Source organism: Mesoplodon bidens (assembly GCF_964165515.1).
Source record: "Mesoplodon bidens genome assembly, chromosome: 18".
Lineage (NCBI taxonomy): Eukaryota > Metazoa > Chordata > Mammalia > Artiodactyla > Ziphiidae > Mesoplodon > Mesoplodon bidens.
The window spans coordinates 2,163,104-2,446,020 of NC_138175.1; the positions used below are offsets into that span (position 1 = coordinate 2,163,104).

A 282,917-nucleotide genomic window follows, 5' to 3' on the forward strand; every position below is an offset into this window, starting at 1 on the left:
GGATTCCCAGAAAGCGGCAGCTTCTCTGGGAGTGAAGTTGTTTTCAAGGAAGGGAAGGGATTTACCAACTGTTAAGTAGTCTGGCATTTTAAAAACATCCAGAAACTGAAAAAAAATCCATCCAGAGACCCAGGTCGACGTTAATTGTTGTTTCCTCTTAGCAAGGACAGTGGGGATAAAGTATCTGGAGGGTGCCCAGCTCCCGGTGACTCAGTCGGGGCTGGCAACAGCCACGGGCCGGGAGGGGACCTGCTGGTAGATCCCAGCGCACCGGTGCTTAGCGGGCCATGCTGCCACCAGCCGTGCGCATCCCGCCTCTGGGAGCTGCCCAGGCCCCACTGGCACCGGGAGGGGGAAACACCGTCGAGGGGACAGGACCCTCAGAGACCCTGTGGGGACTGGAGAGCCGGCCCACGAGGCTGTACGTCAGCTCTAGAGCACAGCAGTGCCTGGTGGGGAAGTTTAGCCAAATTTTTTTTTCCACCACATTTAAAAATGAGATTTTCCTCGTGCTGTAGTTTTCAGAATTGTTTTTCCATCAAGGCCTGAGCCGCCTGCCCTCCCCTGCCCACCACCTACTGCCCTCGGCCCCAGTTCTCTCTGAAGTCAATCCTCCACTAGGTTCACCCCCCTCCCACCCCCGCCCCCAAGAGCTGGGGAAGCAGGAGTTTTAATTTTTCACTGCACAAGGGCACTGAGAAAGTCTACGGTTGGTGCAGGAAACACACCCTTTACAAGAGTGCCCCTCCCCCAAGCAAGAACGTGTCTCCTGGGTTTCCAGGGTCCCTCCGCTTTGTCACTAGAAGAGGCTTCTGTGCTTTCTGTGGACGCCCACACTTAGGCATTTAAAAGTGATGCGCTGCTTCCTGCCCAGCGCTGGGACCGATTTCCTGTGAACTGAAGCTTCTGATTCTGAAGCGGCCAGAATGAGGGTTCTTCCGGAACGGAGGGCTGAGCCGCTGAGAACGTCCACCAGAATTCACGTGGCCGCAGTGAGCACGTCTGCGGTTTGTTGAAGGATGATCCCAGGCAAGGATGAGGGTCCTTCGGGTCGGCGCCAGTGACCACACGGAGGACACTCGGGCTCTGGAGCGACAGACACGGTGAGGACAAATGACTTCAGCAGAGGCAGATTCCACCCGCAACCCGGAGGAGGGGTCTCGTCCGGAGCCCGGTGTCCCCAGGGACCTTCCAACACTCCCAGACAGAGTGGGACGCCCACTGTGGAGCTGGTTCGAAGCAGGGCACTCTGTGGCCAGTCCTGCTTCATGGCTCCATCGGGGACACACACACACTTGCAGTGTGTGCTCTGGTTTTGCGTTCTAAGTTGTTGCTGAGTGACCGAATAAATCAGGCTGAGAGACACATGGTCCTTCCAGGCCGACCCAGGTTCCCTGAGCCAGTTCTGAGAAGCACTCTAGAGCGTGGGGAAGAAACAGCTCTCTCTCCTTCTCTGTCTTCTTTTTGTTGTTGGATGATAAGAAATCTCCAGACTAATTTCCACCTTTTATAAACATCATGACAATTAGTTGATTTCTTGCTCCATGAGTTTCTTTTTTTATCTTATTTAGGAAAAAAGGCTGGCAGTGAGGCGCGGGTGACGTGCCCTCACTCGGCATGACCTGCGGTGTCGGCCGCAGGCGGCGGGTGCCGTGTCACCCAAGCGCCACGTCCGAGAGCACAGCTTTCACCGCAGGGTCTGCCCCGGACCAGCCCGGCTGCGTCACTCTCTGGGTTCTGCGAGCCTCGCCCTGCAGGCTTCGCTCTGAAGGACGCTGGTTCAGGGGTGAAGCATCAGGCCTGTGCTCTGGGGATTAGTGAGTTGTGAGCGCTTTGTAAGCACTCTCCTCCTGCATCTGAAACCCACCCGCTGGCCGTGACCGCCTCCGGGGCTGTGGGACGCAGACCCTGAGCCTCTGCTCTCAGCACCTGCACTACGCCGTGGGGTGCGGTCCAGCACTCCCTCGCAGAAAAGGCATTTCTCCAGCGGGGCCGACTTCACGCTGTTGCTTAAATGTGGCTTCTACACAGTTAACGCCTTCCGGCCCTCACCCACCACGACCAACCTCCTGCGGCCCCTCTGTCCCCGCTCTGCACTTGTGACAGCTCGTAGCTGAGGGTCCTGCATCTGTGTGCGCCGGTTTGCCCCACACTGGACCCAAATCTATGGGGCGGCGGGGGCTGAGCTGTGTCTGTGAACGCTCATCCCGGGGATGTCTGCTGAGGTGGGGTGAGGGGGAACCCCGGGCCCCGAGAGGCCCCAGGGGAGGCCAGGCCGGGCTCACAGCCCCGAAACCCACAGCAGTAAAACAGCTTCTGGGGCCAGGAGGCAGGAGGGGACGTGGCAAATTAGGAGTGAATTCTGGAAGGATTCCTCTGACAGCTGACACGGAAGGTTTTCCCCCATGTCACAGAAAATGCTAACTGCCAAATAAACCAAGGATCCAGCTCCATCAAAAAATTAAAGTAGGGCTTCCCTGGTGGCGCAGTGGTTGAGAGTCCGCCTGCCGATGCAGGGGACACGAGTTCGTGCCCCGGTCTGGGAAGATCCCACATGCCGCGGAGCGGCTGGGCCCGTGAGCCATAGTCACTGAGCCTGCGCGTCTGGAGCCTGTGCTCCGCAACGGGAGAGGCCACAACAGTGAGAGGCCCGCGTACTGCAAAAAAAAAAAAAAAAAAAAAATTAAAGTAGAATTTCCATATGATCCAGCAATTCCACTTCTGGGTACACACCCAAAAGGACAGAAAGCAGGGGGTCGAAGAGAGGTTAGGGGGCTTCCCTGGTGGCGCAGTGGTTGAGAGCCCGCCTGCCGATGCAGGGGACGCGGGTTCGTGCCCCGGTCCGGGAAGATCCCACATGCCGCGGAGCGCCTGGGCCCGTGAGCCATGGCCGCTGAGCCTGCGCTCCGCAATGGGAGAGGCCACAACGGTGAGAGGCCCGCGTACCGCAAAAAAAAAAAAAGAGAGGTTTGTACACCCATGTTCACAGCAGCATTATTCATAATAGCCAAGAGGTGGAAGAACCCAAGGGTCCATGACTGGATGATGACAAACAAAATGTGGTCCATCCACAACGTGGAATATCATTCGGCTTTAAAAAGGAAGGAAATCCTGACACGTTACAATGTGGATAAACCTTGAGGACATTATGCTGAGTGAAATAAGCCAGTCCTAAAGGACAAACCCTGTAGGAGTCCACTTATATGAGGTCCCTGGAGTAGACAAATTCATAGAGACAAAAGGAGCAGGGTTGGTGCCAGGGGCTGGGGAGGGGGAGGGAGAGGGAGCGTTCACTGGGGACAGAGGGTCGTCTGGGGAAGATGGACAAGTTCTGTGGACAATGGTGCTGGGGACGGTCGCACAACAATGTGAAGGTACTTAGCACCTCAGAACTGTACGCTTAAAAATGGTGAGGACAGTAAATTTTATGGTATGTGTATTTTACTACAATAAAAATGAATAAATAAATAAACCAAGAGTCTAGACACAGCCCTCCCCCCGAAGCCTGGTTCACTGGCCTCTCCTGGGGACTGCGGGTTCCAGACCTGGAAACCCACAGCTCCCACGTGGGCCCCACCCTGCTGTTATGAACCTGCTCACGTGGGGATCTGGGCAGGGGTTTTTGCTGTGTGGTCAGAGGACCACCTACAGCAGAGTCGTCTGGGGCCAATTTACAATGCAGATTCCTGGGCACCATTCCAGGCTCTGAATCGATCTCTGGGTGAAGGGGGTGCAACTACTTGTACTTTAGGAGGCCCCGCACACGGTTCTTGCGGCCACGTAAATGTGAAAAGGCACAGAGGGCGGGTCTGTCCTTCACCCAGAGGCTGCAGATCGCCCTTCAAAACATTGATTCCCAAACCAAAACCCAGCGAAAAGCTCTGACTGAATTCCAGACAGAAAAGCCACCTGAAATTGATTTTCACGAGCACGTCTTGTAATGTTTCACGGCCCCAGATCTCCACACTGTAATAACCTTTTTTAAAAGGTGTTCGTCTAGAGGTGACCCCCAAACAGCCAGGAATCGTGAGAATTTACAGAAGCAAGGAGTTGGTCCAGAGGGACCAATAAAACCCTGCCCTCTCACTTGCAGGGGAGGCCGCCCAGGCAGCCGGTGCAAACCTGGAGCCCACATAAGGCCCCGAAAATCCCAGTCCCCGCTGCCAGGACCACATGCTGCTCCCGGGCTCCCACGGTGGCCCCAAGACCCAGCTCCTCCCTGGGGAGTTTGCTGCCATGCTGTGGAATGTGAGTTCTACCCCAATCAGAAGCGAGTCCACCCGGCATCCCACCAGCAGGAGGGAGGCAACTGCGGTGGGCAGACAGCTGAGAAGTGGTCAGCCCCCTGCAGCCAGCCTCAAGGGCCATGGCCAGCCCTGGGGACGCCGGCCAAGCAGGCAGCTCAGCAAAGACAGCGTCCCTCCCTCTCTTGCAGAGGGCACGCCACCCGGAAATCCCAGGCCCGGCCAGGAGCAGGCAGGCCCTGGGGGCCAACCCTGTGGCGGCGTGATGATGCCAGAGCTAGAACCAGGCCCAGGGGGAAGGGGCCTGTCTGGTAGGGTGGGGCAGCCGTCCCACAGCCCGGGCTCCACTCCAGAAGGCCATCCTCCCGGGCGTACTGTGCGCAGACGACAGGAGCACCTCTGACAGCCCTCAGCCAGGCCCCGGGAGACCACCGCTGTGGAAGCCGGCTGGTACCCTCCTCTTCTGTCCAGGAAATGAATGGTTTGGGACCCACAGATGTGCCAGGGTCTGGGGGGCAGCAGCTATCTATCCACTGTGGAAGTTTCCTGGGCCCTGTTGTCACAAGTGACCCCAAACCTGGTGGCTTAGGACTCACATCTATGCTCTCACGCAGTCTGGGGCCGGAAGTGCTGAAATCGAGGTGTTGCAGGGCTGGTTCCTCTGGAGGCTCCATGGGAGGGGCCTTCCTGCCCCCGTGCAACTCCCAGAGCCTCCGCATCCTCCACGGCACAGCCAGTGCTGTGGGGCCTCCAGCCTCCCTCTTCCAGAAGCTGATCACAGACGATCCAGGAGAGCCTCCCCATCCCGAGATGCTTCACCTCCTCTGCATTCTGCCGTGTGGGGTCACACCCCCAAAGATTCCGGGGCACAGGACGTGGACACCGCTGGGGCCATCCCTCATCCGACCACCCAGTACAGGGGGTGCCTCTCTGCGCTTGGGACGTCCCTGGGGACACTAAACACAGCGGCCGACTGAATCGCCGCCGGAGCCCCGACTACAGTTCACCGCGGCTTGCCCCTCCAGCCCCTGACCGGCCCTTCCATCCTGGCGGCCCGTGAAATCTACGCCATCGCTGCGCTCAAGGCTCCGCCCCCGAGACACAGCCTCTGGATGGCCCCTCTCCCACTCGCAGGGGCACCGCCTGGGCTGACAGCCACCCCTTGCCTGTCTGGGAGGATGGGGAGGGTCGGTAGGAAATCACCTCCGTAAGCCAACAGCATAAAAGGAGGCCCCCCCACTCTGCAGGGGGCCAAGAGCTGCCCAGCCCAGGGCAGAGGCCAGGGAAGGGGCTGGAGAGCCCCGCCCTCCTGACGATCACGGGGCCGCAGGAGGCGGACGGCACAGGCCTTCCCCAGCCTCTTCTCAGGCTCCAGCCACCCAGTGTGGATTTGTGGCCAGCTGGGAACCTTCCAGCATCTCAGGCCGCCTCCTGACAGCAGGGCCGAGAGTCCTGCTGCAAAGGCCCGTCAGGAGTCCCGCTCACAGCGCCCCGTGACCTCCAGTGCTCATTCCACGAGGGGCGCCAGCCCTGCCTCGGTCTCCCCAGCATCTTCCCCGCGGCAGCGGCCGGGCCCTGGAGGCCCCCCAGGCAGAGGAGGGGTCAGAGGCCTGGCCCGGTGCGCTGGCTCTGTAGGGCCCCCGGGGGACTCAGAGTGAGGAGTCAGGAGCAACTGTGGCCCCTCGGGCATCTGGGACATGAGGCCAGCGAGCCCCCTGCCCCAGCCTCTCCCAGGAGGACAGCGGGTCCCTGGCGCAGAGGGGCCGAGCACGAGGCCGCAGGGGTCAGATGGCAAAGCAGGTGCGGCCCGAGAAGCCAGGATCTCGGGGCGTTGCTTTGGGAAGGGCGGCTGGGATTTGCCTCCAAACAGCCCAGTGGGTGGGGAGCAGGGAGAGCGGGGTATGAGGGGGCTGTGAGGGGGGACGCGCGGCTGCGTGGTGGGTGCACTTGTTCTGTGTGTGCGAGTTTGAATCTTACCCAAATCGCTGCTTCCTTAACCGCAATCGGTTCGACTGCACATCAGGCTGCTCCCTGGCAACGTGACGGTCACCGCTGCCCCCGGGACTCAGGTCACTCAAGGTTTAAAGAATTCTGTACTTAATCTCTAAAAAGGCAGCAGTGGCATTTAACCAATGCCTGGCGTGAGAGGCTCTAGCCTGAAATTTAGGGACATAGCCAGACAATAATATAAAAAGTTCTGCAAAGTCTGCTATGTGGACTCCAGGTTTCATTACTTCAGCTTTGCCTTCTCATGAGAACAAGTGGGTTTTGCTGGGCCACACGGGCAAGCACAGAGGGCTCAGAAAACACACAGCTTAGGGTCTGGGATCAGAGGCAAAAATTAATCTAAAACACTTCCAGCGCAGCATGTGCTACATCTGTGGTCATATCTGTCCTCGAAAACAGGAAGAAAAATGATCAAGAAGGGACCTGAAACATAACAGAGAAATGGTCCGAGCAGGTGGAGGGATGAGAGAGATTCCACCTCCCTCTTCAGAGCCAGGCAGCTGGATGCATCACCTGTGGTCCTTTATGTTCTCTCCGCCTCCCCAGGAAATAAGAGAGCTAAGTTGACACCAAGTAAATATTGGGTCATATTATATTCTACTTGCGGCAACACTGTGTGTGACTGTTGAAGCTACTCACAGCCCAGTGGACAAACAGACACAGCTGCAGCTGGTAGCACACCACAGCTCCCCAGGCGCAGGACTCGTCCTGGACCACCCCCAGAGAGCACCCAGGCTATGCAGCCAGGGGTCCAGCCTCCCCCGCCCAGAAGGTACTCCAGCCCAGGTGCACCGCCTGAGCTCTGTGGTCCGACCGTGGATCATCCACCCCTCGCCTTCTCCCCAGTACCACTCCTGCTGACCCAAGGTGTTTGGAATCCTTTCTGGGAGCACAGAGCTTTCGTTCCACAATCACAAACCAAACGTAACATGAGAATCAACCCACAGAAAGCAACACCTTGGCTTAACTTCTTACTAAAGTGTAAATGACTGATAGGCGACGCCTCAAGGCCCAACACACAAAGTCTGGGCTTCTTTCTATTAAAGCCTTCGAGGCCTCCCCCACCCCTTCCCCCCAATCTCTGCCATCTCACTCCTCTTGGATGCCATCGCCTCTCCGTGTATCTCTCTCCCCAAATACACTGGGGTTCTGCTTCGAACACTTTGCTGTTTCTCCAACGCCCGGCACATAGCTGGCTCCTGGTAAATGTTTCTGGAGGCAGGGAGGGCGGGAGGCCCAGGGCCAGATGCTGTCGGAGGCCTTGGGAAGAGTCAGGCAGCTAAAACACACACAGAAACAGCTGCGTCCTTGCTCTGGCTAAGGACACAGACTGTGTCACTGACCCCAAACTGTGCGTAAGGAGGGCCGGGATCACATGCCAGTGCAGGTGTCACAGCTCAGGGACAGCTCCTGGGCCACTGGCGTGAGCACCGCATGGTGGACCCCGGCTGTGGGGAGAGGCCTCGTGCTCCTGGCCGGCTCTGGGCTCCTCCCCTCCTAGCTCCTGGCAGCTCGGCGGGCCAGGCGTATCTGCTGGGGTTCATTTGCATCCACTTTGGAACAAATGGATTTCTTCCATATTTATATCACAGAATAAACAGAGATTTTCCTGATCAAAGGCTGCCTGGGTCTGGAGACAATTACCAGGAGTGTTTTCCAAACTGAGTCACCCTGCGCGTTCGGGACACTAACCCTGTCTGTTCCCCGCACATGATCCAGCTCGGTATCCGTCAGGATATTCCTGAAAGGAACAAGACTTCACACCCTTGGGGGCACGCACTCCCCGCCTGGAGAGCTAATGGAGCGCCCAGCTGGCAGAGTCAGAGCGAGCATGCCCACCGCCACCATGCACGTGCCGCCCCCCACCACGTCCAGAAACAGCAGTCCACGAGGTAAACAGCAGGGTCGCCCCCCCTATAAACAGGGGTGGAGCCTGGCCTGGCAACACCCGCCGGGTCATGCGGCCTCAAGCGAAGAAGATTCGAAGCCACGCCAGAGACCGCAGCCCTGCTCTGGGTCACAGGGAGACGAGTGAGACTGTTTACAGAAATGCTCTGGGGACGCACTTCAATCAACAATGAGGGGGCGGGCACAGAGTCAGTGCATGGTGATCTTGGGGGACAAAAGGGAGGAGAGGAAGAGGGGCCTGGAAACCCAACCTCCATTCAGATGGGGGAACTGCCGTTAACAGGCGGGTAGAAGGATGGAATTCGCCGTTTGCAAGCTGTTTCCCGGCACATCCCAGGAGCGGGGAGCGGGGAGCGGGGAGCGGGGAGCGGGGAGCAGATGGCCTGGGGGAGGCTGGGCTACTGACACATCTGCCAGGACGGATGGCCGGCTGGGCCAGGGTGTCCCTCGGCCCTGATGGACACTGTCCCCACCCCTGGGCGGTGCCCCAGCCCCCAGCCCAGGTCTGACTCTCGATGCTGATTTCTTGTCACTTTCTAAGAAGGAGCCCTCAGGCTTTACCTTCCACATGCCCTCAGACGCGTTTGTATTTCTTCTTCCGGAAAATGTCTTTTCGGGTCCTTGGCCCGTTATGGGTTATTTTCATGTTATCTACAGAAGAGCTGGTCTGAATATATACATCAGATATCTGTGTGCCACACTTGATCTGAATATCTATGTCTGTATAAGCATCCCGTTGCTGCTGTAACAAATTCACCAAACTTATTAAGATGACGGGAGCTGATTCACTCACGGTTCTGGAAGGCAGACATCCAAAACGGGTCTCACTGGGCTGAAATCATGGTGTCGCAGGGTTGGTTCCTTCTGGAGGCTCCAGGGGAGACTCTGTCTCCTTCTTTTTCCAGCTTCTGGAGGTGCTGCATTCCTTGGCTCCTGGCCGTGGGCCAGCCTGACCTTCACTTCCATGGTCACGTCTCCTTTCTCTGACTCTGAACTTCCTCCCTCCCTCCTGTAAGGACCTTGTGATGACAATGGGTCCACCCTGCTCCAGGATGACGTCATCTCAGGAGCCTTAACTTCACCTCATCTGCAAAGCCCCTTTTGCCACATGAGGTGACCTACCCACAGGTCCCGGGCATGGGGACACAGATGTCTCTGGGGGCCTTTGCCCCGCCTACCCCCCTGCCTTCTCCACATGCTGGAAGTGCATCCTCCTGGTCTGAACTGGTCTTGCAACTTCTGCATTCATGTCTTTACTACATAACAGTTTAACTTTTTACATCACTGAATGTGTTCATCTTGTCCTTTATGGATTTGGAGTTTGGGGTAGCATGCCTCTCCTGCACCAGAATTATGAAAATACTGTATTTTTATTCTAATCCTTTTATATTTCGTTTTGATATTTTGCCATGTAATCCACATAGGCTTTATTTTGTACATGAGGTAGGGCTCCAACTTTATTTTTTTTCCAAAAGGTGGATTAATTGTACTAACAATACTTTTGAAAGATCCATTCCTCTGTCTGAAATGTTTCCAAATTCCTAAATTCTCATTTAAAGGGCCACATGCTAGATTCTATTCATTTTCTAAATCCACTTACCTGTCTCTGCACCGTGCTTCTGAGTTAGCGTCGCCTCAGGTTGTATTTTAATAACGAGGGGGGCAAGGCCCCCGACTTTCCCCAACATCTTCTAATCGCCTCTCTCATATCCCACCTACGCACTGTTAATCCCAGGAGTTGTCACTGGACTTTCCCACTCTAGCCTCTGTTTTCTAAACAGTTCTGCCTTCTTTTCCACACCTCTTTTCTTTTTCTCTCTTCTGTGTCTTCAGAGCCTTCTTCCAATTAGCTACTTTTCTCACTGGCTTTGCTAGAGTTTTTTCAGTGTAACTTACCCAGTGAGTTCTTTTATTTTAAAAGCTACATTTTTCATTTAAATAAGTTCTGCAGGTTCAATTCCAAATTCATTTCTCCTGTTCTGGTCTTTTGCTCTCCTTCCTTTATAGTTCCTAATTTTATTTATTTTTTTTTTTTTTGTGGTACGTGGGCCTCACTGTTGTGGCCTCTCCCATTGCGGAGCACAGGCTCCAGACGCTCAGGCTCAGTGGCCATAGCTCACGGGCCCAGCCGCTCCGCGGCATGTGGGATCTTCCCGGACCGGGGCAAGAACCCGTGTCCCCTGCATCGGCAGGCGGACTCTCAACCACTGCACCACCAGGGAAGCCCTATAGTTCATAATTTTAAATAAACATACTTATTTCATTTTGTTCTATTATTTCTAGTTGACAGAGTGCTAATCCTAGGTTGGTTAGTTATTCCTCACAAGAGTTCATTTCCTAGTGTGGTTTTTCACTACATGCCCATCTCTGAGGGTGTCTGGGGACCCTGCATTCACCAGCCCCCTGGTCCTGGCCTCCGTTTTACCCAAAGTCTCATCTGCTTGATTCTGTGTCACAGAGACAGTATAAATGCAGTCCCCAGACGCACAGGTAGTAAAGGTTTGAGCTTATTTTTCGGGGCAAACTTCCAGCTCTACTCAAATCCCTGGGAGCTTCTTCCTCACTGGGAAATCTACTTGTCTATTATAAAGTATTAAACAATGGTTAAGTTTTATATAGCTCCCTCCACACCAAACTAATAAAAGTTGAGAAAAATTTTATAGACATAATTCAAATAAGTCATATCAAAATCAACTTTCGAATTTGAGTTCCAATCTGTGAAGAAAACTGTAGGCCTATATTCTCTGATTCTCAACTGTGTTTAATGCTCCTACCTTTTAATTTACGTGACTGGTTCTCGCTAGCACTGAACCTGTGCAAAGGGTGTTGGCATCTCTCATTACATTTTTTAAAAAAGGGGCGGGGGCTTCCTCCTCACCTCCCCAGGAAAAGGGCAAAGGTTTTCAATCCACTTTTTATGGTGCTGCAGCTCTTTGGCGCTTCGAGCCTCATGGGAGGCTCCACTGTTCACGCCAGCTGCCCTACAATACATGTGGTTGCAGGTGCCCTGGTTGTGGGCGCCCTGATTATCAGGGATAAGCAGACCCACACCGAGGGAGCCAGGCCCCCAGCCAGGCGACGCCATCCTGGGCAGGGAGCTCCCGCCAACAGCAGGCCTCCGGGTGGCCTCGGGGTGGCCCCCTTCCAACTCCACCCCACCTGGGGTGAACTCTGACGGTGTCACTGACAGCAGTCAGACCGGCCTCAAATTCTTCTCACCAGATGCCATCGGAGCGGGCTGGAGCCCCACTCAGAGCGGCCGGCAGGCAGCGGGGGCTGAGAAATTCCTCAGCAGACAGGCACTCGGGATAAGGAAGCTTTGGGGGGCGAAGGAGGGGAGAGACGGGGATGCCACCCAGGAACCGGGAAGGTCCCTCCAGAGCCCCACCCTGAGGAAGGCCTGTGGCCCGTACCCCAGCCAGCCGCCTTCCACCTCCCATATGGGCAGGGGGGCCCTGGCCACCTGCACCTCCTCCAAGACACACCAGCCAAGCAGCCGTCAGGCCTGACCAAGGGAGCGGAGAGCCCCCCGGAGCAGGGGCGTGGCAGACCCCTGGGCCGGCCGAACGGAAGCCAGGGCAGCAGGCTTTGTAGGCATTACTTGGATTCCTGTCTGAATGTTAAATGGCCTCACTCCGGATCTGCGACCCCACCTCCAGGGCCGGATCCTAAGGCATAAATAAGACGTTTACATGAGGATGGATAAATAAAGATGCTCACCACCACGGGGCTTGTAGTAGAAAAAATCCGAATTACCTACACCCATCAATCAGGGATCTGTTAAATAAATGCCGACGCATCCAAGAAGATCCCCTTTCTCCTTCACTCCATACCCCAAGCCCACCCGGCACAGAGGAGCCAGTCCCTATCCAACAGGGTCTGCTGACAGGATGAACACACAGAGGGAGGTGGCCTTCCTGTGACGCCCTCACCCCCTAGATGCCCCAGGAGACCTCAGCTGGAACTGAGTGCGGGGCTTTGTCCCCAGAGCGCTAACCATGCCCCGTCACTCACGAAGCCCCCATCCGCCCCAGGTCACCTCCGTCCACGGGGTGGCTGCTGCGCGGGGCCCTGCCGACCTGCCGACGTGTCTTAATTCACTTAATCCTCCCTCACCGGGGCCGCCAGGCAGCCTTCCAGCCTCACTTACAGAGAAACTTGGGCCGACAGGCTGGATGGTCACTTGTCAAGGACACCAGCAAGTCTCTACTCCAGCCATTTCCATCTGTGCTGAAATGTGAATCCACTCTTGCAAGATAAAGGTTTGTCACCACTGAGAACATCCAAAGAAAGGAGATACGGATGCTTTAAACGATTCCAAAAATGCTTTGATAAGTGGCAGCTGAGCTAGGGTGGGAGAGCGTGTGGAATCAGGGGCCGACCTGCCGCCTGCATCGCGCAAGTCCTGACGAGTCTGTGCAACTGGGCGGACACAGCTCAGGAGGCCTGGAAATGATCCTGACACCAGTCAGAGACACCACCGAGCTCAGCACGCGGCAGACCTGCGGGCGGCAGGTCTAAGCTGAGCCGCCGGCCACAGCGCGGGGCTGCCATACCCACCACCCACGGTCCTGCTCTTCGGCCCGTATTTACAGCCAGGAAGGGAGTGGAGCTGGGCAGGGAGGTGTCTGGGTGGCCCGTGGCCACTGCAACAAACAGCCTCGAACTTGGGGGCTGAAAACCACACAAATCGATCCCCTGAAGTCAGGGGGTCGGAAGTCGGACCCAAGCCTCACGGAGCTCAGCCAAGGCGTCATGGGGCCGGTTCCCTCTGGAGGCTCTGGGGGGTCAGGGAGGGTGTGCATTCTTGCCCCTTTTCAGCTTCCAGAGGCTCAGGGCCCCTCCCTCCGTCCTCAGAGCAGCAGCCCCCAGCCCCTCTCTGACCCTCACTCCGCTCCCGTGAGGGTCAGACCTCCGCTCCTCTCAAACCTCCCGCCTCCCCCTGTAAGGGCCCTGTGGTTGACACAGACCCACCTGGATATTCCATCTCAAGGTCCTTAATTTAGTCACACCCGCAAAGACCTCATGGCGTATTCACGGATTCTGGGGGGGGGGTGGTCTGGTAATGGACATCCTTGGGGTCCATTACCCTGCCAACCACAGGAGCAGGACCTCCTGGGCCGGGCACCGAGGGAGAAGGCCAGTGCACGGGTGGCACTGCCTCGGGGCTCCGCACAGCGCTGCCCGGCAGGCGCTGGTCTAGCCCGCACAGGTGCAGGGCTGAGATTCAGGCAAACCCAGCGTCTACGGCCACAGGGCCAGGAAGCCAGAGTCTCTTCCCGACACGATGCCGCTGCCCCAACCGAACACCCTGGCTGGCCGCACCCCAGCGCGAGGCCGAGATGGGACTGGACCCCAACTTGCCCTCTGGCCGTGCTGTGACCATCGCCACCGCTAACCGCCAGCCTGGCTTCTGAAGCTCTTCAAATCCGTCCGGGAAGGGCGGACACACACACAGAGACACTCGATGTAACCGTCACATGTGTGAAGCACCTGAGCGTTCACTGCTTTCAGTCCTGATTTCACAGAGGAAAACCCTCTGGGAAAGGCCACGCTGTTCACTCAGGTCGCCAGGAATGGGGTGATGGAGGCCGAACGCCGGACGGGACCCCCACTCTGTGCGGAGCGCACGGGCCGGCAGAGCGCCGGTGAAGGAATGCTTGAGAGGTGGCGGCTGCTGTGGCCGGGGAGGCCCGGGGTCAGGGCCAGGCGAGGGCGGGGGGACCCCGGGGCCCCGAGAACCTCCCGGCTCTGCGCTGGGACAGGAAGCAGGCTGTGGTCCTGTGACATTACCTCAAGGGAGCATGAGCTAGCTGAAGTCATCAGCAAGGCCGGTCCGCGGAGGGTAATTTCCAAAACATGGCCGCGAGTGACAGAAGCATCAGAACTCCGGGCCACAGTGCAAAGCAGGTGGAGGGGCTGGACGTGTCCTCCCAGCTGACGGGGCCCCTTGGGGCCAAGGACAAGCACCACTGTCCTCAGCTCCCCTGAGACGGATGGGGGACAGGCGCACACTGCGTCCTGCCTGGCCCAGGCGTGCCATGTGTGGGCAGCTGGGGACACCCACCCCAGGAGGTCACAGAGGTGAATCTGACCTCAGCTGTGTCGGGGGAGCACACGTGCCCGTCAGCAGTGGACAGGGCAACGGCTGGCCCCTGTCCCACGCACCCCTCCTGGAGGGGGCGCCCACCGAGACGCCCAGCGGGGACGGCCCTGCGTCCTATTTCCGCCTTCCCACGCCCCGCCAGGCACAGCTGCCCCCAGCGCCCTCGCCCGGCCGAGCCTCGCCAGCCTCACACCGCAGCATCTGCAGAATACTCGCGCCGGAGGGGGGAAATGTGAAGCCACGCTTGCCCCAAAGCTAGAAGATCCAGGAAGGGTGGTTAGGGAAGGGCTGCCCCCCCAGAGAGGGGAGGTGGGGGGCACTAACCAGCCCCCGTCTGCGTCTGGACGGGTCGCAGGCTTAGCCAACACTCCAAGTCTTTGTTTTGTTTTGCTTTTCATTTTTTCAACAGTCTCTGGCAGAGAAAAGCGGTCACGTTTAAATTTATTCAGTGGGGGAGGATGACGTGTGTCAACTTTTCACTTTACAAAGACTCGACCCAGGATGGCCCAGACAGCTCCCCAGCAAGCCCTGCCGCGATGCCCGCTGTGAAAATGCAAATTTGCTCAACACGATCGATGTATCAGGGAACAGTGTGAAGATGAGACACATCGCCTGTTTTTCTCATGCACGATCTCGCCCTCGGGAAACACTGGGGAACTCGGACACCCCGCTGAACAGAGCCTGGAGGGAACACAGACGCGCACACACCCCAAGCCCGCGGCCCCTGTGCTGGGCACACCCACCTTCACCGCAGCCAGCGACCCCGCGCCTACGTCCCCTGCAAACTCCTGTCTCTGCCAAGTGCAGGGTCACCACAGTGGCTACGTATGCACCCAATGAACATGGGAAATGGTGCCCTTTTCACTGGGTTCTCATCTTTAGGTGTCAGTGATGGAGTTTTGAGGGCTATGCCCCCAGCCCCATCTTTCCCACAAGCCCTGTGGTTTTCACTGTGTGAATGTGCAGGACATGGTGATTTTTAGGAATTCATGCGTTGTAGTACAGCAGAATCATCCGTGTTACATGTGATGTGCGGTTTTTCCAGAGAACACCCTCGCCTACTGCACGGATTTGGATTGTGTATGACCGTGAGGCAAGGCCCAGACCGTGGCGAGCTGCAGCGCACGACCCCTCACCTGCACGCTTATAAGAGTCCTTTCAAGTCAGACAAGCGTTTTTCACTAAAAAGAAAGCTACAGAAATGTCTTCCTGCAGCATGACCTGGTTTTGAGTATAAGAATTCAGTTACCAAATTGGTAACTTTTTCAAATCAAGGACCAAAGAACTTAAGGATTCCCTCAGAATAACTCCAACGGCTGGTTAAGCAAACCCTTCAATGGAACAGGAATTGATTTATCACCTCAATTCTAAGCACCAGCCATCAAACCAAGCAAGACTCTAGAGTGAGAAACAGGCACTTGGACAAGTTGATACAATACAACGCAGGGCTCTCCATAGTAAGTACACGTCAAAGGCGGGCCCGCCTCCCCTGCCGAGACGCACATCACGGCTCAGAGAAGGAAGGACCCAGAGCAACTGTGGGTGGTGGGGACCTCCCGCCCGCCAGACGCCACCCACAGCTCATCTGAGGAGCTGGTGGAAGTCCCCAGACAGCCTGAGCTCGATCCCATCCGAAGGCGAGGGCTCCGAGGCTCAGAGAGGGCTGGTGACTTGTGCAAACGTGCACAGCGAGTGGCAGAGCTGGGTGCGGACGCAGCTCTCACTGCCAGGGAGGCCTCCTCGGAAGAAGTGCAGGCACCTTTGGATCGCTGGGGGAGTTTAGACTCTATTGCTGTATTACAAATTGTTTTCACTAACTGACTTTACTCCTTCTTAGCTATTTAGACGACAGGCGCAGCACAGTGGGAGTCTTAGGAGCAGTGGTGCGTGTTTCACTTGTTCGTCTTGGTGCAAGGCCTCCAGTAAAGGGAAGGGCTCCCTCCGTTCTTCACCCCGTTACCTTGTGGCCCTGAACGAAGCCTGAGCGCTGCCAGAGCGGCAGTGACGCGCGGACAGCAGACAGCCTGCTTACTTTTACTGCCGCCGCCATCTCCCTGTCCCGGCCGCTGCGTCCTCGCAGCCCAGGTGAGCAGAGCCAGGACCGAGCCATGGGAAGCGGGCAGCAAAGGCCCCTGAAAGGCCCTGGCGGGGGTCCTGGCTCCTCCCCGGGCAGCCCTGGGAATCCACGGCCCAGAGGGGCTTGCTCAACCTTGCGGAGGTGGTGAAGAAGTGTGGAGGGCCGACGTCACACTGGGGGCAGACGGACACCTGGACAGGCGGCGGCAGACGGACACCTGGACAGGCGGGGGCAGACGGACACCTGGACAGGCAGGGGCAGACGGACACCTGGACAGGTGACGGCAGACGGACACCTGGACAGGCGGGGGCAGACGGACACCTGGACAGGCAGGGGCAGACAGACACCTGGACAGGTGACGGCAGACGGACACCTGGACAGGCGGGGGCAGACGGACACCTGGACAGGTGGCGGCAGACGGACACCTGGACAGGCGGGGGCAGACGGACACCTGGACAGGTGGCGGCAGACGGACACCTGGACAGGCGGGGGCAGACGGACACCTGGACAGGCGGCGGCAGACGGACACCTGGACAGGCGGGGGCAGACGGACACCTGGACAGGCGGCGGCAGACGGACACCTGGACAGGCGGGGGCAGACGGACACCTGGACAGGCGGCGGCAGACGGACACCTGGACAGGCGGGGGCAGACGGACACCTGGACAGGTGGCGGCAGACGGACACCTGGACAGGCGGGGGCAGACGGACACCTGGACAGGTGGCGGCAGACGGACACCTGGACAGGCGGGGGCAGACGGACACCTGGACAGGTGGGGGCAGACGGACACCTGGACAGGTGGCGGCAGAAATCCCTGCTCCGCTGGGAAAGGTCCTCTCGCCTGGGCTGACGGTTTTCACACCACAGAGGGAGCACCCTTGCTTAGAAGCTCAGGTTCCACAGGTGCAGAGAACATTCCAGAGGAGCCGGGCCAGCTCGTGAAGTGGGGCAAGTGCAGCAGGAAAATGGGTGAGTTCCCAGAGCATTAATTTCATTGGAGGATTGGAGGTGAGAACAGGAGATTAAACTGCTCAATTATTTTAAACATTAAATATGGCTCTATGGTGGGATTAAATGTAAAACTTCAAAGAAGTGCCATCCTACAGAGCGCTCACCAGCCAGTGCCCCAAATCGCCATGAGCGTCGGTGCCCGGGCACGGGCAATAATGATCTGATCCCCACGTGCAGACTCCAGCGTGTGGAGGGTGCCTGCCTGCTCCTTCCCAGGACACACACATCTTAGCATGAAATTGCAATTCATACAGACGAGCTTCCTGCTTATATGTTCTGGAACGTGTTTCCAGGGGAGGCATTTGGGAAGAAACTCTGATCTTCAGGGTTGGAAAGACCCCTTTAAGACCCATTTATCCTCTGGTAACTCAGGGGTAAGCGTTGCTTTAAGTAACAAAGTTTTCCCTCTAAACACAGCTCTGGTTGTCACCAAATCTCATCTTCTTCATCTCTAGTATAGAATCCAAATCAAAAGGAGACCCATGGGGCTTCCCTGGTGGCGCAGTGGTTGAGAGTCCCGCCTGCCGATACAGGGGACACAGGTTCGTGCCCCGGTCCGGGAAGATCCCACATGCCATGGAGCGGCTGGGCCCGTGAGCCATGGCCGCTGAGCCTGCGCGTCCGGAGCCTGTGCTCTGCAACGGGAGGGGCCACAACAGTGAGAGGCCTGCGCACCGCAAAAAAAAAAAAAAAAAGGAGACCCACACCCACCATTAACCTGAATCCACCTGAATCCCACACACAACAGTTTGGGGAGACAGGGTGACCTGTAGGCCCCTCCTACTGCAGCCCAGCATGTACCATTTTTCATACTTCAGTCTTTCTAATCTAAATGCACAATTACTGCCATGTCTGAATACACCCTGTCCTATAGCTCACTTCTTATCTTTATTTGTAAGCCCTGATACAAGTACTGAGAAATCAAACTTGACGCTGCTGTGGCAAATGAAAAATCAGAATCAACTGACTACATAGGAAGTAACCATAAGAAACACTGAAAACAGGTGAAACAATTACATTCTAGCTGGATCCTGAGGTCCACATGGCTTCATCACTGAAGTCTACCAGAAATTTAAGGAAAAAAAATAACATCAAAATAACACAAACTGGGACTTCCCTGGTGGCGCAGTGGTTAAGAATCCGCCTGCCAATGCAGGGGACACTGGTTCGAGCCCTGTCCGGGAATCTCCCACATGCCGCGGAGCAACTAAGCCCGTGCGCCACAGCTGCTGACCTTGTGCTCTAGAGCCCATGCTCCACAACAACAGAAGCCACGGCAATGAGAAGCCCGCGTGCTACAACAAAGAGTAGCCCCCGCTCACCGCAACTAGAGAAAGCCCATGCACAGCAACGAAGACCCAGTGCAGCCAGAAATAAATAAATTAATTAATTAATTTTTAAAAATCACACAAACTCATTAAGAAAATAGAGAGGGAATGATCTCTTATCCACATTATGAGGCCTGTTACTCTCATACCAAAACCAGACAAAGACATTACAAGGAAACAACAGACCAAGAGCCCTCATGAGCACAGACACAAAATTCCTTAGCAAAATATGAGCAAATCATTTCCAGCAATATATGAAAATGATAGCACATAATTAACAAGTGAGCTTTGTCCCAGGAATGCAAGGTTGGTTTTACATTTGAAAATCTATCAGCAAAATTCCCCATTTCAAGTGGAAAAAGGAGACAATAAGATCCTCTCAAAAGACGCAGTGAAAGCTTTTCACAAAACTGAGCAACGAATTACAGTAAAAACTCCAAGCCAATCAGAGATAGAATAAAACCTCCTCAACCCGATAAAGGGCATCCATGTATAATCCAGAGCACACACAGGCCCTGATGGTGAGATACTGGACTTTCCCCACTAATGTGAGGCACAAGGTGAGGGTATCCACTTGCCTCACTTCTATTTGAATGCTGGAGGTCCAGGCCAGGGACAGACAGCCCGGGAGCACAGGTCGGAGAAGAAGTAGTAAAACTTCTACTCTCATAAACAACAAGGTCCTACTGCACCGCACAGGGAACTACGTTCAGTCTCCTGTGATAAACCAGAACGGGAAAGAATAGGAAGAGAATATACAAAAATGTACACATGTGTATAACTGAACTACTTTGCTGTACAGCAGAAATGAACACAACACTGTAAATCAACTATACTTCAATTGAAAAAACAAACTTCTATTCTTGGACAATGTGAATGTCTACCTACATAAGCCCAAGGAATTAAAAAGAAAAAATGCCTAGAACGAGAACTGAGCTGGGTCTCAGGATAAAGGTCAATACCGAACATCGGATGCATTTCTCTGTATGAGCACAAGCAACTGGAAATTGATGAAGAAACTTAAATGTCACTTACAACTGAATCTTAAAATGCTTAGAGAAACATTTAACAAAATGTGTGCTAGACCTGACGATGAAAACTACAAAGCATTACTGAGAGAATTTACAGGAGACCTAAGTAAAAGAAGAGGCGGACTATGCTATTCATGTTCATGGATCAGCAAAGTCAATACAGCAAGATGGCAACTCTTCCCAAACTGGTCCATAGATTCAACCCAATCCCAGGCAAGGACAAGCAGGTTGCTTCTGTAGAAACTGACAGACCAATTCTAAGGTTTACAGGGAAATACAAAGGATCTGTAATAGCCAAAACAGCTTTGAAAAAGAAGAATAAATTTAGAAGATGGTATTTAAGGCGCACTATGAAGCCACAATAATCAGGACAGGGTGGTATTAGTTCAAAGACAGATATCTAGGTCAAAGGAAGAGACTCAGAAATAGACCCACATGTAAATAGTCAATTCATGTTCAAAAAGGTACCAAAGTAATTTACAGCAGGCAAGGAGAGTCTTTTCAACAAACAGTGCTGACACAAGTGCATATTCATATGAAAAAAAAATTTGAATCTCAATCTTTACTTCAGACCATACGCAAGAATTATCTTGAGATGGACCATAGATGTAAACATAAAAGCTAAATTAATAAAACTTCTGGATGAAAACATAAGAAAAATTATTCATGACCCTGGGATAGACAAACAGTCCTTGGAGAGGACACAAAAAAAGCATGAACCATGGGGCTTCCCTGGTGGCGCAGTGGTTGAGAGTCCGCCTGCCGATGCAGGGGACACGGGTTCGTGCCCCGGTCCGGGAGGATCCCGCATGCCGCGGAGCGGCTGGGCCCGTGAGCCATGGCCGCTGGGCCTGCGCGTCCGGAGCCTGTGCTCTGCAACGGGAGAGGCCACAACAGTGAGAGGCCCGCGTACCGCAAAAAAAAAAAAAAAAAAAGCATGAACCATAACAAAAATTGATAAATTAAACATCATTAACTCCTGTTCTTCAAAAGATATTAAGAAAATGAGAAAGCAAGGCCAAGACTGGCAGAAAAATATTCACAAAACACGTATCTCATCAAGGATTTGTGTCCAGACTACATATAAAACTTCTCAAAACTCAGTAATAAGAAAAATATCCCAATAAAAAAATGAATCAAAGATTAATGTAGGGCTTCCCTGGTGGCACAGGGGTTGAGAGTCCGCCTGCCGATGCAGGGGACACAGGTTCATGCCCTGGTCTGAGAAGATCCCACATGCCGCGGAGCGGCTGGGCCTGTGAGCCATGGCCGTTGAGCCTGCGTGTCCGGAGCCTGTGCTCCGCAATGGGAGAGGCCACAACAGTGAGAGGCCCGCGTACCGCAAAAAAAAAAAAAAAAAAGATTAATGTAGACACTTCATCAAAGATTGCTGATAGGCTCATGAAAAAAATGCTCAAAATTATTAGTCACTAGGAAAATGAAAATTACAACCACTATGTGTACCACTACACACCTATTAGAATGGCTAAAAAAAAGTTTAAAACGGCTGACAGTACCAAGTGCTAGCGAGGATGGGGGGCAATGAGGCATCGGGTGACCGTGTGAGGGGCGCCCTCTCTGGGCTCATGCAGGCCTGGCCGTGGGGGACCCCGAGAGTGGGCACCTCACTCACTTCAGCCTCCTCCCAGCCCTGACACCTGAACGTGGGTACCTTGCTGGTCCAAGTGCACAGGGAGCAGCCACGCTGGAAGACACCTGGGCAGTTGCTTATGAAGCTAAGCCTACGCTACTCTAAGACTGAGCAATTCCACTCTTAGGTACTAGCCCAGAAGATGAAAATGACGAGTGCACGCAGAGGCTTGTACATGGAGGTTCACAGCAGCTTTATCATCACAGCCCCAAACGAGAACGAACCCAAATATCCATCAACACGGGAACACGCAGACATCCAAACAACCCAGCACTGCCGACAATGAAGGGGGGATACGCCTCCGCTAAACACTACACGACGGGTAGATCTCAGCAACGTCACGCTGTGAACGGAGCCCGACGTACAAAAGGTACACACTGGATGGTCCCACTTACATGAAGTTCTAGCTAATCTGTGAGAGGAAGCAGGTCAGGTGGGGGCGATAGGACTGGGCTGATGAAAGCGATTTATCTCGACTGTGATGTTGGTTACACACATGCGTAAATTTGTCCAAACTCATCAACATGTAAAATTCAAAAGATGGAAAGTATTCAACATGAAAAAATTAAAATTAAAAAATTAGAATTTAAAAGGACTCAGGAGAATCTTGGAGGGTTCCCAATGGCCAAGGATGGATTTGAGTATCAAAAACATAAAGACTGCAACAGATTAAAGCAAAGCAGCATACAAACAACCCTGGCGTCCTAATCACACTAAAACACACGCGTGGGTTTTGGAGGGTGCCAGTTCATCAGGATGAATGCTTGGTTTCCCCCTCCCTGCTTTACTTACCAACATGATCCTGTACGAAGCAGGAAAGTCCTTCTCTGTAAAGAACCATCGCTAAGACACGCAGAAGGAATGATACAGTCAATCCCCGACGCAGTCTCGGACACAGGCTCAGTGACCCGCCGCTGAAGCTCCAGGCGGAAGGCAAGTAGGGGCTCTGCCAGTGGACCAAGGGGCCCCCATGTCCCAGCCCACCGGGCAAATCCACACTGAGGTTTGCTTTAAGGACTCGGGTAGCAGGAGTGGGGTGGGCAGGAGAGGGAGGAATTGATGGAACAAAATTGCAAAATTGTGGATAATTAATTAGCAGGCGGGGTGGAGGATTCATTTATACTATTTGTTTTATTTCTGTGTGGGATTGAAAAAAGGGAGGGAAACAGCTGCAATGGGGAAGAGAGGCCACTGCATCTCTTTACACATTTTAATGAAACTCTAGCAGCCAGTGGAATAAGAAAGAAGAGGCGTCTTTTGACAAAATAAAGCCTGAATTATAAAGAGTAAACCTGACCAAAGCTGGGACCTAGCATGTTAATATTTACATAGTTACATCAGAACTATGCAATTTGGTGTTGCAATGGCTTTGCCAATTAGGGATTAGGAAGGCAGGGCTTGAAGGTTACCGAACAACAGACAAAATGATTTATTATTCTGGGGTCCCTGGGATAAAGTGTAGATTAAACATTTCTGGAATTTCACCCACTCACTCTCACACAGGCCCAGGGCCAGCCTGGAGCAGACAAGCCAGCACCATGGTCCACAGCCAGACGGCAAAGGCCGCGCGGCCAAAGCCGCATTCCTTTCAAGGACGATTTCATTCCTCTGCTAATAACGTCCTTCTGAGTGTTAAATGCATTTGCCCATCCAATAACCATAATCAATAGTTTTGAAATTTTCAGCCTGTGATGTGGCATTGGATGCATCGGCTTAGGTTCTATTTTCTGTCTGACTCTGGACAAACCTCTTAAATTCTCTTGAGTTCGTCTTTTCTTTTTTTTGAAATCTTCGTACTAGGGTTAACTCCTTGGAGAGCTTTGATGGGGATGGGGGTCCTGGTGAGGGTGACACTTAGCCCAGACCTGTGCAGGACACGCAGCAGGTGTCCAGTCAACAAAGCGAGGGCACAGAACATCCACACCTTATCATGGGGCTTTTCCAGGACCTCAAACGGCAAACTCCTGGGTCTGAGGTCCAGGAAAGGCCAGCCCAGGCTGAGGCCACGTGGGCGCCACGGGAGACCACGTGGGCACTTCGGCCTCTGTCACCCGGACAAGGGTCCCCGCCCCCAAAGCCCCCAAGACACGTGACAGAGGTCCACCAGCCGGCGCCTCTGCCCTGTGCCCTCTGCCGCCAGGAGCCGAGTGGAGAGGGCGCGTGGGAACCGGCTGTCCTCGCCCACGAGGCCCACCCGCAGCTGTGGTGACTCATGCTATCTGGCACACTGGACGCTGCCAGCCCCGCCAGCCCCGCTGAGCGCTCTGTGGATGCAGTGCGGCGCCTGCCCCGGTTGGGGGAGGGGGTTCTCGCCTCCACTTCGGGGCTCAGGCCTGGGACACCCAGCCTCCTGCCACTGATGAGTTTTCAGGTGACCCTAGTAACTGACATCCGGCCGCGTCCCCCGGCCGCCAGGGGTTCAGGGGAGCCCCTCGGCTTCCCTTCCCAGCCCTGTAGCTCTAGTGATGCCTCCCGAAAGGGCCGATGACATCACCCCGTGAAATGGAAACAAAGCTCAGAGGCACGAATGTGTTTATCATCTGCCATCTCTGTGACTCGCACGAGGCAGAGGAAGGGACCTGGAGCCCCTTGTCGAACCCTGGAGAGAGCGCCCGTCCAGAGGCACCGCCAAGGAAGGACGGCCCCCGGGCCTGCTCCACACCCTCGAGGACTGTTCCGTCCTCAGGAACGTCAGGCCACCCCAGCGCTCTCTGGAGGCGGGGAACGCCAGAGAAGGGGTGGGGAGCTGTGCCCACCTGCCCGGGGCTCGCCACCCACGTGGAGCCAGCTTTGCCGGTGGCTTCTCCCTCCAGAACCCCGTGTGGACGTGGGGCCCTCCTCGGCTCTGTCGGTGGGACATCCAGGCCTCCGGCGCTGTGAGCGGCCTCCCCAGAAGGGACTGCTTGCCAAGCTGCGAGCGACTTGGTCAGGACAGACACACCAGGCGGGCTCCCCTAGCCGGCCAGCCGGCCCCACAGGATGCCTAGAACAAGCTGCGGGCGCCCATACCCCTCACGCACGGTGAGCTGTCTCCCCTCGCCTGCGTCCACTCTGATGTTTCCCAATTAACAAAGACCAGGGTTTGGGGAGTGGGGCGAAGCCTACTTCCTCGAAGCGCTCCGCACGTGTGGGGAGATGCTGGGAGCAGTTCACCTGCCCCGACATCCAGGCCCGCTGGCCGGCCAGCAGCTGCCCTGGCGGGTGGAGGCCGCTGGGCAGAGGACAGGTCCCGCGCCTGCGCCTCCAGCTCCATGGCCCCCACCCCCCCACTCCCACCGTGGATGGCTTCCAGGCCCGGGCCCGGGCCCCTGGCAGTAGCAGGCGTCATGAATCTCTGCCCAGGGCGGGAGGGACTCTGCCAGAAACTTAGGTGTCTGGTTGCTTTGAGCAATTGGTTTGGAAGGGGAACAGGTGACCAAGGAAACAAAAGGTGATCGCCAGCAGCCGGAGGGCATTCTCGCTACACGCAGTAGCGATAACGCACCGCGGGCGCCCGTGTGCCCGGGTTCGGGGCCGAGGGAGCTCGCTCTGACGGAGGACTGGGCGGTGGGGGCAGGGCGTGGGGGCGTGGAGACAGGAGACAGGGCGGTAAGTCTTAACAGCTCCAGCCAAGAGCTGACATGAAAGCACGGCTGCACCGCGTCCCCCGAGCCCCAGGCTTCTACAGACCTGCTGCTCGTAAGCCTCTGCAGAGCCTTTCCTCCCTCCATCTCTTTCCTTTACACCCAGGACAACGTGGGGGCTGCGGGAACGTCATTACCATTCACAGTCACCAGTGTCAGGAACCCTGCAAAGACTCTGAAATGGAAAAAGTCCCATCTGCCTCTCCGCCCTCCCTGCTGGCGACGCTGCCAGCCCTGTGCCCGCAAGGGGGTGATGGCGGCGCAGGGACTCTGGTCCACAGAGAGGCAGGTGCAGCAGCGGACAGCTCAGCCCACGTGCAAATCCGCAGACGTTCCTCGCTGGTGCCTGCGTGCGTAGCTCTCTGAAACCTCTGAAACACGGGCGGCATCTCCCTGTTTCCCTCATCTGTTAACGAGTTACATAAAATCTCTGACATGCGTGCATTTTGTACTGTTTACAGTCCGAATTTTATCTTCTTTTTGAAATGATCCTTTTCCACTGGGGTCTCACTGCCAGGAAATGGCCGGGTGTGGCTCTGAGCCCAGATCAGCCCACTCGGAACAGAAGAAAACAGGACAATGAACCTATCTGGTGCGTCGGTAATGGGCCGAACATCTGTATTCCATTTAATCCTCATTCTTCAGACGAGGAAGCTTATGGTCAGCTTTACATAGAGATGAAGTGGAAAGTGAACCAAATGCAGACTGTGCTCCTCGAGCCATTACTGGCCCCAAAGCAGGCCCTCCACCCCGCGTGGCCCAACACTGGGTCCTCCCTGCTGTCCGTTCTTGGGGCGGCTGACGTGAGGCCCTAGCCCCAAGGCCTTCACCCCTCTGAGCCCGGCTGTGAACGGCCCTTGAGGAAAGTCCAAAGGCCTGAAGCACCGCCCAAGCCTCTGGAGAAGCCCCCCCCCCACCCCCGCATACCCCGGAAGAATCACACCACCTCTGAAAGCTCTAAGGCAACTTTTTAACATAGAGGTGCTGGTAACAGCCATCCACAGAGAAAAACATGTCTATAGGCGTGACTGCCTAGAAAAGAAAGACGGGAAGGAGGGCGGGAGGGAGGGAGGGAGGCGGCCCTCTCGCGGCCATTTGTCCATGGCCCGGGGACTTGGCTCCTGGTCTGCGGCAGAAACACACCGAGACTTTAGTCATTAGAACCCACCCTGCATTCTCGAAAAAGTCCCACACTTTAGTGCTATAAACATCACCTAGGGGCGTGGCTTAAACTGCAGATTCCCAGTTCTGCCCAGAGGGATTCAGGATCTGACCTTCTTCAGGGGGCCCAGAAATCTGCATTTTCGATGAGCAGGCCCTGTTGTTTCTGAATCAGCCTAACCGGGGGTCCATCTGCTGTCCCCAGGACGGATAAAGAACTCCGTGACCTTGGGTGGGAAAAAATTACATCTTCATTTAGCGAACTGGAGTGTTTCCTTCGAGTACAAACGTCGGTCTCAACGTGGGGTAGAATCTGCGGCACCTGGGCCTCTGCTGCCGGTGGGATCGTGCGTGCTCAGCACTGCATCCAAGTCCAGAAGCTGCTGGGCGGCCGTTCAGCTCTGTGAGGAGCTCACGCCTCACTCGCCGGATTTACTTTGTTGGGAATCTGTCCCACGACAGAGCTGGGCCCCTTTGTACATCCAGAAGAGAGTTGTTATTTTACATGTTTAGAAGTCTTTACTCCAAGGTGGGGTCCATGGCACCTGGGGGTTAGGGGCCCTGGTGTGAGCCAGGACCACCAGAAGCACAGCCGGGGAACGAAACTCCCGGGTGAGGGAATGGAAACCCCCCCGGGGGCTGCCGCTGGTACGGGCGCAGGGGGTGCCCCTCCCCCACAGGACCGTGGAAGCGCAGCGATGGTGGGGGGGTGGGAGCCGGCCCTGAACAGGTGCTGTGTCCTTCCTCCTCCCATCCGGACCACTGTCTCTCAATCGTGATGCTGGGACAGGCGACCAGGTAACAAGACGCCATCCACAAAGGCCGGTTGCTACTTAGAGAGAAGGAGATGCTCACCTTCGATCAGGCTGCAAAGGAGGGCAGAGGCCGCTGCACCCCAACACACAGCCTGTCAGAGCCTGTCGGTTGGACACCAGGGCCCAGAGAGGTCAAGGGGCCTACTGGAGGTCACACAGCAGGAAGTTTCAAAGCTGGGCCTCTCACCAGGTTTCAGGCCCCCGAGTGTGCCGCCTCCCCCTTCACTAAGCGGTCTCCCGTCCACAGCAGGACAAGCGCAGAGCCTGCGGGAAAGCCTCTGGGCTCATGGGGGCTTCCCTCCCTCTGACACCTGTCGGTGGTCCCGACGGACACAGCTTGTCGAGGCTGGGAGACCGCTCCGGTGGCCAAGGACCCACAGGCACCGCTGCGCTCTCGGGCCAGACCGGCTCTGCACTCTCTTGGACTCTGCTGCCCGAGCAGCCCGGCCTCAGCACAGCCCATGCCGCGGGCCAGGTCAAAACTCGGGGAGGACAATGGGCTGCACCCCGCAGAGGGCTTCCCGGCTGAGCCACCGCTGCACAGACACACCTCACTGCAGCCACCCTCCATGAGTGGAGCTGGGTGACCCGGGTGGACCCAGACTCGTCCGCACTGAGGAAGGAGGGTGATGAAGACCCCCAGGACCTGTGGCAGCCGGTCCAACCATGGGGAGTGGGCCTCCAGAACCTGCATCTGGAGCATGTGGCCTCCAGAACCAGTGTCAGGTTCAAATCCCCGCTCTGTTACTCACTGGCTCTGTGATCCGGGGCTCACTGCTTTACCTCTCTGCACTGACCTCTCTCTTCTGTGTCTGGCCCACAGGAGGTGCTCAGTAAGTACTTGCTGGTTGGACACTGAGTGTACACGTCGATGGGAACAGCCACAAATGTAACTATACTACACAACCTTCAAAATGCTCCCCCCCCCGGTCCGCATGACAACTTGGTAGGTTACTCAGCCATTACCCAGGCTCAGAGAGACAGGGCTCCCCTGGGGCTCAGCAGGGTCAAGGCCTTCCCGGGAAAGTCCCGCCTTCCCTGTGGTCTGATCAGCCTGAGTCCCCAGAGCCTCCCCGTGACTCAGACGCTGGCTGTTCAGAGGACTTAGTCACTTCCTCAAGTTTAAAAAGATTAAAGGGACAAAATAAGAATTCGTGGTGCTTTTTCTTCGATTCTCCCCTTCTTTAAAACGTTTAATTTCTCTCTTTTTTTTTTTTTGGCCATGCTGCATGGCATGCAGGATCTTAGTTCCCTGACCAGGGATCAAACTGGTGCCACCTGCAGTGGAAGCGTGGAGTCTTAACCACTGGACCGCCAGGAAAGTCCCTAAAATGTTTAATTTTTAAATAATGATAAATTCACAGGAAATTGAAAAGAAATGTGCAGGAGGTCCCATACCCCCTTCCCCATTCCCACCTTCCCCGCATTAACATCCTGCACAGGTGGAGGAGGGCATCATAGCTGCCAAACCAGGAGGTCCGTACAGGCCTCGTGTGTATTCAGATTCTGCCAGCTCTACAAGCACATGTGTGTGCGTGTATGCACGTGTGTGCGTGTGTGTGCATGTGTGTGAGCAGCTCTCTACTCACAGAGTTCGTTCCTTTTTATTGCCGACTAGTTTTCCACGGTGTTGAAGGACATCACAGTGGTTTCCAGTTTGGGGCTCTGAGAAATACAGCTGCAGTGACTGTTCTCGTGTGAAGATAGGTCTTCATTTCTCTGGGATAAGTGCCCCCAGAGTGTCACTGCTGGGTTGCTTGTTGAGCTTTAGAAGAAAGCGCAAAACTGTCTTTTCCAAGAGCTGCACCGTGCTGCGTGCCCCCAGCAACAGACGAGACGCAGCTTCTCTGCACCCTCCGGCACTCGGTGCTGTCCCTGTCTGGACTGCAGCCGTGCTGGCAGGTGTGTGGGGGTGTCTCACTGTGGTTTGAATTTGCATTTCCCCAACAGCTAATGATGTTGAATACCTTTTCGTGCCCTATCTGCCACCCGTATCTCTCTTTGATGAAGTGTCTGTTCATGTCTTTTGCCCATTTTCTAACTGGGTTGTTTTTTACTGTTGGCTTTTGCGAGCTCTCTACGTTCTAGACCCAAGTCCTCTGTCAACTCTGTGGTTTGCAGCTGTCTTCCCCGAGCCTGGATCTCGTCTGTCCATCTTCTCCACAGAGTCTGTCGCCAAGCTGAAGCTTTTCATTTTGATCAAGCCCAGTTTATGGGTGCCAGTACTTTTCTGACAAGCCTTGGAAGGGCTGTGCATTGCATGTCAGGTCTAAGAACTCTCTGCCTGGCCCAGGTCCTGAAATTTTCTCCTATGTTTCTTTTTTCTCAACTTTTGTCCTTTTCTGCTTTACATTCAAGTCCACGATCCACGTTGCATTTACTTTAGTATGAGGTGCACGGGAGCTGGATGTCCAGTTGCTCCAGCGCCAGCTGGTGAGAAGGCCGTGGTCCCTCTGGGGAGTGGCCTTTGCACTTTTGCTGCCGGTCGGCTGGGCACGTCTGAGTGGCTCTGTTTCTGGACCTTCTTTTCGGCCCCATCTTCTGTCCTCTGTCCCTCTGCTGACGCCATCCTGTCTTGATGGCGGCAGCTCTGTAGGTAAGTGTTAGCAACAGGTAGAGAGGTTCTTCCCACTTTAAAAATCTAGGTTCTTTGCCTTTCCACATAAATTTTAGAATAAACTTGTCCATGTCTCCCAAAATCCATGCTGAGTTTTTATTTTCTCCTTTTTAAAAATAAGCATTTGCAATGATCTACACTCATGCAGGCATGTTTGCAAATCCCTGGCCAACGGTGCCCCAGACGTTTTCCCAAAGTCTCAGTAGATGTGAACGCACCATCCCGGGCCACCCGTGTTTACCACTCAGTAGGTGGCTTCCTGGGTGGCCCTCCCTTGGGCCAGTGTCCCCTGCCCCCTTGAGCGGGCCCCTCCCCCAGCAGATCCACAAAACCAGAAGGAGCCTCTCCCCGCAGCGCGGAGGTCCTGGGAGGAGCATGTAGCAGGCTGGGAGGAAGCATTCCTTAGAAAAGTGGCTGGCCACCTGCGCTGCGGCAGTGTTCCGAGGGCTGTGCACAGCCAGCCTCACCCAGGGCTCCTGAGCCAGGAGGGCGGGGCCCGAGAATCTGCATTTTCCAGGTGATGCTGCTGCTGGCCTGGGGGCCCCACTTCGAGAACGCCCGTACTGCATTATAGACTGCTGGTGCATTTTTAAGGAAAGGATGTACCGTCCGTATTATTTAAAGGAAGGGTGAAGTGAGGAAAATGCTTTCTTGCAAAGTCAGTCTAATTTCAATCATATGTTGGTGATTCACAGAATCTTCCCTGAAGGAAAAAATCACACAGGGCAGAACACGTAACATGAAAGCAGCTGTCACATGTCACACATGTGGCAGGGCTCAAGTCACATGCACAGAGGGCTCTGTGGTATCAGCTCATTCACTCTCCTGTTGTCCACTCAGGGCTGGAAGGTTACCTGTTCCCCAAGCTGAGCCGGGCCGGAGCCGGGGACAGCCAGGCCCTTCTTACAGGAACAACCATGCACTACCTGTGTGGGATGATAACGCTCAGGGCATTTTATTATACTGTGGCCACCAGACACTGGACCAGAGAATAGACAGGAAGGGGTATCAGTTAGGATGGAGCAGGAACCCAGTGGCAGAGCGGGGCCCGATGCCATCGGGGACCCAACGCCTCTCTTTCCACTCCACCATCCTTAGCGTGTGGCTTTTGTCTTCAGGACACAAGATGGCTGCTGCACCTCTGAGCATCACATCTGCCTTCCAGACAGGAGGGGGAGGGGTAAACAGTGCTCGCAGGCTGAGCTGTCCCTTCTAAGCAGGAAACGCATTGCTTCCCTAAAAGCCTTATGAGGAACACTCGGCTCTCACCTCCTTGACCTGAGCTGCCACATGACCAGCCCTAACCACAAGGGAGCCTTGGAAGTATTTTTAACGGAGCCCACTGTCACCCCAGACAAGTCAGGGTTAAATCAAGAAGGGAGGAGAGAAGGGGTGATGGCGTGTGCCAGAAAGGCCTGACCGCACGGCTGCACGCGGGGCCGTCAGCGCTTTAGACGCCAGCCTCTGTCAGGAGGTGACCGCTTCACCCGCTGGGACTCACGTGATCAGCACATCATGCCTGTGTTCTTAAAGACCCTTATAACGTCTTTTCTGATCATGAAAATAACATATATTCACTGTAGATAAATTAGAAACTACAATGATGCATAAAAATAATCCAGCCCACCAGGAATAAAATACTGGGACCACTTGGGGCTTGCGCACGCCCATTTGCCACCTTCGCAAACTGCTATTTTAAGTGTGGCTTCGACTGAGTCATGCCTTAAACACAAGACAAGGCAGTGTGGTCGAAACAAGTTTGGGGTTTCAGGTAAGACAATCCCGTCTTCATCCGGGATCCACCATCTGCTGACCCCGTGACCTTGGAGAGCGTTTTGTTTTTTTACCTCTGGCGGCGTCTGTGTCTTCACCTGCAGAACAAGGACCGGGTATGGTGAAAAGTATAAACAGCGCGGGTCAAAGCCCTTGGAACAGGCGTGTGGAGTCAATGGCGGTGCCAGTGCAAGTCAAGGGGGGGCCCACTAATCCTCCAATTGGTAAACTGGGATTTAGCTTTTTTGTTCGGTAGATTTGATTTTTCCAAGTGTATGAGGCTCATGCAGACAGCTAAGACCCTTATCGGAACCAGTGCACAAATCCCTTCCCCAAAGCAGGAAGGGGTCTCTTATTGGTTGTACGTTTGTGCCCCCAAATCCAGATCCCTGCCACAGCGGACAACCTGAAGCCCAGAGCCCTCTTCCGGCCATGCCCTCTGTCCACCCTGACTGCCCAAGAGGGGTGAGCCCTGCCCAGCAGCCTCGAGGCCCAGGGCCCCAGGAGCTCAGTCCAAGCTTCCCGTTCAACGACCCAGATGCTCACCACTGTTCTTCCCACTTGCAGGTGGGGGCCAGGCTGGGCCCCGCTGTCAGGAAGGGGCACCTCTTTGGTGTCACCCAGACAATCAGGGGCAGTGGGGTCCGTGTCGCAAGGCACAAGTCCGGCACAGAGCCCGCTGTCCGCCCCCCAGCCCTGTGGCCGAGCAGGAACATCCCACATTCCTGGAGAGGCCAGAAGCTCTGCCCAGGGGACCACGACGGCTGCGCAGAGCAAACGCATCCCTCGTTCATCCTGTCACGGCCCTCCCCTCGCCTCGCCCTTCACCCAGCAGACACGGTGGGGCGGGGGTGCCCACAGGGCTGGGCCTGGATGCGTCCCAAGAGCGGCCCTTTGCTGACCGTTTACAATAGGCCGGAGGCCACGACAGCCCTGCTGTATGGAGAAAACCAAGGGCCCGAGGTCATAGTGCAGCGTCCCGCCAACACGCTGGGCTTCAAACCCAGCTTCCCAGATGCCTGGTCCCCTCTCCTTGCCTAGGGCATCGCCAATCCCGGGGAACCTGGCCACCCCACCACCAGGTGCCATGGGAACCGGCTCTAAGTAAAAAGAACGTCTCTCAAGGTCCCCAAAGGCAGCAGCACCGCCAGCCCCACTGCAGGAGGTGGTCTGATGTGCGGGCGGCAACAGGCGGTTTGCTTCCCGGTTCACTGCAGCTCCTTGGACCCCAGTGTCTCTCCTGGGGCCCCAGAGAGGCCAAGGCAGGCGAGCACGTGAGACACAGGCCTAGCTCTCCATCATGGCTGCACCAAGGTTGTCGAGAGGTTGGCACCTGCCCAGTGGGTCCCTCCCAGCTCACCTGGGTCCCTCATGAATAACGCATTCAGGGTGAGCTCGCCAGGAAAGCCCAACCTGCACAGCTACCTATCCTGCTTGAAGGCCTCGGAGGGTCCACCTCACTCGAGACCCACCGCTCTGATTCCCGTGTCTGACGGAGCAGCTGTCTCTCCTGGAGAAGGTATTTGCGATGAGAGGCTTTTAACAGCCACACGAGGATTCTTAGCTGGCAGCTGCCGCTCACAACAGGAGAACATCTTTTCCACGTTGGTTGGCACGGAGGCAAAGGGACGACGGCCTGAAGAGAGCCCAGGAGGCTGGGCGCCAGGCTGGGCGACCTCGAGCAGGTCAGGTCCTGCAGGTGGGATCGCTCGTTCCTGACACAGACCCTGTGAGCAACCTGCGTCAGAACCATCTGGGGACACCCAGGGACACTCCCGGAGCGTCCTTCCCAGAACCAGAGGGTGAGAACCCAGGGGCTGGGGGAGCCCCCAGTTCAGCCCAACCGTGAACCAGAGGGGGCTCTCCAAGTGTGGACCCTGGACCAGCAGCAGCAGTGCCTCCTGGGAACGTGTGAGAGATGCAGGTTCCCAGGCCAGCCCAGGCCTGCTGAATCAGACACCCCGCGCTGTTTTACCCCCGCCCTCCCCATGGGTTCTGGTAAGTGGCGTCGCACTGGGTCATTCCAGAAGGGGCTGGAGTTGGACGTCCTGTGAAAGCCACTTCCCACCCTAAAATGTTAATGTTCCATGCGGTTTCTTCCTTGGAGGGTTTGCATTTCATAGTTGAGTGGTGAGGACAAAACAGGGTTGTAAACAAGGGATCCAGGCCATGTGGTGTGCGCCTCGGGGACACTTTTTATAGCAGAGGGTTGTCTCAATTCACCCCACGTGGGTGGCCACTGCTCAGGACACCTGCTCACATCCACCAGATTTTAGCAGGTAAGACGTGAACTCGCTGATGGAGCCCCCGTCCTGGGGGCTGGAATGAAACGCAACACCCACATGGCCTGACGGGCCCAACGTCAGAGGCTTAGTCCCCCGCCTCGTATGAGGACCCCTGGTTATGCCCGGCCCACCTGGACGATCCACGAAACGCTCCATCTCCAATCCCCAACCCAATCGCACCTGCAAAGTCCTTCCGCCGTGTCAGGTCACATATCCGCCCTTCTGGGGATCAGGATGGGGGTGTCTTGGGGGCCACCTTCCAGCCCCTCAGAGTCACCTCATCTCAAAACAGAAAGTCATAACCCGCCCTCAGGGGCCGAAGAGGGCAGAGGCACGCAGGACACGTGCCCACCCACCCGTGGGCCTGGCGAGGTCCACCTGGCAGGGGCGGCAGGGACCACGCTGAGGTCACCCTGCCACATGGAGAGCGGCAGCCACCTGGGGTCCCCTCTCCTGGCTGGCAGCGACCCCCTCACCCCAGACTGCACAGGATAAACACCTCCCAGGCACTTAACCGGGGCGGGAGCAGCCTCAGGCCAGGCTTGCCCACCTGCCTGCACGCCGCAGAGCAGAGGAAACTGTGGGTGAGGAAGAGGTGGGGTGACACCCCAGGACAACCTCGTCAGCCCAGACACGGACAGACTGACCACACCCTCCCCGCTCTGGTCACATCCGCTATCTGCGTTGCCCTTTAAGGGGAAAAGCTGACCTTTCAAGAGAAACGAATTAGGCAAATAAAGGAGATGCATGCATAATTAAGGAGACACTGAAGGAAAGTGCTGGGACCTGGTGGTGAGCATCCAGACACCTGACCCCCCGAGATGGTACACGGGCTCCTCCTCCGGCCTCATTGTGGGCGTCTGCCGTACTCCCTGTCCCTCCGTTGGAGGACTAGCCCTCAGGAGCCCCATCTGCCAAGGACTGTCCGTTAATTACAAGCAGGGGAGGCGCCGGGGGCAGGACGGAGCAGGGACGGGCTCGTAACGCCTCTGCAACGCGCTGACCTCAGAGGTGCGGGGCATGTGATGGGGGCTGGAAGCCGGCCCAGCGCTGGCGCCCATCCACGCCGCTCCCTCCACGGGGACCCACCGGCCAAGAAGGAAATGCGCTGTGCTGGCCCAAACGTTGCCAGATGTGGTGAGACAAGAGATTCTGGTTATTAAATCCTCGATTACTCAGAGGGGGATGACCTGGAAGATGACTTCCTCATGGACTCCCGAAACCAGCCTGCTGGGCCTGGGCCCAGACCCCGCCTTCCTGAAACTTGGCCTGGTCCGCGCAGCTGGGCCTGAGGACGTGTCCTTCCGTCCACACACACACGGGTTGGTGTAAACACTTGCCTTCTGAGTGTGCCCAGCCCTGGCTTCCAGGATCCAGGCTTCTCCCTTCCAACCAAATCTGCACCAACCAGAAGCCACCACACAGCTCACTGTCACCCCTTCCCCAGCCCACGGCAGACATCATCAATCAATCACCAAAATTCCAAAGCCAGGGCTTTGGAATCCTTTACAGCACAGTGCTTCAGGCAGGTCCTCAATCCTCTCTCCACCTGAAATGACACATATTCACTTATCTTGCCTGAGACGGCTGTTTGCTTTCAAATACACACTTCATACACTATTTTGAAAATGTCCCCCAGGGTCTCCCGGAAATGGCTTTTACACTTGCAACGGTGGAAATTCCTCTTCACATCCAAGTGGTGAGGGAAGCCAGCAGGGTCCCACGCGTTTACGGTGAAAGGTGTCTGGGCTGCTGGCTTAGCAAATCTGGCCACAGGCAGCCAGGGGTCCACAGCCCTCCATGTTTACTGGTCATGACATGGAGAACAGGGCAGAACACAGGATCTCCACAAGAACCGTGAAGCAGTGCCCTGGACGAAGCCCGAGCCTCCGCCTGAGTCTCTGGACGTCTTCGGAGGCTCTGGAGGGAAAGTCTGGGGTCTCACCTAGAGACTCAGGGTGCCACGTGGATGCACCTTGAAGCTGTGATGCTGAGGGAGGAGGCCAGACACAAAGGCCAAATATTATCTGATTCCGTTCAGGGTAAACGTCCAGACCGGCAAATCCACAGAGACACTGAGAGGGTCAGGGGCTGCCGGGGGCTGAGGAGATGGGGTGCCTGCTGATGGGGACAGGGCTTCTGCTTGGGGTGATGTACGTGCTCTGAAATTGTCATGGTGAGCGCTGCACCACTCCGCGAACACCCTCGAAACCGCAGAACCACTGCACTCTTTAAATGAGTGAACTGAACGGTACGCGAGTTACAGCTCAAGAAATCTGTTGCGTTTTTTTTAAGATCGCATCTGGGGGGCACATGACCCCGCTCCGCAGAGCCAGGTTGCCGGGAGGCTCAGAGCTTCCGGCCAGGTGGCCTTGGCAAGCGTCTTAACTGCGCTGAGGTCCAGCTTCTGTGACCATAAAATGAGGTTAAAATAACTCACCCCGCTCGTCTATGGGGACTCACGTGAGGATGAAAACCCACGACAGCAACGGCCTGGCGCGCAGGAGACAGGGAAGCTGGTCCCTCGGGAGCAGGCCGGATCCCAGAGCCAGAGCTAAGGGGCCGCTCTGACCACTCCTCAGGGTTGTGCCCGGCCCTCGCCCACCCGGGAGGCAGGGCCCACAGCTCCCGCGGGGCGAGAGCCGCTCCCTGCAGAACGGGAAGCAGACGCCCACACCCACCCACAAGGCCCACCTGGCGCGTGTGGAGGGGGTCTGGGGAGGAGGAGCATCGCCCCAAATGTGGGTGCAGGGCGCCCAGCGAGGAGGGTCTCAAGCGGGTCCCCGGGGGCAGGCGGGGCTGGCTCCGGCAGCCTCGGGTAAGGGAGGACTCAGCAGGTTGGGGGAGCAACAGAGTGGGGCCCGCACCCCCGTGGAGGGGTTACTGCCCCCCGTCACCAGCTAAGGAGCGAGGGGTCTGGTGGACGGGACAGAGTCCAGCCAACCCCGCAGCCCTGCTGTCCGCCGGCAGCCGCGGTCACACCCGAGGCCGGTGCTCGCGGTGGAGGAATCGCAGGCTCTGGAGACGGAGCCTCATGACCTCGCCGGCAGCCCGGGCCCGGGTCTGGGGAGGCGGACGAGGGCCCCTCCTACCTACAGGGGCCGCTGCACTCCGGCGACTTGGGACACCGTTGCCAGGAAAATCAGAACCATGAAGTAAGCACTCGCCCTGGAGCCTGGCAGTCTTCCCCCCTTGAAAACTCACGCCATGGGACTCAACACCCAGGGGACGGATCCCAGCAGGCAGCAGTGGGGACGAACACACTCAGCCCCCGGCAGTGAACACGCCAGCCGCAAGTGCCCGGGGCTTGGGCTCACCCGCCCAGCACCTCATTTCTGTCTTTTCAGCTTAAACCGATCTCCCGGCCTGGAGGGACCCTCTTCTCGGAGTCCAAGCCAGGAAGACGATGGGGGTGCCCGCACGACGGCTGACACTTCCAAGTCTGGAAGCCTGACCGCCGCCAGGTTCAGACCCGACGGGAGCCCAGGGCATCAGAAGGCCCCGGGCTCTGACCCCGTCCTCGGCGGGGCGGGAAATCCTGCCCATGTTTTCGACAATCAAGAAGCCGCCCCCGCCCCGTCTCTGCCACCACTCAGGACGCGGGGAGACTGAGCTGCCACCACATGGCAAGGGCTTCCCGAGATTCTACGTCACGCCAGATTCCTGCACAAAGCGAAGTGACACTTCAGGAGAAGCAACCTCTGAGGCCGGTCTCCGGCCAACTTCATCCATCTCCCTTCCCGTTCTGCCACTTGAGCCCCGCCCAGAAACCCCGCTAAGGATCCAGGGCCTCCTCCTCTGACAGCGTTCAGTGGATACAGGGCCCTGTGGAAGCACACGCGGTACGCGGCAGAAGGGCCAAGAAATGCTTCCCGGCGGCTTGCGTTCCCATCTGTTTCCCCACTAGGTCACGTCAGTGCTGAGTTCATGTCATCCTTCTGGGCTCTCTGAACTACCTACCAGTAGACGGTAGACACAGATCTAACCCCGTTAACTGCTGGATTTTAAACACACACACCAAGTGTTCACATCGTAGGAGGCCTCCAGCTGGGCCTCACCTTCTGCCTAGCGGGGGTTGCCTAGGGTAGCACTCGGGGATAATGGAGAATGACAAGGCCGGGGGCGAACGGCTTCAGCGCGGAGCACGGGACGTACTGTCGGAAGCCTGGGATTAATATTTCTGCCGCCCGATAGGTATGTGTCCTTGGTCAAGATCCTCAACCTCAATTTCCTCATTTGAACACGGCAGTTGGAAAATCAAATGAGATAAGAAGAAATAAAAGCACAACACACAGGGCCTTGGGGAAGCTGTGTATTATTATCAGCGTTACTATGTTGTTATTAGTGTTACCATCCCAGCTCTGCAGGCAACAGGACTGCCAAGTCTCATCCTTCATCTTTCCGTTACCATGTAAGAGGTGCGCTTTTGTATTTTAATTTAAGAACAAATAAAAGAAACCAGAACCCATGGGGGGCTGCCATCCCCCATTGCTGTGAAGGCCCGCGAGTGAGGGCGGTGGGTGCATCTGCACGTGGTGTGGACGAGCCCTCCCGGGGTGGTTCACAAAGTCGATGCACAGAAACTGCGACTGTCACTTTTGCTGGTGGCCTGACCATATAACGGGAAACAGACACATCAAGGCACTGGGAGGCGACCTGCTTTGAAACTTGCTCAAGTGAAACCATTATGGAGAGACTGGTGGCCCCATGTCTGGTAAAATGGCTTGTCACCCATAGTGCAGGCTTGTGACAGGTTATATGCAACCGCGAGCCCCCCATTCCTCCCGTGGTGGGTCGGGGGACCCAGCCCTGTCTCCACACTTGCTCAGAACAGCCGTAACGAGATGCACATTGAGCAGAAAGTGTCGCTAATCGGGCCTGTCTGCGGCACATCCGAGCTTGGGTGGTGAGACAGAAGACTGTCACCGGGGACATATCACAGGAAAAAAAGAGAATAAACTGGGCAAAGAATAGAAGGCCCGATGGAAGGAGGGAGACCCTGACTGCGCCCTCAGAGCAGAGACCGAAGACAGATCTCTACGCGCCAAACTTATCTGCCTCTGGGCTCCGGCTTTCGGTCCAGCACTTGAATTGTCAACAGGAAAGCAGAATGCTTTGTTTTGCCCTAAAGATGTTTCCAGACTGCATCTGTTGCCACGACTTGGTTGTAAGTCTGAATGCATTAATAACAATTAGAAGACACACACAGCCCTATCACCAGCACATCCCACCTCCAAGCACTTCATTTCACAGCCCCGCTGCCAGCCGGCGGGGACCCAGGGGGCCTGCACTTACCCCAGAGGCGGCCGTGGCACGTCTGCCGCGTGTCCTGCGGGTGGCGTGTGACGAGAAGCCTGTTGACGTGTCCTCCCCTACTCCGCGGGCCCAGGTGCCTGCGGAAACCACAGGGTGGCCGGCGCTGCCTCTCCCCGGGCTGCTTCGCTCTCAGCTGGGAAGTCTCAAGTTCCGGGCGGTCTGGGATTCCCTCTCCCCTCGCACACACTTAACCCTGCTCGTGCCTGCCGAGGCGTGGTTGGAAGAAACCCAGTCTCGTGTGCTCCAGGACGAAGGAGCGGCGCCTGCTCCCCGGCTGGCTTCCCTCCTGCTTCTCCTTCGTAAACTGAACACATGTACAAGGAGCCGGAAGATGCTTCTCTGCAGAGCGGGCCCGCTTCTTAACCCTCTGGACCGCTTCCCCGGGCAGCGAGGGCGCACCTGCCGGCACGGATTTCTGGAAACGTCCAGCCCGCGGGTCTCTGGGGGGCTGCCTTTGGCCGGGCTCCGTTGGGGGCTTCCCTCAGAGCGTGGAGCGGCTCAGACCCACTTGAAGCCTCGGGAGGCTGGTGGGCGCGGGGGTCGGGGGGGCGGAGAAGCGTGGCCGGGCGGATACCAGCCTCCCCGCTGGTTCCCCTCGGATGCTCAGCGGTCACGCTCCTTCCGAGACCGGCGTCCTCGTCCAGCAGCTGTCCACAGCACCCACACGCACACACCAGTGACCCCAGGGTGGGAAGGGGGGCTGTATGGGCCCGGGGGGTGGGGCGGCGAGGGTCGCCTTTCCTCCGAGCTGCGCCCCTGAGGGGCCCATTTTGTACTCTCACCATGGCGCCCTCGACTCTCGTGAGCCCCCGGGGAGACAGAGCCCGAGAGCTTAACACGGCCATCGTTGATGTTGACCCGAAGCGGGTCCTGAAGCCGCACCACCGGCCAGGCTGGGACTCCACGGCCGAGGCAGGAACGGGAGCCGGAAGTGACCCCCTGAGGGCCGGCGGCCGGGGAGGGGGAGAAGTCCCCGCCCCTGAGGGCCCCACGCACGCTCACGCACGCTCACGCACGCACGGCACGCACGCACGGCACGCACGCTCACGCACGCCCCCACACGTGCCCACGCACACGCTCACGCACGCCCTCCACACTGCCCACGCACACGCTCACGCACGCCCCCCACACGTGCCCACGCACACGCTCACGCACGCCCCCACACGTGCCCACGCACACGCTCACGCACACGCAGGCGCTCAGGTCCTCCCTCCCGGTCTGACCGTGTGGACCTTGGGAGGCACTTGTTGTTATGCTCCCCGGTCACACGAGGGTCACGTGCCCCCCAAAGTGTCTCAGGAATCCTCCCTCTTGACTAAGACCCCTTCAGGAAGGACCCTCAGGAGCCATTAGATGGGGAGCCTGAAAAGATGCGTCCCCGATCCTGGTTCCAGAACTCAGCTGATGCCCCACGAGCTCCAGTCCACAGGGGACATCCCTGGGGTCTCCTTCAGTGGCTCCCCCTGAAGTGGCTCCTGCTCCCACGTGGAGGAGGGGTGAGACCCCCCTGAGCACCCACACCGTGGTGGAGAGGCAGCGGTGTGTAGGGGCCCTGTTGGGCTGCCCCCTGCAGGCCTGTGCTTGCCCAGCCTCAAGAGCAAAGAAGGAGCCCGGAGTCGGTGACAGAGACATCAGTGGTTTCAGGGGTGGCAGAGCTTACGTGTCTGAAGCAAGGTCCTGGAGCAGCACCCCACCGGGTGCGGTGGGCGGCGGGCAGGACGACGTGGCAGCCTCCAGCGGGGAAGGGGAGGTTACCAGTGACAGGGGAATTGCCCTCAGGTGGGCTCATTAGTTACCAGGGAAACCAGAGGAGGGGCGGTGCCCTTCTCCTCCCCTTGATGAAAACAATCACCAGCTGGCCTGGGGCAAGTATGTAGGAAGGTCCGTCAGGTGCGTCGGGTGTAGGTGAAGCAGGCGCTGGACATGCAGGTCCATACAGGTCGGACCCTGACTCTGGAGCCAGCTGCCTGGGTTCAAATCTGATTCCACCACTTACTGGCTGTGCTGCTTGAGGCAAGTTGCTTAACCTCTCTGAGCTTCAGTGTGCAAATCCGCAAAATTCAGATGATAATAGTACCTCTCTAGTGGGGATGGTGTTCAGGATTAAATGACTTTTAACACATGTAACATTCTCAGAGGTGCTATTACTAGAACTAAAGGAGAGATTCTACCATCCCCTGGTCCTGACACAGGGCTCCTGGGAAGCCCCGTAGTTCCAGCACATAAGAGCAGGCCCCAGGCAGTGAATCTGCCGACACGCATCTGCAGCCCTGAAAATGCTGTGACCCTCTAGGGCAGTCACTCCATGGGCACTCCTCCTGGAGATCCAGGAAACATGTTACAAGGATGCTGACTAACTGGAAACGAAAGGCCCTCAAATAGGGGGCTGGTAAATTAGGAAACATAATGACACAGGTTAGCATGCAGCTCACGGGGTGATGCTTGAGGGGCTGCTACCCTGTGGGCTTTATATCTGAATATATATTTTAAGATGTAATTTTAATAGGTTTAATAGATATTAATATATATCTTTAGAATTCTATCTAGAATAGACAAAATAAGATCTCCAGGATGGAGGGCCAATGCATTAAAATAAAATGATTAGAATTTTTAAATCATCTTAACTGATGTTTGAAACATTAAATGCTGAATCGGGGAGGTGGGGGATGGTGGAGAAAAGAAGAATGAATAAACTGAAATACCCCCAAACTTTAATCCTGGAGTTTTGTACGATGAGCAACTGCTTCTATAATCAGGAAACAGACATTTGCAGAACAAAAAGCCAACCCTGACCTCTCCCTCATGTTCAGTCACAGGCTCTTCCTTTGAAATGTCTCTCTTGTTGCTCCCACTTTTCTGTTTCTGCTCTTCTCTGCCTGACCAAGCCACCTCCCTCCTCCAAAGGGCCACCCGCTGTCCCCTGCCTGGTCTGCGGGCCTGCAGCATCCTGGCCCATTGTCACGCTCACCGCCTAGGGTCTGCTGGTGTTCTTGCCCGACTTAGAGATGGGAGCCGAGGCTCCCAGAAGCTAAGTGACCTGCCCAAGTCACCCAGCTAACAGGTGGCAGGGCTGGGACTGAGCCCAGTCCCTTGGCCTGTGAGGTGAGGAACTCCCCCGTGGGGACCAGGGCGAAGGTGCCGAATCCCAGGTGGGGCTTCCCTTTTGGGGCTTGTCTGGGAGTTGCCCTTGGGGGCGGTGGCTTCATGATCCATGTCACAGTCATCCAGGCGTCGCCATCATCACAGGGAGCATCTAGGGGCAAGTCTGCGCCACCCTGCAGAGGGGCAGAGGGACGCGGGCCCTAAACCAGCAAGGGACCGTCACAGGGGTCCAGCAGCGGTGCGTTTGGGCCAAGAATCCCAACACGGCGGCTATTTCAGGGTGAGTCTCCAGGGAAGGCCCCCCTGATGAAGGGGCGGGAGGGACCAAGGGCGGAGCCGGCCGAGTGAGGGACCTGGTCAGGTTGGCGAGGCACCTGGCCGGGCTCCTGTCCACCCGTCATTCAATCAAACGCTCACCTGGGGGCTGGGGCGAAGGCATCTGGGGGACGTGGGTAACCTCTGCCATCAGCCGACTTTAGGTGAAGGAGATCCCCCTCCGTGATGTGCGGGGGCCTCAGCCACTAGGCTGAAAGCCTTTTGGAGAAATTGGAGGTTTCCTCGAGGAAGAAGAAATCCTGCTTTTGGGCCACAGCGTTAGCTCCTGGCTGTTCCCAGGTGCCAGCCCCACAGCCGTCTGCACCCAGCCCTGTAAGAAATCTTTCTACATAAAAATGTCCTTCGACTTCTGTCCCGGGTAGAACCCTGCCCAGTACGAGACCGAACCGGTCACTGAGTGTCAACTGTCTGAAGGGACCTAATGAGTTAGTAAAACGTGGACTTCCCCGTAGTGCCTGCTTCCTACTGAGTTTCGTACAGTCAGGCAGCTGTGCTCCAGGCAGGTAGAGCCTCTGTGGTCATTTACAGAATCAGTGAACTACGCTGTTTGTGGCCACTTCTATTTAAAGAGCCCAGCTGGGCATCCTGCCCTCCGCATAGTGTTTCCTGGGGCCCTTTTTCCTGTGGCAAAATGCGATTAAACATAAACCATCTCAGGTTAGACCACTGTGTCCAGAAAAACCATTTCCTAAGATGTGGACTGCCTGATGTGTTGGAGTCTCCTTTTTAAACCAAGTGCTTGCTCTATGTTGTAAACAAGGCCTGAAAACACTTTTAAGCATCAACGTGGCTGACGTGAACCAGCGGTTTCAGCCGCGGCTTCATTCAGAACGCCCGGGTAGGTCTGAGCTTCCTGGCGCCCGATGTGTCCCAGACGCTGAGCTGGTGTCGGGCTGGGGCCGGCACAGGGGGCTTCGAGCTCCCACCGCGGCTCCCAATGCATGGCCGAGGCTGAGCGCCTCTGGTCTACCCACAAGAACTCTGATTTAGGCATTTCAGCGGAAGGCTTTTCCTTCGTGGGGCAGACACAGCCTCACCCCCCGCTAACAGCTTGCCCAGCTTTGGGGAGGAGCTGAGACCCAAACCTGGCCTCCCAAGTGGTGAAACTGCTAGTCTGGTTGTCACGTGAGGGTGTGCCCTGCTTGTGGCCCTGCGGGTTGGAGTGGACCCTCCGAGCAGGTCACTGATGCTGATGGGAGTACAGTTACCCCAGGATGACTAAGAAGGGACCTGGGCAGGAAAATGAGAAGGTTTTGTCTGTCTCAGGTGTAGCCCCATGTCTAGGTTCTGTGCAGGTCTGGGTGCTTGTTCCAGTCACACCCCCTACTGTGTAATTAGTCACCCCCAAACTCAGTGGCTTCTCTCACACCGTCGGTCAGTCAGGCCTCTGGGGAGGGCTTGGCTGGGCAGTTCACTTGGGCTGTGACATGCAGATGTGGTCCTGTGTCAGCCAGGGCTATGGCCTCATCTGAAGGCTGGACTAGGACGGGAGGGGCACTTCCAAGGTGGCTCCATCACACGGCGGGTACGTTGGTGCTCTTGGCCAGAGACCTGTGTTTCTGCAAGTGGCCCTCTCCGTGGGGCTGAGTGTCACGACACGAGGAGGGCCTCGAGGATGGACTCTGTTCTGAGTTCTGCCCCGGTCCAGGTTTCCCGCTGAGCCCAGGCTGCTCCCATCCATCAAATCACAGCCTCGAAGGACAGCTTCCTAAGGCCCACAGAACCCTGCCATGGACCGAGTGAGGAACTCTGTGCATCAATAAACTGAACACACGACCGTCTGGCAGGGGAAGTGAGCCGGCAATGGGGAAACTGATCCTGAGATAAACACCGATATAAATGTGTGAGTGCATTAGTGCGAGGGTGTCTGTGAGTGTGGACCTGCGTCTGTACAAGTCCTAGCTCTGTCCACTGAGAGGGCTGGCAGCTGGGACACCCCAGCAGCAAGGACCCAGGGCACCCCAGCACCCAGATCATGGTTTCTAAACACCAGCTTCCACTGACAGTGGCCGGGACTCCTTGGCGAGATGGCCGATTCCAACCTGGGCAAGAAAACACCAGATGCTCCTGGAACATCTTGAAACACCAGCCGGCCAGGAAGCCGGCCAGGGCCCCCGGGGGCCCCCAATGTGCTTGGAGCCAGCTTGACAGGGTGCCCTGACAGTAACAGACTACCGCCTGTTGAAAAAAATTGTAATTCATGACCTTATACTCAGATGAATAGACAAGTAAGTGGAAGTCTGAGGAAGCATGGGATGTTTGTGTAGTTTTAAAGTGCTTTCCTACAAAATAGTTACTTATAATAAAGAGGGAAGGAGTAACTCTGCAGGGGAGGCTGATGTCGTTCGCATGGCCAGTAAAGGGATGGATCGAACCACCCCCCTCCGCCTCTGCATGGAGCGCATCCATCCTCCCCAGGTGTGGGGCTGACCCGTCCACAGGCCCAGCTCCGCTCATCCCTCCACCGGCCTCTCCTGACCCGAACTGAGCCCTCCTGACTGTCCACCTCCTGCTCTGCTGCCCGAGGCCTCACACCGGACGAGGGCCCAGGCTGGAGGGACTGCAGGGCCTCCGGTCCGTGGGGTGGGGTAGGAGGGTGGTCAGCAAGGAGGGCCCCCAGGACCATGGGTCTGAGCAAGGCCCCGAGGGACAGGCGTGCCCCAGCGCCCAGAGCACCCACAGGGGGCCCCGGGCCTGGTCCATCCACGGCCCACTCCTCCACGGACGCGGAGGGCAGGCACCAGGGTGGGAGGGCGTCCCTCCACGGTGCCTCTGCCCTCTTGCCTGTGCTCCACTGCCACCCCGTTGTCCCCGCCGAGGAAAGCAAGGGCTGCCCCGTGGTGGGAAGCCAGCTGTGCCCAGAGGGGCTCCCGGCCTTGCGGGGGGAAATGGGGGCCTCCAGCGCTTTCTGGTCTCCCACCCCACCCCCTTTTGCTCACAATAACTCCCGCACCTGACATCCCGGGTCCCGCCTCCACCCACTAGATGCCAGTAGCACGCCCACCCCCAAGCTGCAACCCCCCAGTGTTTTCAGACATTGACCAGCATCTCCTGCGGGCCCAGGATCACCCTGCTGAGAAACTCGGTTTCCTCCTATAACCCACCCTTGTCCCCTCTGTTCGCTGGCAAGGCTCTGGCACCCGTGGCTTGTGGGTGAAATGACTCCACCAGCCCCGCGTGAGTTAGGGAGGCCGGGATGGGGGCTCTCGCAGGCATGCAAGCGGGCCGGGTCCTCTGGGGTCTGGTCCCAGCTGGAGAAAGCAGCACGGGAATAAAGCAAACTGTACTGGGTGCACGAGAGATCCATCTGCAGGGCTCGTGATAAACTCCAGCAAAGATCAAACACAGGCCTGCAGTCAGCTACACCCACGGCACTGAGATCATCCTTGAAAACAGCAAGGCTGGGGGGGAGCGGGGCCACGATAAGCCGGGTCCGGGCTCAGGGGTCCTGGAGCTGCCCCAGGCCTCGCAGCCCGGACAGCACGAGGTCCTCACTAGGCAGGCTGCCAGCGGGTGGGCGGAGAGAGCCTGGGGCTCCAAGGAGCGGCCTTGCCCCACACCCACCAGCCTGGCCGGGAGCCAGGGCCCCTGGGTGGTCACACCCGGAGATCCTCTCAGGGAGCAGGGCCAGCACTGTCCCCCAGGGGACAGTGCACAGGGAATGAGCTGAAGACCAGCCTCGCCGCCCACATCCCAGGCCAGACCCCTCGTCCCTCCCTCTGGGCTCTTCAGCCACCAGCTCCCTCGAATCGGGGAGCTGGTGGCTAGATGGAGAATAAATCCAGGTTTTGTGAGGCCAAGAGCTTACGCAACTTTGCGGAGTCCTTTTCAGGATAAGCAGTACAAAGTCATGGACGCCAGACCGGCAGAGTGGTGAACACCTGGTTCCTGCTCTGCCGGTGCTGCAGTGGTGGCGGCATCCCCGCGTCACCACTGGGTGCATCGGGCCCGGGGGCGGTCAGACTCCCCCTGGGCGCCGCCCCTATCTACACCCAGGACAGCTAGCGGTGCTCAGTTCTACTAGAAGAGACAGCAAACCCGTCAACACACCCCACTAAACCCAGACGCTCCATATCCCCTGCCTGCTGCCCCGGGACAGGCCCCAGACGAGCCGGAGCCACCGCAGCGCCCGTGCCAGGAGGGGAGGGGTGAGGGGGGTCACGCCGGTGGTCATAACCAAATGCAGCTACGACGTCACCGTGCAAACTTTACGGAAGGTCACGGCCATGGGAGTGCATGGCGAGGGCCCCTCCCCGGGCCTCAGGAGGCTGGAACTGGGGTGGGGGTGGAGAGCCCCAGTGGGCACCTCCCAGGGTCAGGCAGGGGCTCAGGTCCAGCCGGGCAGCAGGGGCATCTGCAGCCAGTCCTCCCGGCTCTGCCCACTTGGGCTTGCAGCCTGGTTCCAGGGTGGCACTAAGCAGCCGTGTCCTACGGGAACCTCAGACCGCCATCCAGCTGTGCAGCAGGGCCAGGCCACCCCCCATCCCCCAACTCCTGGCTTCCTCTGGGCATCACGGCCCCTCGGCCCTCTGCCTGTCCTCCCGAGAGGGCAGCTGACCTAGAAACCTAGCCTGGGCGTATGGGTCCTACGGCCTCATGGAACGAACCCAGTGGTAAAGCAACACGACAAGGACAGCCACAACCACTGCCTGGCAACTCCTGGCATCTGCCGGCAACGTTCGGATCTGGGTTTCTCTGGGCAAATCTCACTCCTTGTAGAGCCAGCAAGTGGCCGCTCACTCCCCCAGGGCCGCGGCACGTGGGTTTTCAGGGAGGGAGCAGCGAAGGCAGGTGGACGGCAGGCTCTGTGTGGTCTGGCAGCGTCCTAGAAAGCGGGCAGCGTGGGTGAGTGGTCTTTGATGCCGTTAGAGGGGGAACCAGAGCCTGACCCATTTCCGCATTTTCTGGCAGAGGAAATGGACAGAGAAGAGGCACGGCTCGCACGGGCCCTGATCAGTCTGTTATTCCATCCGACTGGTAGGGCGGCCGCCGACTCCTTCCCCTAAACCAGCTGCTGGCTGCTGCCCCCAACTCCGCTCTGGAGGGTCGCCAGCCTTCTCAAAAGACCCTGGGCGCCTGGCATGCGTCCCCTACTCAGGGTGTGTGGTGGGGGGTCACCGAGAAACCTCAAGGCTGACCGACCAGCCCTGCGCCCGAGCAGGGGCTGCTGGGGGCTCTGCTCTGACCCCTCCTCCCGGAGTCCACGGTCAAGGACAGGAACAGGCTTCCCGAGTTGGCCACCTCTGGACGCGGCCGGAGGAGCTCCCCCCAGCCCCTGTGTGTGTGGAGCCGGGCCCTTCATTACCCTCCGCCTGGCACAGTCCAGAGAGTGGAACCTGGGACAGGGTTACTGCCCGGCGACTTCAAATGGCTGGGCTGTGTGGGGTGGCGGGGGACAGACCCTTCTGAAAACGAGACTCACTGCGGGGATGAGAGGAGGCCCATCCAGGTGAGGAGGGGTCCGAGCTCTGAGCCCACCCAGGCCAGGCCAGAGCGGCAGCCTTCCCGACGTGTTCATTTGTGCTGCAACCAGAGGATGTGTGTGGGAGGGGATGGGAGCGGCCGAGGTTGGGTAGGGGAGACACTTTCAAGGAAGGTACGTGCTCCCCGAGCCACAGCCACACCAGACCACACGCTGACGCCAGACCACGTACAGCCCATCTCAGGAGACCAGGACAGCTGGCCAAAGGACTAACCCTCCGGGAGGCCCTGGGAAAGCAGGTTGGGGTACGGGGCGTGGGGAGGGGGGCCGGAATGTGGGGCGGTGAGAGGCAGGGGTCAGCTCAGGGGCCGGGTGCTCTCCGGGCCTGCTTCCTCCTCACCTGGCTGAGATGGGGGGTGATTTTAATGCAGAGTCAGGATTCCGTGGGATGCAGCACAGAGTGCGCTCTGCACATCTGAGGCTGTGAGGCTGAGTCCCGGTGGCTGACCTGACCCCATGGTCACCTCCAGGGCGGAGCCCCACGCAGACACTGAGAGTGTGGGTTTCTAGCTGTGCTCCGACACTTGCTTGCTGGTGACCCCTGTGCTCGCCTCCCCTGACCAAACAGTGAGGCTCTGCCAGCAGAGTGAGGGCGGGAGGAGCTGGAACAGGCTGGGGAGGGGACAGTGGGCTCGCCAGGCAGAATCACGCATCCCCTGGGAAGCGCAGGGTCCTCCCCCGCTGATCTGTGCAGGTAGGCGAACACTGGGATTTTCTGTGTGGGCTTTTGCTAGATGAGCAAGAGTTCAAGCAGGTTGAGGAGGGAAGAGAGGGCGTGAGGGGCGAGGCGGTCAGCGGGTTATGGCTCCCGACTGGGTGAAGGATTCCTGAGCTCAGGATGCCAGGGGAGGGGGCCAAAGCCCAGGAGACTCCAGGGCCAGGGCAACAGGGCGCCTTGTGACCCACCAATGGGGACAGGTCTCCCTCGGGAGGTTCGTGATTTTACCCCATAAACATCATATGCATCTTTAATTGGATTTATTTCTTGATATTTTATATATTTTATGGCTACTTTAATGAAGGCCTTTTAAAATTTCATTTTTATGTGACTGCTGATGGAATGTAGAAATGCAGTAACACTCTGTACAGTAAGTCCCCTACATACAAAGCTTCAAGTTGTGAACTTTCAAAGATGTAAACATGCCCCTGTATGCCAGCTATTGTACCGTACTACTGTACTTTTCAAGGTACTGTACTGTAAGATTAAAAATCTTTTATTTTTTGTGCTTGTTTATGTATTATTTGTGTGAAAAGTATTATAAACCTATTACAGTACAGTACTATGTAGCCGATTGTGTCAGTTGGGTACCTAGGCTAATTTGTTGTACTTATGAACGTGCTCTCAGAAGGGAACTTGTTCGTATGTACGGACTTACTGTAAATTGGTTTTGACCCCAAACCTTGCTAAGCTAACAGTTGCGATAACCTGTCTTTGGAAATTGTTTGGAATTTTCTAGAACACAACGGCATCACCTCAAATGACAGCTTTGTCCCTCCCTTTCCACTCCTGAAGCCTTGTTTCCTTCTCTCCCACGGCTTGGAAGGCCTTCAGTTCACTGCTGAACCAAGTTCCTGGGGTCAACGGTGAGCCTGCTGCCGGCCGGCCGGGCTTTGTGGAAAGCCTTGAGCAAGGTGAGGAAGCTCCCTCTTATTTCTAGAATGCCGCCTTTTTTTTTTTTTTTTTTTTAACATTTTGAAGAGGCTGATTTTTTTTCAAAGGCTGCCTCTGCTTCTGTGGAGCTAATCGTGTGACTTTCCCCCTTAATCTCTAAATGTGTTGTGTCACAAACCAGGCTGCACTCCTGAGCTAACCACACATGGGCACCAAGAAAACCTGAAGGATTTATTGTGTTCGTGCTTGTGAATTCACGTATTTAGCTTAGGGAGCTCAGCCCGGTTCCTAGAAATAAAATAAAACCTCAAGCCCGATGTGCTTCTCGGCACCCGCAAGTCAGGCAGCGAATGATCTCCTGTCTGTATTTTGCATTGCCAGATTTGATCTGCTAATATTTTGCACAGAATTTTTTTTCTCTGAGTAAGATTGGTCTGTAATTTTCTGTCCCTACTTAGCTTCTTAGGTTTTGATGCCAAAGATATATGAGCCTCATAAACTGAGCTGGGAAATGTTCCGTCTCTGTTTTCTGAAGGAGTTTGAGGAAGGGTGGGATAAGTCCTTCTTTGAGCATTGGGTACACCAGTCTTCATTTTGGCTATTTTCTTCTACCCTATTTTCCAGCTCACCAATGATCTCAGCTCTGCCTAATCTGCCACGACACCTACATCCTGAATTCGCAATTTTGATTATTCTATGAAAGTTGCACAATGACGCTTTTGTACTTTGAGAAAGTTTTCAGGTCACTGTTTAAGTTCTCAGTGTTTCTCTCTCTGAACATCGTAAGCAGATTGTTTGAAAGCCTGGGAGAAGTCCAACACCCATGGTCCGCTGTTTACGTTGGTTTCGTCTGTACTGCTTTCTCTCTCCTTTGCCTGCTTATTCCTGATTGTGTGCTGGGTAGTGAGTGTGCACAACTGCTTGTGGACTGAATTCCATGCTATCTTCCTTTCACAAGGATCGTGTTTGCTTCACCTGGCAGTGGGGACACAGCAGTGCAAGACCTCGGCAGCCCAGCGTCTGTACCCCAAGAGGAGCCCCCGTCCTGTGCCCCCTTCTTTCTTGCCTCCTTTGTGTGTCTTATGTAGAAAGAAGAAGAAAAAAAAAGCTTTTAGGGTGAAGAGTGACAAGGAAAGCATACAAATCACGGCACACCTTCCCACAGCACCTGCACACCCAGATTAAGACATGCGGAGATGCCAGCCCCCCACCCGCCCGCCCGCCTCACCACTGCCTCTCCCTCCCTGGATGATTCTAACGCCAGGGAGGAAGGAGGCTCGTCCTGCCCCCTCTGGGCATAAACGGGGTCACAGTCCTGCTTCTGGCCCCACCCATCGGTGTGACGGCGGGACTCCATCCACTCCCATGGCTGTTGGCGTCCCCTGGGAAGGGCGGGCCACAGGAGGCACCCGCGCTGCTGTGAAGGGGGCGGCGCCTGGAGGGGCTGCTGGACCACCCGCTCCGGGGCGCTCTACCCAGTAGGAAGTCTGCGCACTTCCGCCCAGCCCCGCCCACGCCTCGTGGGAGGCCCCACCCGCACACCCCTCAAGGTCATTAGTCTTTAGAATCTTGGTGATTCTGGAGCCATCTCATGGTGGTTTTTTGTTTTGTTTTGTTTTGTGTTTTTGCGGTACGCGGGCCTCTCACTGTTGTGGCCTCTCCCGTTGCGGAGCACAGGCTCCGGACGCACAGGCTCAGCGGCCATGGCTCACGGGCCCAGCCGCTCCGCGGCATGTGGGATCTTCCCGGACCGGGGCACGAACCCGTGTCCCCTGCATCGGCAGGCGGACTCTCAACCACTGCGCCACCAGGGAAGCCCTCATGGTGGTTTTGACTTGACCAGTGGAGCACTTTTTCAGACGTTCGTTGGCCATTTGGAGGTCCTCTTGCTGTGGTCTGTTCATGTGCGCATGTCTTTTGCCTTTCTTCGGGCGAGTAGCATGGGGGCAAAACTCACTAATCATTAAATAATTCGGCAGCAATGAATGAATGGCCATTATAAACCCCGCTTCTGAAAATGATCAGATGGTTTCCCTCCTCCACCCAACCCCTCTTTCCCTGTCTCCCTAGGGGCACCCACTTTTTGTCCATTTCAACATGGACTTGTCTGTCTTTATTCCCTTCCTGGTAATAAGAAACCTTATTATCTTACAAGTCCAGATATATGTCCTTTATTGGCTAGAAGGGTGGCAAATACCTACCCCACTCTGTGGCTGCTGGGGTCAAGGTTATGCTGCTCATACAACAAGATGGAACACGAGCCTCTTTTTTTGTTCTGTGCAAGAGTTTATAAAGACTGCTGTTCCTCCGTAAACATTTCCAAGCACTTAACAGTGAAGTCATCTGAGCCTGGAATTTTCCTTGTGACAAGTTTTTAAGTTATAGATAACATTTCATAAGGATAGGCGCTATTAAGAGCGCCATTGGGCTTCCCTGGTGGCGCAGTGGTTGGGAGTCCGCCTGCTGATGCAGGGGACATGGGTTCGTGCCCTGGTCCGGGAAGATCCCACATGCCGCGGTGCGGCTGGGCCCGTGAGCCATGGCCGCTGGGCTTGCACGTCCGGAGCCTGTGCTCCGCAACGGGAGAGGCCATAGCAGTGAGAGGCCCGCGTACCGCAAAAAAAAAAAAAAAAGAGCGCCGTCAGGAAGGGTCCGTACAGGGGTTCCCAGGGCTCATCCCCTCCCAGGAATGCCCCTTTGAACAACCATCCACACGTGAAAATGCTTCCCAAGAGCTAAAGGCTCCAGGTGAGGGATTATAGCACATGGGTGGAGCACAGAAATCAGACAAGACACAATGAGGAGGGTAGAAAAGACAGTTTCACATTACCCATCCCCGCCTCCCCTCCCCCAGGCATAGGCTGTCTAGCAGAGAGACACCCTCCCCACTGGGGAGGGCGAGTGACATGAGAGCCCAACTTCACCCCGGACTCTAGCACCCACAGGAGGCTGCAGGTGCCCGGCTTGCCCCAGGGAACCCAGGCACCAGGCCTGCCCACCGGCTGACCAGGTACCAGCAGGAAGCTGCCCAAGGACTCCAGCAGCAAGCCCATCTAAGGACACCATCCCATGACCCACCCGGGTTCCTGGAAGGGCCGACTGATGAAGGACTTTCCCTGCCAAACCCAGTCTGTATAGTTGGAACAGGTGCCTACTTCTTCTAATGTTCAGACACCAACACAAGGCCACAAGATCACGAATAATCAAGGAAACAAGATACACAAAAGGGAACTAATACATCCAAAAAAAAAAAACTTTATAAAAAAGAAAGGGAACTAATGAAACTACAACGAATGACACCAAAAAATGGAGATCTATGAAATGTCTGACAGAGAATTCAGAAAAATCCTCTTAAAGAAATTTAGTGAGCTACAAGAAAACACAAATAGACAACTAAACGGAATTAGTAAAACAATGCATGAACAAAATGAGAAGTTCAACAAAGAAACAGAAGACAAACACACACTACCCCTCCACCCCCAGAAACCCTGAAGTTTAAGAATACAGTGACTGAAATGAAGAATCTGATGGAGCGGTCCAACAGCACAAAGAATCTGTGAACCAGAAGGCAGCCCACTTGAAACCATCCAACCAGAGGCGCAGAAAGAAAAAAAGAATGAAAAAGAGTGAAGAAAACAGGTGTGAACTATCGGACACCGTTAGAAGAAATAATGGGTACAATACTGGAATCCCAGAAGGAGAGAAATAATGGCCGGAACTTCCCAAAGCTGGAGGGGAGATTTAGACCTCCAAGTTCCTAAAGCTCATAGATCGCCCTAAAATTTCAGCCCAAAACTATCTTCTCCAGGACACAGTACAATAGAACTGTGTAAAATGAAAGCCAAGGGGAGAGTTTTAAAAGCAGCAAGAGAAAAAAAAATTCCTCACATACAAGGGAAGCCCCATGAGGCTATTAGTGGGTTTCTCGGCAGAAGCTGTGCAGGCCAGTGGGATGATGTATTAGAAATGCTGCCAACAAAGAACACCCAGCACAGCCGTCCTTCCGAAATGAAGGGGAGATAAAGTCTTTTCTGAAGAAATAAAAGCTGAGGGAGCTCCTCACCACTGGACCTGCCTTACAAGAAATGCTTTAAAGAGTTCTTCATGCTGAAATGAAAGGATGCTAATCAGTAATATAAAAGCACATGAAAATGTAAAACACAACAGCAAAGGTAAGTATATAGTCAAACTTAGAACACTCTAACACTGTAATATGGTGGTGTGTTAATCACTTAACTCTAGAATAAAAGTTAAAGGACCAAAGTATTAAAAATGACCTATAGCTACAATTAATTTGTCAATGGATACACAAGGTAAAAAGGTGTAAACTGTGACATCAAAAAGATAAAATGGGAGGGTTAAAAGGTAGAGTTTTTGTATATGGTCAAAGTCAGTGTCAGCTTTAAAAGGACTGTTGTTAAACCTACAGGGGATACACAAAAGATGAAGAAAACGGAATCAAAGCACACAGTATAGAAATCATCAATTCACAAGGAAGACAGCAAGAAAGGAACAAGGGAACTACAAAACAGTAAGAAAACAATAAGATGGCATTAGTAATTCTTCATTTATCAATAATAACTCTAGGGGGCTTCCCTGGTGGCGCTGTGGTTGAGAGTCCGCCTGTCAATGCAGGGGACATGGGTTCGTGCCCCGGTCTGGGAGGATCCCACATGCCGCGGAGCGGCTGGGCCTGTGAGCCATGGCCGCTGAGCCTGCGCGTCCAGAGCCTGTGCTCCGCAATGGGAGAGGCCACAACAGTGAGAGGCCTGCGTACCACAAAAAAAAAAAATAATAATAATAATAATAATAACTCTAAATGCAAATGGATTAATTCTCCAATCAAAAGTCACAGAGTGGCTGAACAATAAAAAAACAAGACTCAAATGTATGTTGTCTAAAAAGAGACTCACTTCAGCTTTGAGGACACACACAGGCTCAAAGTGAAGGGATGGAAACGATATTACACATAAACAGGGAACAAAAGACAGCAGGGGTAACTATACTTACATTTTTTAAAAGTTCTGACTTTGAGTCAAAACTGTAACAAGAGACAAATAAGGTCATTAAATAACAATAAAAGGGTCAATTCATCCATTTATCAAAAGGATATAACAATTGTAAATGTATACAGTGCTCATGGTGCTGATATTTTTAAAAGATAAAATTGACAAACGTTTAGCTAGACCAACTAAGAAAAAGAAGATTCAAATAAATAAAATCAGAAATATAAGAGGAGACATCCAACTGACACCACAGAAATACAAGGGATTGTAAAAGACTACTATGAACAATTACACACCAACAAACTGGATAACCTAGAAGAAATGGATAAATTCCTAGAAACATACAACCTACCAAGGCTGAATCATGAAGAAATAGAAAACCTGAACAGACCAATACAAGTAAAGAGATTGAGTCAGTAATCAAAACCTCCCAACACAGAGAAGTCCAGGACCAGATGGCTTCACTGGTGAATTCTACCAAACATGTAAAGAAAAATTAATGTCAATCCTTCTCAAACGCTTCCAAAAAACTGAAGAAGGGATATTCCCAAACTCGCTTGCAAGGCCAGCATTACCCTCATACCAAAGCCAAAGATACCACAAGGAGAGAAAACTACAGACCAATATCCCTGATGAATATGGATGCAAAATTCTCAACAAAATTCTTGCAAACCAAATTCACCAGCACATGAAAAGGGCCATACACTATGACAGTGATCCCTGGGATGCAAGGATGGTTCAACATACACAAACCTATAAATGTAATATACCATATTAAAAGAATACAGATAAAAATCATACCATCTCAATAGATGCAGAAAAAGCATTTGAAAACTAGAATATCCTTTCACAATAAAAACTCTCAACAAATAGTTATAAAAGGAACATAATAAAAGCCATATATGACAAACCCACAGCTAACGTCATACTCAATGGTGTAAAGTTGAAAGTGTTTCCTCTAAGATCAGGAATAGGACAAGACAAGGGTGCCCACTCTCACCATTTCTCCTCGATCTAGTATTGGAGGTTCCAGTCAGAACAATTAGGCTGGGGGAAAAAAAAAAAAGACATCCAAGTCAGAAAGGAATAAGTTAGTCTCTGCCTACAGATAATATGATCTTATATATAGAAAATCCTAAGAGCGCCACCAAAAAACTGTTAAAGCTAATAAATTCAGTACAGTTACAGGATACAAAATTAACATACGAAAATCAGTTGTTTCTGTTTCTGTACACTAACAATGAACTATATGAAAGAGAAACAAAACAATCTCAATTACAATAGCATCAAAAACAATAACTTATTTAGGAATAAATTTAACTAAGTAAGTGAAAGATCTGTACATTGAAAAATTATAAGACATTGATGAAAGAAACTCAAGACACAAACAATTGGAAAAATATCCTGTGTACATGGATTGGAAAAAGCAATAAGGTTAAAATGTCTATACTACACAAAGCCATCTACAGCTTCAATGCAATCCCTATAAAAATTCCAATGGCATTTTACACAGAAATAGAAAAAACAATCCTGAAATTCTTATGGAACCACAAAAGACCCGAATAGCCAAAGCATACTTGAGAAAGAAGAACAAAACTGGAGGTATCACGCATCCTGATTTCAAACTATATCACAAAGCTATAGTAATCAAAACAGTATGGTACTGCCATAAAAACAGACACAGACCAATGAAAGAAAATCAAGATCCCAGAAATCAACCCACACATATATGGTCAACTTGTATTTAACAAGGGAACCAAGAATATTCAATGGGGAAAGAACAGTGTCCTCAATACATGGTGTTGGGAAAACTGGATAATAACATGCAAAAGAATGATATTGGACCCCTATCTTACACAACTCACAAAAATTAACTCAAAAGGGATTTAAGACTTAAATGTGAGATCTGAAACCATAAAACTCCTAAAGGAAAACAGAGAAAAAGCTCCTTGACATTGGTCTTGGCAACAATTTTTTGGATATGACATCTAAAGCACAAGCGACAAAAGCAAAAATAAACAAGTGAGGCTACATCTAACTAAAACGCTTCTGCACAGCAAAATAATCAACAAAGTAAAAATGCAACCTACGGAAGGGAGAAAATATCTGCAGACCATCCATCTGATAAGGGGCTAATATACAAAATATATAAGGAATTCACATAATAGCAAAAAACAAATAAATCAATGGGAAAATGGGCAAAGGACTGGAATAGATACTTTTCCGAAGAAGACACACATATGGCCAACAGGCACATAAAAAGAGACTCAACATCGCTAATCAGAACCATAATGAGCTATCCCTTCACACCTATCAGAACAGCTATTATGAAAAAGACAGAAAATAAGTGCTGGCGAGGATGTGGAGAAAAGGGAATCTTTGTGTACTGTTGGTGGGAATGTAAACTGGCACAGCCGTGATGGGAAACAGTACGGAGGGTCCTCAAAAAAATTAAAAAAAGAGCTACCATATGATCCGGCAATTCCACTTCTGGGAATATATCTGAAGGAAATATAAATTTTTCTCTAAGCACAGCTTTCGATGTATTCCGTGAGTTTTGATATGTCGACCTGTCGTATTTAATTGTCAATTAGAAATACTTTTCCACTCTGATCTCTTATTTGAACTTCTTCCTGGTCTGGTGTGTGGGTGACTTGAATAAAGTTCAAAAGAGCAGTGGGGAAGGACAGAAAGTGTGCCCCATGACCGCCACATGCCGTGTTCTACACGTCGATTAGGTCAAGGGCACTAATCACGCCGTTTGGACATCCCACACCTTATTGACTTTTTTTTCTGTGCTGTGTTTCTTAAACGTCTGTTATAAATATTGACTTTGATGCCTTACAATTGTACAGCATCTTGATCCTTTCTCTCCAGGGCAAGGAACAGGGGCTTTACAACGATTTAGCTCCTTTCTTGCCTGCCCCAACCTTCAGAGCAATGTTTTCCAACATTTTATTGTGAGGCAGTTTACACGGAGTACTAGATACACCTCCTCGTTGTTGTATTTGCCCCCCCCCCCCCCCACCACCAACCTTCTGCTCTCAGAATCTCCTCCTGGGTCCATATTCCTGCTCTTGAAGAAAATGTCTTACAACTTCCTTTATAGGATGGAATCGTCTGCAGGTGACACCCTCATTTTTGTTCCCATTTTTTTAAATGTTGCCCAATTCTTTATTTTTAATAATCCTGAGATATAATTTATATCCCCAAAACTTCACCCCTTCTAGTGTGCAATTCACTGACTTCTAGTGAATCTACAGAGTTGGGCCAACAGCACCACTAATTCCAGAACATCTTCATCCTCTCCAGAAGAATCCGCATTTGCAGTATCAGTCACTCCCTACCTCCCCTCCCCCAGCCCAGGCCACTGCTCATCTGCTGTCTCTATGGATTTGCCCATTCTGGACGCTTCATATAAATAGAACCACACAGTATGCGGGCTATTGGGTCTGGCTTCTCTCACTCAGCACGTGTTCAAGGTTCATCCGCCTTGTAACCTGTGTCAGTGCTTCCTTCCTTTTACGGCTGAGTTACAAGGCTGCTGTGTCGGTGGACCGCATTTTGTAGGCTGTTCCCAGTCTCCGGCTATCGTGAAAAGTGCTGTTATGAATGTTTGTGTGCACATTTACGTGTGGACATACGGTTTCAATTCTCCTGGGTGTACACCTCAGAGCAGAGCTCTGGGCCAGATGCCAACTGTCACCGGCGTTCTTGAACAGCTGTTCTACTAAACAAATCCGCGTAGAGCATTTTTCCCTCAACGCCTCTGCTTCTGATGTTCCCTCCCCCCATGAGGGTGGTCCGTCCTTCCTCTCTGGCTGCTTCTGGATTATGCTTGTCTTCGACGTTCTGCATGTGTCCAGGCATGGCTTCCTCTGTATTTCTACGTGAGATCTGTTCTGCTTCCCCAATCCTTTACGTGTCATCTTCCTTCTGTTCTCTCCTTCTGGGATTCCAGACACACGTTAATTAGACGGTCAATATGGCATGCTCCTTTGGACACGACTTTCTCTAAAGACCCCCCAGAGCTGGGACTTTCTGGGGCTAGAAGAGGCCATGCCATTCAACAGCGCAGCTTACTTGTGGGAGCACCCCAATTCTGAAGGCTCACGCTGCCTCGAGGGACACCGTGCCTGGAGACACTCCATCGTGCAGCCCCCTGCACCCCAGGCCCCATCACGGGACTGCCCGGACAGCCACACCCCCTTCCTCTGGAAGGGCCCACAGCGCTACATCAGGGCCGCCACAGGCCCAGGGGCCATCTCCTAAGAGGAAACAATGTGACAGCCGCCGTGGTCATAAATACATTTTATTCCATTAGAAATGCACAATCACAGTGCTGACAGCATCCCCCTAGAAAAGTAGGTAAGCAACGTTTCCATCAAAATCGTTAGTCTTCTTTTGCAAATACCTATTCTCCTTACACTGAACAGAGCACACAGCAAAAGGCTTCTGCTACTCCACTTTTTTTTCAATTTTGTTTTTTGTTATAAACACCATAGCAAATTAAAAAAGCTGTCTGAACAGAGAAAAATATCATAGTTCTTGATTTCCCGCGTGTACTTAACACAGCGGTGCTGTGCTTCCCGCTCCTCCCCCGGACATGGCGGGGTGATCAAAAGAAACAGGGTCTTCGGGCGGGGGCGGCAGGGGCTACCATCGTCTTTATTGACCGGGGCGCTCTCCCCGACGATGAGGCACTCGGATGCACTTGAGCAGAACGTGTGCGGGCCCCCTCCCGTGCGAAGCCGAGGGACGGGTGCGTGTGAACGGTGCGGGTGACCGGACCCAGCGCTGAGCGGCGGCTCTGGCTCGGGCCCTGCCTGGTCGGCGGCCGTCCCCTCACTGGATCTGGATGGCCCCATGCTCCAGCTGCATCTCGGACTGCAGGGTGGGCTGCAGGGCGTCGGCCGCCTGCAAGAGGGGAGAGGGGGCTTTCTATCAAAGGGCCCAGTGCGCACGTCCGGGCCACTCCCTGGTCACAGACACCAGCGGTTTTCAGGCACAGAGTAAACACACACCCGAGCTGGAAGGTGGGGCTGGGGGCCTGAGTGTCATCCCTGCTCTGGGAGAGGATGCTCCCGGCAGCTGTGACAGATCCAGGGCCACGGTCCGTCTCTGCGGGGCCCTGTCTTGGCCCCTGCTCCCCACCCACCTACCCACCGCCTCCCACACATGCCCCTCAGCTCCCGCCACCAGCGCTGCGTTCCCATTCCCACCCCCGCTTCCCACTGGGCGTGCACTCCAAGTGGTCAGCATATTCACAGTTTTAAGGTAGTTTAAAGGAAAAAAATAGTCTTGGAATAAGTCACTGACCATCCATCTCAGCCACCAAGAATGGGCTCCCAGATGGAGATCACTTGGGGGGTTTTTCAGACTCCCCTAAGCCGCTGGTCAAAGGCAACATCAGACTCTCAGAAGTGGGCTCCGTGGCTCCCCTGAGGACCTGTAGCTGGAGGGGCCCTGGGTGGGGGGCAGTGCGCAGAGGAGGAGGTGGAGAAGGCCACACAGGGGAGGCAGAGTCCCGGGCGGGGCCAGCGCTCCGCCTACGACTGCAGCTCAAGGGGGAGGTAACACGGCATTTTCGTAGCTGGGGGGGGGCGGTTCCCCACCCATCTGAGGACTCAGCACAGGCCTCCTCCGTGCCGTCCAGAGGCCACGAGAGGGGCTGGGCTGGAGGGACGACACAGACATGGACCTTCTGGAAAAGGGAAGTGGACTGGCGCATGCTGGCAGCTGCAGAGGGGGGCGCTCCAGCCCTGCCACAGGCTGCGGGGGCCCCTCCCCTTGAAGGTCTGGAAGAGGCGGCTCTGAGCCCAGGCACCCGGGATGGTGGGGCAAAGGCGGGTGGGGAGGCTGGGCTGGGCACTCGGGAGGCCCACACTCTGGTGGGGAGCCCTGCCCTTCCCCCTCGTCCTCAAAACGCAGCAGGAGACTGGGGCCCCAGGCAGGAGCGGAACACAGCGCAGCGGCGCCAGCACAGACGGGGCGCCCTCTCCCCTGCCCATAGCTGCTCCGGGGAACAGGCCCACCCCTCACGCAGCCTCTGGGGCTCGGAGGGCTCGCGGTCTTCGGGAGCCAGGCCCATCCTTCCCCAAGCACCAGATGAGGAGTATGACCCTGTTCTGAGCAGCAAACTCTGGAAGGAAACCCACAGGAGGGTGGGAGGCCTCCTGCTAAGAGACCATTGGGAGACCCCTCCCCATGCATGAGGCAGGCGGGGGCCCAGGGAGGAGGCTGCGCCCCAGGGACCGAGCCCTTCTGCAGGGAAGACACCCCGGAAAGTGCATATGTTCCTCTCCGATCTACTGCTCTGTGTCCTACGTGGTCCCCAAGACCTGCCGGGTGTGACTGGAGACCAAGACACTGGCGGGAAGTCAGGCGCCAGGAGCTCCGTGGACACGGCTCCCCTCGACAGTGACATCCGCACAAAGACCACAGACCTGGCCCAGGAAGACCCGCCACACGACACGCACCCCAGATTCAAGGCACACACTCTGAGTACCCCCGTGCGTGTGAAGCAGCAATGACATGGGCGTCAGACCCGCCCAGCTCAGACAGAGCCCAGGGGTCCTTCTTTAGGACAGATATCCCTCGCACCACATCAATAAGTTCATCCACCCCCCCACCCCAAGTTCTGCGGGCTCTCTGTCGGCCTCATGCCCTCTTGGTCAATCTCCAGAGTGGCACATGCCTCTCTGATCACCGCTGCACAAAAGCACAAGTGTCCAGGCCGTGGCTGCTGCCCACATGGCAGAGTGGACAGGTCTGGGGAGAGCAGGGGGCTGTGCCTTCTCCAGGACACACGTTCCAAAACTCTGGGCCAGGTGGGGACTTGTTGTGAACCAGGGTTAAGTCCCCGCAGGACCGCTTATCACCCAGCCACCTGGTCACCAGGGCCACCTTGGGCCACCTGCCTGGCCCTGCTGAGCCGCGTTCCTCAGCAGCTACCAGCGGGGACAGGACACGACACCTAGGACGGTGACCAGCGGAAGCCGGGAGGGGAGGGGGACCGCGTGGAAACTCGGGGCGTTAATTCTAAGCGTCAAGGCTGAAGGCAGGATACGCGCAGCTCGTCAGTGCCGGGCGTGGGGGGGCGGGTCCCGGGAGGAGGCAGGGAGGGGCCAATAGGCTGGGGTCACAGCGATGAGAGCCGCCCCCCACCCCCGCCCAGAAGTGCTCAGCAGCGAGTCAGTGAGTCAAGCCCACAGCCTGAGGTTTGAGAGCGCCCGTGTCACCCTGGCACCCGCAGCCTGAGCTGCTCCAAGGGCACCCTCTGCGGACCGCGCCCTGACAGACCTTGATCACACCACCCCCAAACAGGCTCAGGCATGAACACGGGGGCCCACGCCTGGCTCCCCATACCCAGGGGAGGCCACAGTGGTCGCCCAACCAAGCACACTCACTGGGGCCAGAGGTGCGAACGCTTTTTACATCTCGAGCAGCAGCCCCCCTGCCGACCTGACGGCTCAGAAACTGTCCAGATGGAGCCCGAGCGCTGCTTTTCCGGGGCTCCCAGAGCGCAACCGTGAGCAGTGCAGGAAGAGGACTGCAGCCCAGCGCAGCCCAGCTCGGCCCCCCAGAGGCTGCCATGGGGGAAAAGGGCAGAGGCCACAGGCAAGGGTTGCAGGCCCTGCCCCAGCCCAAGGAACAAAGAGGTCTCAAGTACACTTAATTTGGCCTCTAAATGTATGGGTAAACATTTGCATGAGACAAGAGTATCTCAAGAAATTGTTTAAGGCTGGAATCTGGGACAAGAAGTAACCTCTCACCTTTACACTTCCAGGCACTTACAAGACACGGAGTCCCAAGCGAGCGCCTACGTCCACACCATGCACCTCTCATGGATCACTTACCTTCCTCGCGGGAGAAGGCCCAAGGCGGAAATGCCCAAGCGTGTTCACTACCTGCAGGAGGCCCGGGCCCTGTCCACTTCCCAAAGGGAGGACCCACCTGGGCTGCAGCGGTGTGGTCGGTCACCGGCGCCAGCTGCACGTACTGGACCTGGATGTCGCTGCCCTGGAGCGGCGAGCCGTCCACCCCCGTGGCAGCAGGGTCCGAAGAAGCCACGGCTATCAGCTGGGCCCCCTGCAGCACCTGCAGACACAGAGCAGAACCGCATCAGCATAGACGGCACCGGGAGAGGCTGCCCCGTGCTACCTGGACCGCGGGGCGGGGCACCTGCTGCCAAGGGTGTGGCGTGCGGGTGCGCCGTGTGGACGTGCACGGCAGGACCAGGTTGCTCCACTGCAACTGCAAGTCACCTCCCTCAAACATCCAAGTGCTGGACACACAGACGGGCTTTTAGGCCTTACAGGAAAAAATACCCAAAGAGCGAACTGAACGCAGGGATGTGGCCAAGGGCGGGTCTGAGATGGAACAGGAGCTAAAGCACCTGGAGACCTTCCCAGAGTCACCGCTTTCTCAGATTCATGGAAAGGGGAGCCTGAGGGCAGCCAGGAGGACAGGCAGACGGCGGCAGGGCCTTGACCCTGGGGCAAGCAAGACACATTCACTCCAGCGAGAAGCGGCCCCCAGTCAGGGGGCCACTGATAGAGTTGAGAAACAAGCAGAAATGCACATGTGAGTCACCAGGCCCCAGGCTCCAGAGGGAGTCGAGAAGGGCTCTGTGTGTGGAGAGGAGACACAAGCTGGAGGGTGAGGCCCAGATCCCGGGGGAGGATCCGACTTGCCTCCAAGGAGACAAATCACGGATCACGGACCCCCGTCCTGCGCATCAGGAACCCCACTTGGACTGTGTCTGGAGGGAGGGACAGATGAGGCCCCCATGACGGGCTCTGGGTGACGCCATCACACACGAGCACCCACACCAGGCCCACCGCGCCCTGCAATAAGCAGGCAGGCAGACTGGTGCCTCAACGCCCCACAGGGAGGACGGCGAGCGGGCGGAGGCCTCCGAGGCTCTGCATTCAAGGGAGTGAGCTGCCATGAGCTGTGGGGCTTTTGACTTGGGGCTGCACTCCCACACCCTCAAATTACACAACCACTGGACCACCTCCTGGGGACGCTCATCAGCTGCCCAGGGCGGGGCAGCCGTAGTCACGCTTCCTGACCAGCCCACGGCCTCCCACACGGGGTCAGAGCTGAGGATGCGGAAAATAGTCTGCACTTTCAAATGCGATTCTAGTTTTTGATGAGCTAAAGTTCTATTTCTTTAATAAGAAATTTCCACTGATTCATCAGTGGAAAAAAACCGGAAAATTCGATTTTCAGAATAAAAGACAGAAGAAAGTCCTCCTAACTGGTTTTCCTTTTGTGTCTTCGGAAGCCATCTGCAAACACAGTTTCACATCTCGTAGCGGCCAGCTCTGCTGGGCAGAGTGACGGCCCAGAGACGGGTATGTCCCAATCCCGGGCCCCAGGCCATGTGCCCTGACAGCAAGGGCACTTTACAGATAGGACTGAGCCGGTGATCAAGGTGGGAATGGCGTCCTGAAGCAGCTGGTGGCCCCGTGTCACACAGGCGGCTCAGAAGGCAGAGAATCTTCCCACATAACAAAGCGCGGACACCACGCTGATCTGGAAGATGGCGCAGGGGCCACCAGCCAAGGAAAGCAGCACCTCTGTCTCCCGGGATTCTCCAGAGGGAACCAGCCCTGTGACCCCTAAACTTCGGCCAGCAAGGCCCATGCTGGACTCATGACCTCCAGACTGTGAGAGGACAAACTTGTGCATACTCCACCAGGCGTGGTCACGGGTCCCTGCAGCCACAGCCCACTAGATGGCCACGCTCCTCTCCTTGGCTTCCTCCTTCCGGGCGGGAACCGGCTTCTGGTCCCCCACGAGCTGACCTGACAACAACGAGTCCCTGTGAAACGCCGCCCGGTCCTGGGCCACAACTGTCTGTCCTAAGGAGTGCACGAGAGGTTTCAAGAAACCGGAGAAAGCTGACGTCCCCTCTCGTATTCATTTTCTCTTCCCCAGAACTGACCCACCACCAGGTCACTCATGGTCAGAAAGACAGACACGGGCCTGCCCAGCTCTGCAGCTCTGCCACCCGGTCGCCAGGCAGCAGCCATCCCCTGGACCCCGTGGGGACGAGCAGCCTCGGGCAGCAGCCGCTGTGGCCCCAGCAGGGCAGAGGGCAGCGGAGCTCAGGGGCCACCCACACTCAAAGCCCAGCGTCCCCTCCCCAGGAGGCCAGGAGCGCCTCCGCTGGGGTTCAGTCACCCTCGTGGCGTTTTACGAAAGCACAGCACGTCCCAGGAGGGCCTCCCGCCTACACACTCCCAGCAGGGACAGAAAGTCAAAGGATCCAAGCTGGGAAGCCAGCAGGACCTGAAGACAGGGGGACAGGAAGCTGAGTTTAGTCATTTTCCCAAAAAGAGCAGAAAGTCAAAAGCCCGCCCAAAATCACACAGCCACGACACGTTTCCTTACTCTGAGCAAACCGAACAGACAGGCCTGTTCCTACTCTCACAAACTACGTGTCAGGACGAGGGCCCCCGGGGGTGACCTCCATGGGGGCAGCTCTGCCAGCCAGGCCGGCAGTCCCCCACCCCCAGGCGCGCCCACTCCCCACTGGCCTGCGCCCCAGCTGCCTGCTTGGCCGTCCAGCCTGCTGGACCACCGCCCCCTCTCCACCGCTGGCCTCCCCTCCCCTGAGGAAGGGGCCGGCAGCGGGGACCAGGGACTCCCGCGCCCCTAAGGACGGGGCCGGCAGCGGGGACCAGGGACTCCCACGCCCCTGAGGGCGGGGCCGGCAGCGGGGACCAGGGACTCCTGTGCCCCCGGGCCCCTCTGAGCCCTGGCTGCCTCGGCCACCGTGCACCTGACTCCAGACTCAGCTCATCCCATGCAACGGGAACGTAGGCTCCATGATGACACGGGTGGGAGGGGTCTCTTCTGTTCACTGCCGGATCCCCAGCGTCCAGCAGTGTACCTGACGCTCAGTAACTATTTCGGAAATAAGTGAAGATCACACTGATGTTGACGAGGAAAGAGAACGAGGAACAGGAGGGGAGTGGAGCACAGCTGGTCCCGAAGCCCAACGTTCAGAAGCGCGTCCGCACACCCTTTGCCCTGGCTCTCTTGTGGTCCACTCTGCCCCGAGCCTGGCGGTTCTGGGGGAACCTAAGAGACTCAAACGAAAAGCTTTCAGAAGAAAACAGGAGGAAGGAGGGGTTAAGCGGTAAGGAGAGACCTTGTCCGCTGGAGGATACGGGCTGGTTAGGATGCCTTTCTCGCCAAGAGTGACAGCTCTGGAGCTGTGAGCGGGGAAGAGGCAGGAAGAAGCACACGAGCCAGGCTCACTGCCCGCCTGCTCCGTCCACCCACCCGGGGCCTCGGGACCAGACGCAAGGCCAAGCCCCTGGCACCCTGTGAAGAGACGCATGCACATCCCCGAGCCGGGCCCTGGAAAGGCAAGGTCAGGCTAGGGCATCTGGATCCCCAGGCTGGTCCTGCATCAAAGCCGGACACCAAGAACCTAAGGAGCGGGTACGCACACGTGCTCTGCAAACCTCAAAGCACCAGCCGAAGGCCGGCACAGCACGGAGGGCTCAGCGCAGTCATCCGCTCATGGTGGGTGGGGCGGGGAGGGGGGGCGGAGCACAGACACGTTACACTGCGAGATTACCCCGAGCAGCTGGCGGAGGCAGACGGAACTCACCACCGAGTCTGAACGTACGAAACGGACGTCGGCTTTTTCTCTGAGTCTGAATCTAGCCATATAAACCATCTCGAGTTAACTAAAATGCCTCTAATGACCAAACCCCAGCGAGAGGCTGGCGTTCACCGGATACGCCCCAGCACCCGCTGCCCACGCGCGCGGAGACCCCCATGCTGCTCCCTCAGTTAAGCACCCACTGCGTGCGAGACACTGTGGGCAGGACGCGACCCCAAAGAGCCTACGTTCTGGAACAACCCCCGGGCTGTGAAGGGAAGTGACTGCTTCTCAGGACGAGCAGATAACTGGCTGGCGTCCAGATACTCAGCTCGGGGGACCTGGGCCCGGAAGAAGAGGGACAGGAAGCGCCAGGACGGCAAGGGAGAGAGCTGGGGGAGGTGCCACAGAGGACAGCGTCACTGAGGGCTGAGGCCGGGGGACACAAGCTGCGAGGCTGTAACCAGTGCTCCCCTGTCCCAACCTCACCCCCGCCTGCAGGTCCCGGACTCGACTACAAATGTTAACTATTACAACGTTGTCACAGTTTTGTCACTGTTGTACACGGTGAATTTAAAGTCAAATCTAAGACTATCTTTTAATGAAACTTATGAAATCATGGAACTGATTTCCGAGTTCTGCCTGCCCTCTGGTTTTGGTGATGAGCCACCACTCCCTGCAAATGGAAGGTGCATTGTGGTACCCTACGAGTGAGCATTACCAGCCTGGCGGGTAAATAAAATGTAGGAAAATATTCTCAACTGGGAATCCTTTCAAAATGCCATGCCCTTTAAACGTCTCCACACTGGTTTGGTCTTGATAAGCGATTCAGGAATGAGCTGAACACTTAGCGCTGAGCGAGCATGAGCACGGACAGGAGGGACAGACCTTCCGGGCCTTTCGTTATCACCCCCACCCTCCAGGCTCTGCCCTCCCCCGCTCGCCCCAGAAGAGTGCAGGGAGGGGGGTCTGTTCTTCAGGTGGGGCGGCAAGGACAGCCAAGGGACACAAGCATCTCCATGGAAAATGGGGCTCCGACTCCAGTGGGCAGGAAGGGGCTCGCTTCTCACGTGGCACCCAGCGAGGGCACCGCCAGGCTGGGAGAGGCTGCCGGTGACACAGCCTCCAGGGCTGCTCCACCCACCAAAGCCGCCTTGCTCATCCGCGGTTCATCCGTGGTTTCAGTTACCCGCCGTCAACCGCGTCCGAAAATAATGGGAAATTCCAGAAATAAACAAGTCCTATGGTTTGGCTCTCGTGCTGTTCTGAGTACTGTGATGAAATCCTGTCCCGACCTTTGTCCTGCGTGTCCCACCCGTTAGCCACTTAGTGGCATCTAGGTTATCGGCTCCACTGTCTCGGGATCACAGGGCTTGTGCTCAAGACACCCTTCTTTTACTTCGCAATGGCCCCAAAGCACAAGAACAGTGATTCTGGCCATCTGGATGTTCTCTTACTGTGCCTAATTTGTAGAATAAACTTCATTACAGATGTGTACGTACAGGAAAACCCTAGTACGGGTCTGGCGTTACCTGTGGTTTCAGGCATCCTCTGGGGGTCCTGGAACAGATACCCCGCAGACAAGGAGGCACGACTGCGGCGCCTTCCTGCAGCCTTGGGAAGGCACCACCAGGGCCTCGCCTGGCTTCCCTCCACAGTGGCACACGGGCCCCAGGGGCCTCCGCACTTGGGTGGGAGGGTCACACGGGCCCCCGCTGTGGGCCCCTGCACCAGGCACCTGTCCCGAGTGACCGGCGGGTACCCGGATGGGACAAACAGCTTGCTCGGTGAAGCCGTCCGGGACACGGACCCAGAGCAAAGCGCTGTTGGGCTTTGGTGGACGGGGAGAGAGGCCCCCACGAGGAGGACCGGCTGCCCGAGCCGCCTCCAACTCCAGCTTAAGAATACGTCTTCTCAAAAGCAGACGAAGCTTGGATGAGAGAGCGGCCGTGAGAAGGAGTCAGAAGGCCGGCTCTGCAGCGCCCCGCCCCGCCCCCACCGATGCTCAGGGCAGGAGCGACCCCACCACCACCTGGAGCTGGGACATCACAGTGCAGCCAGCAGCACACCCGGCAGGGACAACCCCACCAAGGACAACCCGAAGGGCCTCCCCCGAAGGAGGGGCAGGAGCAGACGCCCCGGAGGCAGGGCGCTTCTCCTGAGGGTAAAAGGAGCCAGCGAAGCCGGGACAAATAAAAAGCACTCCGCGGGCCAACCACACGGGCGCCCTCGGCGGGGCCACCGCGCAGCTCCTGAAGCACACAGTCAGGCTGACCTGGATCTTAGCTGGTGACAAGGACTCCCGCTGCGCAGAGCAGCAGGATCCCTGCGGCACCCCAGGCCGCTGGACACCCGCCGGGGGTCCTCGCTCTGGAAGGGGGACGGGGGCAGCCCCAGAACGAGCACAGGGTCAGCCCGCGGCAGAGGTCCTGCCGGACAGCGAGGGCCTAGCTCGCCTGGCTCCCACTCCGCCCGACAACGAGCCGGCACCTTCCTGCTCATTTCTGTTTGAGCCTTTCCCAGCAGGCAGTGGGGGCAGAAACGTCTAACTAGAAAGCAGCGAGCTCCCAGGACAGTAGCCAGAAGCAGCGCCTCCGGGCTTCCCAGGGCAGCTGCCCACGGGCGAGGGGGCCGCGCTCCCTCGGAGAGACACGCGTGCGCAGACGCGGGTGCAGCTCGCGCCACCTGGCCGGCCTCGGTCACAGGCTTCCCTGGCGTGTTTCTGAAGCAGAGCCCATTATTTTCAGACCAAAGAAAAATGGCACAGTGTCCGACTCTGAAGCAGCCGACTAAGGGAATCCTGGATCTACAAGCGCTGTTTTTCTGGAGTGCACACATCTGGTTTTCCTCTATATCTGTCAGTTCTGAAATGCTGTTTGATACCCAACTGAGATAATGCAAAACTGGTGCAAAGCCTAAAATAAATGCAAGGAGCCCAAGGACTTTCCAGTAATACTTAGAAACAAAAACTCTCAATCCAACCAAGAATCCACCCAGACACTCACACACACACACAAGTAATACTTAGAAACAAAACTCTCAATCCAACCAAGAATCCACCCACTCACACACACTCACACACACACACACGCACACTCACACACACACACACACAAAACACCAAGCAAAAAACCCTCATGCACTCACAAGACAGGCACTGAACACAGCTTAATTAAGTGGGTGGCCAGGAGGAGGACGAGACCCTCACACCTAAGGCCTCCGGGAGAAGCCAAGGTCACTGACCTGTGTCTGCATTTCCGCTTGAACCCAGCTGGTTACGGTAATGCACTCAACCAGTGGACTTTTCCAAACCTGGATGTTAATTGAAAGAGCAGCTTCCCCCATGACAGAAAGATGAGGAGGTGAGAGGAAGATGCCCCAAACCGCCAACCGGCCAGGAGACCCCGCGGCACAAAATCTATTTTGTACATTTGTACAGCAAATGCCAGAAACAAACAACCATTCTTAAGCGTCTAAACCCAAGGACAGGAACGCTAATCTCCTTCCTTGGATCCCACTTGGAGTTCCTGCCCACGAGGGGCACGGCCAGACACAAGCACAACTGGCAAGGAACCCCAGAACACAACAGAACCGGACCGAACAGCGCTCCCCTGGGTGCTCTTGGAGCCCTCAGCGCAAGGCCTGGCCTGGAGACTCCTCACAGGCCTCAGGGCTCCAGCCAATGGATGCAACGTTTTAGAAAAGCATGCTACAGCCAGGCCAGCAAGCTGGCGCTTCCAGAGCTGGCAGGCCAGCAGTCAGGAGCCAGATTTACAGCTCGGGGCAGTGGCTCCCGTCAACACAAGCAGCTTCTGCCCTCTGCTCTGTTCCTCCTTCCAGCATCGGGCGTGAGCCTCAATCACGATCCGGAAGAAAGGAAAACAAAGCCTAAAAAAATGATAAAGCAAAAGCGGAAGTCTGGAGATCTGTGGTATTCAGCCCATCATTCCAGAGAGGGCGGCGCTCCTGGGAACAGATCTTAACCATGTGTCTTAAGACCTTCCAGTCGAGTGAGGTGGGGGTGAGGGGGAGTGGAATAACTCAGCCAGAGTCAAATCCAGGGCCTCCACTTGCCCGTGGGCTCCAGGCCTCTGGCTTCTAGAAGGGTCAGGTGGGGGTGGGTAGGGAACGGGTAAGACAGCGCTGGAAGAACAAAAAAGGTGTTAATTACGCATGTAAGTGACCTGACCTGTCCTGTCCCGGGGAAGGAAGAGGGTGCCCAGCCATCACCCTCACGGTGGCAAGGAGCTGAAACGCCACAACACGGACACTGACGCTGCAGCTGCCATTGCGACCAGGAAGCAGAGCGCAGGCCGGGGTCGGGCTCAGGCCGGCCTCCCTCCCTGCTCCCCACCCCCCGACTGTGTGCTGGACTCCCACTGTTTCTTTATTTAATTTGGAAAACTCACCCCACAGAACCACAAAAATTATCGTCGTGTTCACTGTGATGGGACGAAAGAACGAACTTCCAAAAAGACGTGACGCAATTTTCCTACTGAGTTCCAGTCAGCAGGGAGCATTTACCAAAGGACCCACCATGCAAACGGCCGCTGGGACCCAACTCCACCCCCGGGGCCGTGTCCTCCCCAGGAGCCTGCTCGCCTGAGGCCGCGTCTCAGAACAATCCATGCTGACGTGAGGCACATGAGATTACTGTGTGGTCAAGAAGGTATATGGGGACCAAGCAGCCCAAATCCCCTTTCTGCATCCACAGCAGAGCTGCCACAGGTCCAGACTCCTTCCTGGGAACAGATAGGGTGCTCTGGACTGAGTGTCGAAGCCCTGATTCCCTGTGTGATGGGGTGCGGGTGAGGAGGTGGGGCCTTCAGGAGGTATTAGGGCTGGACGAGGCCACGAGCGTGAGGCCCCTACTAGGGGTCAGTGCCCTTCTAGGAGGGGGAGAGACACAGGACCCCGCCCACAGGCACACCAAGGAAACCACGTGGGGACATAACCAGCAAGAGGGTCCTCGCCAAAACCCGACCGCACGGCACCGTGGTGTCGGGCTTCCGGCCTCCAGGACTGTGGGGCACACATCTGCCATTTCTGCCCCGTCCATGGTACCCGATTACAGCCGCCCAACCCAGACGGGGGAGACAGGAGACAAACATCCCGGCCCCTCCCGGCGCCCTGCAGAGGGGAGCTTGGGGCTGCACTCTGAGGCAGGTGTGCTATCCGCAAACACGCCCGGGCTCACAAAGAGAAGTTCGGTTCATGTGTGACAAGTGCTTGTCTACACCGCACGCCGTGCTCAAGGGTCAACTGACGGACACCAGGAGTCAGAAATGGTGCAAACGTTTAACTTCGGGTGTAAAGAATGCCTTCCAACTTCCTCTAAGTGAAAAGGCACCTGAAAGCAACCCTCCACGCTCAGCCAATAGGAGCCTGCCTCGGGGGAGGGGTGGGCCCCCGAGGGAAGGGCACATCCACACTTCACACACTTCACTTTATAGTGCGATCTGCAGCATAGCCAGTAGCCAGCGCGGGGCTGTGTTGACGACGCTGTCCCGCATGCACTGGAAATGACACACCACCACGTGTGACCGCTAACGAGAGGGGGCTGGATGGCGGGGAATCTCACAAATCAAATCCCACAGCTGCGGGCTCCAGATGCACCCCCGGAGAGGGAGCATCCAGGCACTGGGGCTCCTTCCCCCACGCTCCCTCCCAGGGTAAACCCATGGAAGCCAGGGGACGAGGGGGCCTGGGGAGGATGGAGCCAGGAGAGCCCAGCTCCCACAAGAGACCGGCCGACAACCAGGGATATGTGTCTGCACCTGCCCCGCCGCACATGGTGGGGGGGAAAGAGGGCATTGAGGGCTGCCGGCGTCAGGGTCACGTGACCGCCAGGGCCAGTGGGTTTGCATGGGAGCAGCAGGACAGGCCGGGGTCCTGGGGCCTCAGCCCAAGAGCTGCAGTGCTGGGCACTGGGCACAGATGGCCTCTTGTTTGTTATCACGAGTGACCAGGGAGGAAGCTGAGACTCAGAGGCTAACTTATGTGCCCAGGACTGCGAGCCAGAAAGAACACAACCAAACAGAAGAGGCTCTGAAGGCGGTTGTTCCGACTCCCTCCAGGCTGCCCCAGTACAGCACGAGGCCAGATCCAGTCACATGGGACAGGGATGCGTTAGAAAGAGTCAAAGGAGGGTTACACAGCAAATCAGACAAGAAGAAACCTCAAAGGCCTCATCTGACTTTAGAAATCATTTCCCTTTAAAATATAAGGAAGCGCACGCGCTCTCAGCCTCCCTCCACCAGCCTCTGTGATGAAGAGGCTTTGAGCCCTTTGCTCCATCTCCTTGGCCGACTTGTCTCCACGCCAGACACCTGCCCATCTGGCATCCGCCGCCTGGGGGTATCTATCTTCCGGCTCTGGGGGCTCTGGGGAGCTCAACTCAGGTGCCGGTGGAGCACCGCCCTAAATGGAAGATAATGCTCTCAAAAAGACCCACCTGGCGGTTACATCACAAAGACCTACTTTTAAGGAGCCCCGCTTTCCCTCCTGTTCGCCGTGCCCGGTTTACCCAAGTGGCCCCCCGTCCCCTCAGAGCCTGGTCTAGACGGCTGACGGCCGCGGCCGCGCGTGGGGCCTGAGAAGCACCTGTCTCCCCCTCCGCACCCGCCCCTCGCTAGGTAAAGCATCTGCCAGCAGGCGGGGCGGCTGTCACTGGGCTGCTGGCCCACGCTGCCCCCTTTCTAAAGGGCTCCGCTCCAAAGTTGGCTGTCCACACCAACGTGCATCCTTCGCCGCAGGAAGGCCACCGTCAGAGTCTGGGCCGACCTTCCCCGGTCAGCACGGGGGTCGTGTCTGTAGAGCAAGGAGACACCGTGGGAACGTTACGTGGCCACGGGGCTGAAAGCAACAGCTCAGCGGGCAGCTCTGAAGCCGGGTATGGGGCCACCCAAGGAGCTGTCTGCTCGTTTTACTTTGGCGTCAGCAAGAAACATCGCCTGGATTCTTGAAATCAGTGACTGTATTTGCCTACACACAAAAATAATTCTAGATTAGTTTTCTACCTTGAACGCCTGTCATGCTCAGCGTGCCTATCGGTTCAAGGGTCCTGCAGTCCCTCCCTCCCCCTTCCTCTCTCACACACCTGACGGGGCGCCAGGTGCCACCTTCTCTCTCCAGTCCAAGCCCAGTGGCACATCACACGAATTTCATCTCATTAGGGGGCCGTAAGTCCTCAGAAGAGACGTAAAGAAAGACGGTGGCGGGGTTTGCCAGTACATCTGCAAATGTTCCCCCCTTAGTCCCTGTGTGAGAGGGAGCTCAGAATGAGGGGAAGCCGTCCCGATTCCTCGGGATCTCCTTGACCAGAAATCGACCTCTGCTCTGGAGCTGCGTGGAGCCCGAACCTGAGCGTCCGCGCCGGTTCTGCCTCGAGTGGTGTCAAATTTCTGAACACAATGCCCACGGGGCCCAGGCTTGGGGCCCGTCCGCGTCCTCCAACTCTGCCAGGCATTCCAGCCCCGCCAGAGCAGCAGCCTTAGGCCGCACCCGGGCGCCCTGATCAGACTGGGCCTGTGATTTCTAGATGAAAGATTCCTCACGAACACACAATGAAGCCAACGGTCACCCTGAAGTGCACTCTCACAGGGGGTAAGTGGGAGATGACATTGTGCTTGAAAGGTTTGTCTTCTGCAGTAACTCTGCTGAGTGGCTCAAGGGCTCACTCGTGTCCCAGCCCCGTGAGAGCTCTCACGCCGCAGGCCCGTCTGGTGGCCCTGGCCCCCCGGCTCAGCTTCCTGCAACTTCCACCACGTCCTCCTGAGACCTCCAAGCCCTGGAGACCTGTGGCGCCGGGAGAGCCCAGCACCAACTCCGGCACCCCACCCGCCCAGATCCACTGTCTAGACTCAGACGCCTCACACGGTACAGCGACTCCCCTCTGGGCTGCAACCACCAGAGTCCACACATGACCCCACCTACAGCACGCAGAGCGAGCCTCCAGTCTCTACAACATGGACGGCCAGAGCTCCTGGGCCTTGCTCGGGGAAAAGCCGGGGCCTGGGCGGAACAGGAGGGAAACGTCCCCACGGGTACTTTCCATCCCCTATTTCTCTTACTGTAAGGAAGTGAACCATCTGGAAAAATGGCCAGCACTTCACGGCGCAGCCCCATTATAGGGCTGGCCTTCCACCCACCCTCCTCCACGGCTAGAAATCCAGAAAGTAAATTCCTGGTGCAGGAGTGGTAACTCCTTTCCTTCCAACAGACAGCAGCTGCCCTGACGGCGTCTGGAGTACAGCTGCTGGGGTAAAGAATCCTTAGCTGCTTTGCACCGTCGCCCAAACGCCAGGGACACTGGTCCAGCACCAGGCATGGGCTCCACTGCCCGCTGCACGCACGCCCCTCACGGAAAACACAGACAGTGACAGAAAAGCTTCAGGAGAGCCCAGAGAAATCACCAAACCTTCCTTATGCAGAAAAAGTTCTACAACGTAGGCCTCACTAAAAAGAAATTGGGAATTAGTCAGAAGTCACAATTTTTCAGCCTACTGAGCTGTAAGGTTTAGGCAAGTACTCCTCTGGACATTTCCAAGTTATTACTCATGACTAAAATCATCAGTGAACACATGTCACATCTTAAAACGGCTTAAACATAAAAGTGCATCAAAATGCTTTCAACGCACATGCATATCTTACAGTTAACTAATGCTAATTTGAAATAACGACCATTGTATTCATTCATCAACAAGGAATCACTGAGTACTGACAACTGATACTACACTGGGTACTGTGAAGAAGAGAAACGAACAAAATTTGGATCTAACGGCATTAAAGCTGTTTAACTTAACATTTTAAACGTATATTTGAAAATGATGAAACTGATCAAAAATGATTCTCGAATTTTAAGGCCTGTCACTCCTCCCTTGCCTGTCTGGAGTCAAAGCCTTTGAGGTGGGGCTTGACCAAAGGGGCTCAGGGCCGTGGGCGATGCGTCCAAGCAATCGGAAGGGCCTTTGGGGTTTTCCTGTACAGCTACTCAGCCTCAAGAGACATGAGCCTCCAAAGACATCGTGACTCTAATGACCTGCAATGCTGGAACCATGCACGTCAGTAAGCACATGGTGCAACTTCTTCTAAAAACACCATTACAATACGCTTTCCAGCCCAAACCTCTGTCAACCTCCTCTTGGCTTTGTCCGACCAGAAACCGTCTTGTTTGTCACAGCTCCAGGGACAAATGACAGGCGTGGATTTGCCACGCCAGCGCCACTAACTGGTCATCCTCAGCCAAGCCTAGAACTGCCTTCCCCGCTGCCCACGGGCCCAGGAGGTGGCGAACGGCGAGTCCTGGGAGTCAGATGCCCCTCCAGCAGCCCCAAGCCTCCGCTGGGGACCAGGATTCCCGAGGAACAGAGCCGGCAGCAGGAGATGTCGCCGGGTCCCGACGGGGCCAGCTGCCCCGGGCAGGGCGACAGCCTGCAGCGCCACGCTTGGCTTCCACGGCCGGGCAGCAGGAGATGCGCCGTCGTTTCTGTGGCCCTTCTAGGGTATTTTTGGGAACTACTCAACACCAAATTCCCTCCACATCCGGCCTTTTCTCATCTAAACGATGTTTCCCACCATTTCTGGTAGAGAAGGCTTCTCCATGAGGGGCTAATTCCCTGAGCTACCTGGGTTCTCCGAAATGTGTGTCTGTGCTTTGGAAGGAACGTGACGTGACAGTGGGAGGGCTTCCCTGGTGGCGCAGGGGTTGAGAACCCGCCTGCCAGTGCAGGGGACACGGGTTCGAGCCCCGGCCCGGGGAGATCCCACGTGCCGCGGAGCAACGAAGCCCGTGCGCCCCAACGACGGAGCCTGCGCTCTAGAGCCCGCGAGCCACAACGACGGAGCCCACGCACTTAGAGCCCGTGCTCCGCAACAAGAGGAGCCACCGCACTGAGAAGCCCGCGCGCCGCAACGAAGAGGGGCCCCTGCTCGCCGCGACTAGGGAAAGCCCGTGCGCAGCAACGAAGACCCAACGCAGCCAAAAATGAAAACATAAGTAAATAAATAAATAAAAATTAAAAACAAAAAGAAGAAGCAAAGTGACAGTGTGTACCATCTGCAAGGCTGAGACTGCTCTGCTGGCGTGGCAGACCCCACTAAAAGTGGACGAGAGCCCCTGGGAATGGCAGACACTGTTCCACTGCTACAGACAAAGGCACCCTACACACACACCACACACCACACACACACAGCCCTTCTTCTCATCCACCCCAAAAAAGGCCTACACATACAATGTGGGATACTCCCCGCCTCTTCTAATCTTTTGCCCAGCTGGGTTTATAATGCCTCATTTTATGGAAAAAGTTCCGAGAGCTACTGAAATTTACTTTTAAGCGAAGTATAAGGATGGACACAAATGCCAAAGAACTCGAGAGAGGTTTAAGAGTCTCGAGAACACCAGGGCTGTTTAGTTACATACTGGTGAAGTTATCTCACAGATGCAGGATGAGAGTAACCTGGACACATCACCGTGTTGCCTTTTTCTAACACATGTGTGTGACCCATGCATGTGTGTGTTTCTGTGTGTGTGTGGGGGGGCATATTCATTATTGCAGAGACGGGCTTTGCCAGAACACACAAAACTCCCAGGTTTCCAAGTGTCCTGACGTCGTTCAGCCTACAGACAGACAGACAACTTTTTTCATACGCATCTTAGATGACGTTAACCACAACTGTAAAAAAATAAAAATCTACCAAAATAAGCATCTAGTTGAAATAGTACTAAACCATTTTGTGATTCACAATGTAAGCAACATGCCTAAAGCTCCAGTCTTTAAAGATTCCCCATATGGCTGACAATCTCCCAACTGTGGAAAAGACATTGACCCAGATTCAGATGTTCCAACAGCTATGCTATTGCCTGGCACTGGAGCTGGGACCCCGTGAGCGCTCACATCTCACTCGATCTGCATCGCCCGGATCCACGTGCCCTCTGGGCGCAGCCCTGTGAGTCTGCACAGCCCTGCTCCACACCCGAGTGCCTACTGAATGCACAACGCGACAGGCGAGGAACAGCGCGTGCATCGGCCCCTCACCTTTCTCACACTCCTAGTTTAAGTTACCTCCTCCCCCCAGTAAAACTCCTCAGGGCCAGGCAGAGGGAGCCCTGTCACTTTAGTCTCCACAGAACGAGGCAGAGAAGACAGATCACAGCTCATAAGCATCGAAACTCGGTTGATCCCTCGATGGTGGTGATGGTGGTGTAGGGGGAGGTGACGCTGGTGGAGGTGACAGTGGCTATGCAGTCCTGGCGGTGGTGGTGACAACAGCAGTGATGACTGTGCTCTAGAGGCCTGGAGCCAAGGCGGGGGCTTGAGGACTCGCATGAGGGTTGGGGCTGCATCCATCCTGGATGTGACCTCCCTGCACAACCCTGGAAGAGGCACCGGCTACTGTCCCCACATGTAAAGGGGAATAACATCCCCTAGTTCACATCATCAACAGCAGCACAAGAAGGGCTGGGACATCGGAGGGAGCACACGCCCAGCTCCAGAAAGGGACCCCGGCCCCGTGGACAGCGGGCTGGCTCCTCCCGTGGCTGTGGCACCCGGGGAGGCCGGAGCATGACACTGGAGGTGCAGGGGGTCCCAGCCTCCTCCTCCTGGGTTGTGTCCTGACCTTGAGTGACAACTCGGTATTAACTAAAACAAAGGTGCCAGCGCCCTCCCAGAAACGGGCCTGCCCTCGGGTGCTGGCGAGCCCAGGAAACAGAGGCGCCGCAGAAACAGTGGCCAGGGGACCCCGCGGTCAGCCAGCAGCAGCTGCCGCTTGTCCCAAAACAGCCCGTTCGGGGGCGCTGCTTCTTAGTCACACGAATAAATGTTGCGGTCTTTGCTTTGTTTTCTTAAACTCCCCCAAAACCAAGATGAACAGAATGCAAAAGTTAGAAATCGTATAAATCTAGATTTAAAAAATCTCAATTCTTTAAATGCAGAAAAGGACATTTTAAGACTGTTCTAACAGTTCAACAAAAATTTAACAATACACAATAATCATAAAAAATGCACCCAACTTTTACCATCAGCCAAGCTGCCCCAACGAAGCACACAAGTTCCAAGTTTCTCAATGCAGATTTTATGCCACTCGGGTGGGTGGGCTGAGGTCTCGATGCCAGCACTGACAAACTAACCCCCAGCCCACCAGCCTGAGCGGGGAGGCTCATTTCCGGGGCTCGTGGTGCAGGATTCACCCAGTAACCATCTCCATGGAAATCCACGGGGCCTCTCTGGGCACTCAGGCAGGCCCCTGCCTCCCCGTGAAGGACACAGGCCCTGCCCTTCAGGAGCTCACGGTCAAGCCACGCCGGGCCCAGAATGGATGCCAAGAGATGTCACATCCCTCTTTGCCAGCACCATCCTCTGGATTCAGACCAGGGAGTGGACATCCACACCACCCTCAGGAGCGTGGTCACTATGGGGCCTGCACGTCTGCACCCCAGCTCTCAAAAGCTGGTGACATTCGCCCCATGGACCCTGCCACTGTGCTGTGAGGCCCTGGGCCACTGGGGGAGCCCTCATGGAGAACCGAGGGGCTGGGGGGACAGCCCAGCTCCAGGTCCGGAAGGGATCCCCTGGACAGGGCAGCCCCGAGCCTCCAGATGACCCGGTGACATGACATGGAACAGAACCACCTCCCTCCCGCTGGGCCCAATGAACCCCGAATGGTGAAGGGTAATAATTTTCATCTTTTTAAAATGTATTTGTTTTTGGCTGTGTTGGGTCTTCATTGCTGTGCACAGGCTTTCTCTAATTGTGGCGAGCAGGGGTTACTCTTCGTTGAGGTGTGCAGGTTTCTCATTGTGGTGACTTATCTTGTTGTGGAGCACGGGCTCTAGGCGCGTGGGCTTCAGTAGCTGTGGCACGCAGGCTCAGTAGTTGTGGCTCGAGGGCTCTAGAGCGCAGGCTCAGTAGTTGTGGTGCACGGGCTTAGTTGCTCCATGGCATGTGGGATCTTCCTGGACCAGGGCTTGAACCCGTGTCCCCTGCATTGGCAGGTGGGTTCTTAACCACTGCGCCACCAGGGAAGCCCCAAGGATAATAACTGATTGTCTTCTCTGGCCCCAAATTTGGCGGTGGGGACAGGGGTCGTACAGCAAGAGATGGCTGCAACCAGATGACGATTAGACCAGCAGCACAGGGACGCGTCCCAGTGCTCACAGTCTCACAATAAAGCTCGTGGTTCCCGGCATGCATTCGTCTACACAGCTGAAGGGTGACTGGTTTGGGACTGGCTCTAACCAGGGCAGATTCAGAGCCAGGTGCCTCTGTGCCACAAGGCCAGCGCCAACACGGGTCCCCAATCCTACGGTGTCACTGCCAGCCGCTGTCCCCCCAAGCACGACCAAGCCGAGATGAGCCATTCACCCCGCTTTCCTTGAACTCATGCACGCTGAGCAGCTCAGAACGCTCAAAGCAGAACAGCCAGGAGATGGAGCAGAGGCAGCGCCTCGTCTGTGTCACTGCATGTGTCCCCTCGGAATCTTCCTGAATTACCCAGATGAACCCAACGCGGGGACCACACTCGTGGACGTGACAGACACGCTCGGCCCCATACCCGCTCCCTCCTCAGCAGTGGTCTTCACTTGAGGGGCCGGACGTGAAGCTCTAAGTGAAACAACACACTTTGACGCCTCAGCAACCCGACCCCCAAGAAAACAGTGACCTTTAGAGAAATGAGAGGGAAAGAATAAAGCACACGCACACGTCCCAGGAGACATGTGGCTTTGACACGAAGCACCTGTGACCCCACAGAGCCCCGCCACAGAGCAGGGCCTATCCGGACCCACACCCCCCTCCCGCCGGGAGGATGCCCTCCGCTTCCCCACCACGATCTGCCTCCTGGAAGCCAGTGTGACACTGAGAGCATTTCTAGAACAAACGTCCTCTTTCGGCCACTTCTTTCCTCCACTTCTCAGAGTTCACCTCCCGTGTAACGTCTGTACTTCCAGATTTAGTTCTTCAACTGCACTGCCACCTCCTAAACTGAGTAAGATCATTTTGCTTTTCCTCCAACTGATTAGAGAAATCAGAAAGATTATTTTGAGTTGGCTAAATCTTCAACCACATCAAATTCATCAGAACCAAAGCCTGTACCTCTTGCTGTCTGAACTGAATATCCAGATATTCCCTATAAAGACATAGCCACATTTTTATCCAAAATTCACCATGCAAATTCAGAGAGCCCACTGTTTGAGTCACAGGTGATTTCTGGGAAGCCAGGAGGCGCTGTGGTTCCATGGGAAGCAGTCCCCAGTCTGAGAGCATCACCCTCAGCCTTCCCTGCCCTTCCTAAGGGTCAGATCCCTGAAGCCCCAGCACCTGCTGCTGCCAGCACCCGGGGACCCCGCTGACTGGGCTCAAATTCAGACAGTTATCGACAGTACACAGTCCTGCGGTGTGGAGAGAAGGCACCCGGAAATTGTCACGCATTACTGCAAAGTCACCCGGCCCCGGCCGTGAGCAGCTGAAGCAGGACAGAACCCACCGTGGTGCTTTAAGGGCCTGGAAGCGAACAGAAACCCTCTGTGGACAAGACAGCCCAGTGGTGGGGAAAGGTGGGCGTCCGGGATGGGCAGGGAGGCCCTGCCACGTGCCTATGCACGACGTCAGATGGGAACGCCCCCTGCACGTGGTGGGGCTGTCCCACAGCCCACCCTGCTGCCCCACGCACGGACAGGGGGAGTCGGGATGGAAACGGTGAGGCCGCCTCTCGAGGCCCGAAGGCAGGCTCACACCCGCAGTGCACCCCTGAGCTCTAAGGAGGGCGGACAGACCTGGAGCCAGAGCTGGGTTTACCTGGCCCACCGGTGAGCTGGGACGAGTGAAAGCCGGCCGGGGAGCAGTGGCCCCAGCTCGGGGTGTCCCCTCTCTCCCCCAGAGGGGAACCCCTCCTCACCCGGAAAAGCTCCTCCGGCAACCGCAGGGTGGGGAGAGCAGCTCACCAAGCACCCACTGGGGTCCAAGGCCCAGTGCTTGTTGGCTGGACTCACAGAGGCCACACTTTGGAGGCTCAAATTCAAACCTTAATGGTTGAAAGGGGCCCCATGAGCCGATTCCCCAGCGACGAGCCCAACTGAAGTGAGTACTCCGTCCACGAGCTCTGGGGCCTGCCTGCCAGCCAACAGCGCAGGCGGCTTGGCTAATGGCACCGTTCCCACAGCCAGGCCCCCGCTGCCCACATGCTCACGACGGCGGGCGGACGTGTCCGCTGCTTTCGAAGAGCAGCATCTTTTTGCTTGAACACAGACCCTCACTTTCCCCCCAAAACAGCCTGCATTTCGAGGGGCAGGACATCAGGCCAGCACAGCCCCGGAGGCAACCAGACTCCAGGCGTGAAAGGCAAACTGCTGTGTGACTGAAGGCGAGGATTTATGGCCACTGCGAGGAAAGGTCTCAGCGGAAGGGCAGATGCTGTGCCAAAGGGACACAAGGCACAATCTACTGCTCCCTGAACATGTTTTTAATCACATCATTCTTAATTAATGCACCAAACCAGGTCAAATTCTAATCCTGTACAATTCACTTAAAAACTTTTAAATATCTTGCTAAGGTTAAAAATGTCCACATAACCTCACAAACATCTCTAACATATAAAGCGGCAAAGCCAAGAAAGCACGTGTTGCCAGGGTGAACCCGACATGAACTCGCGTGCGGCCTTGTTGACCGACGGAACCCTCTGGGGACTGTTCTGTCTACACTCGGCCAACTCGACGTCTGGGTCAGGGAGAGGAACAAGCCTCACTGAGATGCTGAGGCATCTCAGCATCCGACCATGACTGTCACTCCACTGGACAGGGACTGGGTGAGAAGTGTGACTGGGACATTTTTCCAGTAACTGGAACCCATGCTCTCAGCCCAACTGGAGCTTCACCTCTAACCCCTACTCTCTCCTCTCCGCCACCCTCAGCCCTCCACTCTGGGTTTGAGTGTCTAGCCTCACAGGGCCTACCTGGGGGTTGGGGGGCCCCTCAACCCTTAATCTGCTCCAACAGATGCAAGGGCAGATCGCGGTACATGAGGCCCAACGTGGGCCCCGTATGGAGAAGGCCACGCTCCCGCTGGCAGAGGGTGGCTCAACGCCCCTGCACTGCTTCCCGCTGTAATCGACACTCCAGGACAGGCCTCCTCTCCCTACACGTTCCCCGAAAGCACAACTGAAAGGCAAGCAAACCCAGCTGCCCAGAAGCGACACCCTTCCCCGGGCTGCCGGGTCACCTTGGGCCACCTCACCAGCAGCAGCAGAGGCAACCAGAAGCACAACTCTGGGAAATCAGAGGTTTTGTTTCAATGCTCAGGTGACAAAGAGTCCCCAGCTTTCCTGACCTGGAGTAAAAGCCCTAAGAAGGATGCTAAAGCAGAGGTATAACTAAGGTTAAAACTCAGTGCAGCTTTTTAAATTCTGCAATTCTTTGGCTTTTTGGCTCTTTGCCAAGGCAGCTATTTATAATTTATATATTAATACTGCTTTAGGACTTTGATTAAAACCTCATGAGTATGTTCAAGATGACACTTTCAACGAAGAAACTCCAACTTGAACATCGCACTCGTCCCAAGGCGCTCCGAGGGCTCAACGGGAAACCCTCGGGCCGTGATGTCCTTTGGTTTCAAGTCCCGCAACGCACACCCTGCATGACCGTTTGAGGCAGACACGAGGCCCTCGCCGAGGACGTGGGAAGAGCACAGTGTGCCAGAAGGGAGCGTGCACTCGGCTCTGAGAATAATGTCTATGGTTATCTTGATAGTGACTGAGCTCCATGTTCATGATTCCTAAGTTACGTTTTATAAAAAAGGAAGACCCTCCAGACTCTCTTTCATAATTATTCAGGTTATAAACATCTCTTTAACAGAAACTCTTCATGAGGACGTGAAAACGTCAATCCTCGAATTCACCAGCAATTTCACTCCATCTTAGAAAGCAAATCACCCCTAGAACGCCTCAGCCGGGCGCTTCACTCTGTAGACAGTTCACATCAGGTGAGCTCAGTGAGGCTTTCAGGGTCTTTTTCTCAGGACCAGAAAAGAAGGCAGTGGTTGGAGTCTGACAGCAATGAACGGGAACGAAACCTGCCTTATTCTAACAGACAGCTGCTGCACAACAGCCCAGGGCCCCGCCGTCCACATGCCACATCCCCGTGTGTCTCCGTGTGTCCCGGGGGCCAACGCTCCCGCTCCTGCCACGCTGGGATCCACCGCAGGTGAGCACTTACCTGCCCATCTTGTCCCACGTGGTGTATCTGTAGATTGCCCTGCAAAATGGATGAATAAGGGTGTGATCAAAGGCAACAGCTTCAAGATGCAGGAACGTCCCCAGGCCATTAGTGAAAACCAGCAAAACCATCAACATCAATTCCAACAGCAGTCCCTTGTAGCCATAAAAATCCCAAAATATCAATACTTAAAGCTGAGTTTACAGGTGCTATTTTTTCTTACAAAAACAAACAAAACAAACCAGTTAAAAAAACATTGTACCCATCCCCCAACCCTGACCCCCAAATGGAAATGTCTTTTTTCTAACTCTTCACTTTGAAACAATCTCAGACTCACAAGAAGAACCAAAAGTAGTACAGAGAGGTCCTGCGTCCCAGCACCCAGCTTCCCCTTTGGGACAGCTGACACATCATGGAGCATTATGGCAACGAGGAAGTCAATGGGACGTAATGCAATTAACCAGACTACAGGCCTACTGAGATCTCACCAGCTGGAAATTCATTTTCATTTGTTTCAAAAAAATAAGAGTTGTTTTAAGTCTGGTAGGCGCTGCTAAATGTCTTTTTACAGATATCCTCATTTGGACAAAATAACTACCTAATTTTTAAGTGAACAAAGAGTAAGGTTTCATTGTGATAAGAAGACTAATTGCATATTGTAACCTATTACAAAGTAATCATTACACTATCAGCAATTTTTTCTAATTCAGTGCATTCAATTCCTAATGGAAGCAAAAAAAAAAAAAAAAAAAAACAACCAGATTATATAGAAGAGGGATTCAGTTAAGAAAACTTAAAAAAAAAAAAAGGGCAAAACTGATACTAAAAATTGAAATTCAAGAAGTATTCTAGGGCCTCCCTGGTGGCGCAGTGGTTGAGAGTCCGCCTGCCGATGCAGGGGATACGGGTTCGTGCCCCGGTCTGGGAGGATCCCATATGCCGCGGAGCATCTGGGCCCGTGAGCCATGGCCGCTGGGCCTGCGCATCCGGAGCCTGTGCTCCGCAACGGGAGAGGCCACAACAGTGAGAGGCCCGCATACCGCAAAAAGAAAAAAAAAAAAAAAAAAGAAGTATTCTAATGAATTCTTAGCAGAAACAATATAAAAGCGCATGTACATTGATTTCTCCTTTTCCAACCCTAACCATTTTCCTTCCTTTCAAGGGCCCCCAGCAAGGTAGGCAGCAAGGTAGGCAGCAAGGTGGGCGTGCTGGTTGACGGGCGGCCCTCTGTGGGCGTGGCCTCCCCCTCACCTGTGCCTGGAGAAGGGAAGCTCCCCTGCCCCCCAAGGGGGTGCCTGCGCTTAGCTTGCTGCCCACTCCCCCCCTGCCCCCTGCTGGCAACATGTTGCTCTGTGTGAGCTCACAGACACCCACCCCCCGCCCGCTGGTCCTGCAGGAGGCAGGGGGAAGCCCACTCCTTACCTGCGGTCAGGCCTCCCGGGACCTGCCCCTCCCCCCACCGTGCGCTGCTCCCTTTCACCGCCTCCCCCCGCCCCCGCTAGCCTCCCCACCCCCCGGGCACCCACCCAGCCGTGCGCCCCACCTTCCCATGGACACACCTGTCCCGTCATCTGAGGACTCACAGGGATTTGTCCAGCTCGGAGCCGTCCCCTCAGAACCCGCCCGCCTCTTCCCTCTCTGACTGTGGCGCTGGGGGCTGGGACTGAGAGGCCGGGGGCACTGATGTCACCCACTTAAGGAAAGCAGCCCGGTGCAGCCGGAACACGAGGAGCCAGCAGGCACCGCTAAACGAGTCCCAGGCTTCCCCAGGACTCTCCTGAGACCCTGGGGCCGACAGCCCCTGGCACCGGCAGATGCTGGAGGCCAGAAGCAAGCCCGGCCCTCAGCTCCACCCACATGGCACACGCTGTGGAGGGGGGGTATCCAGGGCGAGCACTGCTCCCAGGTGGGGACAAGGTGCAAGAAGCCATGCCCCAATCTGCGGGCTGCAGCCCTGCGCCCCGGCCCGACCCGCCGACCTGCCTTCGGAGGGTCAAGCTGACTTTCACACACCAAGCCCCCTGGGCAGGTACGCGTGCAGCCAGGAAGGCCTCCTGCCTCTGTCCTTACCGTGGAGTAACAGTAAAAGGACACCAGTGGGAAGAGGCCGGGATGGCGGGACCGCAGGCGGCTGAGGCTGAGTCAGAAAACGCTGCGCCGAAGGCTCACAGGACCTTCACGGGCCCTCTCACCATAGTCCCACCTCCCTCAAGTCCCGTGCTGGCCCCACGTGCCAAGAGAAGCCAAGGACACGTGAGGCCACAGTCTCAGGGGCGGCCCCCTCGTGCCGCTCCCAGCCCTGGGGCTGCAGAGGGCACTTCAGCCAGGAGCAAAAGCCTCCATGTAGCAAGTGTTCACAAAGAAACCCAGAGGGGGCCGCGGTGCAGCAAGGGCAGGACGGTGTGGAGGGCAGGCAGGGCCTCGGGTTTGTGCCCCAGGAAGTGGGAAGCAGGCGGTCTCTGCTGGACACCTGTGTCATCTGGGGACGCCCAGGTGTCCACCTCACTGGACAAAGGTCAGAGTGCAGGGGGCCCGTGGGAACAGGGCGGGCCCTGGGCTGGCAGCCAGACTCACCTCGCTGTCCTGCGTGATCTGCACCTGCTCCCCTTGAGGCACCTGGGCGATGTGGAGGTGGCCCTGTGGGATCCGCAGAAGAGAAGACACCAAGAAGCATCAGAGGAAACAAGAAACGCTCTCCGAAGCGTTTGTTCCCGATTCTCCACTCGCAGTTCAAGAAAAGACAGCTAAGGCCTGATGGCCAGTTTCACACAGGCATGGGGTGAGCTTACTAAACCCCTCTTGAAGTTCTATTTTAAGGACATAACACAGAATACTTTGCAGTAATTCTTAAAGGGACAACGAGGCCTAGGAAACATCTGCTAAGTCTTTAAATGTTACTAAACAGGCAAATTTAAGACTGTGAAGGACATACAGGAAACAGGAGCAAAACCACAACTTTCCAGAAACTAAACTGACAAGTTTTTGTTTGTTTTTGTGTTAATTGTACTCTCAACTCAGAGGGACCAGCCACCTCACAGACCCTCACACAGGGTCCCTAGTGACCTGGGGTGCTGGAGGCTACACAGCAGCGTGACTAGGAGGGTGGGTGGCAGTTGAACACGTGTCTACACAGAAAACACGTCAGCCAACTCCTTTTAAATCAAAGAAACACATGACTATTTAAACAGCTGAAGTAAACAAGAAACGTGGTTCCAAAGTATCAGACTCCAACTAAAATGCATGTATGCTGGTAGATACAGGCAGACAAATAATTCCTGTACATCTTAACTTAGCTCAATGAAATGAATATCCATTATCTTATCTAAAATTCTACCTTAATCAAAATGGACCTGAAAATAAACTACTGTTGAATTTTCTATTGCTTTCATTTTACTACATCTATGTAAACCCTATATCACAGTTATCTATTCTGGAATTCTTTCAAAGAACTTCCTTACTAACGAGATTAGAGGAACTGCTTTTGTGACTGTCAGTGAAACAAAGAATTCCCTGTTTATAACTGCTCCATCTCCCTTGGAAGAAGAATTCTTTACAATCCTCCTCAGTGCTCTGGGGAAGCCCTCCCTTTCCAGACAGCGTGCCGAGTGCAGCATCAAACCAAAGCCGCCTGGGTCAGAACCAGGTCTCCAGGAGGCAGCCCTGCAACGAGGTCCACGGCGAGGAGGCTGGGTGACTAAAGCATCCCCAGGATCCCCTGGAAGTTCCTGCCCCGCTCTCCCATGAAGGGTCGGGAGGAACGTCCTCCTGGGCCGGCAGCACACAAGGGCGACTCGTCACACAATCCAAAGAAACTACACAATGACTAAGGCCACCGGCTCTCTCCGCTGGCCCCAGAACGAAGTTATTCTTCTCCTCTCAGTAAAGGGTGCCCATGCTTCTGAACTGAGAAAATATCTATGATACATCTTGATGTCTCCCAGGAGGACAGGCAGAAGCGCACAGGCAGGGGAGCTGCGAGGGGCCGGCAGAGAGGTCTACGAGATGTAGGAGGCCCACCTTAGCTATTTCTACTTGGACCCCATCCCAAGCTGTCAGCGGGATCCAGAAGTGCAGGGAAAGCTGGTCGTGGCGCCCCTCCCCCCGCTGCCCAGCCGTGCCCTCCCCTTCCACTGTCAAAGGCAAACTGGCGAGAAGTACATACTACTTGGACCTGTCCGTCCTCCCCGATCTGGTGGATCTGGACCTGCTGGGCGTTGGCCAGGGCGTAGTGCAGGGCCTGGGGCGGGGGCTGCTGCAGCTCACTGGCGGGCGGAGGCGTGCTCATCATGGTCTCTGCGGGGAGATGCACACAAGCCTGAGCTGCCAGCCTGGGGCAGAGCCCACCTCTGCCTCCCTCTCTCCCCAACCACACTGCCCACGGAGATGAAGGGAGAGCCTTCGTTTCTGGACTTCCAATGCGCAGCGTCGTGAGCAACAGCTGTTAGACAGCGGGGCTTTCTCACCTGTAGTCAGCGTCTAAAGATCCGATGACCCACAGACACAGATGGTTCCCACCCACTATGTAAGTGAAGCTCCTCAGATGTAATGATAAAAATGGAAAATGAAAAACAGGAACAAAGTGCATACTAACCTCTGTGTCAGACCAGCGCAAGGTAGGTCCATGGATAATTAAACTAACTTGGGGGAGGGAGGGACTTCCCCAGTGGCGCAGTGGTTAAGAATCCGCCTGCCAATGCAGGGGACACAGGTTCGAGCCCTGGCCCGGGAAGATCCCACATGCCGCGGAGCAACTAAGCCCTTGCACCACAACTACTGAGCCTGTGCTCTAGAGGCCAGGAGCCACAGCTACTGAGTCCATGTGGCACCACTACTGAAGCTCACGTGCCTAGAGCTCCACAACAAAGAGAAGCCACCGCAATGAGAAGCCCACGCACCGCAACGAAGAGTAGCCCCCGCTCGCTGCAACTAGAGAAAGCCAAAAGTAAATAAAGCCAAAAGTAAATAAACAAACAAACAAACAAAAAACGAACTTGGGAGAAAAGCTCCCTCCACTCAATTAAAGGAACACTTCCAATAAAAGTTTACTTTCCATGTTTAACCCAGAATGAGATACGTTTGTTTTCATGTGTTGTATATTACTTTTAACTGTAATACTATCTCAATCAGAAGAATTTTCTCATACACTTAGAACATTAGGACTCAGAAAAAAAAATTTTTAATTTTCAATGTATATACATATTTTTGTTCTAAAGAATGGATTACTCCAAAAGACTTCTAAAGATAAAAACATATTACATTAGAATGAAATTCTGTGAGAAGTAGAATGCTGATATGAATGGAAAGAGGAAAAAGATATAAAATGTCTGATTCTTGAAGAAAATAATTTTCATGCATTTTTTAATAGCTTAATGGTGGGTATCAAATTGACATGGTATAGATTCCACTGGCTGCCTTTTAAAAAGTTACAGTATAACAGTATTAAGATGTTAATGCTTACGAAATTCAAGTTACTGAATTTACCATGTCATCAATAGCTCCCTCTAATTACGCGACGTGAAGACCAATTTAAATCTATGTTTTACAATCAATACTGATATCAAAGTGCAGTGCAAAAAACTGCATCTGTTACTTGTTTGTGGTCAAGAATAATCCAAGAGATACGGCAAGTGACCCCAGGCAAGGACTCACGCTGAGGGAGGACCACGGCCCCCGGCAGTGACACGGAAAGGGCAGCCCCTCAAAGGCCTCACCCCCACTGGCCGCGCTCCTCCATGTCCAGAGAGACACAGAGTCGGGAGCTGGTTCTCTGCGACCCTAACGATCTGGGCCTATACGGATGCTCCCCAATGAGAGCTGTGGGGAAAAGCGCTGCGGGCGGAGGTTTACACAGTAAAATGCAGCCACCTTAAACTCAAGCACATATGAAAGTTCACATGGTGTGGCCAGACAGCAGGGTGAGATACAAACGTTTTAATAAACTGATATTTTTTAAATCCCTTGAAAACCAGTGATGTTGTGGTCTGTGTTCAAATTGGCAGTACTAATTCAGCTTTAAATAGACCAGCCTCGGCTCAGAATCTCACTTGTAGCATTTGTCTGCTGATACTTCAAAAGAGAACACGACAACTCCAGCTGGAATTACTACCAATTCCAAATTAACGGAATCCTGGCTAAATTACATGTTCCTGGATTATGTCTGTCACCAGAATAGCCTTAAGGACCAGATTCGCTGGGTCAGGCCACGAGTCCGCAGGAAGAACAAGGACGAAATCCCAGAGGCCCTTTAACCAACCACCCTGTGCTGTATCGAGTTTGGGCCAAGTAGGCAGTACGTTAAAGTAGAAAAATATCCAGTCGACAGAAAGTTACAGAACGTACTTCCAAAGGAGTTTGATAAAAGAAGAACATGGTCCGTGTTTCTCTCAAAACTCCCAGGGCTCCAGCGCCCGAGGAGGGGCCGCCCTCTGGCCTCCAGCGGACCGCCTGAGAGCAGTCCAGACCTGTCCCAGAGCCCGGAACTCGCCCCTCGTGCTTCCCAGACACACAGCACCTGAGGCAAAGTGGGTGCGATGGTGCCGGCCTCCCTCAAGTGCTCCTTAAAAAGGCGCACCTTGACCCCCGCCCCGACGTGGTGTCCCCTGCTGCACAACCCAGGCACAGAGACCCAGGTGGGTGGAGACAGCAAGGTGCTGGGTGGCACCACGGTGTCCGTCCTCCGAGGCCCAGAAGGCAGCTGGCCCATCAGGACGACACAGAGGGCCTCCTGCTCCTGAGAAAGCGCCCGTCACTCTGGCCATGGACGGTGCTGCTGGAGCCTGCGGACCTTCCCAAGCCACCGAGGCTGGCCAGAGTCCATTCCAAGCCACACGTCCTGAGGCTCAGCGCCTGCCCGGCCATGGCACTGAAGAACCCCTCATGGTGGCCATTCACCACCCGCAAGAGGCCACGGGACCAACAGCAGTACTGAGAGTTGCTCAGACTCACAGCCCAGGGACCTCCCTGGTGGTGCAGTGATTAAGAATCCGCCTGCCAACTAAGCCCGTGCACCACAACTACTGAGCCCGTGCGCCACAACTACTGAAGCCGCGCGCCTAGAGCCTGTGCTCCGCAGCAAGAGAAGCCACCACAATGAGAAGCCGGCGCACCGCAACGAAGAGTAGCCCCCCGCTCGCTGCAACTAGAGAAAGCCCGCGCGCAGCAACGAAGACCCAACGCAGCCAAAAAGAAAAAGAAAACAAAACCCACAGCCTCTTAGGAGGAACCCTGATGTGTTTATGGACAGAAAAACAGAGGAACTGAAGACACACAACTACCATTAAACTGAATTACTGTCATTCAACTGAAAGAAACACTAATAACTGGAAGAAACACAAAACCACAAGCGAGCGAGGATAAAGACAAAGCGTGACATCACCAGCCTGTGATGGAGATCAGACCTCAGGGGCAAAGGCCACCTGAGTCCCCAGCCACAGCCCAGCAGCCCAAGCACAGCTTCAGGACCCAGCACCCTCCTGCTCCAACGTGGGCCGGACAGGCTCGGGGCCTCACGCAGGTGCTGGCTGGCAACGCCGAGCCTCAGACCACCGCCTGGAGGCAGGATCTGAACTGAACACGATCCCAAGGGGCCGGCCTGCAAGTCAGCTCGTCACGTGTCCCGGGCACCTCCAGAGGTGGGGACACGGGTTCCAGAGCCCACCTCGTCTGATGGGGACAGGCACTGAGCACGGCCGTGCTGGCCAGGTGGCCCCGGGGTAAGACGGCAGATCCCCGGCCACACTGAAACCTGCATCCCTGGAGCCACAGTCCCCACGCCTACCGTCTTAGGACCACAGAGCCAGTCCGGTTCGGCAAGGAGCCACCCCCAGCGGGGTCCCAACTGCTACCTAAGTTCCCACAACAGAATCCCGGTGGTGACAGAAAGGCCGGACTCCTCACCGAGAGACTCTTCAATGCAGGCCCCGCACAGAAGCTCTGCTCGGGGCATGACCTGTCGGCCACCCCCAGCTTGCATGATTCACGTGGCAAATTAAGGCCAAGTATCTGATAATCACCAAACCACCGAGGAAAACCGCTTCCTGAGGTCTGGCTCAGAAAGATTCATAACCTGCAAGGACTCCAGGTGACCTGGTTTGTCACTGCAGCGATTCCACAACGAGAGTTCCGCTCACCCTGACCACTGCTGCCCCTGAATCCCAGTCCCGACCCCGGTCAGGATTCAGGTCCTGAGAGCCACTGCCAAGGGAGCGTCCACGGGAGTTAAAAAACCATTTCTGTTACAACATTTTGAGACATCTTCGGTGACAAGCGATGCTGGTCTCCTTGTCACTCCTGGTGAACTCTCCCAGCTGTCCTTTCAATGCCTGGAAAGAAAGCCTAAGAGCTTCCCATTATCTTGAGGATGAGTATAACCGAGGCTGCGTCCTCACCGTGGCAGTAACGAGCATGACTTAGGCTGCACCCCAGCCTTCGCCTGCAGACGCCACGCAGATGGTGACAGTGACAGCGAGCCAGCGACGTGCTGGCCCGCCAGGCAGAGGGAGCAGCGCTCGGGGCTGTGTCCAAGGTGGTCCTGGCCCTGCTGCTGCTGCTGCGGAGCCCAGGATGCCCTCCACCTAGACAACTGCCCGGGAGCCTCTCGCGGTCCGGCCGAGGCTCCCAGCCGCTCACAGGGCATGTGCGGGCACAGAGCCACGGTTCTCGCTCTGACCGCCCCCGGGGCCACCTGCCTGGGCCGCCCCGCGTCGTACCTGAGGCGCCGTACGAGGACGAGGACGGGGTTCTCCTGGAGAAGCTCTTGACGGCCAGGCTCTGGCCTCGCTGTTTTCGCCGCCAGGCCGTCCGACATTTGGAGTCGATGCTCTGTTTGATTCGATACCAGTCGGATTCCGTGATTCCAAATTTATAGAAGAGGTGACCTGCAAGAACACACCCAAGGGGAGGCTCTGTGAGGCGCGGGCCTTCCGCGCGGACGGCGGTCAGGGTGCAGTGCCAACAGGAAGCGTGACGGGCGAGAGGTGCCTCAGGCCTGCCTGTCGTGTGTGATGATCGCTTTTCATTTATTCAGCTTTAACCTATCTGACGTGATCCACCCCCACCAGATGGAGGTGGGCAACAAGCTGGAGGTGAGGGTTTGCACAAGCGTCCTGGATGTCCCGCGCTCCAACTGTCCACCCTGATTTCACGCACGGCCTCTCAGGTCCTGAGGCCGAGACGGAACGCCAGCTCGTTCCTCCTTGCTCGTGCCTGCCTGGCTGCCTCCTTCCCTCCTCTCAAGTCTGGGCTCCAGCGTGAGCTCAGTAATCCTCCCCTCAACCAGCCCACTTCACCCCAGAGTCCTCCCACCGCCACCCCCGTCCCGGCGCCCTAACACTTTAGAGAACTTAGATACTGATGGCATTTACTCTGCTTCCCCCACAAACACGGGGATCTTCGCACTCCTCATCCATGCCCGCGGAGAGCCCAGAATGTCCAGGTGCATGACAGATGCTTACACGTTTGTTGCCTAAATGCTGGTTACAACTCATCTGAAGACTTGCTTCCACTGCTACCTGAGTCTGAGGCCTACGGAACTTCCCTTGCCTCTCCATCTGCCTCCCTCCATCAGAATGAAACTCCCTAAGGGCGGACATAATCCACTCCCTGGGGCCCCCACCGCACGCCCAGCCCGGCCCAGCCGAGTGGGCATCACCTCCACTGGACCGCTGGCCGCAGAGGGCGGGGCAGCCCTCTGGCACCCTCGCTGTCCGCCCCTGCGTCATGGCAAGCTCTCAGGGCGGGAGGTGGGCACCTGAGACCACCTACCAGCAAGGAGGAAACCGGGTGGCAGATGGAGACCCCTCCCTGCCAGCCCGCCCAGCTCTCACTGGACAACTTCACTTCTTCCTTGTGCTGAATCAACAGGGAGTAACGGTCAGGAACACGGGAACCACAAAAAATGCTTTTCAACAGGGTGACCTCCTTTCTAGCTGGTCATGAAGCTTCGCTGATTAACGGGAAAATAAATGGATGAAATTCAAAAATTTAATAATAAAAAGATTCAGCTCGGGGCTTAGCTGGTGGTGCAGTGGTTGAGAGTCCGCCTGCCGATGCAGGGGACACGGGTTTGTGCCCCGGTCCGGGAGGATCCCACATGCCGCGGAGCAGCTGGGCCCGTGAGCCATGGCCACTGGGCCTGCGCATCCGGAGCCTGTGCTCCGCAACGGGAGAGGCCCGCGTACCAAAAAAAAAAAAAAAGGTTCAGCTGGAAAACTTGCTGTTTTGGCTACCAAGAGCACCCAGTTTGGAGCGTCTGCTGAAAGCTCATTTGATGCCCAAACCCTATACTCTGCTCTGTGGAGAGCACAAACCCTAGGAATAATCAAAACAAAGGAAGTCTTTGTTTTCTTAACTACTGTATTAAGTTTCTTTTGTCTTGGAAAGACACTTAACTTTTTTGTGAACATAGCCTAAGGCATTTTTGACTCCAAACAGAAAGACAACCAAAATGTCTGTCATCTTGATAAAAAGAAATTGGGTTAAGGAGGGGCAGGTTTACAGGATCAGAGAGAAGATCAACTGCAAGGTAGTCTCAGCCCCACTTTGTCCTCCTGCAGAAAAGGAAGCACATAAAGGAGGTGGCACCTCTTTGCTGGTTTTCAGGTCATCTCTCACCTAACTGGAGTCATCGCAATATTTACTGAGAGACGGCTCCATGCCGGGTATGGCTCTAGATGCAGAGTGGGGCTCACAAAGTTCCGGCCAGTTACCCACATGAGTGACAAGAGAACGCAACTACCAACTGTAGTTACCACAGAACTCAAATACTGACTGAGCCCAACTATGAGAACAAGAACCGTATAGTCACAAGGGGACCCGACCACTAACTACAGCTCTACACTCACAGGAGGAGCCAACTACCCACTACAGCTACAGAGGAGCCCGAATACAGGCAAAGAAGTGGCGACCACACGTGTCCAACCACCTCATTAGGTACCTGCTCCAATACAGAAGGACACCCTGCAGGCCACTCTCAGATCCCCTCATGCCTTCCCATGCAAGGAAAACACCTTCCGAATGCCTCTAGGGATTAGTGAGATCATGCAAAATTCCAAAGCTTGTTAGTAATAGAAGAGCATATACAGGACACACACGTGGGCACACAAGCATAAGAAAGGAGCGAAAACATTAATACTTAAATTCAACTTTGTAGAAACCAATCTGCCAGTTCAAAACCTGGCTTACATCCTTCGAAGAAAAAACGTACATTCGTGGAGTTCTGCATTAGCCATTTTAAAATTCTTCTAAGACATCTGATTACATAGTTCCTTCCAACAGTGACTCAAGACTCCAGCTCGATGGCAAATGCCCCCGTGAAGGCTGCCAGGAAACACTAAGGAAGGGGCCAGCAGCACCGATGCCTCCCCCACCGAGAGCCGCGGTGCAGGAGGGCACAGGGGGCTTGGCTCCACCCCGGGAGCCTCATGGGTGGGCTTCCTCTGACTTTGCTAAAAGCGTTCTTCAACTTTTCTGCCATCCCTGAGCAACCTCCGCTGAGTGAAAGGAGGAGGAACCTCTTACAATGAGTGATAAAAAGATTACTTTGAATTAACTGGCATTTCACACTTGTTGAAGCATTTTATCTCAAGTCATTTGATGCTCCTAAGAAAACCTCATGAAATAAGAACGTCAATCTCCTCCCTTCAGCTCCAAACGGAGCTATCAGTGAGGAGTGAGAACCAGCCTTAAAATTTGGGCCTCCGGCGCCCACCCAAGTGGAGAAGAAGCGGCCACAGAAAGCCCAGCAGCGCCTCCCTCTGCCTGGACGGCAGCGGGCGCCCGGCCGGGGCGCTCGGGAGCCCGGGGAGGAGGTGGCGACACCCCCTGGGGACCTGGACACAGTCTCATCCGCAGATGAGCCACGTAGCCACCTCTGCAGACGAGCCACGTAGCCACCCAGCAGCCCGGGGAGACTAAGCAGCGAGCAGGCCCTGCGCCGCTCCCAAGTGCTGCCCGGGCGCCCCCCGAAGATCTGAGTGGGGTCCCGTCCCTGCTGACCGCCTCCCCCTTTCCAGGACCCCCATCGCTGACACCTGTGGTTCCCAGCTCTCATGTGAGCCCCACGAGGGGCTGAGATGCACCGCAGGAAGGACAGACAAGAAAAAAGCCGTGGGGCTTGTAATCCTGTGTCCTCGGGGAGGGGCGTGGGGTGGCATGGGGCTTATCAGTCACAGGGCACTGCTAACATAGCCTCGAGTTCCAGGGAGAGGGAAGCAGAAACCTGAGCGCTGGCAACTGACTGCTTCACGTGACGGTCTCAGCTCCCGTGTGGGCACCGCAGAGTCCAGCATCCCGGCCACAGAGCCAGGCTGGCCCCCTCTCCCCACACAGGGGAGCCCCAGGTGCTGGGCACAGCACCAGGAGTGATGCCGCTCCTCGGTGACGAGGAGAGCCTGGTGGCCGCGGTCGGCCGCTCCAAGGTGACCGTGAGCCAGGGCGCCCACTTGCGTCCTTTCTCACAGGCTCCATCCTGCCACCAGCCCACGTTGACCACGACTTCCTCCCAGCTCCCAGAGACACGTGCTGGGCCCAGAGGAGCCTGACCACCCAGGTTCCAAAGAACCCAGGCCCTGCGTACTGTGCTCAAGTGTCCCCCAAAATTCATGTCCGTCCCAGGACCTGGGAACGTGACCTCCCTTGGACACAGGGTCTCTGCAGACGTGACTAATTAACTGCAGATGCAGTCACACTGGAGTACAGTGCGCTCTAAGTGCAGGATGGCTGCTGCCCTCAGAAGGAGAGGGGACACACAGACACACACAGGAGCAGACGGCCGCAGGACGACGGACACGGAGACTGGAGTTACGCTGCCACAGCCCACAAAGGCCACAAGCTGTGGGCCTCTGCCAGAGGCAAGACAGACTCATCCGCAGCCCTGCGAGGCAGCGTGCCCTGCTGGCGCCGTGGTCTCAGCCTCGTGGCCCCAGACCCGGACAGGGCACCGTGTTGTCGGCAGAGCTCGGTACGGCAGGCCCGGGCCACTCGGGCGGGCCACTCGGGCAGCCCACGGCACGCGAGCAAAGCCCCGGCAGCAACACCATCTCTGCCCCGGGGGGACTGACCCGACGACAGTCCTCCGTGGACACGTGACTCCTCCGTCTGTGCCCAAGATGCTGGGGGGCTTGTGGGATCTCACCACGTTGGCGCCCCCCTCACAGATGTTTTCAAGGACCTGTCGACGCCGGGAAGTGCGTCCACCTCATCGCTGGTCTCATCAGATCATCCAGGCGTGTCCCACAGCCTAAGCAGACGCCTATGTGACCCACCAGTAAAAACCCTAAGAACTAAGGCTGTAACATTCTCAATTCGAGGGGGAAAAAGGCAACTGCTACATTCTTAGGTCACATGCCTCATGAAAGCGTGGCCAATTTTTTTTAAAGTTACAATAATGATCTACTTTTGCACAGAGCACACAAACTACACGGCTGCTTATCCAAATTTCTGGGAGGCCCGTCAACCCTTGGGAACCCTGAAGGAGGTGGCATCCCGGACGACTTCTCTTTTCCTCAGTGACCTTGTGCCCTCTCTAGAAGAAGTGTCTATGTGTTTCAAAATGCTGACTTTTTTTTCCCTTAAAAAAGAAAGGGAGGAAAATACTTCTGACAATCAGAAAAGAGATATGTTAAGTCCAGTCTTATCCACAGCGAGGTGGGTGTGGCTGGTGGTGGCAAATGTACATTCTCTGGGTCAGGAATTCCTCTATTTTAAGGATACCTACAGGCTTCCCCTGCCTGAAAAAGAAACTGTAGGGACTTCCCTGGTGGTCCAGTGGTTAAGACTCCGCGCTTCCAATGCAGAAAGCACGGGTTCGATCACTGGCTGGGGACCTAAGACCCCACACGCTGCACGGCGAGACCAAAAAATTAGAAAAAAAAAGAAAAAGAAAAATCTGTAAGCTAAATGTACAGGGCAATTTGGGCTGCTTACACACAGCAGCTGTCCGCACGGCTCCCAGCCAGCCCCCAGACACCCCCCAACCCTTCTCCCAGGCACAGGAGCCTCCGAGAGAACACAGGCAGGCCGGCCTTGCACCAAAACACTCTCTGGCCCACCGCTGGCTCCACTGTAAGCACGACCACCCCGCCTGTAACTCAGAAGCTCGGGGCAGTAAACCTACCACCCACTGCCTAGGGAACCGGTGACCCCTGCAACACGCAGCAGCCATGGTGGCCCCCAGGTGACCCTCAGGCCAAGCCTGACATTCCGGCTCACGTTTCCAGAACCCCTGGCATCAGCCGGCGCGCTGTGAGGGTCCCAGCTGGCACCATGCTCTAGAGCGGGGGCGCTGCCTGCCATGAAACAACATTCTTTGGGAACATGGTCACGCCGATCCCCCGCATCGTGAGAACGGCTGCTTTCAGAGCCAGGCAGGCACGACCCAGGCCTCACAAAGCCTAGAACACGGACGGCAAAGCCCTCACTCATCTGTTGGTTGGCCCAGGCTCTGCCCACCGTGCCCGGTTTTCTCCCCCACCGAGGGCTGACCTCAGCGTGTCCCATGGGTGGGTTCTCAGGAGCCACCCCACGTGATTCCCAGGCTCCGAGACACACACGGGGACTCGGAATGGCCAGGGCCATGAGCTGGGGACCAGGAGGATGAGCCCCCTGGGGTGAGGCAGGGACCGGACGCCCTGCTGAGTACCTGTCAGGAAAACCCACAGCCAGGCCACACCCCAACTTCCACCAAGGTCAGTGTGCAGACACAGGAAAGACGACTCCGCCCTGTGCGTGAAGGCTCCTGGAGAGATCCTCTCCCTACTTCTCACCGTCCCCACCCAAAGGCCCGGGGATCGCCGCCAGAGCTCTGTGTGAGCAGCGAGGTCCCCAGGGCAGGACGGCGCCCCTTCTCTAATTTGAGACAGTGAACTCTGGGTAATTTGTTTTCCATTCTGTTTCGCTAACTTAGATTTAAATTTCACGCCAGCCGCAGCGGCTCTCCAGCACCAGGTCTGTCAGACGTGACCACCTAACCCTTCTGCTGGAAGCCTACTTGCTTCTTTCGCGTCTTTATCGTAAGCCGTGTCGAACACCTTCTGGGTCGGGCGGGCTCTCAAGTGCGATCAGGCCAGCGGGTGCTGCCGAGAAGGAAGTGGGCACGCCGCACCCCTTCCAGATGTCACCCAGACGATGCCGTCACGACAGACTCCAGCCTGCGCCACCCTCACAGCCACGCGGGGGATCCAGATCAGTATGACAACGTCCCCGGCCACCACCAGCGAGGGCAGCCCAGAACCCCAGACCTCTGGGACAGGGACGAGGCGGGTGGCCTGCCTGTGCCCCTGGGAAGCCCGGGTGAGGCCGCTGTCAGCGGAGGGTAGGGAAGGCTCGGCTCCACCGCTCCTCCCGCCTCGAGGGCGGCACCAGGTCAGGGGAGGCCAGGGTCTGAAAGGCCCCCACGCCCCAGTGTCTTTGCCGCAGGCCAGGCCCTGGGCAGCCCTTCCTACAGGAAACGTTCAATCCACAAAGTCCTCTCTTGGCTCCGTGACCAGATCTGACCCAGAGCCCCCTCCCCCTGACAGCATGGGTCCCACCCCGCCGTGCCCACCCCCAGCGGAGCCTTCCCACAACCGGGGCGGGGGTGGCGGCAGACACGGGAGGCCGCACTCACAGCGGATGCCGTAGATGGTCAGGGGGTCGAGCTGCTTCTTGCCGTGCTTGCCCTGGCCCGAGAGGTTGGAGACGGCCTGCACCTCGCGGTGGAAGAGGTAGTCCAGCAGCGTGAGCGCCATCTTCTCGGCGGTGCGGCAGTTGGTGCTGATGTGCAGCATGTCGGAGGGGATGATGGCACAGCGCACCCGCATCTCGGGGTTGTTCTCGTCCCCCAGCCACGTGCCGTTGGGGTAGTCCTCTGCAAGAGAGAGGGGTCTCGGTGAGCTCCGGAGACTCCCCCCGCTCTCTCTATCCCCAGCGAGGCGGCCCGGGGCGTTCCCAGGACAGGCAGGGGGCCCACAGAGAGAAAGAGGGCAGCTGGCGCTCCTCCCGCCCAGGAGGAGAGGCGGAAGACCCCGTCTGCGAGCCCACCAGCACCCCGCCAGCTCCGTCTGGGATGAGGGACGATTTGGGAGGCGCACAGTGGGCACTGGGCCTCCCGGCTACACCCTGACCAAGTGGGCCAGCGCCCCCCACCCAGCCTTCCTCTCTGTCACAGCCTCCCAGGAGGTGCAGGATTGACCACGTGTGTGAAAGGGCTTGACGGTTGTCAAACAAACATCAACTTTAAAAAGCCTTATCCTTTGGCAAAAGGAAACTCCACTTATGATCACCAATCAAGAGAACTCTTGACTCTGCTTGGACGCCTGGTCGCTTTCCAAACGCTCCCTTCTGATCCTAACGTGGCGGCAAGTTAAGGTGTGAGAGGCGGCCCCTGAAAGCACCAGCGCTGGGGCGGCGATAAGGGGGAGAGTTAGAACCTCTAAGAGGGACCCAGCTTCCGGCCGAGGCCGGTGGGCCTTTAAGTCGTGTCCCAGCCAGGGTCATCACTGTTTCAAGATTTCTCACGCGATTTACTTTGAAATGTCCTGATATTTATGTTCTGGCCTCTGCGCAAATAAGGCCCCACAGAGGGCAGCCAGTGCCTCCTGGCTTTGCCGCAGGCCTGGAACAGAGCACGAGGCCCAGAGGCCAGCCGGTCTGTGACTCGCATCCCCTGCCCTGCCACGCCACAGGCAGCCGCTCCCGGCCGGGCTCCTGAATCACACGACGTCCTCCAACACCAGGCGAGGCTCTGCAACCCCGTCAGGATGACCCCGTCAGAACGACCGTGTCACTGCTGGGCCGGGGCGGCCGCTGGAAGGGGCCGGGAAGGCTGAGCTCCTGACTTTAGCTAAGGACAGAGAACAAATCACAAATCTGACTTTTGGAACTCGGAATAAGAGATAAGACAGAAGAATCATTTCTCAGGAACACGGATGGTTTAGAAGTGAAGAGGGAGAGCTACGAGCACAGGCTCGGATGCGTGCAGTTTTCTCGCCGGCAGCCACCTGTTACGTTCACCTGCCTACAGGAAAGCTAGTGGACACGTGATCTAAACGTGGGTGGGAAGCGACTTCTAGAGGCGCTGTCTCTCAGTCATCCCTGGAACGCCAAGAAGGCTCCAACTCCTGGAGAGTTTATTAGTTTACCTACAGATACTGGGCAACTCTATGCCTGGCTCTGGGTCTAGTGCTCAGGATCTAAAGCCTCAGCGAATGTAGAACCACAGGCTTAATTACACCAAACAGAGTGGAAGGACCACCCCCCCTCCACCTGCGGCCATCAAGCGACAAGCAAGTAAAGGGAGGGACAGGGAGGAGGGTGGGAGGGGAGGGGAGGGGCAGGCCGCTGCGGGAGGGGCGCAAGGACAGTGGGCTGCGTGCTCCACCCCAACCACCACAGGGCCAGAGAGCCTTGAGCTTTTCTCAGAAACAAGTATCATGAATTCTACAAGGCCGGCCTGCGTTTAGATAATATCGTTAAAGCAAAGTAAAACACTGGTTAGGAGCTCAGCATCATTTTCTAAACCGCGAGTCAACGTCCCTCAAAGTGACGCTGAGCGTGCGTGGAGGCGGTGGGATGCCCGTTCCGTCCAGGAGGGAGGCCGGCTCGGCTTCTCCACCACGGACTCCAACTGAGAGCCGGCTGCCCCGGGGCTGCCCGCACACGCGCCCCCTCCTCGGCTCCCCAGCCCCGGAAGCATCCTCTTCACCAGAGCCCTCGCACATGCACCACGACAGAACCAGAGGCTGCGGGGCTGGGGGTTGGGGGGTGGGGACAGAGTCCTGCCAGCCCCCAACAAGGGGGCCTCGGCTCTCTGGCCGGGGCAAGGAGGGCCCCACCTGTCCAAGCCCCAGACCTGGCTCTACTGCTCCAACAGCGATGCGCCAGAGCAAGGGCCACCCCCCCTGCAGACGCCACCCCGGACAGCCTCAGCCTCCCAGCTCCAGCGACAACCGAGAAAGGCGGGGCTACGCCACGCTGTCCCACGCACACAGCGGGGGGCACACATGGGTAAAGGCAGACACTGTCAAACTGATCCAGGAGGAAGGAACGAAAAAGCGACCTCATCTATTAAACTTAATTCTTAGGAAGGCAAAACACCACGTTAAATGAGTGAAGAAGTTCACAAAGGTAAGCCAAGCCTCATTTTTATGTAAAGAATGATCATCCTCAGACTGATCGGAAACTCCCCAGTCTTCATGGATGATCTCTGCGAGCCGTGCTGCAGACGAGAACATGGAAGGGGCCGGACAGGCTCAGTGAGGAAGCGACCGACTGGCCACCGTGAACAGGAGGGCGCGCGTGGCCACTGGGATGGGCTCTGCGGGCCCGCGAGGGCTGTTTCCTCGCCCAGCTCCCTGCTGACACGTGGCCACGGACGAACACCCAGCCCCAGAGCCGGCAGACGGGCCTCCAGGAGTATGACCAGGACATTCTGGAGGAGGAAAGATGGCATTTTAAATTCCTACAGAAGTTAATTACTTCAGGGAATACTGCTTCCCCCCAAAAAATAAATTAGTCTAAAAATTAACTATTTTCCCTCCCTATCACTCCAGAAAATAATGGCTTAAACATCTCTGGTAACATAGGGAATTGTCCAGAAAGTTTCTTTCAAACACCTCAAAATTTTGCAAGGCATTTTATAACCTGTCTACAACCTAACTTCCTTAATGCTGTGAGTCTCAGGTGTGTGGTCATCTGACCAGCAAGAAGCCCGAGCTAGGCAGACAAGAAACACAGCCTGTAGCAAGTCTGACCAACACAGCCATTGCCGTGGGAACAGGGGACCCCTCTGGGGGCAGGGAGGACCAGGGCTGCACGGTCACTGTCCAGGCACTCCCGGAAGACGACAGCACCTCCACGCTCCCTGGCCCAGACGCTCGGGTGCACGGTCCTCACCCAGGTGCGCGGGCCACACCTGCTGACTCAGCCCCAAGTCACCTCTGACCCGACCCGAGGGCCCGAGGCCAGCCTGGGCCCAACTTCCCACCAGTGACAATGAATCATGTCTTTTAAATGTTAAACAAGACGGAGCACCAGCCCACATAAATATTTGAGAAATTCGCCTTTTGACAATTCAGAAAGGATATATTTATTCTACTAAAATAGCTTGGTCCAGTTCTGGCATCTGAAACAATAGATTCTAGTGGCTTTATTTAAAAACTACCAGTTGCGTTATAAGAAAAATAAACTTGCTTTCTATTCCAATCATTTAAATCTTTAATTAAATTAACTGACATTTCTAAAAAACCTATTCAAAGAAAAACCTTCAGCAGTAGCTTGAACTTTCTTACCAAACAGTTCAGAATACAAATATTTCTTTTGAGGGTCTATTTTAGGTCTAGGAAAATGAAACGAACAGGAGAAGCCCCAAGATGAAAAGGATGACCAGTCTCAGGGTCGCCAGCTTGACAAAGAGAAAAAGCAGCTACCTGTGTCACGCCTCCCCTGCTCCCCACCCGCTGACACGCACGCATACATACATGTGTATATACGGGATACACACGTGCGTACATGCACGCACACACACGCACAGGCACACGTCCCGAGGTAGTTGATGCACACACCAGCATGTCCACTGACACCAGGGAGCCTTGGTTCCGAGCCACTCGGCTGGGCCCGGGCCTAGGTGTGGGCGTCCCTCTCGCCCAAGTATGGAGCTAATCGCATGGGGCAAAGACAAGACAGTATCTACTCCGCGCCTCCTACGTGCCAGGACTTCACGTGCCTTACTGCAACTCAGGGACTCTGAGAAAACACGACACAAGGCGTCACCACTCCTCCAAAGCAAAGGGCAAACTGCGAGTCCTCCGACAGCAGCCTGCATGCCATGCACACATGTCACACAGGCTGGGAGGTCACCAGCACTCCAAATGCCACCCTGGAACCAAGCCCAGCCCAGCACCCGGGCTCTCTCCAAAGACGCCGGTGTTCCGTCCAGGGGGCCCCAGAAGCCTCTATGTCCTGTGCGGGCAGCTGTGATGGAGGGAAGGGCCCCCAGGATGGGCCACTCGGACACTTGCTGCCTCGGCTCCCAGACGCCCCTGGCGCTGGTCCCCCTCAGCGATCACTCACAACAGGCTCGGTCTCTGCAGCCACGAGAGGGGACCACCAGGGAGGCGTTTTCAGTCTCCACCCAAGGGATGGTGACGACACAGGCTCTGGGGTGAACGGGGTGTCCACACACGGCCCAGGGGATCACATGAGGTCAGGTCCTCGAGGCCGGCTCCAGCACCTCCGGGCCAGCCTCAGAGGACACCTCGTGCCCACGAGCAGGGATCAGGCTGAGTTTCCATTGGGCTTTTATAAAGGCTGCCCAAGCTGGTTACGAATTTCTCCACATGTGAGGTGCGGGCTGGGGGTGGGGGGGACCAAGTGGCCCCAGGAAGGGGCTCAAGGCGGCTTTCCAGAACAGGCCCTGTGGGCCGCCTCCCAGCACACACTCCGTCCTTAGAACCTGTCGCCTGTTTCTGAGCCCTTCTGAATTAAGGTGTTTACACCCTGGCTGTGAGCCTCAACGGTGACACCTGCAGTGAATCGGTAACACTCCAACCAAGGCCACAGAACCTGACAGCTTGCCCTCCTGGCTTTAGACACCGTAAACTATGTGCCTGTAGCCCAAGCACCTCTGCTTCTTCGGGACTGACGTGACATCTTTAAGCTATGGACAGATTGACAATTTGGGGTTTTTAAACTGGGAATTCGAAAGTGTTAGGTTACATACAGGATAATTCTGTAGGGAAAGGGAAAACACAAACGCCTCTGGCACTGCAGCCAATTCCGTCCCCCGAGGCTGGGCCCATCCCACAGAACCACGTGGCCACACCTCAGACAGAGCCCAGCCTCTTCCGGGGAATCCCGCCTGCTGTGACGATAGTGAGTGTCCAAGGACACTTGGCAGGAAGAGCGGGAGCGCTGGGCAGAGACCGGGTGTCCCTCTGCTGGGCCCCACATGCCGACCCGAGACGCGGCGAGGGATGCTGTGATGCCAGCGCCCAGCCACTCTTCTCTGAGTTGGGATCAGGGACCATTCACTACGCGGTCCTGACAAAGACCATTACATTAGTGTTACACTAATCCTTTCTTAATCCTGCTCTTGTCAGCAGCCAACTTATGACGGCAGCCAACATTATGCCTTTTAATGTTACCAAATACACAAAGAATTTATGCAGGGACTTCCCTGACGGTCCAGTCATTAAGACTTTGCCTTCCAATGCAGGGGGTGCAGGTATGATCTCTGGTCAGGGAGCTAAGATCCCACATGCCTCGCAGCCAAAAAACCAAAACATAAAACAAAACCAATATTGTAACAAATTCAATAAAGACTTTAAAAATGGTCCACATCAAAACAACTCTTTAAAATAAAAAAGAATTTGTGTTAAGAAAAGTTCATGTAAAATTAATTATGTGAACAAATTCTCAAGAAATGTTTCTGGCTAAATTTCCTCCTCAGCACACGTATAGCTGCAGTTTCGTAAACGCAGCAATTTGTACTGATCTTGTTTCGTAGCCCACAGCCCAGCAACACCCTAGAGGAGGTGCCCTGGGGTCCCCCTGCTGTGCCTGACAACCCTGCCGAATCACCTGCTCCTCCCAGACTTTATCTCCCTGCCCTGCCCCCCACCCCAGCACATCACACATATGTGAGTATAAATCATTTCACTGACTCGGGGCTTTGCGACATACACAAGGCTGATTTCTGACAATAATTCAATTATAACGGAAGTACTACCCTATTAAAGGCAAGTACCAAACATTTTACATGCAGGATTAGTCAAGTTCTGTAAGAATTATCAAATGCATAAACAGCAGGAATTTAAACTCTTTATTAAGAATCTAACTAAATCCCTTCATTAATGAAGAAATATCATTTTTGGTCCATTTTGGCTAATTTGTTTCTCTGACTCAATTCACCAGCTTAATCTTTGAACGATGAACCCCACACACTTTCAGTACTTCCCAAAGATCGGGGTAAACGAAGGCCTTGTGCCGGGGAAGAGAAGGGCAAGAGCTAAGAGGTAAGCCTGCGCCTCACTGCTCCCCACCGCCAGCGTTTCCCTGATCCAAATGGAGTTGGTGCCGTGACAGCCAGAACTGCCGGTTAACGCATGGGTAAATCCCCTGGCACCTCTGCAGCAGAATAAAGATCCGCTAGGGGACGGCATGCCAGTTCGTGCAGACAACGCGGAATTCTTAAGAAATGGCCATTCGGAAACTCTGTGGTTCTCTGCAATCAGGCACAGAAATACTTGCATAAGAAGAGAAGAACGTCTGTCTATGTGCAGCCCTGGGCTCTTATCAGGAAGTAAGATGACTCCACCTAAGGCCGAGCCTCCAGCCCGTCAGCGCCTACAGCTTATCCCCATTTCTCTGATAGGAACTAGCTGACTGGACGCTCCCCAGTCGAGCAAGCTATTCTGGCCCCGGGAGGACGCGGGAGGGGAGCAGCGAATCCGACTCTCAGTGCATCATAAATGTCACAGGACGTTGGCCACATGACGCCACTACAGGCCCGTGCGAGACGTTTGCAGATTAGCTCTTTTGCCCACATTTACGTGCACACACCGGCTGTCTCTGTTCCATCTTCCCAAACCCCGTGCCAACCGAGGTAGCTCAACCTGACATTCTCAGGACGTAGAACTGCGGGTGGGGTGGGGGGGACACCTTCCCGAGGACAGTGGCAGCAAGCCTGCACTCAGACATGCAGAAAACCTGTACTTTTCCCTTACGGGTCTTAATACTAATAAGCTCACACGTGATCCCTTTTCGTAAGTTCACATTAGAGTCACTCTGCAGCCCCCCCTGAAATATATTTCACATGAATCAGATCGTATCAGGGAATACAAACTTCAAAGATGACATTTTTGATTTTTATGATAACCCCAGACTCCCCCCAAATTATCCAATGTCATGCTTCAGAGCTGAGGCCGTTTAAACCAAACAAATTAGGCCTGAAGTACACAGCCAGACCTACAGGAGTATTTACCCAAAATCCACATGGAAAAAGAATAAGAACAATTAGCTTTCTCTGCAATTGTTGCAGACATAATTTTCATTCGATATCCACTAAGATGAAGTCAGGAGCATCCCTCTTCTCCTCAAGTCTAAAGAATAAAGAGACTAGCTGCCCTGACCCAGCAATTCCACTCCCAGGTATCAGCCCAAGAAAAATGAAAACCTACACAAAAACCTACACACAAACGTTCAGAGCAGCACTGTTTGTGACAGTCAGAAAGTGGGAACAACGCCAGCGTCCATCGATGGGTGACGGATAAACAAAGTGTGGCCTATCTACACACTTAGATGGGCCGTCGTCCAGCCATAAAGAGGAATGAAGGACTGGTGCATGTGCAACGGGAGGGCACCACGTGCTTCCACTCGTATGAAACGTCCACAACAGGCAATTCCACAGACAGGAAGCAGATCAGAGGTGGCAGGGCTGGAGGCTGGAGCACAGGGGTACTGCTGTGGGGTCTCTTTGGGGTGGTCAAAATACCCTGCAATTAGATAGGGGTGATGTGCACGCTCTACCGGCCCGTCTGCTTTAAAATGGTCGGTTTTATGGAATGGAAAGTAGACCTCAATTGTTTTTCTAAGTCGCCCAATTTGCTTTTTCTCTGTGCCCTGCTCTGCCATCTCAACCCTAGCTACTTATGTTAGAGGTGAATGACGTTTTAAGGAAAACGTTTTCAATGCTTCAGATGTGGTAACAAGTCTGACAGGAAAATCTTTGTAGAAAAATCTATACTGTGCTCTTAGGAAAAATCAACGACTCAGACGGAGAAGCAGAAACACCTCACCAGCCCTTCCTAGTTAACAGATTATAGGCTTGAGGACTCGGTGACACGATGCTACATCCGCCCGAGTTCTCTCCTCTCTCTCCACGCTATTTTGGGAAACATCGACTCAGCCCTCGAGAGAAGGACAAAGCTGCCAGGCGGCAGGAACCCTCTGGAGGACATGCCAGGCCGCCACCCGGACCCAGAGCCAGGTGAGAGTGGACCCCAGACCCAGCAGGAGAGAGGACGCTCCCCCTATATCACAGTGGGCAGGGGCAGCGTGGACTCCACCTGGACGTGCAGCCCCTCTGAGTCTGCGTGAGGCCCTCGTCAGAGACACAGGACACAGCTGTGGTCAGACAAGTGTGCCGACCGATAGCTCTCAAGTTACAGCTGTCCCTCATCAGAAAGCCTCCAGAACCAGATTCAATAAGCAAAACTGACTGAAAATGATTATGTAAATCTGTATTAACGTGGAGAGATTTCTACTACGCAATGGGAAAAAGCGAGTTACAAAATCGTAAATCTAGCGTGTATGTTAACGTAGAAAAAGCCCAGAAGATTTCTAGAGATCTCTGGATGAGGAATGCCTCCGGTTATTTGTACTTTCTTTGTCATTTTCATATCTTATCATCTTTCAAAAACAATAAACATATATTACTTTTCTAAAGAGCAGAGAAAAAAATTACAGCTGACCCCGGAACAACGTGGGGGATTTCGACCCTCCATGTGGTCAGGGATGCACACCTAACTGCTAGTGGGCCCCCCGTGAATGCAGCGCCCCCATATCCAAGGCTCCCCGTGTGCAGACCGTACAATGCTGTAATATCTACTAGCGAACAGTCCACGTGTCGTGGACCCACGCAGTTTCAGCCCGAGTTGTTCAAGAGCCGCGGCACACACATTACCGTCCACGCGGGGGAGGAGCAGCTTCGAGGACGCACCTTCCGAGTTGAGCGTGATGAGGGTGACGTTGTTGCCGATGCTCTGGCTTCCTGGCTGTCCACAGTTGGAGACGGAGTCACTGGCCTCGGACCCGCTCTCCCCGTCCTCGTTGTGGCTGTCCTCCTGACCCGGCACCTTCACCACGATGGTGTTCTGCCGACGCCCGGGCACCGCGCTGCGCGGGAAACAGAGACACCAGCGGTGTGGTGAGAGCAGCACAGCAACACGCAGAGGTGCTTCTGCACCCCGACGTTCTCCCCTTCACGTCTCAGAGAAGCTACCTCTGCACGCGCACTGGGCCACCAGCCTTCCCTCAGCTCTTTCTACTCAGGTTAATAGCAGGAGACAGTCTGTGGCTCCAAGAAACTGTATGAACTTGAAACGTTTAAAAAAATGTTTACATCACAAAAGAAGTGAAATCACTACTCACTGTGACTCAAGGCCTAGAACGCTCCTTTCTGATCATGGAGGTGACCCTACAAAATGCTGACGTCTGAATCAGGGTGAGATTGAGGCCGTGTCAAAGGAAAGGTTGAGTGAGGGAAAGTATGTCTGCAGACCCAGACTGCCTGCACCGCTCCACTCCGTCCCGCGAGATGTCCTAGGAATGACCCGGCCCGTGAGACGCAGCTCTCACTCCCAACCAGCCCACTGACAGAAACCACTCGAGTGGGTTAAAAAAGCCAGTCGAGGATCTCCTGGGGGGTATCCGTAGCACCACAAGGGGCCCCAATACAGCGCAGTAAGACACTGCCAGGAAACCAGAACGCCAGCCAGCGCCAAAACGTGCTCTATCACCCGGAGGCACGTTACTGCCTCCTGAATGACCTGCTCGACTTCCTTCGAGATGCTGCCACGCACGGGGAAGGGGAAGCAGCGCGAGGTCCCTGCTTGCCGAGGCAAACCCCGGGGGGCTCCATCCTGGGGGCCGGACCTCGCTAAACGCTGCAGGCCTGGCCACGACTCCGCCCTCACGGGCACGAGGCACACGGACCCTCTGCTGCTCTGCCGGCCCACCGCCTCGGCCCGGAGCGTCCACACCCACCCCCCGCGGCCGGGCTCCTTGGGGTCTGGGGCCCTGGGAACCTGGGCTACAGCCAGGTAGAAGCGGGACCGGCTGCAGGAGGGCCTGCGAGACTTGCCGGGAAGCAGCGCGGTGGGGCCGACGCCGGCGGTGCGCCAGCACACGAGGGGCGACGGTGCCCTCCACGCGCTCCCGCCTCTGGCCCAGGGTACAGCCAAAGCGTCTCCAGAGAAAGAGGAGTGGAAAAGGCACCACCTCGAAACGCCTCCGCCACTTCGCCGACCAGGGGGGGCGTCGCCGACCCGACATGCTCGGACAGACAGACAGACAGACAGACGGGAGTGAGGTGAGAGGACCGGGATCCGCGGATCGTGGTGAGCACACGGGGCACCTCCCGCCGGCACGCACGGCACTGGACACAGGCCGGGCCGTCCTCCCCAGACCCTGGCCGCGGAGAATCCCGGGCCCAACGACACGGGCGCCCCAGGACGCCGCCCTGTCCCCGGGGCCCCGGCGGTGGCGGTGAGAGGTGGGGTGTCGTGCTACTGACTTGCTAATGATATTTTCCAGGGGATCCGGTGCCCTGCCGCTCAGGGGGTCTTCCATCTTGGCTACAACGGCGTTCTGCCGATCACTGTTGAGAATTACTGTAGTCTGGGGGACGACGCTAGGGAACAAAAGAATCACAGAGAAAAGAAGACCTTAACACGACAGCGTTCATTGTCAGAGCACAGAGTCATCAAAAGTCAGCGCCCAGGCCCCGAGCTCCAGGGGGGAGGCTCCGGCAGGGCTGCCCACCGTGCACGAGTGACACCGGGCAAAGGGCGAGCCGGGGCGGCGCTTCTTAATGGAGAGTCTGGCCCTGCTCCTGTTGGCAGTGTCAGGGGAGTCGGGTTAGGAATATTTACATCCTTACAGAGAAGAGACGGAGGTGTCACAGCTGTCACTGCGCAGTAAGGTTTCTGAAGGAGTAGGTCTGCATGAAAAACAGCTCGAGACTTACTCACTGCATCCGAGCGAATTCCCAGCTGCCAGCTAGGCTCTCGTGACCTCTGTGCTGATCAGTTGCATCCCAGGATGTGAGTGTCATGCACAGAAAGGGGCGAACACCCGCGGAGGGGCCACGGGGGAACCGCCGGGCACTGACCTCTGGGTTCTGCTGGGCCAGTGCAGGAACCACAGCCAAGGGTCCGGGGACTTTGCTTCGAAGGAAACGATGCTACAGAAGAACTGTGCCCCACCGGGGGCTCTTCCCAGAGGGAGATGTGTGTTTATTTATTTTTTTACTTTTTGAGACGTGTGTTTAAACACGCAGGAGCCAGTGGCTCATCTCTAGGCACAGAGCCGTCGAGATTTTTGGCTCATTGACCTTCCAGCCCTCAGCGCTTCGCGCCGTGCTCTGTGCAGAAAGAACAGGCACTTGAGACGTACAGCAGTGTCACCTGAGGGCAGTGTCATGCCTGGATCTCGCTCTCCAAAAACCAACTCGGGGAAACCCTGCTTTTCCAGGAGGAAAGCTCGTGAACCCAAAAGCACCCATGAGAACCCAGCCCCCTGTCCCAGCCACACCCTGTTAAGTGTCCCCAAAATCAGAGGCGCCAATGGCACCGTTTCATGATGAAGTGAATGGCAGGACCACAGGGTATTTTCCTAAAAAAGAAGCACAATCACCTGCATTCCACTCAAAGGCATTATCATTTTCTCGGCCGTGCTACTTCATCATCAGTGACACCTGAAATAACCCACCAAATCCTGACCGCCTACCCACAGGTCAGGCACCACAAGTGACCAGGTGGCCTCTGACTTGGTACCGAGGTCACACACAGGGTACCCACACAAGGGCGTTCCCTTGCACCCCGATAGGACATCACGATGGACATGAGCACATTCAAGGTCTGAGATGTCTGCCAGAAATAAACAGGTTAAAATGGATTCACGCCAACATCTGGCAAAGTCGTTAGACTAAACATACCTCTGTTTCCTAAAGGACCTTAAGATTAAGGAAATGTTGGTCTGAGACAACCAGCTTCAAGCTGGAGCACAGGGAGCCCTGGGACGCCCGACCATTGGGGGTCCCTGGGTGTGCAGACCCCACAGGGCCTCAATTCCCAGATGCCCTCCTTCCAGAACGTCCTATGTCCTAAAGATGATGCCCCAGGAGAGCACCTCTGGCCAATGTGGTTGTTCCTTTTCACAAAGCCTCCCCTCAATCACATTCAGGTACCCCGTCCATCTAGACATAAGACAGCACGCGCTCTGCGGGGGTCACTCCTTACCACTCACCTCTGACAAAGCGCACGGAGGACCTACTTAGGGTTTCAGCTCACAGATAATCAAAGTAATCTGTGATGACAGACCACTAAGATTGCTGGCACACACCTGCAAGAAATGAGGACCTCCTTCATCTTCCACGTATTTATGTATGTAAACAAAGTTTCTCAGAACTTCAAACTATAAAAACTGAAAACAGAAATGGAACCAACATTGAACCTTGCGTCATTTTATGCGATAGATTACTCATAGCCCTCCAGAGATTCAGGAATTAACTAACACTAAAGCCCCATCCATCTCAAGGGTAAATTCACAACATTGCATTGTTAAGAGTTAACTATAAACTGGTAATAATTTACCCTGTTTTGTTCAACTGTGTACTAAGAACCATAATGAGACCTCAATCCAGAAGAGCTTTTTTTTTTTAACCCTCCAGGCCTCACGGTTACAGGAAATACATTTTTCAGCTTCAATTTCTATCCATATTTCTGTTGCAAAGGAGTGCACCGGCCTGGTTGACAGGATAAAATTTTGTGAAGGAAATGAAATGGGAATGAAAGTTCAAAAAGAAAAAGGGACAATGTAAAACTTGACTGTCCAAAGCTTATTCATCAGGGGATTTTTTTTAATGGATGATGGTATTTCGATTATAACGGAAACATTTAAGTGAGCAATGAATCTGTTTTTAAATACCAATATTAATATTCCAGAAAATACACCTTTCCATTAATGCAATTACGTCAACCTCAAGTTGTACAACTCAATATTTTGTTTTTCAAAAATTGAGGAACATCCACATCACATTAAGAAGACAGCGGTAGTTACCCTGAGGGTCCGTGCAGAGCAAGTGTCATAGCACGTCAGTGTCCTGCCGAGGCCAAATCACAGCCCCAGGTACCCAGTGAGACACGACTCTGGGTGCTGCTGGGAAGGGGCTTCGCAGGTGTGATGGAAAGTCCCAGTTGGTTGAGGTTAAATTACTCGAGAGGCAGATCACCCTGGGTGGGCCTGGCTTGATCGGGTGAGAGCTTTAAAAGGCAGTTTAGGGGCTTCCCTGGCACTCCAGTGGTTAGGGCTCTGCGCTTCCACTGCAGGGGGTACAGGATCCACCCCGGTTGGGGAACTAAGATCTCACATGCTGTGTGACACGGCCAAACTAAATAAATAAATTAAATACTTTAAAACATAATAATAAAAGGCAGTTTAGGCTTTCCCTGACCTTGGAGACTCCAAACAGCTCCTGCCCATGGGGTGCCACCTGGTGACGACGTCCCCTGCCTGTCCACCTGCCACACAGACTGCACATGTGCTGGGCTGCCTCCACAGCCGTGTGAGTCAATTCCGAGTGGGCAGCCCCTTAGAGTGGGTGTGGCTGTCCCCACACACACCCCTCCCACTGGTTCTGCTTCTCTGGGAATCCTGGGTAAGCTGCAGCATGACACCGAGGGCGGGAAAGCGACACTGGGACCCTGCTGGCACCGACCCCGGGCCTCGTTCAGATCGCACCGGTCTCCACGTGCGCCTGTCGTGCTGCCCCCCAGACACGCCCACCCTCCCTCCCCGGCGCATCCCCGCACCCACTAACCTGCTCCCCGTCTACCGCTCGGACGCTCGGAGGATGTCACAGAGGTGGGAGCACGGGGCGTGTGACCTCGGAGACGCCTCTGCTGACACCTCCCAGGCGGCCAGGCCCGAGCATGTGCCTAGGGGCACACCCACGTTTAACCTTTCACCCTGAGTCAGCTTCACTTTGCGGCCTAGCGGACACTCACTGTACATCTGCTTTAACCATTAAAGAAAAGGCCACAGCGATCAGAAGCAGAGAGTGTCCACGTGAAAATAGCATGAAATGCCTCCTTCCCCGGGAGGCCAGCGCTGCTCCTCCTTCCACGATAAGCCTCCCTTCCCAGGTGCCAAGGCCACGCCGACTCGCTGCACACATGCTGGTCTGTCCCGTGGGAACCCTGAAAGAGTGTGTGTGTCCCTGACCTATCTGACGTTCCCTGTTCGGACAAGATATAAAACTGTGCTGAAAACCCTGCTTCTCTGGAGCAGTCTTCTGTGCTACAGTCCTTAGTTTCACTCACGTAAAACTCTTCTCTGTTCATATTATAGATTGTTTATTGATTATTTTCGTCAACATGTGAGTGAGGCAGTCAAGTTGGGCATTATTTCTGCTCACACAATGATGCCCAATTTTGTTTTCTGTGGTGGGGGAGGAGTTCCAGCCGAATATTAAAAAGTGTGTGGGGCTTCCCTGGTGGCGCAGTGGTTAAGAATCCGCCTGCCAATGCAGGGGACACGGGTTCGAGCCCTGGTCCTGGAAGATCCCACATGCCGCGGAGCAACTAAGCCCATGTGCCACAACTACTGAAGCCCGCATGCCACAACTACTGAGCCCGCGCACCAGAACTACTGAGCCTGCGAGCCACAACTACTGAACCCACGTGCCACAACTACTGAAGCCCGCACACCTAGAGCCCGTGCTCCACAACGAGAGAAGCCACCACAATGAGAAGCCTGCGCACCGCGATGAAGAGGAGCCCCCGCTCGCCACAACTAGAGAAAGCCCGTGCGCAGCAATGAAGACACGACGCAGCCAAAAATAAATAAATAAAATAAATCTTAAACAATAACTAAATACAAAAATAAGAATAAAAAGAATAAAAAGTGTGTGAAAAAGTTTGCCTCTCTCCCTCCTACCATTGAGCCTCACTACAGTACATCTGCTGACACTGATCCTTCTGCAATTCAAAATTGTCACTCATCCAGCTCAGTTTGGGAAATGTGTATAATATTAATTTTCTGAGTTTTGTGTAACCCTCTACTGACAGAAGCAAGCTCACAAGGATCTAAAGTAATCCTCTTTTCTGCTTATGAGAACATGCCAACAGAAGGGTAAGGCACATATCCTTGGCTTTCCAGTTATAGTCCTGCCTCACATACAAGAACCGGGGTCCTAATAAAATACGAAATTGTGTCCCACGTATTGTACTTACAAAAAGAAAATGGTTTACTTTTTTACCGGGGTCCTAGAGTTTCAGTAAGAGCAAAAAAAGAGGGGTCGGGGGGACACTCCTCAGTTAAACAATAAAACCAGATGCCGCGAGGTCCTCACACCTGAGAGGCAGGTAGGCTGGGGTCCACCATGACCCCCTGCCCCCTTTCATAGGTGCACCTGTTCTGGGAGATGCCGCACAGCCAGGCTCCATCTCCAGGTGCCTCCCACGCAAAGGTAGCCCCGGGACAAGTGCTCACGCATCCCAGAGGCCTTAGGGAGTAGGATGGAGGGCATGGGGTCTCAGATCCCTGCGGGGAGAGCAGTGGGAGGACCATAAATGCCACTGGGCACCAAGAACACAAGCAGGAGGCACACGTCTCAGGGGTCCTGGGCTGCGGCAGTTCACGTAAACCAGCCAGCACCCAGGCAGCTAAACAGTCACTAACATTTGTCTTAAAGGGTTTACTTCTCTAGCTTGCAGGTTAAAGATTAAAAAGTCATAAAAACCAGGATCCAAAAAAATACTCTTAGGGATGAGAATAAATTAGCATTAAAACTTTGTTTCCAATATCCAAGGGGATGAGCAAAATACAGTGTAAAACTAACTCCCCCAAAATAACCAGCCGCACCAGAGAAATGGGGTAACCTGCCGCCACGAACGCCAAACCCCAGCTGCCTGGAGCCTACAGGGCCCAGAAGGCGTGGGATCCAACCCGCCCCCACCCCACAGAAGCCACAGCGCCCAGGACAGGACCCTGCAAGTGCGCAGTCTCAGCCCCGAGCCAGCGGAAGAGCTGTGCGTCCCTTCTTCTCCTTCCCGAGGAGCTGCAGAGACGCCTGCTCACAGAAAGGCAGGCCTGGGAGCGGGGGACACCCCGGGCGGCCAGACCCTGGCACCCACAGCTCCGTCCCCAACAAAAGGAGAGAGGACGCCTCTAGGACTAGGCAAGGGACGTCTTGCACAGCCCGTAAGGAAGCGCTCAAACCAAACAAAAGACCCACCAGGGGGAGGGGGTGTCAAAGACCACCGGAGCCACCTAAGAGCACTGCCGACGGCCAAAGCTGGAACGGTGTGAGCAGCAGCGTCCACCCCGAGGCCAGTGCCTGAAGGGGAAGACGCTCCCTGGGAGGTAGAGTGCGACTTCCGCTCCCTGAGCGGGGCTGGCGCAGGGGCTGGGGAGGACAGCGCCTGCGCAGAGGCCAGGCCTGCCGCTGCTCAGCCCCGTGACCCGCCTCCACACCACACAGACAGGCCACGCCGTGCTGCACCCCAGCAGAGGCGGTGGGAGGCCTTCACCTCTGCGACCGTCCTCCCCAAGCCACCAGGGGCACCCCACGAGACACCTAACCAGCACCCCGAAAAGCCATACAGACAAGGGGCTGAGTAAGTGCCACAGGCCAGGAGCCCAAGGAGACTCAGCAACTGAATGTCACGTGGACCTACAGTGAAGAGAAAATATTATACAAATAAACTCCAGAGTTTCAACAAACAGGAAATCTCCTGAGGGACACAAATCAAACAGCACCGTCTCAAGAAGTTCCACGTTTATGAAAGTTCTGTATTTATTAAGGAGATTGAATTCATAATCAAAACCTAGGCCAGATGTCTTCACTGGCAAACTCTACCAGATAGTTAAGGAAGAAATGAAACTAATCCTATAGAAACACTTTCAGAAAACAGACGATGGGGCTTCCCTGATGGCACAGTGGTTAATAATCTGCCTGCCAATGCTGGGGACACGGGTTTGAGCCGTGGTCCTGGAAGATCCCACATGCCTCAGAGCAACTAAGCCTGTGTGCCGAAACTACTGAGCCTGCGCTCTAGAGCCTGTGAGCCACAACTACTGAGCCCATGTGCCACAACTACTGAAGCCCGCGCGCCTAGAGCCCGTGCTCCGCAACAAGAGAAGCCACCGCAGTGAGAAGCCCATGCACCACAATGAAGAGTAGCCCCCACTCGCCGCAACTAGAGAAAGCCCGCGCACAGCAACGAAGACCCAAGGCAACCAAAAATAAATAAATTAATTAATTACTTCTTTTTAAAAAAAAAGACAATGAGCTCACCTTCTGAGGCGAGCATTATCCTGATAACAAAACAGATAAAGACACGTCAAGAAAGAAAACTACAGACTAATACAATCCATGAACAGAGATGCAAAAATCCTCAACCAGATATTAGCCACCACTCTAAAAACATAAAAAGGGTACTACCCTATGATCAAGTCAGGCTTATTATGACAGAAATGCAAGGCTGCTTTAGTATCCAAAATCAATCAGTATAATTCACCGTAGCAACAGAATCAAGAAGGAAAACCAAATGTCATCTCAAGTAGGTACATAAAAAGCATGTAAAAATTCAATGCCTGCTCAGGACAAAAACTCTCACAAAATAAGGAATCTAAGGGAAATTCTTCAACTGGATAAAGAGCAGCTATGAAAAATTTACAGCTATCATCACACTTAATGGTGAAAGGTTGGATGCTTTCACTCAAAGACCAGAAATAAGGTAAAAATATTTTTTAAAAAGTATACACTGAAATGGAGATCCTAGCCAGTGCAGCAAAGTAAGAAAAGTTACAGAACTTTGATAGGAAGTAAAACTTTTTTAAAACCCTACTGAAAAGCTACTAAAACAAGTGAATTTAGAAATATTCAGGATAAAGGTCAGCAGAGAAAAGTCTACTGTATTTCTATATACTACCAATGAACACGCAGAAGTTAAAATTTAAAACACAATAACATGTATTACAGCATCTAAAAGTATGAAGTACTTAGAGATAAATTTAACAAATGCATGTAAGAGCTTTACAATGAAAACTATACGACACTGCTGAGAGGCATTAAAGACCTACAAATATGGAGAGGTGTACCTTGTGCGTGGATCCAAAGACTCAGTGGTGTTAGGATGGCAGTTCTCTCCAAATGGGTCTTCAGATTCAACACAACCCCAGTCATGAGGCATGAGTTATCCTACAACTAGAGAAGTACTCCAAACTATGAGAATGTGCATGATCTATTAAAACTTTTGACTGTATCTGCTTTGGTTATTAGACTGCATCTCTAATCTGTAGTCATGAGATTAACAATCCCCTAAATTGTATGTATGTAAACTGTATGTTTTCTTTGATCAGTAGCCCTGACATGTACAGGGTATCAGGATTAGGCCACCAGAATTGTGCAGCTGTGAAAGGTAACCAACACCAGTCAGGAAAAGAAGTCATATGTACACAAAATCAAATGGAAATCGCAAAATTCAAAATTAGATAAGAAAAGTATGAAACAAATCCCTCGTGGCTAAAACCAAACCATTTCTTCACAATTCAAACAACCCTATCTTGTCACAGTCCAAAGCCTATGAAATGCTGTACTTCTGACCTTAAACTCTGAACGATATGACTACCCAGAGACTCTGGGGCTGCACTGCCAGAACCGAGATGCCCAGAAGGAGGCCCCTCTCTACCCAGGAGCCATGAGGGCTCAGAAAACCAGAATAGCCTTTCCATAAACATCCATCAACATTTTTTTTTAAAAGACCCTCTGGGAAATAAAGAATCAGCAATCAGCATATTAGAGGGAATTTAAATAATTTAATAATTTAAATAATTTTTGATCAAATAGTTCAATTCTCTGTGGGTGAATAACCAGCTTAGAGGAAAAGAAAGAAGAAAACTTTCCCCCTACATGTAAACTTTCATCTTACATGACACATCTCTCTGAAAGAAAAACTTTAAAAGAAATCACTTTTTTTTTTCCTTCAGTTTTGAGTATTAAAAGAAGACTCTTGGGACTTTGCTGGTGGTCCAGTGGGTAAGACTCCACGCTCCCAATGCAGGGGGCCCGGGTTCTATCCCTGGTCGGGGAGCTAGATCCCACATGCATGCCACAACTAAGAGTCCGCATGGCACAACTAAGAATCCACATTCCACAACGAAGAAGCCCGCATGCCACAACTAAGAAGCCCACATGCTGCAACTAAGAGCCCTCATGCCGCAACTAAAAGATCCCACATGCCTCAACGAAGACCCGTGTGCTGCAACTAAGACCCGGTGCAGCTGAAAGAAAGAAATAAATATTAAGGGCGGGGGGAAGAAGCCTCTGATTCATTACAATTGTTTTAAAATTATAGGAACACACTAAACCATTAAAAGAAATGTTTAAGATTTTAAAGCTAAAATTTGTTATATGTCAATAATATCTCAATAAATAAACCATTTGTACATTAAAAAATAAAGAAAAGAGGGACTTCGCTGGTGGTCCAGTGGTTAAGAATCTGCCTTCCAATGTAGGGGACGTGGGTTTGATCCCTGGTTGGGGAACTAAGATCCCACATGCTGCAGGGCAACTACTGAGCTGGCATGCTCTACAGCCCATGTGCCACAACTAGAGAGCCCATGCACCACAACTACTGAGCCCACGCGCTCTGGAGCCCGTGTGCCAAAACTAGAGAGAAGCCCGCACGCCACAATGAAGAGCCTGCACGCCACAACTAAGACCAGAAAAATAAATAAATAAATATATATATATATATATATATATATATATAAAAAAGAATAAAAATCAATTGCTTTTAAAAGAAACACAAACATTTTTCTAGTTAATCAGTATGTTCAGTTCAGGAAAACAAACAAACCTGAACCAGCTGGCTTTGAATCACTCTCAGTAAGTCTGGCTCCACAGGACCCCGATGGGCAGCAGGGAGAGATCCCTGGGTCCCCACACTGCACATGGGCACTCGCACTGGCCTCCCAGAGGGCATCTACAAGGACAGCAACCCAGGTGGGCCTGCACCCCAGGCTCACCTCGGTCCTACCTACTGCCCGTCCTTCAAGTGGCTGTGCCTGGCCTCAAAGAAGCTCAGAAAATGGGGTTTTACATTAATCCATATAAACGTCCCCATCCACACACTTGATCCCGTCACACCACACAGTTCAATGGAGGCCGTTCCTGAAATGCTCACGGGGGCACGTAAAGGGTGAGCTGCCAGGTACTGAGTTGTGCAGCTCGTCACAGAAAGCTTCGGCGCCTGCCTCTTCCAAGGCCAGCGCGACACAGCTTTAGGGTTGAAACCTCATGTCGCTACACCTAGAATCACAATGAGGCAAAATCCCAATTTATGGCACACTTACAGGAGGAAAGAAAGCATTCACCTAAAAGAAGTCAAGTCCATTTTCCTTTTTCCCAAGTAGAACACCACTGCTGAATGAAACCCCATCCAAGGAACCTTACAAACATGTTTATTACAATGATTAAGCTTTAGCATCAAAGCAAAAGGTTTTCTTTCTTTCTTTCTCTTCTTTTTTCTAGAATTTATTTAAAGGATCTCATTCAGGCGTAGAATCTGAAATATCTGGATCCAAAATGCCAAATAGGGTTGGCAGCAGTGCACTGCCTCCTGTGCTCTCGGAATTCAAGAGAATAAATAAATAATTCTCAGAGCTCATAGCAAAGTCTAGTCCAGGCCAGTTTTAATTAGAAAATCACCCACAGGCGAGTGGATTTCGGAGCATCCCACAGCTGCGGGGCTGCTCGGGGCCAGGCGCGGCCTCTCCGAGTGGAGGGGCCGCTGAGGCTGCAGTGGACAACTCCTCAGCCACCATCCAGAGGGCTCGCCACAGCCGACAAGCCCCTCAGGGTCGTCCTCGTTTGTCCTGGGAGATGAGAGACTTCCCAGCAACGCTCACAGCCAGTGCCAAGTGGCCTAAGGAACCTTAAGTTATTTTTTAAAGCACATGATCCGGAAATAAAATAATCTGGGATTTATATGCGTCTAACTGTTATTTTAAGTATCTGAGGCACAAAGTACTTGTAGAAGTACTTTATTACTCAGAATGTTAACCAATTTTTCATTGTTTTTGGAGACTTCCTTTTCTGTGTTCTACTACCCACACTTAAGACACATTTCTCATTTACTTTTGTGTTTATAAATTAGTCATTTTCTAATTTAAATATACACCTTTTTCATTGATATACTAGGATTGAATTCTTGACCTTTACTTCTCCCCAAATTTTCTTGTTAACAGCTTTCAATTACCGACAGTTTTTATTTCTCGTTTTTAGAACATTCATGGAGGGAAATGCCAGACTTAGTATCTTATTTGAAAATCATTCATAAACAACCTATTCTAAGCTATATCTAAGAAAACAAAGGAATGACCCTTCCTTCTATTAATCTAACACTAACTTGTATAAGTAATGGTTTTATTAATGATAGTAATAAATCTGCTGCCAACATACAATAAGTGTATTCTATAATGGGTTGATTTTATGTCACAATACGATCCTTTAAAACCAGAAAAGCAAACTGAGTTGGATTAACTAGATTATACACCTGAGTCTGTATTAGAAAACTTTACTCTGATTTCACCACTTGTCAATGCACACAGAAGTCTCTCCACGATGACAGCTTCTCCCCAGCGGAGGGAAGCGCTCTGGGGTTCCTGAACGGGAGAGTCACTAACACGCCCCACGAGCCCCACCGTCACCGGAATGCTGGAAAGAGAAGGGGCCTCCCTGCAGTCTGGAAGTGCCTTCCGCCAAGCAGCCAGCAGCGCCATCGTCAGACGGGACGTGGCCCGCGAGTCAGGCCGCGCTCAGCAGCAGGCCGTGCGTGGCCACGGCGGGTCCGTCACTGGCCTGCAGGAAAGGCCAGGGCTGCTGGCCCCTGCAGACCTGCCTTTCTCCCCCATCCTCCTTCTGAAGATGGGGAGACTGGAAACAGCACAACTCTGTAACTCAGCCCCATCACCCCATGGTGTCAAACGAGGGCAACCTGCCCGCCGAGGCCCGTCCTCCCCCCGGGACCTGACACCCAGGGAAGCCCCCAACGAGCAGCCTCGGGGTCCAAGCACAGCTGCAGCGCCACCTGCAGCCCCGAGGACTCGTCCTCGACCGCCTGACCCCATGAACGGCCACAAACCACGGACAGTGGAGTATGAGCGGCACATCCCTGGGTCCTGAAGACGACCTCTTCCCGACACAGGTGACAAAGTGACACACCACCAGGAGAGCCATCCTTACTCAGGGCAGGAAGCCTGTCTCATTCTCGCCTCATCTCTCAGAGCAACAGTCCTCGAGGGCGGGGCCCGGGGGTGCAGTTGGTTATACCTGAGACCCCACGGGTTTAGCGGACAGAGTCAAGGAGGCTGACAGCCTTCAAGGCATGAGACAGCCTCCCCGACAAAAACCTTTCCCACACAAATCTCACGTCCCATTCATGTGAGTGAAAAACATGCTTCTAACTCTCTGAGCCCAGAATCTTACCCCATTCTACACTCATACACAAAGTATTTTTGGATAGTTTCAATATAAGGTGAATTTTCCCGGAATTTCACTATTGAGTCTAGAAAAAACTACACTTTGCTTTATGTGAAACTTCATCAAGAACTGCTCATTTTGAAATATTCCACCACCAACTGGTATCTGAGTCCCAGGGTGACAGTCCTCCCAGCTGCCAGCTCTGACATGGGAGGTTTGGTCCTATTCACTAACTCCTTATGTAGTTCCCCCAGCCTTTTCCATATCAAAATATGTTATTTTATTATACATGACCATCCTTTTATTTCTCCTTACATTATAATTAACACATTACGTTACTTTTTAAATTATATTTTCTAAACATTGCATTTTAGGATATGAGGGCATTACAAAATAATTACTCTTTAAAAAAGGCACTGGCTGGGACTTCCCTGGTGGCGCAGTGGTTAATACTCTGCGCTCCCAACGCAGGGGGCCCAGGTTCGATCCCTGGTCAGGGAACTAGATCCCACATGCATGCCGCAACTAAGAGTTTGCATGCCACAACTAAGGAGCCCGCCTGCTGCAACTAAGATTCAGCACAACCAAATAAATAAATAAATAAGTAAATGGACAACCAGCTTCTTTAAAAAAAAAAAAAAGGTGCTGGTCCTGGTAGGTCTGAGCCTCACTGCCTGCAGAGAGGACACGCTCCACACATGTTCACTGGGAGAAAAGATACAGCTGACCCTTCAGGACAAGGTATGAACACAGGGTGAATCACCACGGACCAACAGGCCTTCCCTTTAGGGACAGAGACCCCTGGGGTCCCCCACCCAGGCTGGAGAGCAGCTTTTGCAGCCACGCAGGGTCTCCAACACCCCAGGACACTTCTGAGAGTTAAAGGAGGCCCACACTGCAGGCGTCAACCACGTCAACCGCAGGGCACACACGGGCGGACCTGCAGACACGGCAGCATCCTGGCCGTGGCTCCCCCTCCTCTGAGCCCCACCGCCCTCCTCCGCAGACACACGGGAGAGAGGCAGCAGTTGGCCCAGAGAGCGGTGACAAGACCCTTGGTAAAAGCCCCGAGCTCTCGTCAAGTTGCAAGGACAAGCGTTGCCACCATCACAGTGAGACTTCCTCATAGCCCGCCATGGGCAAGGAGAAAAACAGCAGTGGAAGTGATGGAAGGAGCCGCCTACGACCTGAGCTTCTGCTCATCTCAGCAGAGCCCCCGACGGTGCCCCGGACCAAGGACAGGCAAACAGGTCAGAGACAGAGACACCCTTCCCATCGGCCCACACTCTCCAGAAGCTTCGATTCAAACGGCACCTGAACTACTACACATCACTACAGTTAGGCTCTAGATAGAAAAACAAAATACAGGCACAATAAAAACTACACGAATGGAAAGTTTGATACACTCAATGAAATGTATAAAAAGCTCCCTATGGGGCTTCCCTGGTGGCGCAGTGGTTGAGAGTCCGCCTGCCGATGCAGGGGACACGGGTTCGTGCCCCGGTCCGGGAAGATCCCACATGCTGCAGAGCGGCTGGGCCCGTGAGCCATGGCTGCTGAGCCTGCGCGTCCGGAGCCTGTGCTCCACAATGGGAGAGGCCACAGCAGTGAGAGGCCCGCGTACTGAAAAAAAAAAAAAAAAAAGCTACCTATGAAGAAAAAAATCTCTCAAGACTAGCCAGATGGAACAGAAAAAAAAGAGAAGAAACGAATGTACAGCTTCACAGCTCCGGTGGGCCAGTTCCAAAGGAGAGATGCACCAGCCTGGCTTATGTCAAAAAGAAACTGTGAGGACGACCCCAGCCGCCCCGCAGAGGCCCCGTGTTTCTTTGCAGTCTGACTAGGGTCCCGCCCTGAGAGCGCCGAGGGGCCCGGGCCCGGGCCCGGGGAGGAGGTTCTTACCACCGCACTTTGTTGCAGGTCTGGGTGGCGCCGAGAGGAGAGCCCGCCACCATGGGCACCTGGATGGGGCTGTGCTGCTTGTTGGTGACCAGATCCAGTTTCTCTTCCAGTGATTTACATGTGGCCTCCAGAGCCTGCAGCTTGGCTTCAATGCTATCCAATCGCAAGCAGATTGTCTGGTTAATGGAATACAGGAATGACTGCAAGTGAAAAAAAGGAAAGCTTCAGGAAGGGCATCCTGAACTCCACGGAGACAATTCCAAGGCACGTCAAACAGCTATTTCCCAGACTCAGCTGTATCTATTCCCACAGAACAATCCCCGCACTTCAGCTCTTCAGTTATAAGCCAGAAGCATTTCACTAAACGAGCTCGACCTTGTGCACTCACAATGTGACGACTTAATCGGGCTCTTACTTCTCTGTGTAGTTGCGATTCTTAGTTACACTTAAGTCCGTATAACACAAGACGTAAGTGGACCTTACGACGCAAGTTTCTATTAATCAGTAAACTTACACATAAAACTGGTCGAATTCTACAATGAAAACAGATTACATCCAACCTCAAAACGGCCCGGAAACCCGCCTGCTCATGTTACGCTCCCCCGAGCCCCCCCCCCCCACGGTGAAATGTGGCGATGACGCTCCCGCGCGCGTGGGAGCAGCACGCCTGCCACCTAGTGGCCACAGAGAGAGCAGCCTCGCCTTCCACTGCTGCCAGCCAAGTCCTGCCGACCACAGGGACGTGTGTGGCTCCAAAGGCAAGGAACGGCTCAGACAAACACCGGACAGGAAGCTCGCCCCCTCCCACGGCGGCCACTCCTGCCCTGAGTCGGCAGGGACACAGAGAGAAGCAGGCTGCTCCCCCCGCTGGCCTCACCAGCTGATACTGGGACACGGGCGCCAGCCAGGAGCAAGCCCTGGAGTGTCCAACCGCCCAGCTCAGCAGTGAGGGGGCAGGGGAGGCAGCAGCTGAAAGTAGTGACGAGTTCGTATGTTACCTTTTCTCTCTCCTTTTCTGCCCTTGACTTCAAAGGGAAAACGCTCAGAGTGCCAGTCACATCAGCAGGAAGGGGACAGACCACGGAAAGCAGATGGGCACAGGGGCCATTCGGAGCAGACCGGGACCCCAGCGCACGGCGGCACGGAGGCCGGCCCCTCTGCCCACTAGTCGCGGCTGACCCGCTCCGGCGGCCGCTCCCCTTCCTCATGGGAGGTGACCCCACAGCTAGAGCCACGTGGTCCACCACACCGTGCGGCCGGAATCAAGGCCCAGGAGGCGAGGAAGATGGATACCCTTATTCAGTGCTTTTAACAGACTGAGCTGGTCTTCTGAAGAAATTAAACACGTCTGTCTAACTGCCCGGTCTGTACAGCAGTAAGGGCAGCAGGGGGGTCAATAAACCCCACACACTGTCCCAACAACCCACTGTGTCTCAAGAAATCACCCCCCGACAAGTCCCATCGCGGGAGAGCTAACACATACGGGAGAGGGCTAAATCCCACGTCCTCCGCTGACTCCCCGCAGGAGAACGGGCCGTGGAGGCACGGCAGACCGTGCCAGGGTCATGTGGAGACACAGCACGGGCGGCCCATCCCCTGAGAGTGACATCGAGGCAGCGCCCGAGGCCCACCCTGACCTAAGACGTTGTGACAACCACTAGCCGCTGGCTGAAGTCTTGAGATTAAATCACCGATGACCCCACTATTTTTTATAATTTGAAGACATCAACCATGCGGCTCCCAAATTCCCTAAACACAGTGAATCCTCATCGTTTTAATTCCTAATTAGAAGTGATTCTGCCTGGAGTTTGGACAAACATCACTGTTATACACTAATAACACAACTTCACAAATTAATAAAACAAAGAAAGGCAGAGAACAGTACTTTTAAATAAGTCTTCTATATACAGGGGATATTAACCAAAAATCATCCAAATCTATTCCTTTTAAAGAGCTCTGAGCAACCTAAATGTCCATCCACAGATGAATGGATAAAGAAGATGTGGCACGTATATACAATGGAATATTACTCAGCCATAAAAAGAAACGAAATTGAGTTATCTGTAGTGAGGTGGATGGACCTAGAGTCTGTCATACAGAGTGAAGTCAGTCAGAAAGAGAAAAACAAATATCGTATGCTAACACATATATATGGAATCTAAGAAAAAAATGGTTCTATGAACCTGTGGCAGGGGAGGTATAAAGACACAGACGTAGAGAATGGACTTGAGGACACGGGGAGGGGGAAGCTGGGGCAAAGTCCGAGAGTGGCAATGGACATATATACACCACCGAATGTAAAACGGATAACTAGTGGGAAGCAGCCGCATAGCACAGGGAAATCAGCTCGGTGCTTTGTGACCACCTAGAGGGGTGGGATAGGGAAGGTGGGAGGGAGACACAAGAGGGAGGGGATATGGGGATATATGTATATGTATAGCTGATTCACTTTGTTATACAGCAGAAACTAACACACCATTGTAAAGCAATTATACTCCAATAAAGATGTATTAAAAAATAAAAGTAAATTAAATTAACCAATTTAAAGTGAAAAAAATAAAATAAAGAGCTCTGCCAACCTGGTAAGCACTCTTTTCGTAGCACATGGGTGCCGGGTTCAAGCCGGGGCCCAAGGCCCTGCTCACTGACCAGGGGACGGGGCTGAGGCAGGGGCGCTTTCACTGCACCTTATCCACATCTGACTGCTGTGCTGTTTTCCACACATGCCTCTTTTGTGATAAAATTACAACTGCATTTTATTTTAAGACATAATGTGGGGTTACTGAAGCAGCGGCCCTCTATCCATTAGTATGAAACAGAAATTTAACTGAATGTGTCTTTAAACCACCCCACATATCTTTAAGCTCACGCTGCTTCTCCTTGTTAAAAAGATGAGCCGGATGTTTCTAAACACAGCCCTATAGAAGCACAGGGTGCAGGAGAAGTCGCTTTGGTTCTCTGCACTGCTGTCCTAGCTTCTCACAGGTGCTGGTGTTTATCTCTGTGGCTCTGCAAACTGCAGACCAAACAAGCAAATCCAAGGACCAGCCATCACCCACGACTGACTCTGTGGTTTCCCAGACCCCATCCAGCAAACTTTAAAATTTAGGTGACGTAAACGATAGGCACAAAAGTGCTTCATCACTAGTAGAAAATATTCGCCACAGGAATTGTGCACGTTCCCTCCGTGCATGATAGGTCCATGGGTCTACGGAGGAAGAGGCCTCATGTGGCAGCGATCCCAATTAAACAACGGGATTCTTCAAGGGAAAACGTCATGCCTTTATGCATCCGTGGGGGGTTGAACAGTGACTCCCAGAAATGATACATCTACATCCTCACCCCCAGAACCTACAAATGTGGCCTTTCTTGGAAACAGGATCTTTCCAAATGTAATCAAGTTAAGATGAGGTCATCCTAGGTTAGGGTGGCCCTAAATCCAATGAGACTGCCCTTATAAGAGACAGAAAAGGAGAGACACAGACACGGAGGAGAGGCCACGTGAAGACGGAGGCAGATACTAGAGGGACGCGGCCACAAGGCAAGGGACGCCTGGGGCCCCCAGGAGCTGAAAGAGGCAGGAGGGACCCTCCCCCAGAGCCTCTGCAGGGAACTCAGCCCTGGTGACAAACTGATTTCAAACTTCTGGCCTCCAGGACCGTGAGAGAGTAAATTTCTGTTGTTTTAAGCGCTCCCCGCGCCACCCCGCATTGTGATAATTTGTCATGGCAGCCCCACATAAGATACAAACAAAAACATACGTTAATATTTTTACCTTTATAGAAGGGTCCTGGCAATTGATCTCTAGTCGCTGACGTTTCAAAGCTGGTTCATCTTCGTCTGTCACTACATGATTCTCCAGTACAACTGAAAATTAAAGGCAGAGACAAAAAAAACTTTAATTCAAAAAGTTTTACAGAGCTGTTTAATATTAAGAGAGTAAACAGTTCTGACACCTTAAGTATAAAGGTGCCACCTTAAGGTTAAATGAGAAATGGCACAACCTGCTTCATGTTTTACTTTTTACAGATTTAACTTAAAATTCTCAGTCAGGCAGAAAATAGGATCTCTCCCTAATCTCAAGAAAAACAGATACCGGATACATTTTTTCGCTAATGCAACACTGGGTTGACCCCAACACCAAGACTGCAGGCTTCTCACTCAATGCTCTATCCGGCTACCCTTTTCTGATAGAATCCAATCGCTAATAATGATTTGTTCCCGACTTTAAAATAAAGTCTTGTCAGCCGGCCACCTCATTCCAAAATCAAAGCCACTCTCTGAATATTACATTTTCTGAGGTGCTGATCATCAAACTCGTCTCAAACGTAACACGCTAACTTACAGGGAAAGTTGTTCCCCACCCCGGCCAGTGTGGCTGAAATCAAGGCCTCCCACCAGCACCTTCCAAGGGGTCTTCAGGGCTTCTCCACGGATGAGCAACTTGGCCCAAGTTCAAGGCCGGCACCACATGGTCCCAAGCCCGGTGCCTTTACACCTGTATGTGCCAGGTAATTCATCTCAAAACTCTAAAATGTAAAGACACTGAACAGACCTGCGACTCTAACGTGAACCTTTCAGGGGTCCCAGGCGAGACCAGTAAGCTGGTTTCCAGAGGTAAGTTGTCACCCAAAGCTCTACCTCACAGAAACCAGCCACGGGCCAACGATGCCAGAAGCATCCTGCTTACCAGAGGGCTCTGCATAGTACACTGTCTCCACACTTCAAACACCTCCATGAAACGTGTGGGGATGAATTCTCATTAAGGTAAAAAAGGAAAAATCCGTGGCTACAAGTGCAAAACACAGGTTCTCAGAACCTTCATCAAAGCCTACCTACTCCCACTGGATGCTGGTAATTAAGAAAGGACTGGGAGGATGGGGAGACTCCGGCAACCGCTAGTCTAATCCTTTTAGCTTGCTGAAATCCAGTCCAGAGAGGTTAAGCGACTTGACCAGGGTCACACAGCTGGCTTCCTGTAACTACAGGAAGAAAACTCCAAGCTCTTGGCAGAGCGAAGCACCTCAAGGCTGTAAGCAAAGGGCAGCGGAGCAGATGAGGGAAAGGAGACACAGCCCGTGGCGGTGACAGGGACACACACCTGGGGTTCCGGCGCTCACTTTCTACGGGCCGCGGGGCTGCTAGTTTACTTTCTTCTTGGTCCTTTTTTACTTTGTTTTTTATCGTTCTGCATGCATTACTTTTAAAATTAGACAAAAGAGCTCAATGTTCATTTTAAAGCCATCACGATCACCTGCAATGACAGGCCCGATGAAATTTACAATCGTATGTGTGTGCAGATGGGCAAAGAGATCGCAGCCATGTGGTGACTGCGTGCAAAATCACAAGAACCTACGCATTTTGATTTTAAATGGAAATCAGAAAAAAAACAGAAGGACATACATGCCAACAATTTAAAAGCAGTTCTATCACTAGGATTATGGGAAACTTTTATTTCTTCTACTTGCTTGACTATATGTTTAAGTTTTACAAAGTTCACATTTTAGAAATGAGGAAAAAATCATCTCAACCTTAAACCCACTCAGGACAATCGTGTGGGATGCAGCACAGTGCTTGCCGGTGTTGGGGGAGTCCTCTGGGGCCAGAGATGGCAGGCCTCCTGCCTACGAAGGCCTCAGGGAGCTCTGCACACAGTAGGTGGTCATTACACAGCCATAGCTATACTTCCCAGTTAGTTAAGGAACCCACAAGGAACAACACCAGGATCAGAAGTGACTTCTCTAATCCTTCTTTGGACTGTAATCTACAGAGAGAGAAGTTAATTGGGAAGTAAACTGTCAGAAGTTCAACAGTTCTAAAAATGCTTAAAATGTATATAACTGGAACATTTTTCTTTTACAGCATTGCAGTGTGAGTGTTTTCTAAAGAAACTGTCATCCACCCACCAAAATATGAACAGCTGTTTTTAAAACTGTGATGTACAGTGACAGTGCTGCTTTTTTATAGTTCACTGGTTTCTGCAGTGTGGTGCTAAATGAGGTCAAGGCTTCACATTCTCACTCTAAACAAACTGGTTCACTTTCACAGAGAAAACTGGGGTTAAACAGCTACATTCAGACGCCCTGACTTGGCTCAAGGATCTGGCAGGTCTTGATCCTGCCAGTTACCAGGTGATAGTGCTTCTTATAAACAAATCAGAGGCAAAATGACAAAAACTGACTAAAGAATAGCATTCGTGAAAGGGTGCCCCAATCTCTTTGTGACTGCTTGTTCAATCCCAAAATCATGTGCTACCCACCCTTCCATACGTAACTAATTTCCCAGTGAAGCTTTTTCAACTAACACAGCAAAGAGATCATACACAATAGACATCGTCATACTTTCTTAGGAGATTTCTGAAAATTCTCTTTTCTGTGGGGAAAAAAGTTAGCATTTCAACTCTACTATTCCAGAAAGAATAATAACCAGACAACCAAAACACTATGTGAATTGTGTATGCTTGTTATTTCAAACTTAACAGAAATATAAAACACATAAAACTTTACAAAAAAAAAAGGAGGACCCTTACTAAGAAATCTTTTTATAAAATAAAGTGCTAACAAAGTATTTCATAGGTGAAGTAGTTCAAGATGAAGTACTTGAAATTTAGGGTTTCCCTTATAAGGTGTCTAATATCTAGTTAAGGTTCCAAAGTAGATGGGTGCCTTTAACGTGACTAAGGAAAATTACCAGCCCTGGCAAAAGGGCAGGAAAGTCACCTCACAGAATAATCGGATAAAGCGTGTCTTATCAAAACTCTGAACATACACAGCGGTTCAGCTTCTGGGAACTTACCCTACAAAAATATTTGCTGCAACACGCAGCAAGGACCTTTGTAGCAGGGTGTACTTAAAAGAAAAACAGTGCCCACGGTGTTACAGCATCCCCAGGGAAGAGGGAGATGAAGGAGGGAGCAGCGTACATGGAACACCTCGCAGGTGTCCCCGCACAGGGCAGACTGTCCACAGCAGCGGAAGAGGCCCAGATGTGACCACAGGGAGCTTTAAAGGGGAGTCAGGGGAGCTGGGGGCAGGGCAGGAAGAGGGGCCGAGGCTGGACAGCCCCGTGTGGTGCAGATGTGGGCCAAGGGGAGGCGGAGGGACCGCCGGGATAGGCATGGGGCTGGCAGAGCTCACGCGCTCTGGTCCGGGTTTTTCATACAGGGCACGCACTGCTTTTTCTCTTCCTTTACTGAAGGGAGAGGAAACTTGTGGAAGCGCTTTGGGGCTTTTACAGACTCGGGGGAGTGCCAGCTTCCTACTGCCCGCACTCTGTACCTGGGTGGTCGGGACTCAGCTCCTCCACGGCGATCTGCACCACATCCGCCAGGTCCTGCTCTGACATCATCCAGGACGAGAGGAGAGAGGCCGGTCAAGGGGCAGGAATCAGGCTCACGAAGCACGGGGTTTCTGTCACCTAAAAACAAAAGCCAGGACAGCGGAGAGGGAGATGAACGATCCTTACCTTGAAATGCTGGAAACTGCTAGCCATGTTCTGTATCCAAGAGGATAACAGAAGCCTGTGGGTTCTTTAAATATAGGGTTCTTCTTGCCCCAAACCACCAAAACGTTAGTGTCCTTTGAGAACTGAGAAATGGCCCCCAAACATTTCCCACTGCCTCTGTCCTTCAGCACTAGACTAGTCCCCACCTCGCCAGTCCATTCCCCACCGCCTCCTAAGTCACCTTCCTAAGACAGCTAGAACACATCACCCCAAGCCAGACGTCCCCGGGTCCCCCTCTTGCCCACGGAACACGTCCTGTCCCTCGCCTGCACCTGGCGGCTCTCAGATCCACTAGACACACCACACCCTGGAAACCATCGAAAACATACCTCCCGAATTTTACCCAAACGGACCCTTCCACCAAGGCTGTCCCCTCACCCCATTTCCACTCCTTGCAGCACCCTCCCCTCAGGTAGACAGAGAGCGGCAGCTCCTGGGAGGACTGAGCCCAGCACCAGCCCCCTGCCCCAGCCCACGGCCTGTCTGCCACCACCCTGCCGCCGCCGAGATGGCACCACATCTGCAACACAGTGCATTCCTTTCTTCCTGATCCTCAAACACTCTGATTAGGCCTAGACAGACCTTCTCCAAAACAGAAATGAGGCCATGCCACTCCAAATACGACCCATCAACACAACGGTCTAAATGCAGTACTTGCAAACAGGGTGCCTGGAGATCAGGAATCAATGTCACCATAATACTTTTATCATTCTACACTTTATATTTTAATTACCTATAAACAAATATTTATGAAAGAAGTAATCTATCTTCCCCAACTGGACTGCACGTTCCCTGAGGGTGGACAGCGGGCACCCAACTCTACAGCACAGCGCCTGCCCCGCACGTGCCCACCCCCACCGTGCCCACGCAGGGCAGCTGAATTAAGAGTTTCAGATCACCTAGTGTCAACCAGGAGTCTACTGACAGCTCCTTTAAATGGCTAAGTTCCAAAGGCATAAAATTAAATTTGCAGGTTCCACACGTGTTCTTAAATCCTATAAATCCAGATTTAAATTCTACAGCTTCAACGGTAGCAGCTCCAGAATTTCTTAGGGACAACCATTTGCAGGAGAAGGAGACAAGCTCCTGCCTTAAATCTCCCTTCACAAAACGGATGCAACCCGTTCATGCAGGTGCAATCCATCAAACGGCCAAGGTGTGGTACCGCCATTGAGACACCTCACGTGAGACTGACGAAAGCACGCAAGCACCGAACGTCCCTCCCAGAGCAGACGCCGATGACAAACAACTGGGGCGGGGGACCACAAAGGTGCTGCCGTGAACCCTTCAGAAGTCCAACTAGGGAGGGATGGCAGTGACAGAGATTTTTAATCTCTCAAATGAGGATAGCAAACCCAAGTCAAGGTCTGTAACAAGCTGAGAGATCGGGTGTTTCCTAAAGAACCCCAAAGAGTGAGCGAGTGGGCAAACCACTGACGGCACGAGGTCCTCAAGGGAGCAGCAAGGAGGAAGCAGGTGTCAGAGAGAAGGAAAAAACGGGTCTGCCTGGGAACAGTGGCTGAACCCAGGAGGTGAGCACCACTGGGGGCAGACAAATGCCAGGGCAGCTGCGGAACAGCCACAGGCCAACGTTCTGGGCCACGGAGTCTCAAAGACTACTCATCCAAACCTCCCTCTTACGCTAAATACACTGGAAAGAAATGACTAGAATAGAATACGAAGCATACAGGACAGGGAGAATGAGAGTCTAATTACAGGGGGGAGAGGAAAACAGCCAGGAGAGCGCAAGAAAACAGCTACCACATTTTTTACAACTTTCTAAAAACAACAGTAAATAGAGCTCTAGGACACGGAAATTAGAAAAACTATTCTAAATCTAGCCTTCCTTCCATATATCCAGGAAAATCAATTCCACAGAAAACTAACAACAGAAAATACTGAGGTCAAATCTCATGCCAGGTGATATATTTTAAAAGCAAATAGGAGCAAAGTAGCATCACTACAGACAGTGAAAGCATGCTAGAAAGACATGTCCCTAAGAGATGAAAACTCTATCCTAATATTTCAAAACAAACTAATATTCATGAAGGAAATTATATAAGGTATCACTAACCATAAACCAGCATTAGAAAAACTCAGAAATGCGGGGGGAAAACTCAGAAAAGATTAGAAATAAAAGGAAAATAATTTTGGAAATGAAGGCTAAACTAGAAGGAATCCAAGAGCAAGTAAATACAATAAATTACACCGTAAGAAAAACAAAATGGGGGCTTCCCTGGTGGCACAGTGGTTAAGAATCCGCCTGCCAATTCAGGGGATGCGGGTTCAAGCTCTGGTCCAGGAAGATCCCACATGCCACGGAGCAACTAAGCCCATGCACCACAACTATTGAGCTTGCGCTCTAGAGCCTGTGAGCCACAACTACTGAGCCTGAGAGCCACAACTACTGAAGGCCGCGTGCCTAGAGCCCGTGCTGCGCAACAAGAGAAGCCACCGCAATGAGAAGCCTGCGCACCACAACGAAGAGCAGCCCCTGCTCGCCACAACTAGAGAAAGCCCACGCGTAGCAACGAAGACCCAATGCAGCCAAAAATAAATAAAATAAAATAAATTTATTTTTAAAAAAAGAAATGAAAGAAAAAAGTTGAAGAAAAAGTAGCTGACAAGCAAAGAGGATGCAACATACGTTGAATAGGGGATTCTACAAAGAAAACCAAAGGAAAGCGATGAAATGGAATACTACAAACAAATCTGAAAAAACTCTTCAGAAATGAGGAGAAAACATTTGAAACTACTTATGAAAAAGACACACCATAAACTTGGGGCAGGGCAGGCAGAACAACCAATACCAAGACACATTCTAGTAAAATTATTTAAAGAAAAAAAGAAAAGTTATCTTAGACATCTAGACAAAAATACTGGACACCTTAAAATGGTGGGGGGCAGGGCAGATTATCCAACTACAGCAGAAGAAGGGAGACTCACACACACAAGACACTCGAGGAAAGTAACGGGAGCCTTTACATCCAGACAAAGTGAGCTTCAGGTACACAGGCAGCAACTTGTGCCAACATACAGCACTCAGAGAACATGGTTCCCGGAAACCCTTCCTGAAGAAACTGCTGGAAAACAATATTCAGAAGACCAAGATCACTTGGAGAGACAACATATGAACTGGTCAGTGGTGAGCAGTCTACGTTTACATGGAGAACTGAGACTAAAGGAGAAAACACAGTTTGCAACGGCTGTATGCTCTGACAACGGAGATACAATTTACCTGCTTAAAAATGGGGAGAAAAATTGGGAGAACACACACAAAACAAATTTTTAGCAATTTTAACAATCACACTGAGTGGTGGTGTTGGAATTCCCTCTGAAAATTTTCCATGCGCAAATGAGGATCTACAGGATATTCCAATTCTGTCACTCCCGATGTCCTGACAAGCAGATCCAGAGGTCGGGCAGAAGAGGTCTCGGGGCTGCGGATTTGACTCTGGGCACGCATTGGAATAGGAGGTATGAATTCAGGCGTGTGTGCCGAATCCAGGAGCTGAATCCAGTAGCAGCGTGCCTCCCTACAGCCTACACTGTGAAATACCGCCTCTCACCAAGAGATGAGGGCTTCTTGGAGAAATGGCTAATTCCACATCTGAGGCAAGGAATATGCAAGATAACATCTTGTCATCCCAGGTGTAGGGAAGCGATCAAAGACATCAAGGCTGTATCAAAAGGACTCAGAAACCAACTCAAAGATGCTCCTCCTGGCCAAAGGTGGGAAAAAAATGACCCTCAACAAGGACAAACACGTCCATGGGCTGAAAGAGAAATATTTGTAAATTCATTAAATGGTGGGGGGGGGGCGTCAAAAAGGCCCCTATAAATTAAAGGAGACTTCAATGACAACAACAAACAGGCAAAACTATGATTTTCTCTATTTGTATTATATTTAATAAAAAGGTTTTTCTTAAAGGCAAAATTCAAACAAAGTGGAAAATACTTGTTACACATGCACCGAAGAGCTCATTTCCTTCTTTCACAGCAACAGAAAAAAGACCAATAAAGCTAATCAAAAGGAGCATAAGAATGAGAGTAAATTCACAGGGAAAAAAAGTCACAAAGCTTTTAAACATGAGAAGACACAACCTCTCACGTGTTTTTTAAAATGCAAATGTCAACCAGACGCTCAGTGTGACAGGCGTGCTGGAGGCCTGTCAGGACGTGTGCGCTCTTGTGCACGTCTGATGGGAGCTTAGCTCTGACGACCAATAGGCAACAGGCATCAAAGTGCTGCTGCCCGGCCCTGACCTTCCCACCAAGCAATGCTCCTAGCACAGAGAGTCACATGTTGGTGCAAATATCTACCCACCAGAGAAACAAAACAACCAAGGTATTGCTTTTAGCAGCAAAAGAATGGATGATGCAATCTGAATGCTGTTTTAAAAAAACAAGTCTGGCACAGCTGAACAGTGAGAGACTAGGCAACGGTCTAGAACAGGGGTCCCCAGCCCCCGGGCCACGGACTGGTACCAGCCTGTGGCCTGTCAGGGACCGGGCCGCACAGCAGGAGGTAAGCGGCGGGCGAGCGGGTGAAGCTTCGTCTGCCGCTCCCCATCGCTCCCCACCACTCACGTTACCGCCTGAGCCCTTCCCCCCACCATCTGTGGAAACATTTGTCTTCCATGAAACCGGTCCCTGGTGCCGAAAAGGTTGGGGACTGCTAGTCAGAACCAGTCAGAGCTCTCTAAGGAACCACTCCCGAGATGCAGTATTACATGAACAAAAATGGGGCAGAATGTGTACAACACACTTTAAAAAAAAAAAAATATGCTAGACACGCACAGACTATCCCTGGGGCACAAAGATGAAGGGAAATTATATTTGCCTTTTTTTTTTTTTTTTTTTTTTTTTTTTTGCGGTACGCGGGCCTCTCACTGTCGTGGCCTCTCCCGTTGCGGAGCGCAGGCTCTGGACGCGCAGGCTCAGCGGCCATGGCTCACGGGCCCAGCCGCTCCGCGGTACGTGGGATCTTCCCGGACCGGGGCGCGAACCCGTATCCCCTGCATCGGCAGGCGGACTCTCAACCACTGCGCCACCAGGGAAGCCCATATTTGCCTTTTTTTATCATGTACATTTATCAGCTTTTCAAAAGTAAAAATACTTTTTAAAAATGGTCAGACAACTAAATATCGAGGCGTCCACTGTGAGGAAATCCTCACCTCCGACCTCCCTCATATGCAGTACGACTCTCAGCCCTGGCACCCGTTCAGCCTCACCCGCAGCCCCAGGACTCAGAGGCAGGCAGGACCTACAGCTGCGAGGGCCCACCAGGCCTTACCGGGGTTATTCTAAACCCAGGTCCTCTGAAGGTGACCTCTGAGCAGATTAACTGTGGTTGGTACAAAGGCCAAAGCCACTCATGCCGTAACTCGGTCTTTTTTCCAAACTAAGAACCAAAGCAAGGATTGTTAAAGGGGTGCAGTGGACTCCTTCATGAAGGCGGTGGTCCTCAGTTAGATAATACCACCCTACCCACCTTTGAACTGATGGATTGAAAACGTTTTAGGGTCACACACTGCTTTCAGGATCTACTTGTTAAAAAATTACAGATCCTTTTCCAGGAAAAAAGTACAGACACAGTCCTGCCAAGTTTCAGAGCCTCATAATTACCAGAGACTGCTGGCTGCCTACCCCAGTACCTGCTCTCCCTGATGCTCAGTGTTACAAGAATCCGAATTCACAGGGCACAGGGCCACCAGAGAGCACAGCCTCTCCTGCAGCACACTGTGGCCACGTGACCCACTCTGGCCAATGGGGTGTGAGCGCAGACGCAGTGCGGGGGGCAGCTCCTGGACCCTTCCTCCTTCTTGCCCTCCTACTGCTGGCCTCCTGGACTGCCTGCCTCGGACTTCCTTATACCAAAGGAAAATCACCAACCACCTGCTCTAAAAACAACATATTTGGAATCTGCAGCATGCAGCCAGGCTTAACCTCCGTGACTCACCCTGAAGCCCATTCATGATGGCCCTGGGGCCACACGTCCCAGATTAAATACCTGTCTCTCACAAATGGCTGGTGGAAAGTTCTCAGGTGCCCAACTCAAGCTTTTCCTGATTTCTAGAAGCTCCGTGAGTGACTTAAGAAAATACTCCGAGCTCACCATAAAATCCTGAATCCTACCCTCTTCCAAATGAGGACACCACACAATTATCCAAGCTGTTTACTCAAAATGACTCTACTGCCAGGATAAAGAGTCATTTAAAATTCTGCTAACAGTGAACGGCTGAAAAGAAAAAATTAGGGCAACAAGCCCAAGAAAACTAGAACAGAACGATGCATGCGGATGCCAGTTTGGCAAACGAAATTTGCCATTTCTCAGAAATCCTGGAGATAGTCCAGTCTTAATAATATAAAGGAGCTGGACTGTGATTACTGTTCAATAATGTCTCTAAACAGCAACGACTACAAGCTTGTGAAGAGAGTATCTTCCAGGGTGCAGGTGGAAAAAGAGCCCACCAACCAAAATCAACAGCCCAAGTGCTCAGTCTCAGGGGATTGGTAAAGTAAATGACATGAGACACCACAGCCATTCATGTGAATGGAAAGGTCTCTAGAACACATACTAACAGAAAGGAGTATAAGAGGAAAATTGCATGTGTGTGTAGTCACATGTCTGTGTATGCAAATGCACACGAGATGCTCTGGAATGATACACACTGAACCAAGGTGACACAGGAGGGAAAAGGTACAGATAAAACAACCCGACCTTCATCCTTTATCCTTCTGGACTGTTGAGCTTTCTTTTTTTTTTTTTTATTTTATTTTTGGCTGCGTTCGGTCTTCGTTGCTGTGTGCGGGCTTCCTCTAGTTGTGGCGAGCAGGGGCTACTCTTCATTGTGGTGTGTGGGCTGCTCACTGCGATGGCCTCTCTTGTTGTGGAGCACAGGCTCTAGGCACACAGGCTTCAGTAGTTGTGGCACACGGGCTCAGCAGTTGTGGCTCGCGGGCTCTAGAGCGCAGGCTCAGTAGTTGTGGTGCACGAGCTTAGTTGCCCCACGGCATGTGGCATCTTCCCGGACCAGGGCTTGAACCTGTGTCCCCTGCATTGGCAGGCAGATTCTTAACCATTGCACCACCAGGGAAGCCCCTGGACTGTTGAGCTTTCTACAAGTACACATTACTTATTGTGCTTATTATTATTGAGATTGTTTTTCTAAAACAGAGCAATAAGTACACAGATGAGGCCAAGCACATCAAATCTGGATAAAAATTAGGGAGCCTTCTTCAACCCTGCCTTAAATCCACCTCCCAGCCTACAGCATGTGAGCATCTACGGCCATGACCACTCGCGCAGGTGCGCCCTGCCGTGCCCTGCCCCGCGATGCCCCTTCTCCTGGACCATGGGTCAGACTATCCCCTCTCCCTGCGGCCCAGCGCTGGACCTCTTCTCATCCGCACTGAAATACCATCTATCTGCTGATGGTTCACAAACCACTTCACCTCCGGCCTCTCCCAGGAACTCCAGATCCACGTGACAACTGGCCTCCAGGCCACTTACCCTGAGTGTCTAGTCTCAACGTGAAGGAACCCAAACTGAACTGTCCCTCTCCACAACCAGCCGACACCTCCAGACTTCCCACCCCAGGTGCTCAGGCCAGAACCTTTGGGCCTTGGTTCTCCTCTCTCATCCGACCTGTAGGCAGAATCTCCCGCTGTCCTCATCCTGGCCTTGGCATCGCACATCTGGACCCACGCACTGGCCCCCACCTGGCTCTCCCTGCTCTGCTTTTGCCCCAGAATTACTGCCAATGTTTAAAAGCTACGGGATCATGTTAAAACCCATCTCAGCATCACTGTCTGCTCAAAGCCCACTGAAGGTTCCCCAGCCATTCAAGGTGCACACCTGGCGCCCAGCAGCAGCCAGCCTCTCTCCGCGCCCCTCAGGCTCCCCTTGCAGCTCCTCAGTGCGCTGTCTGAGGAGGCCGCCCCAGCTGGGCAGGCACACGCCAGCTCAGCCCTCACCCTCCGAAGCCCACCTGCCCCTCGGCCAGCCACTCCTCACCCGTCACACCCACCACCAGCACCCACGTCCCTGCTGCCCTTTCCTGCTTCATCACAAAGCCCTTATATCTAACCTATGACACAGGCTAAATACCCATCTTGTTTAGCATCTGTCTCCCCTGCTGGAAGACGGGCTCCACTGGGCTGGAACTCTCACCATCTTGCTCCCTGCCCAGCTTGGGGCCTGGCACACCATGCACATCCATGCCGTGGGTCTAGTGGGAGAGCCCAAGGGAGAGTCACCCCCCAGGGCAGAACTATGAAGGGCCGCACACCTGATGACAAAGCGTGCAGGACGGGCGGCAGAGTCCTCTACGTCTGTGTTTTGATTCCGGTAAAGACTGTGCCATAATTAAGTCACAGATCTGTTTAGCTTACAACTGTGAACTTCATGCAAATGACATGTTAGGTTTAACAGTGAAAATACAAGCTGCTCAGGGGTTGTCAGCAGCAGACACGAGCAGCTGTTCATCAGCAGAAACATGTAAATCGAGCAGAACTGTGTAAATATGTTATTTTTCTCTATTAAAAAGAAGTGTTGAAATAAAAAAAACACAGAACTGCACATTTAGTTTTAATTTTGCTCATTTTTAAATATTTCGGACACCCGTAAAATAAAACCACAAGGCCACTGAAACAGGAAAAAAAGAAAAGCTACTGTAATCGAGCACACGACTGAACTTCAGCAGACGTAACCAGGCAAAGCCCCCTGTGCCCACCCTGGGATTTTCTCAGTCACCACCAGAACGACATCACACAGGTCATCTCATTAGGGACGTCACAACATATGGGGTTTTTAGGGCAGGCACTCTGCACAGAGCTGTTTCTCCCATCAGCCCTTGAACAAGCGCCCCACTGAACCTGTCTGCAGGAGGCTGTCCCTGGGAGGCGCACACTGCAGCCACTGTGTGACCTCCGACTCTGCTCTACCAGAACTACTTCCCAGCCGTCAGAACCCTGCAGGCGACCCGTGTGAAGAGACGCGGCCCAGGTGCCGTGACGTCATGGGCAGAAGCGGGGGCACGCCTAGCTCACCGTGGAGGGGCCTCGGGAGTAGGCCATGCCAGGCTGACCTCCCTTTACAGATGCCAAATACACAGACTGAAGACAGTCCTCGGAGGGGCAGGAGCAGCCCCGAGGAGTACAAGAGACAGAAGACCCTGAAGACAAGTCTCGGAGAGCGATCGCGCAGGAGACAGGGGGAACCGCCAGCACCCAGGCCCAACAGCAGCCCCCGCCACCCCAAGCCCCGGTGCCCCAGCCACCGCCCCGCCTCTGGCACCGGCTTCACATCCACCTGAGCAGCACGGCCCAGTCCACACACCGTCAAGACCAGAGCAGTAACCTCCACCCCCAGCAGGAAGTGGCCCAGTGGTGCTCAGTTAAAAAGCTCAACTTCCAGAAACAGGGTCCCTCCAAGAAAATAAGGATCATTCCATTCAGTCAGATCCATCTGGATACAGATGTAGTACTAAAATTAATTAAAAGCCAGTATGAAGTAAGCAAAGAAAACAACTTTTATTAAACTGAGACATGTGAACAAGACTCAGCTTACTGATTTTCCCCAAGTCAGTGTGGGGTCGCAGGAGGATACTCAAAGCACAAATAGGGAAGAAAGAGAAAACATGACTACAAATGACCAGCCAGGTGCTAGATCATCAGAAAGCACTGATTCTTAAGAAAATCCAGGCCAGCCCCCCTAAAAATGTTTAAGTTTGAAATCAGGAGAAGAAGGTCAAACTAGCCTCAGATGGCAGGTCCTCCCCCTCTGTAGTTAACATGTTTGATTAAACTGGCCACTTCTATTCACCTTTTCCAAAATATATAAACCTCCTCAAACACAAACCACCAATGCAGGAAAGAGAACTGGCCGAATTTAAATTGATCCCACAGCACCACTGTCCTACTTCAAGACACACTGGTCTCGGGACCCCCTTCCCCATCTGAAAGCTAGTGAGCTTGTACTCGTGGACGTGTATCTGTCAATATCACCATCTCTGATATTAGAACAGAAAATGTGTGAATACTTTATTCATTTAAAAATTACAAAAATCCATACATTACATATTAACATACAAAACTTTTTTTTTTTACCAAAAATAACTACTAGAGGGGCTTCCCTGGTGGCACAGTGGTTAAGAATCTGCCTGCCAGTGGAGGGGACACGGGTTTGATCCCTGGCCCGGGAAGATCCCACATGCCGTGGAGTAACTAAGCCCGTGCGCCACAACTACTGAACCTGCGCTCTAGAGCCCATGAGCCACAACAACTGAAGCCCGCGCGCCTAGAGCCCACAAGCCACAACTATGGAGCCTCTGCTCTACAGCCCGCTAGCCACAGCTACTGAGCCCGCGTACCGCAACTACTAAAACCCGTGCCACGTGCTCCACAACAAGAGAAGCCACGACAATAAGAAGCCCGCACACTGCAAGGAAGAGTAGCCCCAGCTCGCCACAACTAGAGAAAGCCCGTGTGCAGCAACGAAGACCCAACACAGCCAAAAATAAAAACAAATTAATTAATTAGTTAATTAATTTAAAAAAATAACTACTAGAGTTTCCAAAACAACAGCAGCAAAATCTTAGCAAGAAGAGAAACACAGTTTTGCATTTTTACAAATCTCTTTAATGTCAGACTTACTGGAAAACAACTGGGTTCTCATATCTATTACTGCATGAAAAAGAGGGCAGTGCATCTGAACAGCCCGTTCAGATAACTGTGGATATTCCTCTGTAATACAACACCAAACCTCAACAAGGGCTTTATTTTTTTTTTTATTTTTTTTTATTTTTTTCCTTTTTGCGGTACGCGGGCTTCTCACCGCTGTGGCCTCTCCCGTTGCGGAGCACAGGCTCCGGACGCGCAGGCTCAGCGGCCATGGCTCACGGGCCCAGCCGCTCCACGACATGTGGGATCCTCCCGGTTCGGGGCACGAACCCGTGTGCCCTGCATCAGCAGACGGACTCTCAACCACTGCGCCACCAGGGAAGCCCCAACAAGGGCTTTATTTCTCCCCAAAGGTGAGCTGCAATGTGGAATCTAAAACTGTACTGCTGAACTTTTTGTTACTTTATCACTTTAAAACCTGTCTTTAAATGGACATTGACCCAGGTCTGATTTGGTCATTTGGAAACTACTGGTTCAGTGAGTTATGCAGACCTTCCGAATGTTGTTCATTACAGATTATCTAAAGCATCACATTCCTTAACATCAGCACCGATCTCATCAGAGAAGTCCTGGGGACTTCCCTGGCAGTACAGTAGTTAAGACTCAGCGCTTCCACTGCGGGGGCATGGGCTCGATCCCCGCTCAGGGAACTAGGATCCCGCACGCCGTGCAGCGCAGCCAAAAAAGTAAATTCATTAATTAATTTTAAAAAAAGAAAAAGAAAAGTCTTGAAGTATTAGGAAGCTGCCAGGTTCACAGTGGCAGATACAAGCCTTCTGAAATTCCAATTCTACTTAGAAGTACAAATTTTACCACTGGCAATAGTGTTAGCTGCTTTCCTTGCAGTGACAGGCTAACTCTGTCCGTTTAGTAAGAAATACTGGTAATGTGTCAATTATTCCGTTATGGTGGTCCATGAAAAAAAGCGGCCAGTTCAGCTAGCAACCCAAGTAACTGCAGAAGGGCCCGTCTTCCAGGCAACCTCCCAACTCCAAAACGCAGAAGTGCTTTCCACACACTTCCTGTTTTGTTACACAGAGTATTAAAAAGGGGTGTACTCAGGGCTGAGATTTAACAAAATGATTTTTACTGCTGCATCAAGGACATTCTTAGAGGAGAATGGCTTTTCTGAGTTGCACGGCAGTCAAGAATCCAGCAACAATGGTAGCTCGGGGACTCGGTCTAAATGCCAACAGGCAAATAGAGGCAAATGACCTCTTGACAATCATGAAAACTATATTGACCTCGAATATCCACTGGGAATGTGTCAAGGACATCCCTGGGGTCTGTGGACCACAATGTCAACCGCTGCCTTCCGGAATTGTATCTCTAGAAAGAAAGCATAAGAACCACATACACATTAAAATGAATTTCAGATAAGGTCTGCTATAAAATAGAAACCATAAAAGCAATTAAAAGCAACTTTTACTTGATTTACCAACTGCCCATGATAAATGTAAATACATTGCAGAGGCCTGCATATATCTCGCAATAAAAGTTTTAGTTTCTACATAGATAATGCCCATATTTTAATTCTTCTCTGGTAGCTCCTAAATTACTTACACTGTGAAGTAGTATTCTGATAACATAAAATACTAAATCTGCCAAAGATGCAGGACTACAATGATGTACGGGGACTGTAGGCTTAAACACCTTAACCTTATTTCTTAGTTCTGTGACAAGCCTTAATGAGCGTCTATGGACCCATACAATTAATGTCAATGATCTTATTGCGTTTATTCATACATTCTTCAAACAACAACACCCGGGCCCTGTGCTAGACACACGCTGAAGGGAGCACAGCTAGCCCTGCCCACAAGACGCTGACTAAGGCGTTAAGTCGGAGCAGTGACGCTGGGGGTGTCCTGGGGATCGACTGCCCGCCAGGGCTGAGGGTGGACACGGTGGGGGGCTGCAGCAGCTGCCTGGCCAGGAGGATCAGGGCACGCTGCCCAGAACCGGCGGAGAGCTGAGCAGTCGGAGGAGGAACGAAGGGGTCAGAGATGCTGGTCTACTGGCCAGACTCTTGAAAAGTCCATGGCATGAAACAAACCGGCAGAGGCTGTGGGGACCTGCCAATGTAGGGAGGTCCAGGGGCGGGACGGGGAGAGGCAGCCACAAAGAATCTCAGGGGAAACTTGAGTATGGACCGTATCTTCAGTGACTCGGAATCACTGCTCCTGTTTGTAGGTGCAGTTATGTAAAACAATGTCCTTGCTCCCAGGACACGAGTGCTCAAGCACTTAGGGGTGAAATGAGGTGACCTCTGCAACTTACTATCAAACACAGGAAAAAACAGAAACAACGCAATGTGCCAAAACGTCACCCCGTCGTGCACCTAGATGCAGGGTGTATATCTGTGTGTCCACCGGGCCCCTCTAGGAAGTGCCCCCTAGATTCCAGTGAGGAGGCAGCCAGGATCACGGATTCAGTCAACAAGCTCAGGTGAGCTCAGAGAGCCGGCGCCCTGGAGGCTGACACCGTCCCGGCCACGGCCATGTATGACATAATGGTGGAAAAACAGCCTGTACCATCTCTGCTACGTACCTGCAAATCTCAGGCGACTGCAAAATAACTGTTTTAGAAAAAACAAAAATAATAAAACCCTCCAATCCACTCTGCTGCCCGCCAGCTGCCACCACGCCCCTCCAGAGCCAAACTCCTACAGCACATTCTGGAACTCTCGCCCACGCCCGTCCGCAAACACGATCCCTTCCCACACCCTTCAGGACCCCAAACAAAACAATGGTTTCCAAACTCACCGTCGGACTGGATAAGAGCCCTGTGAACGATTCCCACCGGCCTCCCCGCTCCGCACTCCTCCTCGCTCAGAGCACCCTGGGGTCCTCCTCCTCCCTGGGGTTCACCCCTGGCCCCACCTACGCTGGGCCCTCCAGCGGCACTGGGTCGGAGCCTCACGCCGCGGCCCCCGGAGCCCCTTCCGGGAACCAGAGCCCAGAAGTACGTGTCCCGGGGGCACACGGCAGGCCCTTACAGGGAGTGACACCTATGCCCCCAAATCTCCACTGCCGCCCGGACCCCTCACCAGTGACTTCCCTGGTCCAGTATGTCAAACCGCACTATGGCCATCTGACAATAAAATCCGCTCCTACACTTCCAAAGCCGAACCCTGCCCCCATCCCTACACTTTCCCGAGAGCAGCGCTCAAGGAGACCCCACCAACCCCCCCAGAAAGAACCCTGCAACTCCCCCTTTAACTCTCTCTGCTGTCACCCCCAGCATCCAACCATCACCAGGCCCGGGGGCCCCGCCTGCCTGCTCCTTCCCACCCGACTCCTCTCCCACTACACCTGCGCCGCTGGGCTCCGCTTCCTTGAACCCGTGAACCGGCTTCCCTGTCCCTGCCTCCGGGCCCTGGCGATTAGGTGTCAGCTCTCTGTAACCCACCCTAAGGTGGGATCCACGGATCCGTCCCTTCATCCCTCCCAAAGCCACACACGGTGAGGCGGGAAGCCAATCCCCTCCCATCCATCCTGCAGATGAGTTCCAGGCTCATCCCTCCCAAAGGGCTGCCGTCACAGCGCCCGGCTTGGCATCACATCTAATCTCTACCCGCATTTCAGGCCTCTCCCAATCCGGCTCCTGCCTACCTAGATATGACCTCATTTTACTCACTCACTCAACAAATGCCTTCTAGACCAAGGGTTGGCCCCGTGGACCAATTCCAACCCTCCACCTGTACAGCCCATGAACCAAATCAAAAGAAGAACAGTACGTCCTGACATGAAATCACGTTAAACTCAAACCTCAGTGCTCACAGATACAGTTTTATTGGAACAGAGCCGCGACCAGCTGTCTGCACACCGGCTGGGGCTGTTGGGGGCTGTCACAGCTTGCCCGGTGACTGACTGACAGCCTCACTCTGATATAACAACCTCTGCTCTGTGCGCCGGGGCATCACGCCACAAACACCCTGCTGGGCACATGGCAGCGACCCGTGAATCCTGGGCAAGTGAATAAAGAAACGACCTTGAGGTTCACGTGCTGCGTAAGCACAGATTCTCCTAACTAGTCACTGGCCTGGCAGCTCCTTCAATCCTTCAGCTACAGGGACAGAAGAGATCTTGGTTCTAATCATCTTCCCGTTAAAAAAAAAAAAAAAAGGTAAAACATGAAACATTTGGAGACTACAGGCAATGCTCTCGCCTACACTTCACTTCACTTGTTGCTGTGGTTTTGTTTGTTTGTTTGTTTGTTTCTTTGTTTTGCTGTACGCGGGCCTCTCACTGTTGTGGCCTCTCCCGTTGCGGAGCACAGGCTCCGGACGCACAGGCTCAGTGGCCATGGCTCACAGGCCCAGCCGCTCCACGGCATGTGGGATCCTCCCGGACCGGGGCACGAACCCGTGTCCCCTGCATCGGCAGGCGGACTCTCAACCACTGCGCCACCAGGGAAGCCCTGTTGCTGTGTTTCTTACAGTTAACATGGAAAACATTCAGACACGTGAGGACAAATTAGATGACAGGTCAATTTTTTTACCTCTACGGAAGAAAGTTATGTCACAAAGAGCCACAACACATCCCGCTGAATTCAGGGTGAAATTAAAAATTTTTAAAGCCATTTTCCCACTGACATGTGCCCATATAAGAAATACTGGCCCTAAAATTATAAAAATTCAAACTCAACATTGCAAACTGCCTAAAACCATCTGATAGAATTTTAAATTGTCAATAAAATATCACTGAATAACAAATAATCTGCCAAACTTACAACACTATATAGCAACAGAATCTAACACAATTTACTTTCTGAGAAGTGCAGGAGAAAAGTCGCCTCCCTGGAGAGAACAAGAGGCTATCTCAAGCCTGGTGACTGTCAAGGGCGGCTGCTGGGCCAGCTGTGTGGAGTTCACACTGGAGGATTCCTCACAGTAGAAACGCACATTTATCAAGGGTCCTTGTGTTTCTAACAAGTGTATACTTTACAACCATGCCCAAGCTTTTAACTAGCAAGTTGTACTATTTAAATCACCTCTAAGCTCCTGTCCAGTTCTCAAATTCTAAGATTCTGTGACGTAAGTTTATCACAGACAAAACTCTGACTACATGCAAATTTCTATCAATTAAATCTGCCCCATATAAACTGATAAGCATAAAAAGATACAGGGCCTGGTGGGTGAAGCTGATGATCATAACAGTAATTATAGGAGCTACCATTCATTGGATCCTAAACACATATTAGCATTATTTCACTGAGTCTTCACAACCTTGGACGTAGGTGCATCCCCGTTTTACAGAGGTAGGCCCATCCCCTCACCATGAATATTTATTAGGGCAATATGAGACCGGAGAGCAGGTGGGGTGGCGGTAGGGGTAGGCATGGGGGGCCCGGTCACTCGGTAACTCACTTTGTGTCGGGCTAACTAACCCCACTGTCATCCATCACCACGTGTTCCCTCTGCCTCCCCTGAGAGCAGGGCTGTGCGTCCATCCCTCCTTCAGCTCCTTCCAGAAACTGAAATCCGTTTGTCACTCATCTGCCCCTCCTGTTTATTCCCATGAACTGCAAAGCTTGGGGAGGAGGGTGGTCAGCCGTCCAGGGTAAGGAGGCCAGTGTCCTAATCTTTCTCCACCTCGAAATTTCACAGAAACCAAATAATACTAACAGCCATGTGCCAAAATGTTAAGGAAAGCTGTAATCCTAGCCAGGAACATAAAAGAAGATGAACACCCAGCTTGAGCAGTCATTAAAACAAGTAACGAGGGCAGGCGACAGATGCAGGGACCACTCCAGAGGTTTCTGACGCACAACTGACATCAGGCAAACACAGCCCCTCAGGGGCAGGGCCCATAACCAAGGAGAACAAAGTAATCTGATCTACAACAGAAAATGGACAAAAGTGTAAGGAGCCCGACAAGGACGAGACGCAGATGCTGGCTGACCCGTGCACGGCGCTGGCATGGCTCGGTGGTGACAGACACAGCCTACGCCACTGTCACCGCGGGGGCCAAGGAGCCAAGTTCACAGTCTCCATTTTACTCAAGACCCTAATTCTCAATGTGTAATTAAAACTTAGTCATGGGGACTTCCCTGGTGGCGCAGTGGTTAAGAAACCGCCTGCCAATGCAGGGGACACAGGTTCAAGCCCTGGTCCGGGAAGATCCCACATGCCGCGGAGCAACTAAGCCCGTGCGCCACAACTACTGAGCCTGCGCTCCAGAACCCACGAGCCACAACTACTGAGCCTGCGTGCCACAAGTACTGAAGCCCACACTCCTAGAGCCCGTGCTCTGCAACAAGAAAAGCCACCGCAGTGAGAAGCCCGCGCACCGCAACAAAGAGTAGCCCCCACTCGCCACAACTAGAGAAAGCCCGCGTGCAGCAACGAAGACCCAACGCAGCCAAAAATAAAGAAATTAATTAATTAATTAAAAAAAAAACTTAGTCATGAAAAACAACACCCTGAAGATTAGAAACTGCACTTAGAACCCCAAAATTACTGGGCCTGATCTAAGACTGATGAAAAGTTCATGCCATTAAAATGTCCATGTAAAGCATGTATTTATAAACATACTTTAACCTTTTCAAAGCCACATGCATAGTCAAATGCCTTAATCGGACCGGAATGCCTCCCTCTTACTGCTCCAGAACCCCAGGAAGCCGGTCTGAAACGTGACGAGGACTCTGAACTGCAGGCTGCAAATGGGCGAGGAGGCCCAAGTACCTAGAACGCCGCGTGCCAAGGGTCTCACACATGCTCAGATATGTGCCCCACACCACGGCGGGAGGGAAGCCGTGCGTGGCTGCCCTGCCCGCAGAGCAGACACTGCCAAGTCTGCCCCAAAGCCAAGCAGCCACAACACTGGTTTGAGCTGCACAGGTCCACCAATATGCAGATTTTTTTCAAGGGTAAACATTTCGGTACTGCACAAGCTGCAGCTGGTTGAACCGAGGATGCAGAACCATGGATACGGAGGGCTGACTACAAGTTCTATTCAGACCTTCCACTACGTGCAGGGTGGGTGCCCCTACCCCCCACATTGTTTAAGGGTCAACTGTACTTTGGTAAATAAATGGGTCCAGCACTGAACAGCAGAAGCCCTTAGAAAGTCACCCTTATCCAGCCCAACAGGACTATGTAGACTGGAGAGTGACCTTAAAGAACTTTTTATAAATTTAGCACATGACACCATGGAAGGTCAAACTCATTTCTGATCCCCAGCTCTATAGCACATCATAACCCCACCGCATCCACACGTGCAACCAATGATCTGGGTAGACTTTAAAAACAGCCAGGCAGGGGCTTCCCTGGTGGCGCAGTGGTTGAGAGTCCGCCTGCCGATGCAGGGGACGCGGGTTCGTGCCCCGGTCCGGGAAGACCCCACATGCCGCAGAGCGGCTGGGCCCGTGAGCCATGGCCGCTAAGCCTGCGTGTCCGGAGCCTGTGCTCCGCAATGGGAGGGGCCACAACAGTGAGAGGCCCGTGTACCGCCGGGCATTCTGCCTCTTACCTCTACTGCCAGTCTTTCCCATCCCTCTCCCAAACAGAAGAGCAGGAGGAAATGATTATGCAACGTGAATGCTGTCAACAATAAATATGCAGACTTTTGATGTCACTAAACTTGTAATTTGCAAGGAGTATGGTGCCTAATTTATCATAATGTCGGTAAAGGGCAAACGTTCTTAGGGAAAAATACATCCCAAGTTAATAAAGGAGTCCCTTTTTCTTTTGCTAAAAATGGACGTTATTGGGATAATTAATAAAATCTGAACTAGATCTGATGCTTAGATAACACAGCTGCATCAATGATAGATTCCTAATTTTCAAAATTGTACTGTGGTTATATAAGAGAAGGTCCTTGTTAATAGGAAACAGCCATTTAAGTGTTTAAGGTTAAAGGGACTTACTTCATAGTTTAAACTGTTCAGGAAAAAAAATAGAAAAATATACACACACACAAACACAGAGCGTTGCAGAGAAGAGAAAGGATAAAGCAAATATAAAATATTAGCATCTGAGACTCTAGGATAAACCTACACCATAATTCTTTGTACTATTCTTGCAACTTCGAAGCCTGAAAAAACCCAAATCCAATTCCTATGAAGAGATGCCGAGGCTATTCTTCCAAAGAACAGCAGTGAGGATGGACAGACGCGTTCTCATCTGAAGGTGCTTTGCTGACGCCAATTATACTTCGTGCACATTTTCCCAAAATACACCCTGCAGATGACCCCAGGCTCCCCGCGTCAGCAGAGGAGCGCGGCCGCTGGAGGTGGAGCAGCCTGCGGGAAAGGGGCCCAGCGGGGGCGCTCCTCACCACAGGCTCACTCTCGCCGAATTCCCCTGCTTGACTTCTTTCCCCGACTTGCATGAGCACCTGCAGTCTCCAGTCACACAGTACGGTCTGAGGGGCAGGTCCAGCCAGCGGTTAGTTTTTGTAGATAAGTTTTATTGGAAAACAGCCACGTCTATTCCGGCTTCTCCAAGGGCAGAGCTGAGTGGTTGGGACAGACCCTCAAAGCCAAAAATGTCTACTCATATAGCCCTTGACACAAAGTTTGTAGACTTCTGTCCTGCAGCCGAGCGTTTAACCACATCAGTGGCATCTCCAGACTCTAGAAACTGCCTGGAGACTGAGACAGGGGAAGAAGAGACAGGAACTTTTGAAGAGCAGTGATCGTGGCCTCCTGAGAGGCTCTAGGATGGGCTGGCTCTGCCGGCTCCACCTCCTGTTGGCCGGATAGAGCGATTTCTGCTTCAGATTATAGTGGATCCACAGAAATCCCAAAGAGGCAAAGCAGGCTTCCTGAGCTCTTGAATGATCCCTGGAGAACTCGTGAAGCAAGTTGAATTGAGTGTTTTTTGTTTGTTTTCGGTGCACTGGGTCTTCGTTGCTGCGCGCGGGCTTTCTCTAGTTGCGGCGAGCGGGGGCTACTCTTCGTTGCAGTGCGCGGGCTTCTCATTGAGGTGGCTTCTCTTGTCGTGGAGCACAGGCTCTAGGTGCGTGGGCTTCAGTAGTTGTGGCACGCAGGCTCAGTAATTGTGGCTTGCGGGCTCTAGCGCACAGTCTCAGTAGTTGCGGCACACGGGCTTAGTTGCTCCGCAGCATGTGGGATCTTCCCGGACCAGGGCTCGAACCCGTGTCCCCTGCATTGGCAGGCAGATTCTTACCAGGGAAGCCCTGAGTGTTTTATTAACAGCTACGCACAGAGGGAACCCCAGGCAGTACACGTTTGCTTTCATCTTACTGCACCCCTTCAGCTTTCTTTCTCCCAACACAGTAGGACTGCATTTTATACAAATCAGAATTATGCAAATTTAAGTTACACAAATGTAAAATAATGTAATAAATATTAAACCATCACTTCACAAAAAACGTGAAATTAGTTGAATCCTGCAAATCTTAAAAATCCACAAAATGTTTAATTTCAAAACTAGCAAGCCAGTTAACTGCGAACTATGTTTGCCCACTGACAGTTGCAGCAATTCTTCACTGGTAAACAGGATGCCCAGCAGTCTTTGTCAGATTCAGTCAAAATCATGGGTGGAGTGAATTACTTGGCGTCTCCAGGAAGCTCCCAGCATGAAAGGCGGCTTAACGCAGCACTCTGCTCCTGAGGCCCACCCCTGGCTCCAGCCCACCAGTTCACAGGACAGGTCCCGTCCTGCCATCCACCTGCCAACGCAAGTGCAGGGCCACTCTTGCTGGTGACAGCTGGAACTGCAGCCTGAGTCACCCCCTCCACCCAGGAAGACCCAGGTGCCCGGGGGCTCTCACCACACTCAAGGGACACACAGTTCACACCAACAAGGAAATATGCCAGCAGCACACGCACCAAGGTTTCACTGCCAGCTTCATCCAAACCCATTGCTATTTTAGAGAGGCTTAACTTTGCTTCCAGTCATCTGATGACTTTCCACATTGAAGAGAAAGGAAAAATCACTAGAGACCAGAAGCAGCATTCTTTGCAGCACAGAACGTCAATCTTTATGACAAAAGGTTTGTCAGCACGGGGCTCTGCCCAGAGCCGCTCAGCGCAGTCCCGGCTTCCTGGCACCACTCCGCCCGCCCCATCCCTACCTGGGCCCTTCCTGCCAACTCACTTTCTCCTTCAGAGCATTACCTGCACTCATTTACCCTAAAAGCTAACACAGAAGGACTCAGGGCAAGGAAAGGGGAGTCAGCTTCCACAGACCCTCCACCCCACCTATCTACCTTTTCAGGGATGTAATGAAACCTGTTCTCATCTCTTCACCTTCTCTGGCCTTTTCTGGTGGATTTTATTCTTCCATCACTTATGCACTGTCAGCAATCCGACCTTATGGGTCACCAGTCCTCACCACCACCATCCCCCCTCCCCAGCACGAGGGTCCTTATAAAGACAAAGCAAATCTTACTGTCCATCCCACCACAGAGGCAGATGATCCAAAACATTTAATCAAATCGGACAGTTCTTGGCTGTGGGTAGATGTGAAAGATGCAGAGAATTTAATTCAAAATAGGAATCAATTTCACGTGACTTCCACAATGCTTCGGGTGTACTCTCTGTTAGTGGCTTAGGAAGTTAAGGTTTCCATCACGTTTTAATTCAAGAATATCCACAGGGGGCTTCCCTGGTGGCGCAGTGGTTGAGAGTCCGCCTGCCGATGCAGGGGACACGGGTTCGTGCCCCGGTCCGGGAAGATCCCACATGCCGCGGAGCGGCTGGGCCCGTGAGCCATGGCCACTGGGCCTGCGCATCCGGAGCCTGTGCTCCGCAGCGGGAGAGGCCGCAACAGAGAGAGGCCCGCGTACCGCAAAAAAAAAAAAAAAAAAAGAATATCCACAGGTTTCAAGCAATGGCAGGCTCTGGGTGGTCATCCCAAGCTCAGCTTCCTCTTAGACTTAGTCTGCAGCATTATGATGAGGGCGTGCACTGGGGGGGTGACAAGGGGTCAAGAGTGATCCCCCTGCTCCCTGCCCTCTAGAACTGAAGAGAGCCCCCTCTCTTCCCAGGAGGCAGGCTGGGCACAGCCCCAGATAGTGGACAGACAGAGTCAAAGGCAAGGCAGATGGCATAAAATGAGATCATTAGCTAAAGCTCTCTTTTTAACTGGTTTCACAACCTACACAAAAGTGAGAAACCTAAGGGTTAAGTATTTTTAAAACTACTCTGAAAGGCAGGGGGGATGAGGCTAGGATTCTGCTCTTCTGTGAGGAGTTAAATGAGCTCCAGATACTATCCTGGAACAACAAAACAAGTGTAACTTTTTAAGAGCGAATTTCAACCATGTGATGCCGCCCCCCCACCCCCCCAGCGGCTCTCAAATTTGCCAAAAATGAACATTTCAGAATGGTTCAGGGCAATTCCAGTGAACAATTCATTATGCAATTGTTTTTATGACCATCATATATGTGAAGTCAGAGAACACAGTAACGACCTTTATTTCTCTCTCATAAAGGGAGGACTTTTTTTTTTTTTTTTTTTTTTTTGATGGTTTGCGGGCCTCTCACTGTTGTGGCCTCTCCCGTTGTGGAGCACAGGCTCCGGATGCGCAGGCTCAGCGGCCATGGCTCACGGGCCCAGCAGCTCCGCGGCATGTGGGATCTTCCCGGACCAGGGCACGAACCCGTGCTCCCTGCATCTGCAGGCGGACTCTCAACCACTGCGCCACCAGGGAAGCCCGAGGGAGGACTTTTTACAGCTTTTTCTAAGACATTGTCGTTGAGAATTTTAATACGTATTTTCCCCCAGAAGTCTTTTCTTCAAAATGAGAAAATGCTTATTTTTTCCAGATTTAAATAGCTAAAGTGGTAAAGTTACATGGACATTTTAAAGTCAGTCTGGCACTGTCATGTAATATGTATACTTAACTGTACAGCTAAAGTTTTCAGAATTTATAGCGTAGATGAAGGTCATAAGGAAAAACTAAGGCTAGTAAGCTGTAAGCAGTGTTATCAATAAGCCATGTACGCAAACTCACCTAGACCCTGTGCCAGGGATACCCATTTACCAATCCACCAAACAAGGCTTGTGGTTCTTTATCTCTTTTCTCCTTGTCAACCATCTAGCACAGGAAGTATTTCTTCAGCAAAGTGCATATGCTACACCTGGCAGTCCTTTAAAGTGCAAATTCTGAATCTTTCCCTATCTTTCAACACCTGGGGTACTTCTGAGGTGCACTAGTCAAGATTTTGACACATGTGCCTCAACTTGGGTTTCATCATGGTTAGACTTTGGCTATGCATTTCTGTCTCAGTGCATATCAAGAAACATGATATCATTATGTCTTATTCTGGTGATGCTGAGATGGTATCTGCCAGGTTTTTCCACTGTGAAGTTATTATTTTTCCCTTGTAATTTATAAACATCTTGGGAGAGATCCTTTGGGGCTGTGTAAATATCACAGATTGGAAGAGACTTAAGGAGACGTGACAACTAAATGCAGAGAGGGATCCTGGATTAGCTCCTGAAGCAGAAAAAAGACATTAGTGGAAAACTGATGAAGTTTAGCAAGGTCTGCAGTTCAATTAACAGTACTGTGACGATGTTAATTTTCTGAGTTTTATAAGACTATTTGATAATCTAAGATGTCAGCATTAAAGGAAGTGAGTGACGGGCATAGGGAAGCTCTCTAAACTATTTTTGCAATTTTCTGTAAGTCTAAAGTTCCTTCAAAAGAAAAGTTTACTGGGACCTCCCTGGTGGCGCAGTGGTTAAGAATCCACCTGCCAATGCAGGGGACACAGGTTCGACCCCTGGCCAGGAAAATCCCACATGCTGTGGACCAACTAAGCCCGTGCACCACAACTACTGAGCCCATGCGTCACAACTACTGAGCGTGCGCACCACAACTACTGAAGCCCGTGCGCCTAGAGCCCGTGATCTGCCACAAGAGAAGCCACCACAATGAGAAGCCCGCACACTGCAACGAAGAGCAGCCCCCGCTCGCCGCAACTAGAGAAAGCCCGCACGCAGCAACGAAGACCTAATGCAGCCAAAAATAAACAAATAAAGAAAAAATTGTTTTAAAAAGGAAAAGTTTACAAAGCTCCAGATTCTGATTCCATATGTTGGACAGGGCCTGAGAGTCTGCTTTTCTCTCAAAAGCCCTGTGATCGTTATGCTTGTGGTCCTTGCTGTGGACCATTCCATTAGCAAGGCCCTCGAAAACACAAGTGATGTATTTCACTACTCACAACTTTCAAAGGACAGTCAAGTAAAATGCATCAGGATTACACTTGGAGCACTGTAATCACTGCTTACCTAGAAGCAATCCCTAATCTTTGGCCCAGTGACACAGAGAGAAGCTCACTGCAGAGTCTAAAATCACAATCTTTGCTCTAACACTGTCTGTGCTTGGCCTTCCCCAGACGAGCCTGGCACCCTGCACGGCTGCGGAGCCAGAACGGCCAGCAGGAACGCACACCACCCGCCCACAACTGCAACGCGGAGGCGGCCATGGGGACCGTGATCTGGCCATCCATCCCACTGCCGGTGGGCAACCATCAGCAAGGCCACTGGGAGGCGCCACCAGGGAAGCCCTAAAATGACTTTTAATATCGTATAATAAACCCACAAGAAAGAATGTAAGACAACAGGCAAGAGATTTTGCACATTTCTGGCAGGCCAAGAGGATTTAATGGGGGGAAAAGGAAATAGAACTCTGGAGCACACAGGAGTGGATACAACCGAAGGAGGGCTCTAAGCCAGTGGAAGGTGAGGACCCCAACCCAGGATCCTCAGTCGAGGGCGAGGGCTGCGGCTGCCCACAGAAGTCAGATCCCTATACCGAAGAGCTGCACTCCAGCCCTCGCTACACCAAGTGGAGCGGCCCCAAATCAAAGGGGTCTTCCTTACGCTGAAAGGCCCAGAGACTATCTGCCTTCGGGCATTTGAGGTCCCAGCACAATAAAAAGTTCCCAAACACCCGAAGGGAAACCTGCACATTTTCAAAATCAGCCCCACAGGGGACTTCCCTGGGCGTTCCAGTGGTTAGGACCCCACGCTTTTACTACAGTGGGCCCAGGGTTCAGTCCCTGGTTGGGGAACTGAGATCCCTCAGGCTGCGCAAATGCGGCCAAAAAAAAAAAAAAAAAAAAAAAAAAAAATCAGCCCCACAGACTCAGGTTTCTCTGCCTGCTTCCTCTTGCCTTAGACAACAATAATTACCAATATTTGAAGAGTACTTGCCATACAAAGTAAGAAGCCAATCTTTTTAAAAAGAAGAAAACCACAAGTGACACTAGAGGAAACAAGAAAGCAGAGAACAAGAGAACTGACAAAATCCTTAACAGTATCCTCAAAGTCAAGGAGATAATGCATTCATCAGACGTTATTACGAAAAAAGAACAAGTAAGCCCTTAGAAATGAAAACTCTGTAGAAATAAAAAATTTTAAATAGGACTGGAAGATACATGGAAGCCCTATCCCAGAAACAGGAATAAAACGACACAGGAAGAGGATAAAGACGGGAGATTCAGAGAGTGAACCCAAGATGTCCATCATCAAAGTAACAGGAACTCCTAAAACACAAGAGTAAAAGCAGACCAGAAGAAATTCTCAAATGATACAAGAGAATTTCAAATTCCAGGGCTGAAGGACACGTCCCCAAAGTCAAAGAGCATTCATGGTGGGCCTTGACATTTGTTTGGCATGCTAGACATGGCTGAACACCAAAGAGGATCCTCACGAGCTACCCAAAAGGAATAAGGCTGCTTGGCAGAAAGTGTTCATTGAAACAAAGAAAGCCAAGATTAAACCATGAGACCTGAACAAACTCAGATGTATAGTAAAAGAAAACGTCAGGATGATACCCGGGCTGGTCTGAAGAGTCGTCAGTCCAGATTAGAAAAAGGTCAGAGGGCTGGGGAAGGGGACGGTTGGCGAGATCCAACAGCATCCTTGAGAATTTAAGACGAGGTAAAGCATCAATGGGAACAGAAAGTGCAAAGAAAAAGAAAGGCCATCACAAACAATAGGAAAAAAAAGAGCTGTATAGACGGGAAATGTATTAGCTGGCTGTGAAGCAGTATTTGCTCAGCAGGGATAGAAGAGGTGAGGTAAGATATGAAAAGCTAACTCATCCTATCATAACAGCAAGTCAAGAATGTATAAAACCAATACAATGCCAGCTTATTATTTAGAGCCATGGAGAACTTCCTCAAGAAACAACAAAAAGATATCAAAGAATTTGAGGAGTCGAGCTGACAAGTGGGGGAGGGGGCTGTTGCTTCTCATCTTAAGTTTTCCATTGACATTTTATTGGGTACAATCCTTTATTACAATATCAAGTATGTGTGCAGCTTTTTAAGAACATGGACTTCAGACAGATCGCGTTCAAACCTGGCTGTGTGTCCCGGACAAGTCCCTTACCCTCCGTGAGCCTCAGTCACCTCCCTGTCCACCTGACTGGACCGCTGTGATGAGAAACGCTGGAAACGCTCGGCAGGCCCGGCCGCAGCACAGGACCCACACATGGCAGACGTTTGCTAAAAATGACCGCCAGTGGTGACAGAACCCCACGTCCCAGGAACACACACTTAGTTTAATTGCCAGACAAAGGAGAACTGGAGCTGAATCCACGGAGTTAACGTTACGGGCGGTTCAGGCGTGCCGAGCACCGAGGAGTGGTCCCCACGGCCGTCCCCTTCACTCGGGCCCGCCCCGGGTGAACCTGCCGCCTCCCGCACTTCCGCTCCGCAGCCGCGGTCCCCGCGCCCGCAGCCTCCGGCTTCCCGGGGCCTCTCGGCTCGGAGGGGCTGCACCGCAGCAGCAGCGCGACCCCGCCCCGCCCGCCCCGCGGCCGGACGCAGCTCGTGAGGGGCAGGTCCCGGAGGAGAGGCCCGCGCCGGCGGGGGCGGCGGGGCGGGGGGAGGGGCGGCCGGAGCCGGGCGCTGAGGTGCGGCGGGCCGGCGGCTGACAGGGCTGACGCGGGGGCGCCAAGGGCGGCGGGCCGTTGGGGCCGGTCCCCGCGTCGGGGGGGCGGGGGCGGCGGCGCGGGTGCGGCGGCCGGAGGAGGGCGCAGGGAGGAGGGAGGAGGGGAGATCTCGCTCTCGCTCTCGCTCTCGCCCCGCGGGAAGGGGGAGGCGGAGACGCGACCGGCTGCGGGAGCTGCAATTACCGTGTGGGCTGCGGAATTCTCGTGGTGTTTGTCGAGGAGATGCGATAATGGCGTCCGTCCTCGCGAGAGAAGCCGCCACTCTGCGCAGGCGCTGCGAGTCCCTCCCCGCGGCCCTCTGCCTTGCACCGTCTGCGCAGGCTCCCTGGGCGGGCGCGGCGGCCGAGGGGCGGGGCGCAGGGGAGGGGCCTGCTGCTCGGGGCGTCCCGCGCGTCCTTCACTGGCGCTGGTGACCGCCGGGCATGCGCACGGGTCGTGCTCTCGCACCGCAGTTTAGGCCCCTAGGCTTCTTTCTTCCCCGTCGCGCGCTCGGGCTTCTCGCTAGCCCCTGAGAAGTCGCATCGCTGGACCGTTGGAGGAATTTGCATTTTCTTTGAGGCCTAATGAATAGGAATTAGCTCCCCGACGACTACATGTCCCGGAGGGCCCTGCGCGAGCTTCGAGCAGTGCATTCTGGGACTCGTGGTTCCTGCGTCTGCGCCAAGCCTGCCGGTACTTGTGGTCCCTACGCCCTCCGGTCGCCCGACTGCGCCCGCGCATGGAATGGTGGGACTTGTAGTTCAGATGCCGCGGTCGGCTGCTCCCGGAGAGGCTCCAGCTACTCCTCTGGCCGTGTTCCCCGAGTAACCGTGGGTGCTCAGGGGTCCCTAGGGCCGTCACAGGCTCGAGGGCACACTCCTGGGAAAATATGTATTAATTACACGTGATGTATATTTTATATGTAATTGATGTTAGTTATGTATCGTGTATAATATAGGGACAGTTATATATGAAAAACATAGTATGAATCTGGCTGTATTTATAGAGCATAAAAGTGCGTTTGTGGGTACTCGTAGGAAAAAAATTCCCGAACTATAGGCAGTTCCCAGAAATGTTATTCGTGCTTACTGGTATTGCTGGGATTACCACTGCTTTTTCATTTTTCTTCTTTACACTCGCCTCTGTTTTCTGAGTTGTTTACAACGAGCTAAAATTCCTTTGATCCTCCAAACACGAAACGGTGGAGCTATTTTCATTCGGAAAGGAAAACGCTGTACCGTTAGTTTCCTGCCCACTTCTCTTTCGCCAATAATAAAACCGTACTCAGGGCAGTAACCAGCTGTGCGGCCTTGGGCAACCTTGTTGCGTTAGGGGCTCTTCAGGAAATAGCCCTCGGGGGTCTCCTGAGACTGGTCACTGGATTCCTCTGCAGGAAAAGTGCCCTAAAGAAGTTCCAAAGAACCACAGGTCAGCGCTGGGAAGATCCTGATAACGAAATGAGATCTGTCCTGTTCATAGGTGAGGAACAGTCCAGAGAGACTGGAAACATTGCTCAGCAAGGTTACATAGCTGGGAAGAGATGAAAGCGGGGTCTGGAAGCCAAAGCACCTGGGTCTGGAGTCCAGAGTCCGTTTGCAGTGGGAAAAGCATTTCTGAAGCCAACCACAAAAGTCCCAGGAGAGCCATGCTTTCTGTCCCCACTTCTGTCTCAATTACAACCAGTCTGAACACATAACTCTAAACTTCTTGACAAGGATTCATGAATATCTGACTAGAAAGCAGATGAACGTAGGGTGATATGCTTCACACTATTTCAGAATATCACCAAGTCCTCATCTGCAGCTCCCTTCCAGACGTGGGTTTGCCTGCTCCTTCCTTTCCAGGCCACTGCTAAGTCATCAGAAGTCATTTTTAAGCTGATCAAAATGATAATCGTGCTTAGGCTGGAGTGCTTGACTTCTCTTTTCTGTTTTTGATGTTTCACGTTTATTTAGTTTTCACTTTGCTGCCCAGGACGCTCAAATAGACAAAGGTGTGCAGTATTGACAGCTGATTAACCATGGTTTAAAAAAAATTAAATAGCTAGAAATTAGCGAAGACAACTGCTACCAATGAAAGTTGACTTGCCAACCACAGGGGACTCTTGTCCTTGCGGTCAATCATTACAAGAATCCAATCCAGGGAACTCCCCGGTGGTCCAGTGGTTAGGACTCCACACTTTTCACTGCTGAGGGCCAGGGTTCAATCCCTGGTTGGGGAGCTAAGATCCCACTAGCCACACAGCACAGCCAAAATAAAGAATCCAATCCAAGTTCCTGGAGTTAACTAGGCTGAAGTCACATCACTGGGGGCTTTATGGAAAGAGAGGGAGGTGCACCCTGGCCTGGATGGCACCAGACATGGGGGACCACATGGATGTGCGTGCACCAGGCGTTTGCAAAGATCTCAAAGGCCCCTTCTTCAAAACCGTGCAGGGGGCTTCCCTGGTGGCGCAGTGGTTGAGGGTCCGCCTGCCAATGCAGGGGACACGGGTTCGTGCCCCGGTCTGGGAGGATCCCACGTGCCGCGGAGCGGCTGGGCCCGTGAGCCATGGCCACTGAGCCTGCGCATCCGGAGCCTGTGCTCCACAACGGGAGAGGCCACGGCAGTGAGAGGCCTGTGTACCGCAAAAAACAAACAAACAAACAAACAAACAAAAAACGTGCAGGGCCCGCTTCAGGCACACCCTGGAATCCTTAGAGGGTCCTGTTCCTGAAGATGCACCCAGCATGGAGCACAGTGAGTTATTTGTGAAGCCCTCAGTTGCCCAGGAAAAGCCTAGAAAACAGTATAACTCCATAGAGCAGGGCTGTGAGAGCAGGCCTGACGTGGGCTTGGAGTCCAAGCTCCCTGTGGCAAGTTGGCCGTCTCCTCTGGGAACTGGCGTTTCAGACTCAGAGCTCATGAGGATATTGGGAGGAGTCGATGAAGCAGAGTTTGTAAAGGATTTAGCGGAGGATCTAACTCAGGAAATGATCATATTACCGTGTGTTGAATTACCTTGCCTTGGCCAGGCACATCCTATAATCCCTTTTCATTGTGAAGAACATGAATTTCAGAGAGGTTAAGCAACGCACCCATGGTCACACAGCCATGGCAGTGCTAGAGCTTTGAGGAGGAAGGTCGTGAGCTATGGCAGGAAAGGTACTCAGGATGTGGGATATGCGGGTCCTTTTTGGCCAGGGGACATGTTTTGTTTCCATCCTAAAATAACGGGAAGCCTTTACAAGGTGTGGGGCAAGGGTGGATATGATGAGATTTGCATTTTCAAAACTCACTCTGGCGGGAGTGTTGGAAAATGAGTTGGGGTGGCGAGGAGGGCTCCTGACTGGACTTGGGGAGAGCGGTTGAGGCTGTGGCAGGGGTTCAGGCAAGAGACGGCGGAGGCCTGAACCAGGATGGTCATAGTGGAGATGGAGAGGCGGGGGTACCGAATCAGGAGATTCCAAGGAGTGACGTCAACGGGACAGGAGCACGAATCCGATCCTGGGGCAGGGGTGAGGGAGGGGGGCCTCTGGATGCCTCCTGGGCCTGCAGATGTGCGACTGTGTGGACGGATATGCTACTCCCTGAGCCTGCACTGAACAGTGCCTCTTTGTGCCCGGTCCACCCAGGGGACCTCTCGTGTAGTTCCTCCCCCATCCCAGACACCTGGAAGAGACCTGGTTTGGGGGTGAACCGGAGTCCTGGGGACAGAGCTCAGAGGATGATTCGGGGGAGTGGGAAGGAGCAGCAGCCAGCACCCCCTGCAGCCCCACCGCTGCCGGTGGGGATTCCACCCAGGCCAGGACAGACCACTGCCACACGTTCTGGGCCATTGAGAAATTTAAGTAAGTGCCATCAGTAAAAATTCACTTAATGTAGAATTAACCATTAACCATTTTAAGGTGCACAATTCAGTGGCACCAGGTGCATTCACGGTGTTGTGCAACCAACACTACCTTGTTCCAGTACGTTTTCATCACCCTTTACCCTTGTTCCCCTTCCTTCCTCCCCCCTCCCCCCAGCTCCTGACAACTGTCTGTCTGCATATGTGCCTGTTCTGGACATTTCATATCAATGGCATCACACGATATGTGGCCTTTTGTGACTGGCTTCCTCCCCTTAGCGTGATGTTTTCAAGGTTTACCCATGTTGTAGTGTGTGTCAGCATTTTGCTCCTTTTTTTTTTTAACTACTAAATTTTATTTTTTAGAGAAATTTTCAGTTCGCAGCAAAATTGAGCAAAAAAGTATAGATTTCCCACATACCCTCTGGCACCTCTCCAACCTACCCCGCATCGACATCACCTCTCGACCCAGAGCGGTGCGTTTGTTACAATCGATGACCCTGCACTGACACGCCACCATCACCCTGGTCCAAAGTCTACATTAGGACTCACTCTTGGTCTTGAACATTCTATAGGTTTGGACAAATGTGTAATGACGTGTATGCACCTTTATAGTCTCCTGCAGAGTAGTTTCACTGCCCTGTAATTCCTGCGCTCCACCTGTCCACCCCTCCCTCCCCCCAACCCCTGGCCACCACTGATCTTTTCACTCTCTCCATAGTTTTACCTTTTCCAGAATGTCACAGACTTGGAATCATGCAGTCCATAGCCTTTTCAGATTGGCTTCTGTCACTTAGTCATATGCATTTAAGATTCCTCCGTGTCTTTTCATGGCTCAACGGATCATTTCTTTTAAACACTGAATAATATTCCACTGCCTGGATGTTCCACAGTTTATTCATCCCTTCACCTACTGAAGGACATCTTGGTTGCTTCCAAGTTTCAGCAGTTGTGAATAAAGCTGATGTAAACATCCATGTGCAGGTTTGTATGTGGACGTAAGTTTTCAGCCCCTTTGTGTAAATACCAAGGGGCCCAATTGCTAGCTCATATGATAAGAGGATGTTTAGTTTTGTAAGAAACTGCCCAACCGTCTTCCAAAGTGGCTGCACCATTTTGCATTCTGACCAGCAATGAATGCAAGTTCCTGTTTCCTCACGCCCTCGCCAGCGTTTGGTGTTGTCAGTTTCTGGATTTGGGCCATTCTAATAGGTGTGTAGTGGTATCGCATTGTTGTCTCATTGTTCCCTGATGGCATAGGATGTGGAGCATCTTTGCAGATGCTTGTTTGCCATCTGTCTATCTTCTTTGCTGAGGGGTCTGTTCAGGTCTTTGGCCCATTTTTAAAATCATGTTGTTTGTCTTCTTTGTGTTGAGTTTAAGTGTTCTTTGTATATTTTGGATAACAGTTCTTTATCCGGTGCACCTTTTGCAAATATTTTCTCCTTCTATGACTTGTCTTCTCCTTTTCTTGACAGTGTTTTTCACAGAGTAAAAGTTTTAAATTTTATTGAAGTCTAGTTTATCAATTATTTCTTTCATGGATCATGTCTTTGATGTTGTATCTAAAAAGTCATTGGCAAGCCAAAGGTCATCTAGGTTTTCTCCTGTGTTGTCTTCTAGGAATTTTACAGTTTTGAATTTGCGTTTAGGTCTGTGGTCCATTTTGAGTTAATTTTTTTTTTTTTTTTTTTTTTTTTCCTGTATGCGGGCCTCTCACTGTTGTGGCCTCTCCCGTTGCGGAGCACAGGCTCCGGACGCGCAGGCTCAGCAGCCATGGCTCACGGGCCCAGCCGCTCTGCGGCATGTGGGATCCTCCCGGACCGGGGCACGAACCCGTGTCCCCTGCATCGGCAGGCGGACTCTCAACCACTGCGCCACCAGGGAAGCCCCATTTTGAGTTAATTTTTATGACAGGTATAAGGTCTGTGTCTAGACTGACTTTTTTTGCATGTAGACGTCCAGTTGTTCCATCAGCACTGCCTCTGCCACTTCCTAGCAAGGGGACTTAGTCATGTCACTGCTCTCAGCTTTGGTTACATCGTCTGTAAGAAGGAAACTAAGGTAGGACCCTTTGGAATACAGAAAAAAAAAATTAAATGAACTTAATAAAAGGGACTTACTGATTCACATAAGTGAAAAGTTTGGAAGTGGACTTCAGGGTATAGGAGCAGGAATTGCTTGGCTGAAGCAATGTCATTTTCTCTGCATGTGTCTGTCTCTGTCTCTTTCTGTCTCTGTCTCTCCCTCCCCACCCTTCCCATCTCTGGGCTCAATTTTCTCTCCATTCTTGGGCAGGATCTCAAAGTGTTCCCAGCAACTGCAAACAGTGCGTATGTGAGCAGTTCCATAATCCCCAGGGAGAGTCAGTGCTTCTCTCCCCATAATCGCAGCAATTCCCAGGGCTAACACTGACTGGCCAGTTCAGGTTCCCTGTGAACCACTTTCCCTCCAATTGGCCAAGCCTCAGGTACATGGGGGGTTGCGGGGGGTGGTCAGCTGGTTGGGGAGAGGGAGCGTCCCAGGGAAAACTCAGGTGCTGTTACCAAAGGAGAGGGACCACGCGTGGGGCAGACGTCACAGCATTTGCCCCAACACAGGTCTCCCTGGGCTCTTGTGAGACCCGAAGGAGTAGCCGAGTGTGAGCTGTGACGTTGACACTGGCGTCTGTCTAGCAGAGCGGAGGCTCTTTTCTCCCAGCAGCTGTTGAGTCACACTTTCCGGAAGAAGAGGCTGAGTGCGTCTCAGGGGAGGAGGAGGAACCGATTTCCTTGGGCTCCCAGGCAGCCCTGATTCATTGCTTTTCATTTGTCCCAGGACGCAGTGCAGTGAAGCCAGGCAGGTGATGACCATCAGGACAGCACTGCTAGTTTGACGTCCATGTAAAGACAACATTTCAGCTACAAAGCATCCCCTCAGGCTCTTCAGATCGGGAATCAGCAGATCTATAAAATCAATAAAAGTATGCCAAAAATCATGGTATAAAAAATCCAGTGGAGAAGCCAAAGAAATTACTGTGAATAACACATATAGAAACTTCCGTGCGTTTTCAAGATTTTTGCCCAGTGTGAGTTCTTCTTTCTTTCTTTCTTTCTTTCCTTCTTTCTTTCTTTTTTTAACTAGAATAGAATTTTTTTATGAATAGCATATGTATCTTTTGGGATCTTAAAGTACTTTGGAGACCATTTGGTTGCATTTAGGAGTGAATTTGAATTTCTATCATATAAGAATAAAGCACTGGGAGTTCCCTGGTGGTCCAGTGGTTAAGACTCCGCACTCCCACTGCAGGGGATGCGGGTTCGATCGATCCCTGGTCGGGGGACTAAGATCCCACATGCTGTGTGGTGCAGCCAAAGAGAAAATAGAAAGAAAAAGAAGAAGAAAGCATTACTTGAAAAGAGCAATGCCAAGAAATTTGGAGGGTCTTATGGAAAGGTGGGCTCCAAACTTTTTTGATCACACACTCATCTCAGCAAAAAGATTTTGAGTTTGCCCCTCCGATGCATGTGTATTTATGTATGAATTAGATCTGTGTATCAGATACTAATGTACTGTGTACTCTATGAAACATATGAAAAATAGAAATTATAAAAGGTGAGAGAGGAAATCAAAATAGAAATTCCAGTCTTTTCTTCCTGCCCTTTGACGGATGTGATTGGGGAGGCCTAGCAAGTCCAAAACCTGATGGGGTGGGTCAGCGAGCTGGAGGCCCAGGAAAGTGGTTCGGGGCCCAAAGGCAGAATGCCTGCTTTTCCAGGGAGAATCAGTCTTTGTTCTGTTAAAGCTTTCAACTGATTGGATGAGGACCACCCATTACGGCAGGTAATCTACTTTACTCAAAGTCCACTGATTTCCGTGTTAATCACATCCAAAAACAAACACCTATCCTGAAGCATCCAGAATAACGTTTGACCCAGTATCTGGGCACCACGGCTCAGCCAAGTTGACACAAAACTCACCATCACAAATCCACACGAGGAACTTGCAATCCCCGAAGAGAATTGCAGGTCATATGAAGCTCACTAATTACTGAGTGTTTTATGGGCAAAAGGAGATAGTCAAAAATTAGAAGATGTTGAGTTGGATAAAATGAGGCTCTTTGTCTCACAATATAAGGTGAGTGGGTGAGAGCAGGACTTAGCACAATCTCTTGGGTGAGCAGCATCGCATGGATCGGCAGTGTCAGAGCATTTCTCCTTTGACCCACAGATATCAAACCTAGGAATTCCATTCAGAGATGTTCAGTGCAGTGTTATTTATAAGACAAAAAAAAGTCCATCTGTAGGGGGAGTGATTTGATAAATTATGGTATATCTTTTAATGAAATACTGTGTTAAAAAAAAAAAGCTATATACACTGATGGAGAAAATTATTCATGACCATCATTGGTGACCATATATATGTATATTTTCTACAAGAAACCGCTATCAGCAGTTCACTCTAGGAAAGATAGACTTTTCACTTTTGAAGCCCTTGAAATGTTTTCCATAACACACATGTATACGGCTTTTATATGTTTTTTAAATGGCAGAGAGTTCAGCTCCTACTGTAACAGCAATTGAATTGATGTCTGAGCCAGCCGTGAGGATGTCTGGGACGAGCTGGGTTGGTGGTACTTTCTAAGTGAAGCAGGGCCCTGCCAGGTGGCTGCAGGGAGTAGGGAGACCCCAGACCCACAGAGACAGCCAGTGAGGTTGTCTACGTAAAGTAGGGAAGCTGAAGGCAGAAGGGCAGCCAGCCGACAGTGCTGAGGACACCCCCCTAAGAGCGAAGGGAGTCCTCGGGGTGTCAGCTCATGGATTTGTGATGCCAAGACCTGCTCCTTCAGGGCTCAGCCAGCACCTGCAACTTGGCGCGCTTGGCAGGGGGTAATGGAAGTGATACCACCTAAGCGCTTTCTTTGCATCAGTTCATTACAACTGATAATGAACATGACAACACAACAGAGCACGTGCTAGTATTTCCCCACTTTACAGATGAGGAAACCGAGGCAAAAGTCAATGAATGAAAGAATGAATGAATGAATGAAGCCACCCAAGGGCTGGTACATTTCTAAAATGACTCCATGGGAAGAAAAGCGTATATATTCCAGAGTTGGTTTTTGTGGCTTGCAACCCAGGCAGTCAAACTCACAGGCCCATCAGAGAGTTGGATGGAAGCTGCAGACCAAACTGTGCGTCTGATCAGTGGGATTCTCGTGCCCTCGAGAGCCCACAAGTAGACTCAGTGTTCAGGACCCCTGTCCTGTGGGGTTTCCAGATCTAAGAATCCAGGATTCCAGGATCAATGACGCTATCCCTACTCCCTTGATGCTTATACTTTCAACCTCCCCGCCCCCAAATTTACACACCTTTCCATCCGAACACTGATGTCTCCATTTCACAGGTGGAAAGTCTCTGGGGGAATAAAGTGCTGTACAGTCCAAAGCAGGTGTTTTGTTATCTGACATCTGCAAATATTACAAGCTGTGTAGCTAAGGTGACCATCTAACTTATTGTCCAAATGTGGATATTTTGCGCATGAAACGGGCACATTCATATTTGTGCTGAGGCAGGAGGCAAAGCCTAGGAGTGTCCCGGGCCAACCAGGACCCGCTACTTTGGGCAGAACGAATTCCTATCAGATGGTGTCTGTTTTGTGGAGAGGTGACGGGCTGCTTCCCAGGAGCCCTGCGCAGAAGGGCCACTTGCTCCCCTGTAGGTACACACAGTGTGGCTCCGTGCCTGGTCTTGAGTGCCCCAAGGCTGGAGGGCTGCGCAGCCCTGAGCCAGGGTCACGCCCAAGATCAGGGACTTTGCTCTGGTCTATTTGCTCCTGTCTGCTCCCTGGCCTGGCAGCAAGCTCTCCGCAAGCTCCCCTCGCTCCCTGGTACCCTCACTCCGCTGTTTACCGGGTCAAAGCACAGTGACCCGAGGGACTGGCCACAGCGAGGGCCCTTGTCCCAGTGCACCCATCCCTAAGCCAAGCCCCGTGTCATCCAAGAAGCCGGGTTGAAATTTAACCATCGGGGCTTTGGATGAGTTTTTACGAAAGAGGTGTGTCCACCCCCCTGCCCGGTTGTCTAGATTGAAGTGAGGGCAGTTAGCGAGGAAAACCTCCCGCTGGCTGTTGGGTCCCCAGGGAACAGAAGCAGATGCTCAGGCTCCTGGGGTCAGGCAGGAGTCATCCAAAATCCTCGGGTCTCTCCGTCCTGGCCAAGCAGATGTGGGGGACCCTCTGCAGTCACCCACTGAGGCTGGAGCGATGGTGCTCTCAGGGTCCCTGTGTACAGAGAAAGAGGAATGATGCTTGTAAGTAGAGCCTCCAGATGCAATTTGCTGTTTGTCTCATTTTATGGTGTATTTCAAAATGGGAGATGGTCCGGAGCCAGACAGCTTGGCTTCAGATTTCCACATTGTCTTTCCCATGGGAGACGTGGGCCAGTCCTTAACCTCACATTCACAGGGCCATCAGGAAGGCGAGATGCTCGGAGCAAGGCAGGTAGCAAGGGCCCCCCCAGGACGAGCTGTTATTACAGCCCCCACGGAACAAGCCATGCTGCCAATCACTAGGGCTCCAAACACCAGCAGAGAACATCTCAGCAAACGTGGTAACTAGGTCGGCAGCCAGCTCCGTCCAGAGACTGCCCTGTGTCAGCCTCGTCCCGGTGGCGGTGTCCTTGGTGCTCTGTGCCCTTGGACTCATCCCTCCCTCTCTCTGGGCCTCAGATTCTTCCTCTGTCAGATACAGGCACTGCATGGACAACTAAGTTCACCTCTGACGTCAGTATTCCACACTTTCCAGGTTTCGGTGGTTGGAAGAGCCTGGGCTTCGGAGTCAGTCTCCGGGGGTGTGTGCACTGGTGACTTTTGTCAGAGGTGAGAGCTGGTGGGTTGCTTCACCTCCCCAAACCTCAGTCTCCTCGTCTGTAAAATGGGGTGATGAAATGCCACACAGGGCCACCTGAAGATGAAACGACGTGAGCACAAAGCCTGGCACACACTGGGCTCTCGGCAAACACTCTTAGCCCTTCCCAATTAATCCGTCGGTCCACACCTGAGGCTGATGCCAAAATTCCCGTCTTTCCGCTGTTCTAAGCCTCTTGTTTCATGCTCCCACCAGTGCTGTATGATAAGTACCATTGTGATCCGCCTTTTACGGGTGATGAAACTGAGGCTCAGAGAGGTTAAGAAACTTGCCGAGGGGCACAGAGCCACAGAGTGGTGGGACCAGGACTCCGGTCCATGTGGCCTGATGCTCTTCATGGTCACGGAGTATAAAGGAGGGGACAGTTGTGAAGACGTCCACAGTTAAGTGAAGAAAACCGAGCTGAAGACCCACTTTGTACTGAGCAGTACTTTTGCTTTTTTTTGAAAACTCTGTGTATGTTTCTGTGAGCTTGGAGGAAAGCGCCAGAAGGCTGTGCTGTACACCAGCCAGAGGCAGCCGCCTCTGGGAATCGGGGTGCGCGGGTCTTTCTACATGAGTGCAGACCCTTCTCTATGGTTTGAAACTTGCAAGGAGTCTGGGTGGGGCCTGAGGTTCTGCATTTCTAGCAAGCCCCCAGGGGGGCTGCTGGTCCGCGCACCCCACCTTGAGTGCTGGGTAACTGAAAGAGCAGGGGTTGGGAGTGACAAGGCTTCTATTCCAGACCCTTCCAGGCAGGGTCTGCTGTGGATCCTGGGACTTTGGTTTCCTGCTCTCTGAGACCTGTAGCAGCCCCCCAGTCCACAGTCCTCCACCGCCTGCCTCCCCGGGGCTGGGCTGGACCCCCAGGTATAACTCCCTGTGACCACGCTGTGACAATGACCACAGATCAGAACCAGCTCGGCGCAGCGCAAGGCCAAAGCGAGCTGCATTCCAGGCGGGAAGGAATCGGTTCCTGGGCGTGGTCCGCGGAGGAGGTGGCGCGAGGGCCCCGCCCACCGGGGGCGGTGTTAAGAGGCCGAGGGGCTGGTGGCCCCAGGCTTCGCGTTGGGCCAGCTTCCCCCGTGCTGGCTCCTCTGGGACCGCGTTTGCAGGTTTCTGTCGCCCCCTCTGAGGCTGCAACGGCGCCCACGCACCATCAGGGTCTCCTCTTCCCTCTCTCTGCCCCCAGTGCATGCCTTCTGGAAGGGCCCGGCCTCGGTGTCAGGGGGGGCCCGGCAGTCCCCCATCAACATCCGCTGGAAGGACAGCGTCTACGACCCCCGGCTGAAGCCCCTCAGGGTCTCCTACGACTCGGCGGCCTGCCTCTACGTCTGGAACACCGGCTACCTCTTCCAGGTGGAATTCGACGACTCCACCGAGGGGTCAGGTGAGCCTGAGCTGGGGTCGGGGCCCTTTGCCCGTGTCACTCCGGAGAGTGGGTCACAGGGTCAGCAGAGAAGCGGACGAGGCACGGAGAACGGCCGAGGCTGGCGGTGGGGACGGGCAGGATGATGTTCACCTTAAAGCTGGTGATGCCGACCAGCTACGTCACACGTCACTGGGGACAAAACTCTGAACGGTGAGGGCCTCCCTGGGGGGGGTCACATTCCAGGGGCTGGAAGGCAGAAACAGTGAGCTAATAAAACGAACGTTGCACTCAGAGGGGAAAAGCAGAGTCAGGTAGAGGAGAGAGTCTCTGAGGTGAGGAGGCCTGGAAGGAACGGAGGAAGGGTGGTGGCCAGGCGTCCGGAGCCCGGGAACCTCGCTGGTCCTCGCCCAGAGTGAGACGGGGCAGTGACCTGGCTGATGTCCAGCTGCTACGGGAGGAGGAGTGGAGGGGAAAGTTGGGAGCAGGAGACTGGCTGGGCGTGTTGCCAGTGGTGGAGGGCTGCAGGGCAGGTGGGCAGGGAGGCGGGTCCCAGCGTCCTGCCAAGGGCTGTACACGCACCATCTAATTAAAGCCTCACTGGTGGGAACCCTCACCAGTGCTGGGTGGATACTCTACAGGTTTGGGAAGTTTCCTTCCACTTCTATTTTACTTGTGGGGACTGGCTGCCGGATTCCATCCGGTGTTTTTTCAACTTTTTCTGTTCTGCCTCTGAGAGTTGGGAATTTGCAACGGGCGGAGGGTGCCTACGTGACCAGCCCCCGCTGAGAACCTTGGGCACCGAGTCTCCTATGGGCAACCCTGGTGGGCTGCACTCCACAATTGTTGTCACAGCTCGTTGCTGGGTTTCAGGGCGTCGCTTGTGACACCACCAGAGAGGACTCTGGAAACCTGGTCTCCTCCAGACACTACCTCTCCCTCTGCTGATGTTGCTTGCATCCTTTCGCTGTGATAAGTCTTAGCCGTGCATATGACTATACGCTGAGTCCTGGGAGTTGTCCTAAGGAACCACAGAACCTGGGGATGCCAGACACAGCCCCCAGACCCAGATCCTCTCCAGGAAAGCCCTCGGTCCGCTTCCTCCCATATGCCTAGTCATCTTGTTCACTAACCCATTGTCCCAGTGAGGATGTAAACTCCACGAGGGTAGGATCACTCCTACTGGACACCGCAGGTGCTTGGTAAACTGGTGGGTGAATAATGAATGTAAAGTTAAAGGTATAAACGAGTCAGGCAGAGGGACTGGACAGCAACTGAGGCCCAGCCTGACCCACCCCGACTCTGATGGACCACTGGCTGCAGCAGGGCACGGAGAGCCCTTTTTCCCTGTGCCAGGCCCTGTGAGGTGCTTCATGCACACCATGGCTCAGAGTTTCCAGGGGTCTCTTTCCTCATCTCACAGGTGAGAAGGAGCCCATGTTTCCTGAGCACAGCCTACGTGCCTGGAGTGGCTCTCACAGTATTCCTCAGGGTTGCTTTTCATGTAGGGCTTGCCAAAGGCAAGTGGACAGGAACCCCAACTCTGGCCGATGCAAACCAAAGCATCTTCTTGGAGGGACAAGATTACCTCAAAGAAGAGAAGGAAAAGTTGGATATTAACCAGATGTTAACCAGATCTTTATTTTTTTTTAAGATTTATTATTTATTTATTTATTTTTGGCTGCGTCGGGTCTAAGTTGTGGCATGCGGGATCGTTCGGCATGCAGGCTTCTCTCTAGTTGTGGCATGCGGTTTTTTCTCTCTGTAGTTGTGGCACGCAGGCTCCAGGGCATTTGGGCTCTGTGGTTTGCAGCATGTGGGCTGTAGCTGAGACTCGTGAGCTCAGTAGTTGTGGCGCGTGGGCTTAGTTGCCCCTCAACGTGGGATCTTAGTTCCCTGACCAGGGATCAAACCCACGCCCCCTGCATTGTAAGGTGGACTCTTTACCACTGGGCCACCAGGGAAGCCCCTAAACACATCTTTAAAAGCACAGGGACCAGGCCAGCTCAGGGATCTGGGGAGCAGAGGTTTATGCATTTATTTACTTAGCGTGCCAACTTTTTTTCTGCCTTTGTTGGTCTGTTCCAAGCCCAAATTCCCAAGGAGCAACTAAAATTGTCCTTTCAGGTTTAATACGGTTTGTATTAATTTTTTTTTTAATTTTACGCAGCAACTTTAAAAGATTGAATAAACAATAATAGTTCCTGAACTTTTAATTGGTTGGCTAATAGTTGTGTGAGTATACTAGTCATTTTGAGAAAAACAGATTTGGATGTAGATGAGTTCCTATCGAATCTTTACTCTTCCTATATAATTTTTATGTGTAGTCAAGGGTCTTACGGACATTGTTACCGAATGCAAGTTCATGTGCCCGACAGACAGTGAGCCAGACGGTACTGAAATGTCGGAGTTTGGAGCAGAGAAAGGTTTATTGCAGGGCCAGGCAAGGAGACAGGTGGCTCGTGCCCCTCAAAAAACCCCAAACTCCCTGAAGAGTTTCAGCACAGCTTGTTTAAAGGCCAGGTCGGGGAGGGGCGTCCCAGGGGATGTGATCAGCTTGTGCGCAATTTTCTGATTGGTTGATGGCTCTGGGAGGTCCCCGGGCTATGTGCTCAGGATCATCAGTTAGTTAATTTCTTCCTCATTTAGTGGTGGTTTTTAGCACCTGAAAAACTCAGGAAATATGCATGAGATACTATTATCTGGGTACTTCAGAGAGGAGGTATAACAGAGGATCTAGGCGAGAGGTCTGTCCCGGGAAGCCCCATAGGGTCCTTCTCTGTTACAGTATCTCTATAACATTTTTTTCAAAAAATGTGAAAAACTTAGAAGGTTACTTTGGACTTTTGTACGTGTATGGTTAAGATACGTTTGACAAACTAATTCAGAGACCCAGGGGAAGAGGACTGGTGGCTGAGCCTGGAGTCACCCTGCCCCTCGTCGGCAGAACACCCAGCACCCTGACCAAGATCCCTACCAAGATCACATGCCCAGGGACGTGTTGGTCCAGGGGAAATCGTGGCGCTGTTTCTAGAAGGGGGAAGGTATGCTGGACAGACAGACATGCAAACACCCCCTTTCAAAAGAGCCCCAGTTGGATGAACAACAGCACGGCACAGACAGATGCTGCTATGGAGGGTATGAGCATCCTCATTCTTCTCTTTTTTTTTTAAAGATTTATTTTATTATTTATTTATTTATTTAATTTATTTTTGGCTGCGTCGGGTCTTAGTTGTGGCACGTGGGATCTTTCATTGTGGCGCGTGAGCTTCTCTCTAGTGGTGGCGTGTGGGTTTTCTCTTCTCTAGTTGAGGTGGGCAGGCTCCAGGGCATGTGGGCTCTGTAGTTTGTGGCACACAGGCTCTCTAGTTGAGGCGCTCGGGTTCAGTAGTTGAGGCGAGTGGGCTTGGTTGCCCCAAGGCATGTGGGATCTTAGTTCCCTGACCAGGGATTGAACCCGCGTCCCCTGCATTGGAAGGCAGATGCTTTACCACTGGACACCAGGGAAGTCCCCATCCTCATTCTATGTAAGGAGGAGTGGAGGCTGCAGGTGGGGCAGCGGGAGGGACAGTGGAGGGGTGGCAGGGGGCGTCCAGTTCAGGCCCAGCTCCTGCTGATTCTAGAGCCCACGTCCCGTCACTGCGTCAACCGTGTGCGGACACGTCCAGGCACATCTGGCTCGGAATCCTCCCTCTTGCGTCTCTGCCTCCTTCTGGGGGGATTTGTTCTAGGCGGGGGCCTCCCAAATGGGGCGACAAGGGCGGGCTGCGGCACGGGCCCGCTCCCCAGTAGGGCAGCACTGAGGGTGGCGCCTCTGTCCCCACGATCGCCGTGTTGGCCCCAGGCTGATGGTCATCGCCCAGCTCCGGTCGCTCGTGTGGGGTGAGGCCATCACAGTGACTGTGAGGCTGAACCCGCCTGGAGAAGGAGAGGACCGAGAGGGAAGGACCTCAGGGGTATGGTCCCCAGGAGAGAGGCACACTCCCCGTGCTCTCCTGGGAGCTCCCACCTGGCGGTTGAACCTGAGCTGACCCCAACATCCCCCCATCCCGGTCGTTTTCACATTCAAGGCCTCTGCGCCCTGTTGCAGCCGGGCCTCTGTGCTGACCAGGCCCTGACCCCCGCTTCTTCGCCCCTCCAGCACGTTCTCAATCGGGTTCCAAGGGCCCCTCCCCGCCCTGCCACTGACCCGACGAATTCTCTGGGTGTCTCTCCCTGGCCATATAAATTATTTGGATAATCCCCCTGGGGCTCATGTCCACACAGGCCAATCTGGTTTTACGTTACTTGTCATTTTCCCCAAAGCCCAGTTTCCTCTTTCTTTCTCTCCTGTTCAGCTGCACATGCCTCACCCGCCCACGCCCATCTCCAGCCTCTAGCCACCTCTGTTCAGATTCTCTGTCTTCTTTGTTCACCTCCAATGGAAATTGGAAGGTGCCAGGAGCAAAGGAAATGGAAAATGCAGCTGGAAGACGGGCAGAACTAAGAAAAAGTTTTGCAGTAAGAAAATGAGAACCGTGAGACACTCCCATAATTTTTTTTTAAAAAATTCATGGGCCGAAACGGAAAGCCTCGGCAGCAGGAAGGGAAGGGAGTGGAGAAGGTGCCGAGGTGACTTTGCACAGTACGTGATCCCTTCGCTCAGGTCACACCAACAGGTGAGCGTGGGAAGGCTGAGCAAACCAGATCGCGGGGCTGCGGACATTCGGGTTCCAGCGGGTGAGGGAGAGGAGAGCTCAGAGATCAAGGCCGGTCAGCAACAACGACGATGAATAACAGACGTGAAGGCAGCGGCTCTTTCCAAGGAACGTGAGACTGAAGGCCAGGGAGGGAAGGGCTGGCAGAGGGGAGGAAGCAAGAAGGCACACAGCGCCGGCTCCAAACAGACCCCGCGGTCACAGCCCGCACACCCGCCACAGGAGAGGCCCCCTTGTCCCAGCACCCGAGCGATCCCTTTCCTAAGGAGTGACAATGCCGTTTCCACCCGATGGGCAGTGTAGGTGCAGGAAGTGGGGTGGAAGGTCAAGGACCAAAGGCTCCAGATAGACCCCGCTGTTCCTCGAGGAGACACCTGTGTTCTCTGAGCCAGGTCCTAGGTTACCACCAGCAGTGGTACCACCAGCTGCCAGGTGCTTTTGAGTGCCCGTTACACGACGAATCAATGTGCAAATCAGGGTACACTTTTTTTTTTTTTTTTTTTTTTTTTTGCGGTACGCGGGCCTCTCACTGCTGTGGCCTCTCCCGTTGCGGAGCACAGGCTCCGGACGTGCAGGCTCAGCGGCCATGGCTCACGGGACCAGCCGCTCCGCGGCATGTGGGATCTTCCCGGACCGGGGCACGAACCCGTGTCCCCTGCATCGGCAGGCGGACTCTCAACCACTGCGCCACCAGGGAAGCCCAGGGTACACTTCTGAAGGCATTTCATTCTCACAGTAACTCCAAGAAATGGGTTAATATGCCCGTACATGGGAAGAGGACATCCGTGTCCAACATCCAAGTCAGGGCTGTTTCCAAATCCCACTCCCTCCCCGCCATCCACAGAAAAGAAAAGAAGCCGGGAGTCCATGTCTTGCTGGCACTGTAGTGTCTGAGTCCCAGGAGCTCAGATGCCCTGCTGTTGCTCCTCCCGCCCACTTAGCCGCATGGACTGAGGGAGCCGCCTTCCCTGTTAGACCCTCCTCCTCTGGGGGCAGCTCATCTTCCTCCTGAAGGGCTCAGCGGGCGGGGAGGACGGCATGGTGGTCAGGGCCCAGCTCTGCAGCAGAAAGAGCTTATCAGCCAGGTAGTATAAGCTCGTTCACTAACCTCTCTGACCCTCAGTCTCCTCCTCTGTCCACTGAGGTCGGACACCCACCCCGAGGGAGAATTAGAAGAGGCCCGAGGGAAGCGGGCGTTCACCCCTGATAGCTTAGCTTCACCTGCTGGGGCTTCTCCCAAATAAGACCAGAAGGAGGCACAGCTGTGCCCCTCTCAGGCCTCCCACTGGAGGGAACGCAGCGCCGGCCAGGCCTGGCCCGGCTTCCTCTGACTATGGAGGACTCTGTGGTTGGTGACCCCATCCATTGGCCGAAGGAGGAAAAATGGAAACTCCAAGCCTGGAGCTGTGAACAGCCTTCCCGAAGGGTCACTCACTCTCAAGGACCCAAGTGGGCACAGAGGTCACGGGCCTGCTAAGGCTCCTTCCAACACCAAAGTGGATTTTAAGCCGTTTGTAAAGAGGCGGCCTATAATGGCCTTTCATCTTCTAAATGACAACTAATAAGGATGCCCAGCACCACCGGGGCGGGGTCCTGAGCCTGAGCTTCACGGAATTGGCAGCGGGTGTACACAGCAGGGCCCGGTGAGCGGCCTTTGCTCCTGGAGTGAACGCGTAACTGCAGGTCAGTATGATTTTAAAGTTCACAGACTTCACGTCCGTCAGTTGGGGAATCTTCACCCAAGAAAACTGACTCCAGCACGAAAGCCAAAAGGGAGACGCTGGAAGAGTTTGGGGGTCCTTGCTGGAAAGGCACGCTGGAGATGGGGCCAGGAGGTGGGTCGTGAACATGGCAGCAGAACTGCTTTGCCATCTCCCAAGACCCTGCATCATCCCACACAGGGCCCAGGTCCCAGGGGACCCTTCCCCCACGGGTCAGGCGGGGGGCCTGCAGTGGGCGTGAGCTGGTGCCTCCCAGACAATGCAAGGGGGTGGCAGGGGGGGATGCCTTCCGGGAGGGAGTCCTGTGCTGTCAGGAAGGTGACTGTGGCCACTCGGTCCACACTTGTGTCCTGGGACAGTTTTCACTGCAAATTCGTTCACTGGCATTCTGATTCCTAAAACCGTATATTTTCCATCTTCATTCCTGGTATATCCGCTGTTTCTTCCCTCAGGTTCTGGGCGTGGGTATCTTGGGGGGCAGAGGTATGATTTGGAGGTTGGGTGGGGTGTGCTTCCCAATCTGTGGAAATGATAATCCCCACCCAGGAAAGCACTCCTCCCCCGCCGGACCCTGAATCCATGTCAATCCCTCCCGACCCCACGCCCCAGCCAGGCCAAGGTCACCAGTGCATCGCACCTTCCCTCCCCCGGCCTGGCCTCGACTGCTGCTCCCTTAGGGACACAGGGTCCTCATGACTAGCCCGGCAGCCTCCCCCTCTCCTCCTCCCTCTCTGCATCTCCCTAAACCACCAGCTCTTCTGCCTTGGGAAGGGGGCTCCCAGCCTTGCGGGGCAAGCCTGAGGCCCTTCTGGTGCCAACACACCCCTACCACTCCTGGGGGCTCGTCAGCATCATGGGCAGCTGTCTGAAGAAACACCCCACTTACCGGCATCGGCTGGGAGGTGGAAGGTGGACGCTCGTAGGACCGTGTGACGTCCCTACCCGCTGTCGCACCCAGTGTGGTGACCCCGTTCTCCCTCCGTCCATTGCCGGGAGTGCCCCTCACCACTGCTTCTGCAAAACCAGCCAGGAATTAGCCGTTCCTGCTCCATGCAAGGAGCTAGGATTGTAAATCTGCAACACAGCCGCGCAGTAAGCACCCGCTGTGCCTGGTGGCGTGTTAGGTCCTAGGACCTCCCCAGACACAGCCTCTGCTCGCAAGGAGATCTCAAGTTAGGAAATGCGGGAAAAGGTGCGTTGAAGGATAGACTACGTCAAGGACGGGGATGCAAGTGTCGCCCCCAGACCCCACCTCTCTAGGCAGACATCCATTTCTAAAGACTGGAACATTCAAAGTCTGCTGACAAAGGCTCCCGTACGTGGCCACTGCCGGCACCTACCCCTTTGCCCTCCGACCCGTCTCCCAGCTGACCTTACCCTCCCGCCACTGGGAGCCTTCGCAGGTCCATCACAGTGGCCTGCTCTGTCCCTCCAGGCCTCTCTGCCTGGTGTCCCTTCCTGCCTACAGCCGGCCCTCCCCCTCGCTCTTACGGCTCAGCTGAACCCCTACTTCCTCAGGGAGGCCCTCTCGGATGCCCCGCACCCCTCAGATCCCCCTAGAGCACCCCGTCCTTGCCCACATGTCCACAACTCACTGCCTGCCTGCCCCTGGGCAGTCCATGCTCCAGGAGGGGCAGGGCTGCCCCGTGTCACCCTCTCCACGCCCAACACTTAGCCAAGGCTGCGGCACATCGTAGGAGCTCAATGAATATTTGTTGAATGAATGCATGATTTTTCCTTTTAACGCTTTGTGGCTGGCCGAGCCCCTTCTTTTTTTTTTTTTTTTTTTGGCGTTACGCGGGCCTCTCACTGTTGTGGCCTCTCCTGTTGCGGAGCACAGGCTCCGGACGCACAGGCTCAGCGGCCATGGCTCACGGGCCCAGCCGCTCCGCGGCATGTGGGATCTTCCCGGACCGGGGCACGAACCTGCGTCCCCTGCATCGGCAGGCGGACTCTCAACCACTGCGCCACCAGGGAAGCCCGTGGCCGAGCCCCTTCTAAAGGACACTTTCTTAAGATACATTTATCCCTTAAAGTCTTTACGTGCAGGTCCTATCTTGGGAGTAATAGTGGCTATTTCCGGTGACTGCAGACCTCTGCTTGGATGATGAGATGGTGATCATGATGTAATAATAACCAGAATACGTCCATAATAACAGAAGGTCTTACCACTGGTCGAGCTCCTCCTGGGTGCCAGGGGCTGTGCTAGGGAGCTTTTGGTAAGCGCTGCTGTATCTGATGCTCGCCACGTTCTGATGGGCGTGGGGGCATCATTATTGTTTTACAGACATCAGGTCTGAGGTCCAGAGAGAGAGGACCACTGTGTGGGACACGCTGCCTGAAACCAGGGGCTGTGCTCACGTTGGCCTGGCTTCAAACCAGAGCCGATGTGTGGTGGTCCCAGAGCTTAGCTCCCCGAGAGCCATCTGACCTCCCTCATTGCTGGATTTTGGGGTACTGCGGGTGGGGTCGTGCCCCTCAGGCACCACCCGTGCACTGGCCGCCAGCTGTGACTCCTGCTTCCCTGGAGAGAATGACAAAGACCTCCCTAATCCAGAGCACGCACGGAAAGCCTCTGCCCTTGTGCGTAGAGTGTCAGAGGGAACGTTGGTTAAATCCTGGAGGGGCACCAAGGACAGGCTGCTCCTCGGCACCATCGAGTTATTTGCAGTTCGGATTAATTAGAACATGTCAAACTGCTCTTGGACTTATTTTAAGCCTTGAAACAACCATGCCTGCCAACAGCCTGCTTGTCCTGGTCAAAGCACCAAACTACAAATTGACAGCTGTTATCAGCGGCTGTTGTGAGCACAGAGACAGCAGGATCTGGGCTTGGAGTCAGCCTCCAACATCTCTGTCCTCGGGGATGCAGTTTCCCAGTTACATCTTGACACACCTGCTCCCGGAGACTGCCAGGGGGATGCATGGCCTCCGGTCTGTGGACAGCCCTGCGGACGGCAGAGTCTGGGGGCTGGTGAGCTAAAGGCCCCCTTGTCACAAATTGGGTTTGCCTGTTTTCTTTTTCTTTCTTTCTTTTTTTAAAAAAGTATTTAATTAATTAATATATTTTTTTCTTTTTGGCTGCGTTGGGTCTTCGTTGCTGTGCGTGGGCTTTCTCTAGTTGCAGCGAGTGGGGGCTGCTCTTCGTTGTGGTGCGTGGGCTTCTCATTGCAGTGGCTTCTCTCGTTGTGGAGCATGGGCTCTAGGCGTGCAGGCTTCAGTAGTTGTGGCGCACGGGCTCAGTAGTTGTGGCACGCGGGCTCTAGAGCGCAGGCTCAGTAGTTGTGGTGCATGGGCTTAGTTGCTCCGCGGCATGTGGGATCTTCCTGGACCAGGGCTCGAACCCATGTCCCCTGCATTGGCAGGTGAATTCTTAACCACTGCGCCACCAGGGAAGTCCCACGCCTGTTTTCTTGAAGGGAATTACTCTGACACTGTCTGGTCATTATGAAAAGTCACTGAGATTATTTTCTCCAGGGCAGCCGCCTAAAACTGGGCTCCTAACTTTCCTGGCAGGAAAAGATGAGCGTTTGGCTTGAACCCTGCCATGAAAGTCGAGGGGCTGGACCCAAGCAGGCCTGGGGTGGAGTTGCTGGGGGACCTGGGGCAGGTGATTGACCCCTCTGAGTCTCAGTTTCCTCATCTCAAAATTGGGCCAGTAGTAGCTGCTTGCAGGGTCACTGTGAGGGGCGGTCACTGGGGAAGGTAGGGTGCTTTGCACGATGCCCAGTGTGTAGCGGGTGCTGGGTGAATGCTGGCTTGTCAGTTAGTACGCTCAGAGCTCATGCTGAGTGTCCACCAGGCGCTGGCGATTACGGGCGCTGACAGATATGGGTGCACAGTGCCCAGGACGCAGGAGATGCTGACCCATGAGAACGGATGAGACCCTTTCTTTACTCATCTCATCTCAGAGATGTGCCATGGCTGCCGGCTTTCGTCCTTTGGGTGCTTCCAGAATACCGGGCATTCTGCTGAGAACTTTTCATTTAATCCTGGCAATGTCCCATGGAGTAGGTGCTAGGACCCTCCCCATTTTATGGGCGGGGAAACTGAGGCTGGGAACAGTTTAGTAACCAGACCAAGATCGCCGCGTTCGGAGGCGATGGCGCCAGCACCGACCCAGAGCGCACCCCCGACCACCTGCAGAAACGGGACACTGTTCTCCGGTTTTTCAGCAGAGACGCTGGCACTCGGCTAGTGGCTGTCTTTGCCCATCCGTCTAATTTTAGAGACGTCGTTCCAGAGAGTCTTCTGTCCCTGACTTGAAAGATGCTCGAGATGTACAAGTCTGACACCCGAGCTTGTACTCAAGCAGCTCCTGTACAGTTGATGCTGTTTCTCTCCTGAAATGCATTTGAAGGAGGGAGGCTGTGGGCATCACAGTGCCCGGTTCTGGGTGCACCGCCGACCGGCCGCAGGGCGCCACTGCAGCCCAGCCTGTGGCACCGGGGCTCCTCTGGCCATGCCTCCCCTCCCTCTTCGCTTCCCTCCTGAGATGCTCGTGCTGTGCTTTCCTCCTTATCTGAATCTGCAGGTCACAGAGCTGGCAAGGGGCAGCAGCCTGCGGGGTTTGCTGTGAGTTTGCTTGGTCCCAGCTCAGGGTAGCCCCCACCCGCTTACAAACGACCAGGTGTCAGCCTGCAGTCGGAAGGAGAGGCCCCACCAAGAGGACCATTCCTCCCTGCAGGCCCGATTCCAAAGCTGACCTCCGTCCACATTCTCTTCCTTAAACAGGCAGCCCTCTTTGGGAAGCAGACAGGGAGTCCCCCTGCGAGAGGCTGCTTCTTGGAGAATTCTGGGGGCAGCTGGATGCGGGGAGAACGTGGGGCCCTGGTCCCTGGGCTCCAGGCCTGCCCTGAGGGTGACCCTGGGAAAGTCTTCACCTGCCGGAGGCGGGGGCGATGCTCGTGCCCGGCCCCCTCCCCTTCTCTGCTTGCTGGTTGTGGCCACAGTCGGGAGTGGTTTTTCTACGAGGTTATTTTTGGCAGGGTCTGCCCGACACCCAGCTCATGGTGGGTTTTTGCCTTGTGCAGTTGGTGTCGCTCTTTCTGGAGACCTTATGTGGTGTCTACACATCAGAGTCCTCAGATGCTTGAGCTGGGGGGGACCACCAGGACCACCTAGCTAGGAATCCTTTCTTCGTTATTACATGAAGGAGAGCCGAGTCCCTGAAAAGTTACATGGCGTGTGGTCACCACCATTATTGTCATCACCGTCTGACTGCACTTTATGAGGCCATCCTGCCAACACTGCTCATTTCACAGGTAGGACAGCTGAGGCTCTGAGAGGCTGATCCACTTGCTCGAGGTCACACAGCAAACGCACTAGTCAGTGCATTCTGGCGGTTCCAGGTGTCTGCTGGCCAGGGCTCCCAAGTCCCCTTCCAGCATGATACAAAGTGCCAGACAGAAGTGGCACAGAGATCACACTGCTGGTGTTTCAAGCTTCTGTAATTTCCTCAGAAGATGTTTTGTACTCAAGGCACGGGTTTGGGCGTCAGACCTGGCTTCGAATCCTGGCTCCCGTGCCCAGGATTACTGACAACCTCTTTAGCCTCTCTTAGGAAATTAAAAAACAACACAGAACTACAGAGGTCAGTAGGCTCATGTATCCTCACCCCTCAAAGGAAAACAATCACCCCCTTGTATTCTCAGCCACAGAAAATCCAGTAAAGTCTTGTAATTTGAACCCAACAGGGAGGTTTTCTATCCACCTCAGCTTCTTCCCTGCAGAACGGCTCCTCCACACCCGTGGACTCAGGCTTCGTGATTTACTCTGTTTTTTTTAATACTTGCGGGGGGATGAGATACTTCTGTGTATGTTTTTAAAGTGAGATCTAATTTGTGGGTGTTCAGGAGAATAAAGCCATAGAGCCTCATGACGAGATGCCCATAACGACGTTCTAGACCAACGCTTTCAAGTGAAGACACAGCGAGAAGCTTCGAGACTTGATCGAGGACAGAATAATGGACTGAATCTCTTTTTCCAGTTTATAGTTCAGTGCTTTCTGCTACCAGTACCTTCAATGGCAAAAACAAAGCAGAAGCACCCCTACCAGCCGTATTTGACAGTTTCAGCAGCATCCATCGCGTCACTAAATGTCGTCCCTGCTTTTGTCGCATGGAGGAGCTGATGCGAGCAATGCCCACCCCTCCCCCCACCCCGGGAACTCACGCCCTTGCTGTCAGTGTCCTCCAGACCTGTCCGAGGATCCCAGTGTCACACTACACTCACCTCAAATACAAGCGGATGTCCAACCGTTACCATTACGTTTGTAGCACTTGGTGGTGGAAATCTGTTAGCAAAGTGCAGCTGAAGACTGGAAGACCGGCTAAACCCTGTGCATCAGAGCCCCCCGGGAGCTCATTCAAATGCAGGCTCCCAGCCGTGGCCCTGGACCTCCTGGGACAGCACCCATGATCGCACAGTTCAGAGCAGATGCCGCCATGACAGGTGCTCAGGGATTATGAGCCTGTGTGCATCACGCTAACAGCCCTTGGGGATGCCTCGCCAGGACTTCAGGGTGACTTAGAAAGTGGTCATATAGTGAGGCTAGACCGAGCAGGGGCTGCCTGGAGATCAGCCCTGGTGGAAAACGTGACACCTTATTATTTTTTAAAATATTTATATATTTTTTAAATTTGGTTGCACCAGGTCTTTTCTGCAGCAGACGGGCCCCTTAGTTGCAGCACGTGGGCTCCTTAGTTGTGGCATGTGAACTCTTAGTTGCGGCATGCATGTGGGATCTAGTTCCCTGACCAGGGATTGAACCCGGGCCCCCTTCATTGGGAGTGCGAAGTCTTAACCCCTGCGCCACCAGGGAAGTCCCCAAAATGTAGTACCTTATATCTCAGAATTTGTTTAGTTAAACATCTTTCTCATTACCTATTAGCTTATGAAATTATTTGGTGATAGAATTTTATCTGCTCTTCTTTCATTCGAAAGACATCTCTTTCTTCTTTTCTTTCTTTTCTTTTTTTTTTTTTTAATTAAAGGGAAGTCTGGAAATCTTATAGGACTGGCATGGCGCGCATCTCTGAAGTGGTTTTTCTTTGCCCTCTTGCCGCCTGCAATTGGCTGAGGCCCCTGCTGCCACCAGGTGGCAGCACTGGCATCTGCATCACTCAGGTGTTTCCTGTGAGCTGCTGGGGGCCCGCCGGGACCAGGTGATGGGGTCAGGCGACAGGGCAGACAAGGTCCCACGTTTCAGCTTGTGGTTTCAGCGGAACATCCGTCTCTTGAGAGCCAAATCGAGTAACCCCTATGTAGTCAATGTCACAGCAGCCCCACAGTCTAGCAACTAGACTAACACACCATTTCCACTGCTTCCCCTTCCAGGAATTAGTGGTGGCCCCTTGGAAAACCACTACAGACTCAAGCAGTTCCACTTCCACTGGGGAGCAGTGAACGAGTGGGGCTCGGAACACACGGTGGACGATCACGTGTACCCGGCAGAGGTTCGTAGCAGCTGATGTGTGGGGACTTCCCGTGTGCCAGGTTCGATGTCGGGTGATCAAGCATCCTGGTTGCTCAGAATGGATTTCCTGGGACACGGGACTCTTGGTGCTCAAACCAGAACCACTAGCCACCCCGCGCATTCAACCTCACGACTATCCTAAGGGGAGGGTACCGTTAGCACTTTCAGTGAACAGGAGAAGAGACAGGTTCTGGGTGGTCTTGTAACTTGCCGAAGTCAGACAGCTGGGATTTAGGAGCAGTCTGTGCTCTTAGCTCTCGCTCAGCCAACGCGCTTGCTGCTGTCCTTCGAGGCACTGAAGATCTTATACTGAGAATGGAAAATCTTTACAATAGAAATTACCTTCTTAAAACAAAGTGATATTTGCAACATTCCAAAATGGGAGTCAATAAAGAAAAGGAGTCGAGATAAAGGTCAGGAATTGGATTTTGGTGGCTATGGAGTGGGAAGGAGTGCCTTACTGGTGTCCCCCAATATTTTATTATGAAATGTTTCCAACTTACCAAAAAAATGAAAGAACTGTATAGTGAGAACCCGTGAGGTTACCAGCCACATCCTGTAATTGACAGGTGCCAAATTCACTCTGTTGCACCTCCATCCACTAGCCCGCCCTCTGTCCACCCGCCAGCCACCTGGATTTTGGAGGTATTTCAAGTTCTGGACTGTTCTTGTCACCGTTGTTACGGAAGTAATACTGTGGTTAAAAGAGACTGAGAGTCCAGTCAAACCGGAAGGTGAAAATCACTGCGGTCACACAGCCAGAGGTGGCCTCTGGGGACAGTTGATAATTAGGGAGTTGCATTGATTGTTATAATTACCCACATTTTTACAAATATGACAAAAATGAAGGAACAGCGTCTTGCAACACACTTGCTTTCAGTAAACTGCATTCCTCTCGGTAACTGTGCCCCTGTAACTCGGTTTCTAGTGAGCAGCTCTTTTCTTTTTTTTTTTAGCAAATTCTCAGATCCTACCCCAGCTCCACTGACTTAGGAATTCTGGGGTGGGACATGGCACTATGTGTTTTAAATTTATTTATTTATTTATTTATTTAGGGCTGTGTTGGGTCTTCGTTTCTGTGCGAGGGCTTTCTCTAGTTACAGCAAGTGGGGGCCACTCTTCATCGCGGTGCGCGGGCCTCTCACTATCGCGGCCTCTCTTGTTGTGGAGCACAGGCTCCGGACGTGCAGGCTCAGCGGCCATGGCTCACGGGCCCAGCCGCTCCGCGGCATGTGGGATCTTCCCAGACAAGGGCTCGAACCCGTGCAGGCAGACTCTCAACCACTGGGCCACCAGGGAAGCCCGAGCAGCTCTCTCCATAGCGGAGTCTGCTGCGGTTCGCTCGTCTAGGAGAGGGGGCAGAGCTTGGGACCCACCAGGGGCTGTCCGCGAGCCAGGTGGGCGGGGCCTGCCGCGCCGTCCCGGCCGTGCCTCCGGCCCATGTTGGAGCGGGCCTTTTCCTGTGGGGTTTGGGAGGCCAGGCCAGCCCCACAGGTGGGGTCCATGAAGGAGGAAGGCTGTGGGCGGGACCTCAGGCCCAGCTGTCCCTATTTCTGGAAGACCGCGTGTGACAGTGGGTGGGGGGTTGAGGTGAGCTACAGGAGGGCAGGGGGAGGCCACGCCACGCTCACGGTCCCTGGTGTGCGTGGCCAGGAACGCTGGGACTTGTTGGCAGTGAGGTGCCACCTGGAGCCACGTGGACCCCGCCCCCCTGGCAGGGCCGCCCGGGCCCTGGAGTCCAGCAGCCGCATGGGGGAGGGTCTTGCTGACCACGAGAGGCTGGAGGACTTTCTGGGCCGAGTCCTTGTGGACTCAGGGCCTGGGTCACCGGTCAGAAAGGCCTCCACCACCACGCCTGCTGGAGCAGGAAGTGCGGACAGACACCCAGGCCCCTTCCTGGTTCTGAGCCACACGCAGCATCGGCCCACGTGCCCTCACACAGAACCCAGGGTGCTGGTTCTGCCTCTTACTCACCAGGGCCCAGGAAGGCCCGTTCCCGCAGCCTGTTTCCCCGCTGGTTTAAATCCTTGTCATCTGGTCAGTAGCGATGCTGACTTGGGACTTAGGAAAACCAACGAGGGTGTGTGAAGAATGGACCTAGGTGCAGTTCAGAGGAGGGTGACAGATGTAGAAAAATGCCATTTGGGGGCGTACTTATGTTCAGAATGATCTGTCGCCTGTCTGAAACTCAGATTTAACTGAGAGTCCTACATCTGACCTGGCAACCCTCCTTCAGGGCTATCTGAGCAGTAGCAAACAATCCAACCACCCATTTCTGTTTGACAAAGTTAAAGCGAGCCTCCCTTCTTTCCCCCTAGAAATGCCGAGGCCCTGCTTTCTGGGGTTTGAGCGAGTTTTGGCTGGGGGAACCGGCCTGCAGCCGTGGATTCATTAAAAGCATAAATCGGGCACCTGTCAGCCATACAGAGGGAGGGGCGGTGGGCTAAGCTCTCTCGGCTACGTGGTGATGGAGGGAATTCTCTTCTTCTGGGTTCCAGCTGCATCTGGTTCACTGGAACGCTGTGAAATACCAAAACTACACAGAAGCCGTGATGGGAGAGAACGGCTTGGCGGTGGTCGCCGTGTTTTTAAAGGTAAGCTTGCCGGGGTGCAGCTCTCCTAGTCAGATCTGCTCCCTAAACAAGGTCGGCTTAGAGTGACGTGTGCTTGTCACCCTGTCCCCTGCCCTGTCACGTGACCACTCGGTATGCCACGCTGTGCAGCTGGGGGCCCGCCACGAGGCGCTGCAGAAGCTGGTGGCAGTCTTGCCGGACATAAAGCACAAGGTAAGCTACATATTTTGAAATCAACCTAATTGGAAAAGTGACATTGCTTCGAGTAATGACTACTTTGCCAAAAAAATAACCAAAAAAAGGAACCAGTTGGGCGGAAAGAGCGTTGCAGAGAGGCTCTGAGTCCAGTTCCGGGACTGGGACTCACTGGAGCCGATTCCAGCTGTGTCTCGAGTTGGCTCACCGACTTCGAGGCGTTCCTGCTATTCTCGGGCCCTCCCTCCTCAGCGTAAAGGGGTTTCCCAACATTCGGCCATTCAGGCAGCATCTTGAAGGTTTTTGCCTGTCTACCCACCTGTGGTACTATTTAGTTACTTAGTACTTTTTATGAAAGTGATCCACTTCTTAAAAATCTTTAGCCTTGTCCCAGGCAACAACATCCATTTGCGATAATGTTTGTTTTAAAACCAATTGAAATGTGGACTTCCCTGGTGGCGCAGTGGCTAAGAATCCACCAGCCAATGCAGGGGACACGGGTTTGAGCCCTGGTCTGGGAAGATCCCACATGCCGCGGGGCAACTAAGCCTGTGCGCCACAACTACTGAGCCTACGCTCTAGAGCCCGCGAGCCACAGCTACTGATCCTGTGTGCTGCAACTACTGAAGCCCACGTGCCTACAGCCCGTGCTCCACAAGAGAAGCCACCGCAATGAGAAGGCCGTGCACCACAATGAAGAGTAGCCCCCGCTCGCCACAACTAGAGAAAGCCCATGCACAGCAACGAAGAACCAACGCAGCCAAAAATAAATAAATACATAAATTAAAAAAAAGATTGAAATAAATTCTCAACTATCGACATTTAAGAATGTCCACCTGGGCTTCCCTGGTGACGCAGTGGTTGAGAGTCCGCCTGCCGATGCAGGGGACGCGGGTTCGTGCCCCGGTCCGGGAGGATCCCACATGCCGCGAAGTGGCTGGGCCCGTGAGCCATGGCCACTGAGCCTGCGCGTCCAGAGTCTGTGCTCTGCAACGGGAGAGGCCACAGCAGTGAGAGGCCCGCGTACCACCAAAAAAAAAAAAAAAAAAAAAAAAATGTCCACCTGCAAGCCACCTGGTATCCTTAGGGTCAGCCCCATCCTGGGAGAACAGGGAGGTGGGGCAAGGGGTCCTGCAGACGCACCCATCCTGCCCAGCTCTCCTGCACATTTGGCTGCACTCAGCGTAGCTCCGAAAGACAGCAAGGCCAGCAAGGTAGCTTTTCTTCAGTGTCAGCTGAGAGAGGGCTTTGTTGGAGAAATGGAAATTCCTGAAAACTGCAGTTTATTTGTTCAGCACGAAACAAAAGAATTCCGAGGGAAGGAGTCACCCGTGGTCCTTGGACGTGGGGACGGGTGGATCTCCGACCTGTCTTAACAATGGCGAGAGCGGCTCCAGATGGGAGATGGGGGCCAGCCCTTCCTCGGCAGCTTCACAGGGGATGTTTGATCTGTGTGGCGCCCTCCCCTTGATGTTGACCTCCTGGGACCAGACCAGATCGCCCCCCCGTTGCTCCGTCTGCCAGCTCAGGAACTCAGCAAGGTCTAGGTGCTAGAAGCATCCATCTCCTCCCTGGTCCACAGCCAGAGTAAACCTGGACGTTTCCCTGGTGGCATCCACCCCCTCAGGGCATGGTCTCCACCGCTTGGTGGGAAAGAAAGAGCTGCTGTGAGGTGCTCTGTGCTACGGGGTCTGTTTGCTTCCCTGAAGGCTCTGGGCAAACATGCAGAAGAAGCTGTGTTGGCAGGGGATGGAGGAAGCTGCTGGGCCCAGTTCTGGTCCTGATGCTCCTCCCTGGGCCTCAGTTTCCTCACCTGAAAAATAAGAGTTAGAATCTTAAGAGAGAAAGGCCCCGCCTCGGAGGGCAGGGGTCTGTGTCTCGTGGGTCGGGAGGGTGATCGGCTCAAGTCATTTGTCATGGTCTGTGCTCCTTCCTGGGTTCCCCCAATGTCTGGGTTGATTTTTTAAATTTTCAGCCTTAGGAGGCACCTCTGTGGTGTCCAGCTCTGTGGGATGGGACAGACATCCCGTGGCATCTGGGTTTGCCGCCATCTAATCACGTGGCTTTTGGAAGTTCTTATCTTTCTTTCTTTATCATGAAACAGACATAAAGGCTGGTTCTGAAAATCCAAGGTAAGAGCCTCAGAGGACGTCTGGCACGTCAGTGTCTATGGGGCTGGGGGCTGGGGGCAGGAGGGGGATTTATCTGTCGCCGCACACCCACAGGTACTTTCTGCATCTTGTCCCATGTGCATATGTGACCTGTGTCCTTCAAGAACTGACTAGACCACACGGTGGAATATTACTCAGCCATAAAAAGGAATGAAGCTCTGACACCTGCTACAGCAGAGATGGCTTTTGAAGACATCGTTCTGAGTGAAAGAAGCCAGATGCAAAATTCTCCGTATTATATGATTCCATTTCTAGGAAATGCCCAGAATGGGCAGATCGGTGGGGCCTGTGGCAGGGTGAGGGCAGGTGGACAGGTTAGGGGGAATGACAGCTAAAGAGTGTTTACTGGGGCTCTCTTCTTCTGGAGTTCTGTTTTGAGGTAACGAACATGTTCTAGAATCGACTGTGCTGAGGGTTCGCGTGTCCGTCTGTGAATATACGAACAGCCATAGAATCGTGCACTTTAGGTGGGTAGGTGCTACACTTTGGGAAGCGTGTTTCAGTCATGCTGTTTTAAGCCGCCAACTAGACATTGGTTACAAGGTGGAGCCCGGCACAAGGTGCTTGGTGACCATCTGTCAGAGACAGTCGACTTACCCCCTTCCAGCTGCCAGAAGCTTAAACACCACCTCCCCATGGCTGAGCGGTGAGCCAGCAACCAGGGACAAGCCATCAGTGGCTCCTTGCTTTTGCCTTTGAGGGCCGGGGGGGAGGGACACCCACCAGCAGGGAGCCTCCTTCCTCGGGGACCCAAGAACAGGTGCCTCATGCTGACTGTCCTCCCAGCTTGCCCAGCACGCGGCTGGGCCCCTGGTTCAGGCTCCACTCCGGCTGGGCACAGTTGGTATCCTGCTGCTCCCAGGGCTGCCCCCTCAGCCTTTCACCTCACTCACTTCACGGGGGGCGGGTGGAGGCCCCGTCCTGGGCCCGTCAACCCGAGGGACCCCTCTGAGCCTTTCCCCTCTAAGCAGAAGCTGCCCAGGAGCTTTGTTTCCAACGAGGCAGAGACCAGCCAAGAGGCGCTGCTTTCTCTCCACAGCATCCAGAGAGCAGCCCCCTAGCCCCTGCCTCTGCCGGTGGGTTTCTTCAGGGGTCCCCAGCCCTGGGCAGAAGCAGAGTGTCCCCATCTCCCCCCTCCCATCTCTCTCTTTTTTTAAAAATAAATTTATCTATTTATTATTTATTTTTTGGCTGTGTTGGGTCTTTGTTGCTGTGCCTGGGTTTTCTCTAGTTGTGGCGAGAGGGGGCTACTCTTTATTCCGGTGCGCGGGCTTCTCACTGCAGTGGCTTCTCTTGTTGTGAAGCACGGGCTCTAGGTTTGCGGGCTTCCGTAGTTGTGGCACATGGGCTCAGTAGTTGTGTCTCACGGGCTCTAGAGAGCAGGCTCAGTAGTTGTGGTGCACGGGCTTAGTTGCTCCGCGGCATGTGAGCTCTTCCCAGACCAGGGCTCAAACCCGTGTCCCCTGCATTGGCAGGTGGATTCTCAACCACCGCGCCACCAGGGAAGCCCCCGCACCTCTTTTAATTACTTCCATGTCTTGTGCTCATTCCAGCCCTGCGGCCCTCTGCTGATCCCCCAGCCCATCAGGCCAGACCCTGCCTTGGGGCCTTTGCACTGGCCATTGCTTCAGAGAAATCTCCTCCCCTTCACCTCCTCCGTGTCTTTGTTCAGACATCACCTTCTAAGGGAGGCCTTCAGGGCTACCCCTCCTAAAACACCAGCCTATACTCCCCACATCTCTTATTTCACTGCCCTACCTTATGTTTCCCCATCACATTTATCACTGTGTAAACTACTAGATATTTTACTTATTTGTTCTGTGTGCCATCTGCTCTCCTCTTGTAAAAGTGAGTTCCACGAAAGCGGGTAGTTTGTCTCTGCTGTAGCCCCAGCACCTAAGATAGAGTCGGGTTTACTGTGGCTGCTCAAGAATAGCTCTGAGTGAGTGAGTGATGGTGGGATCCCATCAGGGTCATGAGGAATTGAGAGGCAGGTTTCTCCCTATGCGTCTCTAGAGCATGGAAACCAAGCAAACACGGATTCTGAACATGGGGCTCCCAAGCAGGACACGTGCTGATGGAGCAGCCTGGAGAGCTGGGCTGACCCAGTCCATCAATCCCACCCCTTGCTGATGAGAAGGAAAATTCTGGCACGTGTCAGGGAATTCAGCCAGTGCAGGGTGTCCCCCTGTGCATTTGTAATTGCCATGGCTCTCACGCTGGGGAGGTCTGCCAAAGAGAGGATCAGCTGTCTTAAAAGTGTAATGTTTTCTGGTGCAGCCGCTATGGAAAACAGTTTGGTGGTCCCTGAAAAAATTAAACATAGAATTACCATGGGATCCAGCATTTCTACTTCTGGGTATATCCCCCAAATCATTAAAAGCAGGGTCTCAAAGAGATGTTTGTACACCCATGTTCATAGCAGCTGTATTCACAACAGCCAAGAGGTGGAAGCCACCCAAGTGTCCATTGATGGATGATGGATAAACGAAATGTGGTCCATCCACACAGTGGAATATTACTAAGTCTTAAAAAGGGGGGAGATTCTGACATAGGCTACAACATGGATGGACCTTGAGGATATTGTGCTGAGTGAGATAAGCCAGTCACAAAAGGACAAATCCTGTATTATTCCATTTATACGAGGTCCCTAGAGGAGTTAGGTTCATGCAGACAGAAAGTAGAAGGGTGGGTGCTGGGGGCCGGGGGAGGAGATGGGGAGCTGGTGTTTAATGGGGACAGAGTCTCAGTTTGGGAAGATGAGAAAATTCTGGATACGGATGTGGTGATGGTTGCACACCAATGTGAACGTACGTAACACCACTGAACTGTATATTTAAAAATGGTTAAACTGGTAAATTTTATGCTGTGTATGTTATTTGACGTCAGCTTTTAAAAGTGTGATATTTTCACAGCCAAGGTTTACAAAAATGAGTAGCCTTAAAAGAAAAACTACAAGCCTGCGGTGGGCATCCCTGCTCAACGTGGAAGGGCCACATTCTCTTGTTACGGTTTCCAAATGTGACAACCGTGACCACAGCCTTTATCTCAGAGACATGCTCCCCTCCAGACCACATCGCTGAGATAAAGCCAAGCGTGGTGCCCCCCTCCCCAGCCTCCTCCACCCACTGAGAGCCTGCGGTCTCCTCCCCCAGGACGCGCGGGCAGCCCTGGGCCCCTTCCAGCCCTCCTGCCTGCTGCCCGCCTGCCGGGACTACTGGACGTATCCGGGCTCCCTGACCACGCCTCCGCTCTCTGAGTCGGTCACCTGGATCATCCACAAGAAGCCCACTGAGGTGGCTCAGGACCAGGTGAGTGGCGCCTGTATCCAACGCACAGAACTGCACGGGAATCCCTCCGGTTTGGTGGCTTCACTAAGATAGTGTGAGCAAGCATCCTAGAGTTTCGTGCTTTGGTGCATTTTAGATGTTCCTGCACAAGAAGAATCTTCTAGTTGAAACAGGAGCTCTTGGGGAGTGAACAGAAGTTCCCCATATCACAGGTCTTCTTCTGACCTTGAGATATTGGTGGTGAGAGGGAGACAGAGACAGAGATAGAAAGAGACAGAGACACAGAGAAACAGGGAGGGAAGGCGGGGCGAGGCGAGGGAACTGAGGGGGGACAGTTATATTCAGCACCTTCTAATCTTAGTGGTCAGCCTCAGGCATGGAGAGTCTCCCCGATGAAAGATGCTTGGACGAGGCCAGTACTTGCTCTTTGGTTTTCATTGGGGTAAAGCGACTTTAAAGAACAGAAGTGACATTATAATATGGGTCCTTGCCCATATTGGGACCTCCGTGGGTGTTTTAGATAAATAAATTAATTAAGAAAGGGATGTCATAGATGAATGCTGGAGAGCCGTGAAAGAAGTGGGGTCACTGAGGGAGAAGAGAAGCGTTTAGAGTCTCTTCTGCTTCTTTGGCTGATAGAACAGTAGGAAATCAAGACCACAGAGGGTTTTCTCTCAGGCTGTGCTAAGAAGTTATGGAACTATAAGTGCCCAGAGAAAATTCCAGAAGGATTGTATTAGCTATTGCTAGAAAATGCTGCGTAACAAACCATCCCAAAACTCAATGACTAATAATAAGCATTTATTTTCCTGCTCAAGAGTCTCTGGGAGCTGGGAGAATCTGTTTTAGGCCATGGTTAGGGGTTGGGTTGGATCCAGTGTCTCTCATGCTCCTTGGACCAGTGGCCAACCAGGGCTAGATTTCATGGCACATGACAGAAATGCAAAAGACAAGCCAAACCGCACATGCACATTTACGGCGTCTGCTCGCATCACGCCCGCTCACATCCTGTTGGCCAAAGCAAGTTATGATGGCCAGGCCAACACCAGTGGGGCAGGGAGGAGGTGAGTGTCCATTTGCTGAGCAGTGCCCTAAGCTGTCACACTGATGTGCACCTAAAAGTTAACCCTGGTTGTCCCATGGTCACAGGTCTGCAGTGGTTCTTATTTCTTTCTCGTCCTTATTTAAATGTTCTATTTTTTCTAAAATAAGTAGATATTACTTATATACTTTTTAAAAAGTTGAAGTATCTTTTTTTCTGGAAATCTCCAGGATCTGGAGAAAGTCTGTCTAGGGCACAGTTTAGTGATGACAGATATGCAGCAAGCATGCTCCACTCTCCCATCCTCTGCCCAGGACAGACATTTCTAATCGATCACAGCAGCATTCATCACCTCGCCTTCAGCTCTGTGTTTTCTGAGGGTTCTTGATGAGTCCTTGGAAGCCCTTCCAGCCTTTCAATTCTGTGAAACAGCCTCTAATTTTATTTTATTATGTTTTTTTAAATAAATTTATCTGTTTTATTTATTTATTTTTGGCTGCATTGGGTCCTTGTTGCTGCGCGTGGGCTTTCTCTAGCTGCGGCAAGTGGGGCTACTCTTCGTTGCGGTACACGGGCTTCTCATTACAGTGGCTTCTGTTGTTGCAGAGCATGGGCTCTAGGTGCGTGGGCCTCAGTAGTTGTGGCGCATGGGCCTAGCTGCTCCACGGCATGTGGGATCCTCCCAGACCAGGGCTCAAACCTGTGTCCCCTGCATTGGCAGGCGGATTTCCAACCACTGTACCGCCAGAGAAGTCCCCAGCCTCTAATTTTAAAGTCATGGGATGGGGCTTCCCTGGTGGCACAGTGGTTAAGAATCCACCTGGCAATGCAGGGGACACGGGTTAGAGCCCTGGTCTGGGACGATCCCACATGCAGCGGAGCAGCTAGGCCCGTGCGCCACAGCTCCTGAGCCTGCACTCTAGAGCCTGCGAGCCACAACGACTGAAGCCCGTGCGCCTAGAGCCTGTGCTCCACAACAAGAGAAGCCATCACAATGAGAAGCCCAAGCACCTCAACTAGAGAAAGCCCACGTGCAGCAACGAAGACCCAATGCAGCCAAATATAAATAAAATAAATAAATTTTAAAAATAAAATAAAATAAACTCATGGGATGACGCTATTTGTTTTGAAAGGCTGAAGGTGGAATGTGGGTGCACGTCACCCACCCTTCCCCCATACCAGAACGGTTACAGACGTGGTTGAAAATGGCCCTTGCTGGGACTTCCCTGGTGGCGCAGTGGTTAAGAATCCGCCTGCCAATGCAAGGGACACGGGTTCCAGCCCTGGTCCGGGAAGATCCCACATGCCCCAGAACAACTACTGAGCCTGCGCTCTAGAGCCCGCGAGCCGCAACTACTGAGCCCGTGTGCCACAACTACTGAAGCCCACGCGCCTAGAGCCCATGCTCCACTACAAGAGAAGCCACCGCCATGAGAAGCCCACGCACTGCAAGGAAGAGTAGCCCCCACTTACCGCAACTAGAGAAAGCCCGTGTGCAACAATGAAGACCCAATGCAGCCAAAAATAAAAATAAATTAATTTTAAAAGACTTAAAAAAACATTAATTTAATAAAAAGAAAAGAAAAAAAATGGCTCTTGTCACCAAGACCCCTCTGTCACTCAACAAACGCATAATAAACACTCATTAGATGTCAGATGTTGTAGCAGGAGAGGGTGGGCGAGCAGGAGGGATGGAGGGGTGACACGGAGGGGTGACACAGAGCAGTGACCATAGTCTCTGTGCACTGCTACCCGGCAGGAAAATAGAAACGTAAGTCAATAGTTTTAAGGCAGAGTTGTGGGTGAGTATTACACAAAAATCCAGAGAAGAGCCCCCAACCCTCCCAGGGGGCTGGAGGTAGTGTGTGCACCCCCTGGACGGCAGGGACAGGCCTGCCAAGCAGGCTTTTCTGAGAGTCAGCAAGTGGTGAAAACAGGTGCACACGAGTGGGCACACCATGCTTGAGTGCCTGGAAGAGCATGCACCACACCCTACACAACTCCAGGGGGCTCTCCCTCAGCCATGTAGACCTGACTTGCTCAGTAGGTGGTCACTATGCAGATATAATCCCAATTCTGTGTTTAATGAGGCGTGAAATCTATTCTCACAGAACACATAGTATATTCTGAGAACAGATGTGATGATACATAAAAAATGGTCTCTTAGTTCCTGGAGTGCAAAGTGAATCAAATGTTACATTAGCATTTATAGTATATAAACTAGTTATCTATTGCTGTGTAATAAATAGCTCCAAAATTTAGTGGCTTAATAAAACAATAATCATTTATTATCTCTCAGGGTTGCTGTGGGTCAGAATTCAGGTGGTTCTGGCTGAGGATCTATCTCTTGTGGAGTTGCAGTCAGATGTCAGCTGCAGTTATCTGAAAGCTGGGGCTGGTGGATTCATTCCCAATGTGGCTGGCAGTTGTGCTGGCTGTTGGCTGGGAGCCTCAGTTGCTCTCCACGTGGGCCTCTCCAGAGGGCTGCTTGTGAGTCATTGCAGCATGACAGCTGCCTTCCCCAGAGCAGGTGGTCCAGGAGGCCAAGGTGGAAGCTGCCATGCCTTTTCTGACCCAGATTGGGGTCACCTCCACCATGTTGCATTGGTCATACAGGGCCATCCCTGATTCAGGGATGGAAGGGGACCACACATGACACGAGGGACATGGGAGCTGGTTCACGCCCTAGCTGCACCTAGATTACTCTGCTTGCTCTCCGTTCCAGCTGGCTGCGTTTCGCTCGCTCATGTTTTCTGCACTTGGTGAAGAAGAGAAGATGATGGTGAACAACTACCGCCCACTTCAGCCCCTGATGAAGCGGGTGGTCCGTTCATCCTTCCAGCCACTGAAGATGGTGCAGGATCCTAAATTCATTACATCCAAGCTAATGGGTAGAACTGACTTTAACAAGAGAAAGTATTGTTTCCCAGGCTTCATGTTCTGATCGTATGTAACCTCTGAAATTAAAAATAGAGAAAGAGGTCGCAATTTTAGTCAGTGTACTTTGCAGTTGCAAGGAAAAGAATCACTTCAAAGAAGCTTAAGCGGGAATCCCTCTGTGGTCCAGTGGGTAAGACTCCGCGCTCCCAATACAGGGGGCCTGGGTTCAATCCCTGGTTGGGGAACTAGATCCCACATGCATGCTGCACTAAGAATCTGTCTGCATGCTGCAACTAAAGATCCCACGTGCCACAGCAAAGATCCTGAGTGCCGCAACTAAGACCAGGTGCAGCCAAAATAAATAAACAAATAGATAAATATTTTTTAAAAAGGGGGGGCTTCCCTGGTGGCACAGTGGTTAAGAATCTGCCTGCCAATGCAGGGGACACAGGTTCGAGCCCTGGTCAGGGAAGATCCCACATGCCATGGAGCAATTAAGCCGGTGAGCCACAACTACTGAAGCCTGTGCACCTAGAGCCCGTGCTCCGCAACAAGAGAAGCCACCGCAATGTGAAGCCCACGCACCTCAACAATGAGTAGCCCCTGCTCACCGCAACTAGAGAAAGCCCGCGCACAGCAAAAATAAAATAAGTAAGTTCATAAAAAAAAAAGAAGCTTAAGCACAATAGGGAATGGAAATCTGGGACACGGAATATCTCAAGGGACCCACAGCAGTGCACAGAACTTAGGGAGCAAGTGAGCTCCACTGACCGGGGTCATCCACCCACCCCTCTCTCAGGTCCATGGTGTCCTCTCTCCAGACGGCCACGCCCTGGCAACACAGACTGGGACTAACGTCTTTTCTTCCCAATTCCAAATTTCTGGTGTATCAGTGTCCGGGGGCTGCTGTAAAATGACCACAAACTGGGGGTGGGGGGAAAACAGCAGAATGTATTTTCCTTCCCACAGTTCTGAGACTGGAAGTCTGAGACCAGGTGCCAGCACGGCTGGGTTCTGGGAGGGTCTCTTGGCTTTTTGCTGTGTCCTCGAGTGGCCTTTTTTTGGTGCACACACACACACAGAGTTCTCTCCCTTCCCCTTCTTCTAAGACCACCAATCCTATTGGATTAGGACCCCACCCTTATGACCTCACTTAACCTTAATTACTTCCTAAAAACCCCGTTTCCAAAGACAGCCACAGTGGGGGCTTCAAGCTTCAACATGTGAATTGGGGAGGGGGACACAATTCAGCCCATAACAGCCACAAACTGGGGGCTTAAAAACAACAGAAATTTATTGAATCACAGTCTGGAGGCCAGAAACCCAAATTCGAGGTGTCAGCAGGGCAGCTTCCTTCCGGAGTCGTTCTCCAGGGGAGAATCTGTTTCCTTTTCCAGCTTCCAGAGGCATCTGCTTTCTTGGCTGGTGGCCCCTCCCTCCATCTTGAAGGCCAAGGAGTTTTCCAAAGTGGTTGCTCAGGACATGCTACCATTTAACTGTGGTCATTCTGTGTGTGGGGGGTGGTGTAATGGTTTCTCACTGCGGGGTCTTTTTAATTGTGGTAAAATACACATAACATAAGATTACCATCTTAACCACAGCTCAGTGGTATGAAGTGCATTCACACTGTGTTGATACCATCCCCACCATCCGCCTCCAGAACCTTCTCACCTTAAACTGTCCCCATTAAACACTAACACCCCATTTCCTACCCCCCCCGCCCCCAATCCTTGGCATCTACCATCCTACTTTCTGTCTCTAAGATTTTGACTGCTCAAAGGAAGCAAACATAAATGGAACCAGGCAGTATTTGTCTTTTTGTGACGGGCTTATTTCACTGAGCACAATGTCCTCAAGTTTCATCCATGTGATAGCAGGTGTCAGAATTTCCTCCCCTTTTAAGGCTGAATAATATCCTAATTGATCATGGTATTTTTATTTTCATAGCATTAAACACATTCCCCTCTGGTAGAGATGCAGCTCTGCAAGCAATCACGTCATCTTCCAACATTACCTGACTGTCAGATAAACACGGAAAAAACAGCCCAGAAAAGAAAGCAAATACTCATGTGCTTACCCAGGTACAGTGATAAACTCCATTTCTTTTCGGGAGATAAAGAACAAACAGACTTATTATAATCCATAAAAAACATCTAAGACCAAAGGGACCCTATATTACGGATGTGGTTTATTTTGACAGAGGTTTATAGTTTTTTTTTCCAATCACAGAACTTCCTGTGGTATCAACAATTTACTCTCTGGCTTTGGGCTATTCAATGTTCTGGCACCTACTACAGAGAAAGCAATCCTAAACTTCCTTATACACGTTTTTCCTGAAAAAGTACAACTGCTCACCACTGCCCATCAAATGACAATGCTGACCAAATGCAGCACAACAAGCTTTAATCAGGCTTACATGGGACACAGAGTCAAAAGAGAGCTTGGGTGCATTGGTGACTGGTTTGAGCACAGCTGCCCCAGCTGGAGCAGAGAACTGGGTGGGTGGGTGACCACAACCGCTGCAGACCCGTGGGATCCAGGAGGGAAAGAGACATTTTAAAGTTTGGTTTGGAGCCCAAATGGTTTCTTGTCTTTGGGGAAAATGTAGCCAGTCTTGAGTCTCAAGTGAAGTGGGCTTTAGCCCATAGGGAGTTTCCTGCAGCCACCAGAACAAATGGCCACGAATTAGGGCCCTCTTGCCTCCCTCTCATAAGGACCCTATGAGGATACTGGGCCCCCCCCGCCAGATGCCAGGATCATTTCCCATCTCGAGATGCTTAACTTAATCATACCTGCAAAGTCCCTTAGCCTTGTGAGGCCACACATCCACAGGTCAAGGGATCAGGATGTGGACACTCTCTCTGATGGTGGAATGTTCTAGAACTCCACTGTTCTCCAGGGCAGCCCTTGGACACACATGGCCATTGCACACTTGAACTGTGTTCAGTGCAATTGAGGGACTGAATTTTCTTTCTTTTTTCTTTTTTTTGAATTTTATTTTACTTATTTTATTTTTTTTATACAGCAGGTTCCTATTAGTTCCCTATTTTATACATATTAGTGTATACATGTCAATCCCAATCTCCCAATTCATCACACCACCACCACCCTCCCCCGCTTTCCCCACTTGGTGTCCATACGTTTGTTCTCTACATCTGTGTCTCTATTTCTGCCTTGCAAACTGGTTCATCTGTACCATTTTTGTAGATTCCACATATATGCGTTAATATACGATATTTGTTTTTCTTCACTCTGTATGACAGTCTCTAAGTCCATCCATGTCTCTACAAATGACCCAATTTTGTCCCTTTTTATGGCTGAGTAATATTCCATTGTATTCCATTGTCTTTATCCATTCATCTGTCGATGGGCATTTAGGTTGCTTACATGACCTGGCTATTGTAAATAGTGCTGCAACGAACATTGGGGTGCATGTGTCTTTTTGAATTATGGTTTTCTCTGGGTATATGCCCAGTAGTGGGATTGCTGGGTCATATGGTAATTCTACTTTTCGTTTTTTAAGGAACCTCCATACTGTTCTCCATAGTGGCTGTATCAGTTTACATTCCCACCAACAGTGCAAGAGGATTCCCTTTTCTCCACACCCTCTCCACCATTTGTTGTTTGTAGATTTTCTGATGTTGCCCATTCTAACTGGTGTGAGGTGATACCTCATTGTAGTTTTTATTTGCATTTCTCTAATAATTAGAGAAATAATAATTAGTGATGTTGACCAGCTTTTCATGTGCCTCTTGACCATCTGTATGTTTCCTTTGGAGAAATGTCTGGTTAGGTCTTCTGCCCATTTTAAAAAATTAAATTGATTGATGGATTGATTGATTGATTTTTGGCTGCATTGGGTCTTTCTTGCTGTGCGCAGGCTTTTTCTAGTTGCAGCGAGTGGGGTCTACTCTTCGTTGCGGTGCACGGGCTTCTCATTGTGGTGGCTTCTCTTGTTGCGAAGCATGGGCTCTAGGCACATGGGCTCCAGTAGTTGTGGCAAGTGGGCTCAGTTGTTGTGGCTCATGGGCTAGAGCACAGGCTCAGTAGTTGTGGTGCACGGGCTTAGTTGCTCCGTGGCGTGTGGGATCCTCCCACACCAGGGTTCAAACCCATGTCCCCTGAATTGGCAGGCAGACTCCCAACCACTGCGCCACCAGGGAAGTCCCTTCTGCCCATTTTTTGATGGGGTTGTTCGTATTTTTAATTCTGAGCTGTGTAAGCTGTTTATATATTTTGGAGATTAATCCTTTGTCCGTTGATTCGCTTGCAAATATTTTCTCCCATTCTGAGGATTGTCTTTTTGTCTTGTTTTTAGTTTTCTTTGCTGTGCAAAAGCATTTAAGTTTCATTAGGTCCCACTTGTTTATTTTTATTTCCATTACTCTAGGGGGTGGGTCAAAAAAGATCTTGCTGTGATTTATGTCAAAGGGTGTTCTTCCTATGTATTATAGTGTCCAGTCTTACATTTAGGTCTTTAATCCATTTTTGAGTTTATTTTTGTGTATGGTGCTAGGGAGTGTTCTAATTTCATTCTTTAACATGTAGCTGTCCTGTTTTCCCAGCACCACTTATTGAAGAGACTGTCTTTTTTCCATTGTATATCCTTGCCTCCCTTATCAAAGATAAGGTGACCATATGTGTGTGGGTTTATCTCTGAGCTTTCTCTCCTGTTCCACTGATCTATATTTGTGTTTTTGTGCCAGTACCATATTGTCTTGATTACTGTAGCTTTGTAGGATAGTCTGAAGTCAGGGAGTCTGATCCCTCCAGCTCCATTTTTTTCCCTCAAGACTGCTTTGGCTATTCGGGGTCTTTTGTGTCTCCATACAAATTTTAAGATTTTTTTGTCCTAGTTCTGTAAAAAATGCCATTGGTAATTTGATAGGGATTGCATTGAATCTGTAGATTGCTTTGACTAGTATAGACATTTTCACAATATTGAGTCTTCCAATCCAAGAACATGTTATATCTCTCCATCTGTTTGTGTCATCTTTGATTTCTTTCATCAGTGTCTTATAGTTTTCTGAGTATCGGTCTTTTACATCCTTAGGTAGGTTTATTCCTAGGTATTTTATTCTTTTTGTTGCAATGGTGAATGGGATTGTTTCCTTAATTTCTCTTTCTGATCTTTCATTGTTAGTGTATAGGAATGCAAGAGATTTCTGTGCATTAATTTTGTATCCTGCAACTTTACCAGATTCATTGATGAGCTCTAGTAGTTTCCTGGTGGCATCTTTAGGATTCTCTGTGTATAGTATCATGTCATCTGCAAACAGTGACAGTTTTACTTCTTCTTTTCCAATTTGTATTCCTTTTATTTCTTTTTCTTCTCTGATTGCCATGGCTAGGACTTCCAAAACCATGTTGAATAATAGTGGCAAAAGGGGGCATCCTTGTCTTTTTCTTGATCTTAGAGGAAATGGTTCCAGTTTTTCACCATTGAGAATGATGTTAGCTGTGGGTTTGTCATATATGGCTTTTATTATGTTGAGGTAGGTTCCCTCTATGCCCACTTTCTGGAGAGTTTTTATCATAAATGGGTATTGAATTTTGTCAAAAGCTTTTTCTGCATCTATTGAGATGATCGTATGGTTTTTCTCCTTCAATTTGGTAATATGGTGTATCACATTGATTGATTTGCGTATATTGAAGAATCCTCACATCCCTGGGATAATTTCCACTTGATCATGGTATATGATACTTCTAATGTGTTGTTGGATTCTGTTTGCTAGTATTTTGTTGAGGATTTTTTTTTTTTTTTTTTTTTTTTTGTGGTACACGGGCCTCTCTCTGTTGTGGCCTCTCCCGTCGCGGAGCACAGGTTCCAGACGCGCAGGCTCAGCGGCCATGGCTCACGGGCCCAGCCGCTCCGCGGCATGTGGGATCTTCCCGGACCGGGGCACGAACCCGTGTCCCCTGCATCGGCAGGTGGACTCTCAACCACTGCGCCACCAGGGAAGCCCTGTTGAGGATTTTTGCATCTATATTCATCAGTGATATTGGTCTGTAATTTTCTTTTTTGTGGCATCTTTGTCTGGTTTTGGAATCAGGTGGCCTCACAGAATGAGTTTGGGAGTGTTCCTTCCTGTGCAATGTTTTGGAAGAGTTTGAGAAGGATGGGTGTTAGCTCTTCTCTAAATGTTTGATAGAATTCACCTATGAAGCCATCTGGTCCTGGACTTTTGTTTGTTGGAAGATTTTTAATCACAGTTTCAATTTCATTACTTGCGATTGGTCTGTTCATATTTTCTATTTTTTCCTGGTTCAGTCTTGGAAGGTTATACCTTTCTAAGAATTTGTCCATTTCTTCCAGGTTGGAGGGACTGAATTTTCATTGCATGTAATTTTAACTAAAGTTGAAACATCACATGTGGCAGGCCAGTGGCCAGCAAGCTGGGTGCGTAGGTCTCTGTCTTGACCTGGTGTGAATGGGTTTGTGCGTTTGTAAACGCATTGAGTGAACTCAATACTAATGCACTTTACACACTCTCGGGGTGTACATTGCACCCCAATTTACAGAAAACACATTGCTGTCCCCTTGGGAGCTGAGGTTTCCAAGGCTCTTCTGGGAGCAGGTGGTGCACAGCGGGGATCAGAAGTGCCAGGACGCGCTGCCAGGCTGCAGGGGCCGCAGAAGGATGGATCAGGGACTTCGGGTCACTGAGTGGCAGCCCGGCAGGCAGCCCTCCGCTCACATCCTTCCTCAGCTACCCAGGGCATCACGGAGTCACTGCCGCCAGCTAACCGGCGCCACCAGGGATGGTGGACTCTATTTACTGAGGCGGGATACAGGTGATCCGTTCTCAGCCAAGATGGTTTAAAACAAATGCGTTTCATCTCTTACAAGGATCCGGTTCAGTGGTGATGCTGCTGAAATCGGATTGACTTGAAGGAGTCAAAACAGCTGCTGAAAAAGGAACAAAAGCAAAAAGGACATGTTTCTGTCCATCTTCTGAGCTGACGTCCCTGCTCAGTTATAATCGATAACTCGGAGGTGTTTACCCAGCAACAGGGCTACCGCCACCGATGTCAGTGACACAGTGAGGCCGCGTTCCCGGGCCGGGCCTGGGCTGAGTGTTCTCATGGACATTCAGCCGTCCTCAACCCCACTGCGGCTGGAGCCACACAGGGGCCTGGCCCTGCCCGCCCAAAGCCTGTAGTTCCCGGGGTCTGAGGAACAGTGTTTTTAAAAAGCTCCCCGGCGACTGGATTGTGTGGGTGGGGATGAGGCCCCAGACACCCCATTTACATTTGTTGTAACAAGCTCTGTGAAAGCTCTGTGGGGTCACCCCCAGGTTTTAATGGGGAAACTGAGCTCACTGGAGAGGCGGGAGCAGGAAAGGGAGAGCCGGCAGGAAGCCCACCTGGATTGCAGGCCATCCTCGGGGCTGCGCAGCCTTTGCCCCTTCCTCTGTGATGTGTGCAGTTGAAGACAAGTTGTAGCCTCAGGGCAAAAACCCAAAGTCCTGAACTTTACACTTGAGTGAGAAATCTTACGGTGTAAGGACCTGCAGTTGTACTTTGATGGAAGCTCCGCCCCAGAAGCACCTGCTCAGACGTCCTGCAGCTTGTGAGGGTGGTGTCCCCAGCTATGGAGGGAAGGACAGTATTGACAATTGGAGGGGGGTCTCCGGGTTGGGACTTGGGGGAGGGGGAGAGAGCAGCCATGTGTCAACTGTGCACAGGCCGTCCATTTCCACAGGGACTTCGGGACAGAGAAAGGCCAGTGTCCAGAGGGGCCTTGCAGGAGGAGAAAGGACCGCAGGGCCCTGAGCCGGACCCCACCCACCCCACGGTGACATCCTGTCCCAAAAAGAGCCCCAAGAGCAAGCGGGTGATTCCATCTCCTCTTTCATGGTGATGGAGGGCCTTCCTCTGTGTGCACAGAAGTTTTGTCTCGCGGTAGATGTTCTGCTTTGTAGGTTATTTTTAATATGTGGCGTTAGCCCTGGGACACCGAGATTCTCCCGGGGACCACGCGGAGCCTGGGCAGAGAAACCATAAACACACGGAGAGGAAAGACGTTGATCTCAGCCCTCAAAGCCACGGTACAGAAAACAAACACAGGCGCTGCCGCTCCCCATCCTGAGGGCCGTTGGGTCTGCGGGACCTGTCCCTGTGACTGCAGTTTAGGAGTGTGCTGTGGAATTCCTGGCCAGCCTTTAAACTTCAAAGCTTCCTCCCTTTGCTTTTATGTTATTTTCTCGTTTTGTAAAAGTACAGATGTGGGCGCCTGCCCACACCCTCTCCGTTGTCTGTTCTGTGCCAACCAGGAATCCGGCCCCTTCCCACGCCGGCATTCCCCACGGCCATCCCTGGAGGCCTGGACACCCCACTCTCCCACCTGCCTGACATCTGTTCCTCCTCCTCTCCCGGGACACCCACTCCCTGGGGGCCCCCAGACTACTCCTAGTGCACAGCTGTGCCCCAGCAATAGCAGGGTTCCTCGTTCTAAAGGGCTTGTCCCTCCTGCCAAGAGGCCTCCTCAGAGGTAAGGCCAGCCTCAGGGAGTCCCCCGGTGCGCCCTGCCCCTTACTCCCACGTGCAAGGGGTCAGTGGGTCCCGTTGATGGCACCCCTCCGTGCCACACGTCCACCTTCCATTCTCCGCGTTCTCACTGCCCCCAGCTCGCCCCCATCTCCAGCCAGAATGATATCGCCAGCCCTCTGGTTTCACCACTTCCTTCCAGCATCTCCCCGTCCCCACCTAATGCATTCTTCTCTTAGCAGTGCAGAGGTTTGGGCGGGGAATGTCAACTTGACCATTCTGCTTCCCTGTGCAAAGCCACTAAACTTGGAATTAAGCACCAGCTTCTTCCTGTGCGATCTGGACCCCCAAGCTCCCTTCCCGTGGAACTCTGCACTCGGGTCCCCACCCTGGCTTGGGTTGCTGTGCCCTGTCTATCGGCACGGGCACCACCCATCCCCCCCCCTGACAGCCTCTGCCGGGGGCACAGCCTCTGACCGCACTGGGTCTGGGTCTGGGCACCCACTGCTGACATCCTGCTGTTACCTCGTTCACCACTGGTTTCCCCCCAGGGGTGGCGTCCTCACCTATTTGCTGGCTCACAGCACTGTAGACATATCCTTTCGGTGGAAACTGCCCGAGGTGCTCCAGCTCCTGAAGCCGGGTGCTGCTGGCCATCCCCCGTCAGCTGTGCGCGCCGCCATGCCCTTGACACGCTGACCCTCCTGGGAGTGCCCCTCCCCCTCCAACTCTGCTCCGAAACTTCTTTCCAGCTTCCAGGCTCAGCCCAAAGCCTCCTGTCCTGTGACACTGTCCTCCCATCACCCAGCCGTTTGTGCTGTGCCCATCCTGCCCATGTGTGTTTTCAGACGTATCCCATGTTCTCAGGTGCTTACAGGTCACCCACAGGCCCTGGGTCCTCAGACGTTTTGTTCTGGCAAAGTTAGCGATCATGACGTGTTAGCTGAGTAGATGGAAGAAAGCTAAGGTATTAGATGCTTCAGGTAACATAATCAGAAATTCACCTCCAATCAGAGAACCTGACGCCTATAATGTGAGAAGTCCAGAGAAAGAAGCAAAGTGCAGCAGGTGTGGATCTGCATGGGGCAGGCGTGGGGCAGGTGTGGAGCGGGCATGGTTCACCATGGAGAAGCAGGGAGCAGCCACAGTGTACGGCCCTCACGACAGGAGGTGGTTAATAAAGAGTTAACAATATCCTCCCAGACATTTCTTTTATTTATTTGTTTATTTATTTACTTACTTACTTACTTACTTGGCTGCGTTGGGTCTTAGTTGCGGCACGTGGGATCTTTGTTGCAGCATGTGGGATCTTTCATTGTGGCTCGGGACTTCCCTAGTGGTGCAGTGGTTAAGAATCTGCCTGCCAATGCAGGGGACACGGGTTTGAGCCCTGGTCCAGGAAGATCCCACATGCCATGGAGCAGCTAAGCCCGTGCGCCACAACTACTGAGCCTGCATTCTAGAGCCCATGAGCCACAACTACTGAGCCTGCGCTGTAGAGCCAATGAGCCACAACTACTGAAGCCCGCGCGCCCAGAGCCCATGCTCCACAACAAGAGAAGCCACCGCAGTGAGAAGCCCGTGCACCACGACGGAGAGTAGCCCCCGCTCACCTCAACTAGAGAAAGCCCGCGCGCAGCAACGAAGACCCAAGGCAGCCAAGAATAATAAATAAATAAATAAATTTTAAAAAATAATAAAATACTTTCACTGCGGCTCGCGGGGTCTTTGTTGCAGTGTGTGGGCTTCTCTCTAGTTGAGGTGTGCGGGCTCAGTAGCTGCGGCGTGCAGGGTTAGTTGCTCCGCAACACGTGGGATCTTAATTCCCTGACCAGGGATCAAACCCACATCCCTTGCATTGGAAGGCAGACTCTTAACCACTGGACCACCAGCAAAGTCCTCTCCCAGACGTTTCTGAAATACACAACTGAACTCTCAGCTCCTGAAATCTGCCTCTGCTGTTCTGACCTCCCATCCCTACCCTGGTGTATGTGGCGTTTTCTCGTCAGACTCTGTGCCGGGAGCTGGGAGGAAGAACAAAGTAGCCCAGGTGAGCAGCTCTGAAAACTCTGGCGGCAAAGAGCACAGGTCCCTCCAGACTCGACAGAATTATAAGAGCTGCTTCGACCCCAGCACTGCTTAGCGTGGCATGTGGGATGAAGGCTCAGCCCTCCTCTCTGTCAGGGGCAAGTCCAACGTGAGAGGCAGCTCATCCCCAAATTTCCTAACACACAGGTTGGGTCACACCTTGGAGGCTCAGCAGTAGGAATGCCTGGCTCCCATGTCTGTGGAAATGTGAAAATGTCTGTCAACAGGAAAGAAAGATCCTCTGATTCCGCCATCCTTAAGATATGTTCACTAACTGCTGCATTGAAGATAAAAGCTGTATATTTTTTCAATGTCGAGATTATTCTCTGTCAGAATTTCCTGTGTCAGTTTGCAAGTTTTTGTGTTTGTTTTGTTTGGTTTCTTTACTGGCATTGAAATAGGGAAATTATTTTTAAGCAAAGTGAAATCTTCTGATCCTTTTTACTGAATTCTGGAAATTCAGAGGGGACCACCCTCTGAATGTGTGGTGTGCTAGGTCCCTGAACACATAAACACAAATCAAAGGTGTGGACATCAAAAACAGGCATGACACTCAGGCTCCACTTGCCGTAGTCTTTGGTTTGTTTCATAATTTCATAACGAAGCACACAGCTTCACTGCAATTTGATATCACTGTTTATCAAACACCTCCTGCCAGCGTGTACTGGTTAGTGTGCAAGACAACTGGGGAAAATCAGTGACCAAACAACAAAGCAGCTCAGGTCCTGGGCCCCGTGGTGTCTACATCAGCAGGGGAGATGGTCCAGAGTCGGCAGGTATAGCAAGCAAGTGGGAGATAAGCTACAGGTGAGCGGGGCTCCAGAAAAAGCAAAGTGTGGGCAGGGATCCAAGTGACCGGTCAGGCTGGGCCTCACTGAGGCGTTGACCTCTGAGCAAAGACTTGCAGGAGGTGAGGAGTCGGGCTATGCAGATAGTGGGAATGGTTCTGGAAGGTTCAGGAGCGGCAGAGAGACCCGCGTGGCTGGATGAAGTGCTCGAGGGGCAAAGTGGCAGGAGAAGAGGTCAGAGACCTGATCAGAGGAGCCACATCCAGAGTGGGCTTGGGGCTCACATGTAGGTGGGAGCTTTGCTCCGAGGGGTGTGAGGAAAGCTGCAGGGCAGGGGTACGTCTCACTCAGATTCTCAAATTGGGGAGACGCGGGGTGACGGGCAAACCCTAGGCGGAACCCAGCCGGCAGCGGTGGTGAGAAGTGTTGGATGTGGGACACAGTTGCATTGTGATTTCCAGCCATACTGGCTGGGGGTGCGAGAGAAAGTGGGGTGTCAGGATAAAGCCAAGGGGTTTGGTGCAAACAGCTTGGAGGACAGAGTTGCCCTCGGCTGACCGGGAAGGCTGGGGGCAGAGAAGCTCTCAGGAACGCATGGAGAAAGCTGATCAAGGCTAAAGACCTCCCACTACCTGCAGCTCTGACTTTCTCTGGTCATTTTAAGTTGTGAGAGCTACATTTTTAGCCTTAGCCTTTTTGTTTTTCCATTTCCCACTCATTTCTGGAAGCTAAAGGGGCAAAATGTGGTAAAGCAGAGGCGTATGCTGAGGGGGGGAAGATTCTCAGACCCTCGGCCAGCAGGGCAGCCCCATGGGCTGCATGGGAGCCCAGGCTGCTTCAGGGTGACACACGTAACACCCCCAAAATGGAGTGCTCGGCGGTCGGGCGCAGGGAGCAGGGTCTCATCCCCGGGGCCTGAGGGAGCTGTCCGGCCGCGTGGGCCTGGGGGGCAGAGACAGCTGAGACCTTCCCGTCACTGTGTCCACTCGGGGTGGAATCGGGGACGGGGTCAGAAGAGATCGTGCCGGAGCCCCTCACCCAGTCCGGACCCGCCCGCGCTGGTCCCCAGGAGCTGGCTGAGCGCTCTAAGCCACCTCATGCCCCCACCCTTCCCTCTGCATGTCCCTCCTGGAGGTGGCCATTCTGAGGAGGGAGGGTGCCCTGGGTCCTGAGGACCTGCAGGCTCACATCACCATCTGCAGGACCCCCGTGGGGCTCCCGGCAGGACGGCATCCCATCTGCTCTCCCTCCTCCCAGCCACACGCTGGTCCTCCAGGGCAGTTTCCCCAGCTGCTGCTGCCTCTGCGTGCCCCTCACCTCACTCGGGAAAGGCCGGGTTCTCCACACAGCTGGCGGCGCAGGGATGCAGGTGTTAAAGGAGGCACTCGGGGGGATGCTGCGTACTGGCCAGGCGGGGCCTCCCCGCACCTGGCACAGAGTAACGGAACAGTGAGCTCCAAGGGGGGGCCCCCACGTGGAAAGACTTCCACCTTTTGTAACATCTCACAGAGCGGGTTGGGGCCGCCAAGACAACGTGCCACAAACTGGGGGCTTTAAACATCTGAAGTCTATCCTCCCAGGGTCTGGAGGCCTGAAGTCCGGCGCCAGGGCCGAGCTCCCCCTGCAGCCTGCGGGGGAGGGTCCTTCCTGCCTCTTCCAGCTCTGGTGTCATCGGTGGCCTTGGCTTTTGGCCACATCCGCCCAACTGCGGCCCTCCACCAGGCCTGGGCGTCTGGCTTCCTATGGCCGTTTGTTATGGGGGCACCAGCCATCCCGGGTTAGGGGCCACCCTGGTCCACGATGACCTCATCTTAACTCATTGTATCTGCAGCAGCCCTATTTCCAAAGGAGGTCACATGCTGAGGCTCTGGGGACAGGACTTCAGCATCCTGTTCTGGGGGGACACACCTTAACCGGTAACAGTGGGATAGGGCACCAGTGCTTCCCAAACGAGCCCGTGCAGGGAGGTGCACAATGAGAACAGAAGTGCTGATTGCATTTTTTCCGCGTGAAGAAATCGGACTCAGACCAAAGTCCGGCAACCAGTCCTCTGGCTGGTCAACCCAGGGGTCTGGAGTAAAGCCCAGGAGGACCCTGAGTCCCAAACCCATACCTATGGGGATAGAACCTGGACGAGTGACCAGGCCCTAACAAGGGACTGCCGCTCGTCACAGGATGGTCATGGGTGGGCTGCTGGAACCACCATTCTCTCCACGTCTCCTCTGACACGTGGTCCAGCTCAGCCTCTACTGGGAATGTCGAGGGTGGGGTCTGGTCACTCAGCCGGCCAGTCCACCGGCCCACTTTCTGGCTGCACCCTCACACCAGCCCACCGGCTGCAGCTCTGTTAGGAATGGGGGCTTCACCCTGCTCCTCCCACTGAGTCTCCGGAAGCTGAGTGGTGTCCCTCCCGGGAGCCCCATTAGCCACAGAGGCAGAGGCGGGGTTTGAACCCAGGGCCTCTGACTGTAGGCCTGCATGCTTTTTTTTAGGTAGAAATTCACATAATATAAAATTAACCATTAACCATTCTAAAGGGGACAATCCGGGGGCATTTAGGGCATTCACATTGCTGTGCAGCCCTCACCATTGTCTAGTTCCAAGACATTTCATCACCCCAAACCTGGTCCCTGATACCACCCTCTCCCCAGCCCCCTCCCCCAGCCCCGGCGACCACTAACGTACTTTCTGTCTCTCCAGATTCACCTTTCCTGGACGTTTCGTATAAATGGAACCAGACGCTACCGTGCATCCAGCCCTTTCACGGAGCACAGGGCTTTCACAGTTCATCCATGTCGCGGTGTGTGTCTGCGCCCCCTTTTTATGGCTGAATGACAGTCCCTTGTGTGCATGGGCCACATGTGTTTATCCATCTATCCGCTGACGGGCAGGCCTGAACTCTCAAGCCCCGTTTCCTACTATACTACAGTATCACTTGTCCGGAATCGCCAACGAGCAGGGCCCGCTTTCTGAGCACATGGACAAAGCCAAGCCCGCGGACGGCGAAACCCTCACAGCGGCCTGTCACAAGCCCGGAGCCCGAAACCCAGGCAAACTCTTATTTTTCTTGTTTTAACTTCTGGAGCCCGCCGTGGAAAATCTAGCCCTAAAATCTCTAGTTTTACTTCTACCATGTCTCAGAAATCCCCAGGCATTGGTTCTACCCAGAGTTACAGAGTCAATCACCACATCCACCTTAGGAACTTCAGAAGATCGGGCGAACTTGCTGAGCATCTGAAGGGAGCTGAAAAGCCTGTGCAGGGAAGTCACATGTCCTGCCCTCCAGGACAGGATGGGGGGTTTCCAAAGAGGGAAGTGAAACTGCCAGGAGCCACAAAGAGAGCTAAAATAAAGCCACTTTTGACCAGAAGAGTCCACATGCTCATCAGTCTGGTCCTGGAGGGCAGGTGGCCTGGTTGGCTGAGAGAGAGGCCATAGCATCGCAGCTGCAATTAAAGGCCCACCGTGGGTCTGAGCCCGGGCGGACCACTCACTGAACTCACTGCCTGTCTTATTCCTCCAGCCACAATCGGGGTCTAGCCATGGCTGATGCAATAATTAAATGACATAAAACATCTTCGAGTCCTGGTCCGGGCTCAACGGTCAATGTGATGGCGATGCACACACACCTGCTCGGAAAACAGAACTTAACTTTGGAGATTGCTAAGGGTGGTCCCACCTTTTCAAGCACGCAGACAGGAAAAAAAATAACAGCTGAGCACCATGAAAGCACGGCTTTTAAAAACAAATTTCAAGAAGAAGAAAAGACACTTGCTATGTGAAAAGAACACAAACGTTTGTTCCATACGACTGAGAACAAACACAGCAGCGCAGCCACCCGAAGCGGGGGAAGCTTCCACGTCAGTGAAGGTTTTATCGGGTACATTTTTTTTCCAGGAAAAAGAATGAGTTCAAAAGGAGAGCCAGGGGCTTCCCTGGTGGCGCAGTGGTTGAGAGTCCACCTGCCGATGCAGGGGACGCGGGTTCGTGCCCCGGTCCGGGAGGATCCCACGTGCCGCGGAGCGGCTGGGCCCGTGAGCCATGGCCGCTGAGCCTGCGCGTCCGGAGCCTGTGCTCCGCAACGGGAGAGGCCACAACAGTGAGAGGCCCACGTACCGCAAAAAAAAAAAAAAAAAAAAAAAAGGAGAGCCAGGACGTAATAGGACTATACATACTCCAGGCCATCACCCTTGGATTCTTCAGAGGGATAAAAACCACAAACCTTGAGCGGTAAGAAGCCCGAGATTGCAACAGCATGCAAAGACCTGTCTTGTTTACCCACTTCCCAACTTTCGGCCTCTTCACCAACGAGACGGAAGGATGACACAGGTCACCCTAGTCAGGGAGGGCAGGGGGCTCCCTCTCTACTCTGGCGCTGCCTGAGAGGTTGTACACGCCTTGTCTCACTAAAACCGCAAACAGTGTAAGAAAGAAGTACTATCACTGCCCCGCGTGTTGCAGATGTGGAAGCCAAGGCTTGGGTTGACCCCACCAGAGCTTCCTTCTGGAGCCTGGGCCACCAGCCCCTCTGCGTGCATGAGAGTCAGTGCAGTTCTGCACTGGCTGCTGTTACCATTTTGGTGTAAATTTCTTCGATTTTCCAGCCATTTTATAGACACTGTTACTACTACTCGGGGCTGCTATTTATCAAGTTGCTTTTTTGGGGGGTAGACACTGATCTGAGTGCTTTACATATATCAGTTCATTTGTAGTAGGTACTATTATTCCCATTTTATAGAAAGTGAAACTGAGGCCCAGAGCGGGGTAGGGTTTACCCAAGTTCCTTCAGCTGGTATGCAGCGGGGCCCAGGTGGGAGCTCAGGCAGTCTGACTCTCAAGCCCATGGTTTATACTGCTGCCATGAAATCCCCCTCCCATCTCCTTTCCCCCAGTTTTACTGACATATAACCTTGCATTAGTTTCAGATGTATGACATAATGATTTGATATTTGTTTATATTGCAAGATGATTGCCACAAAAAGTTCAGTTCTCATCCATGACCTCACATACCTACAATTTTTTTTCTTGTCATAAGAACTTTTAAGGTCTAATCTCTTAGCAAAATATACAGTACAGTGTTATTAACTATGGTTCCCATGCTGCACATCAGATCCCCCAGGTCTTACTCACCTTATATCTGGGAGTTTGTACCTTTTGTTCACCTTCACCCATTTCCCCACCCCCCTCCCCATTTTCTGCAGCCCACGTTTTTCCATCAGGAATCCGAAAAAATCACTGAAGGTTTGGAGGTAACAGAACAGAGTTCAGAGAGCGTGCAGAAAAAGCTTCAAGGCAGCTCCTACATTGGCCCAACGTCCAGCCTATCTTCCTGTGACGGGCTTCTCTCTCTCAAGATTGGAACCAGAGCCACTGAGCCTCCAAACAGGAGAAAGAGGCCTCCCCAAAGGGCTCATAAATGACACAACTTTTAAGAAATTACTGGTTACCACTGGGAAGAGTAAGGCAGAGTGAGCGGATTGAACCTGCCTCGGACAAAAAGCTCCTTTGTCATTCCACCACTAGATGGTGCTCTTAGCTAAGATTGTAGAGAGATTTTCAGTAAGGCGTTTTACCACTTCGTTTAACTTGCATCAGGGAATTCTGAGATACACGCATACGTGTACATATACACACATGTATAAGTATGTACATATATATATATTTCAAAGGAAGTTTGCCCTTGGAAATCTAGTACGGTATCATATGAAAACCAAGCAGAAACTGACAGTGGTGGTGTATCTGCTGTGGGATGGTGGCGACACCCCTGCAGTGTTGTCACCGTCTAGCTATTAAGTCTCCTGCAGTTTCCCAGGAGCCCCCACAGGGGGCACCAACAGTCCACCTGCATGTTCCATTCCTTCCGCCTCCCTTGTTAATTCTCACTCTAGGAAAGCTGGATTGGAGTGTCCTGCTTCCTTCCGACCGGCTGTCTGGCCCCTTAGGGCCCTTGGCTTATCACGGTTAATTTTACACTCTCGTGTGCAATTATTGATTGTTTCTCTGTGTCTGGAGGAGGTACTCACTGCCGCTTGCCTGGAACCCGGTGCAGTGGCCGGCACCTGCAGGTGTCAGCTGTGGGAACACAGGGTGGAGGTGCTTGGGACCTCTCCTTAGAGCACTGCCAAATAACTGCCATCCTCGTGAAAGCAAAATACATCCCAAAGTGTATTTAGTGGTAAATAAACCACAAGAAGAGGGGTGGCAGGACGACCAAAAGTACACCATGGAGGTTCAGGGTACTGGTCAGACAAGCTCCATTGCTCCGCTAAGCCTCAGTTTCCTCGTGCATAGAAACAACGGCACCTCCTCTATTAGATAAGGCTTTGCTCGCCCAGGGCTCAGCACAGCGCCTGATAAAGGCTCAGGAAGTTTGCTCAGCCCTTGGTCATCTGGTCTCTGCCAAGCAGCACCCTCGCAAAGGACAGTGGGGAGAACAAGAGTGGAGAGATTATTTCTGTTTCCCCCTAAGCCACCAACTTAGACATCTTGCAAGCTAAGATTTGTGTTGTGTGACCTTCCGGCCGCCAAGATTTCATTTGGTTGGAGCACTGCAGATGAAGGGCTGGCCTCTTAAGGGGGGGGGGGGCGGGGTGTTGACTGGGGGGGACGTGGAAGGTCCAAATGACATGCCTTGGCTAAACTCGCCTGCGATGGGATTCTAAATTCTTTCCCTGTGCACATGTCAGTTTAATCAGGTAGTATTTCTGATTCTTTCCTGCTTCCAGGCCTGGGGTGACTGGTCATCCTGCATTCCCCGTTCTGACCCCTAGCTACCTGGCTGCCCCTCCTATCCAGGAGCCTCTGGAGTTCTTTAAGTCTAAAGCCCCTTCACCCTGCAGCCTGCCTTCGGATTTTCCAGGTAGATTTGGGGGGAGGGGGTTCTCACGGTGCTCCTTCAGGGAACCCCCATTTTGTCAGTTTAACTGAGGTTCTGCAGATTCCTGGTTTCCCAGAGTCTGTGTCGCTACCTCTCAAATCTGTGAGCCCCTGAATGCTGCTCTTTGGCAAGGAGGTTCCCCTTGGGATAAAATGAGAATTTCTGAGCCCAGGAATGAGTTCAGATGTGGCCTCAGCGCTTCCCCCTTCTCTGAGATCGCACTCATTCAGCCTGGTATTCAGGCTCTCAGGCCCTCTAGCTCCCCCGGAGGAGAGGTGGTTCTGATCATCTTAATACTTCTCAAGTCCCCAGGGTGAGCAGACCGTGAGAGATCCTACCACCTCGGGGCTGGGAGCCCGCCAGCGAACAAGCATGCCTTCTTTGAGCCCCAAAGGCGCCCCAAATCCCATCCATCCTGTGCAGTGGCCCCAGGTCGGGCCTGCTGCACCGCCCGCTCCCACACGAGCAGCGGGGTCCCCAGTGCGCGCCCGGGGGGCGACGAGGGAGCTAGCTAGGAAGGCAAGGAGCCCAGCGTTCCACGTGCGCGGGGCGGAGCTGGGATCCCCCGGAACCACGTGGGGCCCGTACCGCCCGCCATGCTCCGCGGGACACCGAGCGCTCCACGTGCACGGGGCGGGGCCGGCCGGTGCTTCTCAACAGAGGCGGGGACCGAACCCCAGCCAGGCGAGTAAACGGCTGCGGGCAGGGCAGGGCAGGCGGCTCGGCCAGGGGGCGGGGCCTGGCGGGCGGGGCCGGCGGCGGCGTATAAAAGGCGCAGCGCGGAGTCGGTTAACGTAGCGGTCACGCCGGCAAAGCGGGTTCTTTCCGTTGGGAGGCGAGCGCCCCGTGTCCGGCCCTGTCCGGCCCTGTCCTGCGCGGCCGGCGCGGCAGCATGGCGGGCTCGGGCCCGAAGCGGCGCGGGGCTGCGGCCCCCGCGGCGGCCGAGGAGGAGGAGCGGCAGGCGCGGGAGCGGATGCTGGCGGCGCGGCGCGCGGATTGCGCGGAGGGCGAGGGTGTGACCCTGAAGCGCAACATCACGCTGCTCAATGGCGTGGCCATCATCGTGGGCACCATCATCGGCTCGGGCATCTTCGTGACGCCCACCGGCGTGCTCAAGGAGGCGGGCTCGCCGGGGCTGGCGCTGGTTGTTTGGGCCGTGTGCGGCGTGTTCTCCATCGTGGGCGCGCTTTGCTACGCAGAGCTCGGCACCACCATCACTAAGTCGGGCGGCGACTACGCCTACATGCTCGAGGTCTACGGCTCGCTGCCCGCCTTTCTCAAGCTCTGGATCGAGCTGCTCATCATCCGGCCCTCCTCGCAGTACATCGTGGCGCTCGTCTTCGCCACGTACTTGCTCAAGCCGCTCTTCCCCAGCTGCCCGGTGCCCGAGGAGGCCGCCAAGCTCGTGGCCTGCCTCTGCGTGCGTGAGTATCGGCCCCGGGACCCCGGCGGGCGGGGGGGTGGGGGGCGCTGAGCCGAGGTCGCCGCGCGCCCACGTCTCGGGCCCTTCCCCGCACTCCTGGACCATCCCCACATCCCGCGGCCCCGGGGCGACCCCGCAGTTTTAGACTGAGGGCACTAGCCCCAGAACCCACGTGCGTTTCATTCATTCGTTTTCTCACCGCCTTGGGAATTCTGCCGACAGCAGGGTCCCCGCCCTGAGCCTCTAGCCGGAACTAACCTTTCCAGTTAGTCTATCCAGAGCTCTTGGAGCTGAAGCAATATCCTTACTTTCTTGCAAGGCACCCACGTGGAGTGCCTGAAAGCCAACTACCTGTCTATTTGAGTTCCCAAAGGAAACTCTCTTTATCAAGAGAGAAATCATAGTTTAAAAAGAAAAATACCAAAAAAAGCCCACACACCTCATTCAAACCAGCTAATCAGGAAAGGCTGACTCATGCAAAACCAATAGTAATAAGATTCTGTGTGGGCAGTGAATGAGTTGCTCGTGTAGGCAGCAGTGTTGAGTCCCCTGAAGGTTGCCTAGTGAGTTGTAAAAGAGAAGTGCTTGGCTGAGACTTAAATGTGTGCAGGGTGGCTTTGGGGTCCCAAGCTGTGCTGAAATAAAGCCATTGGGTACAGTCCAAATGTTGGTGGATAAGGTCCCAGTATGTTGGTGGAGGAGGTCCTGGTACGTTGGTGGGCTGTTTTCTGGTGGGATTTCAGGGGGAAAAAAAATCATTTGTACCCAAAGCCACGCAATTTTCTTTGCTTTTTGGCTGCTGCAGTTTTACGCCTACCCCTTGGCAAACATCTAAGGAGGCTTGCAAGATGGAAGTGTCCTGCTTTCAGAGCTGCCACCTGATTTGAGGCTCTGTCTGCACCTTGACGGTGCACAGAAGTGCAGAGCTAACAGGGCTGCTTTGTGGTTTCTCTCCGAGCCCCAAGACTCAGGGGACTGGGCCGTCCCTTGGAGCGGCTTCTGACCAGCAGTGCACTCTGATGCTGTTGGGATTCTGAGCGTGGGGACCAGCCTCCGCATAAGCTCACTGCGTGGTGCTGGTAGCGATGAGGGGCTTTCAGAGCTCTGAGGCGCGCTCTGGGAAGTGGTGACCCCAGGAGACCTGAGACCCTGACAGAGCAACTACGCTGTGTGTGGGGGGGCGTTTTGCCTTTGGGGGGAGTCTCAGCGATGAGGATCTCAGCTTATAAAAACCTTTGGTCCAAATCTAGGAATAGTCACAGCAACAGTCGATGTGCCTGAGGACGGGGGAACCTGTGGCTTCTGGTGGGCTTCTCAGACGATGCTTTGGGCTGAGTAAGAAAAGCCCCAATTAAAGAATTTTAATTGTGTGATTTTCATCATTGCTAGATCTTATTTAATGTTTCGGCCCAGGACGTAATGACATAATACTGCCTTTAAAGGGCCCACTTTCTAGTCTTGGAAAATGGATCCCTTACTTTCTTAAACTTTTGGGTTTAAGCAGGTAAAGGCTCGGGATGGATTCTGGAGGGGCTGTGGTGGGTACACCCTCACCAGGACTCCAGTCACCAGCGTGGAGGGTCATGTGAACAGGAACCCCTTTTGGTGTGAGCTAGGGTGACGTTCTTCGTGTGTCCATCAGCCATTCTCAGCTCTTTTCTTCTGAACCACCCATGTGAGTGTGTTGTGTGTGTTTGTTGATTTTTCTGATGGAAAGGAGGTTTTCAGTAACAAAAAGGGATATGCTGTCTGCAGGAGTGAGCGCTAGTCTAGAGCCTGCTGTGTCTAGAGGGGGACGTGGGCCTGTCCGAGGCTGGTGGAACTCGGCGCCGCTGGCCCGGGCTGCTCTCACGGGCACAGAGAAAGGTTATGGCCATCCAGGGAGGGCGCCTGCTCTTAGGGGTGTCTGAGAAGGCAGCAAAAAGCCACAGAAAGTTTCTGAGTGTTGTTCGATTATTGCACACGGGCTGGGTTCTAGAACTTCTCCTCGAGAGGAGAAAGGGCCTCTGCATCGCGTGCTTCCTGAGCCCCTCCCCGCAGGGGGCACATGCACCCCTGGCCCAGCAGCCCGTGCTGGTGCTTCATGAACGGCCCCGGGGCCTGCTCTTTGAACAGTGTATCATGGGCTCTGGAAACACGTTCTTCTCGGTTTTGCTAGTTGATCTTTCCTGTCCGCTGGTCTCGCCCCAGGACAGCTCCTTTCTGCTTATTGTGACTCAGTTTGGCTTTAGTGCTTAGAATGCTCCCACTGACAGTGTAAGCGGGCGGAGGGGAGGAGTCCCTTTTCTGGTAGATCTGACGAAATGGGGCCCTTTCATGGCGTAGCCCTGGTGTTTCCATGTTTTTAACGAGTCATGAAGGTGAGAGAGGAACACGAGCTCCGTAACTCTCTGCCGATGGCCCCGGGAGCTTGGCGTGAGTTTAGGTTTTTTTAAAATACTTTTTTAAATTTTATTTATTTATTTATTTATTTATTTATTTTTGTCTGTGTTTGGTCTTCATTTCTGTGCGAGGGATTTCTCTAGTTGCGGCGAGCAGGGGCCACTCTTCATTGCGGTGCGCAGGCCTCTCACTGTCGCGGCCTCTCTTGTTGCGGAGCACAGGCTCCAGACGCGCAGGCTCAGTAGTAGTGGCTCACGGGCCTAGTTGCTCCGCGGAATGTGGGATCTTCCCAGACCAGGGCTCGAACCCGTGTCCCCTGCATTGGCAGGCAGATTCTCAACCACTGCGCCATCAGGGAAGCCCGTGAGTCTAGGTTTGCGTGGGTTATTTATCACTTAGCGAAAAACTTGGTAACGTTTGTTTGAGATTCAGGTGACACTGGGTTTTATCTTTGCGACAGAAGTCACTCGGGAGAGGTGAGGTTCTCGCCTGGCCGGGTTTTCGTCTGCAATTTCTCTAGCCTTCCTGGCCGCCTCTCTCTGTGATGGGTCGGGTGGGATCTGGAGAGGCTGGACGAGGCATACACACAGCGAGGAGCTGCCCAGGGCAGGTACCTGGGAGCCGCTGTGGTTCAGAAACAGCTGCGACCTGAGTCCTTTATCTCATGGAGAAGCTCCTAAGGGAGGGGGTCTGAACAGGCTCCCATCTCCCTCTGCTGGATCGGGGCCTGAGTTGTTGTGGTCGCTCCTGCCCAGGACACGTAGGTGTCAGGAAAGTGGCTGCAGACCTGGTCGCCCGCCCTTCTCCCTCTCCTGCTGGGGAGGACGGCCACCCGGACCCCCTGGTGGTCGTGCACGTCCTCCATCTCTCTCGTAGGACCTGGCAGGTCTGCTGGTGGCCAAGAATGGGACTCTGCGTCCCCTTCCAGCTTGGTGGCCCTTGGTGTGGCCTGGGAAACACTTCCTTCCTGCCTTCTCACAGGGGACAGACTGGGTTGCCAAGGCTCCCCTAGAGTGAGCTGCCCCCGCCCCACTGTCACCCTTACTCGGGCAAACCTGCTTGGAGTGGGGGCAGGGGGTCCACAGCTGTTGTTCCTCTAGGGACCCGTGACCTGAGATATTTTCCACTGGTGTCAGGTAAAGAGCCTGCGTTCTGCACGTGGACAGACCCGGGTTCTGATTTGAGAAATTCGCGGGACCTCCTAGTCTCGGTTTCTGCATCTGTGACATGGGGGTTCATGGTGGGTGTCTGTGAGGACCCTCGGCCACTGCGTGTCTAACGAGCATGGCACCCAGGGGCCCCAGTCACACGGTGGCTGTGATTGTTCTCAGCAGTGCCCTCCTTCTGGCGTCCGCCCTTGACCTCTTGAGCCGCCCTGCAAACTGCTCTCCTCCCCTCTATTAGTGGAAAGAAGGAAGGAGAGCCTTGGAGAGGAGGAGGGAAGGCCGGCGTCTCCCTGTCGGGGGCCGAGCTGAGCTGCCCATCGCACAGGTGGCACCGCGGCCCTGCCTGGGGGGGCGGCCCCGCCTAGGGCTGGGGCACAGCTGTCCCCCGCAGTGGAGGGTGCGGATGAGGCAGGGGTTTCGTGGCTGGGGGTGAGCCACGGCCAGCTGGCTCCAGGCTGAGTGGGTCGGTTGAAGGGGGTGGGGTGCGGCAGCACACCCGCTCCCCCAGGCTTCCCGCTGGGGCCCCCCTCCTGGCGCGTCCACCGCTCTGTCCCCGGGCCTCAACCCAGGCCCGTCACAGCGAGGCCGGCACACAGCCCGAGGCCGGCTCAGCGTGTCTGGACGCCTGCCAGCCGCCCGGCCTGAACCCCTCGCCACGTGAAGCAGAGGCTTCTGGGTGTTTCCAAGGAGCTGGCAACCCCAGAATCGCGAGCTGTGAGCTGAGTGTAGACGACAGCATGGTAATTAGCCCTGAAATCCGACTTCCTGGGCCAGACATGAAAGCGCTCCAGCTCGAGTCACGGGGCGTGGCGGGTATTTCACAGAGCGCATGACTGAGGGAGGGCATTTCTGACCCTTTTCCCCTGGGTCACGGACCCCTTTGATGATCCCATGGAATGTGCAGACCCTGCTCAGAGGTGTCCACCCTGCTCGTTCACCCCAGACTCGCGGTGAGAGCTTCCCAGAACCCTGGGGCCCCATCCGGGTTGGGAGCCTCCCCCCGCCCCCCAAGAGCGGTGCCCCCGTCACGGCATAAACGGCCCAGCCTTTGAAATCAGTGTCATCGCCCCCAATTTACAGCCAGGGAGACTGCAGCGCGGTGGGCGGGAGCGGGGCTGTGGCGCCCTTCTCCTCCGGAGCCTCCTCTGTCATCCGGCGTGGGGACACAGCCGTGTCCGTGCTGGGGGTATCAGGCGTCCAGGACAGTGTCGGTCGCCATGTCCAGGTGCCCGGTCATCAGGGGCGCACACTAGTGGATCTGAGGTGGGTGTGTGTCCTGGGCTCTCTGGGAAGCGCTGCCCCCACACTGTGGGGAGTCGGACCCCTTATAGGGAACCATCTAGAAAAACCTCTAACTTCCTTTCAGAATTTTGGAAACAAGCTTCCAGGGCATGGTGGCTGACAGCTGCCCCATGGGTTCCATCTGCCCAGTGGCCACGGGCCCTGTCCCATGCCCACGCTGGCCTCCAGTTCCTGTCCCCTCCTTCGGTGACTCACAGCAGGTGCCGGGGACCGGGGGGCACGTGATTCCACACCCCCAGTCAGTCAGGGCGACCTTCCTGGGCCCTTGTCTGGATTAGTGGCTGGGGGAGCTGCCCAGAACACGCCTGTCCCCACCAACAGGCCTTGTCCTGTCCTCTCTCCCCCAGCAGGACCACTGCCCAGTCCAGCAGCTTCTTGGCTCGATGGTTGGGGTCCCATGTACATCCTGGCAGGAGTTCCCCACCCAGCTCTTTCCTCAGTCCTGGCAGGATCCTGAATTCTTGCTTGGGAGGGTGGGCTGACCAGGCAGCCGGAGGGGAGGGCTGTGGTTTTACCCCCATGCCTGTCCGTCCAGACCTGCCTTCAGGCAGGGGCGTTCTCTGGGCTGCGCCACCCTCCCCCAGTGGGATGTGCCTGCCCTGTGAAGCCTCCAGCATGATACCGGGAACCCAATCTGCCCTCTGAGTCACCCTGACCTTGGCTGCTGGCTGACAGCCTGATCGTCTGTGAGTCGCCCCGAGTGTAGCCAGTATAGAACCGAGGCCTCTGCCCAGAGATGTGGGCCCATGGCCCACTGTAACCCTGTGGCCACCCAGCGATTTGTCCCTGTCCACGTGAGCTGCCCAAGGCCGGTGCAAGATTCAGCCCTCGGCATGGACGCTGGCTGCAGGGCTGTGTCCTCACCTGGTCCCCTGCTAGGGCACCCTGTCAGCCTGAGTCAGCTGGCAGGCCTGCGAGGGCCCTGGCTCCGGCTCTCTGGCTGCATGACCCGGGGCCTGGGTGCTGGGCCTCGCGGGGCCTGTGTTTCAGAGCCTGGAGCACGGAGGGGTGGTCACGCTGTGCCTGCAGAGGGCGTGTGATCTGCCGGCCCGTCACGGCGAGGGTCTGGGGTTGGAAGGACTGTCCAGGAATGCAGCACGACGGAGCAGGTGTGCCTGGCACAGCGGCAGGTGGAGGGGCCCTGGCTGGGCACCCCACACAGCAGCAACCACGTGTTACCGGCCGTAGTGTCAGACCCCTTCAGAGCTGAGGGAAAGGACAAGGCGGGGGTGGGGTGAGGGGGGCCGGGAGGGGCTGACAGCTCGGGCTGAGGGGCCGGGTTCGGGGGTCTGAGTGGGGAGGGAAGGTCACCAGAGTCCGGTTATGAGCACTTATTCCTGGGTCGGGGGGTTGGGGGGCCAGCTCACCTGCTGAGGCACAGAGGGTCGTCGAGGGTCCACGTCTGGCCTCATCCCAGGTGACCAGGGATTGCCCTCTGGCCGTGTGGGGAGGGCCTCTCAGGCCGAGCTGTTGTCCAGGGTCGAAGGGTTCTGAAGTCAGCCCTGCCAGCCCCCCCCACAACCGCGACAGCCTGCTTCTGTGCCCCCCACCCAGCCGTCCCCTGCCCTCCAAGGGTGTCAGTAGATGTGTGTTCGTGGTGGGTGGGGCCCTGTGGGACTTGCCCTGGTTGGTGGGTCTCTTCCCTGGCTGCACCTTGGACCACGTGGCCAGAGGACTGACGCCCAGGCCCTCCCAGGCAGAGCCAGGTCTGAAATAGTGCATACAGTGTGTGTTGGGGGAGCGGGGGGTGGAGCCTGTCATGGGCAGCTGGGGTTGAAGATCCCAGTCGAGTGGCCAGAACATGGGAGTGGGACTTAGGAGGCCTGGGCATCCTCACCCCACTCCCCTGGCGACTGCTGTGTGACTTCCGGCAAGTCGGACAACCTCTCTGAGCTCCACTGACCCCAAATAGCAAATGAGGGGGCTGGGTGGATGCTGCAGTGTCCTCTCACCCTCAGGTGCTGCAGCAGGTTTGGGTGGGTGGGATTCCAAACCACAGAGGTGCGAGCCAGGGTTGGGGACTAACCACGGAGTCCCCTGCACACACAGCCTCGGCCGTCCTCAGCATGTCTTCACTCGGCAGGCGTGCCAGTCGGTGTGTCTGCATGTTAAAACGCACCCGTGGGGCCAGCAGCAGTATTCCTATTTAGCTGATGAGGAAACAGAGGCTCAGACCCGCTGAGTAACCTGCCCAAGGTCACACAGCATGTTAGAAATCAGGGCCAACTTGGAGGGGGGCTCCCTCCTATGGGTCCTGGCTGTCCTTGGGGCCGGGGTTGAAGGCGGGGGGACCTTTGGGAACCTCTGTATTCTGCAGGGCTCTGCTTCAGAAGAACCCAAAAAAGTGAGACTTGCGGGGTTTTTGCTAACTTCAGGGCTCGGGTATCAGCAGATCTCAGAGTGAACTGAATCTGCCTTTTTCTGGTGTGTTTTGTTTATTATTGTTTTTTTAAATTTATTTATTTACTTATGTTTTTGGCTGTGTTTGGGTCTTCGTTGCTGTGCAGGGGCTACTCTTCGTTGCGGTGCACGGGCTTCTCATTGTGGTGGCTTCTCTTGTTGTGGAGCACGGGCTCTAGGCGCGTGGGCTCCCAGTAGTTGCGGCACACGGGCTCAGTAGTTGTGGCTCACGGGCTCTAGAGCGCAGCCTCAGTAGTTGTGGTGCACGGGCTTAGTTGCTCCACGGCATGTGGGATCTTCCCAGACTAGGGATCGAACCCGTGTCCCCTGCCTTCGCAGGCAGACTCCCAACCACTGCGCCACCAGGGAAGTCCTAGTGTGTTTTGAAATGAAGTGTCAGTCCTGTTCCTGGTGCGCGCTGAGACCCCCAACCACCAAGCAGGGGGAGCTCTGTGGCCAGGCGTCACCCGGCCCCAGTTAAAAATGGAAAACGTGAAACACGTTCCAGGGCTGGTCGCATTTGAAAACGTGACTCAGCCCGTTAGCAATTCTTTTTGCAGGAAATCAGTGGCTCGACAAGGGTGGGGGTGTTGGAGGGGCATCGTCCCAACTGGACTGAGGTGTCGCGGCCGTTTGCTTCTGCGGCCGCTGCCTCTCTCTGCGGAGATCAGATACTGGAATTGGAGCCCTTGGTTCCACCTGAGCAGCCCCTGCCCCTGAGAATTCCTTCATTTTCTTTCAGTTTTCCAGACTCTCTGGAGGCTCTGATCTGGAGTGGCCGGTGGTGGGGTCCTGGGTGGGTCCGGAGCCGGACTGTCACCCTGAGTGGGCTCTGTATTTGAGCGCGCCTGGAAGCGAGGTCGGCCTTCTCAGGTGTTTGGGGTACAGTTGGGTCCTGTGCGTGCACTCTCTGAGAGCCAGTACAGGTGAATTACACATCGTGAAGTCACCCCCTGGTTCTCCCTGAACTGTCAGAAATGCAGGTTCTCGGGCCTGCCCAGTCCGACGCTCTGGGGTGCGGGGACCTGCTTTACGAGGTCTTCAGGGGACTCTGATACGCTCCAGGGCGCGGGGAGACCTACCTGTTATTAAGAGGCAGAGAGTTAGGGCAGGAGGGGAAGAGGCTGGGTTGTGGAGGCACAGGCCGCCATGGGGCCGGGCCTGGGTTGGAGGGGGCTCTCACCAAGCCCAGTGGACATCTGGGTGTCCAGGACCAGAGCGGAGGCCCCGATGCACCGAGCACCCGCTGTGAACCCTGGGTCCCCGTGTGCTGGGCGGTTTTGTACAGTAAAGGCAGGCCAAGAACGCCAGAGCGACTGGATGCTGTGTTGGTGGTCACGCCCGCTGCTGGCCACTCTCCCAGCCGCCTGGGTCATGCAAGCCCAGGGTTTCACCGGCCACAGTCGAGGAGCCTCGGCCCACCTGCAGCCAGGGCTCCGGGTCCAGGTGCCCAGCGAGTGCTGCTGTTTGGCGGGTGGGGGCTCCGGACGGCAGGTGGGCCGGCTGCCTGGGCCCAGGGCTCGTCCGGCCTCAGTCACAGGAGTCAGCTGCTGTTGCTCTCTGGCCCCGTGACAGCTGCTGCCCCAAGAGACCGGGCTGGGCCGGCTTCCTGCAACACGCCCAGCCTGCCAGCCACTTCCTCTCCTGTCTTGGGGGCCGCCGGGGACCTGCCAGCAGAGCTGTGGGTAAAACGGTGCTCCTCTGCCTGGCATCTTGGCCCCTCCCACCTGTGTGGGGTGGCAGTTACTGCTGGGCCTCCCACTGTCTTTGCCTCAAGTATTGGCCCTTTTTATTAAGCGTCCTAAAGCCACGTGCAGAAAGCACCTTTTTCAGAGACTCATTTGAGGATGCCACTGGTGGCTTAGTAGGACTCACTTGGTAGTGAGGTTCTAGGCTCTGGGGCTCTGACCCGTGGACCCTGCATGAAACCCAAGTGATACCTGCACTCCCCTTTCTATCCTGGAGGGACGGTCCCTACAGACACTGGGCCGGGGACAAGGGAGGGTCCACGGCTGCGGCCCCATCAGAGGCGTGGGGACAGTAGACGGGTGTTCTGATGAGTGGGGGCCAGCCCGTCCCCAGATGCTTTGGTTTCAGATGGTTCTGTCGGCCTCGGTCATGACCTTGTCTGCTGTGTTTGTCCTCGAGTCAGCAGAGGGGGTGAGGGGACCCCCGGGAGTGCCGAGGACACGGAGTGACGGAGAGCATGCAGCAAGCAGGTGCTCATACTTTGCCCTTGTTGCCAGGATTGTTGAAGATTTTGTTACCAGCATACACAAAATCCAGGGGCAGCCCTGGTCACTGGGCCTGATAAATCCCATCAGGGTGTTACCGTCTGTCAGAGAGGGAAATGGATTTGGGTGTGTGTGTGTTTTTTTTTTTAACTTTAAAAATTTTTAATTTTATTTTTGAGTATAGTTGATTAACAATGTTGTTTTAGTTTCATGCGTACAGCAAAGTGATTCAGTTATACATACACACGTATCTATTCTTTTTCAAATTCTTTTCCCATTTACGGTGTTAAAGAATATTGAGCAGAGGGACTTCCCTGGTGGTCCAGTGGTTAAGGCTCCGCGCTTCCAATGCAGGGGGTGCAGGTTCAGGGAACTAAGATTTGGGTGTGTTTTTTGTATTTTGTTTTGTTTTGTTTTGGTGTTTTAAAATGAAAACAGGCCCCCTTGCATTTCAAGCTCTCCCTTGTGAGTGAGACAGCCAGCCGGCTGCGCAGCATGTACCAGGGGGCTGGGAGGCTGGCCCGCAGTGGCTGACAGCTGACAGCAGCCTATGTGTGAAGAGTTATCATCGGGAGGTGGACCCTGGGGCATGGAGAGTGAGATAACCGGTCAGGCCGGGGTGAGAGGTCACGCCAGGCAAGGCTGGGCAGGAGCCTTTGGGAACTGCTCAGATAAGCGCCCTCCCAGAGACGGGTGGCACCCATCCCATGTGTACGCTGGTGGGCGGAGCAGTGGCAGCTCCCCACCGGCCACCCTGTGCTCAGGGTCTGGGAGGGTCCCGGAGGCGCTACTCAAGGGGGTCCTGAGAAATAACAGATGGGGGAGCTGCCGTGCATCCCCGAGCCCGTGGGCCAGCCCCTGTCCTCGGCCCGGGTGGCCCCCTGGGCACGTGTGGCCCTTGCGGTCTGCAGACAGGACTCTGAACTCAAGCTACCTGGTCGTCCAGGCCGCAGCCGGAGTTGGCGCTCATGGCCCGGCTCTAAGTGTGACCAGCTGTCCCCGGGCCACGGGGTGAGAGCAGCCCAGGAGGCCAGCCACGGGGTTCTCCCTCCCCCACTGGGCAGCACTTCCTGCAGTCTCGGGCACGAGGACGGGGTGCAGGTGGAGCCCCTGGGGTGGGGGGCGGCGGACCAGGGTGTGAGTGCGAGTTCGTGGGTCCCTTGGCAGAGGAACGGTGACTTTGCAGAGGGTGGCGTGCCCTCCAGCACAGCCCCAGGGCCCCCAGCTCATTTGCGAGGTTGAGCTGGGGCGCCACTGCAGGCCAGATAGGTGGCCGTGTCACAGCAGGACGAGGGCAGGACAGGCACAGCCCTGAAGGGCGGGCTTCCCACTTGGCCTGTGGCAACAGCTGCCAGGCCCCGCCTGCCCCCGCCTTCTGCACGCAGCCCACTGCCGCTCCTCTCCGGAGGCCGCTGGGCTCTATCTCCCCGGCCCCAGCTGTTGCGGGGTGCTTATCTGGGGGTGCTGGCACGGGGAACCCCAAGGGGGCTGGCTGCCAGCCGGGGTGCCCCCTCGCCAGTGTGCTGGCCTCACCCAGCAGCCCGCCTACGGGTGCCCTGGGGTAGACCGTCCTCCCCCTGCCACGCAGCGCAGATTGGGGGGTACTGCTGGGAGTAGTGGTAGCGGCAGCAGCAGACCCTGTGTGACACCCGGAGCCTCTCATATCCCTGTCACCCCCCTCCATCTGATGAGTCAGGCACCTTGTCCAGGTGATGGGGCCTAAAACCAGTGTGGCCGAGAGGCAAATCCAGCCTCCCAGACAGCCTCCCAGCACTGCTTTCCTTAAGGCTAAGAGACACAGGTCCTAGTGAATCCCCTTATTTACTTTAGATTCTATTTCATTTCAGAGTTTCTTAGAAAGGTCACTAGGGAGGATAATAAAGCATTTGTTTACTCATCAGCTGAAGTCAGTAGACGTTAAAGTTTCATCATATGTTTCAGTTCTTATTTCTATAAAAGAAATGAATATTACAAAGTCCGCTTTGTTCTGGGATCCAGCCCGTTCCCCTCCCTACTGCAGACAGCCAGCCCGGCATTGCCTGTCCACTCTGTGACACGGAGCTGAGCTCATGGAACAATACCCTCTGTCCACAGGGGCTCGGACACCTGCCGGGTGGGCTCCGCTCCGTACAGGCAGGGTGGCACCCTGTGTTCCTGAAGGGGAGGGCGTTGGGTCGGTAGAGGAGGGGCCCTGGGCTTCGGTCCGTCCCGCCCCCAGTGACCACCGCAGTGGGACGGCCCTGGGGCTGGGGCTCTGGGCCAGACACACCCCCTTCCTGGATCCTCCAGGTCCTTATCTGTGAGGTGGGGAGAGGTGCCTCTGCTCCCCTTGGGGTGCACACCCCAAATGGGGTCAGTCAAACCAGGTGAGTCGTGCAGCGGTGACAGGGCAGCTGGGCAGGGCTGGCGGTGGGAAGCGCCACCTCCCCGTGTGTGGCTTGGCCACGGCTCTCCCCACTTCCTGCCCAGTATGAATGGAGGAGTGTGATGCAATCTGTCAGGCTCTTGGCACATCGGAAGGGAAGGCCTCAGGGCCGTCACATTCCCCATAATGTGCGACTGTCCCGGAAAAGCCCCCTCCCGCCTTAACTGTGCACAGGCTCCCTGGGGCCGGTGGTGGGAAAGAACCTGGGCTGCCCTCCAAGGCCCCCTCACCCTGGGTCCCAGCCACGTGGCAGGTCGCACCAGCCTGGATGCCCAGGAGAAGGGAATTCTGCTGTTCAACCTCCTCCCCCGCCCCCACCCCCGACCTGGCAGTGGGAGATCAGACGGGCCTCAGAGATCTGGGTCTGCCCCTAGCACCGTGTACAGGGGTCCTCTCTGAGCCTCTGTTTCCCCTTCTGTGCTGGGAATGGCAGTGCTGATGTACTTAATACGGGACAGCTGTCTCTGCATTGGTCCCGAGGGCCTGGACTGAGAGCGTGTCCACCCCAGAGCCACACGGTGAAGGTCACTGGTGCTGTTTGTCCCTTGCACACGTCGGCCCCCTCATCTGAGCCCGGGCTCAGCTCCTGCTGCTGGAGGTGGCTTCAGTGCTGTGACATGGATACTTTGTCCCCACGTTCTCACAGCCTCGTGTAAGCCCCACCACCCTGAGGCAGCTCATTTTACCACGAGCCTCTGGCAGGTGCAGAGTCGGCCAGGGTCCCCACGAGTGAGGGCCCCTCCAGGGCCATTTGTGCCAGCTCTTGGCCTTCATATCTGGTCTGGGAACATCTGAGGGTTTCAGTTTAGGAGTAGCAACCAAAAGCAACTGGTTTTGAAACAGTTTTCAACCTGAACTTTCTGAGGGCATAGCAAACAGTCTTGGTCAGCAGCTGCATCAGCCAGGCCTAGAGCAGCAAAGAGAGAGTGACAGGGGAGGGTGGTATTTGGGTATCAGTTAATTTCCGGAAGACACAAGCGTGGGCGGGTGCAGTATGGGCCCCCAGTCCTAACCAGAGCTCAGGGGCCACTCCCTGCTTTTCTTACACCTGAACTCTCAGGTCTCATCTAGTTAATTAGCGTGGATTTGTCTCTTGGTGGCCGTTCCCTCACATTGTAAAAGTGCATGTAATTGATTTAGCTGGGGGAAGAAGCCACGTGGCATCTGCCAGCCCGGGGTTGGTTCTGTCTGGAGCAGAAGCCGGGTCCAGACTTCCTCACCCACCGCAGCCCTTGGGAAAAGCTGGTGTGTGCGGGGCGTGGTGGACAGACACCCTTCCCTTGGGTCCAGGCTGTGCTGGTTAATGTTTGACCGCCAGCCTACCGAGAATAAAAGGCCCCATTTGCGCCCCGGCCATCTCCCTGGGTAGCTGGCTTGACCGCCAGCCTACCGAGAATAAAAGGCCCCATTTGCGCCCCGGCCATCTCCCTGGGTAGCTGGCGTCAGCAGTGGTGTGGGCACTGGAGCGCTGGCCTCACGGCGTGCGTTGTTTCCACGTGGGACTCGGCTGAGGGGTAGGACTTGCAGTAGGAAGGCACGGGTGTTGAGTGTTGGTTTGCTGCCTTTGTTTTAATCTAATTTTGTTTTGTGATGAGTTTGCAGAGTGGCTGCTCGTGAGGTCCCTGAACGCTAAGTGCTGCCTCCACCTCTGCTCAGGACTTGGAGGGGTCTCCCTGGGGTCCAAGGCGGGGCCTGCGTGTGTCGGCGCATTTGGGGAACCTGGCTTAGCTGCCCCCCCACCCCACCCCTTGTCTCCTCTCCCTCCCTGTGGTGGTGACTGGCATGGAGTTTGGGTCTTGAGTATCTGCTGTGACACCAGCCGCAGAGTTGGTGCTCGTTTGCTCTTCTCACCACTGGGACCCTGGGCTGTGCATCTCCTTCAGCCCCCGTGGACCAACCCCCGGGCTTGTCAGGCTGATGCTGCGCCCCCTGTGTCCCTGTGGGATCCTACGAGGACCCTCTGAAGAGAGGGTTCCCACCTTGAGAAGTTTGGGTGCCTGTGGGAGAGCCTGACACTTGTGCTAAAGTGTCAGGTGGGAGCAGAAAGGTGACTGAGCGCCACCCCCCTCCCCCTGCCGAGATGGCAGTTTGTGCGTTCAGCCTGCTCTGAACACAGCGCTGTCCTTGAGGGCTCCTGCAGGACGGACTCAGGTGGCGGTGAGGTGTTCAAATTCATTCATTAGGACAGAAAGGCCTTTTTGGCAGCCTGGGGAGCACCTGGGCTCACAGCTCTCTCTCAGCCTGTGACCTCAGGACTGGGGTCCTCCCCGCCAGCCCCTCTGCCCGCGTTTCCGCAGGACTCACTCGCTGCCCCTGTCTCCACAGTACTGCTCACGGCCGTCAACTGTTACAGCGTGAAGGCCGCCACCCGCGTCCAGGATGCCTTCGCCGCGGCCAAGCTCCTGGCGCTGGCCTTGATCATTCTCCTCGGCTTCATCCAGCTCGGGAAGGGTGAGTGCAGCCCCTGGGGTCTCCCAGCTGTCCCAGAAGGCCCTGCTGAGCCTGGGGCGGGGAGGGGTCCCCATCTCTGAGTGCCCGGCCCCAGATCCACCGCCTTAGCTAACGGGTGTCACTGGAGTCGGCGCGTCATGCGGTCCTGGGAGAAGTACTGACACTGAGTTAGGTGGGCTGAACGTCACCCGCGGGTCGTCCGTCCCAGAGCAGCAGGCGAAACAGGTCCGCCACACAGAGGCCGCTGTCCTGCCCACACGGGGCGGGCCTGGTGGTGACCGGGGTGGGCGGTGGTTTGTGGGAAGAGCTTGACGACGCACCTCCTGCATTAGGAGCACGGCTGAGAGGTGCCGTTGCCAGTGCCACTGGATCTTCCACACGGGAACGTGCCCCCAGCCCCCAGCAGGGTCCCCGTGCCCTGTGGATGGCTACCCGCCATGCCGACCCCTCCCATGATGGGCGCCGACGCAGTGGCGTTTGGTGGCAGTGTGTCTTCCTGCTGGGCCGCATTCTCGTGAATGTGCCGCAGAGTTTATGCTGTGGGCAGGTGGAGTCTCCCCGTTTCTGGCTACTGAGAGGGATGCTGTTGGGAACATTCTCGGTGTCTCTTGGTGAACGGAGGTACCGGCTTCTCCAGGACGGCTGGATGGCAGGCCCACGGTAGCCTTCTGCGTGGCTGCCACAGATCTGTGGTCTCATAGGGGCTGAGGTCACCGTGAGGACACAGAGCAACACCACCCCCACCCCCGTAGCCCCGTGTGTCGGGGAGCGGGGAGACCAGCCTCTGTGTCCCCTGGCTTCCTGGGATCTCAGGTTCCAGCATCTTCCTAAAGACAAGACTTTGTCTGGAGGACCCTGGCCAGGCTGGGATCCGGGTACCAGGAGTGCTGCAGATGGGAGCACCAATGGAGCTGAGGGGGACCCCCTGCCGTTGAGAGCTCGTGGGCGGAAACCAGTGGGTAGGAGGGAAAACCCATCCTGCGCCCCTCAGACGGTCTAGCTGGGAAGCACGTCAGTGTCATTTGAAGAGGGCTTGCTGGTGAAGGTTTTGCTTGGCTGGTGTGATTAGATACAGGCTGATGAAGAATGTAGGGGGGCCGGAGTTTTGTAAAAACAAATTTCAGCGGGGATAGCAAAGAACCTTTGTTCAGTCTGAATACATAACGTGTTTATAATTCTACTGCCATCGAAAACGTCCTCCCCCCGAAGCCATTCCTTTCTGAACCTGGGAGGCAGTGCAGTGTCTGCAAAATTCCTGTCCGCTGGTTTCCCTCCCAGATGGATGCCCTCCCTTGTAGAGGACGCTTTGTGAAAACAGCCCTTTCCCCACGAGAGTCGCCTGACTTCCCCCTTGGGCGGCTGCCCCAAGGATCCCATGCTGAATGTTGGCGGAAGGGCCGGGACCCCTCAGGCAGGGGCTCAGCGTGATGGTGCCCAGATCGGCCGCGAGCCATGGTGCATCTGGAGGACATGACCCGCATCTCACAGACCGGCCCACGCGCCGTCTCTGTCCTTAACCAGTGCCTGGCCCCGCCTGGCCTGCCTGGTGCCCAGAGGGGCCTGGGGGCTGCAGAAGGGGCTGGGGCATGGGGCCCGGCAGGTCCAGGTTCCAGGCCTCTGTTCCAGGCCTCGTCCTTGTCACCAGTGAGACTCGTGGGCAGTCCTGCACTCCTTCCTGTCCTCCTTCACCAGAACTTTCTGAGGCCCCAGGTGCGGCTCTGCTGAGACCCAGTTGAGGACTCGGCCCTGCCATCCAGGGTTTGCGCTGTGTCTGGTGTGTGGACATCAGACATGTGCACAGGAGACTCGCAGACAGGCAGGCAGGGCTCGGCCCCAATCAGAAAGGCCCCTCTGAGGGCCAGAGGGACGGCTGGATGAAGGCTCAGAGTTGGTGTGACCGGGGCTGGCTCTGCAGGGCCCGGGAGGGGCTCAGGTGGCCCGGAGGCCGGGGGAGTCATGCATGCGGGGCCTGGCACCACGCGAGGCCTCTGGATTTTCCCCCAGCCTTCTCAGGAGGGGGGCACTGAAATCAGGCCGGCATTTCAGATCCCAGTGGCCACGAAGTGTGGGGTGGGGGAGGCTTGGCCAGGGGCGGCCACAGAGAGAAGCAGGCCTAGCGCATGGTGTGGAGGGGGTGCCCCGAGGACCAGGGCTGAGTGACAACGGTGGGCAGAGGGCACTTCGTGCCTGCTTTTGTCCTTTTACTTCTGTCTGTCGGCCCTTTACCTACAACACCCAGCAGGCCCACGGCCCGAGGTCAGGCCATTCCAAGACCGGAGGGTGGGAGTGGGGAAGGCTCGTCCCTTGAGCCCCGGCGGGCCCTCCTGGAGGACACACAGTGGGACCGTTGTGGTTTTACTCGGCTGTGTCCTCCGGTGGGCGGGCCCCCGGCGTCTCCTGGAGCAGTTGGAACAGGTGGCGTCACCCTGCAGGTAAAGGGTGCCCCCTGGGGGAGCTCACGGGAGGGGGAACCGACAGGCCCGGCCCCGGGCCCTGGCCTCCATGGCCCTGCGAGATCACCTGGCGCTGAGACGTAGGCCCCCGTGTCCAGGAGACCTGGGCGTGGAGGCTCCCGGCCCCTGTGCTGGTCACCTGTGTCCGGGCACTGCCATGGGGTGACCTAGGGCAGGGGTGGCAGGGGTCCACCTGGGCCAAAGGGGGCCCTGGCAGCAGGGAGGCCCCGGTGGAGCTGTGAAGACCAGCGTGCCCCCAGGGCTGGGACTCGGCTGGGAGTCACTTGACAGTGTGTGTTTAGTTCTTAGGTTAGTGGGCCCCCAGGGCACAGAGCAGTGGCGGCCCGACCCTGCCCGGCTTGTAGGAGGGTCGGCGTCCAGTCATGACCCCACAAGGCCTGTGACGATGGGCACTGTGTGTGGGGACGAGAGCTCCCTCGAGGGACGGCCCACCCTGCATCCTGTCCCAGGGTGGTGTCCGGAGCTGGTGGGGAAGGGCCCGGGCAGCCCAGCCTGGTGGCCAGAGCACTGGGGGGCAGGGAGGAGACCCTCGTCCTGGGAGGGTCTGGGACTCAGCAGGGCCCTTCGCCTGCTGGAGCCTTGGTGTCCTCGTGTGTGAAGTGGCCACAGTAGCCACAGCGGCCCCAGGCCTTGGTGGCCGCCTGAAACTGTCTTCAGGGTGTTGGCAGGCAGTTCGGGCGGCCTGTGAACCTGGCTGCTGTCCTCACAGGGAGGGGAGACATTTTGGGGGCTCCCGGGCTCGGCCTCCCCTAGTGCAGGACTTAGGGGACCTGTGATGGAGGCCGTCTCAGAGGGGCTCAGGGTCATGCCGGGACCGCAGGATGCTGTAACGGGGGCCACGTGGCTGGGGTTCAGTTCTCCCCATGGTCATCTGTGCCCCAGGAGATGGGTGGGGCCAAGGGGGAGGGCGGGCCGGTCTGCGCCTTACCGAATGCCCAGAGCAGCAGGTCGCACGGCAGACGTGGGCACCCCTCGGCCACCGCGGGAGGACTCTGACAACGGGTGGCTCTTTCCTCTGGGTGCTCTTTGCTTCTTTTTAATTGAGACCTTTCCGTCGGCCTGCGTGTCTCTGTGCAGATTCCGAGTCCAGAGTCATCACAGATGGGAAGTCACATGCTTTGCTCATGCCACCCTCGGGGATGAAATCAAAGGCCTAGAAGTTGGCTCTCTCCCCCTGCCGACCTTGCTCACCCGTGCCCTGGGTGGTCAGCTGCTCGGACGGGGCCGCAGCAGGACGGGGCGGCAGCCACACGGCCCTGTGCTGGGCACACTTAGTGCCTAGGGGTCTCTGCAGCCTATGCAGTGCAGGGAGGGTCCTTTGAGGCTTGAAGCTGATCTTGAGGTCCCGGGGCAGCTTCTCCAGGAGTTTAAGAGACGGACGACACCGGAGACAGATGCTGGCCACGGTGAATGGGCACCGTCACCACCATGCCCGAGGCAGAGTGAAGGAGAATAGGCACCAGACACCATGCGCTCAGCCCGGGGCGTGGAGACAGGAGAGAGGGGCCCGCGGCAAGCCAGCTGTGGGATGCAGCTTCCCAAGGGTGCCTGGTCTCTGGGTGGAGCAGGAGACCCGCTAAGGGCAGGGATCCTACAGAGCTGACTCTCAGATGGGGCTCAGTCCCACGGCCGAGCACCTGCTCGCTTGGCCCGTGATGATGAGGCGGGATGCAAGGCCACGGCTGTTGCATGTCCTGACCATGCCTGTGAAGGCACAGTGGAAACGGGGAGTGTCCTGAGGCAGCCGTGGCACAGGACACAGACCAGGGGCTTAAAACAATAGCAATCACCCCCTCACAGTCTTGGGGCTGGCAGTCCAAAGTCAGGGCCGAGCTCCCTCTGAAACCTGGAGGGAGGAGCCTCCTCGCCTCTTCCAGCTCCAGTGGTTCCCGGGCTCGTGGCTGCATCACTCTGCGTCTGTCCTCACGTGGCCCCCTTGTTGCTGTGTCTTACAAGGACGCTCTCGGGGAGTTAGGGCCCACCCCAGTCCGCGGTCTCAACCTTGAGATCCTTGCATTGATTACATCTGCAAAGATCCTTTTCCAGAGCAGGTCACCTTCTGAGGTTCCAGGGGGACATGAACTTTGGGGGTACCCTGTTGAGTGCGCTCCACCACATACACGACCGTTATGTGGAACCCCAGAGGGTTCAGGAGGGACCAGGTGGAAGGTTCCTGCACAGTGGACACCCGCCCACCCTGGTTTAGGGAATGACTTTCTCACAGTCAGCATCACCGTCCTGGGAGGAGTGCCCGTGGGCAGTGGCAGGAGGGAAAGCACTGGGCAGGGCGCGGCCTGGGCACCCTGAGGCTCTGGGATTTTTCCAGCTTGCCCCCAGCTGCCATCTCCAGACTGGCCATTGACAGACTGTGGGCTCCCATGCCCGGGCCCAGGCCGAGCCCTGGTGAGTGTGACATAAGCCTGGCAGGATCTTGGGGGGACGCAGACACCATGAGGAGCCCTTGTCCTCTGAGTCAGAGGGGCTGGCACGTCCCCCGGGGCTCCTGGTCCAGTCCCCACGCACACAGCTCCTGAGAGTGGGGTGCCCTGTGCCCCCGGGTCGAGGGTTGCCATGGCTCTGTCTGCGTGACGCAGGGGTCTGGGCTGCTTTCCCTGAAATCGGCTTCCTGGGGCCTTGTGAACACTCCCACCCCAGTCACCCTGGTTCCCGAGGCTGCCAGAGAGCCCAGGATGTGGCTCTGCACTAGCTTTCACCTTCCTGTGGCCCTCTGAGGTGGGCAGACCCTGTGAAGCAGCCGGTGAGCCCAGTGGCGGGACCCCCCCCCAGGTGGCACCGCCTTCTGGGTGAGCAGCAAGTTAGAGGCGGCTTTGAGGCCTGCTGAGAAGCCCCAGAGATGGGGTGGCCCAGGGGACCCCGTTAAACTGTGGGTCCTGGGGTTCCCACACCCCCGGCCCCTGCGGGAGGGCCTGCGCTCCCCCATCTGTCCATCGTGATGACTTGCCTGCCTGCCTGCCTGCCTTCTGTGGTCCTGGGGGCCCCATGAGGACAGAGCCGGGGTGGGGAGCTCGGCGGTCATGGGCGGGGGTGGGGTGTTAACGAGGTCATCCATCCTGTGTCTGGCCGGCGCCTGGAGCTGTGTGTTTTTAACAAGGATGGCATCCCGGTTTGGGGTCCGTGGCGGGGACGGCCGAGCACATGAGCCAGGCACCTGCCAGCACCGTCTATAGCGGGATCCCGCCCGGCACCGTCTGCTGTGTCTCTTGTGTTGCTGGGTATTCACATCACCCAGACTCCACCCACTGGATGACGCCCCCAGCCGTGACAATCCCAAGTGTCTCCCATCACCGCATGTCCCCTGGTTGCTGGGGCCGGTGGGTGGCTGAGACCACCATGCGGGGTCTGGGAGCTGCCCTGACCTACCCTCCCAGGGAGGTTTTCTTGTGTGTCCCCTGCGATGGCCGCCAGGCACCGAGCAGCTGCGGACACACATCATTCCATGGGGGTGTGGCTGCCTCCCTTGCTTCTTTTGCTGCTCTGGAGGCTGCCAGGCAGGTGCTGCGCACGACCCCCCCAGCTCTCCAGACCTCTGCAAGCCCACCTGCCGTGAGGGCTCCAGCCCCAACAGGATGCCCGGACGGCGCGGGCAGGCGGAGCCACTGTCCCCGGGCAGGCTCCCCCAAGCCGTGCCTGTCCTGGGGGTCCCGGGGCCAAGTGCCACACAGAGCCAGCAGGTCCGGCGCCCATTCCGAGGTGCCTGTGGAGAGGAGGGCAGAGCTCGGCCAGCGTTTGGTCAGGTGCCCAGCCAGGCTGCGTGTCTGATCCAGGTCGCCCTCCAGCTCAGACGGAGGCTGGACAGACCCAGGAGTTCTGCTGAGGGGGCCCACGTGTGCACCCAATCCGGGCGCTGGCTTTCGGCAGGAGGGAGGTGACAGGGAGGGGGCAGCACAGAGGGACTTGCAGTGGCAGATCGGAGCCCAAAGCAGCCAACTTCCTGGCGGAGCTCCCCTCAACCCCCCCACACCGTGCCAGGAGAGAAGCAGGGGGTGTGCTGGCCTCTGTGCACCTGGATGCCCACTTTCCTCCAGGGGATGCGGGCGCTTTGTAGACAGGGAATGAGGCCCCAGATAACCAAGAGAGCTCCCAGCAGGACAGCCCGGCCACACCTGTCCTACCGAGGCCCCCAGTGTAGCCCGTGAGAGTCTTCAGTCTGCGTTTGGGCCAGAGCAGCTAGTATTTTCTTGGGGTTTCAGAGGCTGCAAAGTCACTCTGTAAATCCAGGAAATAACCGTTCTGCAGCAGGAATGCCATCCACTGTCTCAGGGCGATGACGTGTTTACGTCAGGACTCCGAGCTGTTAGCGCAGAGCCCCTTGATGAAAACATAGAGGCTTCCCAGGCCTCAGGGCTGAAAACGGTGGTTCTGTAACCCCAGCCTGTATTTCAAGCCTTGAATTTTATTCTCAGCAAGAGCACAGGCTGTCCTTCTGCATAGCCGCGTCTCTAGCCCACACGTGCATGTGCGTGTATCCATGGTGCATGCACATGCACACACGTGTGTACAGTGTCACTAATTCACGGTCGTGCTTGAGGTGGGAGCCAGGTGTTTTTATAGATTTATTTATTCATTTATTTATCTTTGGCTGCATTGAGTCTTAGTTGCTGCACGCGGGCTTTCTTTTAGGTGCGGCGAGTGGGGGCTACTCTTTGTTGAGGTGCACAGGCTTCTCATTGCGGTGGCTTCTCTTATTGCGGAGCATGGGCTCTAGGCGTGCAGGCTTCAGTAGTTGTGGCTCCTGGGCTCTAGAGCTCAGGCTCAGTAGTTGTGGTGCACGGGCTTAGTTGCTCCGCGGCATGTGGGATCTTCCTGAGCCAGGGCTCAAACCCGTTTCCCCTGCATTGGCAGGCAGATTCCTAGCCACTGCGCTACCAGGGAAGTCCTGGGAGCCAGTTTTAATGGCTGCACCAAGATCTATCTTCCAGCGTATGCGAAAAACAGTTCCCCTTGAAGCACAAGCAGGAGATCAGAGTATGTCCTGATGGGGAAATGGTGCAGATTGAGAGAAAATCACAAGTGCCTTACTTGTAAGGAGCCCTTGCTGTGAAAGGCCTTTAATGTTCCAGAAGTAGTTGCAAGACCCTGAGTGGCAGCAGCAACACCCTGTAGGGCTGCGGGGTCTTCTGGAGACCTGGGGTAGCGGGAGCAGCTGCAGCGTCTGGGAGTGGCTGGCTGCTCAGGATGCCAGACCCAGGTCCGTGGGCAGGTGGCCTGAGCCTCAGCTTCCCCGACTTGTGGGACAGATGCCCCAAGCCTCAGCTTCCCCGACTTGTGGGACAGATGCCCCTCCCCCTCCTCACAGATGTAAAGGAAGGCACATTCCAGAACATTCCGTGGGGAGCAGCCAGGCTCTGGGTGCTGTGCTGAGGTGCCCTGTCCTGAGCCGGTTCTCTGCACTGCCCCCGCCCACCAGCCTGCTGACCACCCTGTGACCAGGCGGTCTCAGGACCCGGGCCTCCAATACAGATCCACGTGTGGGTGGCGGGCTGGGTGAGGTGCCAGCCTCCCTGGAGCCTTTTCTCCTCACGAGACTGTGGCCTCATCTGGGGAGCAGGAGGGACCTCCTGTGTCCTAAGTCCTTCTCCCAGCTCAGGCCTGAGCACGCCTGCAGGGCAGAGTCCAGGCATCCAGAGCATCTGGACCCAGAAAGGAACTTGGGGTCCCTCCCCTCCCCCCACGGCGTTTGCCAGAGGAAATCAGTGCTGCCTTGAAGTGCAGGCATTGACTGGGTAGAGTGATGGGGTTTTACGGGAGCCTCCCTGCCACGGGTCCGCTTTTCCACCTTCTCATGCCATCACCCTGTTGTGTTCCCGGGGTGACCAAGGCCATCGCCCTTGTGGAAGGCGTGGCGTCCTCCATCCCCCCATTCCCCCATCCCCCGAGGGCCCTGCAGATCCTCCAGTCACGGGCGGCAGTGACCCATGTAGCAGCCCCAGGGTCACATCTCAGCCTGGTCCCTCGGGTCCTGGACCACGTGCTTCTCAGCAGGATGGGACACAGACCCTCATATCCAGAGCCATGGGGCCTGTGTCACGGCCGCACTCAGAGCCGGGGAGCCAGGAACTAAAACCCTGTGGAGTCTGGCCGAGCCCCGGCCCGTGTCTGTCGGCACCTGGCTGTCAGGCTGGTCCCTCCTTATGGAGCGAGTCTTTCTGGGCCTGGGTGTTATGCGGCCATTTCACAGATGGTGTAACAGCCTCAGAAAGGGCCAGACACTGTCCTAGTAGCCAGGCACCCTTCTAAGGCCCCCACATTTCACGTCTACCATACTGGGTTGAGTGGTGGCCCCCAAAACATGTCCAACGGAATCGGTGGGTGTGGCCTTATTCAGGAAAAGGGTCTCTCTATAGGTGTAATTAAGGAAAGGATGGAGCTGAGATCATCCTGGGTTGGGGGGCCCTAAGTCCAATGACAGGTGTCCTTTTGGGACACAAGAGGAGCCACAGCAGAGGTGCCAGTGAAGGCAGGGGCAGAGGTTGGAGCGATACAGACACAAGCCCAGGACGCCTGGGGCCATTCAGGGTGGAAATGGTCAGCAGAGAAGCCGACCCCCTTGTGTCCAAGAGCCCAGTACGTCCATCTGGGTTAGGGAGCAGAGCTGAGCCCACCGTCCCTCACCAGCTGCAGCCCCTCGGGTGCAGCCGCGTCCCGGGGCGGCTCCAGGTCGTCTTCGGGAGCTCGTGTGCCCAGACGAGAAGCCTGGCTTACACTTAGCAGCTCTGGGCTCCCAGCACTAAGGTGGGGAGTGGAGACGCAGCCCAGGTGCCCTGACTTGGCCGCATCTTGGGGTCTGCAGGGAGCGTCCTCTGAGGCGCCCAGCGCCCTGCAGCCCAGGCAAGGCAGACCCACCCCGGTGCCCGCCCGTCCCAGGCATCCTGTCCCTCAGGCACAGATGGGCGCTGGGTGTCTGCCCGGCCGGGGGTCTGCAGAGCTGCCCTCCCCCTCTTGAATGGGCGTGGCCAGGGGCCACAGACCTAGCAGAACCGCGCTCACCCTGCCTGCCTGCCCCGGCCCCTGGGAGTCTGAGGGCTCACAGGTGCATTTAATCTGTTGCATTTTTGTCTATTACTGTATTTTGATCCAGGAACATTTCGGAACTTGCGGCTTGGCCTCTGTGCCGCGATCTCTAACCCAGAATCCCTATCTGTCTGTTTGGCCCCTGCCAGGTAACACGTCCAATCTGGACCCCAAGTCCTCGTTTGAAGGCACCAAAGTGGACGTGGGGAACATCGTGCTGGCGCTGTATAGTGGCCTCTTTGCCTACGGGGGATGGTAGGTTCTAGAACATCTGGGCCCTGGGGCACACGTGCCGGACCCCAAAGTGTCCAGAAATCCACACCTCTCAGCCATCCACGGGCGATTCTACAGGGCAGGGGCAGGAAACCCCATGCTTCCCGAGGAAGCACAGAGGGGCCCTCATAGCAGTGGTGTTCTCGGCTTGTGTCCTGCCCCCGAGAACGGGGCCCCGAGATAAACCTCTGCTGACACCTCAGGGACGGTGCTGCTTCCCAGGGGGGACGGCGCTGGGGAGGGGCAGGACCATTGCCATCTCAGGAGGCGCCCCCATGCCCCCAGCTGCTCACCAGGAGGGACCTGGGGGTGTGGGCGTCCCCTCTCCACCGGCCCAGGGCAGCCAGGACGGACTCCCCATGGAACCTGCATTCTTTCTTCCCGATGCCTGCGGGAGGAACGTATAATAAAAGTCTGCTCTCTAAATTCTAGGAATTACTTGAATTTCGTCACAGAGGAGATGATTAATCCGTACAGGTATGTATGTGAACAGAGACACGTGTTTTTATCATTTTCACATGAGAGAAGGAAGAAGCCTGGTTCTGTCCAAGAGCCCATCCTTGGGCTCAGCCCAGCCCCCGACAAAAGCAGTGCACGGCCTTGCGGGAGGGCCCCTGGGGTTAGGATCATGGGGGCCGTGTGATCTGGAAGAAGGTTCGTCCTCAGAATGGGCAGGAAGCCCCTTTCACAGATGGGGGCGTGGAGGCCGGCAGGGTTGAGTCGCTGGCCCACGTTTGCACAGCTGCCCTGCCCCAAGCGCCACCTTCCAGCCACTTGCTGGTCACGTGCTGCTTCCCCTGCAGCGAGGGACGGGCCCGGTCCCATCCTAGGCTTCATTTTGGTGATGTGCCCGCCCGGTCCTTGCAGAAACCTGCCCCTGGCCATCATCATCTCCCTCCCCATCGTCACCCTGGTGTACGTGCTGACGAACCTGGCCTACTTCACCACGCTGTCCCCTGAGCAGATGCTCACGTCGGAGGCTGTGGCCGTGGTAAGATGCCACCTGCCGCTAAGAGCCGGCCGCGGCCCTCTGAACCCACGATGAGCAGCAGGCCGGGCCCCTCGTCTGCAAACTGCGCTCCTCCTCAGAGGGGTTGAGCTGGTGCTTTACCAAGCCTGCCAGCGGGTGCGGGGCGCTGGCTGTATGTGGGGACCACAGGGGGCTTTAGCAGCGCTGGTGCCCAGACCACCCTGGACAGTTTTAAGTTGGCACGTCTGTGGTGGTCCCAGTGGTGGTTGCTCTTAGAGCCCAGGGGCTGAGTCCATTGCGGACCTCCAGCCCTACCTCAGAGGCCTGCTCCCACCTTCCGAATAAATACTGAGCCCTCGGGAGGGGACTGTGTGGGGGCCAGCCCGGGGGTGGGGGGCGGTGAGGAGCATGCGGACGGCCAGGCGGGGCAGTCGGGGCGTCACGGGGCAGGGCTCACGCTCAGCGTCCGTCTAGGACTTCGGGAACTACCACCTGGGCGTCATGTCCTGGATCATCCCCGTCTTCGTGGGTCTGTCCTGCTTTGGCTCCGTCAACGGGTCCCTCTTCACGTCTTCCAGGTGAGCCTGGCCAGGGCCGCCGCCCTCGGTCACTCAGGCTCTGGCGGCGGAGCGGTGGAGCGGGCGGAGCAGCGCGTGGCGAGCCGCTACGTGTGGCTTTCTCACGTGCCCTCGGAGGGCTCTATTTTTTGTTACTTTGAGTAATAACATAGCTGTCAAAACATTCAAGTGACACAGAAATAACCCACGTTCCTGCCCAGAGGTGACACAACTGCTGTGTCCGTCCAGGCTCTCTCACGGGTTCATGTGAGCCCTGCGGGGGGCTGGAGGTGACAGGGCCCCTTGCCAGCTGGGTCCGTGAGGGACACCGTGGCCCATGGCAGGGAGCCCAGTCCTCAGCACAGGCCCCCTCCGCTCCCCACCTGCCTGGGTCCCTCGGCCGAGGCCGACCACTGTCCCCTCTGTCCGCAGGCTGTTCTTCGTGGGGGCCAGGGAGGGCCACCTGCCCTCCGTGCTCTCCATGATCCACCCGCAGCTGCTGACGCCTGTGCCCTCGCTTGTGTTCACGGTGAGTGTCCGCCCTCCATGGGGCGGGGGTCCCTGGCAGGGCGAGGTGGAGGGTGGGCGTGTCCCTCAGGGATCCGTGTCCCTGGGGGATTGTTGGGGGCTCTGCAGAGGGAGTCCGGGGAGCGGCCATGCCGTCCCGGCTCTGCCTAGTGTCACCGGGCTGCGGGCTGGAGGCCAAGGTGGAGATGCAGACGGGCTATAGCGCAAAGTGTTTCTCCACGTCGTGCTGTTCACCACACGCTGCCCTGAACTCCAAAGGGCGCTGGATAGTGTTTTGTTTCTCGTTCCAAAATTAATACGTGGTGGTTATTTAAAAAAAAGAGAGAGAGAGAAACAAGAAGCAAAAACAACCTGGAGGCGTGTGAAGCCAAACCTCCCCCGCAGGGCAGCGCGTGGCCTGTGACCCCTCCTTGAAATCCAGGCGCCTTGGCCGCTTCCCCGTCAGCACTTTGCTTTGCCGTGAGGGCCTGCGTGTCCCACAGACCACATCCTCCTTTAAGACGGGAGTGGGCGCGTGCGGTCAGCCCGCCCGCCAGGTGTGTCCCGGTGACGGCAGCAGCTCACGGCCCATCCCCGTGCTTGCAGTGCGTCATGACCCTGCTGTACGCCTTCTCCAAAGACATATTCTCCGTCATCAACTTCTTCAGCTTCTTCAACTGGCTCTGTGTGGCCCTGGCCATCATCGGGATGATCTGGCTCCGCTACCAGAAGCCAGATCTGGAGCGGCCCATCAAGGTGAGCGTCCGGGCGGTCCCCACGTGTGCCCGGGCAGCCAGCGTCCCTCTGTGGGCCTCCGTCCCCTCTGCACACCGGAGCTCAGGGCACCCTTCTCCAAGGGCCCTGGTGAGAAGCCTTGAGTCCTGTTGATGACTGTTTGATTCTAGGTGCTGGGGTTCGTCAAAGGACACGATAGACACCCCCCGCCCCCAGCACCTAATCTTCCTAGAGCTTATCTTCTGGCAGAAGGAGAGTAGCAGAAATAAGAAGCTTGTGGCCCCGGGCGGCCGGGGTGGCCACGAGCAGACTGCACGTGGGCGGAGGGGAGGGGCCCCACCTTGTCTGGGGAGGGGCACGTCCCCTGACTTTGCCCCTGAGTGAATGGAGGCTTTTCGGGACCAGGCTGCCCACCGCGCCCCCGGCCTGAGATCGGCTCTCTGTGTCCTCGTGAACTCAGTACTGGGCACAGCTGCCCGAGGGCGACCTTGTTTCTCCAAAAAGGGGGTCAAACCCCTGCTGGGGAGGCCTGGTGAGCGCGTCAGCTGTGCCCCCGACAGTCGTGTCGGGAGTGAGAAGGCAGAGCCCGTGGCGTGGCGGCTGCCGACCAGCAGCTCCTGACCCACATCCAGTCCTGGTGGCGTGTGGCCAGCAGCTGGTACCTGTCCACAGGCCCCTCGCCCACCGAGCAGTCCTGCAGTGCCAGCCAGGACCAGCTTTCCTGTCTTGGACAGGTTCCGCCAGGGGACCCGGTGACCTCAGTGCCCTGGACCACCTTGCTCCCTGCTTGTGGGGGCCTGTCCTTGTGGAGCTGGGGGTGGAGCAGGCATGAGGGCCGACCTGATGGGACCCTCGCTCACCCCAGGGTCTCTTGCCAAGGTGTAGACAGAGGGCGGCTTCCGGGTGTGGACAGGCCGCCTGGTAGGAGGCACGGTGGGTGCAGAGACAGGGGACAAGTGTCCCTGGGGCCCTGGCTGCGCTGTGGGTGTCTCTGTGGCTCCTCTTCCGGGCCCTGTGTGGGTGGGGCTGTCTGCCAAGCAGCCACGCAGCCTGTGGTCCAGTCCATCCGCAAGGACTCTCTGAGGAGGTGGGCGCCCCTTGCCTATTAGCGGGTGGCCACAGCCTTCCCAGAGGCATTGCCCCAACACCGGGAGACCGTGGTGAGGGGCGGGGCGGGGCGTCCCGCCCTGCGATGTGGGAACCAGGGGGGCCCACCTTCCCCAACCTGGGAAGCCTGGTTGGTCCAGCTCACCCGCCAGCACCAGCTGGGCTTTGGGTAATTACCGCCCAGCGCCGGGTGCTGAGGTGGGTAAACGGAGAACAAGGTGGGGTCCCGGTTCTCAAGAGGCCAGCACGACTCAGGGGAACCTCAGGCCCTAGTATAAACCGTAGAGACGCTACACGGCGAGTGTGGCAGCCCGGGAGGTCGGGCCCTTTTGGATCCAGAAGGATCAGCTGGGCACAGGGCTGTCTGGGGGGGTCCATGGGAGGGGCTGGGTGGGCCCAAGGGCGAGGCCGGCTCTGGCGGGGGCACAGGGAGGACACTGTGCTCCCAGGGGTGGCCAGGACACGACAGGTGTAGGATAGGAGGAGAGGTCCAGCTCCCCGTGTCAGCCGCATCCCCTCCCCAGGTTCACCTGGCCCTCCCAGTGTTGTTCACCCTGGCCTGCCTGTTCCTGATCGCCGTCTCCTTTTGGAAAACCCCCGTGGAGTGCGGCATCGGCTTCACCATCATCCTCAGCGGCCTGCCTATCTACTTCCTCGGGGTCTGGTGGAAAAACAAGCCCAAGTGGCTTCTCCAGAGCATCTGTGAGTACCTCCCCACAAACCGGGCCTCCTCCACCCGCCCTGGGGTCTGCCCCGCCCACCTGGCGGTGCTGCCCTAACCTTATCTGCACTGGCCAGGAGTGACCCGGCAGACAGTGCCCACAGCCGTGGGTCAGCGGGGGGTCAGGGTCCGGGTCGGGATGTGTGAGGCCCTGGCCGAGCAGACCGAGCTGGGCGTGTCTGGTGGTGACCTAGCCTACATATTTCAGGGTAAGGCGCTCAGCTGCGCACCAGCTAATCTCAGAACAAGGGATTCCAGAAAACCAGGCTGCGCTTGCCAAGTAACGAAATCCCCGTCTGCCGCCAGCCTAAACCCAGCCGGCTGAGGAGGAGAAAACAGGATCTGCACTGTGGCCACAGGGCTCAGTTACAAGCCTGGTTCAGGACCCTGTGCCGAGACCGCTGTTAGTGTGACAGGCTCCTGCATGGGCTTCAAAATCCCCAGGGTAGCCATCCCAGAATTCTGATGGGCACCTGCCCGGGGCCTAGGACGCTGTCGGTCATGTCGCTGGAGCTTTGCCTCCAGCCCGGACTGTAGTCCCTGTTAAAGGGCTGTCAGAACACACCAAGGGCCCAGAGCAGGGCCCCTCCATTCTGAAATCTCCCCCGAGTGATGCCCGTGAAGGCTCTCTGGGTGATGGGTTCACCTGGGCGCCGGCACACCCGCCTGTTCCAGCCCCTCTGAGGACCGCGGTGGGCGTGCTGGCTGCCGGTCCTGGAGGTCTGCCAGGCGGTGGCCCACGTGTGGTGTCACAGCCCTCCAGCAGCGGGGCCACCATCTAGTTACGTCTCTCGATGCTCCTGGGATCTGAACCGGGATGAGGGGTGGAGCCAGCACCCGCCTGTTGCCAGGATCCTTGGCCACACCTCCCTGAGTAACGTAACCGACAGGAGGCCTGCGGGCCCGATGTGCGCAGGCGCGCGCGTGCACACACGCAAACTGGGAGGTTCCACATAAATTTCTGGCTTTCTGGCTTCTCTTAAAACCTCGGGACGCATCACGACAGGGCGGGGTGAGCCCACGTCCCTCGCTGCCCTGACCCCCTAGGCCCGGGACCACAGGATCCCCAAGTAACTCCGCTCTTCTCCTGGCAGTTTCCACGACGGTCCTTTGCCAGAAGCTCATGCATGTGGTTCCCCAGGAGACGTAAGCGACAAGATCTGAGAAGCTGCCGGAAAGAAAACGCAGAGATTGTTTTAAACCACCCACCCCTTAGAAAGCGACTCCGGTCCCATCATCTAGGCAGCTCAGCTGGGGGCCCCCACTGTCCCTCCCCCAGGGTGGCGGCCGGGCCACTGTGAACCCTGGTACGAATTTAGTCCCAGAAGACGGATGTCTGGATACCTCTCGAGCGTGGAGGCGGGAACGTTGGACCGAGGAGGCTGTGGGCTTCCTGCCGAATCAGGCCTTCTCTCTTCTCACCTTTGTGTATTTGTACTTTTTTTAAACTTTATTTTATTTTTTTTGGCCGCACCGTGTGGCATGTAGGATCTTAGTTCCCCGAGCAGGGATCGAATCCGTGCCCCTTCCATTGGGAGCACCAAGTCTTAACCACTGGACCGCCAGGGAAGTCCCTTTATTATTTTTGTTTTAACTTAATCTTAGGTCGCGTCGACGCCGCCAAGATGATTATTTTTTAAAGAAATGTGGCGGCGGGGGGCGACGTTTTCTCCCCTAATGCCACCCGTAGCACAATGTGCCTCAGAGGGACCATATCCTATCGCCAGATTCCGGCACGTCTCCGAGAACGGAGGGGTTCTGAGAACCCCCTGGCAGTGTTCCGGGCTTGGCCTCGCCCTCTGGACGGTGGCCTGGACACATGCGCTTCGGCTTTGCCGTTTCTCTGTTATTGTAGATGTAGTGACTTTCGTGAAACTAACCCACGTGCTCACGTTTCGTTGCCTTAAAGACTTGCGCTAGCTCCCTTTCCAACCCCAAAAAAGAAAGAACATCTCAATGAAAGGCTTGTAGGAGGAAAGGCCTTGAGCTGATCAACAGTGGTGCCCTGGTGCCTGCTGCGGGCAGGGGGATCCGAGCGGAAGTCAGGGGCAGCTGGGAGACCCCAGACCTCCCACCGGGACGTGTAGATCGGGGCCAGTTTGGGGGCTAGACCCTGTCACTCAGGACACCTTTGGGCTCCTGACTGTACAACCCCTCCCTGGACGGCAGCCTGAGCAAAGGCCAGAAGATTCCAGCAGCTCCTATGGTGGGCACGTGGGCAGTGCTGTTTCAGGTCTGTTCTTCATTGGTTTTGGAGCCAAGCTCTAGTCTTTTCAAAGCTTCACACTTGAAATCTGGAAGCAGACACCGTGACCCCTCATGGGCTTCTCCTCTGTGTTCCCCCAAGGCAGCTCTCCTGGGCCTCGAGGGCTGGACAGCAGCCCTGCCAGCTGTCTGGGGCCGGCTCTCAGCTCCTGGCCAAGGCACTGCTGTCCCCTCCCCTGTCACCTGTCCCAGGCTTGGGGAGCTAGAGTCCAGGCCTCGGCGCTCTGACTGCACCTGCTCTGGAGGCCACCTGACTCTCAGGGGGTCTGGCTCCCGCTGAAACCAGCATGGTACGCCCACCCTCCCCTCCGGAGAGGCTGTGCTCGCAGGCTTTTGTGTTTGTGGTTCCCATAGCATTTTCCCCAGGGGAGGCAGCCGAGGCCCAGAAGCTCCTCTGGCCTGGCCACCAGCTGGCTTTCCTGTGCTGTCACTGTCCACAGAGGCAGCTTGGGGAGCAGCGTCATCCAAGGTCAGATTGGCTCCCTCCAGGCCCCTCTTAGGCGCTGGCGGCTCTGCCTTGGCCTCTGACCCCTGACCTTCCCACCAGGGGCAGGTTGAGACTAGCCCTTGGGCATTGAGCCTCACTGCTCAGCTGTAGCCATTTCCCAGGGGCCACGTGAGTTCCGAGTGGCCAGTCCATCCACTGCCACCCACCTGGGCTCCGGGGCCCTGCGTGGGCCGATGGGCCCAGAGAGACCTGACAAGCAGCTTGTTGCGGGGGGTCAGGCTGGGCATTGAGGCTGAAACAGAGGTGGCCACGTGTCCACCCCTCCCTCTTCGTGCTGGTCAGGAGACCCCTGCCTGCCTGTAGCTCCTGACGTGAGGACCGACGTCCACGGAACTCTCCTCACCAACTCAGTTGTCCTGGGGCTGTAATCCACGCATCTAGGGGCCCAGCTCAATGTCTGAAGGCAGAATGTCACCCCGGAAGTCAGAGACCTGATTTTAGACTTTCTGTATTGGGGCCTCAGTTTTCTCACCTGTAAATGGGGGCTGCAGCTGCTGTACTACCTGCCTGGTGGGATTGTGCCCCTTCAGGAGGAGACTGTGGCCATCGTAGCCACCGCAGCCCCTCGCACAGGTGGTGGGCAGGGTGCTGCCTGGGGTGCACTGCCCACTGCCTTTCCGAGGTGGTCCAGCAACCTCTGAGCAGATTTTGGCCTCTTCCCTCCAGGGTGTCGGGGTGACATTTAGGACGCATCGTGGTCAAACCACTGGCTCTGGATGTGACCTGGCAGAGTGCAGGGAGCCAGGTGTCCCTGTCCAGACTGCAGTGGCCTTCCCACCATGTGCATCTTGGGGAAGTGGGGTGGTGCCACCCCTGCAGGAGTGATGGGGTCCCTTTATGCACTGAAAGGTCAGAGGTAGTTCTGAAGTGTGGCTCTCCCCAGCATGTGGGAAGGCAGGTTGGGGGGCCCAGGCTGTGATTCTTGGGGCTGTGGGGTCCCGTGCAGCCCAGGGCCCCCACCCTGCCCGCCCCTTAGAAGGCAGGCGTGTCTGTGTTCTGGGGCAGAGACTCCACTCCTTCTGACCACACTACTGACAAGTGTCCTGAGCGTTCACCTTTGTGGGTTAATTTTTTTTTTAAGCCAAATTTTGGCGTAACAAGTGTGCAACTGTTCTGCTTATGTTCATCCTTATGTCTCAGTAGTGTAAGGGATGCTGTTGGCACCGTGTTTATTTATTGTGGGAGTGGCGTACAGCCCTGCTGCTCCGCGGGTCCTAGCTACGCCAGCCGCCCACCACGATGTCGCGCAGTGACGTGTGTGTGACTTCACGCCTCTCTTCTGCCAACCGCTAACCTGTTACACGCTTGGCTAGTTCGGGATGGGGAGTTCTGTGTTTTGGGGGGGGGTTGTTTGTTTTTAAAGAATTACAAGCACTGCTGATGGTTTTCTGTCTTGTATTCAGAGCCAGATTCTGGGTGTAGGGAGGTTCCTGGAGGTGCCTCCCCAGGGTCAGGGTGGGGGTGGGGTTGACCATACACCTCCTTGCCCAGTTCGTTCATTCATTCATTCATTCATTCGCCAACAGCCTCCTTGAGGCCACAGGTGGGTGCTTAGGGCCAGGGAGGAGGCAAGGGGATGAGCGGGGGGAATTTGGATCCACCTCTCAGGAGGGACAGTGAAGTTGGGACCGAGGAGAACAGGCCTGGCCTTGGGGCGACAGCCAGGCCAGGACCAGCGCCAGGGCGGGAGGAGGCACGTGCCATCTTGGGGTCGGAGGGAAGGGACAAGCTTCCACAACAGCCCTGAGGGTAGTCATCACAGCCTCAGGGTGGAGCAGGGCCCAGAGCCCTGCCTGCCCTCACTCGATGCCGGCAAACTCCATTCCTCGCGGGGCCTTGCGTGGCGGGACGTGGGTGTGCCAGGATGGGAAGGGCATCGCGGGGCGGCTGCCGCCTGAACCTCAGCGAGGGCAGGAGGCTCATCCATGGCAGCTGCCGAGCGAGCCCAGGCTGCTGGGACCAGGGGCCTTGAGTGCCACTGGGGAGGTTTCCACTCCAACCCCTGGGCTTGGGGCAAGCGAGTACCAGCCACGGGCCAGGTCCTGGTGCTGCCCCCAGCGGGTTGGGTGCCCAGGGTCTCTGAGCACCACGTAGCTTCACTTTCTGCTGGAGAAGACGTATTACTTCAGGGAGACCAGCTGAACAAAATCCCAGGGGCAGCTCCATACGATGCACAGACCGTGATGCATTGACTAGTGTGTTGAAAGTCCTACTTCCGTCTCCATGGGAGCAGGTGGGACACATGAAAGGGCACTGGCATCTTGATCGTTCCTTGGCCCTCAACGAGTGTGCCTTTCACGGTCACTGATGGAAAAGGGTCTGGACACGGAAGGACAGGTCTCAAACCAACCTGAACGAACTGCCCCACACGTGTGGTCTGAGCGGAGCTGGCTGGTCAAGGTCCTCTGGGGCAGGAGGGAGCAAGGAAAGAGAAATGTCTCCAGATGGGGGACTGGGGCACGTTCGCCCGACAACCTACATCGCTCAACCCCGTGCACGGAGAGAGCAGTTTGTTTGGAGAAGGTGGGGAAGGTGGCGGGATGCTGGCTGGTGGGAGAGGCCTCTTCTCGTAGTCCCTGAATTCTTGGGAAATTGCCTGGGGAAGTGGCCAGTGGGGTCAGGCTGTCGGCAGCGAGGCAGGGACCTCTGACCGCTGAGCCAGCCCTGCCCGTGGGGTTAGCCAGAACCACCGTGGGGGCGTGGGACCTCAGCGGACTGGGGATGGGGGCCAGGCAAGCAGAACTGGATTCCAGGCAGAGTGGGAGGGGGCGGGGGGGACATCCGGGCCCAGTGGGAGAGCTCAGACACCCCGCCATGTCACGAGGACCCCGGGGAGGAAGCAGCGCCCCCTGGTGCTCCTGCCTCTGGACAGGACCCTTTTGTGTGTCGTAAACCTGTGACCCTTCCCTGGCCTCCAAGATGGTGAAGGGTGTGGCCCGAGGCCCAGGAGAGCGGCACATCCTCACCCCCAAAGGCGCCCTCTGCACTCGTGGGGCTGCCCCAGGCTAGCAGCATCCCTTGGGGCCCCAGGACCTTTCACCCTCCTGCCAGAAACTGCTCCTCAGTTCCTTCACGTGCCCGGCCATGCCACACAGGCCCCGAGCTGCACTCGTTACTTCTTGGGGCCCAGAGTCTGGCAAGACCCAGATCTTTGTCCTCCGGCCACAGGGTGACTTAATCCTGCAAGTAGGAACTCAACGGTGATTAAACTTAAACGCCTAAATCACACCAACACCCCGGGTGATCAGATCTTCTCAGAACCTGTCTCTACCTGTTTCACCGGAGAACACATCCTCTCTGGGTCAAAGAGGGGCACAGAAGCTTCCAGAAGCCGCTCTCCCTTTTGACCTCTGTGCAGGCTGGTCGAAGGATGGCACGTGGCCCCCAGACGGGCTCTTACCCTCGCCCCCTCCCCCCCCGAAGGAGGGCTCTGGGGCCCAAAGTCGGCGTGGGTCTGGCCCTGCCCACCTCGTGGTCCCAACCCTTCCAAGCCCGGGCAGGTAGTGGCCACCTGTGCTCTCTGGACCAGCCAGGCCCCTGAACTTGGGAATGGAGCAAGTCCAGGGTAAGGAGCCCTCAGGGCCGACTGGGTCTCCCCGCCCCAGAGACTGAAGGCTGGACCGCTCTTCGTCTCGACAGGGCTCCACCTCATCATCCCTCCTGCACCGCCAGCGAGGCTGGTTCCTCCGGAGAGCGAACGTTTTCCCATTGCCAAGGGCCACTCTGTCCCGGGCGGCCACGGGAGCAGGAGGGTGCCGCTGGACGTGACTGCGTTTCCCGCCCGTCCCTCTGGCTACCATGACGTTTTCCAGGCTCTGAAGGTGGTCTCGTGGGACGGCCCTGCCTGATTCTCAAGGAGCCACGGAGGCGGGGCGGGGGGGCTGAGTCCCCACTTGTTCCAGTAAAGCTGCTCCTGTTTTATTTCTGGGCTCGGTCCCTTGACTCGGGCTGCGAATCCCCCAGGGAAAGAATGTCACATAGAAGCCAGATCTGGTCTGAGTAAGGAGGGATGTTGGAAAGGTCACTGCAGATGGGCCCTGACCACAGGACGGGCAGTCGTCTGGGGGGAGCTGGGGGAGGGTTAGGGTCTCCTCCGCAGGGAGGGAAGGGGTTGGAAAGGGCCAGGGCGGGGGTGGGGTGAGGGCAGCCGGGAGGGGCGTGGGGAGAGAAGATCCCCCAGGCGGCCTGTTCCAGGAGGGGCTGTCATCTCTGGCTGGGGGGCTGAGTTCGGGGGTCTGGGCGGAGAGGGAAGGTCACCAGAGTCTGGTTATGAGCATGTGTTCCCTGGGTCGAGGGGAAGAGTGGGTCCTTCGTGGGTCCGAGTCCGGCCTCGTCACAGGGAGCCAGGCAGTGTCCTCTGGCCTTCGGGGCAGGGGCGCTCGGCCTGGGCTCTTCTCCAGGATGGCGGCTTGGTGAAGTTCAGCCCCGTCTACATGAAGTCAGGGGTGTTTTCTCCTGTTGTACCTGGCCTGCCGCCCCCCACCCCGCCACCTCCCGCTGCCTGCTGCTGCCTGAACCCTGCACGGGCTGTGGACAGGAGAGCCTGGCCTCGCCCTCCTCTGCTCACCACGAGCCCCCGGGTTATGGGAGCTGCCTGTCCCATCGGGGAGACAGAACCTCACCCGATAAGCCCGGTGCATGCAGGTTCCCAGGGCCATGGGTGTGCAGGGTCGAAGTCAGACGTGGGCGCCCACCGCAAGGAAGCAGGAAACAGGCGTTGAGGCCGCCTGATCTCAGAAACGTGGGCAGAGAAATAGGAAGCTGCTTAAAGAAACTGGCTCAAGCCCACAATGGAGTCCAAGGCAGCCGTGAAGACCCACAAGGTGACGAGAAGGTCCTGTGGTGCTGGCTGCACAACGCTGGTGGATGTTCTAGAACCCGCTGGATTGTATGCTTTACTCGGGTGAATTGTTCAGTATGTGAATTATGTCTCCATAAAGCTGTTACCCAAAAAAAAAGGAAGACAAAGACGGAAGACTTGCCTTATAAACAGCGTGTACCACTAAGCAGGGTATGGAATGGTGGACGTGGAACGCTACAATTTTTACAAAAAAAGGGGAAAAAAAGAATATACAAGTGTATTTTCCTGAGTATGGAAGGGCTCTGGAAGGGCTCTGCAGAAGTCGGTAACCCCGGCTGTCTCCTGGGTGGGAATTGGAGTACCCAGCGAAGGGTCAGGAACCATATTTTCATCTTGCACCCTTTATACCTTATGAATTTTGAATCCCATGGGTGATTTACACATTCACAGAAACAATACTTTTAAATTCGCTTTTTAAAACATCCGCGGGCTCTCTGGGACGCTGGCACTGTTCTGTACTTAGATCTAGTCGGGTGGAAATTTATCCTGCTGCGCATGAAAGAGTCACACGCTTTTCTACACGTGTTTTTAAATGTGCACTGGACGCTTGGCTGCCTGGCCGTCACCTGGATCTTGCTGTGCATTTTTGATGTGCCCAGCAGACCCCAGGACCCCACCCATCTGACAGACGTAATGCAACACCTGCTGCATTCGAGACAAAGACCCACCTCCACAGGACCTTGCACGTCTGCCTGCCCTTCCAACCTTTGTTGACCCACCCACGCCCTCCCTCTGCACCCCACCATGATGGGCCGCCTCTCAGCGGCTGGGGCTCCCCCAGGGCCTTTGCACGTGCTGCTTCCTCGTGGAGCAGCTCACCTGCTGACTTCTCTTGACCCCTCACCCTCTGCGTGCAGAGCCCCTCCCTCTCTGGGCGCTGGGATCCCGGGACCTCTCTCAGATCCCAGGAGGTTTATTGGAATGTCCTGAGTTGCCTTTTGGCTTTTCCCTCGCTCACCTCTGAGAACATGTGGGCTGCCGGGGACTCCCAGAGATGCTCAGATGGAAGCCAGAGAAGGGGGACGAGCTGCCCTGAGGCCTCCCGGACCTGAGCGTGCCGTGTTCCGGGAAGAGTCCCTGCCCAATGCTCCCCAGCTCTGAGAGTTTGAGCAACCTCCTCCCCCGCCGAAGCCTCAGTTTTCCCGCCTGTGGGGTGGGTGTAGGAGGTGGGGAGAGTTAAGGGAAGCGGCCTCACCCTCTCCACCCCCAAGGCACACCCATGTCTGCGCAGGACCCTCCTTCCCTTCCAGGGACCCTGAGCCCACCACCACTCCAGGGACAGGTGGGCCTACGGGCAAACACACGCCCGTCCAGCACGTGCTCCAGGAGCAGCCAGTGGCTCAGAGAGGCCCAAGGCCTGAGGGAAACATGCTGGGCCTTCTGGGGAAAGTGCCAGGAAGAGGCAGTTTTCTTCCTCGGGTGCTGGCTGAGCGCAGCGTGGGTTCTGGAGCCGCTACTTCTCTGGCCGGGGCCTGAGAAAGAGGCCGAGGAGTCGGGGAGAGGCTGCCAGAGGCACCCCTCCCCCAGATGGCACTCCTCACGGCTTGCCCAGCTGGAGGCCCCCGACGGCAGATGCCTGCCTGCCTGGGTCGGGCAGCTGGGATGGATGCTGTGGGGATTGGGCCCACCCTGCCAGGGTGGCCGCTGACCACTCTCAGCTGGGCCTCCCCGAGTTGCCCTTGGCCGGAGGGGACCTCCTCACCCAGAGCTAACCCTGTCTCTGCGGGCGGCCAGCATCCAGTGACAACTGGACACGTCCCCGGGTGTCCCCAGTTTGGGACTGTAAGCGAAAGCTCAGCTTCTCTGTACACGGGTGCCAAATCAAATCTCAGGGACAGAGCTTTGGGTGAAGTAGAAAGGGATGGCTTTATTGCTTTGCCAGGCAAAGGGAGACGCAGCAGGCTCCTGCCTCGAAAAACTATGCGTCCCCACCTGGGAGGATCTGATGAGGGTTTATAAGAAGGGCTCAGAGTGGGGTGCTGACAAGATGGGGGGTGCAGGGCCTCAGGTGGCCGGTCTCCTAGTCTTGATGAGCTTCTGGGGTCCCTTTAATCTCGCCTCAGCTGGTTTCCTGGCTGCTCCCTGCTAGATTAGCCAACTGTTCAAATCTGCCCTTTGGAACTCAGGGGAGGTCGTGGAGGCTGGAGTCTTGCCTATAAGAAACGGGGCCAAAAGGGCCTCCATGCCCGGATTCCCTCAGGGCCCCACTCAGTTTCAGGACACGCCCGGGGCCTCCCCGCCCCTGAGCTCCCGTGGGGTCAGCTGGGGCCTCGGCCGTGACCCCGTGCAGCTCAGCGGGACATGGAACACCCCAGTAAGCCTGCCTCAGAGATGCTACCGGAAGGCCAACCAAGAGGGGCCGAGCCGCGCGGGGGAGGGGTCTCTTCCCCCTGTACATTCCTCCCCATGCCATCGTGCACTGGAGGAAACCTAGGGGACTTGGGGGCTGGTACCCCAGGTCACGGCCCGTCTCCGCCCGAGAGTCATGGCATCCTGGCATCTCTGCCCATTTCTGGAGCTCCGCAACAAGAGAAGCCACGGCAATGAGAACCCCACAACGAAGAGTAGCCTCCGCTCGCCTGCCCATGCCTGCTTCTTTCTTTGGCTCCTTCCAAAGGGAAATCTGCGTCTCTCGTCAAACGTGAGGTGCTGGGGACCCCACTGGAGACCTGGCCCGCGACAGCGTGTTTCTGCCGATGTCCTGACGGAGAGCACCGGGCGGCCCGCAGGCCAGGGCGCAGCGGGGAATCATTAATTCTGCCAAAAGGAACTAAACATCTTGATCTCAATGATCTGGACCAGTTTAGTCCAGCTCTGCACACATTTTTCAGGACTCTGCAGGCGGCACAAATTCCATTCAGATAAATCTCCCTGGGAGCGGGTATAAGTGAGTTCAACCCTTTTGGAAACGGTAAGGCAGCTTTTGCTAGAATCCATGACTCACTAATTTGCTTCTGGGTGTGCGCCCAGCACACACTTTCAAGGTGTGTGCAAGGCCCAGGGCCAGTCTGAGAATGTTCCAGTCACCACAGCCCAAGCTGGGAACTGCCTGGGACCTCGTGAACCATCATGGGAGAGATGGTGGTGAGGTCACATGTTGGGTAATAAACTGGATGATGTGCCAGCCATGCCCGGCCTCGGCCACGTGGAGAAGGTCCACGAACCTCATGCTGGGTGAGAGAAGCCTGGACCACGTGCCATACCCGTGTGACCTCATCCCAGAAAGTCCGCACTGGGGACACTTCGTGGAGATGCGTGACAAGCAGCTGTTTGTACCAGTGTCCCTGGGGGGCTGTCACAACTTAACATAACCCAGGGGCTTAAACAACAGGAATTTATCCCCTCGCAGTGCAGAGCCCTGAAGTTTACAGTCAAGGTGTGGGCAGGGCTGTGATCCCTCCTGGGATGGCGGAAGAGGGTCCTTCCTGCCTGTTCATCGAGGCTTCTGTCCTCACATGGCCTCTCCGTGTGTCTCTGAGTCTGTGTGCGTTTTCCCTTCTCTTACAAGGGCACTCTCAGGGATTTAGGGCCCATCCTAATCCAGGATGAGCTCATCTTGAGATCCTTGCCTTAATTACATCTGCAATGTCCCTATTTCCAAATAGGGTCCCATCCTGAGGCTCTGGGTGGACATGAATTGTGGGGTGAGGGTGTCACCATCTAACCCACTAGAGATTCCGTGGGACTCTCTGCCCGCGTAGGACTCTCCCTGTCTCCCGATGTGAAGATCTCCAATCTTGGTCCACGTAGAAGTCCCTGGTGTCTGGTAACATGTCCACTGGGACAGCGGGGCCCACCCGCAAACTCGACCCAGATGGGAGTGTGCGTGGGTGATGGGGCAGGAGTGAAGCTGGGATCTCGGGAAACTTGACAACCACCCCATCTAGACCAGAGTCTTTACACTGCGGAGGAAACGACCCTCCCTGCAAACCACAGTTAACAGGGAGCCGGGGTGAAGCAGACAGACCAGTGGGACCTCCCACCTCTGCCCCTCGCCCTCACCCTGCAGGGTAACTGCCCCGGACAGTGAGGGCGAGAAGGCTGGCGGGCCTGGAGCTGGGCTACCATGGCCTCCTGCCTGAGATGGCAGCCTCTCAGCCTCCACGTGTCCCCAACACAAGGGCCAACTCCCAGGGCCGCTGTGAGGATCGACTGAGTCAGATCAACGTGGCTGACAGGTGATGCCTGGGGACACCTGCTGGGTTTTGCAGTGCTGACCCTGCACCCCATGATATTCCAGCAGCTTCCATTTCTGGATTGGCATTGGTTACGTTAATAACATTAATTCAGAACCACAGACCCAGACAGAAACAGCCAGAGGCTGTCGGACCTCACAGCTGAGAGCACCGTTCCATGCTCTGCTCTTAGGACCAGGGCACCCATCGTAACATGCGGCTTCCTGCCACACTCAGTAGACCCCCTGGTAAACAAGGCCAACCTGCTGCCTGGCCTGGGAGCTCCCAGCAGGGGCTGGAAGAGCAGACTCAGCTGAGGGCTTTACTCGGCCCCAAACCTCCCTCACCTGTTACCACTAGGGCCAGTCACATGTCACATGCTCAGCAAGGCCTTTCCATACTGACTTTTTTTTTTTTTTTTTTTTTGGCTGCACCTCGTGGCATGTGGGATCTTAGTTCCCCAACCAGGGATTGAACCTGCGCCCCCTACATCCAGACTGAGTTTTTTTTTTTAATATATATATTTATTTATTTGGCTGCATTGGGTCTTCGTTGCTGCGTGTGGGCTTTCTCTAGTTGCGGTGGCTTCTCTTGCTGTGGAGCACGGGTTCTAGGTGCGTGGGCTCAGTTGTTGTGGCTCGCGGGCATACTTGCTCCGTGGCATGTGGGATCTTCCCAGACCAGGGCTCGAACCAGTGTCCCCTGCACTGGCAGGCGGACTCTTAACCACTGCGCCACCAGCGAAGTCCCCAGACTGAGCTCTAATCCCACTGAATCACCCTCACCTTTTTATCCCAGAGCCCAGTGCTCTTGTCCAGAGCACTAGTTTTGTCTCTGGAGAAAGCACCTGAATGCAGAGTTCCACAAAAGGAGGAATCTCTCTGCTGTTTCCTAATTTACAACCCAGCGCTGGAACTGTGCCCGCGGACGCTGAACCGAGTGACCCAGCTTTCTCCAGCCAGAGCTCCGCGGTGATAGGAAGTCAAACCCCGCTCTGAGGCTGGGGATTGGCCCCTGAGGGGGAGGAGCCCATCAGGTCACGCCCACCACGCCGTCCTGGTCTGTCCTGGTTTGTCCAGCCCAGGTGCCCCTCATCTGGGGAGAATCCCCACCTCCTTCAGGCAGCTTCCTCTCAAAGGGCTCAGACGGTCAGGGAACTCTGAGCCTTTGCCCTGGCCAGGCCGGGTGGAGCTGCGGGCTCCGGCTCGGAGAATAAGACCCTCCAGGCAGCCGAACCGCAGCGGGCATCGCCGGCCTCCCCGCTGCTTCGAGGACCCGGCGCTGGAGGAGAGACTTGGCCCCTCCAGCTCCAGCAGGAGGTTAGTGAGAGCGGGTGTGGCCGCCGTCTTCCCTCCACGGCCACCGGGCTCCCAGCCTGTGGCTCTGTTTGCCCATTCGGCTCCCCCTCGGCTGCCGGTTCACCTGGGTTGGAGGGTGCCACGCAGGGACGGGCACCCTTGCTCTCCTGTGGGGTGCTGCTCTCGGGAGGGCCCTGCCCTCAACGTCCCCAGGCTCTGAGCGGTCGTCACGGCTGCGTGGACACGACTGCCTCCGTGGCACCAAAAGGGTGAGGCTGTGTTTCTCAGAGGCAGCAGCTCCGTGAGTCACCACGCGGTGAAGCCACGTGGGCACCGGCTGTGGCCCCGGGGAGAGGGGCTGCTCCCGTGGGGCCGCGAGAGGCTGCAGCAGCCTTCAGCATCAGCCTGGAGGCCTGTGGGGGACACAGGCCAGGAGCGGGGATGGGCCGTGCTGCCCCGGTGTCCTGGGGCTCAGGTGACCAGGAGCCAGGGGCTCAGACAACAGAAATCTATTCCCTCCAGGCCTGGAGGGCCAGGAGTCTGAAATCAAGGGGTCGCAGGGCTGGGCGCCCTCCAGAGGCTCCGAGGAAGGGTCCCTCCTGCCTCTTCCAGCTCCTGGGGGCTCCAGGCATCCCTGGCTTGTGGCCTCATCCCTCCAATCTCTGCTCCGTCTTCACGCGGCCTCCCCTCTGTGTGCACCTCAAATATAAGGACACTACTCCTTGGATATAGGGCCACCCTAATCTCAGTTCACACCCCATCTAAACTTAGTGAATTATATCTGCAAGGACCCTATTTCCAAATCCGGTCCCATCCATGTGTTTCCAGGTGGAGGTGAATTTTAAGGGGGGGGTCACTGCTGCACTGTAGCAGCTCCTGGCGTGTCTGGCATAGGTGGTCCTGACCGCTCCCTGGGGAGCCCCGGGTCAGTCCGAGCCCTGCAGGGCCCTGGTGGCATCCAGCCCCCCACCGGCACCCCAACCTCGTCACTTCCGTGTGGGTGGGTTTTTCCAGCGGGGCTAGTTCTCCCATCTGGCAGGAGGACTGTGTGGGCGCCTGTATTCGGATGAGCCTGCCGACGGCTGTCCCCTCCCTGGTGTCAGGCGTGTTTGCGGGTGTCCGTGAGTCTCTGGAGAGAGAGGGTGACCTCAGGACATCGCTGTCAGGCTGGAGGCTGGCCGCCCTTTGTACCTCCACTGTGGAGCCACATCGCCGGGCAAGGAGCTGGTCAGGGGTGGACAGGGGAGAAGCGGCAGAAATGTCCCGGGGCCTGGGGGATGGGCCTGCTGCAAGTGGGAGGGGGAGAGGGTCTCCAGCAAACGCAGGGCCGGGGTCTCAAGTCCCTTCCTTCCTAGTTGAGTCTACTGCCTGTCCTCCTGGGGCCAGCACACCTGGCCGAGCACAGACGGCCCTCACCCTGGGAGGGACTGGGGGGTGCCCCCTGTTCAGAGGTTGAGCATCAGCCTCAGGCCATAAACCATCTCTGTCCTCTCTCCCAGAGTGTCTTCCTTTTTGAAAAATTTACTTTTAGAAGACTTGTAAACTGAGGTAGAGGGAGTTCCCTGGTGGCCTGGTGGTTAGGGTTCCAGGCTTTCACTGCCGTGGCCCAAGTTCCTGCAAGCTGCACGGCGCAGCCAAAAAAAAAAATTGAGGTATAATTCACATAACATAAAGTCAATCATTTTAAAGTCTACAGTTCAGTGGCATTTAGTACATTCGCAATGTTGTACAACCGGTACCTCTATCCAGTCCCAGAGTATTTTTGTCACCCCAGAAGGAGCCACCGTCGCCATTGGTAGTCATGCCCTGGCCCTCTCTCCTCCAGCCTCTGTAAGCACTGATGTGCTGTCTGTCTCTATGAATTTGCTGCTTCTGGGCTTTTCATACACATGGAATCATACGATATGTGGTGTTTCATGATGGGCTTCCTTCACTCAGCACGATGCTGTTGCCGTTCACCCACGTGGTAGCTGCGTCAGTGTCCGTTCCTTTTCATGGCCTAGTGATATTCCATTGTATGGCTGGAGTATTATTGTTTGTCTTCCATTCATCAGCGGATGGATGTCTGGGTTGTTTCCACTTTGCCACGGTGAACAATGCTCATTTGGAAACCCGTTTTCATTTCTTTGGGGCACACACCTGTGGGTGCAGGTTCTGGTCACCTGACTTTGCTCTGAGCAGTGGTTTGGGGCCGGCTCTCATCCCTACCTGCCCAAGGCTCCCAGCTGCCCAGCCTGGAGGGGAAGGGGGCCTTGTTCCCACGCTTTGCTAGCCAGCTGTGCCAGGGAGTGAGGTGCAAGGCATCCCTCTCAAAACGTGACGGGTGCCTCTGCCCTCACCTGCCCCTTTGCAGCCCCTCCAGTGGCATCGAGAAAGTCCCAGTTAGAGCGCCTCTGAACTCTTGTGAGTTTCCTTTTTGGCCGACCTGTAGTTCCCATCCTTTGGCGAAACAGCCAAACCTGCTAGAATCGGTAGTGGGGGAAGAAATTTCTAGGTTCTTTTGGCTGGTCTAAGAATTAAATTGACATGAGACTGACTAACGGGAAAAAAATCAAACAGAAGTTGAATGGCCAAAACCCTCACCTTAAATATCATCTTCAGCTAAACATGAAAGAGAATGTTGAGTGTAGGGGAGAGTCAGGTGTAGGAAGTGAGGAAAAGCCCAGTGGTCCAGGATGAGGTCGTGATGCAGATTTAAGTCATTGACTTCCCCACTGATGAGAGTTTCCAGAGATGTGGTCCTTTCCTTCTGGATACAGAGAAGGAGACCCCCTTACAGCTGGAGATTTCCCTTACAGGTGTCAATGATTCTTGCAAAAGGGTAACTTTTACTTGGCTTCCAGAGTTTTTCACCATGTCTGGTGTTTCCTGGAAAATAACCAGCTTAATGTAGTACTCCAAAAGGACACATTTGGGGGTGGCAAATTCTGTCCCGCTGCAAATCGAAGGTGGTGTTTTGTTTACATTGTTTTTTCAGTTACCTTCTGTTTACGGCTGGTTTTCCCTTTAAGTAAATAAATTGAGTCAATTTAAAGAAACATAGTGAGAGGACAAGCGGCTGGGGAGAAAGTGAGATGGTTGGTTGAGTAGTGGGATGACTGGGGTCTGGGAAACCCCAGGAAATCAGTCCTATTGGACCAGGAGGTGGGAGACCGGCCCACTTGGGTTCAAATGTTGAGTTATGGTTCTCCCTCTCTCTCCCTCTCTCTCCCTCTCCCTCCCTCTCCCTCCCTCTCCCTCCCCCCTCCCCCTCTCCCTCTCTCTCCCTCTCTCTTTCTCTCTCTCCCCTCTCCCTCTCTCTCTCCCTCTCCCTCTCTCTTTCTCTCTCTCCCCCTCTCCCTCTCTCTCTCCCTCTCCCCCCCCCCGCTTCCTCTCTCTCCCGCTCTCTCTCCTTGGGGAACAAAATTTGCCATCCCAAATGTCTCTGGCCTGCAAATTATTTCCAGCTGAGAACAACTAAGGCCCAAAAGGCTCAGGAAGAGGCATGGATCTTCTGTCTTAGCTTACTGAGTTAGAATTTAGACAGAGGGCCTGTTTCAGGAATAGCATGGTCACCAGAGATTTCCACAAGGAATGAGACCAGGTGTGGTGAGGAAACTCAGACTACAGTCCACTCTGTGTCCCGCTGTCTCTGCAGGCTCAGCAAACATTTGTCTACCAGACATGTGCTTTTCCATCTCCATGTGAATTCCCTCTCTCCCCTTTGAGGTCCCAAACCACCACCCCAACATCCTCATTTGTTTTTACCTGAAGGTGGTGTTTAAGGTGAGGGCTTCAGCCATTTTGGCAAGTTACTCAGTTTTTCTGGGTGATGTTATGAAATTCTGTCTGATTTTTTCCTCTTAATCTGTCTCATGTCAATTTACTTCTTAGACCAGCCAGAAGAACCTAGAAGGTGTTACCGAACTGAAATTGGGTCCCCACACCCGCTGTAGAGCAAAGCCAATCTACTGACACCAGGTTGTGGTGAAGGAAAGTGTAGTGTTTATTTATTGATTGATCTTCCATAATTTTTATTGAAATATAGTTGATTTGCCATAGTGTGTTAGTTTCAGGTGGAAAGTACTGTGTTTATTTGCAGAGTACCAAGCAAGGAGTACGGGCAGCTCGTGCTCCAAAGACCCAAACCCCTGATGGCTTCCAGGGAAGGGTTTTTAAAGGCAACATTTGGGGTGAGGGTTGCATCTTGTGGACTTGCCTCTGATGGGTTGGTGGTGAGGTAACAGGGTGGTGTCCCAGGCATCTCAGTCATCGGCCTTCTGGTTCCAACAGGGCTGGGGGTCTCAGCATGTAGTCACCATCCTCCACCTGGGCGGGGGTTCTTAGTTTGTGCAGAACTTGAAGATATGCGTCATATTATTATGTACATCCCTTGAGGAGGAGCTGGGGTTCTGTTTATTGTTTAGGCGCTCATTACTTTTCTTGCTTAGCTGCTTTTCCTTTGTCCCTGTGTCCCCCCACTTCCCTAATTAGTAACTGCTTGAGTCCACTCTCTGGAACTCAGGGAAGGCCCAGGAGACTAAAGCCTTTTTTACCAACAAGAAACGGGGGACACAGAGGGGCTTTTGTACCCAGAGGGCCCCACAGGGCCCTGCTCGTTTTCACAGGGAAGAGGAACATTTCTTCTTCCTCGATACTCCCTCTTCTCTGCCTTCTGTTGCTTCTTTTTGTTTATTTATTTTTTGATGACCCCGCGAGGCTTGCTGAACCCTCACCCTTGGTAGTGAAAGCGCAGAGTCCTAACCACTGGACCACCAGGGAATTCCCTGTTCCTTCTTCTTTTACACATCACAAAGTACACCGTCTTCAGTGCATCACAGGATGAGTTGGGACAAACACATACACTGAGTAACCCAACTCCACATAAAGATACCGAACATTACTAAAAAGCCTTTTGAAAAACAGATTCTGGCTCGGCAGATCTTGGGTGCAGCCCAGAGGTCCTTAGTATAAGGGGTCCCTGGAGGGTGCTGTGGGGATCCAGTTGGGAGGTGCTGGTCTGGGGCCAGGATCTACAAGCCCAACCATGAACTAGCCCCTGGGTCTCACTGTCTCCCACCCTCTCCTCACATGCACACCGTGCTCTCAGCCCCAAGCCCTGGAGAGAGCATCCTCCAGCAGGTGGTGATACAATCCATCACAGCCTGTTGGCCTGGACCATGTGGGGACTGCTATCATTTGAGCAGGTGCAGTCATGGTCACTTAGGGTGCTGGGACCTGCCTGACCAGCACAGGGGCAGCTGATGGGGACCCACAGACTCCTTTCCCCCAGCACACACTATTTTCAAATAACATGCATTAATATTCAAAAATCGGGAAACTTCACTTTCAAAAATAACCAAATTTCTAATTTTTTTGTCTCAAAACAAAAAACAAAAAAAGGATCTAGCAATGTCAGGCTGTCTGTCCCCAGGGACTGAAGTGGCTGGAGCACCCAGCAGCTACCCTGGTATCTAACCATCACCCCTACCTGCCCACTCAACTCATTTCTCTTCCAGGTCTGGCCCTTGGAGACATGTGAGATTTCAACCCCTGCACCATATAAAAACCATCCCTGAGAAAGCAGTAACCCACATAAGGCCACCACATCACAGGACCCCTGGAATAGGGTGACATGTGCCCTGGTCCAAACACCTCTCCTCCCTGGGGCCTGCCTGCAGCTGGTGGTGCAAAGGGGCCATAGGTGTAAAGGCCCCAGAGAGAAACGGGGGAAGGTGGAATGTATTGATTGCTTTCACCCAGAATCATTTGCCAGGTGAGGCTGGGATGGAGAGTAAACTGTGTGGGCATCACCACCTCCCTTTTCTGTGCCAGTGACAGACATAAGCAGTGGATTACAGCTCTCTTTCTCTTGGCGTCAGGGTTTACCAGTCTTGGCTATCGACATTTGGGGCTGAATCACTTTGTGGCTGGAGGGGGGAAGAGGGTGACCTATGCATTCATTGTAGCACGCTGAGCAGCGTCCCTGACCCGACCCCACTAGATCCCAGGAGCACCAGCGCGCCCCCCGCACCCCCTGCTTTGACAACCAAAAATATCTCCAGGCACTGCCAAGCACCCCGCAGATGCCACTCAGGGATTCAGACAGGACCAGTTGATTAGAGCTGACCCAGGTGAAGCCTCTTTGCTGTCCTGCGGGGGCGGGGTGGTGGTGGTGGTGTGGGCTGCCTTGCATATCCGTGCTCTAGCACCGTGACTCCCTCCAGAACCTCACTGAATCAGACCAACGTGCAGACCCCACGCCTGGCTCTGCAGCTCTGCCCCTCAGTGTGGAGCAGTAATTCAGAGACAGGTCAAGGCGGGCACCTGTCAGAGCAGCTCCAAGGAGCGCTGGCCCCGTTACAGCCGGTCTCCATTTACACGAGGGCCGGCCTGGGCAGAGACCATGGAGCGTGTTCTGTTGAGAAAGAAGCCCCCAGAGACACGTTCATCCCCTCGCATGAGTGAACCCGGGAGCCAGGTTAAGCCTCCGGCGGCCTCTTCGTCCCCTCCCCCTCGCGCAGAGGCTGGCTGCCGGCTGATGCAAGAGGCTCCGGGATTGCGTGGCTTCCTTCCCCAGAGCGGCAGTTCACGTGGGACGCGCGAGTGAACCGGCTGCTGCCGCGGTCGCGCGCACACAGAAAGCACAGGCGGGGGCCGGCGCTGCCAGCACGCTGCTCGGCGGGGAGTTGGAGGGGCCTGGCTGGAATTTTGCAAGAGGGGGACCACGGAGGGACCCTGCGTCGTCCGGGAGCCCTTACAAACGCTGTGGGCAGAGAAGGGAGGAGGGGAAGTCAGAGCGACCGTGTGTGCCTCTCCCCAGGCACACCGTCAGAGATGGGCTGGTGGGGAGGGGCGATGTCCTCGAGAGGGACGGAAACAGCGGCTTCAGCAGCCCTGGGGGCTGTGGGCGAGGCTCAGATCCTGGACGCAGCGGGGCTTTCTAGACGTGGGAGCATCGTGCCTGCAGAGAGAGGGGCCGGGTGGCCTTGATGCTGCCTGTGCAGGGCAGGCACGCGCCTCTGCTTAGCTGTGTGTTGGGCGGGGGGCTCTGACGCCGGTTAGCTGTCCTCTATGTCACCGCTGCCTAAATGAAGAGAACCAGGCAATGGCAGGAGTTCGGGGGCTGTGCCCTTTGTTACAGGGGTTCATGCCCACCACACGGACATTTGGGCCTGGATGCATCTGGGGGACGGGGGCGCGTCCTGTGCACCGTACGCTGTCGAACAGCACCCCGGTCTCCACCCCTAGATGCCATGGCACTGCCCATCCCCCCCAGTACTGACAATCAAAAATGCCCAGTGTCCCGGGGGTGCCAGCCTGGAGGCCCCGAGCACAGCCCAGGGAGCTGTCCTTTCCTCCTCTGCCCAGTGGAATGTCCCATCCCGTCCTTCAGCCCACCACGTCCACATCGCCCTGTCCCTTGAGCTTCTTGGCCCTGGCCTCTCTGGAGCCTGGCCGCCCTCTGCCTGGGCTCTGCTGCCCTCTTCGGGGCTGGGCTGCTGGGAGGAGGCTCCTGCCAGACGTCCGCAGGAGGGGAAGCTGGCCCCTACCGCCTGATGTGAATACAGACTCTCGAGCCAGGTGGGCTCGTCTCGGTCCTCTTAGAGGTCTCCTGAGACGCCCCCAGCACCTGCTTGGGTGTCTGGAACATGGACATCTCCCTCTCAAAAGTCAGATTTCCCTAGAAAGTGGAGAAGAGACGCTATGGCCTCTGTCCTGCGGCAGGCGTGGTGCTGGGGGCTCCGGGCGCTCTTTCCCTTGCTTCCCACCTGAGTGAACCACGGGTGTTAAAGAAAACGTGATTCATCACACGTGCTAAAGATGGTGAGGCCGACTCAGGGCCGTCGCGTCGCGATGGGTGTAGGGCCCCCGCAGTGGGATTTGCAGGAGGGGAGAGTGCTCAACTGAATACAGCGTCAGCAAGTGGGGTATTGCAGCCAAGGAGCAGGTGGGGGTCACTGGATGGAAAAATTAATAGTAGGAAGCATCAGGGATAGATGAGGGAGCCTCTGGCTACCCAGACCCAACAGGATTCTTGCTGAAGGCAGCCCAGGGGGTCAGACATCAGCAGGGAGGGTGGGGATGAGGAGCTCGGGTGGTCAGAAATCAAAGGTGGGCGATTCTGGCTAAACCGTCTTAGCAGGCTTCTTGCTAAAATTGGGCTCTTGAGGACATGCCCAAGGATGAGGCATCGTTGAAAAAGTGCTCAGCGGCGCCTGACTAGGGCTTGGTCCAGGGAGAGCCCCTGTCGCAGTGCGGTGGGCGTTTGTTAACCTCTGTTATCATCGCTACTTGGGAATAACTGGGACTCGGGGAGGCCGGGTCACTGGCTGCAGGCCCTCAGCGCCGCAGCTGGGCAGGCATACGAGGCCGGCAAGGCCACGCTGGGCCCAGACGTGTCCCCGTGAAATGTTGGCGTCCGGTGAGGGAGGGACGGGAAGCCGGGTTTCCTCTTTCTGCCCCGCGCTCCCCTGCCATCAGGCCCCAAGGTATGGAATCCAGTGGACGACCCTTTTCTGGGTGGAGGCCCCCTACTCGGCATCTTTCAGGGGTTTTCGGGGAGGCAGAATTAGGAGGAGGCCTTTCTCACCAGTGCTCCAAGCTGTTGCTCTCCCTTCAGTTCCACACCAGCAGGGCCCTGGCGGGACAGGCGGCCTCCAAGGAGGGCAGCCTAGGGACCGCCCTTGGAGATGAGGGTCCTGGGGGCGGGCAAGGGCAGGAGCAAGGACACCCCGAGGTGCCTGCAGTGGGTAGGGGAGCGGGGAGACGCAGCACCCAGCCTTTCAGGTCCAGGCAGAGCAGGCTGCATCACAACGCCAGGTGGCTCCGGGAAGCTGGGGTCACCTGGGAAGAGGGCAGGGAGAGGCACACCCGCTTAACAGCAGATGCAGCCAAAGATTAGCGGGGCGGGGTGGCTACTGGGTTCCAGGTCGGGGCTCCTGTGCATCGTCCCCAGCATCAGACTTCAAAAGGACTCCCCTGGGGCTGGACGAGGCTGGGACAAGCAGTGACTACAGACCTGTGCCTAGGAGGTCGGGTCAAGTCCTGGCCTGTGGGCCGCAGGGCCTGGCGGACAGCCTCCGTGGCACCCTCCTCCACGCTCTCCTGGCACCTGGGCCTGCCTCTGCCCGCATGTTCCTCCGGCTCCCTGTTCGGCTGAGCTCCCTGGCAGCCGGAATGGGCCAGGAGGAGAAAGGGGCCCCGTGATGACTGAGCAACAGATGCGGTGGAGGTGTGATGGGGACAGTGGTGGGGCACTCATCCGAAACGGACACTTCCCACCTCCTTTTTTTTTTTTTTTTTTTTAAGATTATTATTTTTTTCATGTGGACCACTTTTAAAGTCTTTATTGAATTTGTTGTTACAGTATTGCTTCTGTTTTATGTTTTGGTTTTTTGGCCACAAGGCATGTGAGATCTCAGCTCCCCGACCAGGGATCATACCCGCACCCCCTGCATTAGAAGGTGTAGTCTTAACCACTGGACCACCAGGCAAGTCCCTTCCCCCCTCCTTCTGTCTGTGGTGAGGCTTCTGCTCGGGGCTGCCATGTACAGTGGCACAGACTGTACACTGCACAAAGGCACCCTGGCCTGGACTTCCTTTATCAGAGGACGGGGCACCTGCGTCTTTGTACAGAGATGCTGTCCACTACCTAAGCCTCCTGTGGGACTGTGCCCACCCAGAGGGGGCATTTTTAACAACACATCTCCCCAAGGGGAAGACTTTTGTAGTTCTCACCAAGCTACCTGCTCCAGCTATGGCCATGTTAAATATCAGCCCCGAGGTTACTGGCTTAAGACAATTCATTATGAGGGCTGCTGGCTCTGGGCAGTTGGGCTCAGTGGGTGGTTCCTGCTCAGGGTCGCACACAGCTGCGACCATGGGGCAGGTGGATCTAGTGTCCTCTCCCAGCTTCTTGGTCCTGGGCTGGCATGGCGGGACTTATGAGGGCTGGGCGGGCATCTCTCTCTCCACGCAGCCTCTCCATGGGGCCTTCCAGAGGCTGGCAGTCTTATGGTGATCAGACTTCTTACAGATCACTTCCTCCAGATTCTATTCGTCCAGCAGGTGCGGAGCGCACCCACCTTCAAGGAGAGGAGCTGTAGGCCCTACAGACTCTGTATGCCTATATTAATCCACCCGGTGCCACGTTGGGGTGGCAGCCCTAGGCAGGACCCAATACTAGGACCTGAAGGGACCTCAGAATGAGCAAAATCCCACCGCTTTCACAAGCCTCTAGCCTCATCAGGCAGAGGAGCGTTGCTGGAAGGGCAGCCCGGATCACACGGGGATGTCGCCGCGCCGGGACAGGGTGTCCCGTGCAGGGGCTGGTGGCCCATGGCGGGGGTGGGAAGGTGGGGGCTTGAAATGTGAGGGGAGTTCTGTCCTGTCTTTAGATTCCACCTCTGTTCCATCAGCTGGGATGGACCAAACCTCACAGCTTCCCAGGTGTTAAGGGCAGGGCTAGGAGCTGCCTCTGTGAGAACGGTGGGGAAGGGGGCTTCCTGGCAGAGGTGGTCGGAGCCTCGGGAACCCACGGAACTCAACTTGTGACAGTGGGAGCAGGTGGGGGAGTGCAAGGGAGAAGGAGGGAGGCTGGGAAGAAGGACCCACACCGGCCAAAGCAGGGAGGCCGGAGCCCTGGGGTCCAGGGAGCAAGCAGTTCCCTGGCTGGGGAAGGACCTCCGCTTGTGACCTTGTTGTCCACCACTCCCACCCGGTTGTGCTGGAACTTGTCAGATTGAGAGGAAACGGCCGAGAGGACGTAGACTGTGTCCCGTCAGATGTTTGGCCCTCCTGGAGGGCACCCCGGGCCGCCCCGAGGTGCCAGGGTGTGGAAGCACTGGCCCCTTGGATGGGGGTAGCCCTGGTCCACGGCTGGTCTAGGGGACTTTCCGACAGGGCCATGCAGAGCCTGGGGGAGGGAGGTCCACACCCTGACAACCTGCTAAGGGGTGAACGCCCGAGTCACCCCCGTGGAATCAGCAGAAGCCCACCTGCCTTCTCTGGGCTTCTCTTCCAGGGGACCTGCAGCTGGCAGCCGTGCTTGCTACAGCTATTTCCTGACCAGGCACCTCTAATCGGGGCTCCTGCGGCTCCTTGGCCTCCCCTCCAACTGCTGGTCACAGAAGCCACAGAGTTGGAAAGGCAGCCTGGGAGGTCTTCTTAGTCCAATGCTCTCTATTAGGAAGACGAGGAGACAGAGGCCCAGAGACGGGAACTGTTCGTCTAAAAGCTACGGGTACAGCTCCTCTGGGGTTAACTTTAAGTTTGTTATAGACGCAAACACTCCAGAAACCCGAAGTCCTCGGTGGCGAAGTTCCCTCCCTCCCCCTCCATCCTCCTCCCCGTCGGGTCCTCAGAGGTAAACCTGGCTTCTCTCCCGGTAACATCTCCTCTGAGGGCCGGGGAGGACAGCAGTCTGGCTCTTCTTCTGGGGGAAGCTGTGAAATGAAAGCGTCCCCCACCCTCAGAATCATGTATGCACATGGGTAATTGTGCATTTCAGAACAAGAGTGAGGCTTCTAGGGACAAGTTCCCTAAATAGCTGAGTATTGCCTCTCTTTCGAGTTTGGTTTGGTTTGGGTTTTTGAGAGCTGCTGTAACAAATTACCATAAACCGTGTGGTTTAAAACAATAGGAATGGATTCTCTCACAGTCCTGGGGGCCAGAAGTCTGAAGTCCAGGTGTCAGCAGGTCTGAGCTCCCTCCAGGTGCTCCCGAGTAGAGCCTTCTGTACTGGTCGGGTTTCTGCAGAGAAACAACCAACAGGATGGCTCCATGTAGAGAAAGAGATTTATTCCAAGGAGTTGCTCATGTGACTGTGGAAGCTGACAGGTCCCAAGATTGGCACCCTGGACACCCAGGAGAGCTGTCATGTGGTCCCAGTCCAGAAGCCAGCATGATTTAGACCCAGGAAGAACTGATGCTTCAGGTTCCAAAGGCAAGAGAAAACTGTTGTCCCAGTTCAAAGGCCATCGGGTAGGAAGAATTCTCTCTTACTCAGTGGAGGGTTGGCCTTTTTGTTCTATTTGGGCCTTCAACTGATTGGACGAGGCCCACCCACATTATGGAGGGCAATCTGCTTACTCAGTCCACCAATCTACATATATATTTTTTAAAATTTATTTTTGGCTGTGTTGGGTCTTTGTTGCTGTGCACGGACTTTCTCTAGTTGTGGTGAACGGGGGCTGGTCCTCATTGCAGTGCGCAGGTTTCTCATCGTGGTGGCTTCTCTTGTTGCGGAGCACAGGCTCTAGGCACGTGGGCTTCAGTAGCTGTGGCTCACAGGCTCTAGAGCGCAGGCTCAGTAGTTGTGGCGCACGGGCTTAGTTGCTCCGTGACATGTGGGATCTTCCGGGACCAGGGCTCGAACCCGTGTCCCCTGCATTGGCAGGGGGGTTCTTAACCACTGTGCCACCAGGGAAGCCCCCACCAATCTACATATTAATTTCACCCAAAACACCCTCAGAGAAACACTTAAAATAATGGTTGACCAAATTGCTGGGCCCAGTCAAGATGACGAAAAAAATTAATCTTCACACCTTTCCTGCCTCTTCCAGCTCCTGGGGGCTCCTGGTGTTCCTTGGCTTGTAGCTGCATCTCTCAATGTCTGCCTCTGTCCTCCCGTGGCCATTGGAAAATCCAGTGTCTCTGCATCTCAAACTTCCCTCTTCTGCCTCTTTAAGGACACCAGTCATTGGATTTTGTAACTTGATCACATCTGCAAAGACCCTGTTTGCAAATAAGGTCACATCCCCAAGTACCAGGGGTTAAAACTATGGACATGCCTTTCGGGGGACACTAAATCCAGTGAGGGTGGGCCCTAGATCCAATCACTGGTGACCTTATATAAAGACACGTGAAGACACAGAGAGGAGGAGGCCTTGTGAAGACGGACAGAGATTGGAGGGATGTAGGTATAAGCCCAGATGCCGAAGACTGTTGGCCACCAGAGCTGGAAGGGTTAAGAACGGACCCTCTCCTAGAGCTTTGTAGAGGGAGCACGGCCCCGATGACACCTTGATTTTGGGCTTCTGGCCTCCAGGACAGGGAGAGAATCAGCTTCTGTTTTTTCAAGCCCCCCAGTTTGTGGCAATTTGTTCTGGTGGCCCCAGGACACTCAGACACCCTGTTGGTTCCTGTTTCTAATATGTTCCTTTTTCTTTCTTTTTTTAATTGTAGTATAGTTGATTTACAGTATTGTGTTTCAGGTGTACAGCAAAGTGATTGTTATATATATATATTCTTTTTCAGATTATTTTCCATTATAGGTTATTACAAGACATTGAATAGAGTTCCCTGTGCTCTACGTTAATTACTTGTTGCTTATCTATTTTATGTATGTCTAACATATTTCTGGTCCCTCTAATCTCTATGCCGACCTTGTTCGTTCTGTGTTTTCCTTGCCGTTTGTTTCTGTCTTGGGTTTATTGTGAAATCAGGCTAACGAGAAAGTATCTGACTTTTATTTTTTAATTTTTATTTATTTTATTTATTATTTTTGGCTGTGTTGGGTCTTCATTGCTGTGCGTGGGCTTTCTCTAGTTGTGGCGAGCGGGGGCTACTTTTCGTTGTGGTGTGCGGGCTTCTCATTGCGGTGGCTTCTCTTTTTGTGGAGCATGGGCTCCAGGCACGTGGGCTTCAGCAGTTGTGGCATGCAGGCTCGGTAGTTGTGGCTCATGGGCTCTAGAGCGTGGGCTCAGTAGTTGTGGTGCACGGGCTTAACTGCTCCGCGGCATGTGGGATCTTCCCAGACCGGGGCTTGAACCCGTGTCCCCTGCATTGGCAGGCGGATTCTTAACCACTGTGCCATCAGGGAAGTCCCAGTACCTGACTTTTTGACCAAAAGAACTAGAATCATCTTTTCTGATTATTTACGCACATGGACAGCGGTGTCTTGGGGCAGCTAGACAGCAGAAGGGTGAAGGTGAAGAGACAGGCCGTGGAGGACCACCCTGCCGGGCCTTCACCATCACCTGTGCCCCCTCCCCGCCCCCCACGGCTCTGACTCCAGCCCAGACCTTCCCCGTCGACGCAAGGACCAATGGCTGCCGGTCAGCTAAGACCCCCATCCCCTCCTGCCCGCCTGCCGTGGGACCCTCAGCTGTTTCTTCCTCTCTGTGCTCTGTGACGCAAAGCATGTCCGCAAACCTGGGCACCTGGGTGCTCAGCTTTCTCACCTGGACCACACCAGTGACCTCCTGCCATGAGTATTAGTTTCCCTTTGCTGTAATTATCACCAGTGTCGTGTCTTAACACACACAAATTTACTGTCCCACAGTTCTGATGGTCAGGCATTCAATCTGGGTCTCACAGGGCTATAATCAGGGGATCGCAGGGCTGGTTCCTCTAGAGGCTTCCGGGGAGGATCCTCTGCCTTTTCCAGCTTCTAGAGGAGCCACATTCCTTGGCTTGTGGGCCCACGCCGCTCCGACCTCTGCTTCTGTCCTCACCTCTCCTTCTCTGACTCTGACCTCCTGTCTCCCTGATACAGATCCTCGGGATGACATTGGGACCCTCGGACAACCCAGGGCTGTCTCACCTCAAGGTCCTTCACTTAATCCCAGCTGCAGAGCCCCTTTTGCCACGTGAGGCCGCACATCCACAGGCTCCTCCTGGGGTCAGGTCGTGGTCACCCTGCCCACCTCCCCAGCCTGCTGTCACCCCACAGTGGCCAGAGTGCCCTTTCTCCAGACGGCAGGCCCTTTCATGTCACAGCCCAGCTCACCGTCCTCCTGCAGCTCCCCTTGGTGCTTAGAACAAAATCCAAACCCCTCTCTAGGCCCACCGCCCGTGGGAGGTGGTCCTGTCCCCCCGCCGACCCCTCATCCCAGCACAGCGGCCCCTGACACCCACGTCACTCCAGCAGGGCCCGTCCTCAGGAGCCTTCCCACCCCTGCCCTGAAGGAGGCCCCGTCCTGCCTACCAGGCTGCCCTGTTTCATTCATTCACCTATTTATCATTGTCCCAGACTACCTGTGGCTCCGTTCACCTGTTCCTGTCTGTCCTCCTCCGAGGGCCCACTGTGAGTTCCGTGAGAGCCGAGGCCTCTGTGTGCCCAGAGCGTGCCGACCACACTCACCAATTATTTGTGAAGCAGCGAGGAATTCCAGCAGAGGCTAAAGCCGGCCCGTCGCCAGTCTTGGCACAGAGCATTGTCCAGTTCCCGGCCAGTTATTCAGCCACACAAAGAGCTCTTGGCCTCGGCGGGGGGAGAACAGAGGGTCAGTGTGCTGTGTAGAGGCTCCAGTCTCAGTCTCTGGGTGTTCATTGTGCCACTTGAGCAAATGAGGTTCCCTCCAACTGTAACAAAACGACACCAGGAGCGGAGACGGTGTGCTTCTCTCGTCCCCCCTCTGCCCCCATCATCTGGGAACCCTGCTCGTTTGACCTCCACCCCCAAATCTGAGCTTGGCCTTGGCTACCGGCAGCAGAGAATAATATTTATTGGCGGGGTGCCACAGCTTGGCCGAGCTCTGTAACGACGAGATAAATGACACCCGCATCTTGGCAGTAGAGTGTGACTGGTTCCTCCAGGTGGGAGAGCCTTGGGGAGCCTGGAGGTGGTGATGCTCAGAGACAAAGGGCAGCCACGCCCGGGAGGTGGGCACGGCCAGGTCCCAGCACGTGTGCCATTCCTGCCCTCTGTCCCAGGGACCTTCACACAGTCTGGCGTGGCTGTTAATTACAGCGAGTTATATGATTATCTCCGGAGAATGCAATATTGCATGATTTTGCCTAGGGCTGAAAAGATGTGTCCACCAGCCAAGTAGATGGAAGGCCAGTGAAGCAAAAGTCTTCTCTGGGTTAATAGAAATGGAAAACCTAATGTGAGTTTATTTTCATTTGCTCCCTCAGGGAGGAGCCCTCTGGTGTCCTGGAGACCCCCAAGGTGCCTGGCAAAGAGGCCAAAAGCAAACACCCAAGGAGGAGGACTCGGCTTGCTTTACACGGGAGAGGGTCCACAGTGCCTGAGAGGGTCACACGGAGCCTCCAAGAGGCTGCGGGGCGGGGGCTGCGGTAGGAGTTTGCCATCAGAAGACCCCCACCTACACCACCACTCTTGGTGGGTGTGTGAAACACATGTCACACGGGATGTTCTGCATCCTGGTTAAGCCTCATTTGTATCACATGATGGACAGGTGAAACTGACTCATGACCATCTCATGGACGGAGGGATCCTGCACATCAGCTGGTGCCTCATGGTCCACCCAGAACCACGGCCTCGGATGCTCGGGGCATGACCCGCTCCCCTATTCTGGCCTTGTTTGTTGAAACCTGCAGGATCCTATGCGCTAATTCCCAAGGAATGAAACAGCCAGAGGGACCCCAGAATGCCGGACTCTCATTCCAGCGGATTAATGGCTCTCCCAATCCGATTGGACAGGTTTCAGAAGCTGCTTCCCTCCCACTTGACTCCCCTCCTGGTCTTTGGTTCCTCCTGCCTCCCAGGCAGGAGTCCTGGGTTGGAATAAGGGAAACTGCTGAATGCAGACTTGCGGGCCATGTAGAACACAAGCAAAGAGCGTGAGCGGCTCCTGGCACCGCACTTTGGTCCAAAGATCCACCAGTCTTTTAAAAATGAAATTGACAAACAATAGCTAGTTTGGCTTTGCCTTTTGAACTTGAGGCCCCTGGTAACTGGGCAAAACCCTGCCAAAGAACTGAGGTGACCCCAGAAGGAGCCAGCAGAAGGGGAGGCCAGGCATGCCAGGCACCAGAGTTGATGTGGGAGATCAGGGGCTGGTCTCAAGATGCCCAGGCCGAGTCCCCACAGGCCCTGAGCAATTGTTAGGCAGTCAGGGAAAGTGCAAGCCGTGTCCTGGTTTCCTCCTTACTTTCAACTCCTGCGGCATAAAATGTACCGAAGCCATTTCTTTGGGGATTAAAGGAAAGTGTTGGTTTTCTGAGAAGTTACAACATGTCCGAACTCTGGCCCACATGTTACTTTGCACGCGCTGTTCCTCTCTGGTGACACCTGGAAACTAAGCCCCTTTTCTCTCCCTACTGCTCTGTCATCTCCATCCTCTGCATTTCTATTTACATTTAGAATCAGGTGGTCAGTTTGCATGTGCACGGCCCGCACGTGCGCCCAGGACTCCCTCTGGGATTTTGTTGGGTGGCACTGAATCTACAGATGAGTTTGGGACCAATGGACACCTTTCTGATGTTGAGTCTTCCCTCAGTTATTCACATCTGTGCCTCCACCTACTCAGGGCTCCTTAAATTTCTCCTCAGTGATACTTTGTGGTCTTTAGTGTCGAGGTCTTGCACATGTTTTGTTCCATTTATTCATTGGCATTTGACACTTTTTTGATGCTCTTATAAATGGTAACTTTTTTCCTTCCCCCAGGGGAAAGCATGAACACAGTCTTCCACTACCACAGACTATGCAGTCGAGTTTCCCACATTTGGGGAAATCGCAGAGGTCATCACATCCGGAGTGCAATGGATGAGCCTCACCCTGAGAAAACCACGTTTGTGATCATGGTATCTCCCCTGCCAGTTAAGTATATAAGTGGTAACTTTTGAAGATCTTTATTTTCTATTTGCTTGTTGCTGCTATATATGTAAAAAAAAATTGTATGTTAATCTTGGATCCCGCAATGTAGCCACATTTAAGTGTTAATTCTAATCGATGATTGGTAAACTCTTTTGGATTTTCTACATTATGTTGTGTCTGAATGATGAGAACTTACTTTCTCCTTTCCCAAGGCTTATGCCTTTCATTTCTTTCTCCTGCTGTTTCACGCTGGCTGTGTTAAATGGATGGGGTGAGAAAGGATGTCACAGCTTTAGCTATTTCTTCCCCCTTCCCCCCATTAAAAAGCTTATGAAGGATTCTGGGAAGATTGCAGTAGTAACATAGGTTTTGGATATTCCAAGAGCCCCGCTTAAAAACAGGTAGTACAACCAGATAGAAAAAGAAAAATTCCCGAGAGTATATGGTGGAGTTTCCCAGGGGCCACATGACACGCTACAGCCCAACAGATTAAATGCACAAACAGATGTAAGAATCCGACTGTCTTCTTCTTCTTCTTTTTTAATTAAAGTGGTGGGTTTTGTTTTGGGGGGTGTCTTTTTTTGTTTTTGTTTTTTTTCTTTTTTGGCTGCACCATGTGGCTTGCGGGATCTTAGTTCCCCGATCAGGGATCGAACCTGTGCCCCCTGCACTGGAAGCTCAGAGTCCTAACCACTGGACCGCCAGGGAAATCCCAAGAATCCAACTGTCTTCTATTAATCCAGACATTAAGACATTTGCAAGAACGTGAAACAATGACACTCTTCTTACTAAGTGTTGTGTTTTCAGAGATATAGTTACTTTTTATTAAAAAATTTTTTTTATGTTAACATGTAATAGGATTATTATTGCCATTTTAAATGAATGAAGAAATGTACCTTTAAAATAGAAAACATTCCATGGACAACATCTATAGCAAAACAAGGAGCTAAGGTGTTCCCACATAGCCTGGAGCCTCAGTGCATGGGGTCGAGGCTCTGTAGGCCCAGACCATGGGGTGCGGGGTCTGTGCGGAGAGAGTAGAGGGCACTTACATGTTGAGTGTAGGGCCCCCGAAGGCCCACAGGTGTGCCGTGCACAGCATGGCAGCAGGCTAGGTTGACATCAGCAGGTGAAGCTGGCAGAGGCGTGGCTGCTGGGATAGTGGGGTGAGTGCGGGGCAACCTGGTCGTATCTGAAGGGGCTGGAATGGTCCAGGCCCTGTGAGCTCTCGAAATGGCCAACCTGGGCCTCCTTCCATGACAGAGCCCTACATGGGGGGAAAACCGCAGGGCTGGGATCAGAGTTGAGCGGGACAGGGAGTATGGGGACAAATGAGGGAGAGGGTGGGGATGAAAGGGGAGCTGCTGCCATGTGTGTTAAAATAACGTGAGACCAACAGAAGAAGTGTGTCTATGAAATAGGAAAAGCCTTTGAACCAGGTCTCCTGCTAAAAGTTCATGAACATTACATTCACATAAAAAGCAACAGAAAGGGCTTCCCTGGTAGCGCAGTGGTTAAGAGTCCGCCTGCCAATGCAGGGAAGACGGTTCGAGCCCTGGCCCAGGAAGATCCCACATGCCGCGGAGCAGCAAAGCCCATGCGCCACAACTACTGAGCCTGGGCTCTAGAGCCCGTGAGCCGCAACTACTGAGCCCGCGTGCCACAACTACTGAAGCCCACGTGCCTAGAGCCCGTGCTCCGCAACAAGAGAAGCCACCGCAATGAGAAGCCCGCGCACTGCAACGAAGGGTAGCCCCCACTCACCGCAACTAGAAAAAGCCCGTGCGCAACAATGAAGACCCAACACAGCCAATAATAAATAAATAAATAAATTTATTTTTTAAAAAAGCAACAGAAAACTATCAAGGTCGAATTCCATACAAAGTTACTACAAGAAAAATGAGAATAAGCAGCAGAATGACATTCCTACAGAGAATGAGAAGACTTCAGAAGGAGGCGTTGAGAAAAAGATAAAAACTGAAACATGCTGTTTCAAAATAAGCTAAAAATATTTAGGACAATGATAAAAAATATGAGAAAAACACCATTATAAGTCAATTTTTAAAACTCAGAAATGACAGACTCCAGAAAAGAATTAAAAGAAAAGGGGGCTTCCTTGGTGGCGCAGTGGTTAAGAATCCACCTGCCAATGCAGGGGACACGGGTTCGATCACTGGTCCGGGAAAATCCCACATGCCGCGGAGCAACTAAGCCCGTGCGCCACAACTACTGAGCCTGCGCTCTAGAGCCCGCGAGCTACAACTACTGAAGCCCGCGTGCCTAGAGCCCGTGCTCCGCAACAAGAGAAGCCACCACAATAAGAAGCCTGTGCAGTGCAACGAAGAGTAGCCCCCGCTTGCTGCAACTAGAGAAAGCCCATGCGCAGCAACGAAGACCCAACACAGCCAAAAATAAATAAATAAATAAATAACCCCCCCCCCCAAAAAAATTAAACAGAAAAAGAAAAGAAAAGGGACGTCCCTGGCAGCCCAGTGGTTCAGATTCTGCGCTTCCACTGTAGGGGGCAGCGGTTTGATCCCTGGTTGGGAATTAAGATCCTGCGTGCCAAAAAAAAAAAAAAGGGAAGAAAAAATTATTTCCTAAGTGAAGACTAAATTAGAAGAAACACAAGAGTCAATAAACACCATAAATAATGCTTTAAGAGAAGTAGAAGGTGAGAAGGAGAAATGTTTTAAAATTCAAAAGGAAACAATGTGGGACAAATTAGTTCAGGGATATTCTAATTCCACCATCCCAGGGGTCCTTGAGACTCCTAGTCCCCTAGTGAGCTCACGGCGGGAATGGGGTCAGCCAAGCCAGAGGCTGACTTTTTAAACTATATATTTATATCTATATATTCTTTCAGATTCTTCTCCCTTGTAGGTTATTACAAAATATTGAGTAGAGTTCCCTGTGCTATACAGTAGGTTCTTGCTGGTTATCTATTTTATATGTAGTAGTGTGTTGGCTTTTTAATACAATAGCCTTTATTGTTTGGAGCAGTCGTAGGTTCACAGCAAAATCAAGCAGCAGGTCCAGAGTCCCCGCTCACCCTGCCCCGCATGGACTTCCTGTACCACGGTCCTGCACCTGGTACAGTCACCCAGGTTTATTCTCTTGCTAGGTTGGGGGTAACTTCTTCTTTTTTTTTTTAAATAAATTTATTTAGTTAGTTTTATTTTTGGCTGCGTTGGTTCCTCTTTGCTGCACATGGGCTCTCTCTAGTTGCCGCAAGCGGGGGCTACTCTTTGTTGCGGTGCGCGGGTTTCTCATTGTGGTGGCTTCTCTTGTTGCGAGGCACGAGCTCTAGGTGCGCGGGCTTCAGTAGTTACAGCACGTGGGCTCAGTAGTTGTGGCTCGCGGGCTCTAGAGCGCAGGCTCAGTAGTTGTGGCGCACGGGCTTCGTTGCTCCGCGGCATGTGAGATCTTCCTGGACCAGGGCTCGAACCTGTGTCCCTGCATTGGCAGGTGGATTCTTAACCACTGCCCCACCACGGAAGTCCTAGGTTGGGGGTAACATCTGAGGCCACTGTTGCGTGGTAAGAGGGGGTTTGTTCTGGTATCATTGTCCTGAGTAGATGGAGGTGGAAGTGGATGTGGGGTGGCCATGGGGAACCAGGGAAAGGGATGGTCACTGAGCCAGGGCACAGCTGAGCAGGAGCCAGAGGGGCTGGAGTGGGTGTCACAGTGCTCCCGGCCTCTCCCAGGTACAGAAATCTCCTGGGCCGAGGGGCCCCTGTAGCCCGGGGCTCGGGGCCTGGAGGAGGGCAGCAGATCCCTGGTCCTGGCTGCATGGCTGCAGCCCCAGTGGCTTCTCTTTGTGCTGTTCCTGGATGTTCCCAGATTTGCAAAATCAACCCAGGGGTATTCTGCAAGGCCAACACGTGGGGACGGGGAAGGGGGAAGACTAATTTGGGCAGTGCATGTGGAGTGAACTGTAGCTCGGGCCTGGGGGGGAGCAGGGAGAGGGCACAACCATGGGCACGGAGCTCACAGGTGGAGCCACTGCGGTGCAGGGCACAGGACTCAGTGCCTCAGCCTCATCCGCCTCCCCAAGCTCTGCCCTCCCAGGTGTGCAGGGGCCACGAGCTCTCCCAGCCCAAGATTGCTCAGAGGCCACTGCAGAAAGACCGGGAACTGGGTAAGACACTGTCCACTTTCTCCAGTTCTGGCCTGAAGGGCCGAGCGGCTCTGGGTGAGCGACTCAGAACTGCGGTCAGTTACGCGGCCCCGCCAGCGCTGCAGTTTTCACTGCGGTCACTGATTCAGAAAAGCCGTCCTCCTCAGACCCCTGGCTTTGGCCTCGTTTGACAATCACATGAAATACGGATTGTCTCATGGATGAAATCACTAACATTCCCAGCTCCCTGTGGCCAGCGGCCCCTGAGCGGGAGAAACAGGTAACTCAGTGTTCCCTTTGGTGCACGGTGGGGACATTTTGATCTTTGCATCCCTTACCTAGGGGTTTGTTTTGGTTTTCTGAGTGGAACCCCATGACCTTGGGCAGCTGGAGGAAGGTATCCTGGTTACCTTGTTACCGGGAGACCAGTGGTGGAGGAGGGCCCGGCCTCGGCAAGATTCTCTTACAGATTCCCTTCCTTTTTTTCCCAAGTAAAGACCTCATCTCGCTGCATGGAAGTGAGTCTTAAATGATGTCCTGTGTCGGTGCTTCAGCTATGGGGTTCGGGGGAGACTCGGGGGGTGGTGGGCATCAGTGAAACACAGCACGAGGATCTGTGCTAGTCCAGGCATGGGTGGGGAAGGGGCGGAAAGGGCCACAGTCCCAGGAGTGAGGGGAGCTCTACGTAACGGGACCCTCAAAAAAGCTTTAATCCCTAATGCCACCCAAGATTCTAGACGATTCTCACCCCAGAGAACTCTGAATCTTCACAGCTCAGCAGTGAACAGTGCTGAGCAAAGCCCGGGGTATATACTAAGTAGTGAATGACTGATACTCAGAATCTCAAAAGCAAGGCCACGGGAGCGGTGAGGAGGACAGCCACTGTGGAGGTGGGCTGGGGAGAGGTCAACGGAAGGCCTTCCACAGGAAGGTCTCCAGCGTAGCCCAAAGACGTTTCAGAGACAGCCGGACACTTCCACTCAGGGCGTGTTTTCTCCCAAGAGCAGCAGGTGGGGCCTTCTGGGTGGGAGCCACAACCAGGTGGGCAGGGGTGCTTTGCAGTCCGCCCTCTGAGAAGTGAGCTGCATCTAAATGCAACGTTGTGACGTGCGTGGGATCCTGAATGGGACCAGACAAAGGATATTAGTGGTGTTGACTTAAAAAAATATTCACGGGCTTCCCTGGTGGCACAGTGGTTGGGAGTCCGCCTGCCAATGCAGGGGACGCGGGTTCGTGCCCCGGTCCGGGAAGATCCCACATGCCGCGGAGCGGCTGGGCCCGTGAGCCATGGCCCCGGAGCCTGCGCGTCCGGAGCCTGTGGTCCGCAACGGGGGAGGCCACAACAGCGTACCGCAAAAAAACCCAAAAACCAAAAAAAACAAGCAAACAAACAATATTCACAACCTAAAGGTTGAGAGTTACGTTTTATTCCGCGGGAATTGTTAGGACTTCAAGCCCAGGAGGAAGCATCGCAAGTAACCCTGAGAGCTGCTCCCAGGAGGCGAGGGCGGGGAGAGCCAGGTTCTACAGACGTTCTGCAACGAGAGGCAGGTAGTCTGAATGTCCAAAGATTAGTGCTAATTCAAGGAAAACCCGATCTCTCAAGTTAAAGGAATGTAGCGCTTCTCTGTGTATGGGAAGATGCACGAGTCTGGGCTCCGCTGAACTCATTCCTTTGATGTGCACCTCAGCTCTCTGGGGCCAGCATCCCCCGTTTTCACATCCTGAATTTCCCCAGGTCTCACCATAGGGAGTGGCTGCAGTCTGATGGCTGCTAGGTGGCAGGTATTCTTTTCCTTCCTGAGTTCCCTCAACGGCTCACCACTGGCAGTGGCTGCAAGCGCTGATGACTGTGACATCGTTTGTTTACTGATATGGCAGAAAATACTCCACTTCTCAGTGGGGACACCAGTCAAGTCCAAATAACGTCTGCAGTTTAGCTAATAGTCGTGTTCCCGTGTTGGTGTCTCCATTTTGACCGACGTACATGCCCTGGAAGATGGACACACAAAAACTCAGAACTATCTTTGCACGTTTTTTGCAAATCTAAAAGTATTCCAAAGGAAAAAAAAAGTATCTGATTAAAAAAAAAAAAAAGGAACCAAAGGTGAAAGCAATAGTAAGGTGGGGGAGGGGAGAGGGCAGGTGCGGGGGCAGAGGGCAGAGGGCAGAGGGCGAGGCCGGAGAGCCCATTATAAACCCGGTGGAGAGAGCCGCGTGGGTCTGACCGCATGAAGCACAGAGGGGGGTCGGCTCTTGTTCTTTTCGACACTGATGACGGAGATGATGTCATCATCATCATCAGAGACGACGGTGTTGAAGGTTGAGATTTTAAGAACAAACCCCTGGCCTCCACATGAGCCCTTGGTACTGCTTTCCTCACCTGGCAGCCAGGAGGGAGGATTCTTCCTGTGCCCAACAGTTGAGCAAACAGTAATTTACAGGTTTCCGTAGACATCTGAAGACACTGGGTGTCTGTGCCGCCAGGGATTGCAAACAACCCTTTTCCCAGACATCTGCCTCCCCTGTCATCTTTCCGGATTAGGAAAGCCTGGCCGACTCCTCTGGGGCCCCAGGGCTCCGGCTGTGCCTCCCCCGGTGTCCTATCTGAAGGCTGGCAAGCCTGGTCCTCCCTCCATTCATCCTACAAAACGATCACAAAGCCTGCACCGAAACCTCTCTTAAAAACGCAGCTTCTGGGACTTCCCTGGCGGTCCAATGGTTAGGACTCTGAGCTTCCAATGCCAATGCCGGGGGTCCAGGTTCGATCCCTGTTCGGGGAACTAACATCCTGCAAACCACGCGGCACGGCCAAAAAAACCCTCGAAAAACCAAAAACCAACGCAGCTCCTAACACGTTATTCATCAGGGAGGTAAGAGTTAGTTCGAAGAGCCACTTTTCCCAGTCTCCCGTCCCGGCCCCTCTTGGCTCCTGCCTGGGGACCAGCCAACCTCCAGTGTGACAGGCTCAGGGGGCACAGTCCATGCCACGGAGAGCTGTGGGTGCTTCTACTTCCAATGCCGGGGGCTTTCCTGCGGGCTCAGCCCTGGCAGTGGTGAGTCCCAGGCCCTCCTCCCGGACACCATGCAGGGATGATGCAAGGTCAGTGTCACATGGCCTGCGGCCGTCTGTGGGGAAAGGCTGACCTCTGGTGGCCAGCTCCCATATTGCTGCCTCCGTGCTTCTCCCGGCTGTCTGCATCCCCCCACGGGAGCCTGGGGACACCAAGGCTTGTCCGTTCCGTCCGGGGTGACCCAGGCCCTCCCCACCCCACGGGCGCCTTCCTGGCTGGGGGTCATTAGGGTGTGTGGGGTAGGGTGAGCTCACCCCTCAGGCCCCTTTCTCCCTGTGCGGACGATGTCCACAGCCCCGTGGCCCTGGGCCTGGCTCCCGGCTATGGATTCTGGTGGTCCACTAGGACCATGGGGCTGCTCCTCAACCCTCAGGGAGCTCCGTCTGCTCGTGCTGAGCCCAGATCCCCCAGTGTGCGTCCTTCCGTCCTCGGCCCAGGAGAGGGTCCGGTTGGCTCCGTCTCAGCAAAAGCCAGAAGGTACTCAGCCTGCTCTGCCCTGGCCACTCGGACCTAAGTGGCCTGATGCGAAGACAGAACAAGACACCCCCTTCTGCCTTTAAGAATACTGTCACCAAGTCATTATTTTATCACCAAGTAATGCTGACAGCAGACCCTTTGATGCCTCCTCCATGTCAAGGGTCAGAAGTGGGGAGGGGTCAGGGCACGGGGAGGATGCCCAGTTCACATAGTACCTGGTAATGTCTTTTTTTTTTTTGGTCGCATCATGCAACACGTGATATCTTAGCTCCCCGACCAGGGATCGAACCTGTGCCCCTTGCGGTGGAAGCATGGAGTCTTAATAACCACTGGACTGCCAGGGAAGTCCCAGTACCTGGTAATTTTTAATGAGGTAAGTCTGGTGACCAGGTTTTCTCTCTCTTTTTTTTTTTTTGCTTGTTCTTTTATTATTATTATTAAACATATATTAATGTGAACATTTCCCATGTGCCTGTGGGTAGAACCCCTGCTAGGCGGCCCAGCCTGTGACAGATGTTTCCTCATCTTTATTGGGGTATCTCAGAGGTATCCCAGGAAGACAGGGTCTTCTGCCAGCCAGGAAGCAACCATTAACGC

General features: G+C 54.4%; 3 protein-coding genes across 6 annotated transcripts; 2 read left to right on the forward strand and 1 right to left on the reverse strand.

Annotated features, from left to right (window-relative positions):
- Positions 1-58,784: 58,784 nt before the first annotated feature.
- On the reverse strand, positions 58,785-157,823 carry BANP (BTG3 associated nuclear protein). Of its 2 annotated transcripts, XM_081217726.1 has the most exons (13): positions 157,728-157,823; positions 130,750-130,888; positions 127,248-127,339; positions 123,473-123,672; positions 109,595-109,711; positions 108,020-108,195; positions 98,930-99,169; positions 92,034-92,201; positions 87,488-87,618; positions 85,900-85,962; positions 83,326-83,364; positions 62,447-62,590; positions 58,785-59,407 (listed from the first exon to the last, which is right to left on the reverse strand). In XM_081217726.1, exons 2-13 carry the CDS (start codon positions 130,817-130,819, stop codon positions 59,336-59,338), a joined length of 1,512 nt encoding a protein of 503 aa, XP_081073852.1. In that variant the 5' UTR covers positions 130,820-130,888; positions 157,728-157,823; the 3' UTR covers positions 58,785-59,335. The 2 variants fall into 2 exon arrangements, with proteins under 2 accessions (XP_081073852.1, XP_081073853.1); XM_081217727.1 differs by lacking the exon at positions 109,595-109,711.
- A 9,661-nt stretch (positions 157,824-167,484) lies between these two features.
- Positions 167,485-196,502, forward strand: CA5A (carbonic anhydrase 5A). 3 transcript variants are annotated; one of them, XM_081216131.1, is made up of 7 exons: positions 167,485-167,642; positions 169,430-169,627; positions 183,363-183,481; positions 186,000-186,095; positions 186,225-186,287; positions 191,596-191,751; positions 195,498-196,502. In XM_081216131.1, exons 1-7 carry the CDS (start codon positions 167,486-167,488, stop codon positions 195,714-195,716), a joined length of 1,008 nt encoding a protein of 335 aa, XP_081072257.1. In that variant the 5' UTR covers position 167,485; the 3' UTR covers positions 195,717-196,502. The 3 variants fall into 3 exon arrangements, with proteins under 3 accessions (XP_081072257.1, XP_081072258.1, XP_081072259.1); XM_081216132.1 differs by lacking the exon at positions 195,498-196,502 and adding an exon at positions 193,906-194,372; XM_081216133.1 differs by lacking the exon at positions 195,498-196,502 and adding an exon at positions 193,955-194,094.
- An 18,203-nt stretch (positions 196,503-214,705) lies between these two features.
- Positions 214,706-247,835, forward strand: SLC7A5 (solute carrier family 7 member 5). Its single transcript, XM_081217379.1, has 10 exons — positions 214,706-215,319; positions 229,553-229,678; positions 239,334-239,439; positions 239,890-239,934; positions 240,325-240,448; positions 240,902-241,005; positions 241,417-241,513; positions 242,098-242,247; positions 243,858-244,035; positions 245,149-247,835. Exons 1-10 carry the CDS (start codon positions 214,788-214,790, stop codon positions 245,202-245,204), a joined length of 1,518 nt encoding a protein of 505 aa, XP_081073505.1. The 5' UTR covers positions 214,706-214,787; the 3' UTR covers positions 245,205-247,835.
- The last annotated feature ends 35,082 nt before the right edge of the window (positions 247,836-282,917 follow it).

Coding starts and splice junctions, on each gene's coding strand:
- BANP (XM_081217726.1), bottom strand. CDS start 130,819: ATGATGTCAGAGCAGGACCTGGCGGATGTGGTGCAGATCGCCGTGGAG. Junction 108,196..109,594: donor CTGGAAAATATCATTAGCAA/GTCAGTAGCACG, acceptor TTTCCCGCGCAG/CGCGGTGCCCGGGCGTCGGC. Junction 87,619..92,033: donor GTCCTCGTACGGCGCCTCAG/GTACGACGCGGG, acceptor ATCTCCCCGCAG/AGACCATGATGAGCACGCCT.
- CA5A (XM_081216131.1), top strand. CDS start 167,486: ATGCTCAGGCTCCTGGGGTCAGGCAGGAGTCATCCAAAATCCTCGGGT. Junction 169,628..183,362: donor CGACTCCACCGAGGGGTCAG/GTGAGCCTGAGC, acceptor TTCCCCTTCCAG/GAATTAGTGGTGGCCCCTTG. Junction 186,096..186,224: donor TGGTCGCCGTGTTTTTAAAG/GTAAGCTTGCCG, acceptor CACGCTGTGCAG/CTGGGGGCCCGCCACGAGGC.
- SLC7A5 (XM_081217379.1), top strand. CDS start 214,788: ATGGCGGGCTCGGGCCCGAAGCGGCGCGGGGCTGCGGCCCCCGCGGCG. Junction 240,449..240,901: donor CGTCGGAGGCTGTGGCCGTG/GTAAGATGCCAC, acceptor GCGTCCGTCTAG/GACTTCGGGAACTACCACCT. Junction 241,006..241,416: donor TCCCTCTTCACGTCTTCCAG/GTGAGCCTGGCC, acceptor CTCTGTCCGCAG/GCTGTTCTTCGTGGGGGCCA.